The following is a 247,383-nucleotide window of genomic DNA, read 5'->3' on the forward strand; positions in this document are numbered from 1 at the left end:
TGTTTTCAGAAAATTGTAGTGTGATTGTGTGTGTTTGTGTCTGATGGAATATGTGGCTGTAAGCAGTGCATGGTTTGCTGACATTTGTACTCAAACCTCTCCTAAGCAAATTAAAAATATAAAACCTGCTTCTATTTGTGAGCTGTGTGTGTCGATATTGAAAACAAAGCATGAAAATACATTGGGAGGTGGGCTCATACAACGAATTAGGTAGGCAACTTTTCTTTGAAGAACATTTTCAAGAACCTACAAAGCTGGGTGTATGTTGGTACTAATGCATAGCTCTCTCAAGTGGCTAACTGGGGAAGTGCCTCAACATAGAGTTTATAGTTCAATATTGAGAATAGAAGAACCATGCTGGATCAGACCAAAGGCCTCTCTAGTCCAGATAGAAGGGCCAGATTAGAGGGCAAAAAAGATAGTGTATCCTCCCCTCATATAAAACGACCCTCACCCAATCTCAGGCTGTCCTCAAAAATACAAGTAGGAGGGAATGATTTAGAAGAGATATGGGGATTTGGGCATTAAAAAGGGGGGAAATATATAGAGTAACACACCCCGGATTTCTGGTAACAATTGAAAAGTGCTATTGACTCAGTAATTGGCCATGATTTTTTAAAATCACTGCTTTATCCTGCCTTTCCTCCAAGAAGCTCAAAGCAATGTTCCCTGGTGGAGAAGTGATTTCTGCCTCATAGAAAACAATGGAGGAATCCAGGATTTTAGTGTAGCTGTAGCTGGTCAATAGTGTGTCTACCCCCTTGCCCGCAAAAGGACAGGAGTTTATGATTTTTCAACTCGGGTGAAACTGTGATGTGTGTCTTTTCCTGAGTTTGGGAGGGTGGGGGGGAAATCCTACCACTGCCATTGCAGATAAAGTTCATCATTACATCCATTTTGCAGGGAGCAGGCTGTGGCAGCATGGGCTACTCCAGACTTGCCAAGTGTAATACCAATTTCGGGGTGGTGGTAGCGTGGGGTTTAGTATATGACAACCCTACAGTGTTGTTATCCATTCTCTTGACATGTTAGTGTTGTTTTTAGGAAAATACAGCAGGCAGAGGCTATAGGGGTAGATTGTAGCAGCAATGCAATGATTTAAGGACTGGAGGGGTGAAGGGAGCCAGAGAAAGGGCTGAGGGATTCAGCATCTAATGCAGGATTGGACAGCTTGTGGCCCTCCATATTTTTTCAGCCTACAATTCCCATCAACGCTAGCCAACAGCCAATGGTGAGGGATCATGGGAGCTGTAGGCCAAAACATCTGGAGGACTGCCAGTTGCCCACCCCTATTCTAATAGAAAGACATCATCTGGATACCACGTCTACCTGCTGAGGAAAAAACCAGAAGGGTAGACCGTACAAGTTTCTCAAGGTCAGATCTACCCATTTCGGTAAACCTGGTGCCTGGGATATGCTGCTGATCTAACAAAAATTGTAGCCCTATCCTCACACACTGCACACCACATACTGATAGATATACTTTGAAATGCCTCTGTAAAATTCCTACAGCTATTCGTGTTCTCCCCGCACTTCCATTTACACAACAACCCTGTGGGGTAGGTTAAGCGGCGGGAAAGAGCCTGGCCCAAGGTCACCCAGCCAGCTTCATCATGGCTGGGTAGGGAGTTGAATGCTGGTCTCCCCCATCGCAATTTGACACTAAGCGCTGCACTACACAGGCTGATTCTCTGCAGTTGCAGAAGTAGCAGTAATGAAACCCCGATCTACTTTTAGCGGCCGTCGAACGAACGCCCCCCCCCCCCCAATCCATTTTAGTCCGAGCTGAGAGCCAATAAGGACTGCAGTGGTGCATGAATCTAACCTTTCTTATCTCTATGGTTAAATGCTAGGTTTTATTAGGAGGGGTGAGCTGGGGCTTGTAGTTCGATAGGGAGCGAGAAAGCGAGAGCTTTCCGGAAGTTGGAGGCTCCTCTCGCTTTCTCTCTCCCTATCGAACTACAAGCCCCAGCAAGCACGGGGAAGTGGAAAGAATGCCGGGGCCTTCCGGGGAAATCCTGCGCTTGGTTCGCGAAGGAAGCAGCATGGATGCCGCGTGCAAGTGGCGGAGCTTGCCCAGCGCTCCCAGCCTCAAGCACCTCACGGCGCCGGACTACGGGCGGCCCAGGGAGAACCAGCGGGCGGCCCTGCAGGACCTGTCGCGGGCGCACATCGAGTCTTTCAACTTTGCCGTGGGCGATGGGCTGCTCCAAGCTGTGCAGGTGAGGCACAGGTAGAGGGAAAGGGGGACTTGGGGGCGAAGAGCCCGGGAGAGATCGGAGGAGGGGAGCCGGTAAAGGAGGAAAAGGCACTGAAGGCTGGTCGTCTTTTCCTTTCCTTTTTAATAAAAGTTCGTTTGTTTTTACATGATGGGGCACTTATGCCAGCTCTTTGAACAGGTCTAGTATTTTATTGAAATCGTTTTTGCTGTTTAAATTGTTCTTAAATTTTGTATATTTAAATTCTTATTTATATATCGCTCCCCATCCAGAGATTTTGGAGGAGTGAACGACAAACAGAATAAAGAATAAAAACACCATATTAAAAATACAGTTTTGTAAAAGAACAAAGTTTTGATAAAACCCCAGTACTGGTAAAAACTGCAGTCAGTAATAAAGGAAAGGAATTGGCAGCCAGTATAAAGATTTTAAAACCTACGTTATATATTCTCCATGGGATGTCCTGGCCTGTCTGCCATATTTTGTACTGAGTTTCTGAGCTTAAATAAGCAGGCAGCCCGAAGTACAGCTCATTACAGAAATCAAGCCTAAAGATTACCAGTGCACGCAGCACCATTACCAAGTCCACGTATTCCACAAATGGGCGTAGTTGGCGTATCAGCCGAAACCAATAACAGGTACTTCTCACCATCACCTCCACCTGGAGCAGGGCCAGGTCAAGAAGCAACCCCAAACTACGAACTTGCTCCTCCAGAACTGGTAAACATACCTTAGTACATGAATTAGGACGCTTCTCGACAAGCACCTCGGTCTTGCCTGGATTCAACTTCAGTTTGTTCTCCCTCATCCAGCCCATTACTGACTTCAGGCAGTCACTCAGAGGAGCCATACCTTCCATGGATGAAGATGTTACAGAGAAATATGTTGGCGAAAGTGTTCAGATTCACCAGGAAATACTGCTGTCTAAACTTGGACAATGCATGTGTTTAAGGGTGGAGTCATATGCATGGCTGTCTGGGGCATGCAGGGAGTTATAGGACTTTTTTCTGTTTAAACATTGCACCCTAAATGTTTCTAAAACACACCCTGGTCTGTGAGGAAGCAAAAAGAGAAGAGGTTATTTAAGCTGGAATGGGTTGTGGCATCCTCTGAAAGCCAAATTCCTGACTTCTGTTTTTGACAGGCAATGCATGTACACTGAAGAGCACTGCCTCTCTGCCTTTCCCTATCAATAGGGTTCTGTCAGGATCAGGCCCATTTTCCCTAGTGTGGGGGACTGGGTTTTGGAGCCTGAATCGGGCTTGGAGGCTGAAGAAGAAGGAGAAGTGCACCAGCCAAGACAGGAAACAGGGAAGGAAATTCTCCAAAGACTCTCCAGGAGTCAAGGAGGAATCTTCTGAGGAACTTATCAGACAGGACACCCAGGCTCAGACATCATCCTCCCCATCCCTGGAAACTCAGAGCATGTCTACACCATGCCTATATCCCAGGATTGTCACGGGATCATTCCTGTGCATCCAAATGACACACAGGGGATCCCGGAAGCAGGCAGAGACGATCCCTCCATTTGCCTGGGATAATCCTTAGGTGTAGAAAGGGCCATAGTCTCTGTCAGAGGAGGAGGGAATATCGGAGTTGACAGATTCCAGAGTCCGCCACAAGGTCAAGCAGGTGGAGATGGGAGGCAGTCTGCTAGGTTAGTCACTCACCAGAATTTCCAACTTGAAGACCCTCCTTGAAAGAGTGATTCAGTAAAAGCCTGAACAGTGGGAAACTGTCCATTTAGCTGATAGGCAAGCTGTCGTGATTCCAAGCCTCGGTGGAAGGGCTTTGAATCACAACAGGTCCCTGACACCACTGATCGTAGATGAGCAGCTGGGCTGATGAGTGATCTTTCCCCAACAGCCCATTGTTCAGGCTGCTTCCTCAGGGCAAGCAAGGAACAGGGTTAGGTGGAGGGGCTCTTCCTTGTCCTGGCTGTCGCTCCTTCCCCAATGGCCTCTGTAGGGTGAATGAGGGGACAGTTGTCCCTTACAGTAGCGGTGGCTTTGATGATGATCTATAATAATAATAAAAAATCCTCCAACCTATCGTTCTGACAAGCATTTTGATCCTCTGTTAAACACTGGATTTCTTAGATGCTCTGTTTCCCAGAGGTAGAGGTGTCACATGCAGGTTCCCCCTTCTTTCCTTTTAGGCTGTTCCACCCTTGGAGTTTGCGTTTAAGAATGATCGGATCACTCTGGCCATTACGGGAGCCGTCATCAGCCCTCCCATGGTACCCAAAGGCACTATTTGTAAAGAGCTGAAAGTTTATCCGGCAGAATGCCGGGGACGCAGAAGCACCTACCGTGGGAAACTTACCGTAAGTAGCTAATATAAAGCAGTAAAATGATGCTTCGCCACTTTCTACAAGCGGTGTGGAGGGGTGGGTGGGAAGTCATGTCCATTTTAGAAAACCAAGAAAATGCGGAGATCTGGTATTGTGATATTTTGGAGATGTATACACTGGTATTGTGATACTTTGGAGATGTATATATACACGCTGACAGATAAGGTGAGCAGGTAAAGCAGCACATGGATCTTGGAACTCCTTATCGCCTCTCCGCTAGCTCTGATCCCATGCCATCCATACACAGTGACCCTGTTCAGATGACACACTAAGCCACGTTGATTAAGCATTTTGAGCTAAACATTATGTTGCTTAGCGTGTCGTGTGACCCATGACTTAGTGTGTCATGTGAACCATTCCTAACCATGGTGGCTACATGACCACGGTTTAAACAGGCTCACTAGCCATTTGCTGCAAAAGGGTTCTTGGCCTAACCATGGCTTAGCGTGTTGTCTGAACAGGACCAGTGTAAGCAGTCAAGTTCATGTATGAACTTACCTGGGAGTAAGCCCCATTGAAGTCAGTGAGACTTCTTTTTGAGTAGATATGTATAATATGTTGGTTTAGATCAGGGGTAGGAAAATGGGACCTGCTGGCTGTATGTGGCTCCTACTGAATTCATGTCCCGTCCCTCCATATTTTTTTAAGGAAGCACAATGGTGCTACAGACTCCATTGTTTTTCCTAAAAAACCAAACATTCCAAGCACCCTGCGGACTGCGAGGTGGGGGATGGACCTGAGAGGTGAAAATGGCCCCTGGACCCCCTGGAGTTGCCTACCTGTTGTGGTGTAGACTGTGGATATCCAGGTTCAAGTCCTGCCTTGAATCTCACTGGGTGACCTTGGGCTAGTTACCGTGTCACTATTTTGTCATGAGGATAACATGGGAAGAAGGCATATCTGTCACCCTGATCTCCCTGGAGGATCCCCTAAGCGTGGTTATGTGCTCAGGAATGCCAAGCAGACTTGCATACACTCCTGTCCCTTCTTCCTCCTTCTTGTGAATTTCTGTCTCCATCCTCTTTTTGGCAGTAACCATGGTTAGCATTACGATAGATTCTCCATGCAAAACATGGTTAGCTCCAGCCCAGAGTTTGCCAATTCACTTCTAACCCTGGTTGCAAACTTTGGTTCTGCAGCAGCATTTAGCTCAATTTGCAGCTGTCACGAAAGGCAGGTTTCTACCTGTAATGCAAATCCTAGATAACACCGAAAAGGGAGAAGAATTGGCACTCAAGTGAAGAGGGGGAGAATGGTCTCAGTCTTTAGATTGTGGGTAGGAAAGCGAGCAGTGCTACATTTGCCCTAGGCCGCATTCTGGTCTTTCAGGAAACTTGGTGAATATGTCCCATGCATGCAGTCTAATTAGCCATCATTTATGAGGTTCCAAAGGAATCCCCCTCTCTCAAAGTCCAAAAGTTTTGATCTATTGCAGGTAAGTGTTCTTTAACACAATGGTGTGGTTTTTGCCTTTATAAGATTTTTGTAGTATAGGTATTTCTTTGGGCAGAGATCCTTACACTCTTTCAGTGATTATTTAGAGATAGATAGATATAGATATATAGTTGTCTACAATCTGTATTGTTGTTGTTTTTTCCTTTGTAGGCTGATATCAGCTGGTCAGTGAATGGCATCCCTAAGGGGATCATTAAACAGTCCCTCGGAAATATTCCAATTATGGTGAAGTCCAACCTTTGTAATCTCCATGGCCTTTCTCCCAAGGCACTGATCAGACACCATGAGGAGGAAGAGGTACATTACTGGATTTCATAGATTTGGCTTTTTGCTTCTATAGGAATCGAGAGGGCAAAGGTTGATGTCTTACTTTACTGCAAGAGTTCCACAATTGTGCCTAATACCAAAACTCCATTTTCGGCAGATAATGAAGGGCATGTGAGAACGTAGCATTGAATAGGTAAAAGTTAGTTATGTATAATTTGCATCTAGTCTAACTGTAATTAGGAGATTGTGTTCATTTTGCAGCCTCATGCTTTCCCTTCTTCTTTTCTTCTGTATGAACACTTCTCTTCTGTGAAGGTTTGAGGCATACTGAGGCAAGGTATTAAGTCAGGCCTTAGGGGCCTGGAGTGGGGGTAGTTTCATTTCTGAGAGGAGTAGTTTCATTTCTGCATTTAAGATTCATTCCCTGGTTTAAGTTTAATTTCTCTAGTTAAGCTTTATTTCTTCAAAGTGGGAACAATACCTTCTGTTTTGGGGAAGAGGATATAAAAGAGTGAGAGCCAGCCAGCTCAGAGCCAGAGAAAGACCATACCATAAGAAAGGAGCAGAAAGATGCAGCTTGAAGGAGTCTAGGTGCAGCTTAGGGTAAAACAACTTGCGTTTTTGCAACTTTTATTTTCTTTTAATGCCTTTTGTATTACTCAGTTCTATCTACTAAATGCCTTTAGTAAGTTGCTTGTTTTACTTTATTAGTAAACTGTGGTGTTAAATCTAAAGTGTCTGGAGTGTCACTCGCTCCATGTCTGCAGCCTAAACCCCACGTTACTGGGAAGGGGAAAGTAAAAAGAAGAAAGGTGGGACTCTTATGGAAGCAGAGATCCTTAAGGAGTTGCTCAAGGGGTCCCTGGTCATAGAAGGAACCCTGACGCCCTCCCTTTCACTTTCAAGCTATCCCTACCGTAATGCATCACACTTCCAGTCCCACTAAAATATACCTTTGTTTATTAATCCACCAGCGTTATAGTTGATTGAGCTACCATTTCAATCTTCCAGTCCTGCTTAATGTGAAATGCAAACTTTGATGTCTTATTCTTTTGGCAGGAAATGGGAGGCTATTTCATCATTAATGGAATAGAAAAAGTGATCAGGATGGTGATTATGCCGAGGCGCAACTTTCCCCTTGCGATGATCAAACCAAAATGGAAATCTAGAGGCCCTGGCTACACACAATATGGTAGTTTTCATTTTTGTTTAAAAAAAAAAGTTCTTGCTTTGCATTGTTTCAATACTTATTTCATCAAGTGGGGTTTAGACATTTTAAGGGTAGAGTTGGAAGGGGTCTATAAGGCCATCGAGTCCAACCCCATGCTCAATGCCGGAATCCACCTAAAAGCATCCCTGACAGATGGCTGTCCAGCTGCCTCTTGAATGCCTCTAGTGTGGGAGAGCCCACAACCTCCCTAGGTAACTGGTTCCATTGTTGTACTGCTCTAACAGTCAGGAAGTTTTTCCTGATGTCCAGCCGGAATCTGGCTTCCTGCAACTTGAGCCCGTTATTCCGTGTCCTGCACTCTGGGAGGATCGAGAGGAGATCCTGGCCCTCTTCTGTGTGACAACCTTCAAAGTATTTGAAGAGTGCTATTATGTCTCACCTCAATCTTCTCTTCTCTAGGCTAAACATGCCCAGTTCTTTCAGTCTCTCTTCATAGGGCTTTGTTTCCAGACCTCTGATTATCCTGGTTGCCCTCCTCTGAACACGCTCCAGCTTGTCTGCATCCTTCTTGAATTGTGGAGCCCAGAACTGGACGCAATACTCTAGATGAGGCCTAACCAGGGCTTGGTTACTTGCTACTGTTTAATATATCAGGCTTGGGGTTTGTGAATAGGCTCAGGCTGAGGTGGACATAAAGGGTGGTGGCAGCTTATCTTGGTAATTGTTGGTTTCTGCCTCCACTGCTGGAAACTAGGGTACCCCCCTCCCCACCCCCACCTTTTCCCTTCGCAGCTTGTATGCTGCACTTACGTGGGCCTTCCAGTTGTCTCCTATCCAGCAGATTCATCAGATCCACACACTTACCCGCATCAGTGCTACACACCAGTCATGCTTGGACATTTGCCCCTCATCCTGTTTGTCTGATGCTGTACTTTATGATCTCTTGAACAGGTGGCAAGCCTACACCAGTCTGTAGGCTGATCACGTCCATCTCATTATAGTGCCGTCTCCAAGCTGGTGTCCCCAAGATAAGATAGACTGCAACTCCCATCATCCCCAGCCACCTCTGGCTGGGGATGATGGGGTTTTGCACTCCAGCACATTTTCAGGTTCTTAATTTTGTGCAGCCATTTCATGCAGCAAGAGCGCAATCCTGTGGACCTTGGGAGAATGTCCCAGGGACCATGGAAATGCTCAGAAGACGGAAGGGGGAGTTGGAGATCCGACCTTGCCCCCCCTCCCCCTCGCAACCTGTGTGGAAAGAACTGTGGTGGCTGCCTCTGAGGTCAGAAAATTGACCTCAGGCTGGGGGAAAAGGGGGCATTCTGGTGGGCGTGAAGGGAAAGAAAGCCGGAGGGGCCAGGATCTGAGTTATCTTGAACCTCCTCCAGCCTCTCTCCTTCTGAAGCGTCCTTGCTAGATGGGCTGAAAAGCCTAACTAGCAGAAATCAGGACAGACGGAAGGGATCTTGGCGGTCATCTAGCCTAACCCTCTTCTCAATGCAGGGATCTTGCAGCTACAGCATTCCTGAGTGATGGCCATCCAGTCTCTGTTGAAATATCTTCAGTGGAGACACCATTACCTGCCAAGGCAGTATGCTCCACTGTTGAAAAACCTGTGCTGTTTGTCTGCTTCCTTGCAACTTTCGCCCATCCCTTCTTGTCCTGCCCTCTGGATCAAGAGGGAAGAGGTCTGCTCCTACTTCTGCATGACAGCTTTTCAGTTCTTTGAAGGTCACTCCCAGGTCTCCCCTTAATCTTCTCTTCTCCGGGCTAAACATACCTGCTCTTTCAACTGTTCCTCATAGGACTTTGATGTCATATCCTTCGCCATCCTGGTCTCCCTCCTCTGGACATGCTCTAGTTTGCCCCTCTTGCCCTTCTTGCAAGTGGTTCATTCCATCACTCACATATGGGTTCAAATCTTCGTAAACAGGTCCTAGGACTTTGGCAGGAACTGAATTTCTTCTGTCTTTAGTGACTGCAGTGGTCAAAGAACAGGTAGATTCTGCATGATCCCCCCGTTTCACTTACGAAACTTCCCCATGCTTGTCTTTTCGACAACAATGATGTGCAGCAATTCTAAGATTTGCTTCTTTGGGGTGGGGTTTAGGAGTTTCGATGCACTGCGTTAGAGAGGAGCACACGGCTGTCAACATGACCCTACACTACCTTGAAAATGGCACCGTGATGGTGAACTTCATCCATCAGAAAGAGCTGTTCTTCCTCCCGCTGGGATTTGTACTGAAGGTATTTCCATCGGGTTCTCTTCTTAGGGGACTTTGTCGCACTGTGTCACTTCCCGGGATACATGAGAGGAGTTGCAATAACCTTGCAGCTTATGTCCTTGCACGATTGGCACACCCACCCACTCCCTTTCAGGCTGTGGATGTGCCACAAGATGACTTAGGCCGTTTCTACACCTGCCTTTTCCCCCCGGGATCGTCCCTCTGCATCCAAATGTCACACAGGGGATCCTGGGTGTCCTGAGGAAGCGGCTTTGCAACCAGCCACTTTTTAACTTATCTACATGGGCTGTCTGCCCAGACTGGGAAGACCGCCAGGTACCAGCAAACACACCAAATGAAGAGATAACACTTAATTTGTATTTCTCACACAGTTCAAAACATAAAGAAACAGAACAGTCTTTCTGTGCTTACGCCGAAGTCAAAGCCAGTCCATAAATCAATCCAGTTGTCATAAAGGGTCACGAAAGTCCACAAAGCCAGTCCGAGTTCCAAAGGGCAGGAGAGAGTCACAGAGTCCAAGAAGTCCGTAGTCCAACCGGTATAGCAGAAACACAACAAGGCCAAGGTTTCAAGGTCCAGAGCTTTCTCAGGCAAACCAGATTAAGTCTGACAAGATCCTGGCCTGCGCACTGTTACTTAAATACCCAAGCCCAGAATCACAGCTGTTCCCTGTTTATCTGGCGTTTAGTAGCAATACGCTTGGATCTGCGTAATGCCTCCTTCTCCGCCCTTTGTTGTTTGAACGATGGCACCGGTAAGATGTTTGTTTGCTCTTCCTCTAAGGCTGAGCTGGAGGGAGCCTCTGCTGGCTGCTGCCCAGCCATGCTGGTACTGGGTCCAACCTGCGGCTCTTCATCCCCAGACTCCTCATCGTCAGATACCTCACAGTTCCTAACACTGGGAGCAGGCAGGGATGATTCCTCCATTTTCCTGGGATAACCCTTAGGTGTAGAAAGGGCTTTCATACTAGTGTGCGGGGGTGGGGGGAACCTCTTCCAGCCCAAAGGCCAAATTCAATTTTGCAGAAGCTCCCGTGGGTTGTATTCAAGTGGAAATTCTATCCAAAACCAACAGGATGGGTCCAAAAACCCCCCAAATAGCAGCATATTTTGTAGCTTAAAAGTTCTCACTGCCAGTAACGAAGCCACATCAATCTTTTAGAAAGAAGGGGGCTGCACAAATGCTGGGAAATGATGAAATGATTGGGGGTTCAGAGGAAGGGTGTGTGGCCCCCAGAGGTATAGGTTTGGCTCCTGAGCATCCAGAATGGGCATACTGGTGTAAGTCATCGCGTGGCACATCGTGTGGCACATCAGGGAGTGGGAGGGAGCACTCTTTCAACTGACGAAGACTTCCTTCCATGCTCGGTTGCCTACCTCACCACAGGTTAAAGTTGGCAAGCGTCTGTTTGCAAGCCTGTGACTATAACTTGGTTCGAGTGTAGCAATCCAACCACGGTTTAGCTGTCATGAACAGGTGCTGGCGTTCACATGCTCTCTCCTCCCCTTTGCAGCCCTCAAGTTCCCTTCTCCTGTCTTAGTTGGAGCAAACCATAGTTTACTGTGGCATCTAGGTTGGGCACAACTTGGCTTTGCAGTTCTGGTTTGGAGGCAAACCATGGTTTCACGGTTATGGGCATGGAGAACTTTGGTTTGCTTTAACGAGGGGGGGGAGATGGAGGAAGAGAAATGGAGCATGAGAAAGGACAGCAGAATGTGCAAGCCTGAAGCCTATTTGTGTTGGCCCAGCCACGTTTTAAGTCTGAATGAGGCCTATCCTGGCAATGAAGATAAGCAGTTCCTCAGTTCTTGTTATTTCAGTGCGATTTGTTATTCTGCCTCCCTTTTTTCCGCACGTAATGTGTTTGGAGACTCAAGTCTTGGTTAAAGTAACCTCTTTAATTCGCGTAAGGAAATACTGGCCGCTGAAGGGCGTCCGTTCACTAGTTCCCTGAAAAGGCTGGGAGGTGGAAGCATTGCAAAGCAAATGCACAGCGACCACATAATGAAGAGCTTTGTATACATCAGAGCTGGGAAACCTCTGGCCCATGGGCCCTTCCAATCTGGCCTGCGGTCTCTCTCTGCCCCCTGATCCTGTTGGTGTGTTTAGGGCTTGAAAAAAGCCTCCATTGGTGGCTATGGAGGCTTTTTCAAAACATATTTGGCACATGGGAGAGGAGATGGGGGGCGGGAGTCACTACTGAGGGAGGGAAAGCTAACCCTCCCCGAAAACTGCGCTCCCACACCCACTAAAAAAGAAGTGTCCTGTTTCCTCTGCCCCCGCCACCTGCACTGCAGTCAGCCTTTAGAAAAACCCCATTGGTGCCAATGGAGGCATTTTAGAAGTCTAATTGGTGCATGGATGGTTTGTGTGTATGCATGAAAGTATGGGATGGCTTTCTGCAGCTCCCAGAAGATTCCCCCCAAAAGAATGTGGCTCTCGGGTTAAAAAAATTCCATCCCCACAGTAGATGTGATTGAAAAGACAATTACTGCTTTCTATTGTACCTTAAATGGCTAACATTACACAATCACAGACCTTAAAGGTCCTGATACTTTTAGTTATACCTGTCTGCAGGGGCGACACTCTAATTCAAGAAGAAGATAGCCCCCACCCCCTGATGATAAACAAGGCCACTGTGATCAATCTTTCAAATTCCATAGCACAATATAACACACACACCCAAAAAAAACCTAGAAATATGTGCAAAGCCAATAACTCAAGCATGTGATCTCATCCACAGACTATACATCAACTCACAAAACATAGAACGATAGCCTCTTATCAAGCATCTGGAAAATGGGTACAATTTTCTAATTGGTCTTTCGATGACAGGCTTGCAAAAGAAGTACCAATTTTACAGATGGAGTACACTCGTGAAATTAATTTTCTAAAGATTTCTGGGTTTTAACCTAACCCAAATAATAGGTTAAATACTCTGAATTCTTCCCCTGCCTGTTTGACATCTCTCCCTCCAACTCATTTGTTCCGACTCTTTCTTTCTCTACTCCAGGCATTAGTTAGTTACTCAGATTTCCAGATTTTTCAGGAGTTGACTAAAGGGAAAGAAGATGATACTTTCTATAAGAACTGTGTATCTCAAATGCTGAGGCTGGTAGGAGAGGATGGCTGCATGACACAGAAACAGGTCCTGATCTTCCTAGGGCAGCGCTTCCGAGTGAAACTGAATCTTCCAGACTGGCACCCCAGCGAACAAGTTGGAGAGTTCCTGCTCAAGTATGTCTTTACACAGATGAAACTCAGCTTTTGTCTAGTTACAAGTATGCTCCTTGCAGTTTTTGATCACACTGAACTATATAGAGCCACTGTGGTGTAGTGGTAGAGTGTTGGACTAGGGCTGTGGAGATCCAGGTTCTAGTCCCCACTTGACCATGAAGCTTGTTGGGTGGCTTTAGGTCAGTCACTGACCACCAACCTAACCTACCTCACGGTATTGTTGTAAGGATAACATGGAGAGGAGGACGATCCTGTACGTCGCCTCGGTCTCCTTGGAGGAAAGGCAAGATACAAATGTAACTAATAATAATATCAGCAACAAGAGTATCATGAGCCAGCAGTGTGATGTGGCTGCAAAAATGGCTAATGCGACTTTAAGCTGTAAATCCATTTTTTCTGCAGTAGTTAAAGCTTGTCTGAGTACTGTGTCCATTTCTGGGGACCACACTAAGAAGGATATAGACAAATTGGAATGGGCTCAGAGAATGGTAGTGAAAATTGTCAAGGGTATGAGGAATGATTGGAGGAACTTAGTATGTTTAGAAGACAAGACTGAGGGAGGATATGAGAGCACTCTTCAAATACTGAAGGACTGTCACATAGAAGGGGATAAAGATTTGTTTTCCGCTGCCCCAGGGGACAGGTCTATATCTGATGGACCCAGAAGGCTAAATTTCGGGTAAATGTTAGGAGAAACTTATTTAACGGTACTGCAGTTCAGCAATGGAACCATTTATCTAGAGGAGTGGAAACTGTTACCGCTTGCATTTTGCCCTCATGGAAAAGACGATTTCTTCCAGTAAAAAGGATCTCTAACGAAGCTGACCGAAAAGTGAACAGATGCTTTCCCCCACACCTAATCCTGAGTCATTGACCCTGTTCAGATGATATGCTAAGCCACAGTGGTTAAGCGTGTCATGCCAACCATGACTTAGTGTGTTGTGTGAACCGTTCCCGACCATGGTGGTTACATTACTAGGGTTTAAACATGCTCACTAACCACTTGCTGCAAAAGGACTGGCGGCCTAACCAGGGCTTAGCCTGTCATCTGAACGGGCCCTTTGTGTTTTTTTAAACCTTAAAAAAATTACAAGGATAGGAGTGTGTTAAAATTACTGCCAAGCTGAAATTTTGGAGTGATAAAACCTGTTTGGCTAGAAAGAAGGTTAAGGAAATTCAGCCAGAGGGATGATCATGTTTGTTGCTGTTTCCACAGGCAGTGCATCTGCATCCATCTGAAAACCAAAGTGGAGAAGTTCTATTTGCTTTGTCTCATGACCCGGAAGCTCTTTACTATAGCCAAAGAAGGCTGCATGGAGGAGAATCCCGACAGCTTGATGAATCAAGAGGTGCTCACCTCCGGCCAACTTTACCTCATGTTTTTAAAGGTACTCCTTTGAGGGCTGTTCATAGTTAATCCTGGTGCTTGTTGTTCTGTTGTCTGTATAACTGTCAGAAATGATGCCACCAGGGCCAGACTTTGGAGCCAAAGTCCGGTGGGAGGGGGGCATATGACCACCCAGGAAGTGATTGGTGATGAGGGCAGCAGAAGCAAACTCCATTCTATGCTTGCAGTCATGGTAGTGCTATGATTTCAGTGAGTTTAAAATCCCAAACTACACGTAAGTATGTTTTTATTTTATTTTTACTCAGGGTTGGCAATTGCTTTTTTCTGCCATTATAACATATGAGGAACGGCAGTTGGCGATAGAGAGAAGAGAAATGCTAGTTGTGTGCTTCGCAGCTGAAGTAATACAGAGGGGCTGTTCACACAACACGCTAACCCACACTCAGTGGTTGAGTATAGTTTGTTTTGAACCATGGGTCATTTGTTGAAGCATGCGTTAGCGTGTTGTGTGAACGCAGCCAGGGTGCCTTGTTAACCATGCAGTGTGGATTATTTTCTTTAACAAGCCACCTTCAGTACCCATGGTTTGTTGTTGGGTTGTTCAGGGTGGTTAACAAGCCGCCCCAGCTGCATTAACCCACCCTGAAGAAAGCATGCTGTGTTCAGACAACACACTAACCCACGTTTCAGCAAACAACCCATAGTTCAAAACAAACCACACTCAGCCACTGAATGTGGGTTAGTGTGTTGCATGAACAGCTTCATACAGTCTTCTAACCACCCCCTCAAAGACCATCAAGTCCAGGGTCCAAAATTCCCTAGCTACACCGCTGACTGCTACTCCGTTCTTGATCTCATTGTTTCATCAAGCACCTTGCGGTTCTCACGGAGTTGAGTGGAATGTGGAAGGGCTGAAAGTTTTCCTAGATTAAATGACCACGCCAGATTAATTCACAACCAGACCTGTGGCCTCTTACACTAGGACAGCCATGCTGGGCCAGGGGTGCAGAACCTCTTTCAGTCCAAAAGCCGAATTCCATCTTTAAGAAGATTTGAGGGCGGGCATTCCAGCGGTGGGTGGGGCCGAAGCCAGAAGGGGCGGGGCCAAAAATGGTAGCATACTTTCACTTCGAACTCTGATGGTGATCAGTAACTAAGCCTTAGGATAGGCATTTCAACTATTTAGAATGGAGGAAAAACGCCACAAAACTGGGTCTGGGGGTAGGGATGAAGCACCTTGGAGAGCTCGTTTAGAGTTCTGAATGAAACCCGGACCAGATTCAGCGACCCACTGACATTGGAGCCACCAGCCTCCACTGCTCTGTGTATTTAGCGAGTTCATTGAAATTGCTGGTGTTTATTTTTGTGTCACCCATTTGGCAATAGCATAAAAATTCCATTGCATAGGAACGGTTCAATTGTGAGGTGTTGGGAGGCATTTTGAGGCAGGCCCAGTGAAGATCGCTATCTCCCTCCATCCTTGGGTTGGTGCCGGAGCGTTCCCTGCCCCATACCGATGTGTAACATGGCCCAGTGTCAGGTTATAGAACTCCTTTGTCCTTGAAGCCTTTTGTCCTGTTTTCATCCTGCCAAAAACAAAAAAGAGGAACCCTCACTGTGAGATAATGAAAAGAAAGGGAAAGGATCCACCAACACCCCTGAAGTTGAGTGTTTATGTTCTGGTGAACTCTTAACTTTTGTAAATTGAAAACGTGTATTACTGACGAAGTTGGAAACGGTGCATACAATCCAGAGTCATCGTTTAATATTACATTTATACATTTTTCCTTGTTTGTATTCTTTCATGTTTATGACATGTTTTTGTCGTCGTTAACCACCAGTAGCTATGCTATATGTTTATTAAATGTTTGCTAAATGTCTATTGACACTTATTATGTGATTGCTGCTGGTTTGGATAAATCGCATTGAGGATTTTGGTATGTGCACAACACACTGGGCTCCCTAGATAATAGTGCACTCAACTTCAGGAGTGTTGGTGGATCCTTTCCCTTTCTTTTCACTGTTTTCATCCTGCATCACAGGAGAAGATGGAAATGTGGCTACAGTCTGTTAAATTCGCCTTCGACAAGAAAGCCCAGAAGTCGCATCTAACGATTAATTCAGAAAGCATGATGAAGGTCCTCAGCATGGGAACGGATCTTACCAGAGTGTTTGAATATCTCCTTGCTACTGGTAACCTGCGCTCTAAATCAGGTAAGAGTGTTGGGCCAATGGTGCAATTCTGTGTGTATTACATTAAGCCCCATGGAGTTCAGTGGGCCTTGCTTTCCGGTAAATCGGTGTAAGGATGCTGTGCGCCCAAGAGGCTTCTGAATTGACTGTTTAGTCAGTGAGTAAGACCAGATGTGCTTTAAAAGTCCAGAATTGTCTGAACAGGAACTTTTAGAGGAGAATTAGTTCCCACTTTTTCATAATGTCTTCTGGGTCTCCCCTGACCTTTCTGCAAGTGATGCCCTTGTTCATCAGAGGCATATTGTATTCGTTAAGTCCTCTTCTCGGGTCCCCCAAAGGATGATTGTTGCAAAATTGCAAAACCAGAAACAATGCTAAAAGTTTGGCTGGTCTTGTATAGACATTTTTGGGCATATCACAAGCACGGCCTGTCTTTTTGTGTCCCAGAAAACATCCACGGTATAATTGTAGTGTGTAGGATTTGGGTTCTAGGAAATCTCACCTTTTCATTTCAGGAAGCAAAACTTTCTAGTCCTTATGGTTGTGCAGATATGCCTGAAAATCTGAAAATGTGTGATGTTGCATGTTCAAAACTCAAAAGCCAAAGCAGAATATAGCATGTGGCTTTCTGTGCCCACTGAGAATGCACCATCCTCATTGGCCTGTTTTTGGAGCTTTTTTCCCCTGTTGATGTCTTTTTTGTGTCAATGGGCACATTTGAAATTTTGGGAGGGTGTCAGGGGCGCTCTCACAAAATGCCTGCCATGTCGGGGCTTTCCCATTCATAAAACGGCTGCTATAGTATGTGCTATGGTGGGCATGGCCAGTCACAAAACACTCGTTCTCTAGAAGGCAAACTTCATGCGTCAACAAACCCTTGAATCTTGATCCCTGTGTTTTACCTCCTCCAATTTATATCTGAAATTCTAAGAAACTCTTACCAATTTTATGCCAGGAAATTCAAATTCAGCTAAATATTTGGTAAATGTTATACCTGCTACTTTTGGATAAATAAAAATACATTGCGGTCGGGGGAAGCCCTGCTACTGGTGGCAAGGAACTGTTAGAAAATAAGTTTTAGAAGATCAGATTTGATTATTATTTCCCCCCCTCTCCCTTCCGTTGCGAAGGTCTGGGCATGCTGCAGGGATCTGGCCTGTGTGTGATAGCAGACAAGCTGAACTTCATTCGCTACCTCTCGCACTTCCGCTGCGTGCACAGAGGGGCTGACTTTCTCAAGATGAGGACCACAACGGTGCGCAAGCTGCTGCCCGAGTCCTGGGGCTTCCTTTGCCCCGTCCACACGCCAGATGGCGAGCCCTGTGGCCTGATGAACCACATGACGGCCCCGTGTGAAATCGTGACAAAGTCTTCGCCCACGGCCTCCCTGCCCTCCTTGCTTTGCTCTTTAGGTAAGTGTGAATCGATCTGAATTAGAACCATTAGAGCAGTGGTCTCATGGCAGCCTTGCTACACCGCCGGTAGGAGATGAAACGTCTTGAAAATCTCCTAAGCGCTGGAGAGACCCAAGAACTTTGACATGTTCCCCTACAAGACTTTTCTCTTCTCCCAGGCATTTAGCAATAAGTAATTAGCCTGGGTTTGTTTTTGTATGTTTTTGTGGTTTTAAATTGTATGTTTTTGTTATTTTAAATTTTTGTATATTGTTTTTAAGTGTTTTTATCCTATGTAAACCACCCATAGAGCCTCGGCTAGGGGGAAGTATACAAATGATGATGATGATGATGATGATGATGATGATAATAATAATAATAATAATAATAATAATAATAATAATAATAATAATAATACAGCCTTCCCCAACCTGGTGTCCTCCAGATGTTTTGGATGTTGTTGTTATTATTATTTATTTCATTTCTATACAGCCTCTTGCTGAAGCTCTCTGGGCAGTTTACAATAGATTAAGGCAATAAAACGTTAAAATTGATATACAACATAGCCTACTAAATGCCTGGGGAAAGAGAAAAGTCTTGACCTGACGCCAAAAAGATGACAATGTTGGTTCAAGGTGGGCCTCATTGGGGAGATCATTCCACATAATTGGGGGGCCACCACTGAGAAGGCCCTCTCCCTTGTTGCTGTCGTCCGAGTTTCCCTCAGAGTAGGCATCTGGTGGAGGACATAAGATGTTGAGCATAGCCGATCTTCAGTCACCACAAAGCCCTTCTACGCATCTTGCGCGGTCATTTGGTAAACATTAAGTCTAGGCTGAGTTCGCTTCCTCAACCGTCCTTCAAGTTGTTGTTGTTGGTCATGCATTAACCATGGGCTTGCATCGTTCCGTAGGTGTCGCTCCAGCTGACGGTGTGCCCAGCCAACCCTATGCTGAATGTTACCCAGTGACATTAGATGGCTCTCTGGTGGGCTGGATAGAGAAGGATCAGGCTCCTGGCCTTGTGGAGACGCTCAGGCACTTCAAGGTTAGCTTTCTAGGATGAAACGCAATCTAAATCACTACTCCAGGGGTGGAGAGTCTCTGGCCCTCCTGTGGTCCCCCAATCCAGCCTGATGAGGTCCCCTATATGCCCCGCCCCTTTCTCCTGGCCCTGCCCCTTTCCTGACAATCACTAGTGTTTGGTGGCTTCCGAAACTTTTGTGAAGGTTCCCCCCCACCCCCGCGCCCCATTCTAAAAGGTTGAACCACCTCTCCTAATCCTTAGCTCTTGGCAGTAAGAGCTTCAAGCTAAAATATGCAGGTGTTTGGGGCCCATGACTGGAATACAGACCCTGAAAGAATCTCTGAAATTGAATTTGCCCCTTGGGCTGAAAGGGGTTCAGTCCCCCTGCTCTAATCCATACATCTGATAATTTCATGTACAATTTTGATGATCACGTGGCCTGCAGCCCTGTTTGTCCTATAGAAAAAAGAAGTCTCACCTTTTGCATCTTTTCCAGCTTCAAAATTTGCAACACTTCATTCATTGTCTTATCCCCCGCCTTCCATTTAATTTCTGACTCCCTTTGGCCCCTGTTACCTGTACGATGTTTTTAAAATGAAGGTTTGCTCTGTTTAAATGTTTTACTTTGCCTCTTCATAAAATGTGGTAGATCAGTCTTTTGTACGCTTTTGCAGCTCTCTCTTTTGTTGAAGGATACAAAAATAAATCAGCTCTTTTTATTTGGATCTCTGCTCATAGGCAATGCAAGAAAAGAAAGTCCCAGTTTGGACAGAGGTGGTCCTGATCCCTATGACAGGCAAACCCAGCCTCTACCCAGGGCTCTACATTTTCACTACCCCTTGTAGGATGATGCGTCCCGTACGAAACCTGGTGCTGGGGAAAGAAGAATGGATTGGCACAATGGAACAGGTAACTGACCATGTACAGAGTGATGGCTGACCTTAGGAATCCTTTTAGTGTATTTGAACAATGCTACCCTCAACTGGGTAGTTGAAACCTCTTTTGCCATCGTTACTGTGCAGTGTTTTAATAAATTAGTACTGGTTTATGTGGAATTGTTTAGCTTGGAAAAAAGCTAAACAACCCAGTCGAAGGTTAAGATATTTGACTGTTATTTTAATATTGTATTAATTTTATATGTTTTAATCAGTTTTAAGGATTTTATGGTATTTGTAGCTAATGTTCCCCACCTTGATCCAAAGGGAGAGGCGGGTAAGAAATAAAATATTTTTATTATTTTAATTTTGAATTATGTATTATGGTCGCAGACCAGCAAAATCAATATAAAACATGCAAAGGATAGATAAGAAATGACATAAAAACAAAATACAGCTTTCGTAGAATCATAGAATAGCAGAGTTGGAAGGGGCCTACAAGGCCATCGAGTCCAACCCCCTGCTCAATGCAGGAATCCACCCTAAAGCATCCCTGACAGATGCTTGTCCAGCTGCCTCTTGAATGCCTCTGTGAAGTTCCTTCTCTCAGGAGGATTGCAATGTTATTTTTTCTAATTTGCATTGAGCTCATATGAAACTTAGGCCTTAGCTAGACCTAAGGTTTATCCCAGGATTGTCCCGGGGTCATCCCTGTTCATGTAAATGACACACAGGATATCCTGGGAGCAGGCAGGGACAACCCCGGGACAACCCCAGGATAAACCTTAGGTGTAGCTAAGGCCTTAGAGTCCCTTTCAGTAATATGGGAGGACACATCCCTTAAACAAATTAATACCAGTTGTGGGGTTACATCCAGAAAAGGCTGTTAATAATGGAAAGATTAGCTTCTTTCTGCATTCCTCGTACATGTTACAATGCAAAAGGACAAGTTCAACAGATTCTATTTTTCCAGTGCCCCAGGGACATATCTATTCATTAACCATGATTTTACTAAATTGTCCTTCTAGTAGTGCTAATGGCAACACATTAAAGCAATATGGATGATGATGATGATGATGATGATGATGGGGAATACTGGTTTCAGCAGAAGACGAATTGCTGTTGCCGTGATCCTTAAAATGTGGTGTAGGTAGCACTGAAGGCTGTGGCGATGGCCTCTTTGATTTTGCACTTTTAAGACTTATTTCTCGGCCATACAGTATTAAAAGATCACTGGTTGGTTGCACCAGAGAGCTTTTCAAAAACTCAGCTTGTAGTAATACTCCTGGTGACTGCCAATAGGAGCTGGAAGTTGCTCAGTTGGTTTGGTTTTTCTGTTTTCCAAGAAGAGCTTTTGAAAGTGATGAAACCTGGACTTTCCTTAGGTCTTCATGAACATCGCTGTGTCCGAGGATGAAATCGAACCTGGGCTGACCACGCACCAGGAGCTCTTTCCCCATGGCATGTTAAGCGTGGTGGCAAGTTTCATTCCCTTCTCGGATCACAACCAGAGTCCCAGGAACATGTACCAGTGTCAGATGGGTAAGTGTCTTGTCTGCTGATACTGAACTCATTCTGCCAATGTAGGTCTTTCATGTCAGGGGTGGTCAAATTCAATTTACCAAAAGCTCTCGGCCAGGGAGCGGGGCGGAGGAGATGCGTTCCAATGGAGGGCAAGGCCAAAGTCAAAGTGAATGGGACCAAAAATACAAATAATAGCTTAAAGTTTTTACTGCCGGTAATTAAGCCCTAGAAGAGGCATTTCAGCTTTTTAGGATGGGGGGAAACTGTACCATCTTATTGATTGTGCCCTTGGTGATTTAATGGTTTAAATTTTTTAGCTGTGTATATTGTTTTATATTGGTTGTATGATTTTATCTGTACGCTGCCCTGAGATCCTTGTGATATAGGGTGGGATATAAATGCAAGGAGGCAGGGGATGATGGTCGGAGTGCTGATTCCCCCTTCCGAGGTCGGAGCACTGATCCAGACCTTGGAAGGGGCGGGTCTGAACAATCCTATGGCCCCTGGGACATACGCCCAGGACCATAGGGTTGCTCTCTGAAAATGGGAAGTTTGTGCGATTTGACACAGACCCAGTTCACCCAAGAGGAATTCAGATGAGCTCCCTCATGCACAGAGCAACCCCAATTAATCCCCCACACAGAAGTATTTTAAACAAAAAGAAAATTTAATTTTTATTTATGTATGTATGTATGTATTTATTTATTTATTTATTTATTGCATTTTTATACTGGCCAATAGCCAAAGCTCTCTGGGCAGTTTACAAAAATTTAAACCATAAAAACCATTCAAAATATAAAACCAACAGCATAAAATCGTAATATAAAATGCAAGATAAAAACACAGCCAGGATAAAATCAAGCAGCAATGCAGAAATTAGTACTGATTTAAAACAGCAAAGTTAAAATTAAGTTGCTAGACTGAGAACATGCTGAGAAAATAAAAAGGTCTTCACCTGGTGTCTAAAAGAGTATAGTGTAGGTGCCAGACGAACCTCTTTAGGGAGCTCATTCCACAGCCGGGGTGCCACAGCAGAGAAGGCCCTCCTCCTGGTAGCCACCTGCCTCACTTCCTTTGGCAGTGGCTCACGGAGAAGGACCCCTGGGAATGACCTTAAGGGGGTACATATGGGAGGAGGCCTTCCGTCAGATAGCCTGGCCCCAAGCCGTTTAGGGCTTGGAATGTTAATAACAGCACTTTGAATTGGGCCCGGACCTGGACTGGCAGCCAGTGAAGTTGGAAAAGGACTGGCGTGATGTGGTCTCGTTGGCCCCTGTTAGTAAACATGCTTTAAAACTTGGGCACCTTAAGAAACAGCCTTAACCAGATCAGACTATTTCTCCATCTAGCCCAATTTTGTCTCTTTGGACTAGCAGCTGTTGTCCGGGGTCTCAGGCAAGGAATCTTTTTCCCTGCTACCTGATCTTTTTACCTGGAGATGCCACTGAGTGGTGGTCCTTCCACCATGAAAAACGCAAAAGATCGTGAACGTATTTCATCTTATTGAATGATTCCGATTTGTTTCAGCTTCTTTTTTTCCTTCCCCCAGGTAAGCAAACGATGGGATTTCCTCTTCTAACCTTTCCATACCGGTCAGATGACAAACTCTACCGGCTCCAGACTCCTCAAAGCCCGTTGGTCCGGCCATCCATGTATGATCATTACGGCATAGACTCTTACCCGATTGGTACAAATGCAGTCGTCGCTGTGATCTCCTATAGTGGCTATGACATGGAAGATGCGATGGTAAGGCCTCCAAACGCAAAACTTGAACGTCATTCCCCCCCCTTCCTTGTCTAGCAAACCCAGGTTGAAAATGAGGTGCGCTTATTAAAGTGGAACTTGATTCTCCTAGTAATGGATTTAATCCAGTGGAGGCTGGGGGCTCTGATGTCAGTGGGGCAGTGAATCAGCTCCAGCTTTCGGTCAGAACCAGTTAGACCTCTAAAGGAGCTAGCCAAAGTACTTGGATAACTTCTTTAGGGTTCTGACTGAGAGCTTCATCCCATGTACCTGCTTCCCTCGGATTATCCCCGTAGCGCTAAGCTTTCGCGGTTGTTGTTTTTGCTACCGGGCGGCAGCGATCCTTTGCATACCAGGAAGTGAGTTTAAGAGGGAATGTAAAAAATCATTAAAAAATCAATGGATGTCCCAATTTAATTCAAATTTAGTATGCTTAAAGCTCTCCCTAATATCTATTACTGTGCCAATTTCGTTGTCTTTATCTTTAAAGCTTACGCAGATGTAAGCATTTCTTTAAAATCCTGCTCCTGCGCCCCAGCGGCGGCTCAGAAGATACGCTCAAAATGTAGGGGCTAAATACGGTGAATCTTTTGTCTTTATTGCACAATTAAGGCAGGATGTGTGGGACTACTACACAATTGAAGCAGATTATAAGGTGGAAAACTTCTGAGTCCTTTGCATGCAATTCGCAGTGATTGCACAGTATAATGCTGGTGTGATAAAGCTCTGAATCCCAGAGCGGATTCACTGCCCCACCAGTCTCCACTGCTCTTGTAGTGGGTGGTACTGTTTTGGCTACGTAAGCAACAGCACTCATTCCTAAACGTCAGAGATGGAGGGAACAATATTCTACACAGTGCTGTGCTATACTTTACTTAATAAAGGCTATAGGTAAAACAGGAAACAATTTGGGTAGTGACCGATCTCAAAAACAAATGTCTTTGGTAGTGTGTTCTCTGGTATGCCGGATGAAAAGTGTTACAATGGTTTAAAACGGGGCATATCATGCAAATGGTAGGCAGTTCTCTCTTATATTCATCTCACACATTCTTCACTTACCATCTGCATCTAAAACATTTAAATATAAATATCGCCAAGTTTTGACAGGTGCAAGACAAAAGTGTCGTACGCTCTTTAATGTTCTGACTAGTTCTGAATGCAACCCAGAGTGGGTTCATTGCCTCACCAATATCAGAGACACCAGCCTCCACTTATTTAATTGGCCAGTGAACAAAATCTAGTTAAACTTGCTTGGCCTTCTTGGTGGCTGCTCCCAGGCTCTGGAACTGAGAGAGGCCTGGTAAGCTCCTTCCCTGTTCTCCTCCCGCCAACAGGCAAAGGTATTTTTACTCAAGCAGGCCTTTGGTGGGTAAGCTGGTCTGCTGCTGCTGGGGCTTTTCAATTGGCTGGTGCTGCTTATCCCTCTGCTGTGTTTTTAGTCTGTTTTTATGCTCTGTTTTAATTAAGAATTTGTTTTCGTTCTGTTTTTATTGTTAGCCATCTTGAGTGCCATTCCTTGGTAGAAAGGTGGGATATGAATTTAAATTAAATTAATGAATAAAGGCTACTAGTTTCACACCAACAAGCAGAAGTGTGAAAGGACACCCTTCATAGAAATGGGCAAGTTTTTGTGGACCACCCAGAGAGCTTCTGCTATTGGGTGGTATAGAAATGCAATAAATAAATACGTGTTTCCCAAGGAGAGAGGCCCATAAATTAGGCTCCACCTTTGAAAAACGGCTGTATCTGGTCACAGGTAGCCTAAGTCAGCCTTCCCCAACCCAGGTGTTTTGAATTGCAACTCCCAGCATTCCTGACCATTGGCTGTGCTAGCTGGAGCTGATGGGAATTGGAGTCCAAGACATCTGGAGGACACTAGGCTTGGAAAGACTGCCTGAAGGAATCTCTGACAAAGGCCATACATGGCTTTAAAGTAGGCCTGTGCAATCCTCGGATTCGGAAATCCAGGGCCTTGGCGGCCATTTTATGGCTGGCTCTCAGGGGAAGCAGGCGGCTGTGGGGCACTCGCGGAACATGCTGTGACCCCTCCATGGACTGGCGCATCCTGGATTGCAATGGCGACCGTGCTGGTAAGTGCAGCCCTCCCAGGCAGTGCATGCTGGGAGTTGTAGGCTCTTCCGCCATTAAGGACTCCTAGGGCTGTGCTTTAAAATAATGGTTCCTTCATAAAGTGGTGGATCTGTCATAAAGTGGCAGCCGAGGCCTTGAATTTCTGAATCTGAGACCACGGCTTGCACAGCCCTACTTTAAAGGTCAAAACCAGCAGCTTTTGTTTGGCCTGACATTTTAAGCACTCTCTCACCTGGGTTATCTAAAGATCTGCCTATTGCCATATGGCCCCACCCCAGATGTTTGGGTCATCTTTTGAATTTCCAGTCAGCAAGTTCAGATAGCTGGAAATCTTAGGGTTTGTTCTGACGGGGGAAGTTCAAAAGTGATCGTTGCCATGTTTCCCATCAGCTTTGATACGAGATAACTTGACCCATACAAGCATTGTTGATTTCTAATTCTTCACGTGACCCTGCTGGGTATGTGGCTGTGTCTCTTTAGATCTTGAACAAGTCTTCCTGGGAGAGAGGCTTTGGACATGGGAGCATCTACAAGACAGAACGTATCGACCTTGCGGAAAGAATCAAGCAAGGCCAGGACAATCTGGTGTTTGGGATTGGTCGCGATAGCTTGGCAACGTTGTCGAATTTGGATGCTGACGGCCTGCCCCATATCGGAGCCAAACTTCAGTATGGAGACCCTTACTATAGCTATCTGAATCTCAGCACCGGGGAAAGCTTTGTGATTTACCACAAGTAAGTTCAGGTTGTTACTTACAAGTTTCCAATAAGAATCCTGAAAACTGTTTTTTTGTAAACTGCCTAATGCAGCCTCCCCAAAGCTAGTGCCTTCCAGATGTGTTGGACTACAACTCCCAGCATGCCCCAGCCAGCAGAGGAAGTTAAATCCAGCATAACAGCTCTGTTTGCAGTGAACCTTACCTTCCTTGTAAAAAAGGCAGAATGTGGCAGGGGACAAATGGTTTATGAGACTGTGTGTATATATCTATCTATATAAAATGCTAAGGCAATGTGTGGCACGCGGGAGGTTCCAAGCTATGAGAAGAACTTTGTACACTGAAGGTTCCGAGCTCTGACATGCTAGAAGTTCCAAGCTATGAGAAGAACTTTGTACGCTGGAGGTTCTGAGCTATGAGCTACAAGAATTTTGTGTTGCGAGCTATGAGAAGAACTTCATGTTGCTAAACATGATATATAAACACAATATTTGTTCACAGCGATAAGGTCTAGAAACTTGCATTATTTAATTTTTTTAAATACTGAGGTCTTGTCCTGTGCTATTTCTTTCCTCCTGCAAAATCATGGCATCTACAAAGCAGTGGAGTCTGGTGGCTCCAATGTCAGTGGGGCAGTAAATCTGCTCCAGATTACAGTCAGAACTCTAATGGTGCTATTCAAGGTGCTTCCCCACCTTGGGTATCTCCTTTAAAGTTTTGACTGGTTCTGACTGAAACCTGGAGCAGAAGGCAGAGCCCCACTGATATCGGAGCCACCAGCCTCCACTGATGCAAAGTCCTGATCTTTGCCCCAACTAGAACAATGGGGTGGGGGGAACAAGCCTGGCCCCCTAACTGAAAGCAGTGATAGTTATTAACTGTTGTGATCAGGAAATGGTCTTTTGGGTGTTTGTTCCTAGTCATGATCCAGGCCCACTTTTTCTCCAGGAATAAAGAAATCTGTGTTGTGGACAACATCAAAGTCTGCAGTAATGACACCGGAAGTGGCTATTTCAGGTGTGTGTGCATCACCCTGAGAATCCCCCGGAACCCGACGATCGGGGACAAATTCGCCAGCCGTCACGGACAGAAAGGCATCTTGAGCCGGCTGTGGCCCACGGAGGACATGCCGTTCACCGAAAGCGGAATGGTGCCGGACATCCTCTTCAACCCTCACGGCTTCCCTTCCCGGATGACCATCGGCATGTTGATCGAAAGCATGGCGGGGAAGTCAGCAGCCACGCACGGGCTGTGCCACGACGCCACCCCCTTCACCTTTTCCGAGGAGAACGCCGCCGTGGAGTACTTCGGCAAGCTGCTGAAAGCTGCCGGCTACAATCACTACGGGACGGAGCGCATGTACAGCGGCGTTTCGGGAGTGGAGCTCGAGGCGGACATTTTCATTGGCGTGGTGTACTACCAGCGCCTCAGGCACATGGTCTCCGACAAGTTCCAGGTGAGGACGACGGGGGCCAGAGACAAAGTCACCAACCAGCCCATAGGAGGGAGGAACGTCCAGGGCGGCATCCGCTTTGGCGAGATGGAACGGGACGCTTTGCTGGCTCACGGGACGTCCTTCCTGCTGCACGACCGCCTCTTCAACTGTTCCGACCGCTCGGTGGCCCACGTGTGCGTCCAGTGCGGCAGTCTGCTCTCGCCTCTGCTGAAACCTCCCCCCACGTGGTCCACCACTCGCCTCCGGCAGCACATCTGTGCCGTTTGTGACCGGAGCGACACCATCGAAACCATCGCCGTCCCGTACGTCTTCCGCTGTTTCGTGGCGGAATTGGCTGCCATTAACGTAAAAGTCAAACTGGACGTGAACTAGGTCTGAATCACTTTTTTCTCCGCTTATGCTGGGGTTTTTCAACTGTGGTGACTGATCCTGACCACGGAGGCCCCAGAGAGGCTTAAAGATGGACGTTAAGAAGACAATCCGAAGTCTTTGCAAAAGAAAAGAGACACCTGCCTTTCTACCTCGTGTACTGTTCCACTATTAAAACAGTTGCTTGTGTTGCTTAATCAGAAAACGAGTCTTCTGCAAGTCTTCAGGCAGTCCTGAAAGGTGATGTCGGTAGAAATGTTTTAACAGAAACATTTCTCTATCGGACTACTTGATTGAAGCCGCTGCCTTGAACAGGAGGAATCTTAGCATAGATAAAAGCAAGCGTTCTGCTGTGGTTTTCCAACATGATGAATGACAAAAGAGCAGGCTCTCATGGTGCTGTCTCCTTGCATCCTGATAGGAGAAGGCCACACTAGTTAAATCACCTTGATCTCCCCACAAATCCCCTCTTCTCCCCTGCCCCCAGAACTGTTCTGGAAGGTTCCCCAGGCCTTTGCAGCAGATCTAGGAATTGCAGGGAGGGAGGGGAAATCCATTTTGTCAGTGGTTTCCATTTTGCTGGTGGATGGCCAGTGTTAAATATAACCCACCGTCTGCCCCATTACTATTTTTTTCAAGTCAGTTTAACACCAGTTGTGCCATTCCAGAGCTGCATACTAATGTGCAATAATTGTAGATCCACCTCGCTACCATCACCAAAGAGTGGCTCCTTATTTTCTTCCGAGTAGGTTTCTGTGGAAGGACTAAATGTGGAGTGGGGTGGGGTTAGGCAAAGTCTGGTTTGTTTGTTTTTCATCCATTGTCACCTCTCTGAGATTGCTTGCACCAAGTGTGTGGAACTTGAATGTTGACTTCTGGTTGGTATTAATTCCATCCGTTAAATGACTATTTTGGTTTTTGGTTTTGTTTTGCTGCTTGTTAAAATGTTAAAACGTTGATGAAATGCTGCCATTTTTGGGCTGTGAATTGATAGAGAAAGCTTTGTTTGCGTTCTGTGAAACAAGTGACGTCTTTAAAATAAAATAAAATCTAAAGTTAACACTTATGCAAGAACTGCCCTTAGATTTTATTTTCGATTGATATTTTAGTGTTGTTAGGGTTTACAGCAAAATAAATAAACTTGCAAGTTAATTAACCTGATTTGGGGCCTAAATTATCTATAGACCTTTAGGAATATTAATTCCATTTCACAGTAGGTGCCGAGTGTGTGCTGTACACAAGACGCAGCAGGCAATAACCAATAGGTCCAAAGAATACTTTATTGGCAAGCAAGTGTCCAGTACCTTTTGGACCTGACAGTTCCAGAGGAGGGAATTAAAATGGAAACCACCTCCCCAGTTCAGTTTTAACCTCTTCCAAATTCTGCCATAATAGGAAGTAGAATGTTGGTCTCTGTATGCTTCCGTTACAAAAGAACATAATCTGCTTTTGGCCTTGAGAATAGAGTAAAATTAAGGTATAGAATCATAGAATAGTTGAGTTGGAAGCGACCTATAAGGCCGTGGAGTCCAACCCCTGCTCAATGCAGGAATCCACCTTAAAGCATGCTTGACAGATGGCTGTCCAGCTGCATCTTGAATGCCTCTAGAGTGGGAGGAGCCCACAACCTCTCTAGGTCATTGGTTCTATTGTACTGCTCTAACAGGAAGTTTTTCTTGATGTCCAGATAGAATCTGGCTTCCTGTAACTTGAGCCCATTATTCCGTGTCCTGTACTCTAGGAGGATTGAAAAGAGATCCTGGCCCTCCTCTGTGTGACAACCTTTCAAGTATTTGAAGTGTGCTATCATGTCTCCCCTCAGTCTTCTCTTCTACAGGCTAACCATGACCAGTTCTTTTCAGACCCCTGATCATCCTCATTGCCCTCCAGCTTGTGCCCAGAACTGGACTCAGTACTTCAGATGAGGCTTAACCAGTGCTAAATAGAGAGAACCAGCACCTCGTGCGATTTGGTAGCTTGGTGAACAGATGGAGGGGGGAAACAGTTCTCTGGGGGAAAAGAAAACTAGCAAACTGAAGGCTCCTTTCTGCCATTCCAGGCTTTTCACCCACATTATCTCTCTCTTTTGACCATTTGTCCCTTCCTCTATCTTGTAAGAATAAAAGAGGATGCATGTCTGACTGCGGACAGATGTGTGGACAGAAGTATCATGCTGGGCTCTCCTTCCTTGGGTGAATGTGCACCGTACAGCCATTCATTTCTTTTATATGCTTATGGACTTCGCCACAATCCCAACCTACGTTTCTCCCTGTTTTTCTTCTTAAAACAAGCTGTATCAGACTTGCTTGCTCGACAGGCAGAGGCAACGAGCAGAGAGGCAGTAGCATCTACTGCTCCCCTTCTCATCACCACCACTGTTGTCTGAGCCAAAGCAAGATGCAGGTGAACAAACAGGTTGCAGTGGTGAAGAGGAGGAGCAAATTCAGCCTAACCATGGCTTAGTGGGCCAGGATCTCTTCTCGATCAGCCCAGAGTGCAGGACACGGAATAATGGACTCAACTTATAGGAAGCCAGATTCCGGCTGGACATCAGGAAAAACTTCCTGACTGTAACAGCAGTGCGACAGTGGAACCAGTTACCTAGGGAGGTTGTGGGCTCTCCCACACTAGAGGCCTTCAAGAGGCAGCTGGACAACCAATTTTTGTGAACTGCCCAGAGAGCTTCAGCTATTGGGCGGTATAGAAATGTAATAAATAAAATAAAAATAAAATAAATAATCTGTCGGGTATGCTTTAGGGTGGATTCCTGCATTGAGCAAGGGGTTGGATTCGATGGCCTTATAGGCCCCTTACAACTCTATGTTTCTAGTGTGTCGTCTGAACAGGCCCACTGATTGAGTGGTTTTTATTTTTCCTTTCGGACCAAGTTTCACATTTGGGGAACACAATGTCAAACCCTTGTCCTCTACACTTGACAATGGGTGGCGAGCACCTTTACTAACAAGGATCTCACATGAGAACATGTCTATCCATGGGTAAAAATATGCTCTGCACAGCACCACATGGGTCCCACACCTGGGTCCTTACAATATAAAAAGCTGTCCCAGTGATGGGCGTTTTACAAGTAGCTCCTTACTGGTCCAGCTTCAACAGCAGGTGCTGTTCCACGAATTGTTTAGGCTTTTGGTTAAATTGCAGTGCAGCAGTTACTCAGGTGCATCCTTTGCTTTGCTTGACACCAGCTGGGAGCCAACTTTGTGGCTTAAGAGATATTGGCAGCCAACGGCTGCCTTGGATAGAACCTTTAGGGGGTGGGGGTCTCTGAGCTCCTTTCCCATTTTGGATTCCAGCGGACATCTTAACAAGAGACCTTTGCTAGATAAGTGTCCCAATAAATGAGTAACGAAGTAGGTATAATTTATTGAATTAGATGTTAAAAATTTGGTGGTTACTCTGCTCACGAAAGCCACAAAAAAGAAAGGAAACTCCCAAGTAGCAAGGCGGGGGAAAGCCAAAGGCAAGGGGTGGAACCAAAGATATATCTTAGAAAATATATAAAGTTTTTGCCGACGCGTTTCAGAGTATTAAAGTCCTTCTTCAGGGCAATTCAAATAAGAGTATAATTTTAATTTTCTCTAGAGCGAAATGATCTCCTAGATCATTTCGCTCTAGAGAAAATTGAAATTATACTCTTATTTGAATTGCCCTGAAGAAGGACTTTAATTCTCCGAAACACGTTGGCAAAAACATTAAATATTTTCTAAGATAATATCTTTGGTTCCACCCCTTGCCTTTGGCTTTTTTCCCCTGATTACTCTGCTCAATCTATTCTTTCAAACAGTAATTAAGACATCAAGGACTGATGCATTATAATTAAGGATCAATTGCATTTGGCTGTGTCTTTTCAAGTGTTCTCTTCCAAGCAAAAAATAATAATTAAAAATGGTTTGTTATAAAATGTTAGTGTTGCTTAATAATAATAATAATAATAGGAAAATAATATTGTTATTAATATTATTTTCCTATTTTCATTATCCTAATTAAGCATTTAATTTATATGTGAGTCTTAAAGTCTTAAAGAGTCTTTGTTTGAAGGGATAGCAAAAACCAAATAAGCTTCCACTATTTTGTTCATTTACACCCTACCCTTCCTCCAACATGTTCAAGGCAGCATAAATGGTTCAACTCAATCCATCATTATATCCTCACACAATAACCCTGTGAGATAGGTCAGGCAGAGAGATAGTGTCTGGTCCAAGGTCACCCAGTAAGCTTCATAGCTTAGTGGGGATTTAAAGGAGGCGAAGGCTTATCAATGGCTACTAGCCCTGATAGTTGTGTGCTAACTCCAATATTTGAGGCAGTAAGCCTGTGTGCACCAGTTGCTGGGGTCCATGTCCTGCTTTGTTGGTCCCTAGCTGATGGCTGGTTGGCCACTATGTGAACAGAGTGATAGACTATTTATTTACTTATTTATTTATTGCATTTCTATACCGCCCAATAGCCGAAGCTCTCTGGGTGGTTTACAAATTTAAGACAATTCAAAACAAAACAATAGTATAAAACCATAATATAAAATACAATATAAAAGCACAACCAAGATAAAAACAGCAGCAATGCAAAAATACAAATTTAAAATACAAATTTAAAACAGCAAAGTTAAAATTAATTTATAGACTGTTAAAATATTGGGAGAATAAAAAGGTCTTCACCTGGCGTCTAAAAGAATATAATGTAGCGAACCAAGCGAACCTCCTTAGGGAGCTCATTCCACAGCCGGGGTGCCACAGCAGAAAAGGCCCTGCTTCTGGTAGCCACCTGCCTTACTTCCTTTGGCAGGGGCTCACGGAGAAGGACCCCTGAGGATGACCTTAGGGTCCGGGCAGGTACATATGGGAGGAGGCGTTCCTTCAGACAGCCTGGCCCCAAGCTGTTTAGGGCTTTAAATGTTAACACCAGCACTTTGAATCGGGCCCGGACCTGGACTGGAAGCCAATGAAGCTGGAAAACGATTGGCATAATGTGGTCTTGTCGGCCAGTCCATTAGTAACCGTGCTGCCCTGTTTTGTACCAGTTGAAGTTTCTGGACCGTTTTCAAAGGCAGCCCCACGTATAACGCATTGCAGTAATCCAAACGAGAGGTTATCAGAGCATGGATAACTGTAGCTAGGCTATCTCTGTCCAGATAAGGGCGCAGTTGATATATCAGCCTAAGCTGATAAAAGGTGCTCTTTGCCACTGACTAGATGGACCCTTGGTGTGATCCAGCATGGCACTTGTTATATTCTTAAAGCTGGGCCTTCCTACAAGAGTTCCATACTCTACCCAGTACACCCCACTGGCTCTCATATTTGCATAGTATAGGATGGACCCAGGATTTGGATGACCAGTAACTCTCATGAGTAGAAGGCATTCTTACCTTACTGGGATTTCCATCCATGTTCAGAGATTTTTATATGAAATGCCCACTTTGTAAAAGAAAAATCCTTGAGGAGACTAACAAGGACAATCTATTTGTTAGGATGCAAAAAAGTTAATACCCCAAAAACCTTCTCTAGAAAATCTATCCTTCCTAAAGTTGTTTAAAAAAAGCCAAAATGGTAGATGGTTGACTAAGTTCAGGGATTTGTGTATCCCACAATTGTGCAGGAACACAGAGAAAAGCCAAGTGCCAAGTTCTGCCCCGGGAAAATCTCAGCTCCCTTTCCTTTCTTTTTTAAAAGCATGTTTCTAGCCTTTGGAAATGCATGGGTGATATTTACTGAAATTTCAAAATGGCAGCTGTGTAAAACAATGGAAGCTTCAGTGTCCTTGCCTCTCCTGTGATTAATAAAAGTACAATAACATGCAAAATAACACAATATTAAAAACTGTTCAATGTGCATAACTCTACAAGTCACAAATCAGCTCCTCTGGATGCAGTTTTTTAACTGATTGGGTGCAAAATTGTATTCCGGGTTTGTTTGTTTTTGCACTACATTCACTGATTCTAAATAACTGAAGGGACAACTAAAGCACATTTTAGAAAAGGACACTTTTATTACAACTTTTACACAATCCACTCTTTTAATGCCATGGCAGTCTTATTCACAAGATTTATGACCAGGCAAATCAGCAGGATGTAAAATCTGGTAAGGGTTTGCGTGACACACAACCCAACTCTGCAAGTCCACAAATCCAACAGGTTTCTGGTAAATCTGGCTTCTTTTTGGTGCAGACATAGGGCAAAAGAGTTTTTTCCCATTCATCACGGCTTGTTCTCCCAAGGTTTGGGTCTCGGGGCCATTTGAGATGGTGTTGGGCTCCCATTTGTTGCAGTAATGTTTAGCTTCCGCAGGCCAGGGATGTCCTGCCCCGTCTGAACCAGGCGAAAGATCTCAGAAAAAGACACGGAAGCATCCGGAGTGTGAGGTTGTCCAGCAGGGCCTTCTCGGGTCTCTTCCTTTATACCTTCCCTGGTATCGGGAGGTGAGGTTGTTGCATCCGCCATCACCAGTGAATGGAGGACTGCCGGTGCTCTGCTAGAAGCCGCTGTCTAATGTGCAACATTCACTTGGATACAAGAAACGGGTGCGCCTCCAAAGTGGGCCTAAAAGAAGAGACATTTTGAAGGATTGCATTAACCCATAATTAGCCTCCACTAACTCACCTGCCTCTGAAAATCATCAGGTTGGTGGGGCCTTTTTCAATAGTAGCCCCACGAATGTTGAAATACATGCCTTCTTGGGGTGCATCGTTCAGGCCTTTAGGAGTGGCTTAAAACCAGTATCTGCTCTCAGTGGGTTTCTCCTAAATTGGTTTATTGGGTTGCTAAGAGGAAATGAGTTTCGCTGTAACTGTTAAGGAATTTTAATATTTCTAATTTTTGTTTTATCTGTTGGTTATTAGTTTTTGTGGTTTTTAACATTTTGTGTGTTTATCTTTTATGGGCTATCGGATGCTGCTTTCAGAGGGTACCCTATTGTTGTTGTTGTTGTTATCTCTTCTCACTCATGGTGTGTTGTTATTACAGGGTTCCCTCTAAAAACAGCTGCCAATAGCTTGTAAATCATCGTCATCATCATTAAACAGAGTGCAATTGGTGCTTCAGGGACAGATTCCTCTCGAATTCTTGTAACAAGCAAACTGCAGAACTCATGACCACAAGATCTTGCCTAACTGATGAATTTTTCTGCCTCTTAGACCACCTAGCTTGATCAAGAATTCTGGAGAACTTGAAAACATGCACAATCTTTCATGGAATTTTAGATGGACCTCATAAAAGTATTGCCCCACTGTGGATTCTGGATTCCTCCACCCCTCTCCCATACTCTGAATTTGGTGCCCTTCAGATGTGGATTGTCTGAAAACTCTAAAACATCAGCCCCAGCCAGTATGACCAAAGGTCAGAGATTATGGGAGTTGTAATCCAAAACGTCCGGGGGGTACCAGGTTGCCTACTCCCACAGGCAGTGAAAGTTGGCAGGAACTGAAGGCAACAAAGTACTAGAAAGACATTATAGCAAGGCCATTATATCTTGTGGGTTTCCCGTGGCTGGCCACTATGGGAACACAATGCTGGACTAGGTAGACCGTTGGTCGGACCCAGCAGGGCTCTTACAGTCTTATGACAAGCAAGTGGGTGTTCTACATAAGAACCTAAGAAGAGCCATGCTGGATCAGACCAAGGGTCTAGCAGCTCAGCCTTCCTCAACCTGGGGTGCTCCAGATGTGTTTGACTACAAGTCCCAGAATGCCCCAGCCTGGCTGGGGCATTCTGGGAGATGCAGTCCAACACATCTGGAGCACCCCAGGTTGAGGAAGGCTGGCTAGTCCAGCACGCTGTTCACAGTGGCTGGCTGGGGCATGCTGGGAGTTGTAGTTCACATCTGGAGGGCATCGAATTGGGGAAGACTACTCTGTTAAGACCCAGTCAAAGGGATTTTTAAACACTCTTGTCCCCTCTACTGAAGAACAACAGAGCTCATAAGTTTACCTATGTAAAGGCGGTAAGGGGAAAAGGCTTGAATAAAATTTGGAAAGCGGTGTTGGTGGAGAGGATGAGGAAACCTTCTCTATTAAATGCATGCAACCATCTTTGTTTTCCAAAAGCAGTTTGAAAGGGGAGCAGCCCCGTCAGCTCCCAGGCTTGGGGGTTCCGTTTGGGAGCCCCTTGCAAGCGTCTTTACTCGTGAGTAAGTTCCCTCCACTGGCTTCAAAGGGGTGACTGCCCCAATAGGAGTGCAAGCGGTGGCAGCCCCCAAAGGCTCGATGCCCCGAAAGCAACGGCTGCCGTGCGTGACCACATCAGGCCAGCGGTCCATACCTCGCCAAGACACCACCGCTTCTTCCACCAGTGCAAAATCCCAGCCCGGCCCTTCCACGCCGCCCTGACTTCCTGGGAGTTACCAATAGAGCGGCGTGGGGGAGGCCGAGCCATACCAAGACCATTCGGCTAGCAGGAGGGGAGCAACATCACACCAGCGGAGGCTGGTGGCGCCTATTTCGGTGGGGCCGTGAATCCATCCTGGGTTTCAGTCAGAACCAGCCAGAACTCTAAATGAGCTAAGGTGCTGAACCCTATCCTCAAAATAGGTCTGGCACCTTGGATAGACCCTTTAGCGTTCTGGCTGGTTCTGACTGAAATCCATAATGGATTCACGGCCCCACTGAAATCTGAGCCATCAGCCCCCACAGATTCGCTTCTGCACCCTCCTCACTTTTTTTAAAAAAAATATTATTAATAAACCTGCTTTTTCTCACTATTGACATGTGGTGTATTTCCAGCTATCCTAGTTGACTAATGGTGTGAGCTTTACGAAAGTCCTGGGTGTTGCAGGACTTTTTCTATCTAAACATGCATAGGATTGCCTAGACTCTGTGTACTGTACTCTATGCTAAAAAGATTTAAAATTTGCTGAACTAAAAGCTGAATTTTAAATTGAGCTAATTTTAATGATGTCTGAATTTGAATTTTATTATTCGTTTTCCCGTTTTACATATTGCATTTTTTTTATGGGTTTGATGCATACAGTATATTTATGTTTTTACCTGTGGGGAATGTAATAATGTGTGTGTGTGTGTGTGTGTGTGTGTGTGTGACAGAGAGAGAGAGAGAGAGAGAGAGAGAGAGAGAGAGAGAGAGAGAGATTTTAATCAGGAAAATGGCAGAGAGGGTGGAGTGGTAAAATGTTTTTTTAAAAAACCCATACCTCAGTGCTACAGTCCCAGTCCAAATCTTCTCCCACACCCCTACAGCTGCTAATAGGATTCCTTTTTAAAGGAAAAAAACCTGGAATAACTCATATCCCTCATTAAATCCACATTGGCCTGAAAACATTCTTAAGAGAATTCTGGGCCCACCACCACGTTCTGCTCTTTTTCTTGAAGAATCATGGCAATATAACCCAAACCTCCTGATGACTCCAACGCCATTTTTATTTAATTGGTGCTTTTTAGGGTGCCTCTGGCCACCACACCTAAAAACTATATTGTAGAGTTGGAAAAGGTCCAGAAAGGGGCATATAAAAGGATTAAAGGGCTAGAGCATAAGAACATATGAACATAGCTAATACCCTGGAAGACAGAAACAAACTTCAAAGTGATCTTGATAGGCTGGAGTGCTGGGCTGAAAACAAAAGGATGAAATTTAATAGGGATAAATGCCAAGTTCTACATTTAGGAAATAGAAACCAAAGGCACAGTTACAAGATGGGGGATACTTGGCTCAGCAATACTACAAACGAGAAAGATCTTGGAATTGTTGTAGATCACAAGCTGAATATGAGCCAACAGTGTGATATGGCTGCAAGAAAGGCAAATGCTATTTTGGGCTGCATTAATAGAAGTATAGCTTCCAAATCACGTGAGGTACTGGTTCCTCTCTATTCGGCCCTGGTTAGGCCTCCTCTAGAGTATTGCGTCCAGTTCTGGGCTCCACAGTTCAAGAAGGACACAGACAAGCTGGAGCATGTTCAGAGGAGGGCAACCAGGATGATCAGGGGTCTGGAAACAAAGCCCTATGAAGAGAGACTGAAAGAACTGGGCATGTTTAGCCTGGAGAAGAGAAGATGGAGGGGAGACATGATAGCACTCTTCAAATACTTAAAAGGTTGTCACACAGAGGAGGGCCAAGATCTCTTCTCAATCCTCCCAGAGTGCAGGAAACGGAATAATGGGCTCAAGTTAAAGGAAGCCAGATTCCAGCTGGACATCAGGAAAAACTTCCTGACTGTTAGAGCAGTACGACAATGGAATCAGTTACCTAGGGAGGTTGTGGGCTCTCCCACACTAGAGGCATTCAAGAGGCAGCTGGACAACCATCTGTCAGGGATGCTTTAGGGTGGATTCCTGCATTGAGCAGGGGGTTGGACTCGATGGCCTTATAGACCCCTTCCAACTCTGCTATTCTATGATTCTATGATTCTATAAGAAGAGCCATGCTGACCAAGAGCTGTTGACCAGGAACCCACAAGCAGGACATGGGTGTAACAGCACCCTCCCACCATAGCTCAGTGGTAGAGCACCTGCTTTGCATGCAGTCAGTCCCAGGTTCAATTCCTGGCATCCCCAGGTAGGGCTAGGAAAAAATCCTACCGGAAACCCTGGAGAGCCACTGCCAGTCAATGTTGACAATATTGGTCTAGAAGGACCAATAAGGCAGCTTCCTATGTTTTCTATATGCCCCAGCTACTGGAATATATAGTCTTACTGCTTCTGATACTGGAGGTAGCTCCTAGCCATCAGGACTAGTAGCCTTCTCTTCTAGAAATTTATCCAGCCCCCTTTTAAAGCCAGCCAAATTGGTAGCCATCACTACTTCTTATGGTAGCAAATTCCATAGCAATACATCCTTGTATATGTCCTAAATCTCCCACCAATCAACTTCATGTGATGACCTTGGGTTCTAATATTATTACAACCTCTGGGATTGTTTAGCTTAGAAAAGAAATGAGTAGGCAAGAGGCAAAATTATGTATGGTGTGGAGAAAGTGTTTAGGGAGACATTTTTTCTCCCTCTCTCATAATACTAGCACCTATGAAGCTAATTGGTGGGAGATTCTGGACAAATAAAAGGAAATACTTCTTCACACCATTGAATTCTCTTCCACAAAATGTAGCGATAGCCACCCTCAAGCAGGACATGAGTGCAACAGCACCACCCTGCCCATTTTCTCCAGCCACTGGTGTACATAGGCATACTGCCTCTGATACTGCAGGTAGCATAGAGCCATCAAGACTATTGGCCGTCGATAGCCTTATCCTCCATGACTTGTCCAATCCCCTTTTGAAGGCATCCCAATTGGCGGCCATCACCACATCTTGTAGTGTGAAGGACTTTCTTTTATCTAGCTTGAATCTCCCACCAATCAGCTTCATTGGATGACCCCAGGTTCTAGTATTATGAGAGGGGGACCCTATCCACATTCTCCACACCATGCATAATTTTGTACACCTCTATCATGCCTCCCTTTACTCTTTTCTAAGCTAAACAACTCCAGATGCTGTAACAAACCCAGATATTGGAAAGAACCATAAGAAGGGGAGAGGAAAGGCCTTGAAGTTGCTTGTCAACAATTGGCACCTGTACAGTACACAGGTCACCTGGGCAGGATCTATACTACTGCTTTATAATGGTTTATAATGGTATTGACATTCCATATACCATTTTCAAACTGTTTTCAAAGTGTTATATGCTGTTTGTCGTAGATCTGGCCCATGGTCACAGTCTTTCCCCACTGTATTAAATTATAGTAATTATTTCTGAATTGGCATCTATAGATATCAATGAGCACATGCAAATCTTGGTCCTGTTCTTTGGCAATGTGTAAGTGAGCCACCTTACACATAGGCCAGCCATATTTAAAACACTTTTTACAAGAGGACGCCTTTAAGAAAAGGAATAACGACAAAGCTCAGTGGTTTACTGGAGAGCAGCTGTGCAACGGTTAGCAATGGGAAAGGAGAACTGAGGTCAGAGAGGAAGAAATGCTGAGAGATGGGTTTGGCACACTGTCTACTCGCATGCTCTGTTAGTGTTCCTGCTCCTCAGAAGATGCCACAGTTTCTCAACGTTAAATTGGCGTGGAGGCCACTGAGGCACTTGCTGACCAGCGCAGCACTCCAGCTTCTTACCTGTGAGTAAAATTTTCTTCTTTTGTTGGGGTCAGTGTATGTGTGGAGAAAAAAAATTCCACCTCATGTTTCAAAGCTTATGAGATTATTCCTCAGACGTATCTATATCTTTGGTTATTATTAGGAGATATGAAAACTTAACCAAACAAATGTTCTTAAAAAGCATTCTATTTCTAGGATTTGAATCTTGAGGGAATCCAAGAGCAGGCCTTTGAACTTTGTTACGATGATATGCACAGCACACCCACCCACCCACATCTCTTTGCCCCCATCTCTGAAATGGAACCCCCTGCTCATTTGTAAAACCTTGTGAGGTGGGTTTCACATCAGTCTTTTCATGTTCAGAATGTGCATGTTATGTAAACCACCCTGGAAAAATGGTAGAAGGGAGGAAAGTAAGATTTTCGATAAAGTAAAATAAAAGACAGGATAAATAAAGTAAAATAAAAGAAAGGCTGGTATTAAAAAAATGCCCCACAGGATAAAAGGGAAATTAGTCACCAGAGCATTGTAGATACTCCTCAAGACAAATCAGATTTAATTTTTAATTTTCTTTGCAATAAACAGGAAAAAAAAGTTTCATTGCAAGCAGCACATTCAAAATAAATAATGTATATCATTCTAACATTTGCCAACGTATCTTGGTTAATTTGGAGTATTTTGCATGCAATCTGTAATATTTTACATGTTTTGGGCTGAACCAGGTGTGTGTGTGTGTGTGTGTGTGTGTGTGTGTGTGTGTGTGTGTGTGAGGAAGCTATGCAAAGCAGAGGGACTCCATCTGTTTTATGTAGCTATTTGTAAGCATTGCTTGCAGATTTTCAAAGGTGTCTCAGTTTACATCAGCTTCTGGGTTAAGCAAGTGAACCGGTTGCAGCAAAAGTGGCAAACAGAAGCATTTGCTGCAGCCTGGTCACCTACTGGCTCTGGGTGAAGGAGTCAACTGTGAGATGGGTAGCTCTACAGTCCTGTACTTTTGTGCTAGCATGTGCTTTGCTCTTCGTGTGTGCTCCTTCATAATGAGCAGCTTCCTCTGCCGGCAGGTAGCTGCTCTTTGAGCTTATTTCCAACATTGGCACCACCACTCCATGTGATAGTCAACGGTGAGAGGAAGACGCTGGTCGTATGCCTGGTGAGTGAGCTCTTGGAGGACACGTTGGGCGCCGTTTGGTTTTCCAATGGAAACGGGAGCCTGCTGGAGTCTTTCAACTATGGGGTTTCCAAGGAAGAAGATGGCACTTTCAGCACAGTCTCCCAAATCTCCATCAGCACCAAAGAATTTGAATCATGGGCTACTGTCACTTGCTACGTGGCACAAAACCAAACCTCAAGCATATGGAGCAATACCTCTCTTCAAATCACAGGTAATTGTCAAGGGGATAAAAGCATAAATTATAATATATACTGGACTACAACTCCCATCATCCTCAACCAGCATAAATATTGGAAACTACCAGAATGGGGAAGGTTGTTTTAGGAGACCATTATTTAATTAATTAATGTTAAATTATTGGGATCCTGCCTTACAAATGCACAGTAAGGGTTGTTTCACAAGTCTTTGTATGCATGCAGCACCTGGTGAAATTCCCTCTTCATCGCAACAATTAAAGCTGCAGGAGCCCTGCCCTCTTTTGTATCTGGTCAAGAGGGCAGGGCTCCTGCAGCTTTAACTGTTGCGATAAAGAGGGAATTTCGCCAGGTACTGCATGCATACAAATGGTACCTGCTGAAATTCCCTTTTCTATACAACTGTGAAAAATACAGGAGCCTTGTCCTCCTTTTCATGTGGTCACCCTACATTCCAGGCATTTCAAATCAATACGTTTAATAACTTGACAACCTACAAAGCCAGGATCTCTTCTCAATCCTCCCAGAGTGCAGGACACGGAATAATGGGCTGAAGTTAAAGGAAGCCAGATTCCAGCTGGACATCAGGAAAAACTTCCTGACTGTTAGAGCAGTACGACAATGGAATCAGTTACCTAGGGAGGTTGTGGGCTCTTCCACACTAGAGGCCTTCAAGAGGCAGCTGGACCAGCATCTGTCAGGGATGCTTTAGGGTGGATTCCTGCATTGAGCAGGGGGTTGAACTCGATGGCCTTGTAGGCCCCTTCCAACTCTGCTATTCTATGATTCTATGAAAACAAAGGCGTGTAACAAACCGGAGTTTTACCCATCCTCCTCTTCTAATGTCTTTAAATATTAATTTGTTTTATAGAAGAAAATTCAGGAGCTCCATGCCTAGATGAAAATCAAGGAGGTATGTGCAGTAATCCTTCCTTTCAGACTGCTTCAATTTTCTCTGGAATCGCCATGCTTCATTCACTACCTGCCTACGGGGCATCCACACGAAACCATCACCCACTCATTCTCATCCAGCACTTTCCCTGTGATTCTTCTGTCTTTTCTAAGACCACTTGGGGTGCTTCCTAGCACTACCAGTTAGAAGGCGTTGTGTAGCTATTTTTCCCCTTAATAGTTTTTTTGCAGTAAGAAAAAAGACAGAAGAAGCAATGGGAAAACACAGGAGAGTAATGAGTGGAAGATGTCTGAACACACCCACCCCTAAAATACTGAATGAGACAATGGCACAATAAAATCCTCATCTGAACGCATCCGGAAAGCCTCGATTTGTCCAGAGGAATGAAAGAGTTGCACAATCTCCACCCTACTCTTCCATCTTTTTAAAACGGCAGGGTTTTCATGTGGGCACTGATGTATCAGGGAAGGTGAAGTAGGTCTATATGCTCCTGTTACACCATTTGGTTGTCTAACTTCAGCACTGGTTTTGTTGGGTTTACTTATGCATATTGAAAGGCTCTGGATTCATGGCAGGCACTGGGGTGGCTTGTCAAAAAATATTGGCTACACTGCTAACAGTTTAGAGGAGCTTGTTTGCAGATTAGCGCAACCAGGTTCAGAAAGTGGGCTCTGGCATCCAGGAGAAAACACACTCATGCCAGTTTTGGGAGCAGCAGGGCTGGCCCTATCATTAGGCCGCAGGAATCGATCCCCTCAGGCAGTGCATGCTGGGAGGTGGCAGCAAGGTGTTGGAGGAAAGAGTGGCATGCCACCCACAGCCAATGTTGAGGAAAGATTCAACTGCACCCTCTTGTCCTTTGCCTGAGGCAGCAAAATGTTTTGGGCCAATCCAGAGAGAGAGAGAACGAGCACATACATGTCCGTAGATTTTCTTCTGCTGTGCAATCTCTCAGTATTGTTTTTATTTATTTATTATTAATTTTTGTGGCAGCTGAAGACCAGACATTGTCCACAGAGGTTCTCCACAGCCGCTCACAGGTCCTGTTTCTTTTGGCCATCAGAATGTTGCTCTTCAAGTTTCTCCTGTTCGATGTGTTGATGACCTGCTGCATCATTTACAAGAAGTAAGTCTAACCTCAACACCCCGTTAAAATACCCAACCCCAAACAAGGAAGCAAGGAGATGAAACAGCTGCAAGTAAAGACTTTTTTAAAAAGAACACACCAAAAGCTTTGTAGGATCTGTCTCGGAAGGTGCTGGGCTCCCTTTTGCTTGCAGAGGCCGGACGGCCAACTGTTAGGGATGCCGCAACCTGACAGCCTCTAAATGTTTTGGACTACAACTCAGCATTCCTGTCCATTGGCCATGGTAGCTAGGGCTGATGGGTACTGAAGTCAAATTTATCCAGAGGGCACCAAGCTGGGGAAGGCTGCTATAGATGCAAAGTTCCTGAAGTGAGCAAGGCGTTGAGCTGGATAATCTCGCACGTTCATTCATTCATTTCATTCATGCATTATATTTATATTCCACCCCATAGCTGAAGCTCTCTGAGCAGTTCTCAAGGATTAAAAATCATTTAAAATGCATGGTACAAAATACAAAGCCATGTACGTAAGAACATATAAAAAGACAGTATATACACACAGACAACATATATCTAAAGGCGATGTTTAAACCATCAACCAAAGGCAATCCAGGACTTGATTAAAAACTCATTGTAAGCTACCAAATGCCTGAGAGAAGAGGGCAATTTTAACCTGGCACCAGAAAGATAAACGTTGACACCAAGTGGGCTTTGTCAGGGAGATCATTCCATAATTGGGGATCCACCACCATGAAGGCCACCTTCCAAGCCTTCCTCACAACTCTAAAATTCTGTAATTCTGTGATAGGATTGGGGTACAAAAGAACAGGATCAAAATAGTGTATCCCATTCCCTGCTGCTCACTTTCATGAACCCATGACCTGGGTGGTTTGCAAATCCAGGCATACTGAGTAGTGTGGGAACTCTACATATGGCAGCTTAGAAGGACATCTGGTTGAATCTTTGTTGCTGCCTAAATCACGATGAGAATTCTTGCAAATTGTAATTGGATATACAGTGCTCTATACGAATTATGTACATTTATTTATTGACTAGAATTTATATCCTGCCCTCAGGGTGGCTTACATAGAATGTTTAAATTAAGTTCATTAATGTGATAAATTGCCTGGTTTTATTTATTTTGTGTGAGAGAGAGACTAACAACCCATTGTTGGGTTAAAGTTCTGGGTTGATTGTTCCTCAACAACCCAGAGTTCCAGGTTTGGACATCACATCAGTCAACTGAGGAATGGTGATCCTGAGTTGTTGATGAAGGCCAATTCAAAGTGGAAGTGGCAAGTGAATGGGAGGCAGCATGCTAGCTGTCTCCCTTGTGGCCTCGCCAATTGTATTACTGCAATTCTGAACAATTACACGTACTGAGCTGTTTTGCAGGTAATGCCAATTCATGGGTTAAACAACCCATGAATTGGCATTACCTGCAAAACAGCTCAGTATGTATAATTGTTCAGAATTGCAGTGATACACTTATCCTTGAATCTTCTTCCTAACATAGTTAGTGTTAGGATAAAATGGGAGAGCTCCACATACACACACCTCCCTGAGCAACTTGGAGGAAGGGCAGGAGTTGATGCAAAGATAATAAATATATCCCTCTCCTCCCAGCCTGTCATAATGGTCCATCTCCTTTCAGGGAAAGCATCCCACCCCATCTGAAGGCTCCTAAGTGTCCTGCAGTTCGTCCACACAGAGTCAGAGCCAATTCTGTCCCAGTAAGTCATTACTATGGATAGCAGTGGACTGGCAGGAAAGTTATCTTCAACACATCGGGATGAAAAGAAGGAACCAAATACGCAACCTGGAGAAGATGGAATTCTATGCTTGGGCAAAGAAAGGAGAGACTAGCCTCAGATGCTGAGTTGAATGAAGGCTAAGAGGCAGCGTTCGGGATTCCTGCTACTTGGCAGTCTCTGCTGTGGCCTCCTACTTGGTTCCTTCCTTTGGTGCTTTTACAACTAATCAGACCAGGAATGTTTCCAGACAGAAGGTTCCTAGCACTACCAAACAAAAGACATTGTGCTGTTAGTCAGCCTTTTCCTCCTTAATGGGCTTTTTGTGGAAAGGAAAAAAAGACAGAAGCAGAGATGGGAAATCTTGAGAGGGTTACATGATGTTATCAGGACATCCCCTGCCCATCCCCGTTGTGAATGAGGCAGCGGTGCAGAGGGTAGAATGATAAAAAACAGTCTTCCCTGACCTGGCACCCTCCAGATGTGACATACTACAAGTCCCATCACCCCCAGCAGTGTGCTAGGGATGATGGGACCTGTAATAATCACATCTGGAGGGTGCCAGGGTAGGGAAGTCCAGATAAAAGCCTAACCTGGAAGCACCTCACAACTAAGCTAAACATCTCGGCTGTGACAGCAGTACACAAATCCACGTAGATATTCAGACCTATTCCCATTTGATAGCCTTGTGTACGAGGAATGTGATGTCCTGAGAAGCTTGTTTCTCTCTCAATTATAGCTGTTTTATAATCCTTCGTGGGTTATGGTTATTTTGGTTTATAGAGTCTTGTTTCTGTCATGTTCAAATGTAGAACTGGCAGTCATCTTTACGAGGGAATGCTGACAAACTCTTTTCACTGGGGTAGGGAGAGAGGATTTGGGAGAGCCCTTCTTCGCACATGTACCTTCACCACTCAGCATCTGCAATATCATGTGACACCTTGCATATGTGAAACAGCGATCACAGAATGAACAGCACAGGCAGATCTTTCATATCTCATCTCATCTTTAGCAAGCAGGGCTTGTTTTTGACCACAGCAGGTGTGGGTGGGAGGATGAGTGAAAAAACCCAGGGAGACATTGTGGCTGGGTTTTCCCCCCTGCATTGTTAGTATTGTTACTTGACAGACATATAGAGTAGAATACTTCTTTTTCTTTTTGTTTGTAAAGCAGCCAAAGCATACCAACTTTTGAAGCAGACAGAACAGAACATTGTTTGTTTTTATGAGACATGATGACTCATTGGACTGTAAATTCATTTTACTTTTTTAGTTTTACAGTTGTTATGACTTTATCTTAATAAATAACTTACTGAGTGCAACAATAATGTATTGGAGGCAGGAAGGTTCTCTAGGTTGGGGTCTGGCAACCTAGCTTCCCATGTTAATCAACAGTAGCATTGTGGTTAAGAGGTACACGTCAAGAAGTCCCCAGTTCAAGTCTTATCTCTGCCATGAAATCACTAAGTGGACCACTCTCTCTCTCCATCTTAGTCTCCCGATCGGCAATATGGTGGTAATAATACTTCTCACCTTAAGGATTAAAACTAGATAATGTAGATAAAACACTGTGCAAATATTAACGATGATGATGATTATCTTTCGAGACATTGCCAAGTGATGGTAGAACAACAATGTAATCCCAAGCATATTTACACATGTCCCATTCAATTCAGTGGTTCTTATTTTCCAGGAAGTGTGCCTATGCTTGCAGCCATAGTGAAATTATGAAATATGTAAATTAGCCCTATGGCACATTTATTTATTTTATTTATTACATTTTTATACCGCCCAATAGCCGAAGCTCTCTAGGCAGTTCACATTCACCTGATGTATGAATATATCAAAAAGAGATTTGTGGCATCTTAAAAACAAACGATCTGAGATGTTAATTATGTGAATGCAAGACATGTGTATGTTTTAAAAAATGAAAATAGGTGTGTGAGATGAGTAGGAGCAGGGAGGGGGAAGTTTAATCCTTTCCCATTTGCAACAACCCAGATAAAAATTGCCTCCTGAAGCTATTTACATTGGGATGGGGGAAGCCTCTATTTATTACGGAATAAGCTTTCATGGACTGCAGCTTACAATGAATACATTAGTCTTTAAGGTTTCACAAAATTCTCTTTGCTGCAATCCTAAACCCACTCACCTAGGAGCAAATCCCATAGATCTCAGTGGCACTTACTATTGTCCAATGCATGACGGTGGTCTGGGATGCCACCCTACAGACAGAGTGGGGCTGCCGCCTTAGACAGCTGATTTGGGGGTCTTGTGAAAGGGCAACAAAAGGTTACTTATTAAGTTTGTTATGTTTTAGGGAGGAGGACAGGTGCTAAAATAACTTGGCATATCTTGGGTAGTCTGTGCCTTAATTGGGAATACCACTTACTGCTCCACCTCAGGCAGCAAAATGTCTTAAACCTTATTAATTGCAGCTGGGAATTATCAGGGTTGCAGTCCAACACAACTGGAGGGCCCCAGGTTGGGTAAGGGTGATTATTTGAGTAAGGTGACCTAAACATCTCACTCCATTTTTGTTCCCACTTCAGTCACTGCCCTGAACAGATAAGCAGAAGGTCTGCATTGTGATAATGTCTAACACTGTTACATAGAATAGCAGAGTTGGAAGGGGCCTATAAGGCCATTGAGTCCAACCTCCTGCTCAATGCAGGAATCCATCCTAAAGCTTACCTGACAGATGGCTGTCCAGCTGCCTCTTGAGGGTCTCTATAGCCCACGACTTCCCTAGGTCATTTGTTCCATTGTCGTACTGCTCTAACAATCAGGAAGTTTTTCCTGATGTCCAGCCGGAATCTGGCTTCCTGTAACTTGAGCCCATTATTCCCTGTCCTGCACTCTGGGATGACCGAGAAGAGTTCCTGGCCCTCCTCTGTGTGGCAACCTTTCAAGTATTTGAAGAGTGCTCTCATGTCTCCCCTCAATCTTCTCTTCTCCAGGCTAAACATGCCCAGTTCTTTCAGTCTCTCCTCATAGGGCTTTGTTTCCAGACCCCTGATCATCCTGGTTGCCCTCCTATGAACACGTATCCAGTGTGTTTACATCCATACTGCAATATTTAATATAAATATATTTTACAATATTAGAAGTTACGTTATATAATACTTATAGTAAACATAATGAATAACATAAATTATTATAATATATAATCTTGCATTATATTACTTTTTTTAAAAAAATACATTTTATTATTATAGGAGTTCTGCCCATAGTTTGTGAATGCCCTTTTGTAAAGAATAGGGCGAGCACACCAGGCCGGCTCACCAATCACAAGACAGCGTGAGCAGCATTCCAATTGGCTGATATGTGTGTGGGGGGGCGATGGAAAAAAGGTTTCAGCGCTTCTGATTGGAGAATCGGGAGGACTCTGTGAATCTCTGATTGGCCGGCAACGGAAGGGACCGGAGCCTCCTGCCTCCCCGTTGGCCTGAGCGTGCCACGCTCCCGGCTGCGATAGGGCGACATGTCTGGTTGTCATAGTTACCCTCGGAGAGAGAGGGGGTTCCCGGAAGCGCCGGGCGAGAGGAAGTGTGGGTGAGTGCGCGTTGGGGGCTCTCGCGGCGTGGCAGCCTCCGGCGCCGCCCCCCCCATGGCTTCCTGGGGCCCCCTCGCTGCGCTCTGGCTGGCCCTGTTGCTCGCCCCGGACCCCGGGCTGGCTGGGGCCGTCGCCGAAGAAGGCGATTGGGTCAAGCTGCCCAGCAAATGCGAAGGTGAGAGCGGGGCCGGCGGGCGGGGGCAGTGGGGGGAACGGGAGGGTCTGGGTGCTGAGGTCTGTTGCCTTAGGATGGGGAGATGGATACTAGCCTAAAATAAAGGACTAGCCATAGAAAATGGCTTCTAGCCGAGTTGATGTTCTAAGTATTGTTGTGTGGTGTAGTGGTTAGAGTAATGGACTGGGTCTTGGGAGATCTGGGTTCTAGTCCCCACTCAGCCATAAAACTCACTGGGTGACTTTGAGCTGGTCACTGTCTTTCAGCTTAATTTACTCCATTCCATAGGGTTGTGTTGAGGATTAAATGGAAAGGAGGAGGACTATGGGCATGTCTACACCAGCCCTTTATTCCAGGATCATCCCTGTGCATCCAAAAGACACACAGGGGATCCCAGAAGCAGGCAGGGATGATCCCTCCATTTTCTTGGGATAATCCTTAAGTGTAGAAAGGGCCCATGTAAGCCACCCCGGTTCCTTACAAGACTAAAAAAGTCAGGATATAAATGTAATGTAAAATATTCCTAGAGAGGCTTGTAAAAATACAATGTTGAGGGTGATGATATTCCAAAATCCATATACCGGTAGTATAAATACCTTTATTAGGCCAATTAAACGATCACCCAAAAAAGGTGCAAGCTTTTGGATCTTTTCATCAGGTAAAATGCTACAAAAAAGGTGGGATATAGGAGGTGGGGAGGCTGACAGAACCTTGTTTTTTGTCAGGATGCCCCATAAAATTATGTGAATGAGGCAGAGGGATGGCACAATAAAAGCCATGTTTGGAAGCACCCTTAATCTGGGGATATATACACATACAACACTTCTATGCTACTTTATATCAAAAGTTCTCTAGCACAGTGAACTGTGTAGTGATGGCTGTTCACAAACTGGATATCTTTTTGAAAGCGGCAGGGCCACCTATCGTGTAAGGCTTTCGTAATAACTTAAAAGTGAAAAAAGGATGTGAAAAACAAGCTGTCACTAAAAATGGAACTAGATGAGTACATGAAATAAGAAAAGAGGAACAGAGAAAAATATAAGCCAGTAGTTGTAACAGAGGTTTAGTGAAACCCTGTATGTGTATTGGACTTTGACTGGATGGGTGTGCATTGATAGGGAGCAGAAGGACATAGACCATGTATCCCAGACTGAGGTCCTTGGAGGAAACATGAGATTAAGATTCCCAGTTTCTCAGTAATCTCCACCACCACCACCAAAAAAAAAAAAATACCTAGAAAAAAGCCCTGCAACTCATGGCTGGGGAATGATAGGAGTTGTAGGACTCTTTTCTGTCTAAACATGCATAGGGTTGTACCCTTAATGTATGGAATAACTTAAAATCGCCATTAATCTACACCAGCCTTTGGTACAACGTAGCCTGCACTTAAAAAAAACCCAGTCTACCTACCTTCTGATCAGCAATTAAAATTTATCAGTGCTTACTAACAGTTCTGTGTCTTGCCATCTTTAGTGTGCAAGTATGTGGCTTTGGAACTCAAATCCGCTTTCGATGAAACTGGCAAGACCAAGGAGGTGATTGACACGAAGTATGGCTTTTTGGATGGCAAAGGGTCCAAAATCAAGTACACGAAATCGTAAGTTGATAGGCCAGTGGAGATCACCATTTTTATCTTGTACGTTATTGCAGTATCCCAGTGAGGACGTAATTCCAAAGAAGTGGTGTTACCTGAATCTTTTTATAGTAAGCCGGTTTATAAAACATGTTCCCCTGTACTAGCCTTCAACAATCTGATGCCCTCCAGAAGTTTTGGTCTACAATTCCCAATCTTCCTGCCCATTAGCTGTGCTTGCTGGGGCTGATGGGAACTGCAGTCCAACACATCCGGATGGCACCAGGTTGGAGAAAACTGCCCTGTATGAACACTCCAGAAGCTGCCTGTCACCTTATTCCTGCTGCAAGGGAAAAGTTTCTTATTTATTCAGAGTATTTGTACCCCACCATTTGACGTCAGAAGCCCTCAAGGCAGTTTACAAAACAAAAAATCAGATAAAAATTGGATTTCTGCTGTTTCAATCAGGAGGAGGTAGGGGAGGAGCAAATGGCAGTTGGTCCCTTGCTAACTCTCCTCTTTCTTTGATGCTGATGGAGAGGGCCTTGCTAACAGCTCTTGCCCAAGTAGAATCCATCTTGTCTTTTCCTTCTGTTCAATGTGATTCATCTGTTACAAGCCTTTGCCACTTAATCTTCGACATCCATCTGTCTTGTGGAAAGAGACTCCACCTGGGGAGATTCAATTTGGCACTGGGCATATTATTCCTCATATATGTCTGCTCTTCATTTTATTTATTTATTTATTTATTTATTTATTACATTTCTATACCGCCCAATAGCCGGAGCTCTCTGGGCGGTTCACAAAACCGCAGTTCATTGGGCAGCATACACTCTGCACAATGCCCAACATGCAGGCAGAATAACAGTGAATTTTGGTTTAAGTTGGCACACCTCAGTCTCATTGTTAAATACTTTGGTCCTATACTTAGGTATGCCCAGCTCCCACTGGAGTTTGCTTGGTGTTTCCTCATGGTTACAGTGTCCCTGTTCAGAAGAAACCTTAAACCATGATGGTTAAGGCTTTTTTGTTTTAAGGTGTCTTCGGTAGGGCTCAGAGAAGCTAGTATTTTCAAACTAGTGCAAATCCTGTGTCACCATGGAGGCTAGTCATCTGAGAATGATTGGATAAAAATATGGTTGCCCATTTCCTTTGCGACTTGAACAACTTTACACTTTTAAAATAAATGTACTACAAATAAACCAGCAATGGTGGTGGTGGGGGAAAGATTTTCTTTTTAAAAAAATTGTTCACTATTTCTTGAAGTTGGGGGAAGGGTTGTAACTCAGTGGTAGAGCACATGCTTTGCATGCAGAAGGTCCCTGGTTCAATCCCCAGTATCTCCACATAGGGCTAAGAAAGAATCCTGCCTGAAACCTTGGAGAGCCATTGCCAGTCATTGTTGGCAATGTTGGACTAGATAGACCAATGGTCTGACTCAGTATAAGGAAGCTGTATGTTGAACCATGTGGCAAAACCAGGTTGATGTTGCCACTTGAAAAAAGGGGCTGAAGATGGTAACATGACTCATCCCTGAGATGCAGTTGAGATTGGCTCTCTAAATTATCTGGTGGTTGATACTGTGGAGAGAGAACTTTTGAAACATCCATTGGAAAGTTGTTTTCCAGATTCATTATCCCAACCTTTTTGAGTCAGTGGGCACATTTGAATTTTGAGAGTCTGCCATGGGAAGTCTCACAAAATGGCTGCCGTGGTGGGTGTGGCCAATCATAAACCACCCATTTCCCAGAAAGCAAGCTAGTAAGACCAAAAGGAAAAATAATTTGCTCAAGAACCTATGTAGAATGCAGAAGGGTCAAAGAGCCTGGGGATGCCAAGCAAACCCATAGGCATCCTGTTGGAGGCCCCAGTGTTAGATCCTGCCCGCAAAGTGCTAAGATGTATAAAGCAAAGTCTCATCGCATTGATGGAGAGGAATCTCGGAAGCGACAAATGGGTGAATCGCCCCCTACTGTTGGACCCGTTCTGCCAAAGGAGTGAAGTCTGTTGCCAAGAGGTTTCGTTTTCCGGCTGTTGTTTCCTAGTTGTGTTGCTGGACAGACTTACAAAGATGTCTTTCTGCTCCCTTACACCCTTCTCTGCCTTCAGGGACATTCGTCTAATTGAAGTGACTGAAAACATCTGCAAGAGGCTTTTGGAGTACAACCTGCATAAAGAGAGAACAGGAAGCAACCGATTTGCAAAGGTTTGTAATGGCTGGGTTCACACAACACGCTAACCCATCCTGTGCGGGTTGTTGTCGTACCATGAGTTATCATGTCTGAATGCAGTGCTTTTTCCGCAGGGTGGGTTATTGTGTAGTCTGAACGCAGTGCTTTTTCTGCAGGGTGGCTTTTTAACCACCCTGAGCAACACAACAACAAGCCATGGGTTCTCAACGTGGCTTGTTCAAGGAAAACCATGCTGTATGATTAACAAGCCAACCTGCAGAAAACGTGCTGTGTTCAGACAAGATGCTAACCCACGCAGCAATGCAGAAATTAATACAGATTTAAAATACAAATTTAAAACAGCAAAGTTAAAATTAAATTGCTTAACCATTAAAATGCTGAGAAAATAAAAAAGTCTTCACCTGGCATCTAAAAGAGTATAGTGTACTCAAGAGGCAGCTGGACAACCATCTGTCAGGTATGCTTTAGGGTAGATTCCTGCACTGAGCAGTGGGTTGGACTCGATGGCCTTTTAGGTCCCTTCCAACTCTACTACTCTATGACTCTATGCTTGTCAAGAATGTAAGATAACTAAATATAGTTTATCAACAATTTTAAATTTTAAACAAGTCTAAAGCTCCAAATCAAGTTAAGGTAATATTGTTGTCCTTCACAAACAGTTACATTGAGGGTATTAAACAGTTACATTCAGGGAATTGTGTCCAACAGACAAAGTTATTTCCACAGGCAACGTTATGTCCAACAAAATAGGTTATTGTAACAAGCTACATTCTTCCCAACATAGTTGACAAGGCAGTAGCTAAATCCTGTCGTTTTTTCCTGTATAATATTGCCAGGATTCGATCATTTTTGTCTCTCTTCTGCCAAGACTCTTGTTCATGCATTGGTTATTTCTCGGTTGGACTACTGCAACCTTCTTCTCACTGGCCTTCCTTCTTCTCACATCAGTCCGTTGGTTTCTGTTCACCACTCTGCTGCTAAGATCATCTTCTTGGCTCGCCGCTCTGACCATGTTACTCCACTTCTGAAATCTCTTCATTGGCTTCCAATTCACTTCAGAATCCAATATAAACTTCTCTTGTTGACCTACAAAGCTTTTCACTGTCTAGCTCCTTCCTATCTCTCCTCTCTCATCTCACACTATTGCCCCGCTCGTGCTCTTCGCTCCTCTGATGCCATGTTTCTCGCCTGCCCAAGGGTCTCTACTTCCCTTGCTCGGCTTCGTCCATTTTCTTCTGCTGCCCCTTATGCCTGGAACGCTCTTCCAGAACATTTGAGAACTACAAGTTCAACCGCAGCTTTTAAAGCTCAGCTAAAAACTTTTCTTTTTCCTAAAGCTTTTAAAACTTGATTTTGTTCTGACTTTATACTGTTAGTTTTACCCTACCCAGTGCCTGTTTACCCTACCCTGTGCCTGTTTGGTGCATTCTCTTCCCCGCCTTATTGTTTTATTATGATTTTATTAGAATGTAAGCCCATGCGGCAGGGTCTTGCTATTTACTGTTTTACTCTGTACAGCACCATGTACATTGATGGTGCTATATAAATAAATAAATAAATAAATAATAATAATAGTGTAGGTGCCAGGCGAACCTCTTTAGGGAGCTCATTCCACATTGAGGTCCAAGGGGACCGTAGATGAATTCAGAACGAGTAACCCTTGCTCTTCGTTTTCTTTTGCCTGTGCTGCTCTTCCCGAATGTTGCACTTAACTTAATCTTCTCTTTGGTTCAGGGCATGTCTGAGACATTTGAAACTCTACATAACTTGGTGCACAAAGGGGTCAAAGTGGTGATGGACATCCCGTATGAGCTCTGGAACGAAACGTCTGCAGAAGTGGCTGATCTGAAGAAACAGGTACAGAGCTTGGATTCACTTCATGACACTGCAGCTTTTCTGAAGGCCCTGGTGGGTCTGCTAGCCTGGCACGTGGATTTGGTTACACGGGTGTGTTGTTATGGCCCCAGATGCTCCGTCCTTGCTGTCAGGTCTCCTGTTCAAAAAGTGAGCCCTCCACAAGCTAGTCCAGCCTTCCCTAACTTGATGCCTCCTGGATGTTTTCAATGGCACTTCCCGGCATTCCTGATCATTGGCCATGCTAGCTGAAGTTGATGAGCTTTGATGTCCAAAACATTTGGAGGGCACCAGGTTGAAGAAGGGGGCGGAGAGTCTGGCACATCAAACAGATTCATGTGCCGTGGTCTGAAGGTGCATGACACAGCAGCCATGCTGAAGCTGAGCAGCTCTGGGACTGGTCAGTGCCTGGATGGTAGACTGCCCCCCACCCCCACCCAGGAATCCTACGTAAACTGCCTTGAATTCCATCAAGAAAGAAAGGTAGGAGCCAAGTGTAATAAACAGGTGCTGCTTCGTCGTTGCCACCACCAATTTTATTTATTTATTTATTACATTTTTATACCGCCCAATAGCCGAAGCGACGGTTCATGTCCAATGGTCCTTTTCTTCCCCCATTGTAATGACTTTCCATTCTTTGCCTCCTTCTTGGTTGCCTAGTCTTAATTTTTCCCTGTGCAAAATCAAAATTTTGTGCCACCAGGGGTTGAATTCTGCGACCTAAATGCGTTATGCAAATTGAGCATGCCTGTACCCATTTGCTTTACCCTACATAACGTCCCGCTGCTTCTCCCAGTTTGAGTGGGGGGGCGGGACAACATACTATGCCAGGTGTTTCCCCCCACACACACACACTTTATTTAAATTATTGGGTAGTATCCAATATTAGTCTTAGGTAGAGTAGACCCATTGAAATGAATGGGACAATGACTAACTTAGGTATCATTCATTTCAATGGGTCTTCTCTACATAGGACTAACATTGGATGCTATCCAATGTCCTTGAGTCTCCTCAAGACACCTTAACAACAAGGCAACATAATACAGTTGAGAATGCAATAAAATTTGGGCCATTGAGTGTATTCGCAGCAGAAGGGAAATTCCCATTGCGTGAGCAGATGTCCGCTCATGCGCCATTTGTATTTCGCCTACCCGTGTGGCTGGAAGTAGCGTGCGTAGGATGTGGTGTGAGGGAAGCTGGGGAGCCGTTACTGTGACCTGAGCATTTCTCTGGAGTTTGCACCTTTCCTTAAAGGAGGATTTCTTGTTTCTCTGTCTTCGCCCGCTAGTGTGAAGTAATGGTGGAGGAATTTGAAGATGTGATTGAAGACTGGTATCGAAACCATCAGGAAGAGGACATTTCTCAGTTCCTCTGTGCAAACCATGTCTTGAAAGGAAAAGACACCAGTGAGTTTCTCTTTTAGGGGAGTGACAGGCCTGGTGGTTAGGATCTTTTTTTGGTTGAGGGCCGCTTTCCCTCCAGGTTAATCTTTCTGGGCCCTCATGCAAGCAGTGGGTGGAGTCAGAGCCAGAAGTGGGAGGGGCCAGTCCGTCTCTCTTCTGTTCGCTTTCTGACAGCCCTTTCTCTCTCCTTCCTCCCTCTCTCCTCTCTTGCGGTGCCCTTTCCTTCCTTCTCATCTCTCCAGGCTGCCTGGCTGAGAAATGGAGTGGCAAGAAAGGGGATCTGGCAAGTTCAGGGCACAAGAAGACTAAGAAAAAGGAGGGCAAAGCCAAGAAGGCCCCCAAAAGTCAAAAGAGCCAGAAGGACGAGGCGGAGCAAGAACGACAGAATGCGAAGCTAAGTGCCGAAGAGGCGCCCAGTCGAGCCGAGGAGGAGGAGGAGGGTGTTCAGAAGGTGGCTCCGCTTTTGCACAGCGCGGACGAACTGTAGCTTCTTCGGAGTCGCGCCCACCGCCCACTCTTCCCTCAGGTGGACTTTCGAGCTTGTCTTCGGGCCACAGAGAATTGCTTTACCCGTCGGGAGTTTCAGGGTGGCGATTCTGGCATTTGGCAGGGCTGGTGCGGAACTGCTCCTGACGGGCAGCACTCATGGTCGCTTGAACTTGAGCCAACCAGTGTTAGTGTGCCTCCTCGCGGGTGTAAGGTAGGCAGAACCCAGCCAGCCCTGGGGCGAATTTGGAGGAAGCGGTTGGGCAGCAGGAGCGTGTGAGGTGCTTCCTGGTCAGCCCAGCTCGTGTGCTTCCACCCCCCTTCTACAGCTTTGATCTGCCAAACACAACTGGGGAAGGGGTGGAAGCTAGGAGGAAGTAGAAGAGAACAAGGCCTGAGCATGTGGGAAATCTCCTTTCCAACCCACGATAACAGGATAACAGATCGCTCTCTGATTAGCCCCACTGGTTTTAACTCGTTACACCTTTCAAAGTCCATTGCTTGGAAGGTGGGCTCGGTACTGCTGTTCCTCGTATCATGCAGATCATTGAGTTTGCTCGGAGGGAGAGGAGGGTGAAGATTCTACCAGTGTAATTAAGGGCACTGTGCTTTTGTTGTGAGATTTCCCCTTTTTAGTCCCCTTCGCACCTTTAGTGGATCGATTCCTGTCACAGCTCTAGTCAGGAGAAGTGTTTGCAGATGTCTGCCATGTTCCCTCCCCCAAACCACCTGCCCTCTGTTGCTGCCGTGAACATGCTTCCTGTTTTCCAAAGTCCTGCAAAGAGTGTAAATAAACAGAGGTACTTCTTTTTGCATAGTTTGCATTTCCTTTCTGCCTCTGTGCTGCAACGTGTGTGATGTTATCTCTGATGTTTGGGATGCCATGTTCAATCTCGATGCTTAGTTTTATTGGATGGAATCATGGCCTTCCACCTGCAGTGTGATCGGCTGCGTGCAGATTGCAAAGCTCGAAACAATGCACTCGCTTCACATGTGGATCATTTCTGAGTCCTCATGCCAACTCCTGTGCTTGTTTTCAGCCTTTCTCTTCCGCAAGGGTGTTCAGAGCCTTGCTGAGAACTGTGGTGTTGAATAGGCACCGTTTTTCCGACCCCTGCGTCTCACCTACCTTCTAGAGCAGTTCAGCTTACTTGTGTCCCTACTTCTGCAGGTCAGAGACTTTCCTCCCATTACTGGTGTCAGTTCCTCTTGGTGCTTTCTAAAGCAAAATGGCAAAAAGCAGCTAGAATTGGCCATGTTTAAAAAAAACATAACTGAAACAATCTTAAGAAATGAAGTAAAACCCAGGAGGGGCAGGGAGCCAGATGAGTAATACGTAATGGAGGTGTTGGTGCATCGATGACCATAGGCACTATGTTGGAGACCCCCGGTACAGAGGGGCCCTTCTCTGTGCCTTCCGCTTCGCTGGTCTGTGAGTCGTTTTCCTGCATGCCTTTCCTGCACCCTGCGGGACAAAACTAGAGCCTCCCTTGCTCCACTACAACGCATAACGGAAGATGGGTGAGCAAAAGGGCCAGCAGATGGCTCTCTGGGAGCTTTCTGACCGGCAGCCCGTTCCATTTTCCACTCTTGCTCCTAAGCTTGCTAAAGAGCAGGCCCTGTCCCCATGCAAAGAGCTGCCCGTCCTTAAAAATAAAAGTTTAGTTAAAAGTTCATTCCCTACATTTTTTTAATATTTATTTAAATACTGGAGGAGGCCTGTCCTGCCATTCAGAGCACTCTTGCTGTTTGGAATGGCCTTGATTGGGGTTATTACCATTGAACACCATAAGGCTCTCCCAACTATCCCCACACTGCTGATGAAGCCACAACCTTGGAGGAAATCGCTGGGGGGGGGGGGCAAGGGAATGGCCACCCCGACAATCCCATCTCGGCAGGCGGGGAGGGGAGATTTTAACTTTCCATCCCTGTGTGCAGAGGTGGGCGTGGGCAGTCACTGCATGTGGGCTGAAAAGATCTCCCACTCTTGCCATCAGTAAATGGCCTTTCTTCTTTAATTATTATTTTTTTAATTTGCAAATAAGAAAACTAACAAAATACAGAAACGATACATGCGAGGAATAATAGGTTTAAAAATTGTATATTGATTTTTAATGTTTAATCTTTGTAAACCGCCCAGAGAGCTTTCGTTATGGGTATATAAATGTTAATAATAGTAGATTACATATGCTTTTTTTTTTTAAGAAAGAAAATGCTACACAGTCCAACACTATAAGCACACAGTACAAATTATTTAACATTGTTATTAGGCAGTTTTAAAGGATAATGGAAGGGTAAATCCCCAATCAAGGCTATTTAGTAAATGGCCTTTCTCTGTATCTTGTTTCCAGATAACTGCAACGTTTTAAAATACTGTTTCCAGTCACAGTCCTTCCCTCTTCCTTTCAGGGCCAAATTAACCACAAAAGTGAATTGTGTGGTGGCCACCTTGTGCCCTGTATATTACTTGAGGGCATGCAAGAGACAGGCGTCTGCTCAGTCCCATTTCTGCCTTTCTCCGTGTTCCTGCCTTGCCTGCCCATCTACTTTTGCAGACCTCACACGTCGAGAATGGGCTGAATTTTGTGGCCATCCTGGTGCTCTTCTGCGTGCCCTTTCAAAGTGAGCTATTTGAAGATAGTCATTAAAATCATGGTCAATGTTCTGTTCTGTTGGCCTTCGTAGCGGTGGCTGGGTGTGTGTGTGTGTGTTTTGTTCTACGTTTTTACATGTTGGAGCTCTCGTTGATGGACTTGATTGTTCAGATGTTGGCTCCTCCTCTCCACAATCTTGTGTTCCTTTTGCGCCAAAGCAAGCCTCCACCAGATGTCCCGATGGTGCACAAGGACAGAGGTGAGCCAACTTTAGGATCACAGGGGTCTACTTTTTTTTTCTTAACTAGATGTCCTCCAACCAAAACCAGCTGTAAAAAAGAGTGGCTCAGGAAAGCCAGCCTAGAACTGCAGGTCAAGATGCCATCATGAGCACCTGCTCAGCCCAGGAATTGGTTTTTCAGTACCAGAACAGGAGCTCATACACAAATCCTTTTGCATGCAAATCTATTTCCCCCACCCTGTTTTTTTTTTAATTTCAATCTAATTTCAGAGGTAAAAACAGCCTTTTTGTTGCCACCATTTGTTTAAACTCCTTTCCCCATCCTGGTGTCCTCCATTGGCCACACTGGCTGGGAATTATGGGAGTTTGCAGTCCCAACACATCTGGAAGGCACCAGGTTAGGGGAGACTGGTTTAAACCATAAGAATGTAAGTGCCCTGCTGGATCAGACCAAGGGTCCATCTAGTCCAGCACTATGTTCATACAGTGGCCAACCAGCTGTCAACCGGGGACCAACAAAACAAGACATGGTACAACAGCACCCTCCCACCCATGTTCCCCAGCAACTGGTGCACACAGGCTTACTGCCTCAGATACTGGAGGTAGCACATAGCCATCAGGACTAGTATATCTAATTCCATGGTAAATTCATGTAAAAATGTATTTTGAACTACCCCTTCTCGTCTGGTAACACCGAGCCAATTAGACTTCCACTGTAAGCCCCCAACTCTAGCGCCGGCAGCATCCTGAATTCCGTGCGAAGCAGGATCATGTGGCCAAAAAGGCCCAAGAAAGCTCATGAATTATGACTGCCTTGAGCTCCTAATGAATATGCAGATAAGGGTGGCTCCTCTTCTTGGGCAAATAGTGGAACGCATCCTGATGAATGTTAATCAGGACCAAACGAACGATGCCCGCTTTAGAGGGAGGGTGAGCATTTTGTAGGCAGGCAGGCAGGCAGAAAGTGTCGCCAATCATGAGAGTGGCAGGGAAGCGGAGGTGGATGGGGAGCTGGAGGAGGCATGTTGCTGCTGCACCTGCTTTATTTCTTGGAAAATACCACAGGACACGCCATCGCTGATTATGGGAGCAGGGGGAGTGGAGGCTGCCCCCGGTGTGCATGCCTATGGAAGGAGGCGTTCATGCATCAGCAGCAGTAAGTGCATAGACTATTAGTTATACTGTTATACTGTTAGTTTTACCCTACCCTGTGCCTGTTCACCCTACCCAGTGCCTGTTTGCATTCTCTTTCCCTCCTTATTGCTTTACTATGATTTTATTAGAATGTAAGCCTATGCGCCAGGGTCTTGCGATTTACTGTTTTACTCTGTACAGCACCATGTACATTGATGGTGCTATATAAATAAATAATAATAATAATAATAGCCATTGATAGCCCTCTCCTGCCTGATCCATTTTGAACTGGAGCTCGAACCTGGGATCTGCTGTATGTAAGGCATGAGCTGTACTACAGTCCCTCCCCAATCACTGCCCACCAAGGTCCTCCAGGACACCTGCTTTCCATTTTAGTCAAGGGATGTGTGTGCATTGACAACAAACGTAGATGCTTTTGCAATCTCTGTCCCGCTCCTTTTGCAAAATAAACATCACTCTTCTTTTCACTGGGACAGACTTTTGTTCTCTTCCCCCCCACCCACCCCAGCTGCCTCTCGTCTTTTCCTTGATGGGAGTTTCACCTTGAACCCAAAGCTTTCCATTCAAATATTAAACGGAAACGCCGGTGCCAAAGGAGCAAAGGTTGATATTGCCAAATTTGGAAGAGGTCCCTGCTGTCTAACCTGGTTGGAGCAGTGTGGCCATTGACTCTAGGTCAAGGTTAAGGCCACTATGGGGCGGGGGTGAGGTCTTCTTGCTCATTCTGTGTGGGTGAAACGTGTTCAGGGATCATTTTATATGTTAAGTATTGTGTGTCTTAAGTATTTTTGAATATACATCTTTAAGGTGCTTCCAGGGAGGAGGGTTTTCCCCTCACTGCAAATGGTGAGTTCATTGATTCAGTGCCCTTGAACCAAAGCGGTGCCAGTCTAAACAAAAGACTAGCATCGGGTGCGGTGGCAGGGCGCGTCTTGGCCATCTGTGCAGCACCAAACGTTGATGAGAGTTGGTGCCCTTTTGGCTACGGCCTTTCCCAGAGACATATGCAAGGGCTTAACCACAGCAGTCATTGGCAGAAGCTTCCATCTGGACCATCCCTTCTCAGCTTCCTTCTTTGACTCTTGTTTTTAAACCAGGCTTCCCCAACGTGGCGCCTTCCAGATGTGCTGGACTACAACTCCCAGTTGACTGGGGGATGCTGGGAGTTGCAGTCCAACACTTCTCTGCAGTGGTCCCACACCTTTGGAACAAACTCGCATCAGAGGTCTGCCACGCGCCATCCTTGCAGGCTTTTAAGAAGGCCTTGAAAACGTTTTATTTTACCATGGCCTTCTTGTGATGAGAACTGCTATTACTGCTATTGCTATTGATGCTTCTGCTGGTTTTATTGTTGGCTTTAATTGTTTTTAATTGCTATTTTATTGGGTTTATGTTTTTATTGCTTTTAATGTTTTCACTTTTTATGTATTTTATTGCTGTAAGCCACCTTGTGAGGGTTCTGCCCTGAAAGGCGGCCAAGAACTGTTTTGAATAAATAAATAAAACCCATCAGGCCGACGCCAGCTTGGGGAAGCCTGGTTTAAACAGTCCAGAGGGCGAAAGGTTTGCATAACCTCCCCGCTCAGCTTGTTTCGTGTCTGAACTTGCTGTTCAAACATGAAAATCCTCCTTCTCAGTGTTTCATCTAAACCTGTGTTCCTATAATTGAACGCCGTTCCCACACACACTCCATTCTTTTTCTCTCCCACTTGTTTAAATTCCAGTTTGTCCGCTGCTCTGCTCTTCTCAGAACCGAAGTTGCTAACAAGAACCGAGCGGGCCACTGGTCGACAGGAAAGGGAAACAAAAAGCAGAGAGGCAGGAACTTCCGCCGCACGGCATGTACAGAGGGCCCTAAGAATAAAAATGGACTACATGTGTGATCAGGAGTTACCGCTAACTGGCCATAATCTGCCTCTGATCCTTGTGTGGAAGTTTTTGTTTTCTAAAGCCAAGGTGTCCTGTGCCAGCTTATGGATTCAAACAGCCTCCCCCAACCTGGGACCCATCCTGGAGGACTACAGCTCCCACTGTCGCCAGCCAGCAGGGTTTATGGGAATTGTAGTCCAACATATGTGGAGGGCACCAACTTGAGGGAGACTGGGGAGTAGGAAGCTGCTTATACCAAATCAATCCATCAGTCCATCTAACGCAGTCTTGACTGCATCATCCTTCATCTGGTGTCTTCCAGATGTGCTGGACCACAACTCCCATAATCCCTGTTGGCTGGGGATAATGGGTGTTGAAGGCCAAAACATCTGGAAGGCACCAGGTTGTTATTATTTCAATTTATATTGTGCCTATATACAAAATACCCTAGGTGGGTATGTAGCCCAGCCTTCCCATAGAGGGAAAGTTGAGCTACATCAACTAATTCTTCAGGGTTTTGGAGAGATGGCGTTCTACCTGGATATGCCAGGAAATGAAGCTTGGGCCTGCAGCGCATGTGCTTTACCATTGGACTATGGCCCCATCATTATTAACAGACCAATCCAGCACATTTAGGCTGCTAAACTCTCAAAAGGTCTGAAAGCTAACTTTAAAAACAAAACACAACCTTGAGCTGTTTTGTATGTGCCTTCTTCATCTGACGCATGAGGTCATTACCTAAGTGAGTGAGTTCATTTCTTGTGTGTATTCTTCTCCTGGTTGCCCTCGCCTCTTTACCCCTGTCGTCTCTTGCATTGCATTGTTACTTTGTGCAGTTTGCTCTGTAAAGCGCCAGGTACCAGGAGGGTGCTGCAGCAGTAGTTGTAATAAAATGCGTGGCTGGAGTCTGTATAGAGGTCTGTGTACTTCATAGAATCACAGAATCATAGAATAGCAGAGTTGGAAGGGGCCTACAAGGCCATCGAGTCCAACCCCCTGCTCAATGCAGGAATGTGCTGGACTTCATAGCAGGCGGAATGTGCTGGACTTCATAGCAGGTGGGGCTCAAATCCCATAATAATCATCCCATAAAATGAGCCAACTGTGCAAAAGAGTCAGCTCTAATACTGAGCATTAATTATAATTTCCCAAGATTTTAAATTCTTTGGCGATAGGAAAAATGCATGTATACCTGCCCCAAGATTCCCTGTTGTTCATTTCTGATGCTCTTAGAAGAGGAAAGCCCTATAAATTGGTATGGAGGTGGTATTTAACACCAGCAAGATTAAATCAAATTGATAAGAAATATTCTGCGTTATGCTGGAGGGGATGCCAGGAAACTGGCACCTACGTTCATATGTGGTGGAATTGTGAATATATACAGAAATTCTGGCAAATGGTGTTTAAGGAGATAAATGAAATAATCGGGATGAAGTTAGAGGTATGTCCAAGTATAGCATTGTTGTCAATTTATGAGAAGGTTAACTGCACGCAAGCTATTAAAGATTTAATAACAAATTTATTGACAGCCACAAGATTAATGATATCTAGGAAATGGAAAGAGCAAGGTGACCATCAAATAGAAGAATGGTATAAGGAAGTTTGGGATATTGCTATTAACGATAAATTAACGTGTAGTATTAAAGTTTAAAAAGGACTATTGAACCGAAATGATTTTGAAGAGATATGGAGATTATTTGTACAGTTTGTGTTAATAAAGGGGAAAGAGTGTAAACCTTTACAAGAATCATTACAATTTTGGAAAGGTGAATAAGGGTCCCAGGGATGGGTGTACTTATTATTATTCATTAGTATTTTATTATTAAAATTATGTATTGTTATTCATTGTATTTACGTGTTAGTTTAATTTGATGTTTACGTATAATGTTAAAAATTAAATAAAATTATTTTTAAAAAAAGGGGGGGGAAGAGGAAAGCCCTGAGGTGAAGCATGTGGTGTCATAGCAATGCTAGCTGAATTGAACCTCCATGGTTGGAGACAGTCCACCTCTGAAGACCAAATGCTCTATGGGCTATTTATAAGCCACCCTTCAGGGCAAGACTTCCAACATGGCGTATAAGTAAAAACAGCCCCCATGCAATAACTCAAAATCAAACATTAAAAAGCCATAAGAATGAATATTTATATTACTAAAATATTTTTGTACCTCAAAAATGATTCCTACAGGACAGCTTACAAAAACATAGAAACAAACCCCAAAATTTAAAGTGCAACAGACTGAAACAGCCCGGTCCTATATATGTTGAGTCAGATGTCAGTCCAAATGTATTCAATGGGTCTTACTCCAATGTAAGGGCATAGCATTGCAGCCCAAGAGTGTAACCCTATACACTGGTTGGATCCTGTTTTAGTCATACTTCGAGTGAACCCATTTAAATCAATGAGTTTTACATATTCCTGACTAGCAGGAATCCCACCGCTTTCAATAGGACTGTTGTAAGTATGACTCAATCTGGAACCAACCCGATTGTCCTATTAAATTTAATGGGGGCTTACTTCTGAGTAGACATTCATAGGATTCCCAACTTAAATTCAATGGGACTTGCGCCCAGGTAAGCGTGCACGGGGACCGGGGAGGGAAGGGTGAAAAACAGCAGGGCGCGCGCGCGCACAAGACCGCCGCCTTCCTGCCCTCCTCTCCCAGGGCGCAGTGGGCTGCTCGCTGTTGGAAACAGGACACTCGGCGCGACACGCACGCCTTGGCGCTGACCCTTGAGCCGGGGAGGCCGTCGGGTGGGTGTGCCCGTTGTCCCGCCCCCGGATTGGCCGGCTGCGCGGGGAGGGGCGGTGCCTGGGCTGGAAAGCGCTGCGCTGGCTACCGGCTGCCTGGCTCGTTGTTGACCAGAATTGCCGGCTTTGCCAGCCCGGGCAGCAACAGCAGCAGCTGCAGGAGGAGAAGGGGGGGAAGCCATCGGTGCGCGTCTTGAGCAGCCTGATCTCCTGCCTCGGCCATGGTGGACAGCATCTACCGGACCCGCTCGCTGGGCGTGGGGGCCGAGGGGCTGCCGGACCAGTACGCCGACGGGCGGGCGGCGCGCGTCTGGCAGCTCTACATCGGCGACACGCGGAGCCGCACCGCCGAGTACAAGAACTGGCTGGTGTCGCTGCTGCGGGGCCAGCGCTGCAGGACGGTGCTCGACGTGGCCTGCGGCACCGGGTGAGTCGAGCAGGCGGGCCAGGAAGAGGAGGGAGCCGCCGAGGAGGCCTCTCCGAGCCTCTCTGCAAAGCTTGCTGCTGCTGCTGCAGCTGCTGCATTGACCTGCCTAGCTCCGCCGATGTCTGACCCGCGGTATCTAATCCGGAGTAACAGCTGCTCCGCTTGGATTCACATGCGACAGCCGCTGGGATTCGGTTTCGGATCCCCCTGCACCCAGACGCCTCATTCCACCCGCGTGTGTGTGTGTGGAGGCTTTGAAAGAGGATGGGAATCGAGACCTTTCCACGCCTAAATCAAGGGGCGGGTAGAAGGTAGACTTCCAGATGGTTTAGACTTCATCTACCAGAAGCCCCTGTCAGCATAGCCAATGATCAGGAACGCTGGGAGTTGAAGTCCAAAATAACTGGAGCGCTCCTTTCTGTTCACTCCTGCTCTAAATCGCTTGAGGGGGGAGGGAATTCCCGAATTGGGAGTGACACTTCTCTGTTTAATGTGGGGATGGGGAGGATCAGTGACCTCTTATTATGCTGCGCCTTCTTCCACCCACTCACCTTTCTTCTTTCACTTTCTGGCTTCCTCCTTCTGTCACTGAAAAGGTGCCCCATCAGTCACTTCCTCTCCACCCCACCTAAGAACTCCAGACCTGACAAGGGGTTGGTTAAGCCTTCTGCCTCCTCCTGCTCAATCTCACCCTCTGTTCCCTGCAGGATCTGAAAGATAGAAAATAGCTGACTTTGCCTTACTTTGAGTAGACCTGCTGAAAACAACAGGGATGGACATTGTTACAGTTGAACTTAAGTCATGATTTGTTTATGCCCCATTGATTTCAGTGGGTCTGTGACTAAGCCTGGATCCAACCCTAGAGTTGTCTTCAAATTTAAGGAAATCTTCGTTGATCAGTCAAATGGCTGCTAGTTAACTTTAAATCATAGGATAGTGGGGATTCTCCCCCTCTGAGTTTGAAGACAGTGCGTCAACCTCAGAAGGGGGATTCAGAGATCCACACACACACACCCCGCACCCCCTTGCAGGCAGTATGGAAAGAACTCCACTAGTTGCCCTCTCCAATCTTGGAGGGAGGGAAAATGGCGTGTTCCTGTGGGCTGGGAGGGGAGGAGACTGGAGAGGACAAGATATGAGTTATCCTGAGCCTCCTCCAGCCTCTTCCCCTCCCCCTCTGAAGCACCATCACTACATGGACAAAAAAGCCCATCTAGCAAAAAACACAATAAACTCAGAGGCTTCCGTCTCACAGCCCATACTGTTAAGAATAAATATGGTCACATCTCAGGTATAGTACAAGTGGATATGGGTTCATATAGTCAGGTGTGCTTTAGGTTGTGCATTTTCAAATGTATGGTAAGTTTTACCTGGGTCCCTCAAGGTGAGGATTTGCATACATCCCTGTCTTTTGAATGCATGAGTTCAAAATCTCCTTGCTGCCTGTAGTCACTCACAATTATGGAATTTACATGGATTGATGCCCTCTAGAAATTTTGGGTTACATTTCCCAAATCTCTGACCACTAGCCATGCTGGTTGGGGTTGATGGGAATTATAGTCCAAAACATCAGTTGTGGAGGCAAAAGGTTACTTACTCCCGAGGGAAAAATCAAAAAAATGGATTCATGTTTATCTACCCTCTCATATGTATGTTCACTAAAGAGTGAGAACATATTGGATTTCCCCCCCATCTAGTCAGTGAATATGGATGAGTATAATTAGTACTGTAGTTCATCTTCATGAAGGAGGGGCTGTAGCTCAGTAGTCCAGGTTTGCACATGCTTTGCATGCATTCGTTCATTCTTCGGCATTTCCCGGTAGGGCTGGAAAAACTATCTGAAACCCTGGAGATTTGTTGCCAGTCAGTGTTGACAATACTGGGGTAGATGGAATCATGGTCTTGGCTAAGGCAGCTTCCAAGTTCCATAAATATGATTGTGAGTACAGCATTAGAGGAGGGTTCTTGCTCTGGATTAATGTGATATTCTGAATACAACAGGAGTGAAGTATTCTGATGTAATTCGCTATCGATTGCCACAGTTCTTTGGGAGGATTCTTCTGCCATGATCTGCCTGTATCCCTTCACTAATGGTCAGGAATGCAGAGATTCTGAATTAACTAGAAGGGTAACTTGATCTAGCCCTCATCCCTTGGGGTTTACAGCTAACTCTCTCTTTCTGGTGCAGCGTGGATTCTATTATGCTGGTTGAGGAAGGATTCAGGGTCACCAGTGTGGATGCCAGTGATAAGATGCTTAAATATGCCCTGAAGGAGCGATGGAATCGTCGAAAAGAGGACTCATTCGACCACTGGGGTAATCCAGTATTTATTTATTTATTTCATTTATGTACCGCCTCATAGCTGAAGCTCTCTGGGCGGTTTACAAAAGTTAAAACAGTAAACATTAAAAACAAATATACAGAAATTTTAAACCATCAAAAGCATAAAAACAGCAATATCTGTTTAAAAAAAATATTCTGGAATCAGTTAAAAAAAACCTCAGCATATAATAGAATAGCAGAGTTGGAAGGGGCCTACAAGGCCATCGAGTCCAACCCCCTGCTCAATGCAGGAATCCATCCTAAAGCATCCCTGACAGATGGCAGTTAACAATATGTCATTAACTGCCTGGGAGAAGAGAAAAGTCCTAACCTGGCACTGAAAAGATAACAATGTTTGGATTAAGACTGTCTCCCAACTGACGTAAGGAGCTTTTAGTTGATTGCTCATCTGTTGATGTAATTAGTACATGTAAATATATTATAAAACCCATGCACCCACAAAACACACACACACAGAGATATACTTAAGGAAATGTAAAAGAACTTGAGTTTAATAATAACAAAACAGCTCCCTGTTAGAAACAAAGATCACTATTCATAGTTTCAAAATGTGGTCTGAAGTTAGATGAAGCATCAAGTTTCTTAAAGCGAACCTGCTCTGAGTTTGGTCTATTCCTAGGTGGAAGGCCACTCTCTGTATACCACCTGAATTTCCATTATGGAAGAAAAGGATATTAGCAGTGCAATAAGGGAAGGAAAAGCAACTTTATTATTATTTCAGTAAATCACACAGCAAGGCCAAAATAGTCTCAAAAAGTAAACAGGTGTGCCCTTATGTTTCAGCCCCACACTTAAATTTTGCCTTGACTGTTTAAAATTGGCTGCCTACTGACCGATCAGATAAAATCTGATCAGCAGAGCGTAAAGCTTGCAGCCCTGTACCATTTAGTATTTGTCTATATTTGCTAATTCTGTGCTAGGAAAAATCCCATTGCCTGACTCCTAAGAACACAAAACAAGATGTGGATCAACAAGAGTTCTAGACCAAGGCAATAACAGGGACCCAATTGCTCTTGAGGTGTCGAGGTTTGAATGCCTCCAATAACAGGGTTTGAGTGTTTGTTTAAATCAGTTAGCAGCAACTTTATGCACAGGCTGTAAGAACATGATGAAATATGATCGGTGCTGTTGATGCAACTAGTGTAATGAGCTCTCTGTTGACTCACAGCGCGCCACGGCACTGAACACGACACGGAGGGGCGGGGTGTGTGTGTTCCTTGCTGGATTGCTGACCTGTAAAGGAGAACGGGACAGACCCTCTCTCCAGTCTGTGTTTAGGCCCAAGTTGAGACTTAGGTTCCTTCTTGGTTTCACCATGTGTACTTGTAATTATATGCACCTGATAAAGAAAAACAGGATTGAAAAACATTTCAGCTTTTTGAAACCTCATCTGAGAAATACAAAAACTCTTATAGAACTGTGTCAAATAAAATAAAATAAAATCACTTTATTATGGTCCGAGACCAGCACAACATTAATCCAGCAACAGCAACCATACAAAGTAGTACAGATCCTTAGTTCCCATCTCCCAGAGATTTAATAGGTTATGACATGTCCTCATAGCCAAGTGGCAGAATTTAGCAACCTTATAGGTAACTGAGGGGTTTCTATCGGCATGGAGGAACTTGGTATAAAATTCTTCGGTGTTACCTGGAAAGTCCTGTAGTAGAGGATGGATTAAGCCTGACCAGGCCTCTGAGTAGAACAAGCAGTGTAAAAGCACATGAGAGGATGTCTCTATCTCACCTGAATCACATGGGCATAACCTTTGGGGGACTGGAATTCCTTGATATCTGCCTTCTGTGAACTTGGAAGGGAGAGCATTATAGGGAGCCCTAGTAAACTCCCACCTGCATTTATAATATGTAAGGGAGCTCAGATGGGCCGCAGGGCCACCGCCCTTATAGAACTCTGTGTGTGTGTGTGTGTGTGTGTGTGTGTGTTTGGGCTGGGGGTGAAAGGGAGAGAATAAATCCCCTCCAGACTCACAAAAATGAATTCCTGCATAAAAGACTTGGGAGAGATGAACTATGTGGATCAGATCATTTATTTTGCCATTTGTACAGCCCAGTTTGTCTATGCCATCTCTGCTAAGTGCGTACACTTAAAGCAGCAACAAAACTTCTGCACCCAAATAAGCAAAATGCTACAAACTGTACTTGAGCACATTTCTGCAGTTTGCACGTTTTTTTCCTGTAATCACTGGCAGGGGGAGGGCAATGAGTGGTGGGAAGCACTGAACCCTGCTTTTATCATGGGGACTCCTACTGAACGCTCACTCCAGCAGCTTAAGGAATTTCTTCAGACATTATTAAAGTTTAAAACCTGTCATTTCAGGGGCTAGAAACGTATTTTCTTAAAGGCTTCTGGGGAAACTGAATTCTGCAGCTTGTGCATTTTGTGTGGGGTGGGGGTTGCATGGCAAACAGAATACGAACAGCCTAGGTGTCCTCAAGCCAGCATCAGGTTTTTCTGTAAGTGGCTGTAAAAGTTCTGTCTCCTTCCCATACTTTCTCCTGCCTGTTCTAAGGCCCTGCCCAGTCTTCCGCAGATCCTGTTGCTGATTATGGCTGACACTTTTATTCTTTTGATGACATAGCAGTCTTGAGATGAACAGAAGTGGTTTTATATTATTATCAAACATAGCACTAGGCCAACCTAATCTCTGATCAAAGTTTCATCCAACAAAGGTTGGCATTTGTGGCTCCAGCAAGATTCACAGAAGTCTAATTTGCAAGTGAGCACATTGATGTTGCATCATATAGCTGAAAACCCCTTAAGAGATATCTAGTAACAGCTCCTAAAATTGTAGAATCCCTTTAATAGGAGAATGAGGCCAACATATTTTCATTTTTTTCTGTCCCTGGAATACACTGAAATCCAGGCTGCTATTGTATTCTCTCTAGACCTTTTACCCCCATGGATTATTGTATCATAGAATCATAGAATAGCAGTTGGAAGGGGCCTACAAGGCCATCGAGTCCAACCCCCTGCTCAATGCAGGAATCCACCCTAAAGCATCCCTGACAGATGGTTGTCCATAGAATCATGGAGAAGTGTGCATAAATGGGATCTTCCATTGGATTGGGTCCTGCCTCCATGGTATCTGTAGATGAACGAGATTAGACTGGTACTTTCCTGACAAAGAGATTAGATCCTGGAGATTTTGGGGTTGTGGTGGACAGCTTGAGGAAAATGTCAACACATTGTGCAGCTGCTGTGAAAATGGAAAATTTCATGTTAGGCATAATCAGAAATGGGATCAAAAAATAAAACTGCCAATATCATACAGTCTTTACACAAATCTATGGTGCAAACACGTTTAGAATACTGTGTATATTTCTAGTCACTGCATCGAAAGAAGGACACTGCAGAGTTGGGAAAGTGGATGACGGCGAAAGCCAGACTTCCTCATCTTGGCATTCACAGCTAAGAGCTGTTGGTAGAACATCCTGAAAATGTTAGAACACAGCTGCCATGGCTGTGCTGGCTGGGGATAATTGAAGTTATCCCCAGCACATCTGGAAGGCAACAGGTTGGGGAAGGCAAGTCCTCCTCCTCCATGTGTGTACAATGTACTTTTTTACCTCCACAGTCATCGAGGAAGCTAACTGGCTCACCCTGCCACAGGACCTGCAAAAGCCCGGCAAGGGGTTTGATGCCGTCATCTGCCTGGGGAACTCCTTTGCACATCTCCCAGATTTCAAAGGTGAGTGTAATAGCTGGGTGGGGTTAATAACGAAATCCCCAAGAGAAGGCTCTTGCTTCTTGTGGGAGCTAACCTAGACCCCACATCAGATGGAATACTTAGCCTCACTGGTAGATCTCAATTTTCATAGAATCATAAGAGTTGCAAGAGGCCTATAAGGCCATGGAGTCCAATCCCCTGATCAATGCAAGAATCAAGCATACCTGACAGATGTCTGTCCAGCTGCATCTTGAAGGCCTTTAGTGTGGGAGAGCCCACCACCTCCCTAAGTAATTGGTTCCATTGCTCTAACAGTCAGCTTCCTGTAACTTGAGTCCATTATTCCATGTCCTGTACTCTGGGATGATTGAGAAGAGATCCTGTCCCTCCCCTGTGTGACAACCTTTCAAGTACTTGAAGAGTGCTATCATGGGAGCTTGGTTCAGAAAAGGCTTCCAAAGCCTAGAATTCATGGTCTACTCCAGGGCTTTAAAGCTGAAGTCCAGGGGGCCTCACTCAGGCAGAAAGAACAGGAGGGCCTCCAAACGCAGCAGGGCTGGTTTACCACATTTTAAAATAAGTGAAGTAATAACAGCTCACCATCTAAAGAGGGGCAGCCTCCCTAAGACCATTAAAGCCAGAGTCTCCAATTACCTCAGTGGACCAGTGCCCAGGATTAAGGTGGTCTGGGTTTGACAGCAAACAGAATACACAACTCAAGGTCAATACAGTTCCTTCAGGTTTGTGTGGTGGGTCAAAATGGAAAAGGAAGGATTTTAATCCAATGCTGTCTCTACTCCTAGGTGACCAAGGAGTTCATAAACAGGCCCTTAAGAACATTGCTAGTATGGTTCGGCCAGGTGGCATCCTGGTCATTGACCACCGAAACTATGACTACATCCTGGAAACAGGCTGCGCTCCTCCTGGGAAGAACATCTACTACAAGGTATTCCCAGACAGAGGCCTTGTCTAAGCCACTAGATCAGTCTTAGTGCAGCAAAAGCACCTCTCTTCACTGGAAGCAGCCACAGCACTAACCAACCATTTTAGTTTTGCCCTCAATGGCAAGCGTGGCTTTTCCTCCAGTGGTTGTAACAAGTGATTTACCGGAGCAACAGGTAAATCCCAAGGGCACCAAATGGGCCTGTGGGGAGGCCAGCTCTGGAAACAAGTTAAATCAGTTATGGGAGGAATTAAAGGAAGAAGCAGGAGGAGGAGAAGGACCAATGTGGTGGAGCCAGTGTGGTATAGTGGCTAAAGTGTTGGACTGGGAGTTGGGAAATCCGGGTTCTTGTCCCCACTTGGCCATAGAGACCCACTAGGTGACCTTGGGCTGGTCACAGACTCTTAGCCCAACCTACCTCACAGGGTTGTTTTTGTGAGGATAAAATGGAGAGGAGGATTATGTACACTGCCTTAGATTCCTTGGATTAAAAAAGGTAGGATATAAATCGGAAGCAGGTTAAAACTTGTTTGTTCCAGCAGGCCTTTGGAGAATAATCTGGTCCTCCATCTATGTTAATGACTTACAATTTTGTTGTGTATTTTAAACGTTTGTGTGTTGTTGTTTTGTTTTTTACATTTCTTTTCCTAGGTTTTACAATGTGTGTTTTAAACTTTGTAAGGCCGCCTTGAGGCCCAGTATTGGGCAAAAGGCGGGATACAAATATAATAATAATAATGATGATGATGATGATGTGTATACCACAGCTTTACCCAATTCTCTTCAGAAGTATTGGGCTACAATTCACAACAACCCAGTCAGCCTGGCCATGTTTGGAGTTGTAGTCCAACTCTTCTGGAGGGAACCAAGTTGGGGAAGGTTAGTGGTTATCCAATAGTATTAAAGGGTGGGGTTCTATAAGAACATAAGAAAAGCCAGGCAGGGTCAGACCAAAGGCCTATCTAGTCCAGTATTCCACTCACACAGTGGCCAATCAGATGCCCACAGGAAGCCACAAGCAGAACACCACCATTCTAGTCCTGTTCCTCAGCAACTGGCATACAGAGACATACTGCTTCTGATGCTGGGGATAATATCTAGTGGCCATTGATGGCCTTATCCTCCAAGAAATTTGGGCAGAGACCGGGATAGAACTAAGCAGAATGGACTAATCAGGAAGGCACCAAAAAGGGAAGGAAACAAAAACTAGAAATTAATTCTCTCCCTCTCTCCAAGAGTGACCTAACCAAAGATATCACTACATCGGTACTCCTTGTGAACAACAAACCAAATATGGTGACACTGGACTACACACTGCAGGTCCCACCCGAGAATGATGGAAACCTAGAACTGAGGTATGTGCTCTCAGTGCTCATAGGGTGTCCACAGGCCTCCGTTTGATAGCAGGTGTGGACACAGCCAGCCATTGGTATAAGGCCAAACAAAATTGGCAAGTGCCTGGGTTCAGTGATGTGTACAAAGCTGTCCACCTCAGAGGCCCTGGTTTTAGGCCTCTGCTAAGAACCCTCAGATTAGCAAGTACCAAGGACAGGGCCTGCTTAGTGGTGGCTTGAATTCCCTCCCTTGGGTGGCTCACTTTGCCACCCTCTTGTTGGTGGCTTTTTACATTTTTTATTCCTCTCAGCTTTTTATTGATGGCTTCATGTTTAAGCTGCTGCTGTTTTAATTGCTTATTGGTGTTGTTTTAAATGTGCTGCAAGCTCCCTAGTGAGGGTTGTACCCTAAAAGACAGGATAAAAGTATTTTAAAAATAAGGATTTGGGGTTGAAGGCATCCATGTAAATCCAATGTGATCCAATGTGTTGACTGGCCACGCTCTTGGGGATGGTGAGCTTTATAGTCCAACGCATCTGGAGGGTGTTAGGGAAGGCAGAGGTAAATCATATGCTCCCTCACTGAAAGAACGTAACTCTGTTAATGCAAGTCTCTTCCTTTGAATTGACACAAAGTTGGAATCAATGGGACCATATACAAATATAGCAATCATTCCTCACCATTGACTGTGCTGGCTAGTGCTGATGAAGTTGTAGGCCAACGCACCTGGTTGACGTAAAGTTCCCCATCCCAGCTCTAGGGCATAAAAAAAATTCTGATGCAAACTGAAAATTTTCTGATGAAATCTGCAGAGGAAATTTTCCAATTCACTTTTTTTTTTTTTAAAGAAAATCCACCTGGCTAGGTTAAATAGGTTTTGCATCTGGATGCCGTTGGTAAATCTTGGGATTTCTAGTAAAAAAAAACAAAGTAGATCCCAGAAACCTGAAAGTCCTGCCTTCCTTGGCTAGCTCAGCCTTCTCCATCAGATGCTGCCAGATGTGTTATACACTGCAATTCCCATAATCCCCAGTGAGCAGGTCACTGTCTGCGTGAAGCGGGAGGGAGCAGGCACGTGGCAATATCTATGCCTGCCTCTTTCGGGCTCCTTCCAGATGGAAGAGATTATGTAAATGAAAGATGTTGTGTGACTATTCAGTCTTTTCCTCCTTAATGGTTGTTTTTGTGTGTATGTGTGTGGGGAAAAAGAAAACCATAGCAGAGGGTGAATACCAGAGGCATCAATTGGAATATGATGTTTTGGCTTCCAATTCACTTCAGAATCCAATATAAACTTCTCCTGTTGACCTACAAAGCTTTTCACTGTCTAGCTCCTTCCTATCTTTCCTCTCTCATCTCACACTATTGCCCCGCTCGTGCTCTTCGCTCCTCTGATGCCATGTTTCTCGCCTGCCCAAGGGTCTCTACTTCCCTTGCTCGGCTTCGTCCATTTTTTTCTGCTGCCCCTTATGCCTGGAACGCTCTTCCAGAACATTTGAGAACTACAAGTTCAACCGCAGCTTTTAAAGCTCAACTAAAAACTTTTCTTTTTCCTAAAGCTTTTAAAACTAGATTTTGTTCTGACTTTCTACTGTTAGTTTTACCCTACCCAGTGCCTGTTTACCCTACCCTGTGCCTGTTTGCTTTCTCTTCCCCTCCTTATTGTTTTATCATGGTTTTATTAGAATGTAAGCCTATGCGGCAGGGTCTTGCTATTTACTGTTTTACTCTGTACAGCACCATGTACATTGATGGTGCTATATAAATAAATAATAATAATAATAATAATTCTGGACTTCCTGTAAAATTTTGTGCATGGGACAGGGAGATTGCATGACAAAAGCCTCATCTGAAAACACTCCCATACAACTAGTTGCTAAAATGTCTTTCTATGTTTTGCCAGTCAATTCCGTCTCTCTTACTACCCTCATCGCTTGGAGCCTTTCACAGAACTGCTGAAAAACGCGGTCCAAGGCCCGTGTGAACACACCATCCTGGGGGACTTCAAGCCTTACATGCCAGGCCAGCAGTACAGCCCATGCTATTTCATCCACGTGCTGAGGAAAACAGGCTGAGAACTCGGCTGCAGGCTCCTCCGGCAGGCATCTGGTTCTTTCTTCTGTCGCTGGAGTGGCCGGTGGCGTGCCGACCCTGTGCAAGCAACAGCGAATGTGCATGAGAGCTGCGTGAAACCGGAAGAGCGAGAATTGGAAGATTTCCCCCGCTTCCAACTTCTTCTATCCCCCACCCACCCTAAGGGTCCAATCTAGTTAATCTACTTTGGGGATTGGAGGAGCTGTTGCTCAGATCAGTGACCTCCGAGGGAAGGAGGCGGGGACGGTTTGCTTTGCATCTGGATCATATGCAAAGTTGCGTAGCTGGCTCAAGTGTACCTTGCTGTTTCTTGATTATTATTATTGTTGTTGTTATTTTGCTTCTCTTGCTGAAGTTGCCTGGATAACTTGCATCAATGTTTGAGAAAGTTTACTACTGACTGTACTTGTCTGTGTTCATTCAGGGGCTGCGTAGGGAAGGAGAGGTGTGGAAACCGCTGTTTATGCCTTTTTAGGGCTAGGGAACATGTGCTCCTCTTAATGTTGTTGGGCTACAGCACCCATTATCCCCGTGGGCTATGCTGGCTGGGGCTAATGGAAGTCAGTTCAACAACTTCTGGAAGGGCACAAGATCCCTGACCCTGCTTTAGGCTTTTGATTCTCAGAGAGCTAGAGCTTGTGCGTAATATCTGGTTATGTTGCGCCCAGAGTTCTCCATAAGGGGCATTTTGCATCGTGCGCTCACGCAGGCTGGGAACTGGCAGTCAATGTTCACTGGGCTGGGCCCAGCCCCTCCCATATGCCCTTGGCCCTTAAAACAATACCCACAACCTACCCCAAATGTTTCCACCAGTGGGGATTGTCATGTCTTTTGTGGTAGCAGTCATCCTCCCATGCTTCCAGAAAGACTCGATTGCTGGGGCATTGTCAGAAACAAAGACTGAGCCACCGGGGTGGGGGGCACCATTGTAGGAGGGGCTCTTGGTCAAACATAGATCCAGCCCTGGGGTTGGATCTCCAGAGGCTGAGTCTTCACAGATAGTAGTGAGAGGTGGGTGTTGGGGGGATATTTAAAATTCATTGCATATTTAAAAACAAACAAATTAGCCTAGCATTGATAACAGTTACAGGTTACTCCTTTACCTAGAGAGTTTTAATGCAGAAGAACATTTTAGAATAAATCCCCCACTTTTACTCAAAGTACTGCAATAGTCCATTCTGGCAGCATACTACAACCTCCTCTTGCTACATCTGTAGAGCAGGTCCAGACAAAGGAATTTGTCTCCAGTGCTCCACAAATACAGGAGTCCTTTTTTACCATCACAATTTCAACTCCCCTTCTAAAGTTAAGAGCCCATATAAAAACAATCTGGCCTCCAGTAAAACACTGAGAAAAGATCCTTAAGGCGTAGGTGTGGCCAAGAGGTATTCGATTTCCATTACTAGGCACTCTCTGAGGCAGACAACCTATATCAAGTGCTTGCTGCTGATGTTTAGCCAGAAAGAACGAAGATTCAATTAGTGCACAGATTTGCCTCGTGGATTCCCCATCTGAACTGCGGACACCTTGTCGAAGTTTGACACCAGACTCGTTGCGGCTGAGTTGCTGAACTCAGTTCTCGACACAAGCATTTTCAGAGACTTAAAAAGCTGAAGCATCAAAAAGAAATCACAGAGTAAAGAGGGAGGGTAAATAATCAAAGCCAGTATGGGCCAGAGTTGCAAGAGTAAAATACGGGAATACTGACCAGCCTCCCTCAGATGTGTGTATAAATATAAATGAGGCTACTGTATTAACCATAATATTAATAAAGCCCATATTAGATGAGCCAAGCAAAACAGCAAAGAAGCCACTATGGGAACAAGACTAGTTCTACAACACACTTAATTATAGATGTGGCTGCAATAAGCATCAGTATGCCCTACAGGAAAATAAATGAAATTTGATCTACTGGTTTTCTCTCCTCTTTCAGACACAAAAAATGCTCATGGGCAAAGCAGAAGCACTTCTTCTTGGAAAGCAATTCAATCTTTATTTAGACATTTTAGATACTTACAGCAACTTCCCCCCTGTATTCATAGGCCCAAGTCATTAGCATTCCAAGGTTTTCCACTTGACGGTGAGCTCCGGATATATCAGCAACGGCAGTGAGCCCAAAGGGGGGGACTAATTTGCAATAGTTCTTACCCAGCTAAGCATCCATCTGTCTCAGTTGCACAGCTAGATCTGAATCCATATTGTGACAGAGAGTGTCCTTTTCGCTTCTCCAGCAGGAATGGTGTTCCCATGCCAGAATATATTCCAGATCCCTTGGGGTTGTACAGTTCCAATCTTACATATCCCTTTCCGGTCCAGCCGGATGCTTATCAAGCAGCAAATTTCTGCTGGATCATTTTGTATCTGAGCAGTTCTGATTCTGAAACAGAAGGCTGCAGCCTTGTTGCAGCTTGTACAAAGTCCTCCGTAGTCAGTGTGAGCTCTGAGCTCTCTGTATCCAGCCCTGGAGAAAAAGAGTGTGAAATGGTTTCAAAAGGAACTCATTTTAGGCATGTCACATGGTGCAGACAACAAGATTGCTCCTGGCTAGACAAGATGAGAATAATAATAATAATAATAATAATAATACAAGAACTTCAAACAAAAAGAAAGGCAGATGGATAACCATGAAAGGCACTCCCCCCTTTCCAAGGCTTAAGTGTTTTTCCTCTCTGTATTATGCTAATTCTCATTTTTTGAAAAGAACCATAAAGTCAGCGTATGGGTATTGTCCTCTGTAGTATTCCGACTGAAGTCATGCCTTACACTAGACAGTATATTATTTCCAGAACTCGTGCAAAATGCAGCGGCCAGATTGATTTCGGGAACCAGACGGTTCGACCGTATAACACCTGCTCTGGTCCGCTTGCACTGGCTGCCTGTATGTTTCCGAGCCCAATTCAAAGTGCTGGTTTTGACCTATAAAGCCTTACATGGCTTGGGACCACAATACCTGATGGAACGCCTCTCCCGACGTGAATATACCCGGTCACTACATTCAACATCTAAGGTCCTCCTCCGGGTGCCTACTCCGAGAGAGGCTCGGAGTGTGGCAACGAGGGACAGGGCCTTTTCGGTGGTGGCCCCCAGACTGTGGAATGATCTCCCTGATGAGGCTCGCCTGGCGCCAACGCTGCTATCTTTCTGGCGCCAGGTTAAGACTTTCCTCTTTGCCCAGGCATATGGTGACACATCTTAATCACCCACATGTTTAGTTTTTTAAACGGTTTTTAATGCTCTGTGTGTGTATGTTCTGTGTTTTAGGATTTTAAATTTTGTATACTCATTTTAATCTTGATTTTAGAATTTCTGTAAACTGCCCAGAGAGCCCTGGCTATGGGAGCGGTATATAAGTGCAATAAATAAATAAATAAACTTTTCAGCAATCAGCAGAATCACAACAGCTGAATCAAGACCCACTTCTGCTGATTTCTCAGAGAGTTTAGTACTTAACAATAGGTTGCTCTACTTTGAGGGCATAAATGCTACCTCATGAGAAGGTAAGGAGTACTCAACACAATCAAGGTAGAATAGTTAGCCCCTCAGGTGACTCAACCTACTCTTCAAAAAAAGAACACAAGAATAGCATTACTAGACCAGGTCCAGGGTTGATGCAACCAATAGCTTAATCCTCAGCGGTAGCAGTACAGAATACTCAGAAACACACAACAAACAAAAAGAAAAGGGAAATGATGTATTTGCACCCACAGGTCTCAAATTGTGTTGCAGATTGGAAGTGGGAGAGTATTTCCATATAATTATCCCCATAAGGGGAGCGCAAGAGAAAGGGAACCTTAACAAAGCATGCTGCCTTTCCATTCATGCCTGTTGATTCATCTTAATTACCCATCCCCCTAATTTCCAATAGCACAATTTGCCCAGTTTCTCTCAAGCATTGATTTGGAGACTTAAGACCCAAACCAATTTTCTATTCCACTGATGTTTGTAAGTAGGTTCATGTAAGGCAATAACGAGCCAAGCACTTGATCAAACATTAATTTCGCTTCCTTTCCATCATTGTGTCCTTTAACTGTCCACTATCCATTTCTCATTCTAGATTTTTGTATTTTAGCTGACAGCAGCTGAGCCCTGCTGGTTCCTTACCTTCCTCTATCCACTCCACTTTTCTTTTGATAGCAGACATCATGGCATCTGAACATAGAGCATACAGATCTGCTCCTGTTAGCTGTACAGGACATTTGTCAAGGACACCAAGGAGACTCACTGAAGGATCCAGCTTAAACCTGCCAGGAAAGGATACGCCCAAATGTCAGTACCACTGGAAAAATTGCCACTAGGATATAACCCTCCCAAGAGTTCTGGGCAGAAGGAATCCCTAAGCCACAGGTTCAAATATGTGTGTGTCTTTTGCCCTATGCAGGTAAACACCAATTAAAATGAGAATTATTAGTAATTATTATTTTTTCAGCGTGTCTGGCTATGCTTTGAAGTCCATACTCTCTTGCTGGGGAGCTTTACAGGCAATAAAAAATTCTACAGTTTTTTTACACTCAGAAACTTCATAGTACAAGGATGAACTCTCTACTCCTTCCCTTAACAAAGGTGGCAAAGATGATGTTGATGCCAATACGCTTGGGCTAAACTATCAAAGCAACTCTCCAGTTTCAGTAAGTCTTGCAATCCTAGTTTCACGGGACTGCACAAACCATAGTTTGATTGTTTGGACATAACAACAAACTGTAGTTTGATTAAAACTGAAAGCAATGAATTATTACAATCCTCAAACCATGGTTTAGAGCAGGGGTGGGCAACTTTGGAAAGTCCGGGGATCAGATGCTGCCCATGGGCTGCATGTGGTTCACCTCTGGTTTAGAGATTCTCTGAATGCAGCCAGCAAATTACAGTGGAGTGCACAGCTGTATACAGATACTTCTAGGGCCCACGAAGCATAGATGTCTCTTCATCGGAACAAACAACCCATTGGAAGAAATACTAGGGGCATGAAATCCTTCTTTTAAAATGGTAGGATCTTCCTTTTGGCACTATTTTTTAATTTTATGCTAGGCCGAGTGGGTAGGCACTCACTTTCTGGTGATGGCACTTAGGACTTGCAGCTGAGAGTCTCGGTCTTCATTGACACCTACATAGACCAACTTATCAAATCTGCCAGGCAAACAGAAAATAAACACTTTACAGACAAAATGCAGGAATCCAGCATACACACAACTCTGGTACCCATGTATAATACACCCAAAATATCTGAGCATTTTTCCCTACTGACATTGGTTTCTATCATTGGTAATAACGGCCGGGGAAGGCAACGGCAAACCACCCCGCTATAAGGCCTGCCAAGAAAATGTCAGCAAAAGCTGGTGTCCCTCCAAGAGTCAGTAATGACTCAGTGTTTGCACGAGAGGTTCCTTTCCTTTCCTAAACAACTGCAGCCCCCTTTGCTTAACATGCCCTTGATCAGTACCTGGCCTCCGGCGAATAGCCAGAATCTCCACACTTCAACTGGTCTCCCTGTTCTAGTGTGTACGTCACAGACCAAGAGAAGTCTGAGAGATCCCTAAAGAGTTGGGGAACCCATGGTGTCAAGGTGTTGTGAACTGCCCTGATTAGTGCATAGCAGTTGAAGGGCAGGATTTTTTTATATGAATATAAATATACTAGTTCCCTTTCCCTTATGCACCATAAAGGTTATTCCTCTCTGTGTCATTATGAGCCCAGGAGGCTCCCAACATAGCTCTTCTTTTCTATAACAAATGCATCCAGCAACAAAAAGGAAAGGAAAAACAAATCTGCTTTACTTCTCATGGAGAAAGCACCCTGAGACCTCATTTTGGGCAGAAGACTTGTTTTGCCAAAGTATTACAAACACAGAGCAGAAGGAGCAGAAATACCATGCTAGAACTGTAGAACTTAAAACATACAAGAAACAACACATCAGGTATCCCCAAAGGTAGTGAGTGGGGGGGTGGGGATGAGGATTCTATGCTGGTCTAGCTTTGCCTGACACTGCCATAAAGACTTCGTTCATTTTGAGTACAAACTCAGCCCCAATGAGCTACGGGGAGCTCCTCAAACAGGGGCCCTTCAGTAGCAGTAGCTCAGCCATGTAAGGCAGATGCAATGGCAACGCAAACCCAGAATAGTGAGAATCATACCTGCCTGGTCGGAGCAAGGCTGGATCCAGAAGATCAGGTCTGTTTGTAGCTCCAATGACGAACACGTCTTGAGAAGAATGAAGTCCATCAAGCTCCGCTAGTAGCTGAGATACCACTCTACCAATGGAAACATTTAAAAGTAAATCTCAGTGCATCCAGTCAACAAGCTGACTCGTGAACCTAAAGGGCACATACACAAATAACCGGTCTGGATATCTACAACCAGTGCCCATAAATCCTAGCTGAGCTGCTGTAGACCACTGAGAGAAATAGGCCTTGCTTTGAAGAGAGCAGCTCAAACAGGCGAAGCAGGGCAATGGAGATAGTCAAGTACAGTGATGTAAAGTGACTCACCCAATTTATTTATTTATTTATTTATTTATTTATTACATTTTTATACCGCCCAATAGCCGAAGCTCTCTGGGCGGATAACAAAACCCAAGTCCACTGAACATATTAAACACCAAAGATAGAACATTTATTTTCATAACTAGAGCATCATGTAGTTTGCAAGATGGACAAAATCCCATAACTTTCAGAAATATTACCGTATATAGCAGGGGGGACGGGACACACACATGCAGGGGGACGGACACTCAGGGGGACGGACACACACCGAGGCAGGGTCCCAATCAGGCCCTCCAGGTTTCACTAGATGGCCACGCCTTCAGACACCACACACCAATAACATGCAACCACCAAAAGCTTCTGCAAATCTGAACTTGGCCCTTGAGCTTAAAAAGGTTCCCCACCCCTGAAATACAGGTCTAACCCTAAGGCTCTGCCTATACCCACTGAAAGATCCTCCTTGCATAGTAAGTTCTCCCTCAAACCGCAAGAGTCATATCCTGCTCCACGTGGACTGAATGAGGCACTGCTTTGTTGTGAACTCACAAGCTCTAGAAATCAACAGACATTTCTAGGCATTGGATGCACAGTTGTTTCATTGGGTGCATGTCCTGCAATGTTCTTGCTGACAACACACAGAATGCATAATGCATGGGGTTGCCTCTGAAGACTGCTTGGAAAAGTCAATGGGTTCAGCGTGCAGATGCCTAGCTATTAACAGGGATCCAGAGATCTAGTCATATTTAGCTAATGGTTAAATATCTGATCAGCTATCCTTTGTCACTGCATCTGCTTTTTATTTTAAAACACAAAATCGCTTTAGTATTATAGAATCATAGAATAGTAGAGTTGGAAGTGGTCTATAAGGCCATTTGAGTCCAACCCTCGTCTCAATGCAGGAATCCACCTCATCCCTGGCAGATGGCTGTCCAGCTGCCTCTTGAATGCCTCTAGTGTGGGACAGCCCACTGCCTCCCTAGGTAATTGGTTTCATTCTCATACTGCTCTCATAGTCAGGAAGTTTTTCCTGATGTCCAGCCAAAATCTGGCTTCCTGTAACTTGAAGTGTGGTGCCCAGAACTGGACACAATACTCAAGATTAGGCCTAACCAGTGCCAAATAGAGGGAAACCAGTACTTCGCACGATTTGGAATCTATACTTCTATTAATGCATCCCAAAATAACATTTGCTTTTTTTGCTGCCACATCATACTGTTGGCTCATATTCAGCTTGTGATCTACAACAATTCCAAGATCCTTCTCGCTTGTAGTATTGCTGAGTCAAGTGTCCCCCCATGTTGTAACTGAGTATTTGGTTTCTTTTTCCTAGGTGTAGAACTTGCCATTTATCCCTATTAAATTTTATTCTGTTGTTTTCAGCCCAGTGCTCCAGCCTATCTGTCTTCCAAGGTATTAGCAGCTGCCTTGGAGGCCTAGATATGGTAGAAGGGTGGTCTATAAATATTTTTTAATAAAATTGATTATTCTTCATGTAGCCTAAGCTCGGATACTTAAATCCAGGAGCTTAGACTGGACAGAAGAGCCTTGCTCTGTGAGATAGTGAAACGCCCATCCTTCTAGTGTTTACAGCATGCAAGGGTTCCAGTTTTCAAGCAATGCCCCTCCCCCAAAACACTCCAGCATGGATAAAGGAAAGTCTGAAAGCCTGCATGGAAAAGGGGGTAGGGTGGGTGGGGAGAAAGCCACCACCTATAAAAGCAATGGAGAGGTGAAATTCTGGGTTGAGCAAGCCAAAGCAGAAGGCTTATGTTTCAGCATTCTTTAACAGCAGACGACCAAGAGCACTCACCTGTCCATTACACCTCCTGAATCTCCACTCCTCCCACGATTAGGCGCCAAGGAATCGAGCTCATCAAAAAAGATAATGCAGGGAGCAGCTGCCCTGGCTCTGGTAAACACTGAGAAGAAAGACAAGGCAGTGTGCATCTTGCAAATTCATGCTAAACAGAGCAGCAGACATAGAATCATAGAACAGCAGAGTTGGAAGGGGCCTACAAGGCCATCGAGTCCAACCCCCTGCTCAATGCAGGAATCCACCCTAAAGCATCCCTGACAGATGGTTGTCCAGCTGCCTCTTGAAGGCCTCTTGTGGCAGCTGGCCAACCATCTGTCAGGGATGCTTTAGGGTGGAATTACAAATGAAAAGCCATCTATATTCCTCTGCCCAGGAAGAGATGCAGCCTAGCCAATAGCTATTGCAAGGCACAGGAAAATGCAGGATTACACAAGGATCTGGAAAATGGAGGGGCTGAGCTTGTCCAGTTGAAAAGGGAAAGCCTGGAGAACAGCTGCAGAGAGAAAAGCAGCAGGGCATTGCAATGACCGGTCAACATTTATTTATTTATTTATTTATTTTATTACACTTATATACCGCCCCACAGCCGAAGCTCTCTGGGTGGTTTACAACAATTAAAAATGGTAAACATTAAAAGTATACAAAATTTAAAAACCATCAAAAACATACAAAACAATATAAAAACAACAGTATCCATTTAAAAACAACTATTCTGGGCTCCATTAAAAACAAACTTAATGTTGTTAAATGCTGTTAAAATGCCTGGGAGAAGAGAAAAGTCTTGGAACATGCTCGCTCCATTGCCACTGCGCTAGTTGGATGTTCCTTCATCTACTCCAGATATCTTAAAACCTGAATTACAAGTTCTGTGGATATGGTCTTTCGTTAAAAGTTTGCACAGCAGGACTCTTCTTGGGAGTGAGGGAGTGGGGAGCGTGCCGATTTATTCATTCTAACTATTTTATCCCCCTTTTCAAAAGAAAGCTGCCCAAACCGGCTCACACCCAAATATTAAAAATAACCACCAACAATATTTAGAAACAATAAATGGCACAGCAATAAAGCCGTTCAGAACTGAATGAGAGCAGGAACATGGGAACAGAGGGTAGATCAGTCGATCCATAGGACTGCTGAGATTAAAAAGGTGTTCAGGTAGCTTTGAAACACTACCAGCATAGAAGCCAAGCAGATCTCTTGCAACGGGAGAATTCTATGATCAGGGTGTTGCTACGGGGAAGTTTATCACATCACTTGCGGCAAACCACTGATGGCAGTGAATATCCAAGTCAGAGCAGTTGGTAGAGCAGTGAAATCATCTGCTCAGAAGAACTACCTCCAACCAAGATTCTCACTGCTGCATTCTGCGTCAGCTACCATTTCCAAATATTCTTCAATAGAATCATCTATCTCAAAGCTATCAATATTCTAGCCACAGTTCAGATTCTATATTAAAAATAGTTATCCATACATACCAAAAAGGTATCTATTGGGTTAAAGGGAAGTTCATAACTGGACATCAATTTAATTGCACAAACTACTTTTTTTCTTTAAAAAAAAAGTGGGGGAGCATTTAGGACAAATCCAGCAGAAGTGTTTAAAATCAGCTTTTATTGCAATGCCAGCATCTATCGTGGCCATTTATGCAAGTTTTGTTTAACCTGTATGGAACAAGAAAGAAATGCATGGACTTGTATCTAATCATTGCTTTGTGCCAGCAGAAAGCATGTCCACTAATACAAGCAGAACACCTGATTCTCTGACAGTCTATGGTACCCACTGTAACCCTGCACACTCTGAAAAGTTGCTTCTGAGTGTTAGGGAACCCTTTGGAACAGTATAGAATTTAGCATGGTGGACTGCAGTAGTGGGAGGGATGGGGATTGGTGAAAACTGGGTGCCTTTGCCTCGAACACAACAGATGCGCTTCTGCTCATGAAAAGCCACTTGGGGTTGGTGAGTTTTGCAGTAGCCAAACATAGAGCAATATCTAGCATAGCTATTATTATATATATATCACCAACTATGTAAAGCTCTCAAGATTTCAAGGTAAGCAGCACCTAGGCCATGACTGGCTGTGCTGGAGATGGAAGACCTTAAAACAGCAATACAGGCAGATGGTGAAGACAGGCCTATGAACCGCAACTTCCTGTAGTCCATGCCTGCTTTGTCCGAAACAGTCATGCGTCAATCCTCATTCAGAGAAGTCACATGCACATCTTTTCAGGTGTGCATCATCTCTGTTATCTGTGCTTCTCTTTTAGCCCAGCTTTATCACAGCAGCTTTCCCTCAACCTCTAATTAAATATTAGGGCTCCACACTAACCTTCACGCACATTCTCTTCACTCTGTCCAACGTACATGTTAATGAGCTCGGGCCCCTTCACACTGAAAAGGAGCAAAGACAGAGTTAGGTACACCAATGCTTCAATCCCCCGGCCTCCCTTATTCCTTATTCCACAATGCCCACCTGAGGAAAGTCATGGTGCACTCTGTTGCTACAGCTTTAGCGAGCAACGTCTTTCCTGTTCCAGGAGGACCATAGAGGAGGAGGCCAGAGCGGCGAAGCCCGAGAGATAGTAGCTCTGGGTGTTCTAGCGGAAGCTGAATGGTGTCCAGGATCTCCTTCTTCACATCCTGGAGCCCACCAATGTCTTGCCAGAAGACAGAAGGTATCTGTAGCAAGAGGACAGCCCTGTAACCTACCCATTCCAGAAACCCAAAACTGTCAATTCCCACTTGTTAGGGTGCTCTTCAAGACAGAACACCATCCCACAAACCCCCAGAACCACATCAAATATTCTACTCTTCCCCATGTATTGATTGCTATCGTTCTTGCTGCCCCATCCTCTCCCTCCTCCAGATGCCACCAAGGACTGGTTTTACACAGAATGATCCACACTGCACCCTGAATGTCCCAATAATTTCCTTTAGTTGTGCATCTTCCATATGTACCCACTCACACTTTAAGATCCAAAGATGAACCCCTGCCACACATTTCATCCTTTATCATAGTAAGTTTTGCAAGAGCACACACAGCACTGCTTTTTCAGTTGTGACATCATCTCTCTGGAACTTCCTAGCAAAGGTGGCCTGGTTGGCTTCCTTAACTGCTAGTGAATGCACAGGAGGAATGTTTTCTTAAAAAATATTGCTAACTGTTTTATCCTAAGCTTTGATGGGTACTGCACTCTCTTTCTCCTGATTTACTCTTCATTTTATTGTTGGGTTTTTAAAAAAGGAACTGGGAATTGTATTGATTTTAAGATGCTGTACACAGCTCTGAACACTCTTGATCGGAAACTTGACTCTGAAGTTTTATAAATAAAGTCAGAGAACGAGCCCAAAAGCACCACACTGACTTATCTCCTTACTCAGAGATCTACCCCCAATTACTAGTTTTGTTGATGACAACATAGTCCACTTAGTTCTCACAGCACGTTGCCTGAGATCTCACAAGACTCTGTATTTGTTTGGTCCATACCTTTGGGGCTCCTATCGCCTGCGAATGAGCATCATGCAGTTTATCCAGGGCAACGCTGAAATCCTCTGCAAGGAGAGGGAAGCCAGCAGCACAAAAATCACGCTCTTCCTCCTCACTTGGTCCTCCTAGGAAACTGGTAAAGAGGAAACAGAACATTGTTTTCAGCACCCTTTGCAATTGCCAAAAATTGATTGGACCAAAGTTCTCCAAACTCCAGAGCTGAGCTGGGTGCCCTGAGAAAAGTAACCACCGCTTTATTATTATTTGGGGTTGGCACTGGGGCACAAAGATGTTTGGGGGCCTAGGCAGCACCATTTGCCACACTGGAGCAATGAAATCACCAAAGAGCAGCAGGGAGCATCAGCCCAGCTAGGCAGTGGTACGTGTATCTGAGTGGGATGCATCTGCACGATACTGCTCTCCATGAGAGGTGCATTTGATGACTGATCCTGTGGGTTCTGGTTCTGCCAAGCCCAAGTCATGAATCAGGTTCTTTTGGTTATCAAGATGAAGCAAGCCACTTGTGCAAAAAGATGACAACTTATTCATGCAGAATATATACATGCAAAGGAAGTTCACACCTCTTTCCAGCTAATCAAGCTTTCATAGCTGGGTGTCTATCGGGGAGGGGGGCACGATAGATGGAAGCTGTCCCTTTGAGCACAGAAGGTTCACCAGGCCAGTAGTGTCCACAGTTCCTCCTGAAGTGAGTCCGAAGCATGAAGCCTGTGCATTGGATCTTATAGGCTCCTCTGCTCGATGCCTGCCTCCCCCTCAGAAGCAGCAGGGTGTCTCCCTCTCACAGGTTCCCGAAGCATCTCAGCTTGGGAAACTAATTGGCCTGGTTAGGAATGAAAACCTCCCAGCTCATCTAGAGATCAGACTCTATGAGAAAAGGTTGATATAACTATGAAAGGCCCATCCAGAGGCCTCTTGTCAGCTAATGCCTGTTAAAATCTACTCACTGTGTTAGGCTATACAGGTCTCTTAGCAGCATTTGGGAACTCTGTGAAGTCCATAGTTCTGCTCACTAATAAACACACTACAAATCCTCAATTACAGTAAGAGCATCATGGCTTTGTTTGCCCTCACTAATGTCACCTGGCAGCCAAATCTGATTGGATCTGACGTCATGTTCCCAATGGAAGCCCAGCCAAGCAGGGATAAGAAGAGTGAGCACCAGTGCAGCAGCAGATCATAGAACTATAGCTTCAAACAGGCACAAGAAACCGCACAGAGAAGAAAAGAAATAGGAAGGGGGGCTTTTGGAACCCCTTGAAAGCACACCTTTTACCTAGGAAGCGTTAGGAGGTGAAAATTCAGTCAGCTCCATGACATTTTGACCCAATAAGATACTGAAGACAAATGTTTTCGAGCTAAACATCCCCCACCCCTCAAAGGACTGCTTGTATCTCTTGGGAAAGGCCAGCTTCAAGCTTTTAAGTCCACAAAACTGCCACATATTCCTCACCCCATTTACAATCAGTTGGCTGAAATGTCATCTTTCAATGTGTAAAACCGAAGAATTTCCATTTGCATTCATTATCTAAATGCTCCCAAACCACAAAGATTCTCCTCCAGTACCTTGAATTCTGGATCCGTGTGCAAGCAGCGCGGCTACTGTGGGAAAGTAAAGCGCAGAAATCTCCTAGAACGAAGCCCTGCAAACATGGAATAAAATATTAGTGCAACAATTCCCCTGGCAAGCAGAGAAGGCATTTTGAAATAAGGCCATTTGAGGAAAGGGGAAGAGGTTTAATTCTCTACATAGAAAAAGATTTTATGAACTACTATCTGAAATCCAGATTTGGTAAAGTCCCCCCCTCCTCATTTCCTCCACAAGCTACACCACTAAGGTAGTGGAAAACGTTACTGCAGGTGTGTTTATATTGGTTCCTGAGGGCTTTTAACCTTTAGTAGAAAAGGTGGCCTCTATTTGTACCATATTGGATCTCTACTGTACAGAACTAAAGTCAATTGAACTCCAAAAGCAAAGTGAGGTTGAACACACTTCCAGGTGATACTCTAGAGCAGCTGGTGACTTCTATGTGTTTTTAATTACAACTCCCACCATCTCTGTCCAAGCTGACTGGGGCTGATGGAAGTTGCAGTCTAAAACAGCTGGAGGGCACCAGATGGGGAAGGGTGTGGTAGAGCAGGGATGGGCAACTTTTAGCCCTGCAGATGTTTCAGCCCACAACACAGCGAATGGTGAGGGATCATGGGAATTGTAGGCCAAAACATCTGGAGGACCACAAATTGCCCACCCCTACTGGTTGGATGCAGCCTTTGGCATTCCTATTTGGGACATTCCCATTTCATGGGAAAGGAAGCAGTTCTTGGTAATGCAAGGCAATCCATCAGCACAAGCCGAGAAGGTTTCCTGTTCATTGTTTTAGTCAATGTGGAGAACCACACACTCCGTGTCGACGTTCACAAATAAATAAATAAATAAGATTCGGTTGTGTTCCTCCTCCTACAACAACAACAACAACTGGGCCTTCCTACTGCTTGGCTTTCTAGGTCACTGCCTGGGATGCCACTCACCGCACTTTGCCGGGCTAGCTTGGTCAGGCTCACTTCTTTGCCCAGTGGGAAGTTCTCAGTTAGCATGCTCAGAATGGCTTTCCTTTGCTCTTCTGACGGTGCTTCGATTTTCACCTCATGAAGGAAAGCTGTTTGCAGGTCTGTAGGGACATCCCCAATCCTGGTTGTTGTGCCGACCACCAGGACAGGGTAGCTGCTAAGAAACACAGAGATGCACACTGAATACTTATAACCAAAGTTGAGAGCCCACTGCAGTCCATCTCAACTTTAAAGCCCTACATGGTTTGGGTCCAGGCTACCTGCGGGATCGCCTTCTCCCATACAATCCGCCCCGCACACTCAGGTCCTCTGGGAAGAATCTACTTCAGTCAGCAAAAACTAGATTGACAACTGTTACCCAGAGGACCTTCTCTTCTGCTGCTCCCAGACTGTGGAACGGCCTGCCGGAGGAGACTTGTCAACTTAACAGTCTATCAGCATTTAAGAAAGCTATTAAGACTGATCTTTTCCGGCAGGCCTATCCAGTGTAATTTTAGGATGTTTTAAAATGATTTTAGGGTGTTTTTAAAATGATTTTAGGATGTTTTAACAGTGTATATTATGTTTTAATTCAGTTTTATTTATTTTATATTTACTGTTGTTCCCCGCCTTGATCAGAATGGAGAGGCGGGTAAGAAATATTTTTTATTATTAATTATTATTATTATAGTCACCCTGTAACTCCCTGCCTGACACCACTTCCGTATTTACTCAAAATCCATTATTTTGACATGCTTACTGTAAGCCAGTACAGCAGTAAGTGAATATTAGCAAAAATGTGGGGTGTACAGTAAACAAAAACTCTAAAACTAACGGTTCCAGCAGACAGTCCTCTCACCACTCTAGTTCTCCACTGAGTTGCTTGAATCCCAGTGAGTTGGATAGAGAAGGGAGGACACTTCTTTCTATTTCAATGTTTATGTTGTATAAAACCAACCATCTATGTCCCCCACTATATCTTTCACTTAGTAGCTTTTTATACTTTTTATATTTTTGCTTTTATTAACAAAAATGCCATGACACATACACCAGCCATGCAGCATTTGTTTTGGTTTCATCTGTACCAATCTAGACAAGTGATGTTAAAGATTCTCCTGAGCTGTAAGGGCTAAGAAAAGTTATTCCCTGAATTAAGGGGCTGCTTTCCAGGAGAGATTCAAACTGTGATCAACTGCTAAGATCTACTCAGTTTACAAAGGGCATGTCTAGACTGGGGGAGGATCTCGCGATACGGTGATCACGAGATCCTCCCCCTTAGTCCACACGCAGCGCGCAATGTCATGCCCGCCATTTTGTTTTGTTTTTTCTATTGAAGATGGGTGCACGAGTGCTCCATCAAAAGGGTACAATTTTCTTTTTTTAAAAGATCCTGCTCCCCTCTCCAGCCCCCGATGGATCCTGGCCCTTGCGTTTACTTGTGAGGAGCCGGGATGGCTGCCCACATGTCCTGCAGTCTCGGGACAATCTTGGGAATGTGGGAAAAGTCAGGATTAAAGCCGTCCCGGTTATCCCGGGGAAAGGGAGAGATCATCCTTCCCTGCCCTCAGGATCCCCTGTGTGTCATGTGGACGCACAGGGATGATCCTGGGGCGATCCCCGGGATAAGCCCTCATGTAGACATTCCCAAAGTTCTACTACGTCATGTAAACAGCCCCATCATAGTGATGGGCATCTTTCAGAGATGAAAACCAAAACATTCCTGTGGGGTGGTCCAATACCTAGAGTTTGCCTCTCTGTCCAGGAGAAGGTGCCTTAATGCAAGGATGACTCTGGAGTCTTCCCCAAGTCCGTCGCGATCTCTTCCCAGCAGCTCTACGTCTTTCATCAGCAGGACACAAGGGCTGTAGAGATCAGCCTGGGAGAAGGCAGCGTGCAGCTTGGCTTCTGTAGATCCACTGGTGTCACCACACAAACCAACGCAATCCACCTACATGCAGTCGGAGGACAGAGAGGAAGGGGACTGCATTGTGAAAAGGTCCGGAAGTAAAACTGCAACAGTGGACCAGATCCCATAAATGTAAGCACTTCTGAGCAATGGAACAGCTCTCTCAGACACACCTCATGACATACTTTGTCGAGTGATTCCTAAAAGGAAACTAGAGTCTATGCAGTGACAGTCAATGTAGTAATAAATATTCATAACAGACAAAGAAAGGTCCTGCCTACTTGGCATGATATACAGAAGTGCAAACAAGTGTTAGGCTAGACTAGTCCAAGTTCAAAACCTGTTTCTGTGACTGATCAAAGGTCACCATCTCCTAGCCTCATCTATTTTATGGGGATAAAAGATCAGACATATACTGTGATATGCCCAAGAACCTTGGGAAGGGACAGGGGGAAAAATGGAGATTGGTCTAAATCAGCAGGGTCTCCAACTTGTTTATTCCCAGGACCTCTTTTAACTCCAGCCTGCAACATGGGAGATCCACTTTTCTTTTAAAACTGTACATGTCCAGCATCTCATCTCACTCTCTTTCTGTCAACTAGACACAGAGGAACACAGCGTTCCCGTACGTTTAACAGTTGTGTGGAACACAGTTTCGGCAAGTGCAGGCTGTCACATGGAAGAGAAAAAAGCACCTGCTGAAATCCCCTCTTCTACTAAATGTTGGAGGGAGCCAAAAGTAAACTTAAAGTTCACCTCTTTACTCTGTCTCCCTCCCCCTGTCTTTCTCACAAAGACTAAACAGAAACAAGAGCAAAAATAATATGGTGGTGCCTCCCCTGATGCAACCCACCAGTTGAGGACCAATAGATGATCCTTTTGTGATAGATGCAATCACTTCCATCACCTGCAGCAACTTCCATCCAGATAAGAAGCCCACATTCCAAGGAGCAGGAGACAAACGCAATTATCTGAGAGGTGTTTTTCAATTGGGGGGGGACGGACATTCAATGCAAGAGTCTCTCCGTAGAGAAATCATTCTTCACCCTCAGTGCCCCTCACGAGGGACCAAAAATACATTTCTGCTTGTATGCAACCATGCATTTTCTCAAGGCCTTCAATCTATACTTGTTATAGATTCTAAAGATCAATTTAAAAGTCTCAAACTACTATATTTCTTCGATTCTAAGACGCCATCGATTGTAAGACATGCACTAATTTCAGTACCAACAGAAAAAAAGCTTTGATTCTAGGAAATAATAAACGCACCCGTGATTCTAAGACGCACCCTGTTTTTAGAGATGTTTATATGGGGGGGGGGGGAAGTGTGTCTTAGAATCGAACAAATACGGTACCTTGAACAAATGGAGATTAAGGCGGCTACAGGCGGCTCTGACAGCTGTCATTTTCCCCACACCACTGGGTCCTGAAAGAAGAATGCTTCCAGCTCCATTTAGCAGAGTCCTGTTGGAAAACAGAAATCAACAAATTATTAACTCAATTTTACAAAAAGGAAAAATAGAAGAAAGGAGACTGCAGTGCAACACACAAGCAAGAACACACAATAGAAGGGCTCAAAGGTTCAGTGAAAAATAGATTTTGTCCCTTGTGGCCACTGGAAAGGTCGCTTTTCCACCACTTGTTACATGCTAAACAAACGCCTGCAAAAGGCTCAATGCTTTCATAGCACTTTCGATGTATTGAGCATAATTATGAATTATGGAAGGCATGTAAGTAGCTGGAATGAACAGCATTTGAAAATCACATATAGGAAAAATAAAAGTTAGAAGCCCAGAATTCTCAAAAATCAGCAAAACGCAGCAGTTACACAGAGCAGAGCCTCAGCCCCCACAGCTATGCCTAACATTGTGTTACGTGATACAACTCAAGTCAAGTGAGCTGACTTACCTGCTGTGTAAGTGAGGGCCAAGAATGTCACAGAGCTGCTTCACTACACTGCAGAGCCCAGCTGGAGACAAACTGCTCCAAAAGCCATGGGCATTTTGAGATGGGAAAGATGGGACAGCACTGTTTGTTGAGCCAACCTAGAAGATAGGGCAGTTTAATAACAACTCAAAATCACGGCATCTCAAGTCACTTGACAACTTCCCTTAGGGCAGAGTTAGATATTTTGGGATGGATCTGGCCCCTGGCAGCCCTACCAATTTTAGAATTCCCCTCCCCACTAAGGAAAATAAAGTAGTTTTCAAAAGTTTGTGGAGAGACAGATGTCCAACTCTTTAGCATTACACCACTTAGGGTTTTGTTTGCCATGCCCTGGCCTTCTTATAGTCCAGGGTGGGCCTTTCTGTCATGGGCCACATTCCCCTGGGGATAGTCTGTAAGGCACCATATGATGGTGGTGGGTAGGATGGAAGCCTATGGTGGGTAGGGTCAGAGCTAAAAGTGAGCGGGGCCACCCCTTTTTCCTCCCTCTCTTCCCCAACACCCCCTTTTTCTCCTCTACTATCACCCAGCAGGCTGCTGGGCAAAGGACCGATTGCTCTTGCTAGAGGACTGAACTGATTGCTTAGAGGACTCTTGAAATTAGGCCAAAGGCCTCAGCCTGACCACCCCGTTAAAGTCCATGGAAAAGCCACACATTTCACCACATTCAAAAGCTCTGATGTCACACTACAATGCAATCTTTATCTCACATACTCCTAATGTCTTACCAGGAATAAAGAAGTGTTCTGGGTGTCCGCCAGGTACCCTACACTTTGCTCCTTTTCCTCTGCTGGTACTATCTTTTTCACCTTGAAGTAGAGCTCTGGCCATCTGAGAAAAGAGGAAACAGACTAAAATTCAAAGTATCAAAGATTTTGGATACAGGAATAATGAGTATGAAATAAGCAGAATATTAAAAATAAAACACTGTGTATGAGCATAAAGCTTTAGACTGAGGTGGGCGACTTGAGATCCTCCAGATGTTCTGGCCTATAACTCCCATTATCCTTCACAATTGGATATGCTGGCTAGGGCTGATAGGAGTTGTAGGCCAAAAGTCTGGAGGGCCACAAATTGCCCACCCCTGTGTTAGACAGTGCCATGGTTCTTCCCAACTGCTATCAGCCTTCATCTATTAACATTTTCCAAGCGTGAAGCACAGCCCTCTATTGAGGCTTCTGAAGCCTCACGCCACAGTATTTCAGCAAAAAGTCTCAGTCAGCAAGGACTGCAAGCATGGTACCCTCAAACTCATGGTTGACAAGATTATGATTTTCCAGGACAAACTCCCCGCAAACACTTACTCCAAAGCAATCCGAGTTACTTTGTTTAGAGATTAGAATAAACAGCATGGTGACTGCAAATTGAGAGCTCATTTAGCTTTTACCAGTTGGACAACTTACCTAACAAACTTGTCAGAATTTCCTTCTAAGAACTCAGGATGCCCAACTGTTGGAATACTCAAAATATCTTCAGCTTGGACTAGCCTGAAACAAATAGTCATGGTAAAGAACGATAATCACATCATTTTATATTGTGCTGCAGGGTCTTGCTATTTACTGTTTTACTCTGTACAGCACCATGTACATTGATGGTGCTATATAAATAAATAAATAATAATAATAATAATAATAATAATAATAATAAATCATGTTTTTATACTGTTTGTTTTATACTGAATGGTTTTAATTTTTGTGAACTGCCCAGGGAGTTTCAGCTATTGGGCGGTATAAAAATGCAATAAATACATAAATAAATAATTTTATCCAAGAAAAAGAAATCTGTTTGACACTGCAGTGGTCTGATAAGGAGCAGCTATCAGAAACGTTTCAAGTTTTTCTCCTTTAGCAGAAAGGAGAAGATGTAGTGTAATAATAAGTCCTTTCAGATTTCTTTACTGAATTGAAGGGGCTGAGTGAATTTCACTGTATTGCAAAGATTTAATGTGAAAAAATATCAACAGGAGGAGAACTTTGTTTGCATAGCACAGTGAAGTATTATTGCCTTTTAAATGACACATTCAAATCAGGTTGTAACATAAAGCACACACCGAAAAAAGTGAGAGGGAACAGAAACAGCAGGGGAAGGGGTAAAACGTATATAGCATTTGTTATTTTCCACAATTAAATGATTTACAGTGCAGGTTTTCAAAAAACAGCTCTTTAACTGTGACTAGCACCATCGGCCACTGAATAAGAATGCAAAATTGAGAAGTGACTAAGATAAGGCCATAAAAGATATTTGGCACATGGATCCCAGAGAACAGACTCAGCAGAAGTCTATGAGTTCTCAGCTGGTGCAACTTCATTTATTTACGTCCCTGATTTATGACAGATACTCTAAACATCTTCAGAATCAACATGTTCTTCTCCAGTTATTTATGAAAAAGCCTAAGCAAGTCTCTCAAATGTGGCCTACGGGCATCAAAGCCGCTTACATTGTGCTTAAGCAGTAAATAAAAAGCACAAGAAGAAGATTATCCCTTGATCTCATAAAGAGGTTATGCATAGGTTAAATTGTCATCTTTACTTAATGGCTAACCTGGGAGTTTGAAAGTGTTGGTAGAGAATTTGGTCATAGACTCCTCTGGTGCTGTAGGCTGGTGAGGACACAATCTCTATGTGTAGCTCCTTGGCAAAGGGTGGCACAGATAGCAAAGATCGACTTCCTTTTACCTCTTGAGCACCAGCAGCTTCCCCATATCTCTACAGAGGACAAACACGTCCTATTCTGTTTTAATTCTGCTATGTAGTTTTAACAGGTAGGAGATTAAGATAACGATCTTCTGTAGCTACAGCAACCTGTCCAGGATCAGCCCCTAATCCTGTTCATCCCATATTAGCTTGGAGAAAACTCAGTTCTCCCCTTTGGGTGCATACATATCATTTAACTTTTTTAAAATCCATTTGATAGTTTAATCTTACATTGAGTTTACATAAATTCAAGCTTTAACGTAATTGTAACAGCCAGTGCTTTTAGCATTTTATTTCCCTCGGACAACTCTGTTTACAATTCCCACCCCACCCATGCCCACCACCTTAGGATAACACTTCATGCATCTGATGAAGTAGACTAGTTCATAAAAGCTTAAGCCATAATATATCTGTTAATTTTTTAAGGTGCCACAAGACACACTTGTTCCTGCTGAAACAGGCTTAAGGGTTGCATCCAGCGCTGTCCATCCACCAGCAGAATGGAAACGGCTGGCAGAATGGATTTCCCCTCCACCCTACAACCCTCATGCACCCTCAAATCTGCTTCTGAGGCTTAGTGGGCATGCTGGGGGAGAGGAGAGCAAGGGGATGTCCATTCCCATGACATTGGATGAAGCCCTTCTACCATTCTCTCTCTGAAAACCGTTTCTCTATTCACCAAGTGGGTAAATGGGGGATTCATTCAATACACATCTGAGCATGGACCAAGGACTCTAATCTCTGTTGACAGTTATAAGAACAGGATTGGGATAGGTGGGGAGAAGGGTGTAGTATTTCCAGCCACATTCCAATCTGGAGTAATGTATATACAGAAGATACAATAGGAAAACACTGGCTCCAATGCAAAATAAGGCTTAAGCGTGAAAACCAGACGATAGAACAATTTATATCTAAGCAGTCACACACCTGTTATCATTAGATTTATAAACTGGCATCATCCCATCTCATTTCAGCCCCATTCAGTTTTCCTGTTAACTCAGTCCTCATCTGGCACTTTCTGCTAACCAGTCTCCTACTGGCTTTACCTTCTACATTTTCTAACACATTCCATTACATTAAACAAAATACTGCCCAGTACATCATCTATACCACCTTTCTCTTCCCACGTATGTTTTAATCTCTGTGAACTGCCCAGAGAGCTTCAGCTACCAGGTGGTATAGAAATGTAATAAATGAAATGAAAATCCAGATTGGTACGGGAGAAAAGAGTCTTTTTACCATATGACTCAAAGAAATCACCTCAGCTTTAAGAAGTTCAAAGATACTTGCTTTAAGAAACCAGCACTGTATGTAAGTTCACAGTTACTATCCCACTTGCGCCAGTCATAAGTGGCTTACAAAATAAGAGGGGGAAACAATTTTTCAGAAGCTTGCTAAATCAGGTCATCCTTGCAAATATAACTTCAGGGAGCCAACACCGAAACCAACCCATTTATGCTGGCTCAATTACTTCTTCATTTTACTTGCATTTCTAGTTTCAAAGCCCCCCAATCCCTTCCACGGGACAAGGAGGGAGCCATTAAGACTGCTGTTCTGCGGAGTTTATGCAAAGAATGGCACATTTTTTTTAAGGCCTAATCTACACCTGCAGGGCTTTGGGGAGCAGGGGTGGGGAGAGGATCTCCGGCTTTCCAGCTTCCGGGATCATCCTCCAGAGTCCAAAAGTCAGTGCATTGTCCAGGAAGAGAAGTTGCGCAATTGCACAGGTGCGATCCTGCGCCAAAAGTATTTTAAAAAACAAAACAGGAAACTCGGTGCCAGAAACCGCTGAGAGCCATTCCAGGGATGGTGAAAATGCTCCCCCCCCCATGGGCACAGACTCTCCCCACAGAGCTCTGTGCCCGTTTGGTGAGCCCCGCTACTCATGGGGAGTAAGGAGGACCTGGGAATGAGTGGCACACCACCCATGGATCTCAGGGTTGTCCTGGGACGCGGGAAAAATCAGAGTACTTGCAGTGCCATTTATCCCAGGACAACTGAGAGGTTGTCCCTGGTTGACCCCGGGATCAGCTGTGGGTCATTTGGACACACAGAGACAAACCCCTTTACCCCAGGATAAATGGCTGGTCTAGACACAGCTTTAATCTCATTTTGAACTTCACAGGTTCCCAAACTCTCGTTTTACAACAATTCAAACACTCCGTGAGCTTCTAATCAGAAAATAAAAGTCCACCGTAACATCTTCGACACAATCTGCCCGACCAGTCAAGAAAGTCCAATGCTGTTGTCTTCCATTTTTGTTGTCATGGTCTAACAGTAACAACAGTCCAACACAGCTGAAGGGGTCCAGGTTGGGAGAAGCTGGAGAAGATTTTTCTTGACAAAGGGCGCAATCCTATGCATGCTGCCTGGGGAATGCCGGGAGTTGTAGGACATTTTTCTGTCTAAACATGCGTAAGAGTGTGCCCTGAATAGATCAATAGCCCGACCTGCTGGAAAGCAGCTTCATACTCACAAAATCTGTGTTATATGTAACGTACTGAGTGCTTCCATCCTAACACCCCAACGCAGGTTTATCACCCACCTGGATTTTAAGGAGGCTCCCTTCCAGAGGGTCACAGGACAGGTTGAACGCCAAGGTGGCGGGGATCAGGGCTCTCTCGTTCAGCAAAGTTCGGCGGTGTTTGTCCTCGATGTCTTGGAGAGGGAAATACCACTGGGGCCCGAGGGCCCGCACAGTGGCCAGGTGCTGGGCCCCGTTCCCTGGGGTGCCCCCCTCTTGCCTCGTTACCGACACCCACTCCCCTTGGAAGAGACCCAGGCTGCGCAAACCGCCGCGGGTCACCCAGAGCACCTCGCCCCCCACGCCACCCCATAGCGCCGGGTGGTGCCGCTCCGCCTTCACTAGCCGCTCCCCGCCGTGCGCCCACCAGGACACCAGAGGAAGCGGCAGCGGCGGCGACTCCCTCCGGCCCCGGCTGTCTCCGCCGCTTCGCAGCTCAGTCACGGCCAAGCGAGTGCCGGCGCCTAAGAGCCCTTGCAGGGCCGGGCGGGCCTCCAGCACCAGCAGCCCCGAGCCCGGCAGGGTCTCCCCGCGTCGCACCAGAAGGCTGGAGCCGGAGCCCGCCCCCGGCCGCGGCGCCCGCCCTACGGCTGCGGCTCCCCCCAGCAACACCCAGCCTAGCAACGGCGGCCTCCGCACGGGCCAGACCCGCACCCGCGTCCCCGCGTCCAGGCCCAGCTGCCTCAGGAAGGCCCGGCTCAGCCACAGCTCCGGCCCCGAGGCGGCCTCGGCCTCGAGCAGCGCCGCGCACAACAACACCGGCTGCGCCTCAGTTCCGGCCGGCCGCACGGCCAACACGAGCGCCCCGGCTGGGCCGGCCGCCGCTGCCCACTCTCCCCCGGCCGGGGCCACCAGCAGCCCCGCGGCCGGTGGCAAGTCCTGAGGGACTGGGTCGTCCAGGCTCCGCAGCACCGCCACCGCCATAGAGGACGGGCGCAAAGTCCTAGAGGCAAAGACGCCTCGGTCTAGCCGACAGCCATAGAGGAATGTCTACGCTCCGCTCTAGAACTTCCGGCCTGCCTGAGGTTAAACGGGCTTTCCGCTCTAACGTCCAATCCAAAGTAGAGAGGGGGTTAACATAGAGATGCCAAGGGCTAGAGCGGCGCCACTCATAGGATAGTATTCAATGTTAGCCCTATCTAGAGCAGACCCATTGAAATTCATTGGGCCCATTCATTTAAATAGACCAACTTTACGTAGGACTAACATTGGATATGTTAGCAGAACTCAGGCTACAGGTCACTGACCTGAGGCTAAAGGGTTAACAAACACCTACAGGGTGGGAGGGGATTGCTACTTCCTGTCTCCTCCCTTCTTCTTCTCATTCTGCTGTTTTACCCACCTGCATGGTGTGCTGACCATGATGGGGGAACCACGCCATCCCATTGTAGGATATGTTAAATGTTGCTAAGTAAAGTTTTCTTTTAAACCACCTGGAGTGTTTCTATTGTCTGTACGCGTGGCTACTCACAGGGAGCTGATTCGGTCGACAACAGGTCATGGGCCCAGGACGCAAATAAAGAATAACCCGTGAAAGGAATCACTTGGGAACCTGTGAGTACTGCTTATCGGTTAGACAAGAAAAGAAAAGAAAACTATTAGAGTGTGGGACGATGGCTAAAAGCAACACATACGCAACCATGGCAAAGCTAGACACCAGGAACTGCCAGACATGGAAGTTCAAGATGGAAATGGTGCTAGTAAAAGATGACTTGTGGGAGGTTTTAGAATCAGCTTGACCTGCAGAAAAACCCCAGGACTGGGATAAAAAGGACAGAAAAGCAAGGGCAACAATTGCTTTGTTGGTCCGAGATGACCAGTTGCTCCACATTCGAAATGAGAAAACAGCAAAGGGAATGTGGGAAACATTGCAGAAAATACATCAGCCTAGCAGTATATTATTATTTATTTATTTATTTATTTATTTATATAGCACCATCAATGTACATGGTGCTGTACAGAGTAAAACAGTAAATAGCAAGACCCTGCCGCATAGGCTTACATTCTAATAAAATCATAATAAAACAATAAGGGGAAGAGAATGCACCAAACAGGCACAGGGTAGGGTAAAACTAGCAGTATAAAGTCAGAACAAAATCAAGTTTTAAAAGCTTTAGGAAAAAGAAAAGTTTTTAGCTGAGCTTTAAAAGCTGCGATTGAACTTGTAGTTCTCAAATGTTCTGGAAGAGCGTTCCAGGCGTAAGGGGCAGCAGAAGAAAATGGATGAAGCTGAGCAAGGGAAGTAGAGACCCTTGGGCAGGTGAGAAACATGGCATCAGAGGAGCGAAGAGCATGAGTGAGGCAATAGTGTGAGATGAGAGAGGAAAGATAGGAAGGAGCTAGACCGTGAAAAGCTTTGTAGGTCAACAGGAGAAGTTTATATTGGATTCTGAAGTGAATTGGAAGCCAATGAAGAGATTTCAGAAGTGGAGTAACATGGTCAGAGCGGCGAGCCAAGAAGATGATCTTAGCGGCAGAGTGGTGAACAGAAACCAACGGACTGATGTGACAAGAAAGAAGGCCAGTGAGAAGAAGGTTGCAGTAGTCCAACCGAGAAATAACCAGTGCATGAACAAGAGTCTTGGCAGAAGAGACAGACAAAAATGATCGAATCCTGGCAATATTATACAGGAAAAAACGACAGGATTTAGCTACTGTCTCGATATGAGGATATAAACACAAAGCTCTTTCTGAACAGAAAGCTGTTTAAAATGAGACTCGAAAGAGGTGCTGTCGTGTCCATCATTTTGTGCAGCCTAGATGACTCCTACAAACCCCTCATAACAGCCTTAGAAGTGCGCCCCGAAGCAGAGTTAAAACTGGACTATGTGAAGGCCAGGCTGATTAGTGAGTGGACTCGCAGGATGGAAAACATGGCCGCCGCCTCATGTAACAGGACAAAGGCTGGGCGGGAAACGAAGGCCGCAAAGGAATCTGAGAAGGCCCTCAAGGCAAAGGCCAAGCAATGTTACACGTGCAGGGCGAAAACACAGGTTATGGGCCCAGTAGTAAAACACGACCATCAGAGCCATGCTGAGCATAGCAGCCAGCAGAGAGATGTAAGTCAAGCATCTAGATATTAAGACTGCATTCCTATACGGTGAGATAGAAGAGGACCTGTACATGATGCAACCGCCAGGATTTGCAGATCCAGAAGGGGCGGGGAAAGTGTGTAAATTGCACAAGAGCATCTATGGACTTAAACAGGCAGCCAGAGCCTGGAATGAGAAAATTAATGGAGTCCTAGTAAACCTGGGTTTTACCAAGGGGAAAGCAGACCCTTGCCTCTATACCAGGCAGAAGGGGGGCAGATGGACATACGTGTTGGTGTATGTGGACGACTTAGTCCTGTGCTATGAGCAGGAAAGTGACAGCACAGAAATCATGTTCAAATTGAGGCAGAACTTTGAGATTAAAGATCTGGGTCCAATATCACATTATCTGAGCATACAGGTCAAGAAGGGGAAAGACGGGAGCTTTCTCCTTAACCAGAGACAAAAGATCGAAGAGATGCTGCTAGAGTTTGGAATGGCAGAGGCGAAACGGGTCAAGACTCCCATGACCACAGATCATCTGAAGGGTCGAGGCGACGACACTCCACTACCGGACAACCAGCAGTATCGAAGGGCGATCGGTAAGCTGTTATTCATTGCAACAGTTACCAGGCCAGACATCGCTGCAGCTGTGGGCATCCTGAGTAGGAAGGTAGCCAACCCATCTCAGCGTGACTGGAACGGAGTGAAGCGTGTGATGCGCTATCTGAAAGGCACTGCGGATGCAAGGCTAAAACTTCCAAGAAGCACATCAATGGGACTGGTCGGGTTTGTGGATGCAGACTGGGCAGGCGACGAGTCAGACCGTAAGTCTACGTCGGGAAGCCTGTTCATATACAATGGCGGAGCCATCAGTTGGGCCAGTAAAAAGCAGGCGGTTGTAGCCATGTCTTCTACAGAAGCGGAATACGTGGCAGTGGCCAGTGCATGTCAGGAGGCGATTTGGCTCAGACAATTACTCACTGACATGGGGCTGGTGATCACTCAAGCCACAGTGCTACATGAGGACAATCAAGGGTGCATAAAGCTGGCATCGAGTGAGAAGCTGAGACCACGGATGAAACACATCGATGTGAAGCATCACCTGATAAGAGACCTAGTAGAGCAAAGAGTGATTGAGCTAAAGTACTGTCCAACCGAAGAGATGGTGGCAGATGTACTGACAAAACCCCTACCGGGGGAACTGCACCAGCGGCACCTGATAGGCATAGGACTGATGCAATGACCTATTTGGACTGGCGCAGTGCCCTGTGGCCTTCGAGAAGGGGTGTTAGCAGAACTCAGGCTACAGGTCACTGACCTGAGGCTAAAGGGTTAACAAACACCTACAGGGTGGGAGGGGATTGCTACAATGCTTGTCTTGCTACTTCCTGTCTCCTCTCTCCTTCCTTCTTCTCATTCTGCTGTTTTACCTACCTGCATGGTGTGCTGACCATGATGGGGGAACCACGCCATCCCATCGTAGGATATGTTAAATGTTGCTAAGTAAAGTTTTCTTTTAAACCACCTGGAGTGTTTCTATTGTCTGTACGTGTGGCTACTCACAGGGAGCTGATTCGGTCGACAACAGGATATTACCCCGTAGGGTCTAGCTTCCGGGTTGAGTTTGAATTTTCTTTCTTTCCTCTCCCCGCGCCTGGTGAAAGTGAGAGCTCAGTTGCCTATTGAGAACAATGGGGGGGAACAGGATTTGGGTGTAGTAGCAAAAGGTTGGTGGCAGTAAAGACAAGAGTTTGTCCCCTTAGGCCTTATTTTGCGTGCAAAATGTGCGTTTGAGGAGGGGGCAGTTTATAAGCGCAACTATTCTGCATGCAAGTCAATGGAGCATAAGGCGTCTGCATGCAATTGAATGCTAGATTTGGACTGGAAGTGGGGGGGTGTCTGAGCGGGCAATTTAGGTGCACTGACATTTGCTGCAACATGAGGGGTGTTTTGTATGGGGTGTGTGTCTACTAATTCAAGCTTATCGATTGATTACATTGGTTGCATTTTGACGCCAAATAAAAAAATGGCTTTTTAACAAAGCCTTTGATGGTTAAACTCACTGGCACATTGTTTTAACTGCTTTTAAATTATATATTGTTTTAACTTGGATCATGGTTTAATTTGTTTTTAACTGTGCATATTTATTGTTTATCTATACGCCGCTCTGAGATCTTAATGATATAGGGTGGGATATAAATGTTTTAAATAAATAAATAAATCGTGCAGACTTAAAAGTGGACTAATTTGAAGGCCTGTTGTAAGCCACTCCCTTTCAGCCTGCAATATTGGATTGTTATGGGCATAAGGCAGAACCATCTTTGAAATATTTCAAATGGATTTTATGAAAGAAGACTTGAGTTAGAAAGAATATAAACTCTCTTTGTTGTTCCTGCTGGTTCCTGCCTTTTGTTTCTGGAGAATGATTGCCCAAGATCATCAACAGTGATATCCTGGAATTCTCTATTGTTTTCTACAGGCAGCTCTCACTTCCGCTGAGGGGAGACAAAAAATGGCTTCAGAAGGAACCCAGAAGTTAGGAACCCTGTGTGAATTTAAAATTACAGGTCTGTGAAGACAATATCATTTACGCTCTGAGCCTGTAGCAAATCACAAGCGACGAGGTAGTGCCGACTATAGAGAAGAAGTGCAGAGCGGCCGCTTTTGTCCTAGAGATAAGAAAAAATAGAGGAATACATTATTTTTGTGGCTGTTCTAGTTGGGCTAGGTATTTCACACTGTTGAATGCACCAGGCAAGCTTCCCTATGGAGAGTATTCCAGCATCACCCTAGAGAAGACCCGCTTTGCAATTGCCATTCGCCTAAATTGTGACAGCGGAAGCACCCAGAGCTGGTCCTGTGAAGAACTTCTCATTAATAATAAGGCACATTCAGTGGAGATGTAATACTGCACTGCAGTATTGGACTGCACTGCAGGGCTCTTGTAAATTGTTTTACTGTCAGCTCCTGAAAGACCAGCTACATTTGGCCTGCTCCTTTCCCTCACCTGTCATCTTGTGCTGCCATTACATCTGGTTGCAACAGAAGTCCTTGGGTTAGCAGGGCTCACTCCCTTGGCTAGGCTGAGTGACCAGCTGTCATTTGGCTCCTCCTCTCTCTGAACTATATCCATTCAAGCTGATCATTATACCGCAAAACTGTGAAACTGAGTTTTGCTCATTTTCCCTTTCCTGCCCTATCCCTTTTCCCTTTTATGTCCTGTCTTTTAGATTGTAAACCCGAGGCAGGGACTGTCTTGTTTTTAATCTGCATACAGCACTTAGTAAATTGTAAGCACTTCATAAATGATAAATAACAATAACACCCTGGGCTATACTCAGTAGAGGCCGGTGGCTCCAATGTCAGTGGGGCTATGAATCTGCTTTGGGTCTCAGTCAGAACTCTAAAGGAGCTATCCAAGGCTTGAAGTTATTTTGGGGATAGGGTTTAGCACCTTGGATAGCTCCTTTAGAGTTCTGACTGAGACCCAGAGCGGATTCACAGGCCTATTGACATCGGAGCAACCAGCCACCACTGACTACACTGTCAGGTTGTTGTAAAAGAGTCTTGTCTTTCAACCTGCATTATGGTCAGTCGGTGCAGCACCAGCCCTTCAGGGTGGTCAGGGAGATATTTTTCTCCCTCTCTCAAAATACTAGAATATGGGGTCATCTCATGAAGCTGATTGGTGGGAAATTCAGGACAGATAAAAGGAAGGACTTCTTCACGCAGTGCATAGTTAAACCATGGAATTTGCTACCACAAGATGTAGTGACGGCCGCCAATTTGGATGGCTTTAAAAGGGGGTTAGATAAATTCATGAAGACTATCAATGGCTATATGCTACCTCCAGTATCAGAGGCAGTATGCCTATGTACACCAGTTGTTGGGGAACATGAGTGGGAGGGTCCTGCTTGTGGGTTCCGGGTCAACAGCTAGTTGGCCACTGTGTGAGCATAAGAACATAAGTGCCATGCTGGATCAGAACGAGGGTCCATCTAGTCCAGCACTCTGTTCACACAGTGGCCAACCAGCTGTTGACCAGAGTGTGCTGGACTGACTTAGATGGACCCTTGGTCTGATCCAGCAGGGCTCATGTTCTTATGAAGAGACATGACATGACTTCCCTCCACCCCCTTTTGTTACTGGGTGAAGCATAACCCAAATGGTCTAGGCAGTGTGAGGACGAGGAAGAGGGGACAGACTGACCTTTGAAGGTGGAAATAGGAATCCAAACCCAGCCCAATAGTCCAATTAAATAAAGTTTATTAAAGTAAGGATAAAAAATGAGCTAGTGAAGCAGTGACTATGTACAATAAAATGAGAAAGACCAAGATGTTGGTCTCCCTGCATTTCTAAGCTCTTGGAGCCAGAATAGACTTACATTCAGGGTGCTTGCAGCAGTGAACAAGAGGAAGAACTCCAAAATGGGCATTATGTCATGCCTTATGCATTTTGATCATGACGACCTAGATTGACAGCTGCACCCTCACCAACTAATGTGTACAGATTTCATGTATGCGAGATGGGTCTAAGAAAAGGGGCAATCGGCAGACAGAGCTTCTTTTCGGAAGTAAGAAAGGGGACAATCTCTTCTCTGCCAGACTGCTTTGTGTATCCGAAGGGCTGCAGGGTGGGGCATGACTGGAAAGATGGCCCTAAATGGAGGCTGCTATTCCAGTCACTGTCTGGAAAGCTAAAAATGTGTCAGCCTTAGCCAACTAGGCTTCTTGACAGGGGTGAACTCTGGACTCAGTCTGCCATACACACACCATATCCGCAATATGGGGGAAATTATATGGGGAGGGTTATTTATTCCCTTCTAGGGCAGGAAATGTTTGCACGCTAATTAAAAAAACTAACAAAGTAATTTTCCACAGACAAAAAGACCTGAACACAAACCCCTGTCCTTACTTCTGCTGTGAGTTGTGTGTTTATGTGGACACGCTGCTGCCAAACCTAGCTACAATCAAGTCCTGAGCTAGATTAACTCAGTGAACATTTGTCAGTCAGTTTATCTACCAAGAAGGAAAAGATAAAGAAAAGAACATGGCGTCAAAAGTAACCTAGAAAGTCTGTTTCCAGATGAATTATCCGTCTAACCCCTTTTTATATTTACCTACATCTATGGATCGAACGAAGGTGCAACTATAGAAGAAGGACGTCACGAAGGGATAGAGCGGGAACCTCGTCAGAAAAGTAAACGGGAGAGGCTGCCACCTTTCGGTCTTGCAGAGAAATTGTTATTATTGTACCTTCCGACCTCGGGGGAGACTGGACTGCAGTTGGTGCAATGCTAGGCTGTGATTGCATGTGCAGACAGAGAGAAATAGATTAGAAAGGCTAGTAGAGACATCCAACTCCGAATTCACAGCCTGTTCCGATGCATCTTTATTATCTATCCTGCATTCAGCGGAGAGTTTGAGTCGATGGCCTTATAGGCCCCTTCCAACTCTACAGTTCTTAGGGTGACCATATGAAAAAGAGGACAGGGCTCCTGTATCTTTAACGGTTGTATAGAAAAAGGAATTTCAGCAGGTGTCATTTGTATGCATGCAGGACCTGGTGAAATTCCCTCTTCATCCCAACAGTTAAAGCTGCAAGAGGATGATGGCACTGAGGATCTGAGGATGATGGGACTACAACTCCCATCATCCTCAGCCAGCATAAGTTTTGGAAACCACCAGAATGGGGAAGGCTGTTTTAAGAGACCATTATTTAATTAATTACTTTTAAATTATTGGGATCCTGCCTTACATATGCACAGTAAAGGTTGTTTCACAGGTATGTGTATGCATGCAGCACCTGGTGATATTCTCTCTTCTTCACAACAAATAAAGCTGCAGGAGCCCTGCCCTCTTTTGTATCTGGTCAAGAGGGCAGGGCTCCTGCAGCTTTAACTGTTGTGATAAAGAGGGAATTTCATCAGGTGCTGCATGCATACAAATACTACCTGTTGAAATTCCCTTTTCTATACAACTGTTAAAGATACAGGAGCCTGTCCTCCTTTTCATATAGTCACCCTAACTATTTTTGATTCTATATCACTTCGTTCAATACAGGATTTACTCTGCAAGTAACTGGACATAGGCTTGCAATCTCTTTAGCGCAATATACTGCCTTTAGACTGCAATCCTACTCGTGTTTACTCAGGAATAAGTCTCCTTGAGTTCAATGGGGCTTTCTCCCAGATAACTGTGCATAGGATTGCAGGCTCACCACATAATCCTATGCATGTCTACTCAGAAGTAATACAACTTAACCTCTGAAGAGACTTGGATAGGTTTGCTGTGTTATTTTTAAAATGATTGTTGTGCTCTTGTTTCATATGTGACGTAACCAGCATGGAAAAAGCAAGCAGTGTTTTATGCAGCAGGAGAAAATTAATATTCAAGACTTCTTGTTAGGAAGACTCTGATTGAACAATAGTGCTAGACTGGTATTTAAAGTGGGAGGCATCTGCTCAACATCTTTCTAGTTTTTTGTGTTTTTTTATTAGTACAGAGTGGATCGTGACATGCTAGACCTGAGCCTTCTGCTTTGAATTAACAATTGGTTTAGCCTATCGTGGGCCTCTATGACACACTCCCCACACCCCCGTCTCCAAATGTTTTTCAATAGAGTTGCCTGGAATTACTTAAAGAGCTGAGCTGGCCTGGGAAAAAGAAAATGAACTTCTAAGAATAGCTAAATCAGATCTGAACTCCCATTGAAATGCTGGTGTAAATGACAGAAAATAGCAGGGAGTCCTTTGCGGAATCAGAACCCAATACTTTTGTTATTAGCCGCACCATTCAGTTGCTCCACGTGAAGACATAACTCTCTCTTCCTGGGTTCTTGTATAGCCCATGGCAAGGGTGGACAACCTGCACTTCTACATCTAATTTCAAAAGCCCTCTGCAACTGATCAGTTGAGACCTCCAGGGAGATTTATTTGTCCCTTCCCTGGCAGCTCATTGGGTGAGGAGGAAGTGAGAGAGGAAAAGAGAAAGCCAGGGGTGTCAGAAAGAGAGAGAGAGAGAGAGATGGATGGGTGGCCACACCCACTTTTGCCTCTGACCCCATCCATGTAAACAATATGGCCCTCAACAGAAAAAGGGTCCCCATCAAGTTGACAGTGAACAATACAGGCTTCAAGGCAGCCCGATATTGTGCTTGATTACCCAGAGGTCAGCCCCACTGTGTTCAGTGGGACTTACTACCATCTAAGCTCTGTTAGGATTGCAGCCTTAATGGCCCATCACGCTAGTCATGACCCATCAAGAGTATCTAAAATCCAATGACAAAGGTAACTGAAGCCACCTCTTACACTTGTGCTGTGGAGGTCAAAAAGAGCAATGGACCATATTTATTCAGATTTAGAGAAGATCCATTGAAATGCGTGGGACCTAAGTTAGTCATGAGTGACTTAATTGGCCTTTTTAAAGTATAACTGCCTACTCTGTGTTCAGTCTTCTCCTTCTCCTCTTTGGCCTTAGCTAGACATAAGGTTTATCCCAGGGTCATCCTTGTGCATGTAAATGACACACAGGGGATCCCAGGATCAGGCAGGGACGACCCCGGGATGATCCCGGAATAAACCTTAGGTCTAGCTAAGGCCTTCCTCTCCTTTCATTTTCCCACATCTCTCTCTTTCTCTCTCCTACGTAAGTTTCTAAGGGTGCAACCATATCCATGTTTTAACAGAAAACATCCTACAATTCCCAGCATTCCCAGACAGTGTAGTTGCCTTGGGAATGCTAAGAGTTGTAGGACATTTTCTGAAGAGCCGACCTGGGACAATTCCACAGGAAGTGCTCTTGCTTATTCTGTGGACTGATGCCGCTTCAAAATTAACAGTGCCCACCTGTGTCCCATAATGGAGGAAGATGCCAGTGGATGCTACCCTAAGGTCATTGGAGCAGGGATGGGGTACAAATGTGACTGATCAGTTGTGACTTCCCATCTTTCAGGTTTGCTCCTTCTCACGCACTCCATTCTTCCTTCCCAAGGCAAACATTCTTTTGCTTTCATCACTGCATTCTTTTACTAAGCAAATTAAACAAAAGATTTGCTAATACCAGTTCTTATTAGAATACTGAGAGTAAAGCTGAGCAGCTATCAAAGGAATTGAGGCCATTTAGGTGAAAGTATACTTGAAACATCTGTGGACTGCAGCCAGATGCATTGATGTTCAGTTAAGGTATCCCATGGTTTGCTGAGCTATCGACATTGGTTCTTGTGTGCATTTACCTCTTTGCTCCATCTGTTATTGCTCAGTATGTCACGTTGAGATTTGGCAAGACCTAACATTTGTCCATTTTGTTTCTCAAACGCAATTATTTTAAGTTGGCAGAAAAGGCTACATTAGAGATGCCAAATTGGAGCACACAAAGGGGGGAACTCACAAAACAAAACAGAGTTTTAAAAGCAGCTCTCATAAGAGTTTATCACCAGTGGCATATATGATCTTCTTCCCCAAGTGGAATGACATATCAAGATCAATCCCCCAGCAAGAACTGTTATGACTGTTTTGTTGTGATCTGGTTAGCAGATTGTTATGAAGCACAATAGCACCTTTTTCTCATCCCTGCACCAGTCCAATTCGAGAACATTAGAACTAAATAATTGCTTTACACCCAAGCGTAAACATATTTACTTAAAAGTAAATCCCACACTGTACTGTGGGCGTTTCTACCTTGTGAGTATGCTTAAGAGTGATGCTCAAAGGCAATCTGACAAAAGTCATTGAAGTATTCCTGTGAAGCTCACAAGCTGGGCATGATGGGATTAATTGCTCCTTTTACTTTGTCTACTACAGCATTCCAGGAACGCTGTGAGCATAGATTTTGCACACAGCTCTTATGTCTAGTAGCCACTGATAAACCTATTCTACATGGATTTTTCTAATATAACAATAATAATAATAATGTAAGCCTATGCGGCAGGGTCTTGCTATTTACTGTTTTACTCTGTACAGCACCATGTACATTGATGGTGCTATATAAATAAATAAATAAATTATTATTATTATTATTATTATTATTATTTGTTACCCGCCTCTCCCTCCGGATCGAGGCGGGGTACTACAACATAAATGCAAATGCCATAAAATACATATAATTAAAACATTTAAAACTAATACATCATTAAAAGCTGAACATTATTAAAAGGCATCTTAAAATTCAACTGGATAAGTCTGCCGGAAGAGATCAGTCTTTATAGCTTTCTTAAAATCTAGAAGACTGTTAAGTTGACGAATCTCTCCCGGCAGGTCATTCCATAATCTGGGAGCAGCAGAGGAAAAGGACTTCTGGGTAATAGTTATCAGACTTGTTTTTGTTAACTGGAGTAAATTCTTCCCAGAGGACCTGAGTGTGCTGGATGGAATGTATGGGAGAAGGCGATCCCGCAGGTAGCCTGGACCCAAACCATGTAGGGCTTTAAAGGTGATAACCAACACTTTATACTTTGCCCGGAAACTAATTGGCAGCCAGTGAAGAGATTTTAAAATTGGTGCAATGTGGTCACCCCTAGGTGTACCGGTGACCAGCCTGGCTGCCATATTTTGAACTAGTTGAAGTTTCCGGACTAGGCACAAAGGTAGCCCTATGTAGAGTGCAATGCAGAAGTCGCGCCTCGAAGTTACCAGTGCATGCACTACCATCTTTAGGTCTTCCGCCTCTAGGAAGGCTGGCATCCTGTACATGCTTTCCTTTGAGCAAATCCCATTGAACTCAATGGGACTTGCTGCTTGAGTAACCATGCAGAGAATTGTGCTGTTAAAAAAGCCATCTCTGCAAATGCCCATCATCACAACTTCTGGCAATAAATTCCATAATTTAATTATGCAATGTTGGGAATACATTTTTTTTGTTTATCCTGAGCTCAATCTCATGCACATTTAGTTGGAAGTAAATCCCATTGAACTCTGCAGGGCTTACTTCTGAATAAGATTTTAGCTGCAAATTCTTTGTATAATTTGACAGGGAAGGAGGAATAATTCTACCCACTCTCTTCACATTCATAATTCTAATAAATTTCTTCCATGTCCCTTCTCAAGCCTCCCCCCAATTTAAAGACTGCAACCTCTAAAGTCTTTCTCTGTAACAAGAATGCGCCAGCCTCTAATAATTTTAATTGCACTGTTCTATTCATTGCTCAGCTTGATAACTGTGTTTGCATTCATTTTTCCAAATCCGGACGGGATATTTCTGAAACAGCACAAATCTAAGTATGTTTGTTTGTTCCATTTTATATTCCATCCTTCTTCCAAAGAGCTCATGGCAAAGAACATGGTTCAGTCACTTCCAGGAAGGCGTGTTTCAGATTTCAGTCTTCTTGTTTGTATTTTCAGCCTCTTTTCTAACAATACTGGACCAAATCCAGCCAAAGTGAAGCTCATTTCAGCCCCATCAATTTCAGAAAGCATGTTAAGCACGTGTTTATACTTCCATTCGAATGCACAAGATTTGAAACAGCTTCATTTTGGCTCAGTTGTTGTTGTTGTTATTATTATTCTCAGTCCTACATCAGAGCTGTTTTTCCTCATAGCATTTTTGTCCTGTTTTACCAGTTCGTGATAGTATTTTCGAAAGAAAGAGATGCCTTTTTATTTTTGGCCACTGCATAAATAAATGCGAGCCAAAGAGTAGCGGCGACCCAAACCGTTTGAAAGACTGTTACTTTTGGGGTGTGTGGTGTTTTAAATAATCCTCATCATTATTATTTTATTGCAAAGTATTATAACTGCAATGCAGTTGTCATTCTTTGGAGTAGCTTCCTGACAAATTTCTTTGCCTCTGTAATATGGATGTTTCTCCTTGACAATGACACACACACACACACACACACACACAGAGACCTGCGTGTTGCATTGTCCGCCTGGGAGTGGGCTTCCCCCCCCATATTTCTCCCCCACATACACACACCCTCCAGCTTCCTTGAAGCAGCCGTCGTGACCTATATGCATATTCCGGCAGCCCCACACAACAGCCGGCAGCGGCAGAGAACCTCCTTCCGTCCCCCGTCTCTCTCCGCCCCCCTCTTCCCCATTGTGGCGCTTTGCAAACGGGCTCCAGTCTCTCCCACTCTCCTCCTCCCACCTCTCTGCTGTCCTTCAACAAACCGCCGCCAATGGTAAAAATCGGCGCGACTCAGCCGGGCCAATGAGAGGAAGGTAACGAGGCGGTTGCTAGGCAGGTTTGGGAGAGCAGGCCCAATTGGGGGGGGATCAGCCAACCCAGCGCAGAGGGAGGCGGCGGCGAGGACAACCGAGAAGAACCGAACGAGGAGGCCGGGCCGGCGGGAGAGGCCGAGCGGGTCAGTGAGCGAGCTCTTTAAGATCCGGGATGCCCTACAAGCTGAAGAAAGAGAAGGTGAGGGGAATGAGCGGGCGTGCAGCGAGGACTCTCCCGAAAAAAAGAAAAGAAAACACACACACACACACATACACGCCCCGGTGCAAAAATCCTGTCCGGGCCTGGTGGCAACCGAGCTTAGGGCCTCCGCCGGGAGAAGAACCACTCCGCGCCGCAGGCCGGGTGCAGGGGCTGCTGTAGCAATTGCAATAGACCTTTCGGTCGACGCAGGGTCTGGGTCTGTGCAACACACACACACACGAAGCGGGCCAAGCAATCAGTGCACACACACACCTGCATGGGGTTGAAATGGGTGTGCAACACACCCAGAGGACACACTGCACAGACAATGCACATCCCATTCCCTCTGACGCGGGCCATGGGATAGACGCACGGGCGGAAAATGTCCGCACTCTTACGGGATCGTTGCACCGGGGAGAGGCCGTGTGTGTGTATTCGCCACTGTCCTGGTTTCTCACGAATTAGGGGATCTGGCGTGGACTTCCACGGAGGAGGGGGAAATGCAGGCTCTTGGGCGGTCGCAGCCCAAGGCCGGGTCGTGCAGCGGAAGAGAAAGGGGACTGATGCATAGGCAATCCCGGGGGGCGGGGGAAGGAGGGCTGGGTTGCAAAGAGAGAGAGAGAGAGAGAGAGGATCCAGCAGTGTCTGTCCCTGTGGATCGAACACAGAGGTTAGTGGCGGAAGGTGTGGGGGAGACAGATGCATCTCAACTAGGTAATATAGAAGGTAATACGCACACAGGTATAGAGGAGGATGCTCTTTGTGTGTTTTGGATTCGGGGTGGTGGTGGATGGAGGCGTGTACACTGTGCCCTGTGTGTGAGTACAAGGTCTGTGTATGCGTACAGAGACCACCACATAGGCCTTATACACAGCTGCTTGCAGCATGGGGATATATTGGACAAATTGCTCCTCTATTATCCAACATGGCGCTTGGGTGTAAAGTTGTGGGACAGACACTGGATTAATTGCTGCCATGCTCAGTGGTTCATGCCATACCTAAGGAGCAAATTTAGGCAGAACTGTCTGCCCATTGCAAACACACTGCTAAGCAAACAGTAACATCACCTGCCTGGGGACTAGGCAAATTCAAGGCCTATGCACACCTATGCACCATGCTCTGTGATGGTGCAGACACCTGAATGGGAAAACAAGCCTTGAATAAATATTACTGCTATTTTGTATGGGGTTTGTATGTGCATCATGTGCAATGTAGAGGACATTGCACAGATAGTGTAAACTCCTGTTAGGGAGGATACTGAGACACAGCAGGCTCTTTGTGGTAAGTGGACATGTATAGAGGATGCTGTTCAAAAATATTTGCAGCACATTGCACAGCAAGTGAACATATGTGTACAGTCTAGAATTCAGAGTGAAGGCACAGGGCCTGTTACTGTAGTCCAGATGTAATGTACATATCCATATGATTGAATGTCATGCAAACACAGGGCCTCTGTGCAGTACTTAGATACATACATAGAACGTGTGGGAGAAATGCCTGGATCAGTTGCAGAGAGGAGGAGTCCTCTATGGAGTACATTGTCATGCTGGGTTTAAGCTTCCGGTGCAGCATGTCTAATGGTACTAGAGCACATGTTTTGCATGAAGAAAGTCCCAGGTTCAATTCCCGGAAGTTCCAGATAGGGCTGGGAAAGAGGCCTGCCTAAAACCCCAAAGATCCACTGCTAGTCAGTATAGACAACAATGAATTAGGCAGCTTCTGGCATAAGGCAGCTTCCTGTGTTTCTTACTTTGTACCAGCGTTGCAGTGGAGTCTGGTGGCTCCGATGTCAGTGGGGTGGTGAATCTGCTCCAGGTTTCAGTCAGAACTCTAAGGAAGCAATCCAAGGAGCAGAACACCTTAGACAGCTCCTTTAGAGTTCTGACTGAAACCTGGAGCGGATTCACTGACATCAGAGCCACCAGCCTTCATTGCATTGTTGACCAATGTGAAGCACATGCCATGGAACACCTGCTTTGAGCAGTGGAAGGTGTGCCCTATATGCCTGGGACTATATGGCAGGGAGGGCGCACCTCTGGTTCACCAGTGCTTCCCATCCTGCCACAAAGGCCTCCTGTGAAGCACTGCCCCTTCCCTGATATGACATCAGACATACATATCATGGTAGAAAACAAGTGTCACATAGTGTGACTATAGACTCTATACTCTAAAGTGTCATTTGCCAAATGATGCCAGAACATGTATTATTATATTACCCAAGTATTCACAACATAATTTCCCTACAAAATACAGACAACACAGCTTGTCATGATTTATTAATAATACAGTGCATTTAGGCTACAATCTACACACTTACCTGGGAGGGAGCTCCATTGAACTCAGTGAGGCTTCCTTCTGAGTAGTCCTGCATAGGCTTCTGCTGCCAGTATATTTTGTGCACATCTCCCTGCTCCATGTTTGCTTCTTTTGCTGCTGCTGCTGCTGCTGCTGCTGCTGCTGCTTCTTCCTCTTCTTCCTCCTCCTCCTCCCTTTTTTCCTTTTCCCACATCTCTCTCTTTCTATCTCCTCAGTAAGTTTCTACAGGTGCAATCCTATGCATATTTAGACAGAAAAAAGTCTTACAATTCCCAGTATTCCTCTGCCAGCTATAGAATGCTGGGAGTTGTAGGACTTTTTTTGTGCCTCAACATCATAGGATCACCCCCTAAATAGCTTCTTGTCCAGTCACCTGTGGTGAGTAAGAAATGACATTTGGTGACCAGGTTAAAAAAAAACGTACAAAAGCTGTTTCTTCTTTAGCAATTAAAGAACTCACAACCAAGACAGATACATGCAGTGAACTGAGCTACTAACATTTGTGTGTGTGTGTTGGCTAGAAACTTCTTTGCTGTTCTTCCCCCTCCCTCCCTCCTGGGGTGCCCAGAAAGGCTCTTTGATTTCCCATTGCAACCATCGTGTTGTGGCGAAGTCTCTCCCCAATTCCAGCCTCCTATTGTCCTCCCGAGGCCAGCTGTTCTGGCCACATGCAGCGTGTTGCAGTCTGCTGTGTTTGTTACCCAGGCATTGCTGTCTGCCTGACATTGCAATGCTCTTTCTAAAATAACAGCTTAACAGCATTTACTTGTTTGGGCAGATAAGCCCTTTCCCTTCTAGGGAGCCAGAGCAGAGACTCCACAGCTCTTCAGCCGGGTGTCGTGGTCAAAGGGGGCGCTTTTGCCACTCAGCGGGTGGGTGGGGCTTATAGAGTCAGGTGATCTTTCCGAAAGGAAGGGAATTGGTCTTTGTAGGAGGACTGCTACATACAGACGTTTCTCTTGTGCTGGGAAGAGTGTCTCTCTTGGGCACCGGCTTGTGGAGCATGGTATAGACGTTTTGTTTATGGGACAGTGTCTCCTTTTCAGTCATTGGCGTATCGGTGACATGGGGGAAAGGATCCACGAAAGTTGAGCAGGATATGCTTTGGGCTGTTTCTGTGTGTTTCGTTTTTGTTTATTTCTCCTTTCCTCTAGGAGCCTCCAAAGTCAACTAAAAGCACTACAAAAGCCAGTAGCGGCGGTGGTGGCAGCAGCGGCGGCGGCGGCAGTAGTGGAAAGGATGGCGGCACAGAGAATTCAGAAGAGGTAGGTTGTGAAGCGTTAAGTCATCTTCTGCATGGGTTATATGATATCCTGGTTGGCTTAGAATTAAATTCAGTCTAATGGGTAGAAAACTGCGGCTCTCGGAAGCGATTTTAAGATTGCAGACAGAGACATGCTTATCTAGGAGTAAGTCCTATTGAAGTCATTGGGATTTACTTTAGAGTAGAGCTGTATATAAGATTGCACTGTAAAACTGTTTTGTTAGGTTGCCTTCTCTCTCAGTGCAGGATGCAGAGTCTTTTCTGTGTATTGTTTTTTTTTTTAAAAAAAAATCCTCTCTTTGTGTATGGGTGACATAGAAACCCAGCCAGCAGGCTCAAAGATTAAAAGGGCTGCGGCTTAAGGTATTTCAGGACTTCCACAGCTAACAAATGAGTCCGGCTAACAAATGCATAATGCATGGGAGTCCAATTGGAGGGTGGAGGTCTGAATCCGGACTTCTAGACCATGTTTTTAAAAGGTCCCCAGCCAAACTGTGATGTACATTGACATTTCCCAATCTGGTGCCCTCCAGATGTTTTGGACGACAACTCTGAGGATTCCTGACCAAATGGCCATGCTGGCTGATGCTGATGGGAGTTGAAATCCAAAACATTTGGAGACCACTAGGTTGGGGAAGACTGTTGGATGGGGAAATCCCCATGTTCTTGCGTCTTTCCAGTGCTTATGAGATCTCCAGGATGTTTCATCTTCTGCCATTTGTGTAGTAATTTGGTGCAGGTTTGACAAGTTGCTGTGGGAGAGGGGAGTCGGCAAAGGAAGAACTGAAGCAACTGGTAGAAATAAAACCAGAAGGAAGCTGAAAAGCCATGCACGTTGTTGTCATATGTGGTCGTTTAGCATGTAGCATAGTGGCTGAGAGACGGAGCTATGAAATTCAAACCTCGCCTGGGCCATGATCTCTTGAAGTGATTTCCAAGCAATCCAATCTGGCTGTCCCTCATCCGTAACATGGGGAAACCGATCATCATGACCTACCTTACAGGGACTAAATCTACACCTTGTGTCAAATCATTGCGATCCTATCATGGTAACGTTATATCGGTCTTGCGCATTATACCTCCTAGGACACACAATGACGTTTGTTCCGGTGTTTTGGATAATGTGGAATAAAAAGCATGAAATAACACTATGGAAGTGGTATGTGGTATGTGTAATGTGCCCCAACAGTTATCAGTGCACTTCAATACCACTATAAAGCAGTAGTGTAGATCTAGCCGGGGTTATTGTAAGGGTTACACTGAGATAATGTATGTGAAGTGGTAAGTGCTGCTAATTATTTATTTATATAGCTTGTATTCGGAGCAGTGATTATTTCCTGAGCTCCTTCTTATATGATTATAAATAATCACAGACTTCACATCATAACTAAATTTAACATTGTCAGTTTCGTTCTCTCTTATGGAGGGTTCTTCATGAGCTTCTAGTGGATTTAGTTCTCCCCCCCCCTGCTTTAGTGGCAGTTTCCATTAGTTTCTGACTCCGCAACCTTAGAAAAATATGGGCCCATTCAGAAGACACCTTAAACCATTGCTTTATCCATGGTGATTAAGCCAGAAAGCTAGGCTGTGTTCAGAAGACACCTTAAACCATGGCTTTAACCACGGTGAATAAGGCTTGTTGTGGTTAAAGCTGTGGTTTAAGGTGTCTTCTGAAAACAGCCCAGCTTTCTGGCTTAACCACCATGGTTAAAGCCATGGTTTAAGGTGTCTTCTGAATGGGGCCTATGAGGTCTTTAATTTGGAGTGACTTAAGTTCACCCATAAAGTTAAAAGGAATCATTTGGGCTGCAAGGAATTATTAGGCTACAATCCCATGCAGATTTACTTATGAGTAAAATCCACCAAAAACAATGAGACCGAATTCTAAGTAGGCATGAATAGGATTGCACTGCCAATTGTCACTTGCTGCAAGAATGCCAGGTGGTCTGTTGCCTGAGGTCCAAGAAATGTGATGCTGGTATCTAGGACCACTTTTTTTTTTTCTAAAGCGAGATGATGGGTTCCAAAGAATAGAAGCCTAGGATTTGAAAATATTTTTTTCATGCAGCTATGTGCATGGAAGAGGCCTGTGTGTAGAGTTTGGGTCTGCCAGGTCCAAGTCAGCAATTGGGTTTTTTTGGTTATCAAGATGAAAACAAGCCACTTGTGCAAAAAGATGACAGTTTATTGACGGGAAATGGATGCAGAATATATACATGCAAAGGAAGTTAGCACCTCCTTCCAACTAACCAAGCTTTCATAGCTGGGTGTCTGTTGTGGCCCCCACGATAGGCGGAAGCCGTCCCTTTGAGTCACAGCAGGTTCTCCAGGCCAGTTGCGGGTTCCTCCTGGAGCAAAGCCGATGCATGAAGCTTGTGCCTTGGATCTTATAGGCTTGCCTGCTATGTGGCTGCCTCTCTCTCAGGCTGCATCCCTCCCCTGTCTCAGAAGGTGCAGGGGGTTTCCCCTCTTGCAGGGTCCCAAAGCATCTAAGCTGGGAAACTAATCGGCCTGGTTAGGAGTGAAAACCTCCCAGCTCCTCCTGAGCTAAAACTCTATGGGAAAAGGATAAAATAACTAGGAGAAGCCCATCCAGGTTATGAGTGATGACTTTTAGCTTGTCAGCTGAAGCCTGCTAAAATCTACTCACTGTGTTGGGTTACACAGGTCTCTTAGCAGCATTTAGGAACTCTATGAAGTTCATATTTCTGCTCACTAACAAACTCAATACAGCCTACTTTGAAGTTGAAGTTGTTCTAAATGTTGACGTTATAACCATATAATAAGCTTATTACCATTTAATAAGCTTGCATGACACTAGAGAAATTGGCTGTAGTGATTTTTTTTTTAAAAAAAGGTCAGGAATTCCATCGGGTATATATTTGCTGATTCTGTCCCAAGTAGGAAGAGGAATACCATCCCCAAAGTTGTCCAAAAGAGACTTTGTCCCCTCCCTCACCGCCCCACTACTCAAGGAGGAGTTAGGTTAGTATTTCTGGAATTGCTGGGCAATCCCCATTTCCTTCTTAACAGTGTGGTGGTAGATTTCTCCTTCTCATTTTGAGTCCTAGTACTCCTAAACATCAGCTTTGTCAAACTCCGATCCCTTTGTTACTGCTGATTAATCCAGCCTTCTCCGAGTGCTGTCTAGAAGTGTTGGACTACAACTCCCATCACCCATGCTGACTGTGGTTGATGGGAGTTGGAGCCCAACATATTTGGAGGGCACCAGGTTGGGGAAGGAAACTCAAGAAGGTGTTGTGGAAAACAGTCCCTTTCTCTTTCTTTCTCTCCGGTTGCAGAAGCTTCTTTTACAGCTGAAGTTGGCAACTGGTGGCCCTCAGTCTAATAGCAGAAGACCTCTTTAAGCCCTCAGTTCAGACCTCAGGCAGGAGCAGCCTGTCTCCCCCCTGGCAGGGAGAAGAAAATGGAGAGAAAGAGAAAGAGAAAAGGGATAAGACAGATAAAGGGGTGCCCCGCCCACTTTTGGCTTCAGCTCCACCCTCTGCTGGGATTACCCCTGGGGGAATATATAGCCCACAAGAGATGGGGCGCTGTTCAGAAGACACCCTAAACCCTGCTGGTTAAGGCTTTTGGTTAAGCAGCAGGGTTTAAGGTGTCTTGTGCTATGAATTTTGCTAAACCCTGCTCCCTCACTAACCACAGTCAGACTGTCTGCAGCAGGGTTAGCGGCTCTAACCATAGCTTAAAGTGTTGTGTGCGACAGCACGGCTTGTGGTTAGGGCTAACCCCAGAGAACCACCACAGAGCCTGAAGTGCCGTCTGAACAGGCCCAGAGAGAGAAAGGTTGCCCATCTGTGAGACTCGAGTCCGTTTCACTAGATGCAGCTGAATTGTTATCCTGATATATCATGGACATTGAGGGGGCGGAATTGTTAAAAGCGAGGCCAGGGCACTGATAAACCAATTAGTCATTAAGACGCCACAAGACTCTGTTATTTTTGTTGCAACAGATTAACCCAGCTACCCCTACGGTATTGATTCTATATTGCCAACAATAATAGTTTAAATGCCTTTAAAATGCTTTTATTGATGTTAGTTTAAATTCTGCTGTGTTAGCACGGCTATTCCTACTTAATGAAACTAAAGAGCAAGTCTGTTTTTCACACAGCTGGCTCAAAACAACACTGATGCAATTTCTGAAAACACAGTTGTGTGTGTGACACCTAAAAATGTGCTAAGCAGTTATGAGGGTGCTGTAAGCAAACTGAATAACTGCACGGTAACTTTAGGCTTTGAGTTAATTTCGGTTGGAAAACTCTTGCTATGCCACCACTCTCAGCGTGGAACAATTTTGACATAGTTACTAAACTTTTAGCTTCTCAAACAAGGATGGAAAAAGATTTCTGATTGTCCAGGTGCCCAAAATATAGCATTCAGAGCTCCTGCTGAAGTTCTTGAAATAGGGAAATGTTTTTTTTAAAAAAATCAGTCATTCGGTACCTGGGATTTCTCCAGTACTACTTCCAAATGGGAGGAGGTGCTGAAGAAAACATGCAAATTGGTCAGCAAGTTACATCTATTAGCAAAACGTTCTTTGGGCTGAAAGTAATTCGAATAGCAAATAGGCTAAAGAAGCTGAAAAACTGTCATTGACCCCTCTTATATTAGAAGTAGGCTGCACTTGTTACCAAGCAAAGAATAATCTCAAGCTACTACAAACTAATATAGAGTTGAACTCTGCAGTTACTGAGCAATCAAATGCTAAAATAGAATTGTGCAGGCTATGTGCCTTTCCCCCATTGCACGGTGGGACATATCTCCTGTCTGCATTTGGACTTTGTTAACTTTCTTGATAGAATTCTGGACATCAACCAGAGCAGAAACAGCCCCCTGAAACAATTCACAGAAGCTGAGGCTGCTAAAAGCATTTTAAAAACCAACAAACCATGCCCCATTCAAAGTCTTAGGCCTTAGCTAGCCATGGCCTCAGTGTTGAAGGAACAGCCATACAGGAGTTCCATACAGACAAATCCCTATGTAATTTTGAAAGCCCTTTTGCCCTGATGTGCAGCCAAATCCATGCAGAGCAGCCCCAGCTCATGACTTGGTTCTTTGTCAGATGCGCTGTGATGCACAATCCGATTGCAGGATCCACTCAGCATACTGGTGTGGTTCCTTTGCCAGAACCTCTCTGAGGCCAGGAGCAGTGTTGATACTGAAGTATCCTGCACCGCACCATTCCTAATGTGAGTTATGGTGTTGCTTGCAATTCCTCTTCTGTGTCAGATATGCAGCAGCCAAAGATACAGTTACAGCAGTACCAATGGAAGCCTCACCCGTTATCTCCTGCAAGTACAGGCTCATTGCTTAGGCTGGCTGGGTATGTCATCAGTAGGCTAAACTGAGTTCAGGTTTTCAGAACTCTCCTCCAAATCATTGTGCCTCCTACACAAAGGCCATCGCATAAGGGAATAGTTAGGGGTCTTCATCTATGCAAGATAATATGTTTTCACACTGAGACAAATAATTGCAACAGAGGTCTTCAGCCTGTAGCTGCTTGTAGCTTATAGGCAGGGCTGTGTGTACTCTTTGCTTAAAAAGAGAGGTGGACAGAGAAGTTCAGTTCTGCAACCTGTATAAATCATGCAGAACTGAGCACAGTTGCGGAATTCCTTTTGCGGAATTCATTCCACCACTTTTCCATTTTTCATAATTTATCCTGGTTTTGCTAGTCAGGAAAGGGGGTGCTTCTTGTAAATGTAAGCATTGTCCAGTACCACATTTTGTTGGTTTTCTGTACTCTTGTGTCCAGAGGCAGCTCTATATTTGGGGCAAATAGGCTAGTGACCACTGGCCTGTCCCCCACCCACTGGAGGCAGAGAGATCCCCCTGCCGCAACCAGTACATTTGCTCCACTGTTTGCAAGTGCCACACATGGTTTTCTCCAGTAGCCCTCTGGTAATCTCAGTAAAATATTGAAGCATCCGCCCTGTCCTCTGCCCAGCCTCAATTGGCATCAGCTGCCACTGCCTGGGGCATTACAGAACACACACAGCTGTACTTGTAAGTTTGCTTTAGCTCAGGATGTGGTTTTTCTCATGAGCAGGTGACTGAAAGGTCTCTTCCTGAGACCTTGGAGAGCTCCTGCCAATCAGAGTAGATCGTAGGTCCCCAAAGCAGCACCCGCAGGCACCTCAAATGATGCCCGCAAAGCACTTCACTCCCTGCTCCATTCAGTTTTTAAAAAAATAAAAAATAAATGTTAGGACACCAGATTCTCTTTCCTGTTCCTGAACCTGCTGCTGATCCGCTGTTCAACAGGCCAGAAGAGAAAGGAAGGCAAAGGCGTAGAGGGGAGAGAAAGAGCAAAGCTAGAGGCTAATAATGGAGAGGAAGAAGAAAGTTAGGGAAGAGCTAACAGCTATTGGGCGGTATAGAAATGTAATTAATAAATAAATAATAAGAGAGAAATAGGGAAGAAAAGGAGTTGCAGGACAGAAATAGCGAGACTAGAGGCTGGTAGTGGAGAAAAAGTGAGAGAGCAAAAGGGAAAAGTCTGTGTAGGCAGAACAAGATTGGACGGGCCAGGAAGTAGCTCTTTCCACCACCCCAGCCTCTAGCCTCATACTCCCGCCCCCGTCCCTCTTGATTGGCCAGGCCTCCATGGCAGCCATTATGTGGCCAGCCTCCATGGCAGCCATTTTGTGGTGGTTTCCCACAGCAGTTTCTCAAATTCCAGATGTACCCATGGGTCCAAAAAAGTTGGGAACCCGTGCCGTAGATGGACAAATTGTTTAACCTGGAAGCTTCCTACTCTGACAAGCCACAGCTCTCCATGGTCTTTGGCAGAGATCCTTCCCAACCCTAGCAAAGCTGCCATAAAGATCAACTAGAAACAAGGCTGCTCCAAGTCGCAGTGAGAAAAAACATTGTGGTGGAAATGGTAGTCACCCTGGTGCTGGCCATATCTTTTAGACTACAACTCCCATAATTCCTGACCATTGGCCATGCTGGCTGGGGCTGATGAGAGTTGTAGCCCAAATCTTCTGGAGGGCACCAGGCTGCCTATCCCAGCCACAGAGAAACCCAGAAGAGGTGTGAAAGTTTTTATTCCGCTGACACTGATAAAGTTATCTGAATGCATTTTGTGCATCAGCTGCTCTTCATCAAGGGGACGAATATAATGTACCTCATGGTAAGCGCCCATGCCAAGCACGGCTCAAAAGTTTGCAAGTGCCAGCAAGTACTTGGCACTGCGGCCTGCCATCGAGTGCATGAAATTCGTCCCCTTGACGAAGAGCAGCTGATGCTCAAAATGTGTTGGGACCATTTTCTTCCATTGCTGTTGGAAGAAACACTTTCATGCCATCTTTTCCCCCTGATTCCAGAAAGAGCACAAGCAGGGCCAAGGAAGTTTGAGCAGCATAAGGCTGTTCCAAGACTAAGGAGACAGCTAAGGTGGCCCAGCAGCTTGTGCGTAAGCGAGAGAAGTCATGGTGGATGGCTCCAGGTGAACTGGGAGGCAGGCATACTGGAAAGCAAAGGGCTGCTCTTCAGTGCCGTCCTAGCTTGCCATCTGGTGTGTTGCCTTCTGGTGTTTTGTGACTGGCTGTGCCCACCATGGCAGCCATTTTATGGATGGACAAGTCCCACACACATACACCTTGCAGCCATCAAAATTCCAGATGTGCCCACCAACCTAAAAGGTTGGAAACCTTTGTATGGAATTGAATCTTTGAATACTCCCTTGTGTTTAAACAAAACAAAGCACCTCATTGTATTATGAGTGGGCAACATCTGACCCTCCAGATGTTGTTGGGCCATAACTGCCATCATAAGAATGTAAGAAGAGCTCTGCTGAATCAGACTAAAGGCCCATCTAGTCTGGCATTCTGTTCAGACAGTGGCCTACCAGCTGTCCAAAGGAAGCCCACAAACAGGAGCATGAATGAAATCATCCCTCACCATTGGCTATTCTGGTTAGGTCTGCTGGGAGATGCAGTCCAGCAAGGTCTGGATGGCCAGATGTTGCTCACCCCTGCATACTTCCACAGTTAGGTGAAAGCTAGGCTAGAGTCCATCTTCCTGACACAATCAGATCCTTGATGATTTCCTCTGAGAGGCTTATGGATGGATCAATACTGAGAAACTCCTTATTCAGGTATATAGGACACCCTTCCCCAACGTGGTGCCTTCCAGATGCTTTGGACCTCTACTCACATCAGCTCCAGCCAACATAGCCAATGGTCAGGAATGCTGGGATTTGTAGTCTAAAACGTCCAGGGAGGCACCATGGTTGGGGAAGGCTGAAGAAAGATGCTGCCATCTTTATGAAAGAAGCATACTGGATCTTTGTTGCCATGTATTCTTCTGGTGGCGAGAGAAGCAAGTATCTTGCATCTGCTGTGCTTTTGACTGAGGTTCTTCCTTGTATTTTGAACTTTTCACCTCTCCCCTCCAGCTACTGTGATAAAACTACAGCCTTTCTACTTTTGAGTTTGAAACCACATGGGCATAAGCTCAATTAAACAGGGCAGTTCTTATTTCTGAGTAAACGTGCACAGGATTGCTCTGTAAATTGCATATATATGCCAAATAGTACAGTCCTACAGAAAAAAAGTGTTTCCTACACATCTCTCATCAAGACCACGGCATATCAGTGGCAGTTATTCTTTCCTCTGCCACTGTGACCCCAACAAAACACACACACATGGCTGCTGTTAACCCATTAATACCGGTGGGAACTTCTCTCTTTGGTCTAATTGCAGCTATGGGCTCAGTTCAGGTAACACGTTTCCCAATGGTGGTTTTAGAACTCCACGGTGGAGTTTTTACACCACCATTGAGAAACGTGGTGGAGGTTTTTTTGGAAAACACTCCATGCTGAATATCCATGCTGTGCAGAGAAGAGTTCCTGCACAACCATTTTGTTGAGTGTTGTGTGGAGGGCTCTGTGGAGTTTTCCGTTGCGTTGACTTTTCTCACTGGCTACAGAGTTCCCTGGCAAGAGCGGAGAAAGGAGGGAGTGCCCCTCTAGGAGAGCTGCCAGGATTGGGCTTTTTCTGCAGCAATGGCTGCTGGGATACCATAGAGAGGGCGGAGGAACTGTCAATCAAATGTCGCGATGGATTTTACTCAACTCCACAGTAGCCCACAGTCACACAACGGTGGAGTTAGAACATTCTGTGTGGGGTGTACCTCCTAAAAACTCAACTGTTGAGTGGAGTTTTCACACTGCGTTGACTAACATGTTGTCTGAACTGAGCCAATGGTTGGAGTTTTTCATTGGGACCCTGGTGGGGCAGGAAAAAGTTAACCACGTCCCCAGATGCCATGGTCTTGACAAAAGTTACCCCTCCTTGTGCTTGCAGTTTTTAAAAATGAATAAAATAGACCCAACAACAAGTAACATCTTTAGCATCAGGTCTAGTTTTGGCCAAGAGGAGTGCCTCTTCCATTTCTCCTTGTCTTCAAAACCAAGTGGGACAGCACTGTTGTTTTTTTAACCAGCAAGCTTTGTGCAAATGTATTTCTGATGAAAGTACAGCCGTTTAGATCCAGCAGTGTCCAATAATGCTGTCCGTTGCATTGAAAACTTCTGAGCATCTCTCTGTAGAATAAAGAGAGGAGGCTCCAGCTACCCCCCCTGCCCAGAATACAGATTGTGGGTGTGAATCTACCAGAAATCCTCCAGTGGAACTGTATTATGGGTTGATATTTTAGGGTTGTTCAACACCCCAGCTGACAGGTTGATGTGTTTCTCTCCCCTTTTAATATACTCTATTCAAGATTCTGGAAAGGATGAGTTGAAAAGTGGCACAGGCCCTCTTCAGACTTATAATGAAGTGACTGTGGCGAGAGCCTGTTAATATGCAGCAGGAGGCCCTGTGGGCTGGCAAATTGCCCCATGGCTCTTGTAGGAGAATTGGGGAGCAAGTGTTGGGCAGGAGAAAAAGGGGACACATGCCATCCATTTCCAGATGTCTTTGGAAAGCATTGTTTTGTGCCATTTGCTTCCCACAGTATTTCTCTGGTCCAGGGCATCCGTCGGCCTTCCCCGTTTCTTCCTATAGCCGCTCCACTTCCTTGTCACGTGGACCCTATAATGCTTTTTCTTTTCCCTATTGATGGAGGGTACACAGGCCTGTAGGGAAAGCGTCCTCTTTTTGAAGTTTCTTTATTGCAGTGTTTTTGAATTAACCTGCGAGTTGCTAAGGGTTGGATTTGCGAGGGCAAGAAATGAACTCGGAGCTGCTGGAGGGATTCCAGCGGACGTTGTGCCAGCCTCGGTTGCTTAGCCTGCGTTGCAAAACGAGGGCAAGCATTTAGGAAGGGCGGTGTTGGGATTCCGTTTCATTTTGAGCTTAGTTCTCTCCCATTTCTGTGTGCCCTGTGAAATCCCAGCCTTTTTATTTCTGATATATTTGTTTATTCTAGATCCAGTTCAATCCCCCCTGCTTTCTTGTTTGCCAGGTTTCTGGAAAGGGTAGTGTTTTGGGGGGTTGGGGCTGGGTAGGCATCTGCAGCCATTTCCACATAGACTTTCTTGGCTACTACCCTGTGTCATTTCATCAGTCCATGCCTTGTTCTTAATGATCCAATCTGTCCAGCTGGATTTGATTATCACCCGTGTGTTGATGTCTGGCGGCTGGAATCTCTCTCTCCTACAATCCCTCCTTTCGAACTAAATCATCAAGTTCTTTATTCATAATGATTATGTAAGCCTATATTGTTCGCTCACTTCTTAAATCCCCTCCAACAGTTACCTCTGGCTTGAGGTTTGGTCCTCTAGAGGAAGGCGTTTCCAAAACCGGGGAAGCTGCCTGTAGAATCCTTGTGCTGTGACTACCACTTCTTTTGTTCATTTATTTATTTATTTTATTTTATTACAATTATATACCACCCCATAGCTGAAGCTCTCTGGGCGGTTTGCAAAAGTTAAAAACAGTGAAAATTAAAAACAAATATACAAAATTTAAAACCATCAGAAGCATAAAAACAACACTATCCTTTTAAAACAACTATTCGGGGGTCAGTTAAAACAAACAAACTCAGCACATGTTGTTAACTGCCTGGGAGAAGAGAAAAATCTTGACCTGGCGCCGAAAAGATAACAATGTTGGCGCCAGGCGAGCCTCGGGAGATCATTCCATTATTGGGGGGGCCACCACTGAAAAGGCCTTCTTCCTTGCTGCCATCCTCTGAGCTTCCCTTGGAGTAGGCACTCGAAGGAGGACCTTAGATGTTGAGCGTAGTGTATGGGTAGGTTCATGTCGGGAGAGGCGTTCCGTCAGGTATTGTGGTCCCAAGCCGTGTAAGCCATTTCCCCTCTGTGGCTAATGGATGGGTCAACCCTGAGAGAGTCCTAATTAGCTCTTTGGGAGAGTCTAGCTGAGAAGCGTTGAGCACATGGGAAGTCAAAGCAAGTTTTAAAAGAACAGTGGAGGAAGGCCAAAAAGTGAGTGTGAAGGAGAACTTTGAAAAGGGAGAGCTCAATGTAACAAAGGCAACTTAAGAGCCGAGGCTGACATCAAGGTCTTACATTCAGGAGTTTCAGGAGTGAGATTTTGGTAAGACGCAAAGGGTTAGAAGAAGCGTCCAGTCTGTAGCTCAACAGTAGAGCGCATGCTTTGCATGCACCAGATCCCAGGTTCAATCTCCTGCATCTCCAGGCTGCACTGGGGAAGACTCTGGTCTGAAATCTTGGAGTGTACCTTGGGGTGGGCAATGTTTGGGCCTACAACTGCCATTAGCCGTAGCCAGCATAGCCAGTGATGAGGGATGCTGGGAATTGTAGGCCACAACATCTGGAGGACCACAAGTTCCCCACACCTCATGTACCTAGACAGTACTGATCTAGATGAACCAAAGGACTGACACAGTGTAAGGCAACTTCCAATGTTCTTATATGCAGCAATTCAGTCTTTACAGTCTGTTTGTCCTTCTCTTTGGGCTCTTTTGTCTGAAGCAGGCAGCCTTGCAGCTCTTCTGCATAGATTTTGAAGTCTTTTGGATTTTCCTCCAGCATTTTGCCCACTCACAGTGCTTCCAGCGCACAGAAAGCCGAGATCTCCACTTTCTGTGCAGTACAGTTCCTCGCCGTTTCTCCAATCCATTTTTCTATTTCCTGCAATTCATTTTACTGTTGAGATGACCCACCCTCTGTAAATGTGAAATTATCCTCCAAGATAAGAGGCCACTTATTAACAAGCTGCGAGCATGAATTGAAACACACCCAGGGCTGAGTCAGACATGACATGTTTTTCGCTAGGTTTCTCTTGGCTTGATGACTCTCATCCAAATGCATGAGCTGCCACCATTTAGAAAGTGTTCTGCTTGAACCGGCATTGAATGGTGTAGAAGTTCTGTCTGTAGCACTTCGGTCTGCGTTGGCTCATTTGTATTTGCATTTATGCTGGGTAGGCCGACACATTGGCAGCCTATTACACCTGTACTGAAGGAACTGCACAGAGGGAGGGACTGTAGTTCAGTGGTAGAACACCTGCTTGGCATGCAGAAGGTCCCCAGCATCTCCAGGTATGGCTAGAAAAGAATTTTGCTTGAAACGCTGGAGAGTGGCTGCCAGTCAGTGTTGACAATACTGGGCTAGATGGACTAAATATCTAATTCAGTATGAGTCTGCTTCCTATGTTCCACTGGCTGCCTAAATGCTATGGGATTTAAGGATTTGTTGCTAGCATATTTATTTATTTTATTATTGCATTTATATCCCGCCTTTTTTCCTGCAAGGAACCCAAGGCGGCGTACATAATCCTCCTCCTCCTCTCCATTTTATCCTCACAACAACAACCCTGTGAGGTGGATTGGGCTGAGAGTCTGTGACTGGCCCAAAGTCACCCATTGGGTTTCCATGGCTGAGTGGGGACTAGAACCCGGATCTCCCGACCTTAGCCACTACACCACACTGGCTCTCAATATTAAGCCCCAAATGACTTAGGAACTGGTTAATGGAGAGATTGCCTTCTCCCCTGTAGACCCATTTGATCCTTGAAGTTGCCTCGTACTCCTGAGTGCCACTCCGCAATTGCGTAGCTGCTGTGAAAAAGGCAAATTCCATGTTAGGAGAAATTAGGAAACGAGTTGCAAATAAAACTGCCAGTATCATACTGCCCCGATACAAATCTGTGGTGTGATCCTGCTTGGAATACTGTGTACAGTTCTGGTTCACCACACCTAAAAATATATATTGTAGAGTTGGAAATAGTGCAACTAAAATGGCTGAAGAGCTGAAGCAACTTCTGTCCAAAAAGAAGGGGTACAGCTTCTGGGACTGTTCAGCTTAGAAAATAGGCGAGTAGTGGGAGACATGAGAGAGATATACAAAAGTATACATGGTGTGGAGACAGTGTACATTTTTCTCCCTCTTTCATAATACTAGAACCTGGGTCATCCCATGAAGCTGAATGGTGGGAGATTCAGGACAGATAACAGGAAGGACTTCTTCGCACAGCATATAGTTAAACTATGGAATTCGCTAGTACAAGGTGGGATGATGGCCACCAATTTGGATGGCTTTAATAGGAGATTAGACAAATTCATAGAAGAGAAGGCTATCAATATCTATTCGTCCTGGCGGGTATATGCTACTTCCAGTATTAGTGTGCCTCTGTACATTGGTTGTTGGGGAACATGGGCGGGAGGGTGGCATTGCATCCATGTCCTGCTTGTGGGCTTCCTTGGGCAGCTGGCTGGCCACTGTGTGAACAGAATGCTGGACTAGATGGACCCTTGGTCTGATCCAGCAGGGCTTTTCTTACGTTCAGGGCATTTAGCCTAGTTATGCTGACTGCGTGGAATAATCTTCCCCTTGAGATTAGACATGCATCAGCACTTTTTATCTTTACGCAGATCTTTGCTGTGTAATTTCGCCTATCGCCTTACGCATATGTAGATACAATATATTCTTTTATTTTTTATGATTTGTGTACACTGCTTTGAAATCTAGATGTAAGCTGTTTATAAATACTCATAAATAAATAAATAAATAAATAAATAACGCGGTGACTTGCTGCTACAGATAAGGAGAAGTGTACATGCCTGTGTGTGAGCCAGCCATTTGTGAAGAACAGATGATAGTCATTTTGAATATCTGTGAAGGTGTCATCCTTGCCTACTCCCTGCAATGGATATTGGTGGATTTTTGAAAAAAGCACATTTCAGTGACAGAACTATTGCATTGCAGTCCAACATCAGTTCAAAACAAAATAATAGAACTCTTGGAAGAGAGAGGCCAGGGAAATGGGAGCTTACCTTGTGGTGGCCATGATACATTTTATATGGGTTTTATTGTAAGGTTTTATTGTTATATTCTTTTAAATCTAGTTAAGGTCTTTTATTAGAATTATTGTATTTATTGCATTTTTGTAAACTGCTGATCTGTTTTATTTCATGTACAGCACTGTGTAACAAAGCGCTATATAAATAAATTTCATTATTATTATCAAAGGGGGGGAAACACCAACCTGCACATTTTAATGCCACCACCTTAAAATTACAATATGTACCTCACTACCGAAGTATATAAGACAGTCAGTAACTATATCAGCTTCTGAAACTGTTGATATAAATGTAAGGAACCAAATTTGGCGGGCCAATCTGCATATATGTTCCCCTGACTCTATGAAAGCCAAGGAGCTATGATGTTTTCTGGTTTCCTTTCTATTTTAAGAGCTAGCTGGTTTTTCAAAAACAGTACATCCCAAAGCCTAGTTTTCCTACAGTACAGGAAGGAATGGGAATTTCTCCCACTCACTCTGGCAGGATGGGGCATTTTAATTTTGAATTGGAATAAGCTACCTTGTGGGACTAAGCCCCTCCCAGTTCCGGTCCTCACCTGCTCCAGTCAGTAGGGCATTGCACAGTAGGGAATTGCTCTGCAACTTCCATTAACCTACAGAAAATGTATGGAAAGCCAGAGGGGTACACCATGCCTTCACGCAGATAGGGAGATGACCCAGAATTCTTGCTAGAGCTTTCAGAAGATTTTTCTGATAGCCAGTGGCCATGCCAGACCAGTTGGGAATAACGGGAGATACTTTTCTCCTCTCTCATAATGCTAGAACCACCACTCCTTGGTATCATCCATTGAAGATATCAGTGGGAGATACTGGACAGATAAAAGGAAGTACTTCTTCACACAGCACAGATTTAAACTACAGAATTTTCTACCACAAGACGTGATGGCCAGCAATTTCGATGGCTTTAAATGGGAGACAAATTTCTGGAGGTGAAGGCTATCAGTGTCTGCTAATCCTGATGGCTATATGCTACCTCCAGTATCAGAGGCAGTATGCCTTTGTACACCAGTTGCTGGGGAACATGGGTGAGAGGGTGCTATTGCATTCATGTCCTGCTTATGGGTCCTTGGTCAACAGCTGGTTGAACAGAATACTGGACTAGATGGACCCTTGGTCTGATCCAGCAGGGCTTGGCTTAGGTTCTTATGAGTTACACTCCTACATACCTGAGGGGTGCTCAGCTGGGGATGTCTGCTTTATAGGATTCAAAAGCACAGTTTTAGGAGCATTCTGGTGATGTACTCCAACAATTGCCTATTCTTTAGCTAAAGCCACTGACCAGAGTGGTTTCATCTTGTCACATTGCCACTATTTGTGGAAATACGAACACTTCTGGCTATATTTTCTCCAGATAATTGTCAGATATTCACTTTTAAAAACAGGACAGTGTATTCAAGGTCAAACACTGGTCCATCTTGGCCCTGTGGGGAAGAAGAAGGACCGAGGGGACAGGAGCAGGCAGAAGTAACATCTGGGCCTGCTCCTGCTGGACTCTTCCCCCCCCCCCCACAGGGCAAACTGCCATCTTGGCCCTGGGGAAGAAGAAGGACCGAGGGGACAGGAGCAGGCAGAAGTAACATCGGGGCCTGCTCCTGTTGGACTCTTCCCCCCCCCCACAGGGCAAACTGCCATCTTGGCCCTGTGGGGAAGAAGAAGGACCGAGGGGACAGGAGCAGGCAGAAGTAACATCGGGGCCTGCTCCTGCTGGACTCTCTCTCTCTCTCTCTCTCTCTCTCTCTCTCTCTCTCTCTCTCTCTCTTTTTCTTTCTCTCTCCTCCCTCCCTCCCTCCTTGACTCCTTTTCCTTGTGTGTCATGTCTTTATTAGATTGTAAGCCTGAGGGCAGGGACTGTCTTTTTTGCTAAGTGTAAGCCGCTCCGAGAGCCTTTTTTGGCTGAGGAGCGGGGTATAAGTATGATAAATAAATAAATAAAATAAATAAATAAAAACACTGCCTTGCAGCAAGTTCCCTTAAATTTGAGCAAATACATTTTAAATTATTTGGGGCTGCAGACGTTGGACTGTGCTTTGCTGAAAATCTCAACAAGAGCTATGTCCCAATTTTTCCATTAAAGTCATACATGTATCTGATTCAGGATCTTGCAAGATAGGAAATTAAATTTATTGAATCAGAGATATCTGGATACAACAGCAATTCCAAACCTGCTGGCTCTCTCCCAACCTGTTGCAGGAGCTCCTTGACATATAGCAGGCATTGTGCCAGCATATAATAAACCCATACAGTATTTTCCATGATAATTCTTTCTTTCCAAGACTCTTGTTATGGCACATGATCAGCTTTGTTGTTTTCACAAATTGCTTTTCCCTGCCCAGGCAGAAGGGTGGGAGTCAGAGATCTGGCTGACGCTTGTTTCTCCCTCCACCTATCCCAAAGGGGGTCTCAAGCGATTGTTTGCTTTGGTCTACAAGGAGTCGAAAGCAGAATAACAAATGAAGAAACATGTTTTTGGATGACAGGGTTTCCAGCTCTAACTCTGGAAGATAAACCTCTATCTTCCACATTTCTAGGATTTTAAGAGCCAACGCAAAACATTCAGCAGGGTGCTTGGTATCCATCGGCTCTCCTGAGAGACCTGCTCCTTTTGGTTCCTCTTCTCTTCGAACTGTTTCCATCCGAGCTGGTCATCATAATAACTTTGCTCCTTCCTTTGCAGTCAAACCTGAAAGCCTCTAATTAACCATAGTTTCCTGTGCTGGAGGGCAATGGTTATCAGCTTTGCAAAACAAGCCAGGATATTAAACCAACTATGGTTTTATATCCTGGCTTGTTGCAAAGCTGGTAGCCATAGCTTCCTGGTTCAAACGAACCGTGAAACCATGGTTAATTAGAACAGAAGTGGTCATAAGATACATTGGGATCTACTGGTAGATTTCTGGGTGGCTTGCAGTAGATTGGCAAGAGTTACTGACTCTCCATTGTCTAAGAATTGCAAAAACTAAAAAGCTTTCTCCTGAAATTAGCTTGCTGAAAAAAGTGTTGGCGGGGGGCAAGCAAGAGTTGATTTTTGTGTGAAAGGGCTTGTGAGTTTGGTTCTGGTACTGATCACAAATTCCTGGGCTGAGCATGTGTGTAAAAGCACCCTGTTCCTTAAGTCTTAGCCCATATCTGTCTGCCTGAGTCGCTATTTTGCACTTGGCTCCAGTTGGTGGGCCTTGGGATTCTGGTAAAAAGAAGTAGAATCATAGAAGCATAGAATAGTAGAGTTGGAAGTCCAATGCACGAATCCACTTTAAAGCATACCTGACAGATGGCTGTCCAGCTACATCTTGAATGCCTCTAGTGTGGGAGAGCCCATGACCTCCCCAGGTCATTGGTTCCATTGTCGTACCGCTCTAACAGTCAGGAAATTTTTCCTTATGTCTAGACGGAATCTGGCTTCCTGTAACTTGAACCCATTATTCCATGTACTGCACTCTGGGATGATCGAGAAGAGAAGTAGAAGGCATTTACAGAATTAGTCTTCCATACTAGGCCTTCTCCCAATTTGGACTGGAGGGGTGCAAATGTTCTTCATTTCCACATCTTTGTATATGTGGGACTCTACAAATGGAGGAAATTATTCATTACATATTCTTCTGTGACTTGTATGCTGATCCCAGGAAAAGATTTCTGGTAACTTTATTGGGAAGAATGTCTGATAGAAATTTGCTTGGGCAAACATGTAAGCTACTTGTAGATCTGGAACTTTGTGCAACCAATCAAGTGGCTTTATTCAGTGTGGCTGCTAAAAAGATTAGAGCAAAGTTCCTAAAAACTGCTGCTATAAGTTGTGCACGTGATGAACTGATTTGATTGGCTTGTTCAGTCTCTTTTTAAAATATTTTTAGTATGTTTTTCCTCTTGTGACCATAAAATTGTAAGGACCTATGGTTATGTGCAAAAATTGTAAGTACTTATGATTATATGCAATAAAATTAACTGCGTGCACAAGCGAACACTGTCATCTTTTCGGCCAGGTTAAGACTGTCTTCTACTCCCAGGCATTTAATGGCATTTGATGGAGCATTTATGCCAGCCATCTAAACAGGTCTAGTATGCTATTGAAACTGTTTCTAGCTGTCTAAATTGTTTCAATTTTTGTATGTTTATGCTGTATTTTATTATCTTGTGAATTGTTGTAAACTACCCAGAGAGTTTTGGCTATTGGGCGGTATAGAAATGAAATTATAATCATAATAATAGAAATAATAATAATGTTTAGTCAGAAAAAAGTCCATGCTGGCTGTGGCATGCTATTATTATTATTATTATTTATTTATATAGCACCATCAATGCTGGGAATTGTAGGACTGCTGTCTGTCTAAACATGAGTAGGATTGCACTCTGCCTGGCTCAAGTAGATCCCACAAGCCTGAAGGCTGCTCTCCCCTGAATTAGAAGGTTGCTGGTTTGACTGGGTGCCAATAGAGCCAGTATCACATTTCAATAACAAGCAACCAATTCACTTTAAATTGCAGCAGGGGTATCCACACCAATGATTATAGAATCATAGAATAGTAGAATTGGATGGGGCCTATAAGGCCATTGAGTCCAACCCCCTGCTCAATCCAGGAATCCACCCTACAGCATCCCTGACAGATGGTTGTCCAGCTGCCTCTTGAAGGCCTCTAGTGTGGGAGAGCCCACAACCTCCCTAGGTAACTGGTTCCATTGTTGTATTGCTCTAACAGTCAGGAAGTTTTTCCTGATGTCCAGCTGGAATCTGGCTTCCTGTAACTTCAGCTCATTATTCCGTGTCCTGCACTCTGGGATGATCGAGAAGAGATCCTGGCCCTCCTCTGACAACCTTTTAAGTATTTGAAGAGTGCTCTCATGTCTCCCCTCAATCTTCTCTTCTCCAGGCTAAACATGCCCAGTTGTTTCAGTCTCTTTTCACAGGGCTTTGTTTCCAGACCCCTGATCATCCTTGTTGCCCTCCTCTGAACACGCTCCAGCTTGTCTGTGTCCTTCTTGAATTGTGGTGCCCAGAACTGGACGCAATACTCTAGATGAAGCCTAACCAGGGCTGAATAGAGAGGAACCAGAGGATTAAAAGTGATAGTACATGGCAGTGATTCCTAGATGTTTCCAGTACCCTTCCAGTATGATTTAATTCCACGTTTAGAGCACAGAATAGGTACCATTGGTGGGTCTCCAAAGTAAACATTTTTAAAATCACCGTAGAATAGTTTGGGTGGATTTATATTATTTCTTTCATTTCTATACTGTCCCATAGCCGAAGCTCTCTGGTCAGTTTATGACAATTCATAAAAATAAAAAAATACAACCTAAAAAAATTTGTCTATCTATATATATAGAAAAATTGGAACAATGCAAACCGCTAAAAACAAATTAAATAAACAATGTTTTTCCTAATCGACCTGTTCTAAAGCAGCAGACATCGATGCCTCATCATATACTATTAAATTCCTGCTAGTAGAGGGTGGTCTTTACCTGGCACCGAAAACATGTAATCGTGGGGCCACCACTGAGAAGGCCCTCTGCCTTGTTGCCACCTTCCGAGCCTCTCTTGGAGGTGGCACTCAGAAGGAGGCCCCAGACGTTGATCGTAGTGCCTGGGTAGGTTCAGGTTGGGAGAGATGTTCCATGTGGTATTGCGGTCCCGAAATACATACTTTAATCTACAACAAATTGTGTACTTGCCTGAAACATGTGGATTTATACGAATGCATATTCTGTTCTCTCTTCAGGTCCAGCAGCAGCAGCAGCAGCAGCAGCAGCAACAGCAGCAGCAGCAGCAGCAGCAGCAACAGCAGACCTCAAATAAGCGTCCCAGCAACAGTACCCCTCCGCCAACGCAGCTGAATAAGATCAAGTATTCAGGGGGACCCCAGATTGTAAAGAAGGAGAGACGGCAGAGCTCCTCCCGTTTCAACTTAAGCAAAAACCGGGAGCTGCAAAAGCTCCCTGCCCTTAAAGGTGAGATCAGCTTCAGGAGGCTTTGAGCTGGCAAGCGGTGGGCTAGTTAGTCCGTGTGCCACACTGGGATTTTTTTCCCAGGTGAAGACAGGCATTGATTCAGCAATGAGTCATGCTGACAGATGTGACTGCAGTGCTGAAAGGAAAGGAGAGCTCCTAAGTGCGGGAAGGAAAGACACGCCACCGTAATTATTATCCCGTCATGTTAGGGAAGTGTGTACGCTGCCGTCCCTGTATGGATTCTGCACCAAAGGAAATTTATTTATTTATTTATTACATTTTTATACCACCCAATAGCCGAAGCTCTCTGGGCGGTTCACAAAAATTTAAACCATGAAAAGCATAATAAAACAACCAACAGTCTAAAAACACAAATACAAAATACAATATAAAAAGCACAACTGGGATAAAACCACACAGCAGAAATTGATATAGGTTAAAATACGGAATTAAAACAGCAAAGTTTAAATTTAAATTAAATTAGGTGTTAAAATACTGAGAAAATAAAAAGGTCTTTAGCTGGCGACAGAAGGAGTACAGTGTAGGCACCAGGCGAACCTCCACATTCCACACTCAGAATAATGTATGCAAACGAAGTAACTCTGCATACATTTGCTGAGAAGTAAGGGTGTGTCTGATGGGTCTGGAAACCTGGGTGGAAGCATATCTGGGAAAGTCTTAGCAAACCTCTTTATGTGAACATGAGAACGTAGGAAGCTATGTACCTTATACTGAGTCAGACATGGGTCCATTTAGCCCAATATTGTTGACACTGACTAGCAGCAGCTATTCAGGGTTTCAGGTAGGAGTTTTTCCAGACTTACCTGGAGAAGCCGGGGATTGAACCTGCGACTTTCTGCAGGTAAAGCAGGTGCTCTGCTACTGAGCTACGGCCCCTCCCCTGTGCAGAATTTCTTAGGGCCCTACATGCAGGGACCTCTTGCTTTTGGATGTTCAGATGTGCTCCTGCATTTGGGAGTCCTCAGGTGGAAGGATGGCTGTTACCTTCTGATTAAACTGAAATAAATTACTCCTATTTAATGGGAGCAACAATGCAGATTTTGCTGGGGTAAATAGCTCATGGATCGCTTTGTGTTTTGCAAGTGCTTTGCTGCAAGTTCTGGGTTATTTGTGTTTATCCAGAGCTTACGTTTCATTGTAAGTATTACATTTCTATACCGCCCAACAGCCAAAGCTGTCTGGGAGATTCAAAACATGATAAAAAATAATATCAAATCTTTAACATAAAAAAATGTTAAAACAAGATGAAATTGTTAAAAAAAATTAACAATAAAACTACCATGATCCCGTTTTAAAAAAAACACATTAAAAAGCCCTGTCATACGCTGTCAAATGCCTGGGAGTAGACATTATAACCTGGTACCAAAAAGATGATAATATTGGTGCCAGGCCCATCTAACTGAAGAGAGCACTGCACAGTTGTGGGGCCATCACTGAGGAGCCCGCCTTCCATACTGCCATTTGCCAAATCTCCTGCAGCAAAATAGATGTGAATGTTATATGGGATCTTACATACTGTCTCTTTCTTCAAGAAGATTGGCAAGTAAGTTTCACTACCAATAAACTGGCATATTCTTTGTATAAACTGGGGACCCAGGTACTCCACGGTTTGGGGAGACACAGGATTGTCTTCCTAGCCAAAACCCTGAGTGGCTTCGTTCAGACAACACGTTAGTCAACGCAGTGTGAAAACTCCACTCAGCGGTTGAGTTTTTAGGGGGTACTCTCCACACAACATGTTCTAACTCCACCGCTGTGTGACTGTGGGCTACTGTGGAGTTGAGTAAAATCCATCGTGTCGTTTGATTGACAGTTCCTCCGTCCTCTCTCCTCCCGCAGTCCTCCCATCAGGTATCCCATCAGCCATGGCTGCAAAAAAAAAACAATACTGGCATCTCTCCTAGAGTGGCACTCGCTCATTTTGCCACTCTTGCCAGGGAACTCTGTTCTCAGTAGGAAAAGTCAACGCAACGGAAAACTTCACGGAGCCCGCCACTCAACATGCAACACAACGGTTGTGCAGGAACTCTCCTCTGTACAGCGTGGATATTTCAGCATGGAGTGTTTTCCACCAGACAACACCTTTCTCAACAGTCGTGTATAAACTCCACCGTGGAGTCCTAAAACCACCATTGAGAAACATGTTGTCTGAACTGAGCCAGTGTGTGGCAATGGTGACAGACTGCATTTGCCAAGAAATCTGAAGCAATTCATCTGAAACCATCCATGCATCTGTGGAAGGAGGCTAGACCAAAGCATCTTAATTTGGCACCTTCAAAAATGAGTCTGGCAGCTTTGATTGAGCACTGTCAAAATCCTGCCCCGCTCCTCCTGTTTACAAACACTCCCAGCCATCTTTTGCATCACCATGCTCCATTCCAGAACATTTCACCGCACTGCGAATGGTGTGCGTGTGCATGGACAAAGTATGAGATTGAAATGAACGAAAGTAGCACAAGAGCACGTGCCCTAAATATTTAGAGGAATGAAATACCTGAGTGAGATGCTCGGCTGCAACTCAAGCATAATTAAAGCAAGCCTCAGTTACTTTGTGGGGTTCAAGTCTTGGCTCTGGAAGAAGGATTGGGAAGGGGATCAACAGAGAACGGGGAAAGTTACTCAAAGCACAGGGCAAGGAAGGCTGTTCAGCTTGTTGCCCTTGAAGACATAATTTTGGCCCCGATAAATCTTTGGTTTGTTTCCGGAGAAAAGTTTTTCTGTTAATGAGGAAATGGTACTGATTGGTGACAGATCTTGCATTCAAAGTGCTATGGGTATTTGGTTTCTGTAATTGTAAGGTAGGCTAGTAGTGTTATTCCCATATTAATAAATGGGGAAGGGCTAGGGCTTACCCCAAATCTCCCAATAGTTCATAGTTCAGGTGAGCTAGGAACTTCATGGCTCCCAGATCGCTCCCAGTAGTAGCTCTCGGTGAGCTTGTGCAAAGCAGAAGGGACTGAAAGGGGGATGCAAACAGGGAGATGGAAAGTCACCTTTGAAGTCACCTCGGAAACTTCTGCTGGTACAGAATGGCCCTTGTTGAGGTTAGACGGTTGGATCTTATGGTACCTGTCTGTATCAGCTGCACTGGTTGCCAGTAGGCCTGTTCAAAAGACACCTTAAACCCTGCTGGTGAAGGCTTTTGGCTAAGCAGCAGGGTTTAAGGTGTCTTGTGCGATGCTCACTCACTAGTCGGACCCCCTGCAGCAGGGTTCGCGGCTCTAACCATGGCTTAAAGTGTTGTGTGCGACAGCACGGCTTGTGGTTAGTGCTAACCCCAGAGAACCGCAGTTACGCTAACCACAGAGCCTGAAGTGTCATCTGGAGAGGCCCAGTGTGTCTCTGGGTCCAATTGGAAATGCTGGTTTTGATAGTGACAGTCTTAAATGGCTCAGGTTATGTTGTTTAGACAGAAAAAAGTCCTACAACTCCCAGCACTGTGCCGGCTACCTCTCCGAGGTCATAAATGTGACCTCGGAGAGAGGGTGGTTATGGGGGAGGGGAGGGGACTGGAGAGGCCAACTTATGAAGAATCCTCTGGCCTCCCCAGCCTCCTTCTCTCCCGCTCCACAGAGCACCAGCTAGATGGGCGAAAAAGCCCGTCTAGCAAAAACTCAGAGCAGGAAGTGCACGGAGGCATAGATCACCTCCACGTTCTTCCCACTTGCATAGGATCAGCCTCCAAGTTTGGAGGCTGACAGGCATCCGGATAGGATTGCTTCCTTAGAAATGTATTACATAATGAATAGCCTCAGCCCGTGCTGATGTCAGTGCCCAGCTGATGGGCTGCAACACACTTCTTGGGAACAGAACAATTATTTTTTGTTTCCCCTCCATGTCCCTCAGATGCGCCTCCTCACGAACGGGAAGAGCTGTTCATACAGAAGCTGCGGCAGTGCTGCGTCCTCTTTGACTTTGTTTCTGACCCGCTCAGTGACTTGAAATTCAAAGAGGTGAAGCGAGCGGGTCTCAATGAAATGGTGGAGTACATCACACACAACCGGGACGTGGTCACAGAGGCCATTTACCCCGAAGCCGTGATCATGGTAAGGCAGACCTGTGTTTCCTGGATGGGTTCCTGGTAGCACATCTCTCCACAAAACCCACATTCTCTGCTTCCATTAAAAATAGCTGATAGGGGGAGGTGTCAAAACATCTTGCCTGATGAAGCAATCTGGCAATCTTAAAAGCTTGCACGTCTTTCATGACCTTTGACTTGGCCTAATAAAGGTATTACAGTGTATGGATTTGGGAGAAAGTAAGCATCTTGGATGAACACCAGCTGGCCAGACAGCCTTAGTCAGTTGTTGACAATCTGAAAGTGACAAGTATTAATAGCATCAGAGGTGGGTACAGAGCTATGCAGAGACTACAGAACAGCAGATAAAACGTTTGTCTCGTTATAAGCCTGTGGGGATTTGGATATTGCATGAAGCTTGTCATTTCTTGGCTTCCCAGAGGGTTTTTTTGGGGTGGGGATGGGGTGCTTATGGGTAATATTAAGGTGTGTTGGGTTAAAGTGGTCCCCTCATAAGGTGGGATTGGGTTGAGCCATTGAGTCAACCTATAGAAACTTCTCACCCTTCCGTTGTCTCCGTCAGTTTTCAGTGAACCTCTTCCGGACGCTTCCCCCGTCGTCCAATCCCACGGGAGCGGAGTTTGATCCTGAGGAAGATGAACCAACGCTAGAAGCTGCTTGGCCACACCTTCAGGTAATAAAGGGCCATTTCTTTTATTGCATTTATATCCTGCTTTTCATCCACGATGGAACTCAAGGCGGTGGATGTTTCCTGGGCAGACTCTTATCCAGGCACTGTCTATGGTATGGGTCTCCAGTTTTTTAGGGCAGGTGGGCGCATTTGGAATGTTAAGAGAGTGTCATGGGTGCTATCACAAAATGGCTGTCATGGGGTTGTTCAGTCACAATATGGCTGCAGTGGTTGGTTCATCAGGTTGGTTCAAACCACCCCCAACCTGGTGCCAATGGCTGTGCTGACTGAGGATGGTGGGAGTTGTAGTCTCAACACATTGGAAGGGCCCCAGCTTGAGGAAGGCTTCTTCCAGCTGTGCCCTATCTAGGCTCTTCCTTGGGTTGATGGAGAATTATCAACTGCCCACATGTGATAAAAGAAGGGAGGGGCTGTGGCTCAGTGTGATACAGCACCTGCTCTGCATGCAGAAGGTCCCAGGTTCGATCCCCGGCATCTCCAGGTAGGACAGGAAAAACTCCTTCCTGAAACCCTGGAGAGGTGCTGCTGCCAGTCTGTGTCGGCAATACTTGGCCTGATGGACCCATGGTCTGACTCAGTATAAGGCAGCTTCCTATGTCTCTATGTAAGAAATAGCAGCCATTTGGCCCCATATCTGTAAACCAGACCTCTTGGCGTGCTTTGGAAGCAGAAGCGGCAGAGAGCAAGCTGATCTTTCCTAGCAGAAGTAACAGTCATTTCCACTGAGAACTGGTTTTTGGATTTTCCAAGGAGCTTCTCAAATAAGAACTAGGAGATGGAGCCGGTAGAGATTACCATTCTCCAAGGTGTCCCGCTCAGAGTGCAGCCGTGTGCCTGGGAGCAAAGTCTCCTTGATCCTGGTGAGGCTCTCTTCAGAATATCATAGAATCATAGAATAGTAAAGTTGGAAGGGGCCTATAAGGCCATGGAGTCCAACCCCCTGCTCAATACAGGAATCCACCTTAAAGCATACCTGACAGATAGTTGTCCAGCTGCCTCTTGAATGCCTCTAGTGTGGGAGAGCCCACAACCTCCCTAGGTCATTGGTTCCATTGTCGTACTGCTCTAAAAGTCAGGAAGTTTTTCCTGATGTCCTGCCGGAATCTGGCTTCCTGTAACTTGAGCCCATTATTCCGTGTCCTGCACTCTGGGATGATTGAGAAGAGATCCTGGTCCTCCTCTGTGTGACAACCTTTTAAGTATTTGAAGAGTGCTCTCATGTCTCCCCTCAATCTTCTCTTATCCAGGCTAAACATGCCCAGTTCTTTCAATCTCTCTTTAAAGGGCTTTGTTTCCAGACCCCTGATCATCCTCGTAAACACGCATCTGGTTAGACAGCCTTGTGTAGGGCGGGGAATTGCAACTCCAGCCAGTGGTGATAAAACAGTAGCCCTTCAATCACTGAATTAGACCCCTGCTGTGATTAATTGCCTGCATTAACACTGACTTCGTACTCCAAGTTCCTGTGACAAGTCTGTTCTCTCGTTGGCTGGGAGAAGAAAGACACCAGCTTTCTCTAGAGACGTCATCTCTGCTCCTCTTTCTTGTGCCCATCAGCAATCAAATCTCTCTGATACTACATATTCCCTTTCTTTTTCTTTTAGATTTTCCGTGCCAGTGATCTTCTTATCCCCATTCTGTCTTGTCTCCCATTTTGTCACCTTTATCGTTTTGAAGAACTGTCACACCAAAGTTATACAGTTCTAAAAAATCATTCCTCTTGGCCTTTTGGAGATTATTTTCTAATTTCTGAAATAAGCTGCTAGTTCACTGTGCTTTGTGCAGTTTTTTCATTTCATTTTTTCTCCTCTTCAGGTGTATTTGGTGCCAATAATAATAACAACAACAACTGGCTATGGATGTTAAAGAGCTATGGCAAAAGGAAACAGTCACAATTATTCTGTTAGTCACATCAGTCACCTAGGGCGACCATATGAAAAGGAGGACAGGGATCCTGTGTCTTTAACAGTTGACTAGAAAAGAGAATTTCAGCAGGTATCATTTGTATACATACAGAACCTGGTGAAATGTCCTCTTCATCACAACAGTTAAAGCTGCAGGAGCCCTGCCTTCTTGACCAGATATGGAAGAGGACAGGGCTCCTGCAGCTTTAACTGTTGTGATGAAGAGGACATTTCACCAGTGCTGCCTGCATACAAATGACACCTGCTGAAATTCCCTTTTCTATTTAATTGTTAAAGATACAGGAGCCCTGTCCTCCTTTTCATATGGTCACCTTACAGTCACCGGCATCACATCAAAAAACTATACAGAAATCCTTCAGAAACTGGGCCTACCAAAATACATCCACACCAACGTCTAGAAAGCAGTCATACTTAAAACATGCTCAATAGTCGGGAAATTCCTGAATCAGTAAAAGACAGCATGACCTGGCAAAGCCCATTATGTCCACCTAGAAAAACCGCCATGAGTGAGAAAAGAGAGATGATGGTGATGGTGGTGGTGGTGGTGGTAGTGATATTAATGTTTCCTTAAAAAAACTTGAAACATTGTTCTTGGAGGGAGGAATTGTCTAGTGATTGCCACAAGGACCAGCCAATCAGCACTTTGCACAGCCAGCTGAGAAAGGGCTGGGGGAGGAAGTGGCTTTGTGATTGCTATGAGAGCTGGCCAATTAGCAATCCACACTGCTTATTTCTGCTGGAAACTAGAAGAGCCAGTTCCTCCTGAGCTTAATTCAGTTTGGAAGTTTGTACATCAGGCTGCAAAGGGATAAGTGTGGATCCCCAGTGGATTTACTGCTCAAGCTATGTACATCTGTATTCAACCCAAGTCTACAGGCCCTCTTATGCTACACATTTAATTTGCCATCTTCTACAACTCCCAGCATTCCCCAACCAACATGTTGGACTTCTTTCTGTCTAAACATGTATAGGATTGTGCCTGAAATCAGCTTTGGGGCTTTGTTCAGGAAGCAGCTTGCACCAAGCTGCAGTCACAATCCGTTTGTACAATAGCAGGGCCGCCAGCCTCTAGGGTCGTATTTCCACCCCTGGAACCTACTCTCCCATAATATTAAAACCCAGGGTCCTCCCATGGAGCTGATTGGTGGGAGTTTCAGGACAGATTGAAGGAAATACTTCTTCACACAGCGCATAGTTAAAACTGTGGAATTCACTAACCCAAGATGCAATGATGGCCACCAATGTGCTATGTGCTACCTCCAGTATCAGAGGCAGTCAACCTACAAACACCAGTTTGATTTTGATTGATTTGATTTATTACATTTATATACCGCCCCGTAGCCGAAGCTCTCTGGGCAGTTAACAAAAGTTAAAAACAGTGAACATTAAAAAAAAATACAAAATTTTAAACCATCAAAAACATAAACAATATAAAAACAATGGTATCCATTTCAAAACAACAGTTCTGGGGTCCGTGCTGGGGAACATGGGTGGGAGGGTGCTGTTGCACCATGTCCTGCATGTCGGCCCCTGGTTGGCAGCCATTTGGCCACTGTGGGAACCGGGTGGACCCCTGGTTGATCCAGCATGGATCTTCTTATTTTGTACTGGGGGGCTGCACCCTGCCTCCCAAATTTGCCATGGCCATTTAATTTTTGTGAACTGCCCAGAGAGCTTCAGCGATGGTGTGGTATATAAATATAATAAATGAAATAAATGAATGAATTGCCAATTTTGCTGCTATGGTGGCAAATACCGCACCAGGAATGTGGTACAGGGAGTGGGCTTCCGGGAGTGCAGTTCCACTACAGAAAGGAGGTGTGCATGCCCCGTGTGCCTTCTTTCCCTGTTAAATAGGTGTGATTTTTGTTGCTACAGCAAGTTTGACTGCAGAGGGGGCATATGGGGGTGGGGTGGGGAACAAATTGCCCACCCCGCCCCTGGAGTTTCCACTGGACAGAATCAACCAACATTCATTGAAATGGCCTAAGACTTCTCTTTTGGAAGCCAACATTGTGTCTGCTGCACGCAGCTTGGGACCCAGTCTCTGAAGCTTGGCTTTTCCCTCTTCTTTGTCCTTGTAGACAAATTTGTTGTTGCAGACAAGTTTGGAATTAATCCCAGCAGGCATGCAGTAGAAATTACAGGTGTTGGTACGCATAACTAATCCTTTTTCTGTCTCTCTCCATTCTTAGCTGGTATATGAATTCTTTCTGAGGTTCCTGGAGTCACCAGACTTCCAACCAAACGTAGCCAAGAAATATATTGACCAGAAGTTTGTATTGTCAGTAAGTAGTTTCAGCTTCTTTCCACCTGTCTTTCTGCTCCACTTCACTTTGCATCTGAGCTGAAAGCAGAGATAGTTGTGGTGGGGGAGGGTGCAGAAGAGCACACCCAAAACTCACTTTCTTGAGAACCCAGAAGAGCTGTAGGGGCGAGAGGCAATTATTTTAAGGAAGGCTTCCTGTTTGTGCTGCTGAGTTATTTATTTGTTTTAGCAGTTGTTAAAACAAGGACTCGTGGCTCATGCATTCTTTTCTCTCGCTTCTTAGTTTTCTCTGGATTGACTATCAGCATTAAACTTTATCATATGTGATGACTAGAGTAAAATCTAGATTTATTGGGTTTCTTTGCAGGAATTGAGTGTCTGAATGCTTTGTGTAACTTGGCCTTTCCCAACCTTGCACCCTCCAGATGTTTTGGAATACAACTCCCAGCATTCCTAGGCAGCCATGCTGTCTGGGGAATGCTAGGAGTTGTAGTCCATCACATTGTCATGACTAGGCTTGTTCCCCTTAGGCTGGGGAAGGAGTTTCAGGCGATCAACCAGAATCAGATTCTGAAGCAGAAGAGATGGTGCCAGAAACATACCAACCTATACAGGGAGTGGATGAGGTGACTCTCACAGGCCCTTCACCAGCTGCAAATGAACTTTTGCCAGACCTTATCTCTGAAAGTGTAAACAACACACAGTCTGTGGGAAAATAGTATTCTTTTGATGGGGAGAGCACTGAAAGGCTAGCTGATCCTAGAGTATGCCACTAAAAGGGGCAGAGCTAAAGGAAGGTGAGAGGAGGTCAGCCTGGCTAGCTTCTCGCCAAAGGCTTATTCAGAACCAGCCTCCCTGAAGCTAAAGCGTTCTTCTTGAAAGGACAATTGTCTTGCTTAGTTTGAATAGTTTTGCCTAGAGGAAAGTTCCTAGTGATTGGACTCTCTTCAAGTGGGAAGAGATGTTTATTGCCTGAATAAAGCTTTGTGGATTACGTGGCAGACCTCTTTATTGTCTCCCAATAAGGCGGGAGGTATTGGGAAACATGACACACATCTGGAGGGCGTTAGGTTGGGGAAGGATGGTGTAACTTGTTACATGGATGTGTAGTTACATGAAAAATACATTTTTAAAAAGTTGTCTGGGCTATTGATGGATTAAAGTTTGATTTGTTCGTGATCAGTGAAACGGATAATACCCAGGCTGAAATGGCAAAACAAAATACAGCTGCATATTGGGTAGATATTTCTCCACTTCTGGTTCCACCAGAATTCTTAGTATAAAGTTGCTTCATAAGACTCCTGGCGTGTGTGTGTGTGTGTGTGTATACAGGTGCTAATCTGTTGCAGGGCTAATCTGCAGTGATTGGAAATTGTGACCCAATTCATTAGCAAGTAACACTAATTCGTGGGTTATTTATCCCACAAATGGGCAGGGTGAGTGGAAGCCAATGAGCACACTGCATCCAGCATGCTTCTCATTTCCACTTTCAATTAGCAACCTACAGTTGACCCATTCGTAGGTTGTTGATGTCCAAACCCAGACATTATGGGTTATTTAGGGGTTAAACAACCCAGAGTTAACTCAACAGCAAATCATATACCTCTGGTTGTGTAACCCCTAAACAACCCAGAGCATGCAGGTTTAGATATCACACTAACAACTTACGATTAGGGCGGCCATAAGTTGTTAGTTGAAAGCAGAAGTGAGGCACAAAGTGGAGGCAGCATGCTCACTTGCTCCTGACAATCCATGGTTTAAATACCCCATGAGTTGTCGTGTCATCTGAATTCACTGTGCGTCTTATTGGGCTCAGGTACTATCCTGTGTTATTCAGGTTTCTTAACACAGGGTTCTGTAAATATGGGACCAGCACATGTTGAACAGTCTGGAGCAGCCTTGAACAGTCTGACTATAATAGTGCAAAAAAGGTACCTGCAAAATGTTCCAGCTGCTACCCATGCTTCTGATTAGTGCTCAAGCATTGAAGTGGGTGTGAAGGGAGCTGGATTCGCCCTCTGTGTGTCAGTGCTTGTGATGTGGGGACTGATTATATCCTCCTTCCACAGTTGCTGGACCTGTTTGACAGTGAAGATCCCAGAGAACGGGACTTTCTGAAGACCATTTTGCATAGGATTTATGGGAAGTTCTTGGGCCTCCGAGCATATATACGGCGGCAGATCAACAACATATTTTACAGGTAATTTACCAGTTCCAGACAATGTTTGATCTATTGGGATTGTTTGTATCAGGATTCTAACCCTGATTCAAGGGGTTGGGCTAGGTTTATTTTGAGTCCCAGTCAGCCCTTTAATTCCTTAGGTTAGATAAACAGATCAGGCAATTGACCTAGGGAAATCAGGGAAGGTCATCTTAAGGTAATTTCCAAAAACTCCACCAAAATCCAAGAATGGAGTGCATTCATTTCTCTCTAGTTTCCCTTTTTTGGCAGAATTTGGATACAGAACCCTGTGCTAGACAAGTATTTGGCTGATCTTGTAGTGTAGGGCATCTTCTTCCTAACAAGAACCCTTATACACTGTACCTTTCCTGCCCATTACTGTGGGGGTACTCTGTGATCCATCCTTATCACTGGCAGTCTAGGTGGACTCAATCGCCCAGAACACCCGTTACCAACTTCGGTTGGTGCACCAATTACACCAGTTCCTGGCTAGAGACAGCATAGCCTCTGTGATCCATGCCCTGGTAACCTCATGTTTAGACTACTGTAATGTGCTCTTGGTAAAGCTTCCCTGCAGCTAGTGCAGAATGCAACAGGCAGGGTGCTCTGTGAGGCACTTAGCTATACACATATTACACCTGTTCTGAAAGAACTTCACTGCCTGCCTATTAGCTATCAAGCCCAACTCAAGGTTCTGTTGTTGACAAAACCCTAAAGAACTCTGGACCAGGACAACTAGCTGACCGCCTTCCGCTATATACACCTAGTTGACCCCTGAGATCTTCAGAGGTCAATGCCCTTACTGGTCATTCTGTGACCAATAGAACGTTGCCAGGTAATAACGTGTCAGCAGGCGTTCTCAGTGGTGGTACCACCCTGTAGAACGCTCTACCACACGTGGTTTGAGAGACATAAATTGTGGCAAGCTTCCAATGCCCCCTTGAGAACCTTCTTCATTGACACAGGCTGTCATGCTGTTTTGTTGTTGTATCTGCTGTAGTTATTTATTTATTGTTTGTTTTTACATTGTTGCTTTCTATGTATTTTAGCGTGAACCGCTTGCTTAGAGATTTTATTATATCAAGCAGCGTAGCAGTATCTTAGAAGACGTTAAGCAGCTTGCCTGGATGGAGGAATAAGTAGCAGGGCTCCAGCATTTCAGGATACAGCGCAATTCTGCTTCCGCCTCCACTGCTCCTGTCCCCTTTTAATACTCAGCCTCCCTGCCTTCCCTTTGGCTGCAATCCTATGCATGTTTAGGCAGAAAACGTCTTGCAAGTCCCAGCATGCCCAAGCCAGACATGCTGACTGGGTGAGGCTGGGAGTTTCCTTACCTTTTCTGTCTAAATGCCCATAGACTTTGTGATCTTAGTCACTGAATTTCTTGTCTGGATGCATAGAAATTTGTCTGTGTACCCCAATATTGGAAGCAGAACAAAGTAAACCAATACCTGCAGGTATCTGTATGTTTGCAGAGTTTGGCTTTTCCTGGAACAGAGTGTACACTTCTTCTTTTGCATGGAGAATATATATCAGCCTCGTGAGGCCAGTGTCTCGGTTGCCTGCATTTTATTTATTATTTATTTATTTAAAACATTTATATCCCGCCCTATATCATTAAGATCTCAAAGCGGCGTACAGATAAAAACATACAGCATAAAACAATAAATATGCACAGTTACAAACAAATTAAACCATGATCCGAGGTAAAAACAATATATAATTTAAAAGCAGTAAAAGCAGTTAAAACAATGTGCCAGTGAGTTTAACCGTCAAAGGCTTTGTTAAAAAGCCATGTGCATTTTGTGCTTGACTTCGATTTCTCTTTACTCCAGGTTTATCTATGAGACAGAGCACCATAATGGGATTGCAGAACTGTTAGAGATTTTAGGGAGGTAAGGGCCTTTCTTTCTCTTCCCATTCTGTAGGAGGCACTTTGGCAAGGGGTAAGTGATTATGGGCTAGGCCTTAAGTGAGATCCCCATTCCCCACCCCCACCCCCATGTTGCTAAGAGTCTTCCAAGAAAACATGCTTTGAACTGTACAACTGGGTTGTTCAGAGCTTTGCAGATGTTTCCTGCAGATATCCCAGTGATGTGGCAACAGCAAGGTGGGGTTTTGGGAGCAGCTTTGTGTACACACACACACACACACACACACACACGTGAGCCCTGGATGTTTACGATTCTCTCCCTTCTCCCCAGTATAATCAATGGATTTGCTTTGCCCCTGAAGGAAGAGCACAAGATGTTCCTCATCCGGGTCTTGCTGCCATTACACAAAGTGAAATCATTGAGCGTCTATCACCCCCAGGTAAACAGTTCATTCTTTTAACATGTTTTGGTATTTTTTAATGGAAATCGTTTTTAGGTAAAACGTTTTAATCGTTTTGCTATAAGTTGCGTTGGGTCTTTTTAAAGAAGTAGGTGACTAGGAGATTCAATAAATGTCGCCGCCGACAACAACCACATGCAAGACATGACAACAACATATGACAGACAGGCTTTATCTGGCTCTGCTTTTGGAGCTGTTGCTTCTCAGTTTTGGGGGGACTTCCTGTGCCTGTTTGGTGCATTCTCTTCCCCTTTTTATTGTTTTATTATGTTTTTATTAGAATGTAAGCCTATGCAGCAGGGTTTTGCTATTTTATTGTTTTACTCTGTACAGCACCATGTACACTGATGGTGCTATAATAATAATAATAATATAGACCAACTGCATAACTGTTCATAATCCATACATTGCCTGGACTCAGCACCTTCTTCCATATCATGTTGTCAACATGCCAAGTCTTAATATCTCAATTAATGTGAGGACAGTAGGAATATTAGAAGAGCTCTGCTGGATCAGACCGAATGCAGCACCCTGTTTCCAACATTGGCCAATCAATGAACTCACTGCAGAGGCCACCAGTGAGGGAGGAAGCAGCAGCCAGGCACCTCTCCACCGTGCCTGGGTCCAGCTCCAGCTGAGAGCCCCCTCCCTCCTGCTACCTACTGTCTCTGGAGAGGCCACCAGTGAGGGAGGAAGCAGCAGCCAGGCACCTCTCCACCGTGCCTGGGTCCAGCTCCAGCTGAGAGCCCCCTCCCTCCTGCTACCTACTGTCTCTGGAGAGGCCACCAGTGAGGGAGGAAGCAGCAGCCAGGCATCTCTCCACCGTGCCTGGGTCCAGCTCCAGCTGAGAGCCCCCTCCCTCCTGCTACCAAGTGTCTCTGCAGAGGCCACCAGTGAGGGAGGAAGCAGCAGCCAGGCATCTCTCCACCGTGCCTGGGTCCAGCTCCAGCTGAGAGCCCCCTCCCTCCTGCTACCAAGTGTCTCTGCAGAGGCCACCAGTGAGGGAGGAAGCAGCAGCCAGGCACCTCTCCACCGTGCCTGGGTCCAGCTCCAGCTGAGAGCCCCCTCCCTCCTGCTACCTACTGTCTCTGGAGAGGCCACCAGTGAGGGAGGAAGCAGCAGCCAGGCATCTCTCCACCGTGCCTGGGTCCAGCTCCAGCTGAGAGCCCCCTCCCTCCTGCTACCAAGTGTCTCTGCAGAGGCCACCAGTGAGGGAGGAAGCAGCAGCCAGGCATCTCTCCACCGTGCCTGGGTCCAGCTCCAGCTGAGAGCCCCCTCCCTCCTGCTACCAAGTGTCTCTGCAGAGGCCACCAGTGAGGGAGGAAGCAGCAGCCAGGCACCTCTCCACCGTGCCTGGGTCCAGCTCCAGCTGAGAGCCCCCTCCCTCCTGCTACCTACTGTCTCTGGAGAGGCCACCAGTGAGGGAGGAAGCAGCAGCCAGGCATCTCTCCACCGTGCCTGGGTCCAGCTCCAGCTGAGAGCCCCCTCCCTCCTGCTACCAAGTGTCTCTGCAGAGGCCACCAGTGAGGGAGGAAGCAGCAGCCAGGCATCTCTCCACCGTGCCTGGGTCCAGCTCCAGCTGAGAGCCCCCTCCCTCCTGCTACCAAGTGTCTCTGCAGAGGCCACCAGTGAGGGAGGAAGCAGCAGCCAGGCACCTCTCCACCGTGCCTGGGTCCAGCTCCAGCTGAGAGCCCCCTCCCTCCTGCTACCAACTGTAACTGCTGAACTTTACGACTAAGATTGTAGTGCCTGAATTTGCTTTCCTTTCCCCCCTCCTCCTCCTCCCTCCCAATCCCCTTTCCTTTTGTGTCATGTCTTTTAGATTGTAAGCCTGTGGGCAGGGACTGTCAAGAAATACTCTCCGTGAGAGCCTTTTTTGGCTGAATGGCGGTATAAAAATCCTTAAATAAAATAAATAAATAAACCAGAGGCCTCTGGGCAATGCATAAGAAGGGCGTAAGCGTAATAGCTCCCCACTTGCTGGTTTCCTTGTCACGGCTGGTGCTCTCATTTTGCCTCCAGGTCTAGTAGCCGTTAATAGCCTTATCCTCTGTGAATGTGTCTAATTCCCTTTTAAAGCTGCCTAAGTCGGCAGCTGTTGCCACATACCGAGGCACCGAATTCCATGGGTTGGATCCAGACTTGCCTCTCCACAAAGGGAGGGCCTCCTTCCGTTTGCAGAAGGGACCAAGATCCAGCCAAGGCTCCCCCGTGAGTGGGGGGAGAGGAGGAGGAGGAGGAGGAGGAGGAGGAGGAGGAGACCACAAGATAGAAGGGATGACCACCAATTTGGATGGTTTTACAAGGGGATTAGACAAATTCATGGAGAAGATAATCAATGGCTATTGCTCATGATGCCTATATATTACCTCTAGTATCGGAAGCATATATTATGTGTACCAGTTGCTGGGAAACACGAAGGAGAGGGCACTGTTTCACTCATGTTTTTCTTGTGGGTTTCTCATTGGCACAGCTGGTTGGCCACAATGGGAACAGACTGCAGGGCGAGATGGACCCTTGGTTTGATCCAGCATGGCTCTTCTTACGATCTTTTGATGCAGTGTTTTACCAATTTCACTACTCTAGCCCGCAGCGCCACCTCCTGCACTATTTCAGAGGGTCCCACAACCAGATGGGGGAGAGGGGTGCTCAGGGAACTGTGGAAATGGCTGCATCCTTCTTTAGTTGTGCGTCCTGTGGGTGGAGGGCTGCCAGTGGGGAGCCTGGATCCAACCTCATCAGTTAATTATATGCTGCATGAAGAAGTACTTTTTCCCATCTGTCCTGAATATACTGCACATCAATTTCATTGGGTTACCCTAAATTCTAGTGTTATAGGGGGAGAGGGGGAGACCTCTCTATCCACTTTCTCCAAACTATTCACGATTTTATAAACCTCTTACTATTTTCCCACATTAGTCATCTCCTCCGCCTTAAACTAAAAAGGCCCCAATATTTTAGCTTCTCTAAATGGAGAAGATCTTTTTCATTGCAGTCGTACCCCAAATTGACATTTTCATTGAGCTGTCCACCACAACCCCAAGATTTCTTTCCTGGTTAGTCCCTGCCATTTCAACTTGGTCATATATAAAATTTAGGATCTTGGTCAGTGTATATATAAAATGTAGGACTTTACCATGTCCATTTCCCATCCTCCTAATTTGGAGATAACATTTCACAGCTCTTTGCAATCCATTTGAGTTTTCACCATCCTGAAAACAGTGGCAATCTTAATGCTCATCCCATGGTACCATATAATTTTGTGATCATTTAAACTTAAATGGCATTAGTTGCAATTCAGATCCCATTGCTTGCCTCTTTCCATTGCAAGAATTGTTTACTTATTCTCATCCTCTTCTTCCTGTTCTTAATTCATCACTAACCTTCTTATCAAATGACTATGTATTCAGGTGCCTTTGGTAGTCAGGAGCCTTTGGCACGAGACACCTTTGGCTTAAACATCTGCGCACTTGGCCTTTTTATGTGAAGATTCTGATAAAATGTTCTCTGGATGGTTTGCTATTGACAAGAAGTCGTTTGCTCAGAGAGTAACAGAGGCTAGGGTCCAGAGGTCCAGAATATGTGATTATTTCAAGGCACAGTCCTCTTTCAGTTCACCTAGAAAGCATATGTACAGTGTGTGCTTTTATTTACACAAAAATAGTTCCCACTGACTCCTAAGGAACTCCCAAGTAAACGTGCATCATATTGCAATGTGAGTTTGTGGGCTAGGATGCAGCTGGCTGGCATTTGTAATCTTCTGGGCAGACTTATTTTTTTAAAAAAATATATAGGGCCTGTTCAGAAGACCCCTTAATTACCCTGCTGGTTAAGGCATTTGGTTAAGCAGCAGGCTTTAAGGTGTTTGTGCGATGCATTTTGCTAAACCCTGCTCACTCACTAACCACACAGTTGGACCGTCTGCAGCAAGGTTCTTCTTCGTGGTCTCTGTGCTTTCACACATATGGGCTCTGCGCCTGCGTGGAGCTCATTTCTATAGCTGAGGCAAAAGGTTTTATTTATTATTTATTATTTATTTATTTATTACATTTCTATACCGCCCAATAGCCGGAGCTCTCTGGGCGGTTCACAAAAATTAAAAACATTCGAAGTATAAAACAACAGTATAAAACCATAGCACAAAATACAATATCCACTGACTCTGGGTTCCCGTCCTTCTCTTCAGTTCCTTGAGACCAGTCAAGGAAGAGAAGGACAGGAACCCAGAGTCAGTGGATGATGGGGGAGGGGTTCCCACCAAAAACATTTGCCTCAGCTATAGAAGTTCCAAAACGAGCTCCACGCAGGTGCAGAGCCCATATGTGTGAATGTACAGATGACCACTCGAAGAACTACGGTTACAGGTAAGCAACCTGCATTTAGTGGCTTTAACCGTGGCTTAAAGTGTTGTGTGCGACAGCACAGCTTGTGGTTAGTGCTAACCCCAAAGAACCACAGTTTCGCTAACCACAGAGCCTGAAGTGTCGTCTGAACAGGCCTGCCCTTTCTTGTAAAGAGCCCAGACGTGCCATCTTACCAAAAGGCTGATGATAGATCAGCCTCCCGCAACCTGGTACCTTCCAGATGTGTTGGACTGCAATTCCCAGAATTCCCAGCCAGCATCTGGAGAGCACTAGGTTGGGGAAGGCAGCTTTATTATATTACACACAAGCTTGCTGTCTGCCTCTGTCATTTCCACCATAGCTGAAGGTCTGACTCTGGTGTGTTCTTCCTGCAGTTGGCGTATTGTGTGGTGCAGTTCTTGGAGAAAGACAGCAGCCTGACTGAACCGGTAAGCGTTCCCTTTGCGACCAGGTGATGCTGGGATTATTGTGATGCACTCTGGGTCAAGCTGCTTTTTGCCAAACTTTCGGAAACTGCAGCTGGTAAGGAATCCCCTTGCAGTGGAGAAGTGGTTGTTCAGAGCATCCCGTATAAACTCAGATGCCATTTTTCTTGGTAGAAAGGGTGGGGTACAAATCAAATAAGGGTGCAATCCTATGCTTGTTTAGACAGGAAGAAGTCCCACAATTCCTAGCAGCCAGCCAGCCATGCCCTAGCTAGCCATGCTGGCTGGGGAATGCTGGGAATCACCCATCTGAAGTCCAGCCTGGGAGGTGGCAGGGGGGTGGGGGAGTCTGCCGCAGGACGATCAGGGCTGCTTGGAGCTTACAGGATTTCCATGGAGCCCTGGTCTGTCTGCCGGATTTTGCGGGCATCTTATTTGTTATTTTATGGCATTTGCGGCTGTAAAGCACTTACGTCTATGTAAATTGCGGTTGTAAAGCCCTTTAGGGCCACAATTTATGCAGAAGTAAGAGCTTTACGGCTGCAATTTACGTAGAAGTAAGTGTGTTATGGCCGTAAATGCTGTATAATGCACAAATTACAGCAGCAATTTTCATACGATAGGCTAAAGACAGTCGCCGTTAGCATATTTTGTCTTTCTGAAAGCCGTAAGAGTGTTCCAAGCGAAATCCAGAGGACATGCAGGTAGAGGGGGGCAGTTCGCTACAGACTCCTCAGGTCTGATGGGAGTCCACAGCAGATTTCTCCACCACCCCTAGTTGTAGGAGCTTTTATGTCTACACATGCATAGGATTGTGCCCTAAATAAATAAACAGCAAACTCTGAGTGCCAGCCTTTATGAAGCCAAAAACGGCACAGCCCACGCACAAGAAGGAACAATGAGGAAACGCCAAGATTTGCAGAAATACAAATAAACTTATGGGAAAGGAAACCGCCAAGAGGTCAGGGCACGGCAGCCTCACAATCTAATGAGCTAACTAGACTGATTGACTGTTGGAGGGATGGGAAAAGAAATTGAAAGGGGTGGAGATGGGATAATGGAATGGGAATACCCTGGAGCACGGCATGGTTTAGTAGTCTTATTTTTAGAAGTGGTTTATTTAATGTTACTGCGTATTATATTATATTATTTATTTATTTATAATGTATCGCTTAATATTATTTATTTATTTATAATGTATTGCTTAATATTATTTATTATTTTTATTATGTTTTTATGGGAGGAAAGTACTCCGAGGGCCACATTATGTGGCAGAAAGGAAAGGAAAGGAACCTCTCGTGCAAGCACTGAGTCATTACTGACTCTTGAAGGGACGTCAGCTTTCGCTGACGTTTTCTTGGCAGGCCTTATAGCGGGGTGGTTTGCCGTTGCCTTCCCCGGCCGTTATTACCTTTCCCCCAGCTAACTGGGTACTCATTTTACCGACCTCGGGAGGATGGAAGGCTGAGTCGACCCAAGCCGGCTGCCTGAAACCAGCTTCTGCTGGGATCGAACTCAAGCCGTGGGGAGAGTTTCAGCTGCAGAAACTGCTGCTTTACCGCTCTGCGCCACACGAGGCACCTGTGGCAGAAAAACAACATACAAATTCTGCAAACAAATAAATAAATGAAACAGTTCCTCAAAGATCAGAACTATTCTAGCCGAGCTCTCCTGGTGCGTTTGCAGTCAAACAAAGAAGTCTGTCTCTAAGTAAATAGGCTGTATTATGCAAATCAATCAGTCCCACAGTGGTTTAGGTTACAGACTTTGTCATCCTAAGCAGCCTAGTGCTAGCAATCTTGATTAAGCTGGCACAATATTAAATAGACAACCTGAAGATCTCTTTGAGGGATGCACTAGTGTTAAGAGAGAGGTTGCTGCAAATCTGGCACCAGTCTGCATAGCACAATCTGAAAGGCTTTTCCTGCTCCGCTCCTCAGGGAAGGTCTTCCCCTAGAGATCTCTTGTGGTGGGCCAACCTTGTAGAGTGCTTCACTTCCAGAAACTGCTGCTCCCTCTTGACCTGACGTCTGATCCTTACATCTGTCTTGCCCACCTCCTCCCCCCCCCGCCCCCGGTATGAGTTGCTGTGTTCCCACAGAGGTAGAGGTTATGGTTATGGATTCTTCTCTGTCTCTTGAAGCTCTGGTTCCTCCCCCACCACGTCACACTGTTCCTCATCTGACTCTGGGTCCATTCCCACATCCACTTGAGAGACCTCTGCTGAGCTGCTGGGGCCAATCCTGACAGTTGTTAACCTTCATGAGGCCATATATCGAGAGTCGAGTGGTGGATTCATCTTGACCACACTCAAACGAGGTAGCTGTGAGGACCAGGCTAGGCCCAGGAGAAGACTCCTCACGCTTTTCAGCCAGGATGCCTAATCGCTCAAGGCCAGTTGACAGATATGGCCGGGCTGGCGCCGGTCTCTTCTGCCCCGGACAGATGGCATCCTCCAATTGGCATTCTTACCTTCCTATGAAACCATAAACCGCAATTAAAACAACTTTGTTCCCAGATTCCAACTCCTATGCGCCCCTATCCCAGTTAACCCATGCCTTTCCCTTACAGAGACCACCAAAAAATCTAGACCTGAGGTCAGTAGTTTGAGCAGAAGTTGGAAGGTCAGAGGGCAGAATGCATGACTCTGTTGGTCAGACAAAAGCAGAAACCTAGGTTCCTAGTATTTATACCAGATCTGGTCAATCTGAGGACTTTATCACGTCTGCCAGTCACAGGGGCTGATGTTGCACACCCTTATTCAAAGGGGCATTGAACTTCTTTCAGCCTGAGAGCAGAATTCATAGAATCATAGAATAGTAGAGTTGGAAGGGATCTATAAGGCCATCGAGTCCAACTCCCTGCTCAGTGCAGGAATACACATTAAAGCATCCCTGAAAGATGGCTGACCAGATGGCTCTTGAAGGCCTCTAGTGTGGGAGAGCCCACTACCTCCCTGGGTAATTGGTTCAATTGTTGTACTGCTGTAACAGTCAGAACATTTTTCCTGATGTCCAGCCAGAATCTGGCTTCCTGTAACTTGAGCCCATTAGTCAGTGTCCTGAACTCTGGGATGATCGAGAAGAGATCCTGGTCCTCTTCTTTGTGACAACATCATCATCATTATTATTATTATTATTATTAATAATAATAATAATAATATCCTGCCTTTTCCCCAGTACTGGGACTCAAGGCGATTTAAAAGATTAAAACATGTACAATAAAGGAAAGGAAAGGAACCTCTCGTGCAAGCACTGAGTCATTACTGACTCTTGGAGGGACACCAGCTTTCGCTGACGTTTTCTTGGCAGGCCTTATAGCGGGGTGGTTTGCCGTTGCCTTCCCCGGCCGTTATTACCTTTCCCCCAGCTAACTGGGTACTCATTTTACTGACCTTGGGAGGATGGAAGGCTGAGTCGACCCGAGCCGGCTGCCTGAAACCAGCTTCCGCTGGGATTGAACTCAGGCCGTGGAGAGAGTTTCAGCTGCAGAAACTGCTGCTTTATCGCTCTGCGCCACACGAGGCTCTGTGTACAATAAAACATATAAATATAAATTCACAAAAGTAAGATAGAATTAAACCTGCAGTAAAATTAAAATCATGTTAATTTTAAAAAAAAGAGTAACAGAGCAAAAGGGGGGATCCAATACATTAACACAGGTCCAGAGTACCAAAAGCCTTCCGGAACAATTTTTTTTTTGCCTGCCTGTGAAAGTGTAGCACAGAGCCTTGCAGCAGCCACTGAGAAGGCCCTCTCCCACGTATCCATCAGGTGTGCCTGGGATGTTTGTGGGACTGAGAGAAAGTCCTTCCCAGAAGATCTCAGAGCATGGACAGGCTCATATGGGAGAATACAGTCTTTCAGATAACCTAGACCCGAGCTGTATAGGGCTTTATAGGTGATAACCAGGACTTTAAATTGTGCCCAGAAACAGACCGGAAGCCAGTGGAAATGTTTTAACAGGGGAGTTGTATGCTCCCTGTAACCAGCCCCGGTCAACACTCTGGCTGCAGCTCTTTTAACCAGCTGAGGTTTCTGAACACTCTTTGAAGGCAGCCCCATGTAGAGTGTGTTACAGTAGTCCAAATGGGATGTAACTAAGGCATGTGTCTCCGTGGCCAAGTCCGACATCTCAAGGAATGGGCGCAGCTGGCGCACTAGCTTTAACTGTGCAAATGCACTCCTGGCCACCTCCTAAACCTGGGCATCCAGGCTCAGGGCTAAATCCAGGAGTATACCCAAGCTGCAAACTTGTGTCTTCAGGGGGAGTGTAACCCCATCCAGCACAAGCTGAATCCCTATTCCCTGATCTGCCTTTTGTCTGACCAAAAGCATCTCTGTCTTGTCAGGATTAAGCTTCAATTTGTTTGCCCTCATCCAGGCCATTACTGCTGACAGACACTGAAACAGCTTTCTTGGAATCGGGTGGAAAGGAGTAGAGTTGAAGAGTGCTATCATGTCTCCCCTCAGTCTTCAGTGTTGGAGAAGTTCTGGCTGGGGGTGGGGTGGATTCCAGAAGTGGGTTAAGCTGAAGGCAAATCTGTGGGATCGAACGCAAAAAGGGGTGGGGCCAAAATCCCCAAACTACCAGGGTAAAGCTCTTAGCGTAACATTCTTACTGCTAGTAACTAAGCCTTAAGAGAGGCATTCTAGAATAGCTGGGGGCGAGGGGAAGCTAAGAAACTACCCGATGATTGGCAGTAGGGTGGAAAGGGGAGGAGGCATGGCGATCCAGGGAACCCTGGAAGGCCAATTTGGTTCAACACCCCTGCGTTATTTCATTCTGTGTCTGAAAAAGTCTCTATGGCCCAAGTACAGTCTAAGAGACGGCACAATCCTCTGCATGTTTAGACCGGTGACGGCTGGTGCCTCTGATATCAGTGAGGCTCCGCACCTCTGATAGCTCCTATGCGGCAGAGTCTTGCTATTTACTGTTTTACTCTGTACAGCACCATGTACATTGATGGTGCTATATAAATAAATAAATAATAATAATAATAATAATAATAATAATAATAATAATAGAATTCTGACTGAAACCCGGAACAGATTCACTGCTCCACTGACGTCGGAGTCTCCAACCTCCACCGGTGTTTTAGGCAGAAAGATTCCTAGAATTCCTAGATAGTCGCCCTGAATTCTCAGGCTAACTGGTTAAATTTGTACTTGCTGATTAAACGTGGCCTGGATAATTTAATCGACTAAATCTGTAGATTAAAAGTAATTAAAACTTGCAGTAATAAGCAACACAGAAGCAGTTTGAGTTTCTTGCTTCTCATTGAAACCCATCATACCTCCTGGAATATAGCGAAAGGCGCAGGGGGTATTCAGAATCAACACCAAGCCATGCTGGCTGGGGCATGCTGGGAGTTGTTGGACTTTTTTTCTGCCTAAAAAGACATCTAGGATAGCACCCTAATTGATACTTTGGAAGGAAAAAAAAAGTTTAAAAGATGTTCCACAAGTCTCGTACCCGACATAAATAATGGTCCTCTAGTAGGATTTTTTTTCCAGACTGAAAATATGCCAGGCTCTATCACCAATCGATGTGCTTTCTCATTTCTCTAATACTTGTAATCTGCTTTCGTTCTCTGTTCAGGTGATTGTGGGCTTGCTGAAGTTTTGGCCAAAAACACACAGTCCCAAGGAGGTTATGTTCCTGAATGAGCTGGAAGAAATAATGGATGTCATTGAGCCCTCTGAGTTCGTGAAGGTTATGGAACCTCTCTTCAGGCAGCTGGCCAAGTGTGTCTCCAGCCCGCACTTTCAGGTGGGTTCAACACTCAGGAAGGTGGCCACAGCTTTAGTCTCTGTTCATGTGCAGAGGGAAACCCTTGAGACTACATGATAAAGTATGCAATACTGCAGTGAGAATTGCAGCTGGTGAAGTTACAAAGTTCATCTTCCTAACTGACACAACTGCTGAGTTCAGATGCAACAATCTCAGTCCAATAAACCATGGTTTATCAGATCAAGAGCCAGTGTGGTGTAGTAGCTAATGTGCTAGACTAGGAGTCAGGAGATCCAGGTTCTATTCCTCACACTCAGCCATAGAAACTCACCGAGTGACTTTGGGCCACTCACAGACTTTCAGCCCAACCTACCTCACAGAGTTGTTGTTGTGAGGATAAAATGGAGAGGAGGAGGATTATGTATGCTGCCTTGGGTTCCTTGGGGGAAAAAAGGCAGAATATAAATGAAATAAATAAATAAATAAGAATGACCCTGTTCAGCTGACACTAAGCTACAGTGGTTAAGCATTATGGCTTAGCGTGTTGTATGAACCGTATCTAACCATGGTGGCTAAATAACTATGGTTTAAACACGCACACTAACCATTTGCTGCAAAAGGGCTAGCAACCTAACCATGGCTTAGTGTGTTGTCCGAATAGGCTCAATGAGTGTTGTTTGTGTGCTCCTCTCTTTCCTTCCTTTGAGCACCATAATGCAAACTATGTCTTGCTATCCTGGTTTGTTGTCTGAGATTAAACCAGCTTCTTGGTTTGAACCTACCAGGAAACTGGTTTATCAAACCCCACAAGTTTTGCACCACAGTGTAAAAGAAAAGGGAGGAGGGGGCAGATACCAGGACATTACGTTAAGTCCATATACACAGCCTGAAGTGTTTAAAAAATAAAAATCCAGACCGGCTCTCCTTTATAAGATCTATTTATTTAACATGTGTTTCTCCCTCTCTTTATACAGGTAGCAGAGAGGGCATTGTATTATTGGAACAATGAATACATCATGAGTTTGATCAGTGACAATGCAGCCAAAATACTCCCTATCATGTTTCCTGCGCTCTACAAGAATTCCAAAAGTCATTGGAACAAGTATGTCGTTTCTGCGTTCATTGGGCATGAATGAAATTACAGAGGAGAGAGCTCCGTCTTGCTCTTCCGCTGTAGGCTGTTGATGCTGTGTGAATGCTGATGCCATCTTCTGTTTCTGGTCGTACATGTTTGGCCCGGAGAGAAAGAGAAGAGCATCAGAGATGGTTGCTAGAAATACGCAAGCACTTAACAGAAAAGAAAAGAAAAATCTCAATAGGCTGAATTGAGCTTGCTCTCTTAAAATCGGACCATTCACAGATTTATGGATCTCTTTTTCTTGTGTTTTTTGTGTTTGAAGCTGCTCTAAGCCTTGCTTCTTTTTTACCTGGGGAGTTCACAGTGCTGGTCATTCAGGCTCTTCCTCGGAGAGGGTAGTTCTTCACTTAAGAACATAAGAGGAGCCATACTGGATCAGACCAAGAGTCCATCTAGTCCAGCACTCTGATCACACAGTGGCCAACCAGCCATTGGCCAGGGATAAACAAGCAGGACATGGTGCAACAGCACCCTCCCACCCATGTTCCCCAGTGACTGGTACACACAGGCTTATTGCCTCTGATACTGGAGGTAGCACCCACCATCAGGGCTAGTAGCCATTAATAGCCTTTGCCTCCAAGAATTTATCCAACCCCCTTTTAAAGCCATCCAAATGGGTGGCCGTCACTACATCCTGTGGTAGTGAGTTCCATAATTTAATTATGCACTTCTGTCCAAGGTGATCTGGAATCACTTCTGTGCTTTCTCCGTCACTTCTGTCTTTTGCAGGACAATCCATGGGTTGATCTACAATGCACTGAAGCTGTTCATGGAGATGAACCAGAAGTTGTTTGATGACTGCACACAGCAGTACAAGGCAGAGAAGCAGAAGTGAGTACTCTGGCTGGGAAAACACTGCCAGCAGCTAATCCTGTGAGGGTCGAGAGCCTCCTTTTTCATAACAGTTAAAGCAACGAGGAAGAGGTGGTGTTAGTCATACTAGAGGCCTCTGGAATCAAGACATTTTATTTATTTATTTTATTATTTATTATTATTTATTGTGGTTGATCTTATTTATTATTAATTATTATTATTATTAACAAGACAGTCAAATCATCTTGTGCACAACTTACAGCAGCAGTTTTTAGGAACTTTGCTCTAATCTTTTTAGCAGCCTCAGTGGTGGTGATGATTTCTTTTCTATACTGCCCCATAGATGAATCTTTCTGGGCAGTTTACAAGAATACATAAAAAAAATACAACAGCATTACAAAATACAATATTATGATAAAAACAGACTAAAACATTCTTAACATATACAATTTAAAACAATTAAACACCTAAAAACAATTTCATCAACATTTTTTTAAAAAATAATAATAGACCTGTTCAAGATAGCAGACATAAATGCCCCATCATATGCCATTAAATCATATTTATTTATTTATTACATTTCTATACCGCCCAATAGCCGGAGCTCTCTGGGCGGTTCACAAAAATTAAAACCATTCATAATATAAAACAACAGTATAAAACCATAATATAAAATACAATAAAAAAGCTCAACCAGATAAAAACAGCAGCAATGCAAAATTACAAATTTAAAACACCATGTTAAAATGTATTTATAGATTGTTAAAATGTTGGGAGAATAAAAAGGTATTAAATGCCCAGGAGTAGAGGACAGTCTTAAATGGCACCAAAAAGACGATAGTGTCGGTGACAGGCGGGCCTCAGTGGAGAGATCATTCCACAGTTGGGGGGGCCACCACTGAGAAGGCCCCCTTCTCTCTTGTTGACACCCTCCAAGCCTCTCTTGGAGGAGGCACTTGGAGGACCCCACCGGGTGTTGATTGTAGTGTCCTGGTCCATTCAGGTCGGGAGAGGCATTCCATCAGGTATTGCTATCCGAAGCCATGTAAGGCTTTATTAGTAGGGCTGTGCAAGCCTTGGGCCTCGCATTCAGAAATCCAAATCACAGAGGCCATTTTATGGTGGATCCGCCATTTTATGACAGATCTGCAATTTTCTTGCACAGCCCTAGGCCTCCATAAGGAAGTTACAGCCTACAACTCCCAGCATGCAGTGCCTGGGGGGGGGGGACTGCACTTACAGGGGCCCAGGAATGGTGGGCACATGTATCCTCACCATTGCTGCTGCTGCAGTCACCACCTCCTCAGTGCACTCGCCCACTTCTCGGCACAATCGCCACCTCCTCAGGGTGATCGGCCGCCGCAATCCGGAATACCCCAGTGACCCTGGAGGTGTCCCCATTCCCTTTGCCTTCAGCCCTGGCTGCCATGGAAAGGCGGCCCTTGGGCTGGAAGAGGTTATGCACCCTGGCTTAGGCCAAAGGCCCTGGGGCAGAAGAAAAGCTCCCCAGCACTGCCTTCTGTGACCAGTCCCCCCGGAAGGACCACAGACACCAAAACACTGTGACTTCTAAGCCCAGCACAGCAAGATGGCCCAGAAGGATACGTGGTTGATAACGTGGGAGGCCATTGAGCCGTCCAGAGGAACTAATGGGGTTGTACAATTCGTGTATCTGTAATTCATTTATCATGGCCACCAAAGCTGTTTCTATCCCCAAACCTGGCTGGAAACTGGTTTGGAACAGATCCAAGTTCCCCTGGGCAGTATACAACTGTGGCTTTGCACTGGCGGGAAGCACTACCACTCCCCCCATATCTACTGCAGTCAGATTTCACAGCTCCCCCCTATGTACTGCAGCCCACTGCCCCATATCTCATATAGTTCTGGAAGTTCCCCTAACTTTCAAGATCAGCTTTTTGGCGGTGGGTGCAAGGGGCTGCAGTGAGGATTGGTGTAAATTGGGAGCATATTCCATTAGTGTAGAGTTGGGCTGCTTGCATCCCTCTGGATGTCTTGGACTACAGCTCCCATCATCTGACACCATTGGTTATGCTGGCTAGGGCTGATGTGAGTTGTGGGCCAAAATATCTGGAGGGCCACAAGTTGTCCACCCTTGCACTAGTGGAAAGCCACCATTGGATAACAACCCATTGACTGGGTTTGCACATCACGCTAACCCACACTCAGTGGTTGCGTGTGGGTTGTTGTTGAACTATGAGTTAGCTGTGTCTGAACCCAGGACATTTTCCAGAGAGTGGCTTATTTTTCTTGAACGAGTCACCTTGAGAACTCATGGTTTGTTGTTGGGTTGTTCAGAGTGGTTAACAAGCCACCCTGCAGAAAATGTCTTGGGTTCAGAGAACACACAAACCCATGGTTCAACAAACAGCCCATGGTTCAACCACAGCCCACACTCAAGCAACTGAATGTGGGTTAACGTGTTGTGTGAATAGCCCCATTGTATGCAACCCTTTGTCCCTGCTCTGTCCCCACTGAGAAAGTTAAACTTAGTCTTATGCACACTTTTCTGAGGAAATAAGAAACACAGTGCAACTTACTTCTGAATAAAAACTACAAAGAGTCTTGTGGCATTTTCTAGACTTAGCAAAGTTATTGTAGCATAAGCTTTCAGAAACTAGTTATTACTTCTGAGTAGACATACTTAGGATTGTGCCGTTACGGACACTTCGTCCCCATTAAAATCACTGGTCTTAAGAGCTTAACTGTACTTGGCATGTCCAGTTCTACAAAGCTTGACATTTCATGCATAGGAGGATTTGACCTTTGAGGTACTACAACGTTTTGAGTTGGGTTGGAATGGCAGGGGGAGTCTTTGGGATTGTATCCCAATTAAGTTTATAAAGTGGGGAGGTAATGGATTGGGGGTTTATGCCCCAACTATGCAGGCAGGGATAAGGCTATCAGTGGCTACTACTTGTAGTGGCTGTATCTTTCCTCCAGGACTAGAGCTTGCATGCCTCTGTATACCAGTTGCTGGGAACATGAGGAGGCTGCGATTGCCTTGTTGGCTTCCTATAGGTATATAGCTGCCTATTCACTACCGGGCCAGGTTTAAGATTCTTGTACTTGTGTACAAAGCCCAAAACAACTTGGGACCAGGATACCTGAGAGAGCGCCTTCTCCCCTACCAACCTGCCCAGTCACTGAGGTCATCCGAGGGCCTGCTCCTGGTGGTTCCACATAGACCCATCCTCCAATTGGAGTCCACCAGGGGAAGAGCCTCCAGCGTGGTGGCTCCCCTCCTATGGAATTCCCTGCCTCTGGAGGTCAGGCAGGCGCCAACTTTGTATTCCTTTCAGCGCCTCCTGAAAATGTCATTATTCCAGGAAGCCTTTCCTTAAAGACCAGCCACGGATCACTTTACATTTTGCTTCTTTTAAAGTGTTTGATTCTGTTTTTATTTTATTTCATCCTGTACACCGCTCCGAAATTTTGAATGGGGAGCGGTATATAAATATTGTAAATAAATAAATTAAATAGCTGGCCACTGTAGGAATAGAAGGCTGGTTTAGATAGGTTCAGCAGCTGGTTTAGTTTGGTTCAGCAGAGCTCTTCTTATGAGGGTGTGAGTTAAAAGGAGTGGCTGTTCTGTTTGCATAGGTGGGATTAAAGTAATTGTGGCCTCTGGGAAATCTTGAGGTGGGAGGACAAGTTGGCAAAAGACTTCCTTCTGTGAGACGCGTGGGAAGGAATCTTTGTTTAGAGAGAGAGAGATGAAAAGGCAGGGAAGGAGGATAGTTTCACATTTGAATCCTGTCAATATCTACAACTTAAAGAGGAATGGAATTATTAATTAATTAATTAATTATTACATTTATATACCGCCCCATAGCTGAAGCTCTCTGGGTGGTTTACAGAAGTTAAAAACAGTAAACATTAAAAAGTATACAAAATTTAAAAACCATCCGAAACATAAAAACAACAGTATCCATTTCAAAACAACAGTTCTGGGGGCTGTTAAAAACAAACTTAGCGTTGTTAAATGCTGTTAAATGCCTGGGAGAAGGGAAAAGTCTTGACCTGGCGCCTGAAAGAAAACAGTGTTGGTGCCAGGCGAGTCTCATTGGGGAGATCATTCCACAGTCGGGGGGCCACCGCCGAGAAGGCCCTCTCCCTTGTTGCCATCCTCCGAGCTTCTCTCAGAGTAGGCACTTGGAGGAGGACCTTAGATGTTGAGCGCAATGTATGGGTAGGTTCATGTCGGGAGAGGCGTTCCATCAGGTACTGCTGTCCCAAGCCATTACATTTTTATACCACCCAATAGCCGAAGCTCTCTGGGTGGTTTACAAAAGTTAAAAACAGTGAACATTAAAAACAAATATATAAAATTTAAAGGCATAAAAAGCATAAAAAAAAAACCCAGACAAGATCTGTTTAAAATAACTATTCTGGGGTCAGTTAAAAAACTCAGCATATGCTGTTAAATGTTAAATGCCTGGGAGAAAAGTCTTGACCTGGCGCCGAAAAGATAAAAATGTTGGCACCAGGTGAGCCTCGTCGGGGAGAGGCATAAGCCTTTGGCATAAGCTTTCGTAGGCAGTGTCCAGTACAGCTTATGCCAGGATAAATTTGTTGGCCTTTAAGGTGCCACAAGGCTCTTAACAGACTAACATGGCTAGCCTTCTGGAGACGGTCAATATGTTTATTATAGGGCATTTTAATGGCCTTTTTCAGGCTTTGTTTTAGAATATTTTCTAGTCTGCATTTTAGAGAGATGAAGCATAAATGCAACAATAAATTTCTTTCTATCTTCAGAGGGCGGTTCAGGTTGAAGGAACGAGAAGAAATGTGGCACAAGATTGAGGAGCTAGCCCGCCAGAATCCTCAGGTAATAGTTATTATTGACAGATGACTGATTATTTGGTATGGTTTTTTCCCCCCACATTTCTGCTTTCTTAGCTTACAAGATTGCATACAGTTACTGTGAAAACTGCTCTGTTTGGCCAGCGGGTAGCATTCACGTAGGGCCTACGTTTAAATCTCTTCTCAGCCATGGCTTCATTGCATGGCCCTAGATAGGTTGTTGTCTGCTTCAGTTTCCCATCTGTAAAATGGGAATAATAATAACAATAACAATAATAATAATAATAATAATAATAATAATTATTATTATTATTATTTATTTATTTCTTATCCGCCCCTCCCTTTGGACTGAGGCAGAGAACAACATCAGTACAACAATACAGTATAAATCAGATACATAAAATTAATTAGAAGAGCATATAAAACCAATACAACATCAAAATAACGATCAACACATCTTGAAAGTTCTTGGTTTAACAGTCATCTGAGTAGGCAGGCCTGCCGGAAAAGGCTAGTCTTTAAAGCTATCTTAAATTCAGAGAGAGAGTTAAGTTTACGAATCTCCTCCGGCAGGCCATTCCACAGTCTGGGGGCGACAGAAGAAAAGGTCCTCTGGGTAACAGTTGTCAGCCTAGTTTTGGACAGAGTTTACAAAGAGCAAGATAAATGGCTGTGTCTTCTTTTTGTGGGCTCATTGGACTGAACAAATGTGCCTCTTTAAGGTGTTTGCTAAAGCACCAACAGAACTTGGTTTAATTCTTTCTGGCAAAGTAGAATTCAAGAACCAATCAGCTCCTCTCATCTCTATTTTCTTGCTTAGGGTGCAATCGACAGTGCCCTTCATGATTGGAAGCTTCCAAACTTGGGCTTTTGATCATCCAATGTGGGTAGGAGGAGCAGTGGAGGCCATCTTCATCTTCCCATCCTCCTGCCCTGCACTTTTTGCTAGCTGGGGCACTTCAAAGTAGGAAGGAAGGAGGCTGGAAGAGGCTCAGAATAACTCATGTCCTGGCCCCCTCTCTGAGGTTTCCTTTCCAACCTTATTTATTATTGCATTTATATCCCGTCTTTTTTCTTCCAAGAAACCCAAGGTGGCGTACATAATCCTCCTCTCCATTTTATCCTCACAACAACAACCCTGTGAGGTAGGTTGGGCTGAGAGTCTGTGACTGACCCAAAGTCACTCAGTGAGCTTCCATGTCCGAGTGGGGACTAGAACCCGGATCTCCCGACTCCCAGTCCAACACTTTAGCCACTACACCACACTGGCTCTCAGCTGACGCGGCTCTTTTCACACTGATGGGGGTGGGTGGGTTTGGAACTCTGCCGGCCCCTTCCGAGGTCAGAGCGCTGTCTCTGACCTTGGAAGGGGGAATCTGAACAATCCTATGGCCCCACAGACACTGTCTAGAGGCCATAAGATTGCTCCCTTAAGTTATGACTACTAGAACCTGCAAAGAAGTTGCTATATCAAAGAAACAAACCCCAGACATTGCCTGACACTGACTGGGTTTGCACGATTACAGGGGGGAAATAACCCATGGTGGCTGGTGCAAATTGGGAGTCATAGTCGAACACATCTGGAGGGCACCAGGTTTGGGGAAGGCTGTTAAAGGCCATTTGCGTAGAAGGAGCATGTTTTTGGAAAGACTCAAAATACTAAATGTCCAGCTGTGTGCTACTTAATTTTAACCTCCTATGCATGTAAAAAGCACTGTACTAATCGGATATGAAAGTCAAGTTGACCTGTTTACTCGTTCTTTTAAAGAATCTATTTCATAGTGAGCCTGTTCAGACGACACGTCAGGCTCTGGGGTTAGCGAAACTGTGGTTCTCTGGGGTTAGCCGTAACCACAAGCTGTGCTGTCGCACACAACACTTTAAGCCATGGTTAGAGCGGCTAACCCTGCTGCAGACGGTCCAACTGTGGTTAGTGAGTGAGCAGGGTTTAGCAAAACGCATCGCACAAGACGCCGTAAACCCTGCTGCTTAACCAAAAGCCTTAACCAGCAGGGTTTAAGGTGAGTTCTGAACAGGCCCAATAACTCCAAACTAATTTTTAACAAATCGGGAACTGCGTCGAGGATTACTTTAGAATACTCCTCTTGTATAATTGTACCCTTGCATTCGGGGTCTTTACTAATCCCCAGAGTTCATTGCTATAGGGCAGGGGTTGGCAATGCTAGTAGATTCGGGGGACCATTTTTGCTTCAGCCCCGCACATACCTACACCAGTTGGTGCCGGGAAGGTGCCAGGAACACTACAGAGTGCTGAAAGGGTCAAAATTAGCTTGTTTGCAAGCCAAATGTGACCCTTTTGGTACTCTATACCAGCGGTCCCCAACCTTTTTGGCACCAGGGACCGGTTTCGTGGAAGACAATTTTTCCATGGACCGTGTGTGTGTGTTGAGGATGGTTTTGGAAAGCCACGTTCGCCCCCCCCCCCCCCCAGCATCCTGGCTTTGCTTTGGCTGGGTGGGCACCTAGCTGAAGCGAAGCCAGGACACTGGGGCAAGCGGGCGGCTTTAGAACGGTGCGCCCGGAAGTTGCTCTGCCAGAGCAGCTTCCAGCTGGGCGCGCCGTTCTGAAGCTGCCGCCCCCACCCCAGTGTCCTGGCTTCACTTTGGCTGGGCAGGCGAGATGGCGCCCTGCGCCCAGGTACGCTGGGGTGGGTGTAAGCAGCTCACCTGTGCGGCCCAGTTCCTAACAGGCCACGGACCGGGACCGGTCCATGGCCCGGGGGTTGGGGACCCCTGCTCTATACTTCTATGGATGCCATTTTTTCCCCACGTAAAAAAAAATCCCTCCAATTTCCCACCCCCACTATAGGGTCTTGTACACGGTTCCTTATTTGTGCAACTTTCTTCTTCCATTCAAAGCATCTTGGTGGTACAAATCCAAACCAAAATTGAATGAACAGCTCTTTACCAACCACAAAGCAGCTGCTGTGTTGTTAAATAAGAATTTTCACCACGTCGGGTATCATTGAGACCTCCCAGCACTGTGGGCACGCTGTGTTCCATGGTTCATTGTTCACTTTAATTGGGGTTGCCTGACACCAGTGCCATTTCAATCAAACCCCCAAATTAGAAAGAGAGAAAAGGAAAAGAATCCACAAAGGGGTGGGCAGTTGAAACACCGCACAATCAACAACTCCTTTATTATAGGTGAATGCATAGAATATGAAACCGGCACAGATTAAGGAAAAACGTTCTAACTAGGTTTTTATCCCTTGTGCCGTTTCACAGAAGGAGGGACCATGAGCTCTTAAGGGGTGGTGGTGGTCCTGGATTCTGTTGCGCTTACCTTGGGGAGCTATGTATACGTGTTAAACATTTTGGTGTTTCAGTACCTGAGTTGCTGAGCTTGCATTCCCATTTTTCTGTGTGCCGTGTTCCTGCAGTACCCCATGTTTTGCGCACCCCCACCTTTGCCTCCTGTTTATTGCATGGAGACGGAGACTCCGACTGCAGAGGACATACAGCTACTGAAGAAAACGATGGAAACAGAGGCTGTGCAGGTGACTCATCTCTATATCCCCCAGCAGAGCTGGGGCCTTCCTGTAGCACGTGGTTCTTGGTAACCAGTGGATTTCCTCTGGAATGAGCAAGCCAGCTCTTACAGAGGTCTCGTCATCTGGCTCTGGAGAGAGGCTAGGTGTTTGCGGCTGGCTCCATGTGTTTCTCTGTGAGAAAGGGCGGGAGAATGAGTGGGAGCAAACCCCTGACTCTCAGCCGGTTCGGTGCAGGAGAAGGGAAAGTGTAGGCCCACACATTTGAAGGTTTCTGCACACGGATGCTTGTGGCAGCTCCAAACTGGCACGATGCTAGTTCAAAAAGCACCGTGCAGCGCATGTGAATGTGACAGTCTAATCATACTGCTGCTGAATTGTAAGCCAAACCTGTGTTTCTCAGCAGTCGGATATCCCATGCCCCCAAAAAACCCCATCTGTCTATCATAGAGGTATATTTCTTCGACTTGTCGTTTGGAATGCACTACTATCTATGTCTTTGAGGATATTGCACAAAACTCACTGAAAGGCACAACTACAAAACGAATCCCCAGAAACCAAGGGGAAGAGAGTCTTCCGTGGAACCAAATTCCCTTTTGCATGAAAGGACAAAATCAACAGGGCGGAGGAGAGGCAGGAAGGCAAGACCGAAATCAACCTATGGCATTTGTGGTCCCAGAGTTTAACATTCCAGCCCTTCCCAACCCACAACATTTCAGAATGGCACACCGTGAACCATGTGGGCCAATGGCCCCTACACACATTGCAATACGTTCAGGCCTGGCGCCCAGGTCAGCACAGGTGGGCATCGTGGGAATCTTCACCCTGGCAGGGGAGCATTCACTGATCACTGCTGCCCTGCTGTGCTCTCTATGAGCTCAGGAACTGCCAGTTCCAAGTGTCTCACTGTTCCTCCTGCCACATCTGCTTTGCTCAACCAGCACCATCTATACTAATTTTGTCCCCATGTAAATCTCCACACCCAGATTTGGGAAGCACTTGGGAAAGTGTGCACATCTTCTACCCCACCTCCCTTGCCAGCCCCAGCATCCCCACCAACTTAGTCCTGTAAGTGTTAACAGAGGAAGCAAATCATTTAGAAAAAGAGCAGAGAACCAAATAGAAAGAGAGAGCTGTCTGTGATGGCACAGGTCAGACACAGGGCTTCTTTCCTGGGTAGGAGGGCAGAGGATGGTGTATGAGTCCTCTGAGGATGTCTTAGTTGTGTGAATGTATGCACGAGACATTGCAATCCGAAGTATACTTATTTGAAAGGAAGGAAATCAGTGGGAATGCTGTCCAAATGAACATGCTTCGGCTCATGCGTGCGCATGCAAGAGAGAAAGAGAGATGTTTGCTGATGGCAAACACCAGTTTGTGGAAGAGGACTTATAGAAGTAAAAAAGAACAAAAATAGGTGGTTGCATTTGTACTTAGGTTTCTCCGCCGTGATTAACTCACTGGCCTTTATGTTTGCTTGTCAGCCTCAGTGTTCCCATCTGTAAAATAGGATGTGGTTTCTCGATTGTCTTCTACATGCTGAATTCCATTATAATTTGCTGCATGTGTGTGTTGCCCCGTAGTCTGTGGCTTGGCTCATGCTCTTGAGTTATCAGCATTGTGTGTACTTGGTTGGTTCTCAGCTTGATTGTGGCACCTCCATAAGTCTTGCCTTGTGATCTCTCTGGGTGGGCAGGTGATAGGACATCATGCTTGGGGTAGTGATTGGTGGCGGGAGTCTTTTAGGAAATGCCTTAGGCCAACCTGTGGCCCTCCAGAAGTTAGACTACAACCCCTATTATCCCTGACCATTGGCCAGGCTAGCAGGGGCTGATGGACTTCAACTCCCACCAGCCCCAGCCCACACGGCCAATGGTCAGGAGTGCTGGAGGTTGTAGCCCAAAATGTCTGGAGGGAACCAGGTTGGAGAAGGCTAATCTAAGGGCCAACAGTTGCCCTCACATGCAGGCTTAGCCAAATAGGCAGCTTCCGTGCTGGACTGTTTTATTTCAAGACCTGGCAAGCCAGGTAGCTATCGTCTCCTGTCATCCTCCCATGGTAGAGATTGGGCACAGGGGCTGACCAAACAGGTGGCAACCTCTGCAGCTGGCCCTGGTTGAAGCCAACTAGACCAGCCCAAAGAGAGGAGGGTGTGTGACATTGACCTGGAGGAGAAGTGTGCGCAGAGCCCAGAAACGGCCTGCTAATGTCTCATGGCTTTGTCTCTAGATGCTGAAGGACATGAAGAAGGAGAAGGTTTTGCTACGTCGGAAATCGGAGCTTCCCCAGGATGTCTACACCATAAAGGCCCTGGAAGCGCACAAGAGAGCGGAAGAATTTCTCACCTCGAGCCAGGAGGCACTCTGACGGGCTAGAGAGCCCCTGGAGGGTACACAGAAATGCACTTTGTTCTAATGTATAACTAGGGAATGAACATGGTGAGCTGTGCCTGTCCTCCGCTCCATTCTCATTCTTTCAGGTTAGATTTGGTTTTACATTGTACCTCATAGCCCACCACACTGTCACTTCCTCCTGCTTTATCCTCTTAAGGCTGTGTTTTGTGTGCACATGTGAAGGGAGCCTAGCCTCATTCCACACACAGGGATCCTCCCAGTTCCTGCTGCGTGTGTCTGTGTGTGTATTTTTTTTTAAATCTATGCCAATCCCAGGACCAAAGCATTGAGAGTTCAACCACTTATCAGCCATACACCACACTACTGATTAACTACAGCCTCTCAGCACTTGTTCTGTACCGTTTCCCACCACCCAGCAAAACCATGTGGTCCTTATAACAGAAGCTATGCGTGAGCATTTTCTTGGGGATCAAGGCAGGCGTGTTCCTTGGGGACCAGGCTAGATTTGGGAACAATATGCTGCCTTCTTTCCTTCCCCTCCCCACCCCCCACTTGGAATAAATGGCTAATCTATTGCAGAACTCTTGTTGTTTTGGTCAATTATGACTAAAGGGTAAGGATTTGCACTGCCCCTGACCCCAAAATTGGGGCGCAGTGGCAGCCAGATGTAATTCCAGGTACGTTAGTTTGGGCAATGCTTTCAGCCCCATGGTAGTCTTCATCTGCCCTGATACAGATTAGCAGTAGATCTATGTGCCAAGTAGCTAATAATGCAGCTGCTGCATGAAAGCCTCACTTAATGGTCTGGTTTTCTCTCTCTCTCTCTCTCTATCTCTGCTAGAACTGGCACGAGGGTGGATGCTTAAGCAGATTCTCTCACTTAGGCCATCCTCCCTTTCAGCTGTCAGCCTCTAAGCTCTGGAGAACTCTAAATGAATACTTAACAGCAAAGCTTATGGAACACTTTCGCAAACAGCTTTAAGCATTTTGCATACTGGGAACGAAACCCAGGGTGGGTGGGGGAACCTAACTACACGATCCAGGAAATGCTGGTTGCCCTTTACTATCTAGACCAGCCGTCCCCAACTTGGGGGCCTCTGGATGTTCTGGACTTCAATTCCCATCAGCCCCAGCCAGCATGATCAATGGTCAGGAATGCTGGGAGTTGTAATTCAAAACCTCTTGGGAAGGGCTGATCTAGGCAGCAGTAATCCTTTGTTATAGATGAGGCCTCATTCGTTCTGGTTTGTTTCAGCTGTTCAGGCCCAGGAGTGAGAGGTAGCAGAGGCTTCTTTTAGGGAGTGCACAAATTGAGAGCATTAAGGTGGCTTTCCTTAAGCTACATAGTATCCTAAGAGTAATTGTGAGATTTGTTTAATGTGCTGCCATGGCTCTCGATCATAGAATGTCACAAAAGGGAAAACCCTCACGTCTAATCAATTCCAATTCCTTAACCACTGTCTGCCTGTCGATCCTCTGCTCTAGATTTGGGAATCCTGTCTAGGGAAACTCGTTGAGTTTCTAGCCCTCTACGGCAAGCCTAAACTCATTTATATTTGGATGAGTGGATTAATGGGGCATCAGAGAAAGCATCCTTTAGGATCAGACTGTAAGCCTATATATAACATTCCTGTTCTTTTCCCATCCTGCATAACATTCCTGCTCATCCTTCTTTAAACCTTTGTACCATATATTGCCTTGTCTACTTACCTCCCCTAACCCTGTTTTGTTCTCCTTTTTATTCCTTCTGCACCTTGAGCAATTTTGTCCTAAGTTCATGCAACTTAATTTCTTGGATGCACCGGCATCTCACTGAAGACGCCCTACCCCAGCTCACCTACTCAGTGACCTCTTTTAGAAGACTGAACAGTTAACCTCAGATAGGCAGGGGTTCACCAGTTATTCACAAAAGTTGCTTTTCTTAACCTGCAAACCAGTGTTTCACAGGAATGTAGCTGCTCACTTGTAGCAGTGTGACATGGCTGATAATTGGTTATTAATACAGCTAGCCCATTCATCCCAAGTGGGACCTGCAGAAAAATGTTGCAGTGTGCAATGTTGCTGTTCAGTGTCCTCCTCTGTAAGACATTGCATTCACTTCCTTTTTCCATCCAGTTTCCTGCCCACCTCCCCCGTCAGTCAGCATTATGTGGTCACTGAGCACACCAAGTCCTCATTAGGCTGGTTTGGGGGTTCCACCTTAAAAGGGTTTTAACCAGATGTTTTGTACTTCTGCAAACCTTGGTTTGTTTGTGGACGGTGCCGTTTTGGCTACATAAGGGCTGGCACTCGGAATTGAGATTGCTATCTGTCTGAATCCAGAGTGGGCAGCTTGTGGCTCTTTGGATGTTTTGGCCTACAACTCCCCTCATCCCTGGCTGTGTCAGATGGGGAGTCATAGGCAAAACATTTGGAGGAACACAAGTTACCCACCTCTGGTATACATGATGCTTAACCCTCCACTGTCTGCTGCCAAAATGTTTTCAATACACTGCCTAGTGTGCAGTTTCTCAAACAATTAAGGCCCTCGCAAGGCCAGCTAAACCTCTTGAAGCAACAGAGGGGCAGTTTAAAACACCCCACAATACTGAAGGGGGAGTTATGTTCTATTTTCAACATACGCTTATCAGTTCAGTGGCAGAATCAAAGAGGTACCCAGGCCTCTCTAGATGACCTGCGTATTTGGCTACTGGTCTTCAGGTGCGGCTTAGCTGTTGGTAGGAAGAAGTTGGCTTGCAATTCCTCTACACTGAAGTGCAATTCAGTTTATTTATTTGTGTTTTCTCTCCCCATCCCCACCCCGAGGCTGGGCTCGAGAAGAACGAGAAGGACTGTAGGAAATCTCTTCCACTTCCATTCCCACATGTACGCAACACAGCACTTCTCTGCCTGTTACAGTTTTGCATGGGCGGAGCAGGGCTGTTAATGAGCATCATGTGCTGTACGGCTTAGATGTAAATATAGCCTCTTGTCTAATCTTTGTTTGGGGTCAGGGAACTTGTGTTTGGTACCTAACATTAAAGTTTAGTTTGCTGCCAATTCATTCCAGTGTCCTATGTATCCGACGGGTGGGCGAAGCTGTGTGAGAACGGGGGTGAAAGAACTAAGCGCCCCAAGCCAAAATGAGCACCTCAAGCACACAGTGTCCAGTCATTCTGCCGTAATCCAGCTCTACTTAAAACTCCCCTTATGTTTGTCCCAGTTTCTGCTTTTCCCTTCCCTACGTTTGACGCGGACAGGGTTGGAGCTGACTCTTTTCACTTCTTACATAGCCCCCTCTCAGGAGGGGAAAAAGCAAAACTAAGTGATGCATTCACTCCCTGGACACAAGTATTAAGCTGCTTTACAGTTCATTATGTACATATGGTGTACTTTATTTTCAGTAGAGTATTACATAGTATGACAGTGTTGGATTTTGTACAGATGTCCCTGTATGTACAGAACTAAATAAAATGGATCTCTTGAAAAGATGACATGCTGGACTCCACCTCATGGCCATGTTTAGCTCTTTAGCCCATGTGTCGCATGGATAGCGGGAAGAAAGAGAGAGAGGGAGAATAACAGGGCTAACACATGTATGTCCAAGGGTCAATTCACAGGGGCTGATGATTTCTTCCAGAGGCTTTTCCCCAAGACAAGGAAAACAGCCTATGGGTGTGGGCCGCGCCTACAGCCACCACCACCACCACCCAGTAGCTATGAGTGGGCGTTACAAACGAGTGATGAGTTAGGCCATGTTTTCAGTGTGACAAGATGAACACAAAGCACCAATGCTGGTGAAAGATAAATATCTACTTGACCAGTTCAGAGAAAGATCGTCTAAAGTGCAACACTTCATGCTCCGCAGTTTCCGCGGTGGGCAGGCCGTTCACCATTGGCTCTTCAATCTTCACTTCCATTCGGGCTTGGCGCCGCTCTGTCTGGCTTGCAGTGTCCGCTGCACCATGTCCTGCCACTGGTCATCCGAGATCTCATTGGCCCAGGCCGGGATACCCAGCGAGGGGAGCTTCACCCCAGCCATAGTCCTTTTCACCAACTCCACGTGTTCTAGTCAACGAAAGCCAAAGGGTTTCAGACACGGCTCCAAATCAAAAACAAAACAAAACCATAGTATCTTCCCAGAGGTTTCCATATTCATGCAGTACTCAAGCGGTGAATGGAGAAAGGGACCATTTGTCCAACGTAGCAAATAACCCAGGATAGAGGCTCTGATTTACTGAAAAAGTGTGCAGGAAATGCACTTGTGGATCATGGTAAGTTTGTAATAGGAATTGGACATGGTAAGTTTGTAATAGGAATTGGACAATCAAAGACAGTTTGTTGCCCCATAAGGCTTACAAGCAAGATGATACACAATAGTTATTCAACCCAGATAAGCAGCCATGGTTAAATAACACAGATACCGAGAGTTTCTGTACACTAGTTAGCAGCCTGAAAATAGTGTAGCCAGCCAACTTCTAAAATCATGTTTGCAAGAATGGGGAGGAAGAAATGGCACAACAACTAGTGGGATACAGAGGAATGGTCTTGGGCAAGGAGAAGACATGTTTAGACCCCAATTCAAGTCTTGATGCTGATAATCTCTCAGTGAGCCTGTCCAGAAGACACCTTAAACCCTGCTGGTTAAGGCTTTCAGTTAAGCAGCAGGGTTTAAGGTGTCTTGTGTGATGCATTTTGCTAAATCCTGTTCACTCGCTAACTACAGTCAGACTGTCTGCAGCAGGGTTAGTGGCTCTAACTATGGCTTAAAGTTTTGTGTGCGACAGCACAGCTTGTGGTTAGTGCTAACCCTAGAGAACCAGAGTTTCGCTAACCACAGAGCCTAAAGTGTTGTCCGAACCGGCCCAGCCTAGTCTACCACACAGAGTTATTGGCCCTGTTCAGAAGACACCTTAAACCACAGCTTTAACCATGGTGAATAAGGCTTTTTGCCTTATTCACTGTGGTTTAAGGTGTCCTCTGAACAGGGCCATTGTGAAAATAATGGAACAACACCCTCTATCTTCTTCAGCTTGTTAGAGGAAGAGCAGGATAGGGATGTGGGTAAGTGTCATGGAAGAAATCCCAAACCTAGAGGATATGGCAAAACTAGAAAAGCACAGGTCTTAATAGGTAGAATGGTAAAACTTGTACACAGCCTGAATGTGTATCATACTGCCCTCATTCAAATCTATGGTGCAACCCCACTGACAAATACTGTGTACAGTTCTGGTCGCCACACCTAAAAAAGGATATTGTAGAGTTGGAAAAAGGGCAACGAAAATGGTCGAAGGGCTGGAGCAACCCCCCTATGAGGAAACGTTACAACATCTGGGATTGTTTAATTTGGAAGAAAGGCAAGTAAGGGGACACATGACAAAGATGTACAGAATTACGCATGGGGGGGGGGGGAGAAAGTGGACAAGATGTAGTGATGGCCACCAATTTTGATGTCTTTAAAAGGGGGTTGGACAAATTCATGGAGGATAAAGCTATCAATGGTTACTAGTCCTGATGGCTATATGCTACCTCCAGTATTGGAGGCAGTATGCCTCCGTACGTCAGTTGCTGGGAAGCATGGGCAGGAGGGTGCCGTTGCATTCATGTCCGGTTTGTGGGCCTCCCATTGGGGCAGCTGGGCAGCCACTGTGTGAACAGAATGCTGGCCTAGATGGCCCCTTGGTATGATCCAGCATGACTCTTATGTTCTTAGTGTAGCAGGGCTTGGTATCTGCACTGAAGTTCTGAAATTTCAGTTCAATTTCCCCTACAGGCTACAGGAATGTATTTTTTTTTAAAAAAATGTTTTGTTATGTTACCTGGATCCATAGGGATAGAGCTGTGACTGCTCTGAGCTGTAGATCCCTCCTCCTCGTCGCTGTCCACAGGTGGGTCAGGCAGGTGCAGTCTCATTGCCTGCATGCAGTGCACAAGGCCATGAAAAGGGTTAAGCATAAGGCAAAGGCTTCACATGAGATGCTCTCTGTAGCCCCACCTCCTACTGAATCCCAGGACGCATCCTTGTAACAAAACTGCTACCTGAAGTCGCTCATGGATGTCAAGGGCCGGCTCTGTGCTGGGTACCATTTCTTCAGCTGCTGGTGGTCCCTGATCTGGATCTTGGTTCAGTGGTTGGTACAAGTAGCCATTATTGCTGCCCTCCTCCTCCTCCTCCTCCTCGGGTTCTTCACTGCTCCACTCCCCAACAGGATCAGGAGCTCCTTCAGATGTCTCTTGAAGTCCCAGCTCTTCGTGCTCGTTTGGACAAATCCTCTCTGGGCCCATTCTCCGCGTAATCACTGGCTCCAAGGCCATGCACCAGGATCTTTGGGGAAAACACGGAACTTAAATCTGTGAACTTTGCAAGGCAAACAGTTTTATAAAGGTTTGTCTGAGAAAAACTGGGAAAAGGGTATTTGCAACACAAGCTCTTTCGTGGAGATAAGAGCACTGCTGATTGTTTAACATTGTTTTTATATTTTTGTATGTTAATGGTTTTGTATTCTGTTACTGTATCACATTTTTGGGGTTTTAATCTTTGTAACTGCCCAGAGAGCTTTGGCTGTTGGGTGAAATAGAAATGTAAGAAATGAATGAATTGAAGCATCCAGACCAGGCGTAGGCAGCCTGGTGCCCTCTAAATGTTTTGGACCAACTCCCATTAGCTCTAGCTAACATGGCCAGTGGTCAGGGCTTATAAGGAGTTGTAGTCCAAAATATCTAGAGGGCACCAGGTTGCCTACCCTCCATCCAGACCTTCCATTATACTTCACCAGCTTTAAAGCCATAACCAGTCACATCTCTCTCTTTAACACACACACGCTTAGCATTATGTGGGGCAATGGGATTTCAAGCAACCTTTCAGGCAACTCACAGCTTCTATGGAAGCTTGTCACTCCATAAGAGCAGCAGCAGCAGCAGCAATTAGGTGTTTTTTAGGAATACAGCTTGCTCATCACCATTGCAATATGGAACCACCAGGGACTCTTGGGCGTTTTATATGGACAGTTTTCGTTTGTGTCATGCTACTGCAAAGCCCAACCATCCTGGCCAGTCTCAAACTTATTTCTCTAAGCAATGTAGCTCCTTCAAGGAGAGCCAGCCTCTTTCCTAGAGCTTCAGTGGAGGGCTGGTTTCTCAGTCCATTCACCTGAAATAGCTACTCCTCTGTAGCTTGCTCAATTCCCAGTTCCATAGAATGCAATTCTCACACTGCATTGTATGGAACAAAATAAAAACGTTGTACTGCTGGGTGGGAGGGATAAAACTTGCCTCTGGCACTATGATATTCGCAGGCAGTTTTAGCTCACATCCCAGTGTCTCCCAATACACCCCTTTATCATCTTCTGTATGAGTGAACAGCTACCATTCACTACTGTGAAAAAAACAGGAACAGCACTTAAAGAGGACATGGTTGAGACTAAACCGGCCTAGAACACCTAGCAGTGGGTGGATTGACAATCAAAGCTATTATAACAAGGGTGAAGATAATGGTAAGAATGTAAGAGCCATGTTGGGTGGGGTGTGGAACCTCGGGGTGGGGGTGGGGAATGGTAAATCCAGCCCTCTCAAGTTTCCCTAGAAATTTTCCACACACCCACCCTCCGGCCCACCCCATTAACCCCAACCACCAATCGCTCCATGTTTTCCTGGCTTCTGTGCAGCTTTTCCCACCCCACCCACCCCCATTGTAAAAGGTTGGACTGCTTCTCCTAAGGCTTAGTTACTGGCAACAAGAGTTTTAAAACTACAATATGCGGGCATTTGTTTGCATTTTTGGCGATGCCCCTGACCCCGCCCACCAGTGGAACGCAGCCCGAGAGCATCTCCAAAACTGAATTCGGCCCTCGCCCTGAAAAAGGTTCCCCAGCCCTGGATTAGACCAAATGCCCATCCAGACTAGCATTCTGTCCCCACCATAGCAAACCAGAGGTGTATGAGAAATCCAGAAGCAAGACACCCTCGCAACAGCACCCTCCCCCTCATGTGCGTTTAGCCCACCCCTCCACTAAAAATAGTGCTCAAAGAAAAATAAGCACAGATAAAGATTTACGGAATTAAAACTTCAGTTCAAATACATTAGCTAAAAATAGATTTAAAAAATAAACACCCACCAGTTAAAAACCTAGTTTGGTAAATAAGACAGCTTAACACCCAAACTTCTGCCTGAATAAAATGTCTTTGCCTGCCAGTAGAAGGGCAATAAAGAAGGAGCTAGCCGTGCCTTCCTTGGTAGGGAGTCCCAGAGCTGGGAGCAGCTACCAAGAAGACCCTCTTTCATGTTTCCACTAAGTATTGCTCCAGTGGTGGTGTAACAGAGAGAAAGTCCTCTCCAAAGGATCTTAAAACCCAGACAGGCTCATAAGGTAGAATGTGGTCTTTCTAATAGCCTGGTCCCGAGTAATGTAGGGATTTATAGATCATAATCTTTACACTGGTTTTAAAATCTTTACACGGGCTGCCAACATGGTCTAAGTTCAAGCCACCTTCTCCTCTATATCCCATGTAGAGCTTGTTACAGTAGCAGCTACTGAGTAGCCCAAACATGATGTTACTAGACATGTGTCACTGTAGCCAGATCCGACATCTTGACGAATGGCTGCAGTTGGTATACTAGCCTTAGCTATGTAAATACACTCCTGGCCACCACCAAAACCTGGCCATCCAGGTTCAGGGCTGAATCCAGTACACACAAACTTCAAGGGAGAGTGTAACCCCATCCAACACAGGCTGAATCCCTATTTCCTTATCTGCCTTTTGAGTGACCAGGAATACTTGTGCCTTGTCTGGATTAAGCTTCAATTTGTATTACAAATTACTTTCCATTATGGAAATCAGACACTGATTTAGAATTTGAACAGCTTCCTTAGTTTTAGATGGAAAGAAGAGACACAGTTGTGCATCATCAGCATACTGGTTGCACCGAACCCCTGAACTCCAGATTACCTCTCCCAGTGGTTTCACGTATAACTTTAAAGATGGAACCCTGAAAGATACCATAGGCCAGTGGCCATGATGTCAAAGAGGAGTCGTCCAGCACCTTCTGAAATCACCACTCCAAGAAAGGCCAGAGCCACTGTAAATCAGTGTCTCCAAGTTCCATCCCAGAGAGATGCCTCACAAGGATATAACGGTCAATGATACTGAAAGCCACTGAGGGGTCCAACAGAACCAACAGGTGCACACTCCCTTTGTCCAGTTCCCAGTGTAAAGTGCCAACCAAAGCTGTCTCTGTCCCATAACCAGTCCTGAAGCCAAACTGAATCTAGATCAGCCTTCCCCTGGTGTCCTCCAAATGTATTAGACTACAACTCCCATCATCCTTAGCCAACATGCGCATTAGTTGTGCCAGTTGGGGATAGTGAGGGTTGTAATCTAACACATCTGGAAGTACCAGTTTGGGGAAGGACTGATCACTACATTCAGGAACCCCTGGAGCTGAGATGCCACCACAGGCTCCTAACACTTTGCCCAAGAATGGAATATTGGAGACTTGCCAGCATGTCCCCCAGCATCTGGCATACTATCTCTGGTCCTGGAGGCAATATATAGCCATCATGACTAGAGGCCACGGAGAGCCTTATCCTTCATAAATTTGTCTATTCCTCTCAACCAGGCTGGTGGCCATCACTACTTCTTGCAGTAGCAAATTCCATCATTTGACTCTGCGCTGTACATTCTTTGGTTTGCCCTGAAACGGGCACCATTCAGCTTTACGGGATGACTACATTGGGTTCTAGTATGGTGACAGGGAGAGAAAAACATCTTCCTATCCAAACATTTCCCTATCCCTGCAGTTATTTACACCTCTATTATTCTCTCTCTCTCACTCACACACACACACACACTACTCGCTTTGTTCCTAAACGAAAACGCCCCGTCCTAAACCTACATTACATGGTTGTTGTAGTATTACAACTAGAGAGAAAAGGAGAGACAGCGCGCGCATTTTTAGGCAACCGACAGCGCTCTTGGCATGCTAAGGTGGATAACAAATAAATAAGTATTATATTATTATTATTATTATCCGTCCCCACAACAAAGACCTCCATTTCCGACAACACCTGCTCTGCTCGCTCCATTTCCTACATAGCCCGCTATAAGGCGACCTAAAGGGTACTATTCCCCGGCCCTTCCCCGCCGCCAGCCCCGCAACACCCCCTCCTTCTGCCCTCACCGAGTCAAATTCCGCCTTCTCGGTCTCAGACCGAAGCAAGATTCTCGTTCTCTCCTGCTCAACCTCCGGAAACAACAAGGCGTACCCGGCCATTGAGGATGTCGTCATAGCCGAGCGCGATGGGAGGAGCAGTAACTATGACAACCTCCCGCCGGGTTTGGCGATGTCTTTACCGCAGCCTTCCCCAAGCTGGCGCCCTCCGGATGTGTTGGGACTGCTGCTCCCATCATTCCCAGCCAGCCTGCAGTCCCAACACATCCGGAGGGCGCCAGCTTAGCGAAGGCTGGTTTACAGCGTCGTTTACTCCAGTCCTTCTTCACACACATACACACACCTTTCAGACTCTCGCTATTGTTCCTTGCGTTGAAATAAAAACCACACGAGATATAGAATGATCACAAACACGTTAGAACCTCCCCACTACCACACACACGTTTGATTCATGAAGTTGCTTTCAAAAGACTGATCAATATCTGCCCTTTTGCTTGCATCTAATGAAAAGCATAACTCATGCAGTAAAAGAATTAGCTGACTTTAAAGCAGAGATGGGGAACGTGAGGTCTGTCAGATGTTACTGGACTGCAATTCCCACCGATCAGTTTCATGTCTTCCCATGAAGCTAAACCAGAGATTCAGACAAAAGGAAGTAGGCAGTAATCCTATATACACCAGTTGCCCGGGAACATGGGCAGAAGGGTGTTTGTGTACCCGTGTCCTGCTTGTGAGTTCCTGGTCGACAGCTAATTGTCCACTGTGTGAACAGAATGCTGGACTAGATGGACCCCTGGTCTGATCTACTAGGGCTCTTCTTATGTTCTTAAATACTTCTTCAGACAGTATATAGTTAACTATAAAATTTATTGCCACAAGAAGTAGTGATGCCTGCCGATTTGGAAGGGGATTGGACAAATTCATGCAGGATAAGGCTATCAATGGGCTACTGATTAGGGTGACCATATGAAAAGGAGCACAGGGCTCCTGTATCTTTAACAGTAGCATAGAAATGCAGGTGTCAATTCAGCAGGTGTCATTTGTATATATGGAGAACCTGGTGAAATTCCCTCTTCATCACAACAGTTAAAGCTGCAGGGGCTATCCTAGAGTGACCAGATTTAAAAGAGGGCAGGGCACCTGCAGCTTTAACTGTTGTGAGGAAGATGACATTTCACCAGGTTCTCCATATATACCAATGATACCTGCAAAAATTCCCTTTTCAATGCAACTGTTAAAGATACAGGAGCCCTGTCCTCCTTTTCATTTGGTCACCCTACTACTGATCAGTACTGCCAGTGTCAGAAGCAGTATGTCTCTGTTTACCAGTTGTGAGTGGGATGGTGCTATTGCACTCATCTCCTACTTGAAGGCTTCCCACAGGCAGCTGGGTGGCCACTGTGGTAATACAATGCCGGACAAGATGGACCCTCAGCTGGATCCAGCATGTCTCTTCTTATTTTCTTTTATTCTAATATTCTTATGACTACAACTCACATCATTGCTCACCTTTGGCCATGCTTGATAGAGCTGTTGGGAGTTGCAGCCCACCCACATCTAGAGGGCTACACCTTTCCTCACTGCTGCTTTAAAAACACCACATGGCTTTCTTTTTGCTGATAAGCACCCTATTTTAGTTGCCTGCCTAAGACTGCAAAATGAGGCAGGTTGTAAATCATGATGGACATAATATATAGCCAGTGGACTATGATCAGTTTGGTAGGCCACATATTGATGCACTCCCAATGTCCTTATTTACCAGAGCAACCTATTTCTTTTATAGCAAAATATATTTATTTATGGTAGATTTATTTATGGGTTTGTTTGTTGCTGCAAAATACTGCTCCTGCTTTGCCCATTAGAGATGTTTTCGAAATGCCATTTTAAAATGCCATAGTCTTATGGCACCTTATAAGTTAGCACATTTATTAAGGCATAAGCTTTCCTGGACTATAGTCCACTTCATGAGATACACCTTTTAAAAATGTTGTCAGTGAGCCTAAATTGTTGATGATGTATTGATTTGATTGGATTTATACCCTGCCCTTCCTCGCAAGGAGCTCGGGGGTCCCAGCAGCCACCCTCATCTTTTGTATGAGGCTCAAGTAAAGACTACGTTTCCCAGGCTCCCCCAATAGGCGGGGCCCATGCCGCTGCGCTTGCGCGCCGAAGCTGGGCTTAGACCGGGCCTGGATGGGTGCGAGGGAACGAGAGGTTTGGAGCGCCTGAGGAGAGAGAGCTGGGACTTGCCTGGGCCGTTAGACCTGGAAGAGCGCTGGGAGAGCGGGCGTGACCCTTCGGGGCCGCGGGCCGGCCCCGCTTCCCTCTCCCCCAGGCAGGTAATGCTGCTGAGGTGGCAGAGCGAGGTCGGACTCCTTCCGAAGAGCTCCTGCTGTGGGGGGACGGACGGGGCAGGTGGGCAAGAGCGCCTCGGCGGCGCTGTCCGTTGGAGGTTTAGACCGGGAGCTGGAATGCTTCTGTGCGGGATGGCGTTGGGTGTTCGGAACCGTCCGTGGCCGGGGTGGTTGGAGGGGGAGGCCTCCGTGAAGGGAGAGAGCATGGAGACCTTATTGAGGGTGTGACCGGCTAGGCGCCCGCTGTGAGCCTTCAGGACCCCGAGCTAAGCGCTTATAGGAGGTGGGCTTCTTTATCCCGTCCTTAAAACTGAACTGCAATGCGAATTATGATTACCTGTTCTATGTGCAGGGCTGGCCCAAGACATTTTGCTGCCTGAGGTGGAAATAGCAAATGGCGACCCCTTCCCTCCCTTCTCAATTCAAGGTGTAGAGGATCCAAGGCTGGGCAAGTTATTTCTGGTAGCTGAGGAGGCACAAACGCCTCTCCCCCCACCTCCCGCCCCCTGGCAGTAAAAATGCAGCTATGATAAATTAAATGACTGACCGTTTGCTGCCCTTTCATGTCTTCCTGAATCAAAAGCGTGAGGCTTCTGCCTAATAGTAAGGACAGCCTTAACGTGTGCCTTTGATCATCTCAAACAGGCAAACCTCTCTTTCTAGGTGGATGTATAATCACAGAATAGTAGAGTTGGAAGGGGCCTATAAGGCCACCAAGTCCCCTGCTCAATGCAGGAATCCACCTTAATTGGTTCCATTGTCATACTGCTCTAACAGTCAGGAAGTTTTTCCTGATGTCCAGCCGGAATCTGTCTTCCCGTAACTTGAGCCCATTATTTCATGTCATGCACTGGGATGATCGAGAAGAGATCCTGGCCCTCCTCTTTGTGGCAACCTATATTCAAAGGAAGTGAGGTTCTACACTGAAGTGCTACTCCCTTTTAGGGCCACTGAGTATTCACTAGGGATATATGTGAGAGAAATCCCCAACCTGGTGCTCTCCAGATGTTTTGGACAACAGCACTTATCATCCCTGGCCATTGGCCATGCTGGCTAAAGCTGATAAGAGTTGTAGTCCAAAACATTTCATTTATTATATTTCTATACCGCCCCGTAGCCAAAACTCTGGGTGGTTCACAGCAATTAAAAACCATTTAAAATGCATTATACATTTAAAAAAAATCTGGAGAGCACTAGGTTGGATGCACAGGTCTAAAGAGGCTGTTTTTATGATTTCCCCATTCCTGACAGAGCACAAGGTCTTTTTTCTTATTACTATTGATGATGATGATGATGATGATGATGTATTTATTATTGGCACTGAGTAACAAAGGCAAAATAGATAGGGCTGCCTACTCTCCAAGAGTTTACAATCTGGAATAAACAATGGGGAAAACAGAAAGAGGGCGGGGAGTGATAAGGGTAAGGAGAGATAAATGTGGGCAAATGCAGTTATATGTACTTAATTGGGAATGAGGATTAAGGGGATAAACCAAAGGCTTAATCTGTAATAACTGTGCCGCCATAGGTCAGTAGTCACTTAAAAGGTGAACACAATGTGTGACTGATGAGAAGCTCCATTGGTATGTGCCAAAAGTGTGTGCCATTCCCTTCCCCACTCACTTTTGCTACATATATTTTAAAACAAACTTCCTGTACTGTACTGTAATCCCAAATAACTCTAATTCTAAATTGTTAGTGTAGATTAACATTCACCAAAATTTGGAGAAAATATACTCCTTCACGTGACTAAAGTTGTCCAGAGATCTTGTACATTCCTCAGACAAAACTGAGGCCAGCAAGTCCTGGTGATGGCAATTTAAACTCAAGGGCCAACTTGTGTATTCATCACTTGGTGGCTGCAGCATCAACGGATGGCTTGGATGTCTAAGTCGGCCATCAGAGGTATGGCACCACAAACAACTTTCATAAATCTGCAAAAGCAGTAGTGTCAGTGCATACATTCAATTGCCAGTTATAAAGTGCAGCTAAACCAAATGATGCAAATGCATCTGCGCATCAATTCTACATATTCTTAATTGGGACTAGATTATTTTTCAGATCTACCCAATAAGAAACAGACTTGTCTGGGTGTACTCTTCTTTTGTTTTTTTAAAATAGCTCATCTAGAATAAATTTAATTAAACTTGAGAACAATGAGCCAAGATCTTGAGTTTGCTCCCACTGGCACAAGTATCTTCTGACTGGAGTTCACAGTGGAAGGGAGGAGAGGCAGCTTTCACTGATTTCCCCTTCACGCTGCAGCCTCTTGTGCCACTGTATATTTGTTCTGGATGCCTGGTGCCCCTCTAGAAAAAAGGGGGCTGAGGGGAAGGGGGGAATTTGCAAAACTTGCCTTCTCTTCTGCCAGTGGGATCTTTGATTGGATCCTTGTCCCATCCATGAACAAAAAGGTTTCTTCCATTCATGGACATGTAGTTAGAATACATGTGGCACAAGGTTCCTAGTTCCGTGCCGCATTTCCACATAACACTGCCTTTTAAATCTTTTAAGCTGGAGCCTGCATTTTTCTATATTGCAAGATCATGGTTTTCGTGGGATCATAGAATAGTAGAGTTGGAAGGGGCCTACAAAGCCATCAAGTCCAACCCCCTGCTCAATGCAGAATCCACCTTAAAGCATACCTGACAGATGGTTGTCCAGCTGCCTCTTGAATGGGAGCTAGTTCAGGAGCCTCTCATGTCTTTAGAGGTGAAGGGTGAATCGAGGTTGAACTCTTGCTTCTGTGTTTCTGTCATTGGTGAGAGCTGCCCTTCTATAGCAATTTCCTCTCTACTGTTCAAATGACTAGTGGTGTTCATGGAATTTCTGGCTTGCTTTATGACTTCTGTTTATAGAAAGTTTCTGTTGGAGACGTGTATCTAACAAGCATCTCTCTAAGGTTCTTGGGATCTTTGCTAGAGGAAGGAGATGATTCTGTACATGGAACAAGTTGGACCTACTGAAGCTTTTTGATAGACTCTTGATTTTTATTTATTTATTACATTTATATCCCGCCTTTTTTCCTCCAAGGAGGTGTACATAATCCTCCTCCTCTCCATATTATCTTCACAACAACCCTGTTAGGTAGGTTGGGCTGAGAGTATGTCACCCAGTGGTTTTCCATGGCGAAGTGGGGACTAGAACCTGGATCTCCCGACTCCCAATCCAACACCTTAGCCACTACACCACACTGGTCTTTCAGTAGGTAGCTAAATAGAATGGATCTATAATGCAGAAAAATGTCATGAGGTGGGAGGCAAGTATTCTTCCTCTAATTTGCACAAAATATACTGTTGTCTGTAGACTATAGGAGAACTTTTTGTTTTGTTTTTTGTTTTAATGATTTCCTGGCAGCCTTATAGCCAATGCATACAATATAATACAAACAATTTAAAATCCAGCAGTTCACATAAATAATTAAAATTCACAGCAGTAGTAAAAATAATAGCTAAGAACAGAATTAACAGCTGAAATAAAATTATCTCTTAAACACCTGCAACAAAAAAGTTGCCTTTGCTAGGTGCAAAAGCAATAAGTAGTGCCAATATAGTGCTGCTGGAGAGAGCATTCAAAACAGGGGCTTCTCATTGATAAGGCACTATCTCTGGTTGTCACTTCTGAATTGGCACCAGAGCCTCTGACACAAGTCTTAAATGGGAATAGGTGGCCCTTCAGATACCTTGGTCCCAAGCTGTATAGGCCTTTATTAATCAAAACAAAATCTTGAATTGTATTCAGAAACAAATTGGAAGCCTGTGAAGATCTTTTCATTTGAACAATGGATGTTTTTATCATCCGGTACTAGTCAATATCCTGGCTGTTATATTTTGAACAAACCAAAGTTCATGAACCGTTTTCAAGATCATCCCCCTATGCGGTGCATAGCAATAATCAACCCTGGATGATAATCTGGGCACTTCTGTCCCTTTGGAAATTCTAGAGTGTTTTCTTCCCTCTGATGTCAGAACGACCATAGCATAAAGGAAGGAAGCAGAGGGCAAGAGAGGATAATACCCCAAGGTTCTGAGGCACCTGCAAGTGGTCAGCTGAGGAGGATGAGCACTTGACTGTCAGCTGCTGCTTGAGATGGGACACTGGAGTACATTGGTTGGGAATTTGGAATTGGATAGATTTTGTGTGGGTGGGTGGATGTGTAAAATGTAGTCGGTTCCTTTTCATTTCAGTAGGCTGTATCTTGTTAACTCAGCTTACATAAGTGATCAGATGTATGACCTTTTGTTTAGTCTGTCTTTTCACAGCTGGTCTTCCTATTAGTGGACATGGGCAGTCACTATTCCTTGTGGTATGTCACTTCAGTTGCTCCATCTCATTAAAGAGGAGACATTGAATCAGAAAGGAGGATTAAAGCACCTGGGGTGTGTTGTCAGACATCAGAAAATCTGTAACTCTTCACCAATGGCAAAGGAAAAAAAGAGGTAGAGGGGCTTGCAAGGGTAGAAGGTCCAGTAGTTACAGATGACAGTAGTTTAGCTGTGATCCTGGTCCCAAAACAAGGGGACAAAGGTTTTGGTGGAAGCTGGTGAGGCTTTGCCATGACAATTTAGTGACATAATGGTTTTACACTGTAATGTGGGAGTTGTAGCCCAAAACATCCGGAGGGACACAAGTTGTCCATTCCTGCTTTAAGATTTTGGAATATGCTTTGAGAGACTAACAGGGCTTTTGCTTTGGGATTTTGCTGAACATGGATCTTCTAGAGAGCAAATTGCAGGTATTGTTCTTTCACAGTGAAATTGAGCACATGTGGAGGCATGCAAGTGACTTTCAGGAGTCATCTTGAATCTGAAACCAGTAACATGAGGATGGGTTCTGAGTTTCTGGCTGTTTGTCAGATTTTGTGTCTTGTAGATCTTAAGTATTCACAAGTTTGCTGTCTTATTTTAGCACTCACATAGTGACTCAAGTCTGCCTAGCAATCAGTCCAGTATTAGCATAGCTGCATCTCATTATGAAAGGCCATTAATTATGGCTGTGTGGAAACCAGCTTCCATTTCCTGCTGCCTTAGAATAAATAGGCAAAGGAATGAGTAAATGTCAGGAGTGAGAAAAGGAGTTGGATTGTTATTCTGCTGGATGTAACAGTGAGTTGGGATGTGCCTGAAATAGAACAGTCTATATGGCCTGCTTCAAGCCAGTTGGGGCTATTTTTAAGTACTATTAAACCATGTGGCTGGAACCACAGCCTTTCACGTTGCATATCCCGGAGAACCAAGACAACAGCATGGTAGGGATTTTATTATTGCATAAACTTCAGAAATGGTGAGTGCAGGATTGCTTTACTGTTTGTAGAAATGGAGCTTCTTTAATCAGATCACAGAACAAAATTAACAAGCTGGGCTAGTTGGTCAATTCTGGAATGGACGTTAGGTTGGACACACTCCTTCTCAGCCCCTCAGGTATTATTTATTGTTTTTACTTGGTTTTCTTAGCTGTCATTTCTCAAAGGACAAAAGTCAGTCTTAAAATGTTCTTATCTCATTTTAGGTTGATCCTTTTCATTTATTTGACCTTTTAAGGCTGATGTCTTCGTTCCTTTCAGAGCTATAATTTAATGCATATTCTTCGTCAGTTTCCTTCCCCATCCTCTGCTGTCTCCCTAGTGTCAGATTTAAGCTCCCTGGAGCAGAGACCTATTCTCTTGTACTCTTTAAAGTACCATGGATACTGATGGCACTATATGAATAAATAATAGTAATACCTCCTGTTTGTAGATAAAATTGCTGAACACTTCAGCAAATAAATTATCTTTCCAAATGTTGCAACTTAGTCAAACTGTATATTTGTGCTGTGTATGTTTGTGCTGGTTTTCCTTTGCTGGTGTAGATTTGTGGAACATCCAATCACTTGTGTGAGGCTGTTTGAGAAATATTAAATGCTTTTTGTGCAGTACTATGAACTACTCTGTTTTTCCATAGTACACTGCTGATTTCACCTGTTTCATGGATAAATCAGTGAAAATGCAATTCTACCTTCATCAAAAGTTTAACCAGATTTTAACCATGTTTAAAAAATTGAGCAAATAAGTATATCAGAAGTGGGAAGAACATGAGAGAGCATTGTGATTTACATGGTGAGAAATAATGGGAGTTGTAGGCCAAAACATCTGGAGGGGCACAAGTTGCCCATCCCTGGTCTAGAACAATAGTTTTCAAACTTTTCAAACACCTAAGTGATTATATTATTATTATTATTATTATTATTATTATTATTATTATTATTATAATATTTATTTATATCCCGCCTTTTCCCCAGTACTGGGACTCAAGGCAGTTTACAGGTTAAAACATGTACACTTAAAACATATAAATATAAATTACAAAAGTTAAAATACAATTAAGCCTACAGTAAAATTAAAAACATGTTAAAAATTAAAAAAAAAACTGTTAACAGATTAAAAGGGAGGGGGAATCCAATACATTAATCACAGTATAGTTCCAAAAGCCTGCTGAAACAAAAAGGTTTTTGCCTGCCTCCGAAACTGTAGCACAGAGGGAGCCAGCCTAGCCTCCCTGGGAAGGGAGTTCCAGAGCCTTGGAGCAGCCACTGAGAAGGCCCTCTCCCATGTTCCCATCAGGCGTGCCTGGGATGTTGGTGGGACTGAGAAAAAGGCCTCCCCAGAAGATCTCAGAGCATGGACAGGCTCATATGGGAGAATACGGTCTTTCAGATAACCTGGACCCAAGCCATACAGGGCTTTATAGACGATAACCAGCACTTTGAATTGTGCCCAGAAACAGACCGGAAGCCAGTGAAGCTGTTTTAACAGGGGAGTTGTATGCTCCCTGTAATCAGCCCCGCTCAACAATCTGGCTGCAGCTCTTTGAACCAGCGGAAGTTTCCAAACTGTCTTCAAACGCAGTCCCACATAGAGCGCATTACAGTAATCCAATGGAGATGTAACTAAGGCATGTGTCACCTTGGCAAAGTCCAACATCTCAAGGAACGGGCGCAATTGGCGCACTACTTTAACTGTGCAAATGCACTCCTGACCACCACCGAAACCTGGGCATCGAGGCTCAGGGCTGAATCCAGGAGTACACCCAAGCTGCAAACTTTTGGGTCCGCCCCTCCAGGAAGGAATGGAACCACTGTAAAACAGTGCCTCCAAGTCCCATCCCAGCAAGGCGGCCCAGAAGAATACCATGGTCGATGATTTCTCTGCCTAGGACTAGCACTAGCATTTGTGTATTCTAAGCTTGACAGAGATTTAAAACATCCAACATATACACATTCTGAAACAAATTCTGATTTATTTGAAACTTCATATTCTTTACTACAGAATTTACTAGCTGTATCTTTCCCTTCACCTTTTTCCCCCCAGTGATACCGTTCTGATTAGCATATGTGATGGTCTCTTAACAGGCTGTGAACATGTTGTGATTGTTATGCAAACCAATGCCAGTTTATAATTGCAGATTCCTTTGCAGTTTGTTATTTGATTTCTTGGCTGCCAGTGGACATGGTTGCCCACTGGAAAACAAAAGAGCAGTGGACAGCTTCTTGTCATCAAGCTCCTTTGACACTCAATCTAGTTGTTATTGAGATCATGATGATGGCTGGCAGACTTAATGAATCCATCATGGGTTACCGTGTCATTTGGTGGGAGGTTTTTTTTAACCCATGATGGCTTATATGGCCAAAATAATCTACTCTGATAACCCATGGCCTGTATGGGTTATCGTGTTGTGTAGCGGTCTCCATGGGTTATTTTGGCTGGCTACAGAGCTGCATAGCAAGAGCAGTTAAAACAGCTGCCCTCTGCTCTTTGCTGGCTTACCACTTAGGAACATGTTAAAGTGACCAAGCCAGCAGTGCAGAAGAGTTTGGGACCAAACTATGAAGTTTGGTCCCAATCCTACAAACCTCCAAGGTTTTCTAGCCACTTCCCCATTTTTGGTGCACTTGGGATTTTTGCTCCTCCGGAGTAAATGTGCAGGGGGTTGATGGTGGATTGGGTGCCTCCTGACTCGGGGAGGCTGTGTATGAAATTTTGTCCTGATCCTGCAAATTTCCAGTGCTTCATAGGTGAAACACCGCCCACTGCTCAGGCGGGAGGACTGCAGCAGACAAGGGGCTGTGTGGGGGTGAGTCAAATTTCACTCAGTAGCTTAATAAGCTACTCACAGTAAGAACATAAGAAGAGCCATGCTACATGAGACCAAGGGTCCATCTAGTCCAGCACTCACTACACACAGTGGCCAATCAATTGTCAACCAGCAACTCAAAGGCAGAACATAGGTGCAACAGCACCCTCCTACCCATGTTCCTCAGCAACTGGTGTACATAGGTTTACTGCCTCTGATACCGGAGGTAGCACTTAGCCATTGGGACTAGCAGCTATTGATAGTCTTCTCCTCCAGGAATTTATCCAACCTCCCTTTTAAAGCCATCCAAATTAGGGCCGTCGCTACATCTTGTGGTAGTGAGTTCCATAATTTAACTATGTGCATAAATGTTAAAAGCTAAGTGGTGTGCAAGCTGTTTGAAGGAAACCCATTACGGGTGTGCAGGTTCTATGTTTCCTTATGTTTCCCTTTAAGCAGCTTCTACATCTACACCAAACCTCCATTCAACCTCTGGTTGGATGTAAGAGACTAGGGAAACTGAAGACTTCCTCATTATTTCCTGTATTGCAAAGCTTATAGAATACTTTGAGAAAATGGGTTTTATCGTTATTTAGAAATGGCTTGCTTATACAAATTTATGGAACAAACTAGTTTTTCCTCCTGGGATTCCGATCATAGTCATTGCTGCATTGCTAACTTTACAGACTGAGCATTTTTTTGTTCTCTCCAAGCAAATATTCTATGTGTAATAGATGGCTTCACCCCTCATGCTATTATCTTTTCTGTTTCTTTTTATCAGTTGTTTTTAAAAGTGTGATTAATTTCTTGGCTCTCTTTTACTTCTTAGCCTATTTCCCCCCCACATGTATTTTATGTTTGGATTCTCTCACTTGTTAACTTTTATGGATTTCTGTATTTTAGTTTGTTAGCTAATGAAAAAGCATTCAAACTTTAACATCTGATTTGGATTTTATGTGAACGTCTTGGGGGGGATTTAAATTGAAAGGTCTTGCCATTTTCTCATGCTTAAATCTCACACCTAATTTAAACTATCTTTGGCTGATGCTATATTGAAAGGGAAAGTTGATTTGAGTTGCTTTATTGACCTTCAGTAGTAGCCATATACTTAAAGAAAATACTTTGTTCTTCTTTAGAAGCAGAAAAAATGTCTTATGGACATTTCCAAACAACTGGATTAGTACAGAGTTTGTTACTACAGGCAGGAGCTGAACAGCTAAGCAGATAGAGAATATTCTGTTGTTGTTTTTTAAACACCTACATAGCTGAAATACTTTGAGAAAGTTTTCCCTTAAGTTCTTAAAGATTCCAACATCACTAAGTCTTCAGACAGTGTTTCAAGAACTCCCACTCATCACAAAGCAGAAGACAGGTCTTGATTTTCCTTCTGTTTTAGATGCATAGCTGGAAAATGTGTGTGGGTTTAAATCTGTAATCATTGATTTTTGAAAATGCTTCTTTAGCAGCCTACCTGCTTTTCTCTTACAAGTGCTTGAGGAAAAGTCTGACACAGAGCTCTGGATCAAAAGAATATAAGGGGATCTTTGCACATTAGAATGCCCGTCTACTAAGACCACGCCTATTTTGCCAGGATGTGTATAATCACTATGGCATTTTCCTGGACTTGGGACTATATATGGAAGCACAAGTAATATCAGTAACTAGGAGTGTCCCTTATCAATTTAGGGTCACAGCTGGCATACAAGTCTGTCTACAGAAAGTGGACCTGGCCTCAATTATTCATGCATTAGTGACATCCAGACTAGACTACTGTAATGCATCCTATGTGGGTGCTATAAAATAAAAGGAAGTACTCCTTTACACAGCGCATAGTTAAGTTATGGAACTCACTACCACATGCACCACATATGTGGTGCATCGGAAGTGGAAGATCTAGCCCACTATTTATTGGAATGCTGGTTATATTCCAGTTGTAGGGAACATTATTTGTCTCCATTTCTTGGCTGTATGAGGTTGTTAAGGACAAGCTGAATTCTCTCTTACAAAGATCTAACCAGTTTGTGACTCAGAGGGTTGCCCTTTTTGCAATTAAGGTGGCCTGTTTAAGGAAAACTGAAAAGGAAAAATGTCTTATTAAATGAGCCACGTAACAGCTTTTAATTCTTGTGGGGACTCAATAGGAGCATAAAAACTCATTTTCTCAAAGGTATATGTATTTTTATCTTTTTAAATATTTTTTACTTCAATTTTAGACTTTTTAAAAGTTAGTTTTATGTTTTTAGATTCATATATTGTTTGTTTTAACATGTTTACTGTGTGTGAAATGGTCTGAAGACTTATTCAATAAACTTATTCAATAAACTTTGATTGATGTAGTGTGAACATCTCTTACCATAACCACTGCTGTCATTAAATACATATTGCATGAAATAGTGAATAGAAAGGAAAATATTGGCTCTTGCGCCATCCTGAAGTGTTGAGACATAGTGAATATTACTTTTTCTCTATTTTTTCAGTAGTTACATATTGCATATCAATATTGTGCCCTAATTCAATATTGTGCCCTTAGCTTTCTACTTATTAGCCTGTAACATACCTAGAAAGCATAATTGCTTTCTGTCACTCAAGAGTGTTAAAAAAAGGAACAAAGTAATTCAATGTTCAAAGAGGATATTTAAACTTTATCCACTGGGAAAGCTGTTGCACACAGGAAGACCCAGATTCATTTTGCAATGGATCTAATGTGACGTGTATTGAACATTAGTATTCTTTGTCTGTTGCAGAGATCTGTGGCTACAAACCAACATGGTTGGTAGTCCTGTGGGCATGAAACTCTAATGCCCCCACCCCCACCTTGGAGGGACTGAGCACTCACAAAAGGGAATGTTACGGTGGACAGTGCATTTAGAAGGTGGGCCCAGGAGAGTAAACCACGCTGCTGTGGCTGTTGGACACAAAGTCTACTCTTTTGGCGGCTACTGTTCTGGTGAAGACTATGAGACTCTGCGACAGATTGATGTTCATGTATTTAATGCAGGTAAGATCAGCTAAGACTCTCTGGAGCTGGTATTCTCATATGGTTGTTTGGTTATGATTTTAGAATGTTCTTGAAGCATATTTCTCAGTTTTGAGGGTATGTAAATGCAAGGTACACATTTTATTATTATTATTTATTATTATTATTTATTTATATAGCACCATCAATGTACATGGTGCTGTACAGAGTAAAACAGTAAATAGCAAGACCCTGCCGCATAGGCTTACAATCTAATAAAATCATAGTAAAACAATAAGGAGGGGAAGAGAATGCAAACAGGTACAGGGTAGGGTAAGCAGGCACTGGGTAGGGAAAAACTAACAGTAGAAAGTAACAGTAGAAGTCTGCACAACATCAAGTTTTAAAAGCTTTAGGAAAAAGAAAAGTTTTTAGTTGTGCTTTAAAAGCTGTGGTTGAACTTGTAGTTCTCAAATGTTCTGGAAGAGCGTTCCAGGCGTAAGGGGCAGCAGACGAAAATGGACGAAGTCGAGCAAGGGAAGTAGAGGCCCTTGGGCAGGCGAGAAACATGGCATCAGAGGAGCGAAGAGCACGAGCGGGGCAATAGTGTGAGAGGAGAGAGGAGAGATAGGAAGGAGCTAGACCGTGAAAAGCTTTGAAGGTTAACAGGAGAAGTTTATATTGGATTCTGAAGTGAATTGGAAGCCAATGAAGAGATTTCAGAAGCGGAGTAACATGGTCAGAGCGGCGAGCCAAGAAGATGATCTTTGCGGCAGAGTGGTGAACAGAAACCAACGGACTGATGTGAGAAGAAGGAAGGCCAGAGAGAAGAAGGTTGCAGTAGTCCAACCGTGAAATAACCAGTGCATGAACAAGCGTCTTGGCAGAAGAGACAGACAAAAATGATCGAATCCTGGCAATATTATACAGGAAAAATCGACAAGATTTAGCTACTGCCTCAATATGAGGAATAAAGGAGAGCGAGGAGTCGAAGATAAAGCCAAGGCTACGAGCTTCCTTGACCGGAGTAAGCGTAACATCATTGACAGTAAGAGAGAATGAGAGATGAGGAGAAGGTTTAGGAGGAAAAACAAGCAATTCAGTCTTTGCCATGTTAAGTTTCAAGCGACGATGAAGCAGCCAAGCTGAGATATCTGAAAGACATGCCGAGATACGATCGTGAACATCAGGAGAAAGTTCCGGAGATGACAGATATAGTTGTGTATCATCGGCGTACAGATGATATTGGAGGCCATGAGATTGAATAAGCTTGCCCAAGGGCAACATGTATAAGGAAAACAACAACGGGCCAAGCACCGAGCCTTGCGGAACCCCTACTGAAAGGGGAAAGGAGGAAGACGAGCTGCCATTAGCCAACACGCTGAAAGAGCGACCCGCTAGATAGGAGGCAAACCAGTTATAGACAGAGCCACAAAATCCAAGGTCATGAAGGGAATCTAAGAGAAGATCATGATCAACCGTGTCAAAGGCTGCAGTTAGATCAAGGAGAATAAGAACGGAATAATGGCCTTTAGACTTGGCAGTAAGGAGATCATTGGTGATCTTAGTAAGGGCTGTTTCGGTGGAATGCAGAGGACGGAATCCAGATTGAAATGGATCCAAAGCAGAGTTACTAGAAAGAAAGTCAAGACAGCGAGAGTAGACCGCACGCTCCAGGATCTTTGAAACAAACGGCAACAAAGAGACAGGTCGGTAGTTAGATAGAGATAGCCTATCAAGAGTAGGTTTCTTGAGAATGGGAGAGACTGTAGCATGTTTAAAAGCAGAAGGAAATGAACCAGAGGACAGAGAAAGATTAATAATATGTAGCAAGGAAGGGAGGATAGCAGGAATAAGATTAATAAAGACGCGAGAAGGAATCGGATCACGAGAACAAGTGGAAGGCTTCGAAGAGCGCAGTATTGTAGACAGTTCATCCGCAGAGACCGAAGGAAACGCAGAGAAATTTGCAGGAGGAGCTGACAGATGAGGAACAGGAACTGGAAGAGGAGCAGAGCTGGCCAGATCAGAGCGGATAGTTTGGATTTTAGCATTGAAAAAAGAGGCAAAGTTATTAGCAGACAGAGAGGCGGGGAGAGATGGCGGATTAGGCTTCAGAAGAGAATTGAAGGATGCAAAGAGCCGCTGAGGATGCCTAGCATTTGACTGGATCAGCGTTGAGCAGTACTGCTGTTTGGCCAGTGAGATGGCAGAAGAGAAAGAGGAGAGTACAAATTTGTAATGGACAAAGTCTGCCCGGTCCCTGGTCTTACGCCAAAGGCGTTCAGCTGCCCGGGAACAAGAGCGAAGGTAGCGGAGGGAAGAGGTGAGCCACGGTTGGGGTTGAGAAGGGCGAGCTATCCGAGTTGTAGATGGAGCAAGATTATCAAGAGTTGAAGATAAGGAGGAATTAAAGAAGGAGACAGCTGAGTCCAAGGAGACAGCCGAACAGACAGAAGGAAGGGAGGAGGCTAGAGACTGGGAAAAAGCCTCATAATTGATAGATTGCAAGTCACGACAAGAGCGAGAAGCGGGACGTGAAGGAGGAGGATTGTGAGTAATATTGAAAGAAACTAGGTGATGATCTGACAGCGGAAAGTGAGCAGTAGAAAAGTCCAACACAGAGCAATTCCGAGTGAGAACAAGATCCAGACAGTGTCCAAGGGAATGTGTGGGTGCATCAGACCAAAGCTTAAGATCATAAGAGGAAGATAATGAGCGAAATCGTAGAGCTGCAGCATCTTGAGGGTCATCCACATGAATGTTGAAATCACCCAGGATAAGAGTAGGACAGTTGTCAGAGAGGAAAAAGGACAGCCACGAATCAAAATCAGAGATAAATTTTGAGGACGAGCCTGGGGGGCGGTACAGAACTGCAACCCGCAGTCGCAGTGGAGCGAAGAGCCTCACCACATGTACCTCAAAGGAGGAGAAGCAATGTGAAGGTGGAATGGAAAGAGGCTGGAACTGGCACAAACTAGATAGTAAAAGACCCACACCACCACCCCGACCCTCTGGGCGACTAGTGTGAGAGAAAGAGAGTCCTCCAAGAGAGAGGGCAGCAGAGATGGCAGTATCATGGGCAGGAAGCCAGGTTTCAGTAAGAGCAAGGAGGTGGAGAGACCTAGAGATAAACAAGTCCTGGATGACAGGGGCCTTAGAAGCAACAGAGCGACAGTTCCATAAGGAACACGAAAAAGGCAGCTGAGAAGAGGGGAGACACCGGATAGGAACTAAGTTAGGAGAGACGAGATTGGAACGAGCCATAAGGAACAGATATGAGGAGAAAAGAACTGAGAGGAGACAATGAGAAGATCGTGACCTGAATCAGAAAGTGGCAGCGACCGGACCGTGGCTGGGGTTTTTCCTCCAGAGTAGAGGATCCGCTTGACCGGCTTCGCCCCACGGCTGAGAGCCACAGGCCGAGAGCCCTTGTGCTCGCGCCTCCAGCAAGCTGGAGGCTTGAAGTACCTGAAAAGGAGGGGGGGAGGAGCAGAAGCTGCAATTCAAACAGAACAATGGCAGTTAGTCAATGTTGCTCAATGGCTTCTCAGAGAGCTAAGTTGCTTCTCCTCTTCAAGTTGCAAACTGCAAACTGCAGCAAGCTGGAGGCTTGAAGTACCTGAAAAGGAGGGGGGGAGGAGCAGAAGCTGCAATTCAAACAGAACAATGGCAGTTAGTCAATGTTGCTCAATGGCTTCTCAGAGAGCTAAGTTGCTTCTCCTCTTCAAGTTGCAAACTGCAAACTGCAGCAAGCTGGAGGCTTGAAGTACCTGAAAAGGAGGGGGGAGGAGCAGAAGCTGCAATTCAAACAGAACAATGGCAGTTAGTCAATGTTGCTCAATGGCTTCTCAGAGAGCTAAGTTGCTTCTCCTCTTCAAGTTGCAAACTGCAAACTGCAGCAAGCTGGAGGCTTGAAGTACCTGAAAAGGAGGGGGGAGGAGCAGAAGCTGCAATTCAAACAGAACAATGGCAGTTAGTCAATGTTGCTCAATGGCTTCTCAGAGAGCTAAGTTGCTTCTCCTCTTCAAGTTGCAAACTGCAAACTGCAGCAAGCTGGAGGCTTGAAGTACCTCAAAAGGAGGGGGGAGGAGCAGAAGCTGCAATTCAAAGAGAACAATGGCAGTTAGTCAATGTTGCTCAATGGCTTCTCAGAGAGCTAAGTTGCTTCTCCTCTTCAAGTTGCAAACTGCAAACTGCAGCAAGCTGGAGGCTTGAAGTACCTGAAAAGGAGGGGGGAGGAGCAGAAGCTGCAATTCAAACAGAACAATGGCAGTTAGTCAATGTTGCTCAATGGCTTCTCAGAGAGCTAAGTTGCTTCTCCTCTTCAAGTTGCAAACTGCAAACTGCAGCAAGCTGGAGGCTTGAAGTACCTGAAAAGGAGGGGGGAGGAGCAGAAGCTGCAATTCAAACAGAACAATGGCAGTTAGTCAATGTTGCTCAATGGCTTCTCAGAGAGCTAAGTTGCTTCTCCTCTTCAAGTTGCAAACTGCAAACTGCAGCAAGCTGGAGGCTTGAAGTACCTGAAAAGGAGGGGGGAGGAGCAGAAGCTGCAATTCAAACAGAACAATGGCAGTTAGTCAATGTTGCTCAATGGCTTCTCAGAGAGCTAAGTTGCTTCTCCTCTTCAAGTTGCAAACTGCAAACTGCAGCAAGCTGGAGGCTTGAAGTACCTGAAAAGGAGGGGGGAGGAGCAGAAGCTGCAATTCAAACAGAACAATGGCAGTTAGTCAATGTTGCTCAATGGCTTCTCAGAGAGCTAAGTTGCTTCTCCTCTTCAAGTTGCAAACTGCAAACTGCAGCAAGCTGGAGGCTTGAAGTACCTGAAAAGGAGGGGGGAGGAGCAGAAGCTGCAATTCAAACAGAACAATGGCAGTTAGTCAATGTTGCTCAATGGCTTCTCAGAGAGCTAAGTTGCTTCTCCTCTTCAAGTTGCAAACTGCAAACTGCAGCAAGCTGGAGGCTTGAAGTACCTGAAAAGGAGGGGGGAGGAGCAGAAGCTGCAATTCAAACAGAACAATGGCAGTTAGTCAATGTTGCTCAATGGCTTCTCAGAGAGCTAAGTTGCTTCTCCTCTTCAAGTTGCAAACTGCAAACTGCAGCAAGCTGGAGGCTTGAAGTACCTGAAAAGGAGGGGGGAGGAGCAGAAGCTGCAATTCAAACAGAACAATGGCAGTTAGTCAATGTTGCTCAATGGCTTCTCAGAGAGCTAAGTTGCTTCTCCTCTTCAAGTTGCAAACTGCAAACTGCAGCAAGCTGGAGGCTTGAAGTACCTGAAAAGGAGGGGGGAGGAGCAGAAGCTGCAATTCAAACAGAACAATGGCAGTTAGTCAATGTTGCTCAATGGCTTCTCAGAGAGCTAAGTTGCTTCTCCTCTTCAAGTTGCAAACTGCAAACTGCAGCAAGCTGGAGGCTTGAAGTACCTGAAAAGGAGGGGGGAGGAGCAGAAGCTGCAATTCAAACAGAACAATGGCAGTTAGTCAATGTTGCTCAATGGCTTCTCAGAGAGCTAAGTTGCTTCTCCTCTTCAAGTTGCAAACTGCAAACTGCAGCAAGCTGGAGGCTTGAAGTACCTGAAAAGGAGGGGGGAGGAGCAGAAGCTGCAATTTTCAAGAGAATAATAAATATATCTGTCTGTATTGATTGAATTTTAATGAATATCAGTTCAACATAGCAAAGTAGTGTTTTGTTAGTCATCAAACATAGATAAGGCCACTGAGAATTTAAAAATATCCAAACACTGAATTATACAGTGAACACTGAAATAAGTGCAGATCTTTCATAGCCTGCTCCTCTTAAATTTTTCTACACCTGCCATTCTTAACTGCAGTATACATCTCCTAAAGAGTCGAAGTTAGTAAAAAACAACACAAAAAAACCTAGATACCTTCCATAACCAAAAAACTATTTAGTAGTGTAATTCATGGAGCAGCCTTCATCATACTTTAATTGTAATCTCTCAGATTGCATGCACACATAAATTTCTCCTTAATCACAGTTCATTTATTTGTTTCACGTCTAATATGTCTCTTGATTGCCTTTATTCCATCATTTGGTTTACTTATAGTGCTTTCATGCCTCCATAACTTCTTAACAGCTGCTGCCTACCTTTCCTGACTTCTAACTTGCTGTCGTTTTCTTCTTGTAAGATGAGGAAGTTGTGGCGCCCCCGACTGTGGAATGCCCTCCTCTTGGAGGCCCAACTGGTGCCAATGCTGACTTTATTCTGGCACCAAGTAAAGACATGGCTTTTTAACAAAGCCTATGATGGCTAAATTCATCAAGCTTGCACAGTGTTTAAATGTTTTAAGTGATTTTACTGCTTTGAAATATACTGGTTTTAGCTTGATTAAAGGTTTAATTTGTTTTAGCTGTGGATAGTTATTGTTTTGTATTGTTCTATAATTTTATCTGTACACCACCCTGAGATCCTAGTGATATAGGGCGGGATACAAATGTTTAAATAAATAAATTAATAAATAAATAGTTCAAATTAGGTTTGGAACTGGTCTAGTCAACTTGCAGTCAAAACCAAGATGCCTTTTGTCCCCTGGCTATGCTGGTCAGATTCCATGGTAGTTCTTAATATTTAGGGTACTCTTCAGTACGTTTAGAATGGATTTTATACATATTTATTTATTTATTTATTTGTCATATTTATACCCCGCTCCTCAGCCAAAAAAGGCTCTTGGAGCGGCTTACACTTAGCAAAAAAGACAGTCCCTGCCCTCAGGCTTACAGTCTAATAAAGACATGACACACAAGAAAAAGGAGTTCAGGAGGGAAGAGGTAAAGAGAGAGAGAAATTAAGTGGACTGGGAAAAGGGCTGATGGGATTGTCCTGCTCCCGAAGGAGGGGAGTCCAACTGGAGCAGGCCCCGATGTTTCCTCGGCCTGCTCCTGTCCCCTCGGTCCTTCTTCTTCCCCACAGGGCCAAGATGGCAGTTTGCCCTGTGGGGGTGGGGGAAGAGTCCAACAGGAGCAGGTCCCGATGTTTCCTTGGCCTGCTCCTGTCCCCTCGGTCCCTCTTCTTCCCCACAGGGCCAAGATGGCAGTTTGCCCTGTGAGGGTGGGGGAAGAGTCCAACAGGAGCAGGCCCCGATGTTTCCTTGGCCTGCTCCTGTCCCCTTGTTCTTTCTTCTTCCCCACAGGGCCAAGATGGCAGTTTGCCCTGTGGGGGAAGAGTCCAACAGGAGCAGGCCCCGATGTTTCCTCAGTCTGCTCCTGTCCCCTTGTTCTTTCTTCTTCCCCACAGGGCCAAGATGGCAGTTTGCCCTGTGGGGGGAGGGAAGAGTCCAACAGGAGCAGGCCCCAATGTTTCCTCGGCCTGCTCCTGTCCCCTCGGTCTTTCTTCTTCCCCACAGGGCCAAGATGGCAGTATAGTACCAGTCAGGACAAGGCTTACCGCCTGTCAAGAGAGCTTGAAGGTGTGTCGTTTAATTCTTTTTTTCTTTTTTTTGATCTTTTTAAAATATAGACATATAAATTTGTATGTATTAATAAGCAGTGAATACATATGAAATATGTATATGTGAAAATACAACTTACCAGCAATTGTACATAATCTTCAACAAAAACAGACCAAATATCCAAATAAGTATCCATTTGAAGGTGGCGTCCATATGCCACAAGTTCAAAAGATGAAAGCACTGTAAGGGTCTCAGTCCATTGCATTATAGGAGGTGAGTGTTTATCCTTCCAATATTGTAATATTAGCTGTCAAAAGAGCACAGAGAATCCATTTATGCTGACCATTCATTAATTTCCACGAAGCAGAATATTGAAGACTGTTCCAGTACAAATTATCTGTATAATAACTTCCTTCCCAAAAGAAGCAAATACTGAACATTTTCAAAATATACTTTTAAAAGAAGCATTAGATGCATTTCAGTACCAGCAATTAGCCGAATAAGACATTCCCTGATTAAGGAGATTTGGCAGAGTCCAATAGACATGAAACAAGAATTTTTGCTGAATAAGATGCAGCCTAAGATCCATAGATTTGATAGGTATAGATGCCAAAGCAGCAATCCACTGATTAGGCAGAATGGGACAATCCATTCCATTCCCCCTTAAATCCCTGTATATCGTATTTATTCACCAATAAGTATTTATAGGCGTGGATCATGGGTCACTTTACCTGACCAGCCTCAGTAAGTGCTTTCAATAATGACAGAGACTTTGATGCTGTAAAAGCTTCTGGGCCAAACCTAGATACTAACAAATGCTGCAATTGCAAGTATTGCCACTCAGACATAACTGGCAGGTTATATTAGCATGTGATGTAGAAAATGACAAAAATGCTTCAGCAGCACCCACCAGTTGATCCAAAGTAAAAATTGTCTTATCTGTCCATGTCTGCCACAAACATTTTCTTACCCATTTTTAGATCGGGATTGCCCCAGAAACTCAGCTTTAAAAATATCCATCTGTCTAAAAATCAAGAAATCTCATTAATCTATTTATTCAATTTAAGCTTAAACATTTGAGATATATCTCTGGGAATAAGTATTCCAAAATAAGCAATAATATTAGGACATCATCAAAACTGCTGATCTGCTACTACACTACAAAATGTAGAATCGCTAATTAGCATCAGTTTGGACTTTGACCAATTAACTCAATAATCAGACAAATTATCAAACGTATTAATCAGCTGCATCAATGCTGGCACAGATAAGTGGAATTCATAAATAAACAATGAAAGATAATCAGCGTAAAGAATAATTTTAAATACTAAACAATCATGCAAAAATCCAGGAATGCTTCTATTTAAAAGGTTCCAAACATAAATCTATTATCAAAGGAGAAAGTGGACATCCGTGTCTGGTTCCTTTCAAGTGGGGAAAAATATCCCATTAGTCATAACTCTAGCTCTTGGAAATGAATATAAAATTCTAACCCACTTCAAAAATTCTGAAGGAAAGCCAAATTCAGTCAAGTAGCAAAAAAAAAATTCACAATACATTTTACCAAAGGCTTTTCCAGTGTCCAGAGAAACAATGCTGGCCTGCTTTGTTCTATCACTATTTAAAGCTATCAGATCTATGAGTAATCTAAGGTCGTCATCCCCCTGTTTATGTTTGATAAATCCCACTTGAACTGATCAAACCAATCAGCTGTATCAGTTAGTACAAAACAACGTAACAATTTTCCCTGGAGAAACAGAATGGAATGTAAATTCAGGCAGGCACCAGAATTAACACACGTGCAAATTTAGGTCAGCAACAACAACAACACCTCTTACTTTACTGGGCATGGTAAATTCTTGATGTGAAAATGTCTTTAAAAGTTACAAGTCAATTTGCAGATAAACTTTGATCTCCTCGAAGATGAACGCTAGCACTGTTGTTTTGTATCCTCTGACATGTTTCTATCTGATATGTCTCATGTTGCTGCTGTCTTTCAAGGAAAACTCATATTTGTTTTTTAAATCGTCATAAAGCGTAATTCAAAGTATAGTATCATAGCAAATCGTGTGGTTTTGAACAAACGAAAGCAAATGGGTCAAATATGTGATATAATGTGCAGGTTGCAGCTGAGAATCCAGAGAGGGGAAATAAACTGATAGGATCTACAAGGTGATTGGTGGGGTAGAATAGGTTTAAACTTAACAGACTGGTGGATTCAGATATGGGAGACCCAGACTCAGATGCTCACTCAGCCTTGAAGCACACCAACCTTTGGCAATTATTTCAGCCGAATGTACCTCACAACATTGTTGTGAAAATAAACAGAATTGTAAATGGTTTGCTTTTTAAATTAATAACAGTCAAATCCCTTTTCTAATGTGCACTATCTTATATATCTGAACCTGCCATTTGATCACCCACTTCTCTATAGTGGGCCTGTTCAGACAATACACTAAGCCATGGTTAAGCTGCTAACCCATTTGCAGCAAATGGTTAGTGAGCATGTTTCAACCATGGTTATATAGCCACCATAGTAAGGAATGGTTCACATGACACAGAAAGTCATAAAGTTTAACTCAAAGTGCTTAACTGCTGTGGCTTAGTGTGTCATCTGAACAGGGTCTTAAAGTTCTTAAACTGTATACTGTGCACTGCTAAACTAAATGGGAATTCAGATCTCTTAATTTTCTCTGAATTGTGCTCATTTTCCTTCAGAACCTGTGAATATACCTTCCTGATATGGAGCAAGAATTGGGAATGCTGTTCTCTTCAGGCACTCTCTTTCTGGCACCGACATCTATAAAGCATTGGATATTTGCAACAAATCTGTCTCAATGAATATTTTCCACATTCTCTCAGTGTTCTATTTTTCCTTTCTTATTTTTCACAAATGCTCTCATGTTTGATTGTTTTCCTATTTGGGCACTAACTACCTGTATACAGAAAAGGAATGTGTGTGTGCGTGTGTGTGTTGGATTTCTTCTATGGCTTGTTAATCCGCCGAGCAGCTGAAGTGTTTATGTCAATTAGTTTCTCCCTGGTTTATAGCCACAGCAGCCTGATGGGTGAGGGCAAGGCAGCCAAGTAACACTATTGGCCTTTTCTTTTAGTCTCTCTGCGCTGGACCAAGCTGCCACCAGTGTGGACAAACAGCAGGGACCATGTGAGGGAAGTTCCCTACATGAGATATGGACACTCTGCAGTGCTCATTGATGACACCATCTACATCTGGGGAGGCCGCAATGACACCGAGGGAGCCTGCAATGTACTATATGCCTTTGACGTCAGTAAGTATTGTCCTTCCTCCGCGCCCCTTCCTGTTGCATGCTCCTGAATGTGCATTGGACTCAAATGTTGCAGTCTGCCTCTGTGTTTAAACAGGGAATGACAGCTATGAACCTGCTTATGCCAATGGATTATCACCTTGATAAAGATATTTGATTTCTTGTTAATATTATTATTTTTTAAAGTGCACCAAATTTCTGGAGACTTGTGCAATTTGCAGCTTTCATGGCTACTGCTTCAAGGAAACTACGTTGTTTGTACTGTGGGCAGCCCACGAAGCAGAGACTGCAGGAAGAGGATATGGAGCGTCAAGGGAAATAAAGAGGGAAATAAGTGAGCAGAAATAAAACCAGACACACAGGCAGAAAGAAAGAAAAAATGACTTACAAGACAAGAAAGTCCTTATAGGAAGCACATGTTAAAAGGGGAAACCATGGATCCAGTCTTGGAGCATCTGATGCTGCAGCAGTGCTGAAATTTAATCAGAAACGTGGATGGGAGACTCCAGGGAATAAATCTAATAAAATATTTTTTATGAGCAAAAAAACTAATTGTTGAGAGAAATGGAGGGGTTTATTGCTTCTGAGTCTTCTGATCACCAATGGTTGTTTCCATGTTTGCTGGCTGATATGCGTATGCACAGTCACATGCACAACCAGGATAGGCATACAGGATTGTTTAAATCGTGAATCAAGAAATGTGTTGCCTGGAGGGAAAACTACACAACGGAGTTTTTTTGGAAAACGCTCCACGCTGAATATCCACCCTGTGCAGAGGAGAGTTCCTGCACAACCATTGTGTTGCGTGTTGTGTGGAGGGCTCCGTGGAGTTTTCTGTTGCGTTTTGCTGACTTTTCCCACTGGCTACAGAGTTCCCTCGCAAAAGTAGTGAAAGGAGGGAGTACTGCTCTAGGAGAGCCGCCAGGATTGTTTTTTTGCAGCAATGGCTGATGGGATATTTTCAGGAGGACCAGGGGAAGAGAGAGGGCGGACAACTGTTAATCAAACGTCACAATGGATTTTACTCAACTCCATGGTAGCTCACAGGCACACAATGGTTGAGTTAGAAGTACCCCCTAAAAACTCAACCGTTGAGTGGAGTTTTCACACTGCATTGACTAGCGTGTTGTGTGAACTGAGCCTGAATGTTGCTACAAATAGGGAAGAAATTTGAGAGTACAGGGAGAGGCATTCAGGACTATGGGCGGTAGAGTGGATCGCAGTGACAAAAGGAGTGCAGCAGGAGGAAGCCTCACTAGCAATTCAGGAAAGCGTCCAGAGTTAAGAAGTGCTTGTAATGGGTACTCAGGCATTGGTGAGGGCCTTTGAGCCAACAAAACTTGGATAAAAGAGAAAAAGTTGGCAAATATTAGGAAGACAAAATAAAAAGCGTTCTAGCTGATGAATGGGCCCATTGAGGAAAATATATGAGTTAATAAAAGAACACGCCTGTCTTAAGTTTGTGTTACTAGATATCTAAATTTCTTAGGCAAAATAACTTAGGATCACTAAAGAAAGGGAGGAGATTGAAAAGTCAGAGACTCCCAAGATGTCTCCTGTAACACCTTAGTGAGAATTTCTTAGAGAACAGATTCCTGAATCTCACTGGCTTCTAGCCCTCTTTTCATCCCTGTTTCTGGGCTTTATGGTTACAATAAAAACAATACTGGTGTCTTCATGTCCAGATGTCTCACTGGATTTTTGATAAGAATGTTGAAAGGATTAGGAGGTGGTATCTGGGAAGACTGAACCTGTGACTTTTTCCATCTGCGTATCAATTATTGGGGGCGGGTTACATTAACATATGTGCTCTGCTTATTCCCAGCCAGACAGTTCTTTAGATGGGCCGTGCCTAGGGCATGTTTAATTTTAGCAAGCAATCTAGGGGAATGGCAGGATGCAGAGGATTAGGTAGGGAGATGAAATACAATAGACTTGGCCAGAAGGTAATGCGTGTGTGTAAAAGCCAGGCTGCAGTTTCTGAAGCCTTGTAAAAGAAAAAGGCAAGGAGAAGCCTTCTGATTGGAATAGAGCCTCTGGCTCTGGAACAGCGCCAGGGTTGGTACTTTTGGCAATGTTGTTTTACAACTTTAATATTGCATTTTCTATACTGCATCAAACCATAAAAATATATCCTATATTAATCAAATACAATTATATAACCACTACAAAAACGGGAAAGGAAAGGAACAAAATTATGGACTACCAAGTTGGGGACAAATCCCCAATAGGCTTCATGAATTGGTACAAAGCCCATATGAGCAATATCAATAAAGTAATATTTATATTGGTTGGTTGTGGCAGCATCAAACTATAAACAATGCCAAGTGACAAAGACAGTTTTCAATTTGGCTGTATTTTTCACTACTTAAATTGAATATTTTTCCATTAAGTATTTTTTCCATTCCATTATTTTTTCATTTCCATTTCCCCCATTATTTCCATGTCCATTACAAACTTATTCTTATTCTTATTATTACATTTCTATACTGCCCCAGCCGAAGCTCTCTGGGCAGTTTACAAAAGATTTAAACATTAAACATTAAAAATCGATATACAAAATTTAAAAACACAAAAACAGACAATATACAAAGATAATGCCTATTTAAAAACAACGTTGAGCTCTCAGCCAAAGGTAGATCTGGGGTCAAATAAAACTCAACATATGCTGTTCAAACGCCTGGGAGAAGAGAAAAGTCTTAACCTGGCACTGAAAAGGTAACAATGTTGGTGCCAGGCGGGCCCCATCGGGGAGATCATTCTGTAATTGGGGGGCCACCACTGAGAAGGTCCTCTTCCTTGTTGCTGTCTTCCGAGCTTCCTTTGGAGTAGGCACCCAGGGGAGGACCTTAGATGCTGAGCGTAGAGTACGGGTAGGTTCATGTCGCAAGAGCTGTTCCGTCAGTTATTGTAGTTTGAAGCCATTTTAACTTTACAGGTTAAAACCAGCACCTTGAATTGGCCTCGGAATCGATGTGCATTTGTACCAGTGTAACATAGGGATGATTACATACACATACATGTTTAGTCAGTGCACTTCAAAAGCCAACCCCCCAAATATGTATCTTTTCTGAGAAATAGATAGAAATATAGTATTTTCCAAGTTATGTTTACATACTTTTCAAGGTATGAATATGTTCACTTGAAAAGTGATGTCAGAAGGCAACCTAAAGCAATATGCATAGAAAGAGTGAATTCAGGAGAATCCTATTGGAAGGATTGGAGAGAGAGAGAGAGAGAACTTACTTTCCATGTTTGATCCATCTGACTGGAGCCGAAACTAATTTTCACATTATAAATCGTGGGGCTGCTCCAAGAAATGATTCCTATGACTAATGTCATAACCTGGGAAGACCTCATACTGTATCATGTCAGTATGCTTGTGTCATCGTAGTAAGCAGGTGTATGTGAAACCTTTCCCATATTAATGTTTTACAGAACATTCTCTTTAAATAATCATAATAAGGACAAAAGTGAGAACTCCAATATCTGGCAAAGCTGCCCATACATTGGAAGATGGAACAAGCCCCCCCTTTTGCTTGGCTCTCTTGCTGCAAGGCTGTTTCATTTCTTTTAACATACTTACTTACTCAGTAGCTTGAAGTACATTGTACAGAGCAAAAAATAGATACTCATAGAATTTTGTTGGATATTCTGGCATTGCATAGCTGCCAGACTGGTTTTGCATCTGCTTCTTGTAAGTGAGGAGTGTCTGAAGACCTGTGCAGGAACTTTTGCTGTCCAGAATCCTAGGCAGCCTTACATGTGTTTGCTTGTGCCATTTCCTACCATCCCTGGAAAGCAAGTGTACTAATCCTCCCCCTCTCAAGGGAAAAAGTGGAAGCCCTCTTGAATGAGTCACTTCAGGCCAGACAAAGCCCCGAGGCTCTTCTGCAGGGCATTGTCCTTCGCTGGCTTGCAAATGCCATCTAGATTAGATGTCACCCAGTGCACTTCAGTCTCTAGTTTCATGTGTTGCTCTTGGCTGAGGTCTTTATGGATAACACATGGCTGGATTTAGAAATCCAAGCATGGCAAGCATCCCACTAGGAACAGGGCTCACTTTCCCTTTGTGCTAATCATCTCACCGGGGTTTACGTTGACCTTGCACTGGGCTGGAGTGCAGCTTGAGTTAGTCGGGGTATATGGCTATGGATGAAAGCCAGGTTGTGAAAGGTTCCTGGTGCTGGGAGGATTTTGAGCAGGCGACTCTATTGCTGCTTCTTGGAATAAGCACTGAAGCTGACTGACGACTGGAGTTAGGGAATCTCCTGCTGCTCCAAGGATTGTCTGTACTTCCCCCCTTCTTCTTCTGGGCTTCCAGGACAGGTGTCTGTTTAACTATTGCAGTGCTCTTCTATGTTAAATATTCATATTATGCTCCCTGAAGAATAATTTTCATAGACTGTGAAAAGCTTAATAACTTTCCAAAAGGTTGCAAGCATTCCTTATGGCATAAGTTTGTATTGGTAATACAGAAACCACACAGGATGTGAACAGTGGCTTTGGAGAATATTTCAGGAGCTGCAATCCAGAAATCCTCCTGCTCTATTGTCTTGTGCGGAACAGCATGAAGAAGTAGCTCTCTCCTTAAAAGGAGAGATACGTGCTACATATTTGGAATGATTTTCTCCCAAGGGTTATGCCTTTTAGTCTTTCATTCCTGAGCCTTCCATTCTGTGTCTACTAGTAACAGCTCATCTCTTTTTTTACGTATTAGGCACGCACAAATGGTTCACCCCCAAAGTTTCCGGAATGGTTCCGGGAGCAAGGGATGGACATTCAGCTTGTGTCTTGGGAAAGAGCATGTATATCTTTGGCGGATATGAGCAACTGGTAAGTTGTCCTAAAATGTCTGCTATTTGTGTTTTGGGTCTGCTTGGGAAATGCTGCTGATTTTAGTCAAGGTGTTCTAAGGGAATCCTGGGTGTGTTCCTCCCCCCCCCCCCCCGCCCGACAAGCTACAATGTTTAAAGATAATTGAGAATTAAGTTAAAGGTGGCTGAACATGTTTTGTTGTAAACCCCTGTTTTCACATTCTGATAGTAGTGCCAAACTTCCATCATAATCTGAAGTAAATTTCGCTGAGTTCAGTGGGATTGTTTATTCCCAAGTGCATACGATTGACGCATTAGTCTGTACCTCGGTCTGAAGAGCTAGACATATTTTATTGCTAAAGTCTGCTTACTGCTAATATTTCTATGTTCATCTTGACATCTTCAATTTAAAGAGCAAACTGTTTTTACTGGTCAGCAAAAAAAAATCATGTTACGGTGCTTCCAGCCAAGGCCATTATTTTGCCATCGCACTGCCTCATTCCACACGTCACTGTCTTCCATTCGTAACTTTCCAGTGTTTGCCAGAAGAACACAAGTGCCATGATGGATCAGATCGAGGGTCCATCTAGTCCAGCACTCTGTTCACACAGTGGCCAACCAGCTGTTGGCCAGGGACCAACAAAGCAGGACATGGTGCAACAGCACCCTCCCACCCATGTTCCCCAGCAACTAGTGCATACAGGCTTATTGCCTCGAATACTGGATGTGGCAGATAGCCATCAGGGCTAGTAGCCATTGGTAGCCTTCTCCTCCAGGAATTTATCCAACCCCCTTTTAAACCCATCCAAATTGTTGGCCATCGCTACATCTTGTGGTAACAAATTCCATAGTTTAACTATGCGCTGTGTGAAGAAGTACTTCCTTTTATTTGTCCTGAATCTCCCACCAATCAGTTTCATGGGAGGGACCCCATTGGGCTCTAGTATTTTGAGAGAAGGAGAAAAATGCCTACAGCTTCTTTCTTTTTTCCTCATTGAGGAAAATCCATTAAGTAAGAACCTTCTGGTTTTTAATAATAGGACTCCTCCGTCTGGAAGCACCCTTAGTCTATTGACATTTCGAGCATTGTCTCTATTGTCAAGCTTGTTGGCACATAGCGTCCATTGGATCTATGCTTTCTTTCTTCCTCCTCCTTCCATCCACCCACGCTGTAAAAATTGGAGTGCAGAACCTCAGGCTCGCGGAACAAATCCAGCCCTCGAGGGATCCCAATCTAACCCTCCTGGGTTCTCCAGAAGGCCACACCCCTTTCCCTCAAGCACTGATTCCGAGTTTTGTGCAATTTTTTCACCATTCTAAAGACTTGAAATGTCATTACTCCTAAAGCTTAGTTACTAATAATAAGAGCTTCAAGCTAAAACTTGCTGGTATTTTCATTTTCTGGGGGAGGGGTGTGTGTGGCCCTTTTGTCTCCAGCCCTGCCCACCACTGGTATGTGGCCCCCGACAACTTCTCTGAAGTAGAATTCGGCCTTTGGGCTAAAAGAGGTTTTGCACCCAAGGTATAAATGCTAGGTGACAGTTGTGAGCATATACCTTTGTGTCATAAGCATGGCCTGGGTTGGGATAAGAAGATTAATAGATACTAATTTATGCATGGGAACAAATGTACAAAGTGTTCTTAAGGATGAACTAGGCCAGCCCCGGTCCGATGGCCATCTGGTCTTGTCTTAATCACCACCAGAAAGCAGTCTCTCAGGTTCCTAAGGCAATCATACTAACAATTCCTTGAAGTTGTGCAGTATGCTTTCCATCCCAACTTATTCTTGCAATAACTGCAAAATAGACCATCATTCCTATTTTCCAGTTGGGTAACTAAGGCCATAGCTAGACCAGGCCTATATCCCAGGATCATCCCTGTGCATCCAAATGACACTCAGGGGATCCCTGGAGCAGGCAGGAACGACCCCTCCATTTGCCTGGGATAATCCTAAGGCCTGAGTTATTTGGAACAGACAGTGACCAAAGGCACATCCAATGAGTTTGTGGCTGAAGAGAGCTCTGAACCCATGTCCAGCACACTCTCTGTTGAATCTCACTGGCGTTTTCAGTGACTGACTCATGTGATGATTAAGACAGTTTTCAGTGGATCTGCAACATTAATTGGAGCCTAGGAGGCAGGGCATTGAGGCAAAATAGAAATGGTTTGGGATTTAAGAGAATGCTCAGCAACCCAAAAGATTTTATCGCTCTGGTAGATTTAAGCCCTACAAATCTTTAGCAAGGCCAGCAAAATTGTATTTTCTACAGTTTGCTGCTAATTGTGCATTCCTCTCATAATATTTAGCTTGAGGCTTTCTGGCCTGTCTTTGTGACTATTTAAGCACTCCAGCTGAGTTTGATGAGAACATCTTCCGTTCAGCACTTAAAAAAAAAAGAGCATAAAGGGCAGCTCTTGCCATCTCAAGCCAGGCCCCCTGGAACCAGCGGATATTACTGTGAATGATGTCATTGCTTAATGTCATTGCTTTCTCTTCTTGTCTGTAAAGTGGAGGTTTTTTATGATGGCAGGTAACTATAGCAAAGCCTATGAGGCTCATAATTGCATATTCACCAATGTACTACTGAACAACTGCTTTGCTTTTTGAGCCACCTGAATATATTTTAATTCCACAGGGAAATTGTGAGTTTGTAGAGTTTTCATCTCTGGAGAATAAGGTAGCCAAGGTCTCCTTTAGGAACCCTAGATTCAGTTGCATTTCTAGTGTTGACATGCCCATTAGTTTAGAAATTGCTTTTTCTTTCAGGCTGATTGTTTTTCAAATGACATCCACAAATTGGATAGCAGTAACATGATGTGGAGCCTGATCTGTACGAAGGTCAGTACTGGTGTCCTGTGTGCAACCCTGCTTCCCGTTTAACTTTTGTTTGCCTTGGTTTAAAACCAACCTAATTGTTGAACACCCAGACCATGACCCCTTCTTCTTCGTGCCCTCTGTGACTCACACAATGGGTTATGCACGTTAGGAGAGCCCTAACGGCATCATTGTCATTTAGAATGTTCCGTCATCTATTTGTATGCCATTCTACCCCGAAGAAAGGATGCCCCATGTCTTCACATCACTTTGCCAAATGGGTCATGTGAGCTATACTTCTCACTTACCAGCTCACACAGCTCCCCCTCACTCCCATAAAAACATGGCCATTCAATGAGGGCCATAGCATCCTCTGCTGATTTCCTCAGGGGCATTACACTTCCACAACTAGGCCGTTCTGTAACTTGGGCTCAACCCTCTACCTTCATCAAACATTACTGCATAGACATTTGGGCCCATGCAGATGTCCCCTTTTACAGTTTTGGTGTGACATCTCCCTCCTTTGTTAAGTCTCTTGCTTTTCAGTCACCCACATATGTGAGTCACAGAGACCATAAAGAAGGACAGTTGTTTACCTGTAACTGTGGTTCTTCAAGTAGTCATATGTGAACTCACACCACCCACCCTCCTCCTCGCTTCAGTGCCTCTCTTTCTTTTATTCCTCCGCAGCAGCAGACTTGGAACTGAGGGGCAGGTGGGAGCCATCTCCAGAGCATGTGCAGAGAGGGTGGGTGGGATTCCCACCTAAATGCTATTCAGCTCTAGAACGTTCTGAAAGACTGTTCTGCGCTTGCGCATAGCCCATATGAATGAGTTCACAAATGACCACTCGTAGAACCGCAGTCACTGATAAGCAACCTGTTCTTTTGCATCTCTCACTCCTAAAGTAACTTCCATTTCCCTTTGACTTACTTAACAGGAGTCTCTTATTTCAGGGCACGCCAGCTCGTTGGAGAGACTTCCATTCAGCCACGATAATCGGGACAAAGATGTATGTGTTTGGGGGAAGAGCAGATCGCTTTGGGCCATTCCACTCCAACAATGAGATTTACTGTAACCGAATCAAAGTATTTGACACAGACACCAACTCTTGGCTGGACTCTCCTCCCACTCCCCTCCTCCCTGAAGGCCGAAGGAGCCACTCAGCATGTAAGCCATTATAACACTCCATAGAATATGAGAAGCTTGAGGTCTGAATAAAATGAAATGCCCTAGCTGGCAGGTCAGGCAAAAGCCTTCGAAAGATCATAGGTTGCCCTGTGCTTTTGGAGAAAGCAGGCAACCGTGAGCAGGGCATCAGCAAGTGTCATTCACTAGAGCTTCCTCTTCCCCATGTTTTTCTATCTCATCTAAAATCAGTCTTATTCATCTCTCATGAGGGAAATGCCAAAGAGATCAATTTTGGGCAAGATGGAAAAACACAGGAAACAATCGTTAGTCAATTGCGAATCCTGCTCTCTCCACCCTCCATCCACCCCTATCTGAAGTGGTTCTTAATCTGAAGCAAGTAGACAATCTTTGTTCTGGAAGGACAAAGAGAATAATACAAACCCCTTTCAGTTACAACTGACATGGAACTGGATGTTTTTACATGACTTTTCTCTGTCCCCTACAGTTGGCTACAATGGGGAGCTGTATATATTTGGTGGCTACAATGCACGTCTGAACAGACACTTCCACGATCTTTGGAAATTTGATCCAGGTATTTGGATTGAAATTGCTTGCTGTTATTGGTGTTGGAGGAATCTTAAAAAAATCTTACCTGAGATCAGTTATGCATTGAGCGCTTTTCATGCGTATCCCAAGAGTTCTTGTATGTTTTGTATGAAGCCTATGTGCAGCAGGTGTATGGGGGGGAAAGAGGAATAGAGGTTCCATCAGTAACCACTAGTGAGATTCAATCTATTAGCTGAAGTCCTAGTTTATCACAATGATTTGAGGTTCAGTCCACAGATGGCCACATTGTTCTGGTCAGGAAGTGTTGGCACAAACAGTCAATCCCCAGAAAGCCCCAGGCACTCTGGGTGTGTGCGCTACATAGCACATGGGTTGTACAATAAATCAAGATTTGTGGGCCATGTCTTTGATGGATAAATTACCCTCCATGAATGAAAGAATTCTGTTTATACACTAAGAGCATTTTATTTGTGTTTGCTCTCTTAGTGTGGCTCATTATCAGTCAGTGATTGATAACTTGGAGAAAGAGGTGAGGAGATTCTAGCTTTATCCAGGCAGTGTTCATAGGTGATAATTTAATATTCCAGTGATTTAGTTTTATGCTGGAATGGCCAGATTGTGTATTCCAGGGGTTGGACCCTCCCTGGCTTAGTTTCTCAGGGGCTAGACACATGAGCACACGGCCATGACAGATATTCTTCCTGTGCTCACTCTCAGTGCTAAAAATGAAGCAGTGGCCTCAGTCATAACGCAAAAACCTGTCTGGCATCCCCTCCTTTATCACCAACAGGAATGCTGGCCCTTCAGTGAGATTTAATGGATTAAAGTATTGGATAGTCCTAGGAGATCTAGCTTCAAATCCCTGCTTAGCCAGAAACTCACTAAGCCAAGACTCTGTGCTTCAGCTCATAAGACTGCTTTTCAGCCTCAGAAAATTGAGTTTAAAAATGGATGAGAGAAGAATTTTAAAGCACCCTTGTACTCTGCGCGTATACTTAGAGTCCCTGAATTCTCTTTTCTGAAAAGTAGTTGGCATCTCTTCAAGTTGTTCTTCTCGGTTGTTCCGCCAGCTGTCTGCCACCTTCTCCTTGACTTTTCCTATGCCACAGTTGAGCTGCAAGCTGGAGCCAGTGGGAGGGGAAATTCCAGTTTGTTGCATTCTGTTCCCCAGCGTGGCCAGCTCAGCTTGGGTGGGCTCTAGGAGAAGTCTCCAACAATTCTAAGAACAGCAAATGGTATTGCTTTGGACTCAGCCAGTAAGTTCTAATCGTAGCTGAACCAGTGACTTAGAATATGCAAAACTCATCTACAACTTAGAATCTTCCAGTCAGTAAGACATTACTAGTGACCTATCACCCAGAGATCTGGGTATTTATTTAAAATAGTTTTACCCTATCTTTCCATGTGTGTTTTTCAAACCCTTCAATACAGCTTTCAACAATCACATTCATAACAATAAAGCTAAAGCTCAAACTACAAAATCCCCTTCAAAGTAATAGCAGCAAAGAGAACCAAAGCGATCAACCATTAAAGCCCCAGAAAATAAAACTGTCTTAACTGTGCCCTGACAAGCTAACAAAGTCACCTCCAAATCCATATTTCCATAACTGCAGCAGCGCCGCATACAATGTTTTGTTGCCACTCATCCAATCTCTGAAGGTGGGCAAGAACAAATACAGCAATTGTTAAATGCAACCATATTTGGTATTTTGTTTCATAATCTGTTTTAATAAAAGACACATCTTAAAGTTTTAGGCTAATGCCCCATGCAGTGGATCGATGGCAACTGCCTGAATGGGTTTGCCCTCCCCAGAACGTAAAAACATAAGAAGAGCCCTGCCGGATCAAAGTAAGGCCCATTTCGTCCAGCACTGTCAACTGTGGCCAGCCAGAAGGCAACAGCTCCCCTTCCCTCGCAGTATTCAATGGAATGCCGTCCCTGAACCTAGACATTCCATTTGGCTCTCACTCTCTCTATTAGTGAACTCTGCTGATGAGTGGCAGTAGAAATGTAGACAAAACCAGCCCACTGAGGAACAAGAAGGGGAGGTATTCACATGTTCAGGGGAACCCCAAGGTTTGAAGAACAATATTTACACAAACAACCTAAGAGGGCCCCTCAAAAATCCCAGCCCAATCAGGGCTGAACATGCTCAGTGGCTGCAGAATGCTGTTTGTCAGGGGTGGGGAGGAAAGGGCTGTAGTGGAATGTAGTATTGGAAGAAGGCATGGCTGGCTGGCTGAAACACTGAACAGAAGCACTTGATGCTGCAACATTTAGCTGTAGGTCCCACATCCTCACTAATAACCAGTGATAGATCTGCCCTCCATAAATTTGTCTAATTTCCTTTTTTAAACCATCTAAAAACTTTTCTTTTTCCTAAAGCTTTTAAAACTTAATTTTGTTCTGACTTTTATACTGTTAGTTTTACTCTACCCTGTGCCTGTTTGGTGCATTCTCTTCCCCTTCCTATTGTTTATTATGATTTTATTAGAATGTAAGCCTATGCGGCAGGGTTTTGCTATTTTATTGTTTTACTCTGTACAGCACCATGTACATTGATGGCACTATATAAATAAATAATAATAATAATAATAAACTAGAATCATAGAATTGTTGGAAGGGGCCTATGAGGCCATCAAGTCCAACCCCCTACTCAATGCAGGAATCTACCTTAAAGCATCACTCTCTAGTGTGGGAGAGCCCATGACCTCCCTAGGTCATTGGTTCCATTGTCATACTGCTCTAATAGTCAGGAAGTTTTTCCTAACGTCCAGCCAGAATCTGGCTTCCTGTAACTTGGGCCTATTATTCCATGTCCTGCATCGGCCATTGCCACACCTTAAAGAAGTGAATTCCTTACATTCTTTTTTCTGTTGTATGAAGCAATACTTCCTTTTGTTTGCCTGGAATCAACTGCCACTCAATGTTATTGGGTGACCCCAAGTTCTAGTATTATAGGAGAGATATTTCTCTCTCTCCCTCTCCACACACCATGGCATGACACTCCTGGGGAAGGTTTATCATTGTGTGTTCCAGGGGGTAGCATCTACTCAGCTGTTTTTCCTCCTACCTTTACTGTGTTCACACAACTTAACTTATACATCTTTACTCTCTAAAGTGGACGCTGGCAATCCTCTGTGGGTATGTCTTGATGGGTATGGCTTCTGCATGTTATGTACTTACCAACAGATGGCAGCAGCTCTGCATAGTAGTTCTCAAAAGACAAGCAAAGCATATTTCTGCAGAATGTTTTCAAAAGATGCTTCGTGGATTCTCCTTTATGAGTTCCATAATTGTCACCTTCTCCTTTGCCTTCCAAAGTAATTGGTATTGTTTTTTTTTCAAGGATCCTTATGCAATGAAGATCTATCTTTAATGAAGTCAGAAATAAAACAGTTGGGACCTGAATTGTGCTATTCCTAGTCTTACAAGGGAATTTGGAAGAGTTCCTTTTATTTAGTTTAGGGGTGGGCAACACATGGGTCATGGACCACATGCAGGCCCTCCAGCCTTAAATGTGCCCCCCCCCACACTCCTCTGAATTTGCAGCACTGGCAAAACAATCAGTGTACCCCTTGTTTTAAAGCTAAATTTGCCCTTTCTAGGCCATCTTCATGACTTCCCATCAAAATTTGGTGGCAAATCACCTATGGTTTTGCCAAGCTGCCCACAAGAGGCTGGGAGGTGTGTTGAAATTGGCCCCAGAGCCCCTGAAGTTGCCTACCCCTGATTTAGGAGATGTAATTTGGCATTCTGTTGCTTCACATCATCTTCCATGACATGAAGTTGCGTAATCTGTATTCACCTTCTTAAGTGCTAGAGATGTTCAATGTCTACTCTTCTGTATCTGTTCTTTGTTTGGCATTATTAGTTTAGCCTTAGCAAGAGTTTCAGTGAGTTGCCCACGTTTCTGTGTTTAACAAGGAAATCCCTACTCCATTGGGAATAAAACACTTAATGTACAAGTAAAGATCTTTGTGGGGAAAATGGTATTTTATGCTTTTTGAAACCCTGAACATTTCTCACATTTGCAAATAGAAATTCTCAAGCGTGTGCACGAAGTCCCTTGCCCACACAAAATGGTGTAAGATCCAGCTTGCTGTTGAAATATTTCTGCTGCAAAATAAAATACTAATCCATACGGTGTCTGGAGTGCAATACTCCCAAGGGACCTACCCTTTTGTTCTGATTGATGAGAAGTGAGTAAAAAAAAGACAGAGGGAGAAGAGGAGTAGTAGAAGGGCTTATATTTGTTTCTGTGTGTTAAGTTTGTAACCTTCCTACAACTTGAGCTTGTCTATTTGGCTTGTCTGTACCAGGATTGCTTGAGATATCCAGCTTTCATGGTGTATATGTTTTCTCCAGTTTCTTTTACCTGGAAGAAAATCGATCCCAAAGGGAAAGGGCCATGTCCTCGCCGCAGGCAGTGCTGTTGTAGAGTAGGGGACAAGATCATCCTCTTTGGAGGCACCAGGTGAGTGGCATACCACATTGGCTTTGTTAGTGTTCTGACTCCTGTGGATTTGAAAATTCACTTAGGTTTTAAGAACGTCTTAAGCAGCAAAAAAAAAGCTTCTTTTGGAGTCCTTGAATGAGGACTGAAAGCAAGCCTGACCCCTCATACCCCATTGACCATTCTAAGGTCATGTTGAGTCCCTCTGATGTTTGAATTGGCTCAGAACCAATATCCAAAGCCACTATTCGGCTACTTCACCCTAAACCATTCTTCCCTAGCCTTGTGCCTTCCGATGCTTTGGACTAAACGTCCCATCACCCCTAACCGTTGGCCATGCTGGATGGGGCTGATTGTAGTCCAAAAACATCTGGACGACACCAGTTTCAAGAAGCCTGGTCTAAACTGTTCCCTGATGAGACAGGAGTTCTCTAGCATGTCAGTGGTGGTGATTAGTTCTTTATGAAATGTGCTTGTGTAACTGCTTTAAGGACTTGCTAGATAATGCTAAAATATTGCTGTTGATGAGTGATAAAATACACACACAACTTGCCTTCAATGCCCACCCTGCTTTGTGAACATGTTGTTTTATTCTGAAGGTGATTCACACTCTCCTGGTCAAGTTCTTTGCACTTTTCCTCTCCAATGCTGTGTGATGTATTGCCCTGTATAGAAAGGCAGGGCAATGTGTGGGAGAGAGTTGAATATGGGGTGCAGGTATCCTTTACAGCAAAGTTAGCATCAAGCTGTTACGTTAGAAACTGGATCTCATATGGCTGCTGTTGGATCAGAGCTAACATGAATGTCAGGCTAAGAATGAAGTGCAGCTTTTAAAATGATCTAGGTAGATTCCCGATTTCGGGACAATCAGTGTCACTAGTTGTACTTCCTGAGTAATTGCCCAGCACAAGTAGACCCACTTCAAGACAGTTTATCCTTATCTAAGCTCTCTACTTAGCTTTTAATTGTTTCAAATTTTCATTCACTCATTCATGCAATCCATTGAATTGGTCACATGACCCTGATCCATACAACATTCCAAGCTGAATGAGAAGGTGTATGGGTCAGTCATATACACCCACTTTTTTCCTTCTGCTGCCTCTCCCGAACCATTCATTGATCTTTTCAAAACAAAGCTTGCCCTGCTTATGGATTTCATAAAACTTTCCCAAAACTTGGGGGCAGGTGGATGGTTCTAGACCATACTGCTGCCACTTTCTGATTATTGGATTCTTAGATCCGCCTTTTTAAACTTGGAGTTGTGGACTCTACTAGATTGCACACCTCATTTGTCGATTTTGTGATGTGGTATAAAATTGTAAATTATATCCAGACTTGTGAACCACTGTGGTGGGTTCAACAGAAGAAGTGATGGACTTGAGAAATGAGAGTTCAAATCCCAGTTTAGCTATATAGACTCTTAGTGGCCTTGTACAAGTCACTCTGACCTGGTTCGCATGATCAAAAAAGTCTGCAGATGCCAAGCGGGATTTGCCTGGTTGCAGCTTGTTGTGTGGTGTGAATCTGGGGACCGTGGAATAGGCACAGTTTAAACAACCTTCACATAACCCATGCTCTGTTGTTTAACCATTATATAACCCACAGACTCCAGGTTCATGCTACAAACTACAGCCAGGCATTGATTATTCAAAATTACTGCTGGCACACCCTGCAGCCCACCGTAGCTTAAATAAGCCATGGTGGGCTGTTTGATCATAAGAACTAGCCCTCTGTCTTACAGATCTGCTTAACTCATCTGAAAAAAACGGAATTATTTAATGCCCTGCTTCACAGGGCTGCTGTGAGAATTGAGACAAAGATTATATTAAAAAAAGTGTACTGAAGGTGTTATAAAAATGATAAAAACATGAGAACTGTGCAGTTTAGTTTACTATATGTAAGTCTTCATGGATGGGTCAACTGAAACTTGATTTTCATCCTTGTCATTGAAAAACCTTCAACTTCACAAAAGCAAGAAGCAAAATTCAACATAGAGAATGAAGACTTTCCTTCTGCCCTCCCAACATCCCCTTTCCTGCAGTTCCCTTACTTTAGAAAAATGCACTGAGATTTAGCAGAGGCAGTAACAACCAGTCTCAAACTGATCACTAATTAAACAATTTTCATTTGGCCTTCAAGCTTACCTCCTTCTAATCTGTCAAGTGGCTAACATAACCTCCATAAAAATGAGAGGATCATACAGCACGACTTCAAAGTACAAATGTGCTGTAGAGATAAAGATGTGTGTTGAAGAGAGGGCAGTGCTCCCTTATTTAAAAAGTTATGTGTGCTGCAGGGAGTTCATATGTAACATAAACACTGGACATCTGTATCCTTCGCATGGGACAATGTTTCCTGTGTTGTCATTCTTCTCCTTTTGGTGAGTGCCGCTGCCTGCTTCGGACTTTCCACAAAAGCAAAGCTTCTGTTATGTGCAATTAATCCTTTGAGGGATGCTTCTGTGAGCCTCAGTCCAGCAATTGTAGTATGCTATTCTATATACAAGATGGTGGGGTGGATAGTAAGTGTGCTGCTTTTCAGACAGACACATGGGCCTTAAAACAATTAGATGTGTCTTCCAAAGCAGTAGAGGGAGAAACGCACCTTTTCCTATTGAACCTTTAAGGCAACTGGCCCACCTGGGTCAAAGTCATGACCGCAGTTGTCTTGCCTGCTTGTTGCTCCCTGCCTACTGTAGGGAGTTGCAGCAGCACAGTTATTCCCATGCTCTGATGACTGGCAGTGGAACAGAATCGGGGAGACCTGAGATGGGTTATGCAGAGAACAACTACTGTTTTTTTGCTTCCACCTTGGATTTCGTGCAGGCTTGCAAGGCAAGGCAGGGAGGGAAAAGCTCAGCGCTAGCAGGAACAACTGCACTTCCCTGCACAACTCTGCTCTTCGCAACACATATCACATGCAGCAGCCAGTAGGTGCCCGTGACACTTAAGAACACAAGAAGAGCCCTGTGGAATCAGATTATCTCTAGGTTTTATCTCGTCCAGCATTCTGTCCTCCCAGGTGCCCCTGGGAGGCCCAAAAGCAGGGCAGAACAACTTGCAGAACCACATTTCACACAACAGCCCCAGTAGAAATGATTACACTCCCTGGGGGAAGACTGCATTTTCCCAGGAACAAAATATTGTGGCTTAAAAGGAAAAGAGTGGGCTGTGCAGGGCAAACAAGAAAACAAATGTATCTTTGCTGTATTGTAAACAATCCAGAAAAGTATATAGAATCCGGAAGCAGCTTGATACTCTTATCCGTGACTGCAAAGCTTCAAATCCTAAATGAGTGCCAGAATTTCCTTTGTCTTTATAACAAATTTACATTTAACTGAGGTGTCTACTAACAGAAGGGATCCTAGAGTAAGACACTGAGATGTCAAACATTGGCAGTGACCTCAGCAGGATGCAGGTCAGCTGGAAGTGGTCAGGATATTTGCCAGCTGCTCAAAGCAAGGAAGTGTGTGAGTGCAACAAAACCTTTGCCATTTGGGCTTTTTCCTGGTGTGAAAGATGTTATTGATGGTGACCAGGTGTGATGCAAATCTATAAGCTAATCATGTACACTGATTAAAAGCGGGACTGATGAGAAATTGAATTACCCAACAACAGACATTAGTTCAGTACAAGATACTGGCCCAGTTCAGATGATCTTTCAAGGCTTTGTAAGGATCCTGGCTTATTTTCCCAGTTCGTTAACAACATTAAGCCAGAGTACCCTGGTTTGGGTGTAAAAGGGAACTCTGAATTAGTGCAAATCAAGATATTAGCACCAAAGCTGGTGCACATTTGGAGAAGGGGAGGCGCAAAGGAGGAGTGCATAGCTCTAGTGCTTATCAATGGCTCCATAAACCCTGGTTTTTGAAGTGTGGGTCCATCATCCAAATGTGGCCACTATCTTACCTAGTAACTGGTCTAATTAAACAATAAGAGGATTGTACAGGTGCAAAGTGAATGGTCTTGATTGATGCTAAGCAAGTTTGGATCTGGTCAATCCCTTGTATGAGTGACTCCCGGGAGAGGATATAAATGGAAATGTATTTTAAAAGGGAAATGTGTCCATTTGCAATGAGTGCTAATCTTAATGTATCTTGTTCTTTTTTTACTCCCTTGTCACATAAATGTTGCTCAGGAGGCTAACTGGATTTATGGGACAAAGTCTCAGAAGCTAGGAATATCAGCTTTGTCGGTCAAGATGTTCAGGCATCACCAAGTTTCAATATGTTAATAAAAACTGAGATTGTCAGAAACTTGAGATCAGCAATGACAGACCAATTTTCCATATCATTTCCCTGGCCTGGTTGCTTTCTTTCTCTGAAGCATATCATACTATCCAAGGTTAGAGGCAGGATATCTGATTTGATGGACTGAGCCATTGTTCTGACCCAGTAAGACTGATCTTACATGTTATTTAGACAGACTCATTAACTCATGAGATTGGAAAGAACCAGAAGGTCAAGTCAAATATCTCTCCCTGAAGCACAATGCTCCATATATTACTCCACCATCTCCTCCGCCTCATGCATCTTTTCTTTCTTTCTTTCTTTCTTTCTTTCTTTCTTTCTTTCTCTCTCTCTCTCTCTCTCTCTCTCTATTTATTATTTATTTATTTATTTATGTATTTATTTATATAGCACCATCTATGTATGTATTTATTTATTTATTACATTTTTATACCGCCCAATAGCCGAAGCTCTCTGGGCGGTTCACAAACATTAAAACCATAATAAAACAACCAACAGGTTAAAAACACAAATACAAAATACCGTATAAAAAGCACAACCAGGATAAAACCACACAGCAAAATTGATATAAGATTAAAATACAAAGTTAGAACTGTAAAATTGAAATTTAAGTTAAAATTAAGTGTTAAAATACTGAGAAAATAAAAAGATATTCAGCTGGCGACGAAAAGAGTACAGTGTAGGCGCCAGGCGGACCTCTCTAGGGAGCTCATTCCACAGCCGGAGTGCCTACATACACACACACATATGTATTCTAATCTACATATTTCAGGTCAATATCTTATTATAACAGCATCAGGGTGAATAAGATGCACTGCAGATCCTTAGATGCTGAGAAATAACCCAACCACAGCCTTCTCCCCACCCACCGCCAGAAGTTCTGTTGAGAAGCAGACCTCTGTCATAAACAACGCAATCTTCAATTAATTGTCTTAGCATTCACACACACGTACTCACAGTTGTACCTTCTATGTAGCACAAAACCTATTTGGATGTAAGAAGTAGCTTTATTAAGTCATTCCATCTTTTAAATGCTTTATTAGTGCAGGATTCACTTTTAGTACAAAATTCACTTTTAACGTAGAAGGGAATAATATCCACAATTGTTTTTAAACTTCCTATTAAAATCATGACAGTGCTAGACTGTTATTGGTTGTGTTATTATACAATACAGGAATAGAGAGAAGGGACAATAAGACAAAAACAGAAAAATCGTGTCCTTGCTATACATGTTCCACATTAAGTATAACATCCATATCTAAATATGGAGAATTATGGAGTAATATATGGAATACTAAATATGGAGTAATATATCACCATGGAATTTGTCGTTATAAAAATCATCCATTATTTTTTATAATGATAAGTACTAGTTTCAATTACAGTAGTATCTTAAGTGAAGCGCTAACATGTTACTGTGGGCATATCAAAAAGAGGGAATTTCATAACAGTATTGAATTGCCGGAATAAAGATGTACTTAGAAGTGCTCAATTTGTATCTAATTTTGGGAAACAATTTTCATTGCATACTACAGCTTCCCACAACTTCTGCTGGTTTGATAGGACTGTATTTATTGTGGAGGGTGAGGATAAGAGGGCCAGAAGCGAGGCGGGGGGGGGGGGGGGAGAGAGAGCTGGGTTCACTTCCTCTGAACAGCTATCAGGTATGCTCTGGAGCTGTTTGGCTTGATAAGACGTTTTCCAGGAAGTTGTTGTAAATGAAGAGGTTCCTGCATCTTGTATTGTCCTGAAGGCGACAGGTCACCAGGAAGTGGGGTGGGGGTGGGGGTAGAGGAGGTAAGAGATAAAATTTCAGCACAGAGCCAAGGATAAGAGAGAACTTTAATGTACGAATAATAGCCGGCTAGCCTCTGGATCCATTACAAAAATGGAGCAGGACACAGCAAACAGAAAGAGCCAAATCTCATCTGTCTGTTATTCAGACTTGCAGGAGCCCTTGTCTCCCTGATTTTGCATAGCCTACATTTGACATCTAGTTTGCAGCCTGCAGCTGAAGAAGGACATTAGCTTTTAAGAGAGATGAAGGTGATGTTTGCCATAGTGTAGCAACACATTATTGTTATTATTTTTGGTTCAGCCACTCTCTGTGGTCAAATAGGTTTTTCAGGTTTTGAAGCAGTATAGAAAACTCCAGAACTTGCTTATCAGAGACTGTGACAATTCACAATGGGAAATGATACTTCTATCAGATCATCTTCAACTTGGGTGTTGGAAATTATCCCTTTCCAGCCTCTGAGTAATGTTTCAACCCTGGTTTTTTGTTGTTGTTGTTGTTTTGTTAGAGTCTAGTTAGAGGCAGATAGAAAGTAGATCAGGATCTCTTTGTAAATCTCTGGGTGATTTTCAGGAAGTTGGAAAGGGTCTCTGTTTCCCAATAGTTTAAAAATAGCAAGTAAAATTGAAAATTAAAAACAATCTCTGCTCTGGCTGGCTTTGTCCTACAAATTCGAAGTCTGCCCACCCCGGAGTATAACATGCTGTCCAGTGAGCACAATGGTATCCCAACAGTTCATCTTCAGACCACAAAGCTTTGTCCTCCATCTGCCGCTCCATAAATAAATATCTCTTCCATGTGTCTCACAAAGCTTTATAACCTTGTTCAAGCGTGTTTATAACTGTTTAGAAACACAACCAGGTGTCCTAGTCTGAAGCCTGGTTGAGTTTCGAGCAAGAGAAATCGCAAAACGGCTCCTACACTGGAGGAGCTGATCCTCTGTAGCTTTCCTCTCTCCTCTTTGTCAACAGGAGAAAAGAAAATCCCAGCCTCACACTGTCACATTCGGTTTTTAATGTGACAGTTAAGAATGGAGAGGAATTAGTCAAGGCAGTTGTATTAAAATTGACCTTGTGCAAGCAGTATGTTTGCTTCCGATCAGCGAGAACAGTGTGCCTATATAGAAATTGGGGACCTCATTCCCAAGGTCTCAGTGTTTTACCATATGCAGTATTTATTTATTTATTTATTTATTTATTTATTTATTCCATTTCTATACCGCCCAATAGCTGGAGCTCTCGACAAAAGAAGACTGTTAGTACTTCAGCAAAAGAAGTCTGTTAGGCGCAGGGATTACGTAGAGTTGATGGAAGCTGCTAGAAGAACTATACTGCTGTCTGTTGGATCCTTCAAACCGACAGCAGTATAGTATTGAACATGTCAGGATGCTTTTAATCTCCCTGTTTCCTGATTTCTATTTATTTTATTTATTTATTACATTTTTATACCGCTCAGTAGCCGAAGCTATGAACCTAGGACTGTTGTATGTATACTGTTGCCTCTTGTGAACAAGGCGTGCAGTGGTTGCAACCAAATAAAATTAATCCGGGTTCAAATTAAGTTAGTGGCCTTCCTTGCATTTACTGTCTAGAGAGCCCTGTGAGATTTTGCTGCCTTTTCTTGCTGAGCCCCCTTCCGTCTAACTTCAGCTGAGCAAAAATAATAATAATAAAAAATGTTTAGATAACCTTACAGGCAGCACAAACTGCTCTGATCAGGCAGTGTGAAACAGCAAATCTGACCCACTGGCTTGACTGGCTCCAGGGCCTGGCTGATAAGACTAGGTGCCCTAATCCCTTCATAGGAGCTGTTCACCCTGACGTCTGGCCTGGTTTTTTCAACAATCAGTTTGGCCTTGAACTCTGACGTCTTTTAAGGGTTAAGAGTCTATAATACTCTAGACACTGCCCTTTTCTTCTTCGCCAAGATAAGGAGTGCATTAGGATTTCCTGCCCAGTGGATGTGAAATAAGATTAGATTAGTCTGGCTGGGAAACTGCAGCAACCCTGTGGCGATGCTTGAAAGGGTTTTCTCTGGAGCCCAGATAGACCGTGCGCCCTTCTGCAACAGGTGCTGCCTCTGTCAAGGCAGAAGGCAGAAGAAGCTAATGAAGTAGGTTTGGGATTGCCCCAACCCTTTCTCTTCACATGATGAGAATAAACCAAACCAACCGCTCCTCCGTTTTCTAGTGAAAGAGTGAAAAATTCCCACCTACACCACCGCTGCAACGGAGATGTGCCAAAAATGGGGAGGGGGAGGCAAAGGAGCAGCACCTTCCTTCACTTACGAAGTCGTACTGATTAACTACTAATTTAGGTCATGTTAGGTTTCTCAGCTGCAGTTGGAGATTTGTATGCGTTCTCCATCTTCTTTTTCTCTTCACCTTTCTTCCATCCACTACCAATTTGCTAATTATCTAAACCTGTTATGAGGTTCATTTCATTCTCCTCCTTTCTATTCATTATGTAGCTTTGGTCTGTGTTGCTCATACATCTAACGCCTGCCTGCCCGCCCCTCCACTCCTGCCTTATACCTTTGATTGAGTTTATAGTTGTTGACTGGACAGGGCCTGATTCTTCTAAGGCTGATTCCCGAGGGTCTGGAGAACATAAAATGTGCATCCTCATTCCTAACTTTATCAAATTTACCTGAATATATACAGTAAGCAGTATACAAATGGAAGCTAACAGATCTACTGGCTGCTGAAGAAGCCATTGTAGTAATGGATTGGACACCAGGGTACTGAGTTCTCTTTAAAAGCTGTCAAAAAGACAGGAACTAAAGCATAAAAATGAATAGTACACAGTTTGTCTTGTTAAAGACCACTAGTGGTATATTCAAGGCCCTGTACTATACCCAGCATTGAATGGAATGATGATCTAGAAACAATCAACCAGGGATAACCAGTTTCTGTATTCTTGGGGCCACTTCATTCATCACACAGTGGTGCATGGGCTAGGTGTAATAAACTGCATAAACAGACACACACACACACACCCTTCAAAATAGCTCAGGTGCCTCAATAAAGTTGCAGCCATCTAGACCATTGAATATTGGCTTGCTTATGTTTCCAAGAGGCTTGTGGTGGCTGAACCATAGTTATAACCCATCTGGGCTGTTTCTGAGCCTTAATCTTAGTGCGAGGCAGCAACGTGAGAGGCTAGTTGGATTTTGATTTTTAATGAAATGTTTTCCTCTTAGTTACTTAACACTTAAAAAATGCATTTGTTTAAAGTGCCTGCCTTGCACAATGCCTCTCTCTGTTTTTAGATTTGATTGGTGGGGGTGGTGGGGGTTTCAAAAGCAATTTTCCCTAACAAGGAGGAGCCTTTTCAACTTCAGAGGAGAAGTCAGACGTCACTGGTGTTGTGGAGTGATCTAATTCCAAGTCTTAATCTGATTCCGCCCTCCACCCTACCCCCAAGTTGGTTGCCTGCGAGGGGGTCTCTGTGACCTTCTGTGATAATGAAATCTCCAGATGGTGCCAGAACATCCGGCCCTGCCTGTTGGGAGGGCAATGCCGGGGGAGGCCTTGTTTGTTTGCTAGGGAAGAAGAGAAGCCGGCAAAAACCAAGCAAGCAACTAGGGCAGATGCTTGTACAAACAGATCTGGCCCGTGCACCAAAGTATCCTCTTTCTTACATGCTCAGGTTTCGACTTTCTTCAACCACAGCTGATGGATTTTCTGTGTCTCCTTGCCCTTGTCTATTCCGGGCATTACTTTGTGTCCACTTAGAAATGCACCGTGCAGAGATTAGTTTGTTCCACAATTATTCATCGTACATACCTGGATGACTTAAGGCAGAGCTTTTGCCTCGAGATTGGGACTCTTAAAACAGCAATATTGGTGAAGAAAACGGCAGAAGTGAAGTGTGTGTCGTTCATTGGAGCTCGTATAGATTTAGCTAGGGTCGAGTAACAGTCAGTTGAACATTTGTATGTGGTGGGCAGGAGCTAAGGCTATCAATGCCTACTAGTCATGGTGGCCACATGCCCTGAATGCCAGTTTCTGGAGAACACAAATGGGAAGTTGCTATTGCATTCATGCCCGGCTTGTGGCCTTCTCATATGCCTCTCTCCCGCTTGTCCCTGACAAGCCATGGATTGTTTAACCCATGGGCTGTTGTGTCTCATGAATTTTGCTCTGTAGGGATTCAGGAATAGCCAGGCTGGTCCCTGAAGCCCAAGGAAGGAATTCATATAGCAGAGGCTAAGGAGATAATCCAGTAGGTTAAAAGGATAGATAATGGTTTCAGGCAAAGTCAAGGTAGAATTCCTTGAGCAAAAAGGGAATAGGTTTTGGGGTGTGTAGTAACAACAGCAGAGGTTAAAGGGAGTGCATTGCTACAAGCAGCTATACTTTGTTAGGTAATATTTAATCCAGGGAAGCCCTATGAACAAGTCCAAAACATTTGTTAGGTGTATTTTTAGCGTTTGACGGGGTTCTCTTTGATTCCTACAGTCCATCTCCAGAGGAAGGCATGGGAGATGAATTTGACCTGATGGATCACTCGGACCTGTACATCTTAGACTTCAGTACGTGAGCATTTTATCGTCTTGTCATCTTTCAGCAGCTGCTTCATCTAGGGTCAATCTCCTGGGTTTTTTAAAAATCTGGTTGAGGTACCTGAGCTTTCTCTCCCCTTGTCCCAGTGTAGAAACTATCCCTTGCAGACCATTAGGCTTGCCTTTGTTGCTCCTCATGGATGTCTTCCCAGAAGGGCAGTTTCTCTCACACTTTCTCTTTCTCCAGGTCCCAGCTTAAAAACACTGTGTAAACTGGCAGTAATCCAGTACAACCTGGACCAGAGCTGCCTCCCTCATGACATCAGGTAAGCTGTTTGTCCACCTGCAAGGATGTTCAGTGTCTCTGCCCATTGAGACAGCGTAAGAAGCTGCCTTATATCAGGTCAGATCATTTGTCCATGTAGCCCAGTATTCTCTACCCTCGACTGGCAGGAGGAGCTGCCGGTTGTTTCTGGCAGAGATCTTTCCTCTCGTCTGTTACCATCTCCTTTTAACTGGGGATATCATGGACTGAATCTAGGATTTTCTGCATGCAAAGCACATACCCTGCCATTGAGCTATCCTTTGTCAGGGTTCCCAATCCATGTTTAATAGTTGGGAAGTCTTGGCTGATGCGTTTTCACACCTGTATTTAAGTTTGGTCCATTGTCTTTGCAGATGGGAGCTTGCAGCAATGACAACAAACAGCAACATCAGCCGACCAATCTTCTCCTCCCATGGATAATCTGGCCTCCTGCTCCCCCTCCCAGCTGCCTGTGAGCCCCTTCCTTGCAGACGTCATCTACCGTCTCCCTCACTGTGCATGAATGTTTAGCCTGTCCAGGAAAGGGGCATTCTTCACCAGCGCTAGGAGGGCCCGACTTCCCCTTCCTGTTGCCACACCCGTCCCAGCTATAACTTTGGCAAGACCTTGGCCCAAAGGCAGCATGCACGCAGAATTGGACGGCGCGCGTGCGCTACAGAGAAGGAAGGCGGGTGTGTTTTTGCGCTCAATGCTGGAAGCTGCAGTTTACGTCCATCTATCGCTGTAGTACAACTTGAATTAATAGGAACAAAAGAAACACAAATCTCAGGACTAACCGGTGTAAGACCAGCATGTGCTTCACATAATATATACGATCAAAGGCAAACAAAGCAAGGACTTGTCAAGGCTCAGCTTCTCTACGTCCCCCGCCGTTTTGAGTGCCTAGCCCTCACCATTAACCCAAGGGCTAAACTGGGTGCCCTGTCTTAAGCCATTTTCTCTGCTCAGCTGTGAGCGCAGAAAAGCATGCCTGGTCTTTACACATTTTAGAGCATCTGGGTTTGCCCTCCCCGGTGGGCATCGAGAGGAACTCCGTATATGATATTCAAGCACTCGTTGCCTTTACAGTAGTGCAGACTTCTGTGAGGTCAGAGTCTCTACTGGAAGGGGGTGATGACTCTCCCTGGCTAGGCAAGGAGCGGCCATCCAACGTCTTGTAAGACTGAGTAGAACAGAAACTTTTCCTGTTGCAGGAAGGCTCAACGCAAGATCCAAAATCCTTCTGCCCAGTTTGATGTACAAGCAGCAGTTCTGAATTTATAAATACTGGGGTGGGGTAAAGCCAAACTGGTAAACTTGTGCGTCAGTGCTTTGTGTGGTTGGAGGGCATGTGGTGGACCCATACAAGGGGTCGGGGGTGCAGGGGGTGGAAACCACTGATTGAGGCTGAAATTGGAGAACTGGTGTAGTTGAGTGGCTAAGGGCCTGAGCTAGGAAGTCGCCAATTCACAACTTGCCCTGCCCATGGACCCGGTAGGTAGCCTTAGGCAAGCCGCTCTTTCAGCTTCACACACATACACCCCCCACTCTGAAATATAGGAGTACTACTTTCCTGCTTCACAGGGATGTTGTAAGGATTACAAGATAAAACAAGTGTTTTGCATATTCAGACGTGCTATATAAATGCTGCGTATTATTTATTAAATTGGGCTTCATCATTACTCTTATTAAACAAGGTTTTCACAGCTAGCCAAGATAACTCAAGTGCCTTAAATTTGCCTGCCTCAAATATTCAAACAGGATATTTAACCCAGCATTAAATTACGCGGTTTGAGATGGGGAGATGAGACGTTCATATTTTTGCTTCCTGTATCACCCAGATGTATTGGCCTTCTTGTTTTTTGTGCATCTATGAGAGCTAGATGCCACTTTTAAAAACTAAAGCTTAGCATCTCGAGATTTTATCAGAAACCCATGGACTGCACAAAGCACTAGGAGGTGGGGTGCATACGTGCGCTTGCTTTTCCGCTGAGGTTCCTTTCGTATATCACAGAATCAGCCTAGCATTGTGTTCTGTTTGGCTTATCTGTGATGCATGAAAGCAATTGGCCTTATACTCACAGCAACACTAGAAAGGCCTAGTATTATTGGCAATGCAGTAAATATCTATTGTGGATGTCTGTGGATATTCACAACTATGCTGAGAAGTGTGCGTGTGAATGGAGGAGACAAATGAGACCAAACGGGCTCTGGTGCAGGCATTGCCATGCTGAAAAATAACTGAAGGACAAAGCTCAGTCACACAGTGCTAGTTCACATGTTCATAACTTCATGTGTGACTAAACCATCATAGAAGCAGGCACGACAGGGAGAACATTAATACTGCCTTCACTCGATCTCCAATAGAATGCAGTTCACTTTTTCAGCTACCATTGATCAAGTGTGTAATCTAATCCTCAGACTAACCTTTATTCCATACAAGATATAACAAGGGCTGTCCCACCCACCTCCCTCATTTTATTTTTTTAAAAAAAATCTTTGTTATTTGGATTGTTTTCTTCTTGGAAGGACTTTGGTCAAGTGACTGTAGAATGCTTGCCACCCAACATTTGCTGTTTTCATTCCCCATCTCCCCCGATCAATCCTTCGCTACCTCACACAATTCCTGAAGAACATTAATAAGTAATTCTTCTTAGTTGATCTAGTTTGAGGAGGTCTGAGCCAGGGTTTGCTGATGCAACGACATTGATGAACAAGCTAAGCCTGCTGTGCTTGATTGTCTCTTCTAAGTACAGAGGAATGTGTTGCCTCAGTTGTAGACTCCTCTGCTCATCCCAACATCATACCCTTGAGCCTCAGTGGCACAAATTCGTCACTGGCAAGAGTTCAGTTTGCGCTATAGGGAACAAACTAGATGTCTCTGGCTCAGTTTCAGTAGCCTTATCTGTGATCACTCCTCACAAGCAACTGTGACAATCAGTTGTAGCCCTGTTATACCTTCATTTTGAACTCGGTTTCTTCCAACAACATACAGCCAGGATTCCTCCTTGTCCTGTTTTGACTTAACAATTGTTTCTTTGGGTTGAAAATGGAAGCTAAAGGATAAGCAAAGTAAAACACATTTGTGGCAAAACATTAGATGCCTATTACAACGTGGATTAATTATGGAGTTTCTCTCTTTGCCAACATGAATACAGGCTATTGGGCGGTATAGAAATGCAATAAACAAATAAAATAATTCCTCAAAATGAGGCAATAGAACTCCGGCACAATTCCCGGTTGCAATTATTTATTTATTTGTTTATTTATTGCATTTTTATACCACCCAATAGCCGAAGCTCTCTGGGTGGTTCACAAAACTTAAAACCATTCAAGGTATGAAACAAACAGCAATGTGAATTTAGTGCCACTGTCTAAGGTGATGCTTGTAGACAGAGCGAAGACAGGCATTCTGAGAGACTCAAGCCTATCCCAGCCACCTCGCCTGTTTTGGCCACGGCTGCTTTCTTCAAGTGGTCACTGTGAGTGGCAGCAGTTGGATTGATTGCACAAAGTTCTTCATTAAGACAACAAAATTTTAATTAGTTGCTAGCTTTCTAGTCTTTGATGACTCAGCCTGCTATAAGACATCTGAAGTCCCTTTTTCAAAATCATGAATTCCTGCTGCAGACCCTGCCTCTACTCCATATAACAACATATTCAATATTTGTGTTAAAAACAGCACCCATGTCCTCCCCCCCGCAAACAACAACAACCACCCAATCCTTGCCCAAGGCAATAGAAAATCAAATTCAGTCAACATGCAATCGAAGACTGTAAAACACAGCCAAACCACACACACAAAAAGCAGAGTTTAAAAAGCAGCACACCGGCTCTGTTTCTTAAGGTGCTTTTATTGTGAAATCCCTCTGCCTCGTTCACAGGAATTTATGGAGGGTTCAGATGACATCAATCCTGTGTTTTCTCACTGTTGCATCCATCTTTTTTCTAACTGCAAAACTTTTAGGTCAGGAGGAAAAGAAGAGAACAGTAGTGCAATTTTTCAACCAGTTTGGACAAGAAAATGCAATTAAAGCAGGGTGGGAGGAGTGGATGGGGAGGGTGGACGACATGTTCAAGAAGCCTCCTTTCACCATCGTTTGCTGTGCGTTTCCAGTTTGTTTTGTGCCCTGCAAAGCAAGTCCTTTGCCCTCTCCGAAGACTTACAAGGGGAGAAATCCCATTAAACGCCAGCACACTTCTGCGTAAACATATAGGACCTAGCAATAATGCTGCAGTCTTTTTACAGTTGCTCATTTTATCATCTTAAATTCAACCTTTCACTGTGCCGAAATGGGGAACTCTGCAATAGTGCAAGAGCTGTCTTTTTTAATGAATATATTTTAAAGGGAGACAAAGGGGCGAAACTGACACACAACTTATTCATTTCAGCTGCTACCTTCCTTTGAAAAATCAGCATTTAGAAATAATGAATCAAAGGTGCCCATACAAATATTGGGAAAAGGAGCAGCATCCGGTTGTAGAACTGACAAGAAACCATGTTTACTTGAAATTAAGGCCACCATCCTCTTGCCTGTGCTGTAACTACACTTTTAAAAGGAAGTCAACACACACACAGGGTGCTAAAAGATGGTGAAAAGTACTTACTTCAAAAGGTGGGAAGAGTGTGTGGTGGTGATGCAGGGTTTGAATAACGGGACAATACTGCTCACTGTTACATTGTGCTCAATGTGTCTACAGAAGACAATGAGCTACACACTGGGGGGGAGGGACAGCAATTCTAAACCCCTTGAAGTGGAAATCAGTGTGAATTCTGCTTGCAGCAGGGGAGGAATGACTGGCAGTGATAGGAGCCCTCTATCTGGAAGCAGGCAACAGGGAGTACATTTTGATGATGTGTGAAAGTGGTTTGAGCGCCCTTGCTTCCTACAGTGCACACATGCTACTTTTGTGCTGCTTTCTGCTGAAGCAAGTTGTGCGGACATTTGGGGGGGGGGACACCTGCAGAACTTGCCTACCAGAAGCAAGGTGAGATGAGCAGCCACCTGTGGAACTCACTACCACAAGATGTAGTGATGGCCAACAATCTGGATGGCTTCAAAGGGGGGTTGGATAAATTCCTGGAGGCAAAGGCAATCAATGGCTACTAGCCCTGATGGTTGTGTGCTATCTCCAGTATTCAAGGCAGTAAGCCTGTGTGCACCAGTTGATGGGGAACGTGGGTGGGAGGATGCTGTGGCACCATGTCCTACTTGTTCATCCCTGGCCGGTTGGCCACTGTGTGAACAGAGTGCTGGATTAGATGGACCCTTGGTCTGATCCAGCAGGGCACTTCTCATGTTCTTATGTTATCTTTTCACACCGCCTTCATCATCTAAAAAAATAAATCTGCCTCTACCGTTCAAGATTGGCAGGGAATTACTGAGAAAGACCTCTGCTGGAAAAGAATTCAGGAGGGTTAACACTCCGCTGGAGAAGGATCAAACCTGCATCCCTATCAACTGATAGTTATCGATGGATCTGGTGCAGAACCGACCCTCTCAACCTGCAGAGAAGTTTGTGCCCAGTTTTACTGGATTATCCTTAGCAGTTTTTCAACCTCCCAATCTGTGTGATTTATTTTTTTAAAAAAAAATCTTATGTAAAAATTAATTGAAGGTTTTCAACACATGTTTCCTGCAGCTCTCTGATGTGCAGCTGGTCCATGTCATCACATTTCCCCAGCCTGCACCAAGAGGCACAGCTCTCTTGGGTGGATAATGGATTGACGACTGAGAGCTTGACGCGAACATTCTTCCATTAAGATGCAAAGCCGCAGCGCACTGGGCTCCATGCGGAGAATAAGGCTGCATCAAATTATAATTCTGAAAAGAGCAGAGAATGTGGAATGCTTCTTGCTGGTGCAAGTTGTGTTGCAACTTCTGTCTGGCGCACATGCCTATAAATGCATATGCATGTACACTAAGGCAACATGCAGCACACAGCCTGCCATTTCACATGGGGGAATAGTTTGAAGTGTCAAATGCATACTGTAGGACATTTATGTGTTGTTCAGGTGTTATTGTATTACTACGGATTGGACCCAAAGTTAGTTATGCAGAGAGTAGATCAGGGATGCAAAACATCTTTCAATCCAAGGGTTGAATTCCATATTGGAGAAGCTCTCAGGGGCTGTATTTCAATGGTGGGTGGAGCCAAAGGGGAAGGGGTGGGGCCAAAGGAGCATAGCCCAAAATGACAGCATATTTTATCTTAGAGCTTTTACTGCCAGCAACTAAGTCTTAGGAGAGGTATTTCAGCCTTTTAGAATTGGGATGGAGGGGTGCTTCCCAAAAGCTGGGGACCGCCACCACACACTCAGTGGCAGGTATCTGGGGAACACTAGAGGGCTGGATTGGGATACCAGGTGGGGTGGATTTCTGCATCCCTGGAGTAGATCCATTGAAATAAACTGACATTAAGTTGGTCATCTCTAACTTGACCCATTGATTTCAAAGGGTCTATATACATGTCTAAGTCAGGATCTAACCTTACATCTTTAACCAAATGGACAAACCCCTGTTTCGCTCTTAAATCAGTGGAGAACAGGCTGGCAGACAGAGTAGAGCGTCACCAATATGTAATGGTGGAGATGCTCAAGCAGTTCTCTTTGCTGTGAAAATAGGAGTGTGACAAGCGAGTCCCTATTTTCAGCTATGGAACGTTGGAGGGTATATACAGTGATGCAACCTTTCTCCAGCAAACTCTTCCTTTCCTAAGCATCCGTTGATGGTGTCTGTTAAACTCTTCAGTCTGGGATTCTTTGACCCATATAATCAGAAAGGCTTTTTCTCTGGTGCTCTTTGCACAAATGGAAAAGACTGGTTAGTAGCTTCTGAAGAAATAAGATAAATGCAACAGTTCCACTTACATTACCAAATGTTTTGTCTGCTGCTGTCATGCGAGCTGTTGAGTCTATGCTGCAGGTTCTAGGGAACCACCGTTACGTTTTGAACAATTGCCTATTTTATTTCTTCCTCAGCTGCTACGCTGTCAGTTACAGGATTTTAGCACTGTTCTCTTTTCTTGCAGCCAGCCACACCAAGGGAGAACCTGTTTGTCAAAGAAATATTTTCTCTCTCATATCTTCCAGATGCATTAACCTTCTCCCCACACACACAGATTAACCTCTACAATCTTCTTAATTAGTTTCTTTCAATCGCTTCTCATTTTCTTGCTCTTCTGCAGAGAGAATTTGGGCGCTTCCACACAAGACTTTTATTGTGCAATCGCAGTGCCTCATTCATGGATTTTTACAGGGATTCCAGACAATGGCATCTTCCGTTTGTAATTCTCCTGTGCTTTCCTACCACTACCATCTTTTCTTTTCCTGCCAGAAACAATCTGTTAAAGATGAAAACGCACAATAGCTGTAGAATGTCTTTCAGTCAGTAAGAATATAAGAACTGTGCTAGATCAAAGCAAAATGCTTTCTAGCCCAGCATTCTGTTTGCGCAGCGAACAACCAGATGCCAGATTATGGGAAGCCAACAAGGAGATGAGCACATTTATAGCACCCTCCTACTTGAAGGCAGAGGCAACTAGATTGCATAGACATGGAAGGCAAGGCCCCTCTCCTATTCAGACCAACCAGAGAGCTCTACTTGCAAGAAGAACACATGATGCATGCTTGGGTTCCTCTGAATCATTGTCCTCTCTCTTCTTTGCCTGTCTTAGAACTAAGGAAGATGTTCTAAGCATGTGTGGTCATTGCTCATAGTCAATACATTTCCCGATAGTCCTAATACAGTTGGTATTCATTCATGCAGGCAGTGAATGAGGCAAACCATCCCAATGGATTGCTATGCTTCATTACCCCATATGGTCTTGATCCAGCTCCACAGAGCCAATCAGCACCCCATTTTTCATGGGGAAATGGGGCATCCAGAATGGGCACCATGACCAATCACACACCCTATATTTGTAAAAAAGATGACCTCCACTTAATCCAGCCTGCCAGGCTCTCCAGTGCTCTTATCTCTGGTCGATGATTGGAGATAAGAGCACAGTTTTCCTGCTTGGCACTGGAGAGCCTTTCTTGTGTGCTACGTGGGGGTGCCCTGTCTTATCTCCAATCAGTTATTCAAGCCTTTTCACTGCAGAGCACTGAAGAGGATTTTGCAACCCAGACCTCTCCACAGCTCAGCTGAGATGTGGAGAAGTCTCAGTCATCATCCACAGTAGATAACCATGGGGATAAGCTCAGTTGTGGAGAGGTCCCACTCTTTATTCCATGGTGATGTGCTGGGCTGGGAGGTTTAAACTGCCTTGGGAGTGATATTTGACTATTAAGCCAGGTTAAGGTTGTCACGTAGAAATGTCTTATTAAAGCATCATTGACCATTGCTTTATGAGGGGAGAAGGTGATACCCTACAACGGGGTGGCAAAAGGTAGAAACCTCTGGCCAATGGCCAGGAATGCCGAGAATTGAAGTACAAAACATCTGGAGACCTACTTCCTGCACACCTCTGTCCTAGGACAGCCTTTCCCAACCTGATGTTTTGGACTACCACTCACAGAATTCCTGATCATTGGCTTTCCTGGCTGGGGCTGATGGGAGCTGAAGTCCCAAACTTTTGGAGGGGTTCAGGTTAAGGAATTCTGCCATAGGGTAGATGTTGGCCCTCCGGATGTTGCTGGACCAAAACTCCCTCGTCCCTCAGCATTGACCATGCTGGCTGGGGCTGAAGGAAGTTGGAGTCATACATGTGGAGGTCCACAGCTTTCCTAGCCCTGCGTTGCATGCAGAAGGATGCAAATTCAGCCTTGGCATTTTCACTTGAAAGTACCTGAAGAAGCAGAACTGGGAATAACCTCTCCCTGAGACCCCAAAGAGCATTTGTGAACCAGAGCAAGCAGTACCGGGCTGGATCAACCATTAAAGAATAAAGGGGTGGCCAGCGGAATACAAAGACAGTGCAACCCCCACTGACAAAGACCCCCGCATTGGCAGTGACAGAATGAACCAGATCTCCAGTTCATTTGCAGCTCTCTTGTGATCCCGACATAAGCCAATGCAGGAAACTGAGATTCTGGCACAGATATTGCAAACGTATCCAGAGCCAGAGGTTGTCAAGTGAGCTTCCTTTCTACTTGTAAAAAAAACAAAAAACTATTCGGATGTGGCTTGCCTCTTTGAAAAAAAAACACTGTCAAGAGTGCCACATTTTAGGTGCGGTAGCTCAGTTTTGAGTTGTAACCCCACCCCGCCAGGTCCAAGATCTTCTAAGGTATTGGAAGTTTGGTTGACTTTGAGATTGCTGTCCGTATCATTAATTGCTTGTCTTTTGGGTGATGACTGCGTTTAGCAGGCCATCGCATGGCAAAATCCCGGAAATGGAAGGGAGGGTTTAACTTTCCCTACATAGATCCTAGCACCTTCTCATGTTGAATTAACAGCTCACTGTCACCTTACGGCCAACCCAAACTCTAGTTCGTGCTCTACCACACTGAACTACAGCCCCTACCCTAAACTTGTAACAAACTTGTAAATAAAACCTGTGTACCCTGTAAACCAGGGGTGTGGAACCTCTTTCAGCCCGAGGGCCGAATTAATTTCAGGGAAGCTCTTGGGGGCTGCATTTCAATTGTGGGTGGGGCCAAAGACAAAGTGGGTGGAGCCAATATAGAAAAACGACCAGCACTAGGCTGTAAATAAAGCAGGTTAGTTACCAACACCTGTGTGGAGTCTGAATTCAATAGTTAAGGCTCAATAGACAAAATACTGATGATTTATAGAGGGAGGGGGCAGATAATACACAACATTACTTATACAGCTTGCAGAATTCAGCTTTTCTTAGGTCAGAATTTGGGTTGTCTTAAGTGCAAAGGATGCACAGTCCCCGAAGCAGAATTAGCGGGAGGGTATTTGGACATTAATACCGATCATAGCCCTGTGTGAAGCCCAAAGCAAAGCAAGATCTTGCCCAGCCTACAGAACATGCTGCTGATCAGCCTTTGTTCTGGTTTCTTGTAATCACAGCCTACAGCAAGGTTTCCTGCAGAACTTACAATTCCTACACTGAACCTCTACAGTCGGTATTACTGATCACTGTTAAATAAACCATGCCAGACTGTGAATCCCACTAGGAACATTTGGATGAAAAGGAAGGAAGCCAAAGCAAGGTTGTTGTTGTGTGTGTTTTATTGAAAGTGACAGGATTTTTCTCACCAGTTTTCTACTCTAAACACAACAAACTGGACCTGAGCCAGACAGAAGTATCTCTCTTGGAGATATACATCTTAGAGCTGAGTGGAAGAGAAATCAAAAGATGGAAGAGAATCCACCACATCCCTATTAAAGCTAAGTTGTCCCCAGAAGATATGTGCAGTGCTGTAAAGACACTTAGAATACTGTGTACAGTTCTGGTCACCACACCTAAAAAAGGATATTATAGAGCTGGAAAAAGTGTAGAAAAGGGCAACTAAAATGATCAAGGGGCTGGAGCATCTCCCCAAGGAGGGAAGGTTACATCACCTGGGATTGTTTAGCTGTGAAAAAGGAGGCTCAGGGGAGACATGATAGAGGTGTACAAAATTATGCATGGGATGGAGAATGTGGTTAGGGAGACATTTTTCTCCCTCTCTCAAAATACTAGAACCCAATGGAGTCCTCCCATGAAGCTGATTGGTGGGAGATCCAGGACAAATAAGAGGAAGTATTTCTTCACACAGCGTATAGTTAAATTATGGAGCTCACTACCACAAGATGTAGTGATGGCCAACAATTTGGATGGCTTTAAAAGGAGGTTGGATGAATTCCTGGAGGCAAAGGCAATCAATGGCTACTAGCCCTGATGGTTGTGTGCTCTCTCCAGTGTTCGAGGCAGTAAGCCTGTGTGCACCAGTTGCTGGGGAACATGGGTGGGAGGGTGCTGTTGCAGCATGTCCTGCTTGTTCATCCCTGGCCGATGGCTGGTTGGCCACTGTGTGAACAGAGTGCTGGACTAGATGGACCCTTGGTCTGATCCAGCATGGCACTGCTTATGTTCTGAGGACTGAATGCCACAGGTGTGATTAACTGGCCTGGGTTCCCCAAAAACAATAGTGAAAGGAGGAACCCAAACCTTTACTTATTGCTGCTTCCAAGTGGATTTAGGAAACGCAGCCAATTAAGCCCACATGCACCTTTCATCCACAATCGCCAGCCCTAGCATTAGGTGAGGTGAGTCAGCCGAACTTAGGATAGCACATTTAAAGGCACCACGAAAGGGCAGCAAACAGAATGTACTATTCTTTTCTTCTTCATTTGTACCATTGTGGGAGGGTACCATTTGGATCATCTGCCACGTGTACAAAAATGTCTTGGGCCATTTCTGGCAGCCTATGCACATTTTGCCATTTTAATTTGGGACCGTTTTTTTACCTGTGTTCAAAAAGGTTCGAATTGACCTTTGGATGTGACAGTTCTGCACCACTAGCTGAACATGGAAATTGATTACTCCATTAGTCTGGCTTGCTGGTACCAATTCCAAAGTCATCCTTTGAATGAACTGGCATAGATGGGTTTGTAATCAGCCTCAGCCACAAACCCACCAGGATGCCTTTGGCAAGTCACTTTTCATGGGTCCTCACGTCTGCCAATAAGAAATTCGGGGACTGGAAGTCTAGGAGCGTCATCACAAGGAAGGAAATCACGTTTGCTTACCGTTGCTTCTCTGCCCGCACGTTTGTCCCTCGTTATAAACAACGTGTATGCGGCCCATTCAGTGGGCCGTTTTGATCCTGTCGCTTCTCCTGCACACAACAAGTTCCATCTTTAAACATAAGTCAGACTTACTGGGGTGCTCTTTTGTGGTGCGAAAAAGGCTAGAATGGGTGGGAGGCAGACGATGTTGTGAGAGGGACCCACGAAAATCCGTGAGTGCCCAGCAACGAGCATGCAATAAAACACTCATCTGATGGAGCTCTAGCTAAGCGAAAAAAATCAGTGGAAACACTCAAGGTGTTATGAGAGATGCTCTGAGCACCCCACAACAAGTTCACCTGTACCTCCTCTGGGCAGCTCTACTCAGCTTCCGCTCCCCATCTGCCATAGAAGGATAATCATCTTCACCAACTTTACAAGGTGGTTGTAAGGAATATGGAGATAGCGTAACGGAAATGCTTTTCTAGCCCTGTAAAAAGCTCTAGGTCTTTACTAAGGTTAGGATCCAACGGTGCGCTACCACTGGTGCCATTGACGTTGTGCTATCCGACACCAATGCTTACACAACGGCCATAGTGCTTGCTAGTGCAGCGGTTTCCCCAAGAAACTCATTGCGCTAGCAAAGGGCCATTGATATTGCATAAGAGTTGATCTCCACTCGCTCAACCTCAATAGCATTAGTGGTTGCACATTGTTTGGATTCTTCTCTAAGGGTGCAATCCTGTGCATGTCTAGAGAGAGAAAAAGGCCTACAACTCCCAGCATGCCCCAGCCAGTATGGCTGGCTGGGCATGCTGGGAGTTGTAGGCCTTTTTTCTGTCTAAACCTGCATAGGATCGCACCTTTAATATACCCTTCAGCTTTTTGCTGGGAGAATCCCACATCGCCAGTTCTTAAGGGGCCTCAATGCCATCATGTCACAGTCGTCAACCACATCAGTGGGATTAGAGGAAGGAAAACGATGATAACCCTCTTCCACTAGCAGCAACCCCCCCAACCCCAATTCCCTGCTGAGATGACACGATGGTTTTAAAGAGCCAGGCTTCTCTTTATTGCTTCCCCTATCAGATTACAGACAGGCTGTGTTGTTGGTTTGGGGGCTGGGGGGGAGGAGGCTATTTTTAGAAGCCTGCTTTCTAAAAATAGTTCCGAGATGTTTAGAATTGCGTCACAAGAGGTAATTTTATCCCCTGTTTGGCCTAATGGGCCCCCTTCTCTACCCCCCTTCCTCCCCAGAAGGGGGTGAATACAAAAGGAGGGAGAGTGTGAGGATGAGGGGTCAGCCAGTTCAGACACAGGCAGAGAGGAGCAAAGAGGTAAGAGATCTTTTAAAGGGTTAGGGGTCGGGTGTCAGATCTGAACATCACTGGCGTCTTGTCTTTTTCTTCCTCCTCTTCCTCCTGCTTAATAATAATAATAATAATAATAATAATAATAATAATAATAATAATAATAATTTCCAGCCCAAAGGAGGTAACAAATGCAGCTGTTTTGCAGCAGTGATCCTGCTGGGGCTTAGAAAAAATGTATTGAGCTGGGTGATAACCATGTTTCTAGCTACTGCCCTGCTCAGTGACTGTTTGTATCCCTCTAACACCACAGCAACTCAGTCCCAGCAGTACCACCCAGTGGCCAGTGGGAGACATTGAAGTGTAGGGAAGGGTGGCCAGCTACAAAAGAGGGCAGGGCTCCTGCAGCTTTAATTGTTGTGATGGTGAAGAGGGAATTTCTCCAGGTGCTGCATGCATACAAAATGACACCTGCTGAAATTCCCTTTTCTATGCAATGGTTAAAGATACAGGAGCCCTGTCTTTCATTCCATATGGTCACCCTAGGTACGGTGCATTCATCAGGCCACTTGCAAGGAGGATCTGAGTGGAATCCAGCGATCACCCAGCCGTCGAAATCCAGATGCACGGAAGGATCAGGCCACAGTGGTTGACCTTTCCATCCACACAGAAGGCAGGGAGCAGAGCAGGACAAGTGCAGGCTGTCGCGCCAATCTAGTCATCCTGCTGATGAGTGCAGGCTGTTGGCTCTACGTAGTCCAGCGTTCCTCCAGATATGATGGTCTAAATCACCCATCATCTGCAGCTAACCTGGGCATTGACCATACTGATTGGGGATAATGGTAGCTGTAATCCTATGAGAGGCTGCTGTAGGTGGGAGGGTGCTGTTGTACCCGTGTCCTGCTTGTGGGTTCCTGGTCAACAGCTCCTTGGCCACTGTGTGAATAAAGAGCTGGACTAAATAGACCCTTGGTCTGATCCAGCAGGGCTCTTCTTAAGTTCTTATGTTCTTAGTCCATGTGCTGCTAGATTGTGGGCCATGCTTAAATCCTGAACGAAGAGACCCCGAGACGTTGTACCCTTCGTCCATGGAAGCTCTTACTCCCTAATCCCAGTTATTTCAGAATTGCCTATGGCTACTCGGTGGGAGAGGAAAGAAAAGGAAAGGCACTTTGGACATACTAAAAAATGCTCTCTATCATCTCTTCACATGTTCCATGTGGTTGATCTCTGGCACTTGAAAGAGATTTTGCAGCTGAGCCTGAGCACAGATTAGTCTCTATCAGTGCTGGAGTGTTCCCTTGTCGCTAGGATTTCCAGATACATTTATTGATTTATACAGCAACATAGGAAGCTGCCTTACACTAAATCAGACTGTTAGTCCATCTAGTCCAATATTGTCAACACTGACTGGCAGCGGCTCCCAGGGACACTAGCAGGATTTTTTCCTGCCCTACCTGGAGATGGCGAGGATTGAACCGGGGACCTTCTGCATGCAAAGCATTTGCACTGCCACTGAGCTATGACCCACTTGTAATATATCCCTTAAGTATATCCCTTATCTTCATGTTCCTTCTTCCCACACACTCCAGAGCACGCTACTCAATGTCCATTTGTTCAGATTGCCCATCTCCAAAGGGCCCCCTCTGTCTTCAAAATATTTTCATGATGGCAGCAAGAGCAAATATGATCAGGGCTAGAAAAATCTGACGCCTCTAAAACATCAAAGCTGAGGCACCTAAGGATTCTGTCCATTTCCTATTCATCCCTATACAGGGCAGG

General features: G+C 44.8%; 8 protein-coding genes across 11 annotated transcripts; 6 read left to right on the top strand and 2 right to left on the bottom strand.

The window, feature by feature from the left end:
• Positions 1-2,045: 2,045 nt before the first annotated feature.
• POLR1B (RNA polymerase I subunit B) lies at positions 2,046-28,755 on the top strand. Its single transcript, XM_063123926.1, has 15 exons — positions 2,046-2,222; positions 4,378-4,545; positions 6,178-6,324; positions 7,354-7,486; positions 9,579-9,715; positions 12,728-12,951; positions 14,168-14,339; positions 16,342-16,513; positions 17,623-17,904; positions 18,800-18,933; positions 19,651-19,821; positions 21,173-21,329; positions 22,861-23,057; positions 25,626-25,879; positions 26,809-28,755. Exons 1-15 carry the CDS (start codon positions 2,046-2,048, stop codon positions 27,686-27,688), a joined length of 3,405 nt encoding a protein of 1,134 aa, XP_062979996.1. The 3' UTR covers positions 27,689-28,755.
• A 10,925-nt stretch (positions 28,756-39,680) lies between these two features.
• On the top strand, positions 39,681-43,150 carry PTCRA (pre T cell antigen receptor alpha). The gene is made up of 4 exons (XM_063125381.1): positions 39,681-39,762; positions 40,804-41,124; positions 41,979-42,020; positions 43,020-43,150. The coding sequence occupies exons 1-4, from the start codon at positions 39,681-39,683 to the stop codon at positions 43,148-43,150; spliced, it is 576 nt and encodes a 191-aa protein (XP_062981451.1).
• A 5,213-nt stretch (positions 43,151-48,363) lies between these two features.
• On the top strand, positions 48,364-56,910 carry CNPY3 (canopy FGF signaling regulator 3). The gene is made up of 6 exons (XM_063123933.1): positions 48,364-48,587; positions 50,061-50,184; positions 52,270-52,366; positions 54,087-54,209; positions 55,495-55,612; positions 55,852-56,910. Exons 1-6 carry the CDS (start codon positions 48,467-48,469, stop codon positions 56,094-56,096), a joined length of 828 nt encoding a protein of 275 aa, XP_062980003.1. The 5' UTR covers positions 48,364-48,466; the 3' UTR covers positions 56,097-56,910.
• A 7,897-nt stretch (positions 56,911-64,807) lies between these two features.
• On the top strand, positions 64,808-75,930 carry GNMT (glycine N-methyltransferase). Its single transcript, XM_063123931.1, has 6 exons — positions 64,808-65,133; positions 67,322-67,449; positions 71,073-71,186; positions 71,969-72,111; positions 73,345-73,463; positions 75,347-75,930. Exons 1-6 carry the CDS (start codon positions 64,928-64,930, stop codon positions 75,516-75,518), a joined length of 882 nt encoding a protein of 293 aa, XP_062980001.1. The 5' UTR covers positions 64,808-64,927; the 3' UTR covers positions 75,519-75,930.
• Positions 75,931-77,504: 1,574 nt separating this feature from the next.
• PEX6 (peroxisomal biogenesis factor 6) lies at positions 77,505-99,907 on the bottom strand. 2 transcript variants are annotated; one of them, XM_063123928.1, is made up of 17 exons: positions 98,964-99,907; positions 96,267-96,430; positions 95,129-95,212; positions 94,454-94,556; positions 93,687-93,823; positions 93,134-93,242; positions 91,612-91,820; positions 89,855-90,047; positions 88,892-88,968; positions 87,308-87,440; positions 86,294-86,499; positions 86,150-86,211; positions 83,821-83,929; positions 81,663-81,779; positions 80,581-80,658; positions 79,639-79,778; positions 77,505-77,998 (listed from the first exon to the last, which is right to left on the bottom strand). In XM_063123928.1, exons 1-17 carry the CDS (start codon positions 99,864-99,866, stop codon positions 77,865-77,867), a joined length of 2,958 nt encoding a protein of 985 aa, XP_062979998.1. In that variant the 5' UTR covers positions 99,867-99,907; the 3' UTR covers positions 77,505-77,864. The 2 variants fall into 2 exon arrangements, with proteins under 2 accessions (XP_062979998.1, XP_062979997.1); XM_063123927.1 differs by having other exon boundaries at positions 89,855-90,050.
• Positions 99,908-113,225: 13,318 nt separating this feature from the next.
• PPP2R5D (protein phosphatase 2 regulatory subunit B'delta) lies at positions 113,226-177,032 on the top strand. 2 transcript variants are annotated; one of them, XM_063123930.1, is made up of 16 exons: positions 113,226-113,334; positions 116,808-116,918; positions 136,911-137,139; positions 141,007-141,206; positions 141,762-141,872; positions 146,011-146,103; positions 148,154-148,284; positions 150,102-150,161; positions 150,471-150,579; positions 155,339-155,392; positions 160,991-161,165; positions 162,101-162,224; positions 162,990-163,091; positions 167,850-167,922; positions 171,301-171,417; positions 173,638-177,032. In XM_063123930.1, exons 1-16 carry the CDS (start codon positions 113,308-113,310, stop codon positions 173,773-173,775), a joined length of 1,854 nt encoding a protein of 617 aa, XP_062980000.1. In that variant the 5' UTR covers positions 113,226-113,307; the 3' UTR covers positions 173,776-177,032. The 2 variants fall into 2 exon arrangements, with proteins under 2 accessions (XP_062980000.1, XP_062979999.1); XM_063123929.1 differs by having other exon boundaries at positions 160,991-161,161; positions 162,097-162,224.
• A 72-nt stretch (positions 177,033-177,104) lies between these two features.
• MEA1 (male-enhanced antigen 1) lies at positions 177,105-184,007 on the bottom strand. Its single transcript, XM_063123934.1, has 4 exons — positions 183,919-184,007; positions 179,781-180,066; positions 179,561-179,657; positions 177,105-177,809 (listed from the first exon to the last, which is right to left on the bottom strand). Exons 2-4 carry the CDS (start codon positions 180,054-180,056, stop codon positions 177,652-177,654), a joined length of 531 nt encoding a protein of 176 aa, XP_062980004.1. The 5' UTR covers positions 180,057-180,066; positions 183,919-184,007; the 3' UTR covers positions 177,105-177,651.
• Positions 184,008-186,125: 2,118 nt separating this feature from the next.
• Positions 186,126-234,330, top strand: KLHDC3 (kelch domain containing 3). Of its 2 annotated transcripts, none has more exons than XM_063123937.1 (11): positions 186,126-186,248; positions 197,116-197,369; positions 207,850-208,026; positions 212,744-212,859; positions 215,608-215,679; positions 216,612-216,825; positions 217,292-217,378; positions 221,723-221,831; positions 232,317-232,390; positions 232,608-232,686; positions 233,039-234,330. In XM_063123937.1, the coding sequence occupies exons 2-11, from the start codon at positions 197,216-197,218 to the stop codon at positions 233,103-233,105; spliced, it is 1,149 nt and encodes a 382-aa protein (XP_062980007.1). In that variant the 5' UTR covers positions 186,126-186,248; positions 197,116-197,215; the 3' UTR covers positions 233,106-234,330. The 2 variants fall into 2 exon arrangements, with proteins under 2 accessions (XP_062980007.1, XP_062980006.1); XM_063123936.1 differs by lacking the exon at positions 186,126-186,248 and adding an exon at positions 191,442-191,511.
• The last annotated feature ends 13,053 nt before the right edge of the window (positions 234,331-247,383 follow it).

This window comes from Elgaria multicarinata, chromosome 4 (assembly GCF_023053635.1).
Source record: "Elgaria multicarinata webbii isolate HBS135686 ecotype San Diego chromosome 4, rElgMul1.1.pri, whole genome shotgun sequence".
NCBI lineage: Eukaryota > Metazoa > Chordata > Lepidosauria > Squamata > Anguidae > Elgaria > Elgaria multicarinata.

Bases quoted from the DNA above. Each gene is read 5' to 3' on its own strand.
- POLR1B (XM_063123926.1), top strand. From the start codon at position 2,046: ATGGATGCCGCGTGCAAGTGGCGGAGCTTGCCCAGCGCTCCCAGCCTC. The intron at 19,822-21,172 runs GTAACTGACCAT...GACTTTCCTTAG, and splicing joins GGATTGGCACAATGGAACAG to GTCTTCATGAACATCGCTGT. The intron at 21,330-22,860 runs GTAAGTGTCTTG...TCCTTCCCCCAG, and splicing joins CATGTACCAGTGTCAGATGG to GTAAGCAAACGATGGGATTT.
- PTCRA (XM_063125381.1), top strand. From the start codon at position 39,681: ATGCCACAGTTTCTCAACGTTAAATTGGCGTGGAGGCCACTGAGGCAC. The intron at 39,763-40,803 runs GTGAGTAAAATT...CTCTGCCGGCAG, and splicing joins AGCACTCCAGCTTCTTACCT to GTAGCTGCTCTTTGAGCTTA. The intron at 42,021-43,019 runs GTATGTGCAGTA...TGGCAGCTGAAG, and splicing joins CCTAGATGAAAATCAAGGAG to ACCAGACATTGTCCACAGAG.
- CNPY3 (XM_063123933.1), top strand. From the start codon at position 48,467: ATGGCTTCCTGGGGCCCCCTCGCTGCGCTCTGGCTGGCCCTGTTGCTC. The intron at 54,210-55,494 runs GTACAGAGCTTG...TTCGCCCGCTAG, and splicing joins TGGCTGATCTGAAGAAACAG to TGTGAAGTAATGGTGGAGGA. The intron at 55,613-55,851 runs GTGAGTTTCTCT...TCATCTCTCCAG, and splicing joins CTTGAAAGGAAAAGACACCA to GCTGCCTGGCTGAGAAATGG.
- GNMT (XM_063123931.1), top strand. From the start codon at position 64,928: ATGGTGGACAGCATCTACCGGACCCGCTCGCTGGGCGTGGGGGCCGAG. The intron at 72,112-73,344 runs GTATTCCCAGAC...CCTCTCTCCAAG, and splicing joins GGAAGAACATCTACTACAAG to AGTGACCTAACCAAAGATAT. The intron at 73,464-75,346 runs GTATGTGCTCTC...ATGTTTTGCCAG, and splicing joins GATGGAAACCTAGAACTGAG to TCAATTCCGTCTCTCTTACT.
- PEX6 (XM_063123927.1), bottom strand. From the start codon at position 99,866: ATGGCGGTGGCGGTGCTGCGGAGCCTGGACGACCCAGTCCCTCAGGAC. The intron at 95,213-96,266 runs GTTAGCCATTAA...TATTTGTTTCAG, and splicing joins CAACACTTTCAAACTCCCAG to GCTAGTCCAAGCTGAAGATA. The intron at 80,659-81,662 runs GTATGATTCTCA...TTTGCCTGGCAG, and splicing joins GCCTTGCTCCGACCAGGCAG to ATTTGATAAGTTGGTCTATG.
- PPP2R5D (XM_063123930.1), top strand. From the start codon at position 113,308: ATGCCCTACAAGCTGAAGAAAGAGAAG. The intron at 148,285-150,101 runs GTAATTTACCAG...TCTTTACTCCAG, and splicing joins ATCAACAACATATTTTACAG to GTTTATCTATGAGACAGAGC. The intron at 171,418-173,637 runs GTGACTCATCTC...CTTTGTCTCTAG, and splicing joins TGGAAACAGAGGCTGTGCAG to ATGCTGAAGGACATGAAGAA.
- MEA1 (XM_063123934.1), bottom strand. From the start codon at position 180,056: ATGGCCTTGGAGCCAGTGATTACGCGGAGAATGGGCCCAGAGAGGATT. The intron at 179,658-179,780 runs GTAGCAGTTTTG...CACTGCATGCAG, and splicing joins ACATCCATGAGCGACTTCAG to GCAATGAGACTGCACCTGCC. The intron at 177,810-179,560 runs GTAACATAACAA...TTCGTTGACTAG, and splicing joins CTCTATCCCTATGGATCCAG to AACACGTGGAGTTGGTGAAA.
- KLHDC3 (XM_063123937.1), top strand. From the start codon at position 197,216: ATGTTACGGTGGACAGTGCATTTAGAAGGTGGGCCCAGGAGAGTAAAC. The intron at 212,860-215,607 runs GTAAGTTGTCCT...TTTTTCTTTCAG, and splicing joins TTGGCGGATATGAGCAACTG to GCTGATTGTTTTTCAAATGA. The intron at 215,680-216,611 runs GTCAGTACTGGT...CTCTTATTTCAG, and splicing joins GGAGCCTGATCTGTACGAAG to GGCACGCCAGCTCGTTGGAG.